This window comes from Peromyscus leucopus, chromosome 22, assembly GCF_004664715.2.
Source record: "Peromyscus leucopus breed LL Stock chromosome 22, UCI_PerLeu_2.1, whole genome shotgun sequence".
NCBI classification, from domain to species: domain Eukaryota; kingdom Metazoa; phylum Chordata; class Mammalia; order Rodentia; family Cricetidae; genus Peromyscus; species Peromyscus leucopus.
The window spans coordinates 48,625,835-48,914,192 of record NC_051081.1 but is presented as its reverse complement, the minus strand read 5'-3'; the positions used below and the strand labels follow the sequence as shown (position 1 = coordinate 48,914,192).

The 288,358-nt window shown below is 46.9% G+C and overlaps 4 protein-coding genes and 2 pseudogenes across 7 annotated transcripts in view; 5 read left to right on the top strand and 1 right to left on the bottom strand.

Annotated features, from left to right (window-relative positions):
* The window catches only part of Kcnf1 (potassium voltage-gated channel modifier subfamily F member 1), a 5,226-nt gene extending 3,784 nt beyond the window's left edge, over positions 1 to 1,442 (top strand). Inside the window, 1 exon segment of the mRNA XM_028877683.2 lies at positions 1 to 1,442. This exon segment is cut by the window's left edge and continues 1,320 nt beyond it. The gene's annotated coding sequence lies outside the window, so the exon portion shown is untranslated.
* A 123,478-nt stretch (positions 1,443 to 124,920) lies between these two features.
* On the top strand, positions 124,921 to 126,176 carry LOC114698841 (annotated as a pseudogene).
* Positions 126,177 to 147,069: 20,893 nt separating this feature from the next.
* LOC114698865 lies at positions 147,070 to 147,216 on the top strand (annotated as a pseudogene).
* An 8,252-nt stretch (positions 147,217 to 155,468) lies between these two features.
* On the top strand, positions 155,469 to 162,294 carry C22H2orf50 (chromosome 22 C2orf50 homolog). The gene is given in 5 exon segments (XM_028877682.2): positions 155,469 to 155,987; positions 159,128 to 159,167; positions 160,873 to 160,912; positions 160,915 to 161,085; positions 162,235 to 162,294. Coding segments are annotated over 4 exon segments (444 nt in total). The 5' UTR covers positions 155,469 to 155,772; the 3' UTR covers positions 161,064 to 161,085; positions 162,235 to 162,294.
* A 5,300-nt stretch (positions 162,295 to 167,594) lies between these two features.
* Slc66a3 (solute carrier family 66 member 3) lies at positions 167,595 to 177,913 on the top strand. Its single transcript, XM_028877680.2, has 7 exons — positions 167,595 to 167,855; positions 170,104 to 170,186; positions 170,288 to 170,357; positions 172,172 to 172,229; positions 174,227 to 174,347; positions 175,324 to 175,365; positions 177,483 to 177,913. The coding sequence occupies exons 1-7, from the start codon at positions 167,713 to 167,715 to the stop codon at positions 177,572 to 177,574; spliced, it is 609 nt and encodes a 202-aa protein (XP_028733513.1). The 5' UTR covers positions 167,595 to 167,712; the 3' UTR covers positions 177,575 to 177,913.
* Positions 177,914 to 180,279: 2,366 nt separating this feature from the next.
* On the bottom strand, positions 180,280 to 284,485 carry Rock2 (Rho associated coiled-coil containing protein kinase 2). Of its 4 annotated transcripts, XM_028877677.2 has the most exons (35): positions 284,153 to 284,485; positions 244,152 to 244,233; positions 242,167 to 242,267; positions 228,304 to 228,441; positions 226,376 to 226,636; positions 219,887 to 220,031; positions 217,912 to 218,050; positions 216,423 to 216,514; positions 215,570 to 215,729; positions 214,183 to 214,243; positions 213,455 to 213,466; positions 211,355 to 211,434; positions 211,187 to 211,235; positions 210,013 to 210,148; positions 209,832 to 209,923; positions 209,377 to 209,623; positions 208,380 to 208,486; positions 205,625 to 205,784; positions 202,173 to 202,333; positions 201,671 to 201,855; positions 200,898 to 200,967; positions 199,519 to 199,622; positions 198,735 to 198,921; positions 196,601 to 196,694; positions 196,428 to 196,522; positions 194,985 to 195,164; positions 194,690 to 194,858; positions 194,222 to 194,392; positions 192,889 to 192,959; positions 192,201 to 192,289; positions 191,617 to 191,695; positions 190,086 to 190,347; positions 189,782 to 189,995; positions 185,135 to 185,231; positions 180,280 to 183,471 (listed from the first exon to the last, which is right to left on the bottom strand). In XM_028877677.2, exons 1-34 carry the CDS (start codon positions 284,291 to 284,293, stop codon positions 185,147 to 185,149), a joined length of 4,419 nt encoding a protein of 1,472 aa, XP_028733510.1. In that variant the 5' UTR covers positions 284,294 to 284,485; the 3' UTR covers positions 180,280 to 183,471; positions 185,135 to 185,146. The 4 variants fall into 4 exon arrangements, with proteins under 4 accessions (XP_028733510.1, XP_028733511.1, XP_028733512.1 ...); XM_028877678.2 differs by lacking the exon at positions 185,135 to 185,231 and having other exon boundaries at positions 284,153 to 284,293; XM_028877679.2 differs by lacking the exon at positions 194,222 to 194,392 and having other exon boundaries at positions 284,153 to 284,293.
* Between the last annotated feature and the right edge of the window lie 3,873 nt (positions 284,486 to 288,358).

Genomic DNA, 288,358 nt, shown 5'->3' with positions numbered 1-288,358 from the left:
TCTTCCACCTGCCTCCACTCTTCCCTGAGCTCAGATTTTTCCCAGAAGTAAGAGGATGACTGATTTTCTCAGGGTGCCTTCTAGGTCTGCCTATCCAGGATGTCCACGGTTTGGGCTGTGATCCTAGGGCAGGGTCTCCAGGAGGTGGGATGTTGTCACTTGGAGAGTGGAGATTGTGTCTGCAGGGTGCATGCTCGCTCCAGGGCTTCAGTGAGAAGATGCTCAGGGAGAGATGGATCAGACCTGGGCTAGATGCCCACGTAGCAGTGATGTTAGTGGCTGTCCAAGAGGACGCAGGGACTGCCCCCTGCCTCCCTCTCCCCCAGCCCTCTCACGTAGGACTCTGAAGGTTCTTAGCACCTCTGGTCAGGCTGGCTAAGATGCTGGTTGCTCTGAACTGTGCTGTGTGTGTCTCCTCTTCACATTTCTCCAAGATGACACTAGGTCCTGTGACCATCAGAGGGCAGAGGAAGAAGTTGGGGGTCTGAGGAAGTTGAGGCTCTAAGTAAAGGGAGAGCAGGGTCTGCTGGAGTATGTGGGTTCTTGGGGCTCAGTCGATTTGCTGAAAGGTCGGCTTGCCTTTTTTATACCTTTTATCCAAGAGTCCTTGGAAAGCTAGGACCTGAGTACTACCCTGAGGACTCAGAGCTCCAGGAAGAGGGTGTGTGTGTAGCTCAGGGTTTAAAGAGAGTGAGCAGAAGGCATCTTCCTGTGTTCCCTGCCTTCTGGGGCAGTGACACTAGGGATGAGGATGGAGGGAATGAATTACAGGGAAGAGTAGTTTTTGCTCATTCGGGAGTAGGAGACCGTCTGTGAGATCTCCACAGCTTAGGATCCAGAGAGACACTGGCCCCGGGGGGCTCAGTGATGGCAGTGTGTCCTTACATGGTGATATGCTTTGTCATAGAGGAGTGGCCTGGATGCTCTGAGAGTCAGTAGTCCCTAGTCCCTGGGAGATCTCTGGGTTTCAAGTACTCGAACTTGGCTGTATCCACCAGGGGTAGCTTTGAAAGCTCAGTGTCCAGGCTACACTCCGTTCCTGCGAAATGAGAATGTCTGAAATGACCCCCCGGCATCCATATTTTTGTAACTTAGAGTGCATATGAGTGACTGTTGCTATGACCATGTGAAACCCAGAGTTTGGATTTGTAGAGCTGAGAAAAAAAAAAAAGCTATTTTTTCCGTGAGCTGCCAGATGCAGCTGGAGGCTGGGGCTGCTGGTCCACAAACTGGCTTTGACGGATCAGAATAAGCCTGTAAACTGCAGCCCGTGGCTAGATCTGGAGGACCACCCGTTTTTGCACACCCCATGATGTTAGAATAGGTTTATATTTTTAAATGATTAAAAAAACAAACCCTCAAAGGAATAACATTTTGTGACCCGTGACTAGTACTTTAAATTCAAATTTTGTTGTCCATAAATAAAGTGTTATTGGAACTAACCTGCCTATTTGTGTGTCTGGGGATTATTAGTGATGCCTAAGGCAGTACAAGACAGAGCTGAGGTAGACTAGATGGCCCCCCGGAACCTGAGTGACTTCCTCTATGGCCCTTCCAGGGGAAGTTTGCCTACCCTGGGCTGTAAAAGACAACTAAGGCAGCTTCAGGGATGCCCAGGAGCCCTTCCAGAGGAACAACCAAGAATCTCCCAGGAGCCAGGAATTGTGGGAGGGACACCTGGGTACTGATGGCTCCAGAGAGGGCGGTAAGTGCCTTCACACCCCAGGGTGGAACAGGAACTGCAGGACAAAGGCTGCTCTCTCTGTCCTTACTGCGTCCTCATTTCCCGTGCTCCTGAGAACTCCCAGCCTGGCTTCCCTTTCAGCCTGCTCCCTGCAATCCAGGCTTGCCCCTCCCCTCCACCTCTGCCTCCCGGACACTATCTCCTCACATCTCTCTTCTAGGGATGCTGTCTCACCTGCCTCTCCTCCTGTGTGGGCGTCACTCACCATACCATAGCCTGCCCACATCTGTTAAGAGTGAGAAAATGTTTTGGGGTTGCGGAAGGCCTATGTCGACAGAAAAATGAGGTACTGTTGAGTATAACAGCCTCCTTGCGCAGACAGGAAACTGTGGTCCTGAGTTACAATCTTTGAGCCGTTCCTTACAGACCGTCAGGTCACAGGGCTACCTTGTTCTGCTTCTGCCAACATCTAGAGTGCACACTCGTGCCATTTAGAGTAGAGTTGTGTATGTGTGTAAATACAGGATTTCTAACCCCCAAAGGAAAGGACACGTGACATATTCACAAACCATTTCGTTGGGTCTCTAAATAACTCCATGAAGGAAACTGGTCAGTTCATCTTACAGATGGGCAAAGCGAGGCCCAGACAACTAAAGCCATAGGCTGGTGCTTGTGGCAGTGGCAGGAACCAGATCGAACCTCAGCTGACTCGCTCATCTGAAGATGGGTGACCCAAACCCTCCACCCCCACCTTGCAGTTGTGACCAGATCCTAGGGTCCTACCTCGGGGCTGACCTAGCTTCCTAATAAGGTGATGGCTGCCGCCATCCAATCTCTGGAAGGCATCCCCTTAGCAGTGGTGGATTGGCTTTCGTGGTGGTGTTTTGTAAGAAAAGAGGTCAATGTATTTCCTCCAGTGAGTCACTCTGGGCAGATGTGTGGCTGCGTGGCATTCAGGTTCCATCCCGGCCACATAACAAGGAGCTCCAGCCTCACTCTGGGTGTATCTCCGATAATGACAAGATTTGTTCCCTGGGGAGAGCTGATGAGGCAATGAGCAATGGCCTTTTGGCGACAGCCACTGGTTCCCAGACCTCTTAGGGCTTTAGCTAGAGAGGCAGTGCTTGCAAGACCCAGTTCTTGCCTTCTCTCACTCTGTAGGAAAGGCTGCCACCCCCCCACCCCCCACACCATGATTTGATGTCACAGGTTTCCTCTGGGGAAATGAGAAACACTGCTTCCAGAGGCCTCCCACCTGTCACCTGGAGGAAGACAGCTCTGTGCACCGGGTGCCTGGCGGCGCCTTTTATCATGAGAGTGAGGATTTCACTGACACCCTTATATCCAAGGTGGAACACCCCCCCCTCCGCCCTCCCCAACAGGAACATACACAAATTCTTTCCTGTGCCTGCGGCAGCCCAAGGCACAGCTGCAGGGATGATGTGGACTTCCAAAAGGAGAGACCAGTCAAAACCAGAGGTCCCGTGCTTAGACATTATCCTCCTTTGCAAGGCTCTCAGCCCTCCAGGCTTGTGGGGGTCTGCAGGGCTGTCTGCAACTCCTCCAAGGAATGGGTTAGCTTTAGCTTTACCGATGGGGAGACTGGGGTCCAAAGGGCAGAAGCCACAGGCTGGTACTGATGGCAGAGGTAGGTACTGTGCCTACAGCTAGAAGGTGTGACCCCCCCAACCATTCACCACCCCCTTCCTGGCAGAAGGGACAGGACATTGTCCCCGGTCACACAGAGAAGTCATCCATGTGGACCAAACAACGGCACAGGCCTGGGAAGCCATCCCTCCCTAGGCACCAAGGCCTGCAGCCGCCACCACTGACCCCTGATTCCGCACAGCAGTGAGTACCTTCCCGATATGGGCTTGGTTACAGCAGATGACAGTGTCCTGGGGGGATTTCTCTCCAGACACACACTGCTATGCCAGGATCACTGTCGTTGTCAAAAGCGTGGCTGGAAAGGCAGACTGGGCTTGCCACAGTGACAGCCAGACTGGGGGAGGCACAAACGTTTGCACGCGTACCCAGCTTCTGCTGGTGAACCGTTGCTCAGTCGTCCGAGCAGCACTCTCCATGTCCTGTTCCCTGGCTGTCTCGGTCCTCGCAGACTACGGGCTTGGCTATGTGAGTGCACCCTGGTCTTGAATACAGGCTCCAGGGGCGGCCCAGCCAGCGACTTCCTCCGATTGGGAGGTTTTGTGTAAGCTGGACCCTGGAGAGTGCCTACCCTGCTCTTGTGTGGGAATGGGGGTGCAAGCCAGACCTCTCTACTGCTCTTTGGCGTCTCCCCAAGTGCAAGGTGGAAAGGGGGGTGCTGAACCCGTCATGGCTCTCCTCTCCCTCATCTCCTGCTCTCCCTCTCCACTATACTAGGCCTAAGCTTCGTCACACACCCCGCTGGTGTGCACCGGTGTGCACTGGAGGTCCCTGTTGTCCTTGGCACCCTCTGCCCGCCAATCAGAACTCTATCCTCCCTTTCACACCCTTGCCAACCACCATCATTTCTCAGTCAGAGGTTACGCTGCCCCTGGGTGCCCTGCTGATGGAGTGGGACGGAATCCATGCTGTGGAGACTCTAACGTTCACTCACATCCCTCTACGTGAAGGCGACTCCCTGTGGGGAGGTTATGTGACTTCTTGGCACCTCCAAGCTGTGGTGGCTGTGGGGACTAGCCCCCTCCCCTCCCAATCCAGTCTCTATGGTCACTTCCTGCTCAGTCCATCCCCACCCCACCCACTGATGGTCGCAGGAGGACCTGACCAAGTCAGGCTAGTTTTAGAAATTCACTTGAAGAAGCAGCTTCCCAGTGTGGGCTCGCCAGCCTCACAGCACTCCACACACAGTGGCTGGGTCATCTCTGACCTTCCCAGAGACCTCTTGGCCTTTTAGAGCATGGTGTTCACAGCTAGTGTTGGGGATCTGCCGTATTAGAGAGCACATGTTGAGTGTACAATACCTTGCGTGTGTATGCATGTATATGCGTGTGTGTCTGTATATATGTGTGTGTGTGTCCATGTCCGTGTGTGTGTGTGTGTGTCCATGTCCGTGTGTGTGTGTGTGTATACGTGTGTGTGTATGTGTGTGTGTATACGTGTGTGTGTGTGTGTGTGTGTGTGTGTGTGTGTCTACGTGTGTGTGTCTGTCTGTGTGTGATGTGTTGGTCTGTTTGTTCATGTCCAGGTGTGTGTGTGGGTGTGTGTGTGTGTGTGTCTGTCTGTCTGTCTGTGTGTGATGTGTTGGTCTGTTTGTTCATGTCCAGGTGTATGTGTGTGTGTGTGTGTGTTGTGTGTCTGTGTGTGTCTGTCTGTGTGTGATGTGTTGGTCTGTGTGTTCATGTCCAGGTGTGTGTCTGTGTCTGTGTGGGCATCTCTTCCCACGAAGGGAAGGAGGAAGTCCTCCATTTCCTGAAGCAGTTGCCTCCACTCATAGCTCTTCCCTCTCCCAGAGAACCTGGCTTCCAGCACAGGGCCACTGGTAGATCTGTCCTCCATCCTGAGAAGTCCCAGTAACATTCTGTTCCGAAGTCCAGAAGGCCACAGAACTTGAGGACAGGAGGCCCCAAGGGTCCTTCTGAACTGACCAACTGGAGCCCAGGAGTGTTGCGTGCTGGTGGGGTCCTCAGACATCAAGCCTGGTGTTTCTCAGGATCACATCTTGGGACCCACCGTAGTGTCCAGCACGTGTTGAGTACACCACTGATCTTTCTGTGGTGAACCTTTGTTATCACTCTGCATGCTGAGCTGATCTTTTCCTTCCTACCCTTCAATTCCACCAATGGCTGTTGGGCTCTTGATGGTTGGATGTAACTCACCCCTCTTCCCTGAGCCTCACACAGTGACTTCCCCCTAGAGAACAGCCCCTCAGGATGTTTACACCAGACACTCAGCACCCTCCAGTGAGAATGGACGTGAGAAAAGTGAATTTCATCCTGGAGACCTCCAAGGAGCATGAAGGAATTTGGACCACACCCCAAAGCACCAAGGGATTAAGCTAATCAATGACTTGATCCTTTGGCACTTTCGAGAATCCCTTTGGTACGTGGGAAAGGGCTGAGACTTGAGGCACGGGACAGTGACTGGACTTTGGGGTGATCTAGGCTACATAGGGTGAGGCTGGGACCTTCTGGCTGCCCTGTAGACCCAACGTTTTCTGTTTTGGGGGATGATGGCCTGAGCTTGTGCAAGGGGCAGGAAGTCACCCTCTATTCTGTTTCAAAACATTCCATTGAAGGAACTGGATTCAGAGGGAAGGGAGAAAGGGGGTGCAGGGAAAGGTCCGGGAAGGTTCATGTCCCCTCCTGTCTCCCAGATGTGCTCCCTCCTCTGAGCGAGTCCCGTCACTTTGAGGCGAGGCCCCCGAGAAGCAGAAGCAGGCATCCGTGTTCTCTGCAGCTGTGGTAGAGTCCTCTCCTCTGCCTGGCGTGGACCACTCTGCCCAGGAAGACCCATTGGACCATTCTCAGAGTCCACTGCCTGTGCTGGGGTGGGAGCCGGCATCCCTCCCCACATAGCTTCAGAGAGCAACCAGGCCAGATGATGGCCGATGGAAAGACCAGCGGTCAAAGAGCTCCTGGGACCCAGTCAAGGTCACGGCCAGAGGTGACCGTTAGGTGTCTGCTGGTCCTTATCATTGATCAGTGCAGAGTCCCATGGCAGGAGCAGGGACATGCCTGGTACTCTGTGGACACCGTCAGGTGCCAGAACCCCATCATGGCTATGAAGATCGTTGGAGAGCAGTACTGAAATCTCAAGGGGGCTGTATGCACGTGTGACACTCATGTTTCAAAGGTCCAGCAAGATACAGTAAATGCCAGGAACTGTCACACTCCGTCTGTGGGCATCTGGGTGTTCACCATAGCATTCATTTTACTTCTCTGTGTGGCAGACCCTGAATCTAGTGGACATCCCCATGAGGACCCTCTAGCAGTCATGTCTGAAGCTCATAGACCCGTGGGCCATGGATCTACATGCCTCATGTGCCCCTTTAAGAGAGAGAGCAATTAAGAGCTCATGTTTGGAAAACATTCAATCAAGTCGCCCCTGGCCTGGGGTACTTCCCATGTCCTCTGGTCAGGAAGGGCTATTTAGGCAAATGGCCAGGCCGCCTTCACAGCTGCAGTTAGGGAAAATGTCCCCAGCCTTATGTCTCTGCTGACCCTGCTCCATCCTCTGGGACTCCTCCCCTCTGGTTGTCCTCCCATATGGCGGCTGCAAGGGTCCCTCCCGAGTCTGCACTGGAGAGTAGAAGCCCCGAGGTTGTCAGATCGATGTCAGCTGGGTTGGGTCACCGGCTTCTAAGACTGACACTACTTCACTGGTGACACTTCTCCCTTCCCGACTCAGCAGGCTTCCGGTGGTTCATAGTCTCCCTCAGACTGTCATCAATTGTCTGTCGTTATGGCTAAAACCCCTAGTCAGTCAACTTACGAAGAGAAAGGGTTTATTTTTGGCTCTCACTTTCAGAGACGTCCATGGTTGATTAGGCTTATTGCTTTGTTGTGTGGTGACGAGGCAGAGCAAACCTGCTTACCTCTCATGACCTGGAAGAGAGGGGAGGGAGGGTGGGAAGTGGGAGAAGAGAGTGGAGCGGGGGGTGGGGCAAATGAATAACCATTCCTGGCTCTCCATTGCTAGCACCAATTTCAGTCAAGAATCTGGCCCCCCTCCCCATAGATACGCATTGCCTCTACAGGCTATGGCCACTTCATTTCTGTGCTTGGGAGAGCTGTGTCCTCAGTGGAACAGGCCCAGGCTTCTGGGGGGAGGGGGGTCATTGCAGGAGTAGGGATCCAGCAAGGAGGATGTTGGTGTCACAGAACTGTGGAGGAGGCAGCTGCCTTCCACAAAGTCTTGCCAAGCACCTCCAGGTAGCAGAGAGGTGGCAGAGGCTCCACCCCCACCTAGCTGTGCTTTCAGGTACAGACGCTGGGTCACCCCCTCCAGGAAGGTTCCTGGGCACTCATCCCAGGTGTGTCCTTCAAGCACCCGTTTCATTGATTTGTTCATGCCTATCGCTGTCCCTTACCAAGCGTCTCAGTCACCGTTCTATTGCCATAAAGAGACACCATGACCACGGCAACTCTTATGAAATAAAGCATTGAATTGGGACTGGCTTACAGTTTCAGAGGTTCAGTCCATGATCACCGTGGTGGGGAGCATGGTGGCGTGCAGGCAGACATGGTGCTGGAGAAGGAGCTGAGAGTTCTGCATCTGGATCTGTAGGCAGCAGGAAGAGAGAGAGACACTGGGCCTGGCTTGGGCTTTTGAAACCTCAAAGCCCACCCCTCCCCCAGTGACACACTTCCTGCAACAAGGCCACCCCTACTCCACAAGGCCACACCCCCTAATCTTTCTCAAGTAGTGCCACTCCCTGATGACTAAGCATTCAAATCTATGAGCCTACGTGGGTCATTCTTATTCAAACCACCATACCAAGGAACCGTCTATAGAGCAAGGAGAGTATCTAACACCCTATGCCATGGGGTGGACTGGAAGAACCCTCGTCCCAGCTTTGCCTAGGACTGAGTGCTTTTGAGTGAGCGCAACGCCAAGCCTATGGTGAGCTGAGGTTTGGTGAGAGGGACAGTGTTTTACCAGAGCTGATGCCCAGCGAAAGGAGCCCCATAGGGGCAGCCATCTCTGAATCATCCCAGTCCAACAGGCTTCCATGAGCTCTGACTCTGTTGATGTGTGGTCCACATACCAGGCTGCCTCCAGCATGACCAGTGCAGTCAGGAGATTTGAGAGGCTCCTGGGAATGTGTCCCAGACATTGTCTTTGCCCTGTTGGTCTCTGGGGGACTCAGTAGGGAAGAACCAACAGCTCTTAGAGATCTCTGGTATCTCAGAACCTGAGGTCAGCAGCTCCATCTGAAATGCGAAGCTTTCCTAGGCTCTCAATTACTCTGGGGGAACATCTCAGCTCTTTAGAATATGTCTCCAGTGCACACCACCCTCCTCTCCAAACTGCCACATGCTTACAAGCACGTGGTTCTTGGAATTTGGGTCCTCAGCATCATCAGCACTGTGGACACTTTGGGTCTGAGAGTTCTGTGTCATGTGGCCACTCTACACAGGGCTGGGTGTTCAGCAGCATCTTGGTCTTTGACTGCTCGCTGCCGGTGACATTCTTCCTCATTCTTCGTCCAGGGATGACACCCTTAGAGTCCCTAGACACTGCAGACATCCCTTAGGAGCAAAACCACTCAGATTCAAAGCTCCTTCCTGAGCATCTCCTCTCCCTGACCGCTGGGGTCACAGACGTGTTTGACCACGCCTGGCTCTTACGTGGGTGCAGGGGATTTGAATGAAAGTCCTTTTGCTGTCTCTGTAAATACTCTGACCCAGTGAACCCCTTCACCTGCACAACGCTTGCTTCTTTTAAGTAGTTTCTCTCAGGTATTTGTCATGTCGGTCACAGCAAGCAGAAACTGGCCAGCACACTCTCTGTCCGGTCGGCTTCACTCGCGGGGTCTCTGCCGGGACCTTGTGCCCTCTGCCGTCTTCTCTCATTCCACTCTCCTCTCTTCCATCATTAGCTGCAGTGTCACCTTCCCTAGGACACCTCTGGGCTATCCTCTGCTACCGCTGTTCAGCTCTGCTCTAGAATGGTGTCTTGATCAGTTCACGGCTACACTGGGGACCCCGGAACAAGCCTCCTGTCCTTATTGTCACAGAATACTGGACAGAAGCAACCCAAGGAGAAAGGGTTCACGTGGGTTCCGTTTGCCGAAGGGAGGTGTGGTGGCGGCCGCGTGAGGCAGCTGGTCACACTCATCCGTCAGGAAGCAGAGACGAATGCTGATGCTCGGCCCATGAACGGTGCTGCTTGCCTTCAGAGTGGCTTTTCGCACCTCAGGTGAGCAATCTAGAAACACAGACATGCCCAGACACTCATCTCCTGGGCAACTGCAGACCCTGCCAGGCTGACAGTATTAACCATCATCCCATGCTGGTGCTCCATTCCGTTTCACCACCAGACTGGGGGCCCAGGGACAGCCTGAGTCTGCATTTGTAACACGCTCCGATGGTGTTGGGCCGCTGTGGTTGGCCCACATGAGAACCAGTGCCCTGCTGGACCCGTCTTAGCTCTGATGGTTTTGCAGTTTTTTGTTTTGTTTTGTTTTTTGGACTTAGTGATTTCAGAAAGAGCAGCCATTTCTTTTCTTTTCTTTTCTTTCCTTTTTTGCTTTTGTAATTAAGTCAATTGCCTCATCATTGTGTGAGCGGGCACCTTGGATCCTGTGTGGTCCTCCAATAATATTTCTCTGGTGAGGGTGGCGGTCTGTCGCTAGACAGCCTTCATCAAGTCAAGAACCTTCGTTCTCTGGCTCCCTAGTTTAAAAGAAGGATTGAACATTTTGTGACTGCTACTTTCAGCATCTGTCAGCATCATACACTTTATCAAAATCATACACTTCCATTTCCTTAATATATCCCTATAGATGTAATGATTAAATGACCTTGTAATGTTTATGTGTCCTTGCACTTTGGTCCTAAAACCTGTATGGTCATAAGACTTTTTTCCTCCTCTTAATTCATTCCTAGATTTTATTTGCTAATAAAACATTGTTTAAATTTAAGATTGTTTCCCAGACATTGACAAATGAGTGAGATTGGCTTATTTTGGTTTTCTTGGTTAGCACCATCTTTTCTCTGGGGCTGGTGTCAGGGTTATACCAGCCTCATGGAATGAGCCGGAGAACTTCATTTAATTCCATCCTCTGAGCAGAAGACATCAATGCTTTTTAGAATGAAATAGTTCTGGCAGCCCTTGTGGGTGTGTGGATCTACCTTCAGGCCACCATCTCTACTGCTGGGTCCCTTGTACTCTACCTTCCAGGACCTTGGCTTTCTACTTCCTCTTGGCCATCTCTACTGCCTGGTCCCTTGTACTCTATCTTCCAGGACCTTGGCTTTCTACTTCCTCTTGGCCATCTCTACTGCCTGGTCCCTTGTGCTCTACCTTCCAGGACCTTGGCTTTCTGTTTCCTCTTGGCCTATCTCTACTGCGTGGTCCCTTTCTACCACAGAGCTTTTGCTTCTGCTGCTTCCTTGGTAGAGAGGTTTTCATCACCCCTTTCTGCTTATTGATCTGGCTTCAGCCAGATTACTCTTTTCCTGGTCCCCAACTAAGCTGGCTCCTGGAAGCTGCACTCTGTTGGACCCCACGTCTCTCCATTTTCACGCATCACACCTGCAGCTTTGTTTTCGTTGATATGATTTCTAATTAACGCAGTGGACTTCTCTCTCACACCGAAGGCTGTCCAGCTCTTTGAGGACAGGGACGCACGTTTGTTTACCAATGGATCCCCAGCACACTGCCTGATGTCTGTCACATAGTAGGTGCTCTGTAAGAATATGGAGAGAGAGAGAGAGAGAGAGAGAGAGAGAGAGAGAGAGAGAGAGAGAGAGGCACTTCAGCACAGTATGCTAATAAAGATTGTCTGCAGCCCCAGGCTCTGCCAAGCGTATTTAACATTTTACTTCTTCGGTTCCTCCGCTGCTTTATATAACATGCTTAAACTTCTGTTTACCCACACTTGTGTTCTCATCAGTACCCCCTCGTCTTTCACCTGCTGGGAAGTGAGATTAGAGGCCCCTCTGCCCCTCCCAGCCATGCCAAGTTATGAAACTCTGGGCCGATGGTTCTCTCTCTGCCGTGAACAAACAGATTTAAGCGAATAACCAGCGTTGGAAATATTTTGATTGTATAACCATCGCCTCATCTCAGACACAGGAAGGGAAACAATTTTATGGCACAGAGTGTCAGGGGCAGTGCCCATGCCATAAATTCAGGGTTTTGGTGAGCTTTCTCCTTGCTAACCAGTTACTATAGTGATTGCTAAACACGATGAGCGTTTCCTCTGAAGATGTTCTTTTCAGAATCTTCTAGATTCCTGACTAGATTTGTACCTTGTGCTCTCAAGGTGTAGAGCTTTTCCACTCTGCACTTGGATGTGGTGGGCAGCTTTTTAGTTCGCAGCTAGCCTGTTATACTCCTTCTTGGATTATCGTTCCTTTTGCTGGAGACCTGTCCTTAAGTGTGTCTCTCAGAACATGTCTATGTGCAGCAGACATTCAGTTTATGTCTTCAGTTTGCTCTCACATAGGGCCCACAGTCAGCGAGGTTATCCGATCCACATCTTGTTTCTCTGCAAGTCTGTATTCCATACTTTTCTCCATGCTGTGGCCAAACACCTCACAGAGGCAACTTAAGGGAAGATGTATTTATTTTGGCTATGACTTGAGGGGACGTCACGGTGACAGGAGCGACTTACCCTACAGCAGCACGAGCTTGTGACACAATCATCCACACCTTAGCAGATCTGCAAGCAGAGAGCCTGGACCCAAAGCTCGTATCATCCTCAAGGCCGGCCCTCAGTGACCCACTTCTGCTATTTAGGCCACAGGCTTCCAAAATACCACTACCAGGTGGAGAGCACAGGTTCAAACACAGGAGCTTATGGGGGACATTTCACAGAATCATTTGATGTCTCACTCCAGAGGCTTTTTAGGATCCTCTGTGTCTTTAGAATTTGGCAATTTCTTTCTGAACATGAAATTTTACTTAGAAAGGAAGCCTTTGCCGTTCGTTCTGTGTTTGGAAGGAACTTTGCACATGTAAGTCTTTCTTTAGCCCAGAGGGGTGGGTTCCTATTGCTGCTTTGTTTTCCTTTTCCTTCTGTTCTTTTTTAAATTCAAAGATTCTTTCTAAAAACCAAAGATCAATCGTACATGTAAATTAACTTCGTGTGTGCTTTTGAGATTTTTGTGTTTGGTTTTCCCTTGTGCTCTGTGTTTGAAAATTCCATAGACTTTTTCATGTTTATTATTGGAGTTCAACTCTGTCCATTTTATCCCCTCTTTAGTTGTCTGGTTTGTTTGGGAATGATGTCATTTAATTTCCAGGAAGTCTTTGTTTTTCTGATGTTCTTTATTCACACTGGCTCGTGTTGTGTAGAATTCCAGGGTGCAGAAGCAATGGCTTTGTGTGTGTGTGTGTGTGTGTGTGTGTGTGTGTCTGTACATGTGTGTCTGTGTGTGTGTTTGTGTGTGTATATGTGTGTGTGCACCTGTGTGTGTGTGTGTGTATGTCTACCTGTGCATGTGTGACTGCGTGTGTGTTTGTGTGTGTATATGTGTGTGTGCACATGTGTGTGTGTGTGTCTACCTGTGCATGTGTGACTGCGTGTGTGTTTGTGTGTCCCCAGACACACGTATATGTGAAGCTCACAGAATAATTGGGCATCCTCTCCCAGGCACTATCCAGCTCTTTGCTGTTGCTGTTTTGTTCTGATGCAGGGTCTCTCACTGCGACCTTGAGTTTGCCGATTTGGCTAGGTTGGCAAGCCAGCGAGCCCCAGAAATCTCCCTGCCTCTGCCTCCTTGGTGCTGGATTACAAACATGCCCTGCCATGCCCAGCTTTTTACATGGATGCTAGGGACTAAAGCCAAAGACTCACGCTTGTGCCCTAGGCACTCTGCTGCTGACAGAGAATCCACCACCTCTGCCTTGATGAGTCTGTGGAGTCTGAGCCTGGAAGACTGAGTGGATGACGTAAGTCCTCCTAGCATCTGAGATAGTGCCCTGCTGAAGAAGGCAGGACTTGGAGTCCAGAGCCCTCTCAGCTCCAGTTCCTCTATGGAACTGACCAAATAGCCTCAGCTTACCCATCTGTAATATGAAAAAAGGAGGAGGAAGACCCCTTTGGGTTTGTGGTGAAGATGGTGTGAATAGTGTGGACAGAGCTCCTGGTGACTCTGGCTTTGGTAGACTATGGGATTGGTGTGTACTGCAGTGGGTAGCCATTCCAGCTTTAATCAGGAAGTTCCAACCCCCATTGAGGCTTCGGCAACTGTCACGCCTACAAGGCGGGGCCAAGGGAGGCGCCGAGAGACCTGAGATCCGGATGGGCCAGCTCTCTCTGTTCCTGGACCCTAGACAGTGGAGGTTGAACGAGCAGAGCTCCAGAGAACACCACTGGACTTCGATACACCTTCCCCGACCCCATGACCTCCTTTTTTGTAAGTTACCCACTAAATAAATATTCCTTTAACTACGTGGAGTGGCCATAATAATTTCACCAATAGTGGACAGAGCTCCTGGTGACTCTGGTTTGGTAGTCTATGGGAATGGTGTGGACAGAGCTCCTGGTGACTCTGGCTTTGGTAGACTGTGAGGATAATGTGGATAGAGCTCTTGGTGACTCTGGCTTTGGTATGACTAAGAGGATAGTGTGGGCAGAGCTCCCGGTGGCTCTGGCTTTGGTAGACTAGGTGATGGTGTGGGCAGAGCTGCTGGTGACTCTGGCTTCCTACATCAATGGTGAATGAATGAGTCTTCTTCAATGAATCCAGCACAAAGCGCCACACTTGCTGCACCCTCTCATCAGAGTGGCAAATTGCCTTTTGTTATTCGTCCCCCCCACCAGGGCTGTCTTGCTTTCTGACTATATATACACACACGTATGCATGTATTTTAGTCATTTCTGGGCAGCTTCTCATGAATATTCAAATCCAAGCACTTAGGGCTCTGAATGATTCAAATGTTTGTTGCACAAAGGATCGATCCTAATATAGCTGCGTCTCCACAGGATGTGCGTCTACACGGGTCTCCTGGACGCCCCCACAGCCTGCTTGGGCCAACGAAGGGCAACCAACTTCCGGTCCTGACCTAATGGAGGCTTGGTTGTTAGGGATTGGGAGTCTCGTCACTTTTCTGGCTTTTGCTTTTCTCTTTACATATTCCTTTCTGTAGAGAGTTGGGGTCAAGAGGGCAGAGTCTGCGAGGGCAGAGTCTGGGAGGGCACAGTCATCTGGGAGGGCACAGTCTGGGAGGGCACAGTCGAGTGTGCTGTAGAGGCAGCTGCTTTCACTGACACCCACGGTTTAGGTGGGAGGTGCATCCGGCCATAGCAGGTAGGTGCATGCACAGCTGCCTCATGAGGGCTGTGGAGAGCTATGGACCTCAGAGATGGTTCTGAGCAACTTCAGGTTCCTGTCTCTCCTGCATCTATTCCAGATGAAAGGGTTGGGTGGCCCGTGCCTTTCTTCCTTCTGGGTCCCCTGGGGGCCAGTGCTCCTTCCTTACGGGGACTCTGAGAGTCACCCATGGAAGTGCAGGATCTGGGCAGAAGGCTGTCAGGGTGGACCCGTGTCGTCTTCCTTGAGAGTGATTATCTGGGGAATTGTGGTTCTTCAGGAGTGGCTATGGAACAGATCAAAGTTGGATCCATCTTTTTTCTTTTCTTTTGAGGTGCTGAGAATTGAACTCATGGATTGTGCTAGAGAAGAACACCACTGAGCTATCTGCTCCTCACTGTGGAGCTCTGTATCCCTGACTGGCCTGAAACTCACAGTGTAGACCAGGCTGGCCTTGAACTCACAAAGATCCACCTGCCTTTGCCTCCTAAATGCTGGGATTAAAAGCATGTGCCATCATGCCTGGCCTTATTTCTTATTTTGAGACAGAGTTCCTCTAAGTTGTCCAAGGTGGATTTGAACTTACATTCATCTTGCTTCAGCATCCCTAATACCTTAGGTTATAGGCCTGTGTCACCAGATCCACCTCCCACTCTACTTTGAGTTGGTATAATGGTGGGAGTGGTGGGTGGCACCAACCTTGATGGAGGGGAACTGTATTAGGCAGAGTGTCTGGGTGAAGGCCTGGAGTGGTGAGACCCTGAGGGGTACATTAGGTGGTACTTGCTGCTCTGGGCAAGCCTGTGCTTACTGTTGGCAGTGCCACTCACACATCTGGCCTGATGCCCTATACAGCTTCTTGAGTCAGCTCCAGGGCTCTGGGGTAGACATGGCGAACCTTTAAATATGAACAGAGTGTTAGACCACAGACTCTCCAGGTCCTGTGCTGCTACTGTGTACAGCTCTTGGTCAACCCTGGAGCAGGCCCTACAACCAGAACATTCTACAACACACAATCACTGAATGAATTATTTCGTGTCCTAGGCAGCTTTCTGTTACTACAGCAAAGTCCCTCAGTCAGGGTCATTTATAAAGAGTAGGCTTATTTGCCTCACAGTTCTGGACATACATGAACTTAGCCCTGGAATGTACTCCACATCAGACAAGGGACTTCCTGTTTCATCACGTGGTGGATGACATCATGGGGGGGAGGGGCAGATGAGTGTACCAGCTTGGCCTCTCTTTCTCTTCTTCTAAAGCCACTTATGGCATATTTAATTAAGTAGGATCTTAATTACTCCTAATCATTTCCCAATACAACTAGCATATAGGTTGGGGATTGGGTCTGTAACACATGAGTTCTGGGGACTAGCATTCAAGCCATGGCTTGGCTTCACTCTTGGCCAGGCAGCTGCTCTGTTCCAGGTCGTGCCCTGTACTGGATGCAGGGATTCTGGGACTTGTCCTGGCAGCATCCTGGAAGTCTCTAGTGGGCAGCCATCCTGAGAGCAAGGCTCTGCCGTCTCATTTCTGCAGATGAAGAGTCGGGCTCTGAGGGGGAACATCTGCTCCAGTCTGGCGAACGCCTCGAGATGGCGGAGCTCCAGGAAGGCTCTGGAGAGCAGTCTGTGTCTCGGATGTTGTGGAGTTGGCTCTGCAGAGGCTACTTCTGATCCCAGAGATGTGACAGCGGGGCTGTACTGCTGTCTCAAGCCAGGCTAGTGCTCTGCATGCAGGGAAGGTTGTCTCTCTTCTTTTAAGACATCTTCCACCCTGCTCATATTGAGTGCATGTGTGCGTGCCTCTGTATTGGTGAAATTATTAAGGCCACTCGAGTAGTTAAAAGGGAGGTTTATTTTGTGGGGTAACTTACAAGTGAAGGGATAGGCAACAGGGTCTGGGAAAGATGTGGCACAGTCCGGCGGTGTTCTCTGGAGAACTCTGCTTGGTCTACCTTCAGCGTCCAGGATCCAAGGAACCAAGAGAGCCAGCCCATCCAGACCTTGGGTCTTCAGGGTCCTCTCTTGGCCCCGCCTTGTAAGTGTGACAGTTACCGAAGCCTCAATGGGGGTTGGAACTTCCAGATCAAAGCTGGAATGGCTACCCATTACACCTCTGTGTGTGTGTGCGTGTGCGTGTGTGTGTGTGTGTGTGTGTGTGTGTGTGTGTTAAAGTTCTCCAGAGGAATGGAATTGAGAGAATGAATTACTTAGACATGCACAGCTTTGGGAGTGACCTGACTGGGTGAAGGGGGAAAGACGAAAAGATAGACATGTGTGGAGCCGGGATGGGTTGGGCCATGTGTTCAAATGGAGACACACCTAGGAGGCAAGTTAGTTAATCGTGGCAGTGGGTCTCTGTAATCTTGCCATTCCCATGAGTGTGAGGCATTAGGATCCTTGACCTGGCCTTGCTCGTGTGAGCAATACACATTCACTCAGGGCTGCGTCTGCTCCCCACATAACTATATACTACACCTGGCTCCACTACAGGGCGGGGTAGTCGAACAATGGCCATCTGCACACTCGAGCGGCTGAGAAGTGATATCGGTTTGGTTCACGAGGCTGGATGCCTCCGTCCCGACCCAGTACCAAAGACCTAGAGGATCACTGGAGAGCCGTTGGTCTTCAGTCCATGCCAGGATGAAGATGCTGTGTTTGGATGCAGCCTCAGCACCAAGAGGAGAGATGCGCTCACAGAGCCGCCCAGGGTATCCCTCCCAGTGGGTCCCAGACCCACTCAAGTGACACTCATGACTTTGGCCAGCGCAGGTTGTGTTTCCTTCTTGGTGCCATGCGGGCCGAAGGCACTAGCCAAGGCTCCTGCCGTCCTCTCCTCAGGAGACAGCAGCTGGCTGGAAGGCTTCTTATTAGTGAGAGACTCTTGTCACTCCTAGGTCCACAGTTGACAGCAAGCCATTGTGTGTCCATCTTTGCCTAGGCGGAGGGGTAGAGTGGAGGAGGCTGAGGGGCTGTTGGCCATTCTCCCCCTCCTCTCCCTAGCTCACAACCTTCAGCATTTAGATGGAAATGGCCGGGACTCACTGCCATCTCCCAGGACTCCTCTGGGGCCTCTCCCTGCCCATGATGGGGATGCCCTTATCCCCGACAAAGCCTGCCACCTCTCCTCACCCAGGCTTTCCTCTGTGAATGGTGAGCCTTGCTTTGCACAGAAGGACACTCCAGAGTGTGTTTCTGCCGAATCAACTTGTGATGTGATTCTGAGCTGCCACTCACCAGTGGGCACCCCTTGTTAGGGTCCCCTGGCCTACTCTAGGGCAGGGCAAAGATCCCGGCCTTTTTTAGAAGGATTGTAATCAAATTCACACAGTGTGTAAAACAAGCCGTGACCGTGTTCTAAGAAAACGCGGTGACATTTAGCACATCCACAGTGTTGCTCAACATCGCACGCGTCTGTGTCTAAGACATTTTTCTCATCCCCAAGGAAATGCCCTTCCCGTGGAGCAGGCACTGTCCGTTCTACCTACCCATGCTCCAGCAGTTGCCAGTCTGCCTTCAGTCTGCGTGTTGGTCAGTTTTCTGTTACTATGACAACCATCTGAGCTCATCGGCCTACAAGGAGAGATGGTTTATTTCAGTCCACAGTTTGGGAGGGTCCAGCTTGTGATTGATTGGCCCTGCTGCTTTTAGATTTGTGGTGGCCTGTTGTGGCAGGAAATCCACTCCCCTCACAGCTAGGATACAACAGAGGAAGGGCTGGAGCCCCACCATCCCTTTTGAGAGCGCATCCCCAGCAACCTAAGATGGCCCATGAGGCCCTGCTTCTTAAGGGACTCCACCACATTCTCATAGCTCCACACTTTAACACAGGGCCTCTGTGAGATAGTCTAGACCCAAGCTATGACAGGCTAAGGATTTAATTATTCCAAAAGCCTCACATAAATGGAGTTCTACAGCATCTCATCTTTGGTATCTGGTTTTTTACTTAGCATTATGTTTTGCAGGCCTGTCAACGTTTTAGCGCACGTTGGCATTCGTCCCATTTTTACGGTCGAGTATTATTCCATCTCACGGATGTAACACATTTGCTCACCTCTCCACAGGTCAATGGAACCTGCCTGGGGGCCCCCACAGGTCTTGGGGACTTTCTCTCTGAGAAGATCCTGCCTTCTCACACTAGTTCACACCACTTAACAGTGAGTCCTCGGCCTGTCATGTTCCAGCTGCTGTCTCTGGGAAACGGAGAGAGCCAGTGCCCTTAATCTGTGTTCAGGCTGATGCCTGGTCATAAAGTGTAGGTCCCCCATCCCTGTAGGAACCAGATAGCCTTAGGGGAGGCCTACCTTTTCTGCCCTGTTGTTCCCCCGTGCCTCTCAAGGATATTTGTCACCTTCTGGGGTAAAAGCATCCCCCATATCCTGACTGAAAAGAGCTTGTGGTGGTTTGAATGAGAACGACCCCCACAGGCTCCTAGATGTGAATGTTTGGTCACCAGGGCGTGGCACTATGTGAAAGGATTAAGCGGCTTTATTGGAGGAGGCGTGTCACTGGGGCGGACTTTGAGGTTTCAAAAGCCCAAGCCAGGCCCCATCCATGGCTCTCTCTCTTCCTGCTGCCTTTGGATCCAGATGCAGAACTCTCAGCTCCTTCTCCAGCACCATGTCTGCCTGCACGCCGCCATGCTCCCCACCATGGTGATCATGGACTGAACCTCTGAAACTGTAAGCCAGCCCCAATTCAATGCCGTGGTCACGGTGTCTCTTCACAGCAGTACAACACTAAGACAGGGCTGTTCCAGTTGCGTCTCCTTCCAACCTCGAACCCACACAGCCCTCGGGGAAAATGGGGCCCAGAGATGCTGAGGGCTAGAAAGAACTGAACATCTGAGCAAAAAGCTCCCACCATCACAGTGTCTGTCCACACTTGCTCCGGATCAGCAGCCCAGGGCTGGGTGCGCGTGGCCTTCTGCGTCCCCCTGAAGTCCTTAGGAGGAAACAGACAGGAGTTTGCAAGCTCAGTGACGGGAGACTGAGGCTTGCAGTCAGGAAGGAGATCAGAAATCCTAGGGACTGTCAGATCCCCAAGCACATCCTTTTGGGGGCCCAAGACAGAGCACCCAATACATTCCAGCCTGCTGCCCCCTCTCTTCAGCTACGGTCCCTTCTCTGGTGCTTTTTGCCATCTCTGAATCATGGAGACAGCCTACCTGGTTCTCTACCATGCGCTACAGCCAAACCTGATGTCCTTCCCATGCGCTGCATGAGAAAGTCCAGCCCACGCCACACACACTGTCCAGCCAGGTGGCTACTACCTGTGCTCTGCAGACTCCCCCAGCAGCGGCTGCCCTGGAGCAGAGCCTTAGTCAGGGTCAGAGAGGTAAGAAATGGCGTGTGCCAAGTAGGGAGAGTGTTAAAAAGAAGGTAGATGCAAAGCATGGGCAGAAAGTGGGGAGCCCATCTGCTTCGGTCTCCTGGGCCTGAGAGACACATACAGAAGCACAAGCCCCTGGGACTTGAACCCAGGGAGGCCACCTGACCCCCGCCCTTAGCGACCCCCAATGCAAGGATGTGGCTGGGGTGACCCAAGTGGAACTTCAGGGAGAACCACTAACTGCACTAATTTCTCCTCTACATCATACTCTCTGGAAGGGTCAGGACTGCCCGGCAGCCAGGGCACAGTGCCCACTGAGGCAGGACAGACAGAGCAACCTCCCAGGCAGAGCAGGGACAAGAAAGGATCAGGGGCACCCAGATGTGCACTTGAGGGTGACACTCAGAGATGACTGAGCTCCTCCAGGACCCCCATGTGAGCACTGTTGACAGCCAGGAGCATTTTGTCCCTTCAGCTGCCATGCTGCTGATCACTCACTCCTTGAACGCTTAACATCTTAACAATGCTACTCTTCCTTGCTGTCCCGCACTGTAGGGCTGCTCTCCCATTCAGAATGATGGACCCCTCATGGTCCTCAGGCCTCAAGAGACCCCTCTTGCTCCAGACTCCCGGGCCACCTCTCACGTCCCCCATGTTAACACTCAGGAAGTAAATATTTGTTAGCCCTGCCTGTTGCTCTGAGGCACTCAGGAGGTTCTGGCGGGTACACAAAGCAGAATGAATAAGTGAATGAACAAATGAATGAGGGATCGTTCATGGTCACGTGAGTTGAGTGTGTGAGTGACTGAATCGAGGGACTGAGTAAGTGAATGAGCCAGGGTCACAGGCAGGCACTTGGAGGCAGGAGCATCCAGACATACATGCCCGAAGGCCACCGCCTCCCAGGACAGGTCGTGGCCCCATTCTCCTCACAGTTTCCTGAGAACTCGGAGCTCTAAGCCCCAAGCTTAGATCCGGCATGACTCAGAATATACAGCTAAAGGAAGCAGAGGCTGCTGTGAGCCGGTGACAGCCACCAGAAAACCATGGCAACCATGCCCTTCTCTCCTGCGAAGGCTCCCCAGGCAGGATGCTCACCCCAAGGATCCAGGAAGGGTCCCCTTGTCCACTTGAGTGGGGAATTTGTGGTTTTCCTTCTGAAAGCGTGGGGCCCGATACACAGGTCTTTCACCTTCCTTCTCCACCCCCCCTTTCCTATCAGTTTCTTTCTGATCATTCTCTAAGGCTTCAGAGACACCCATGGACGGCTGAAAATTCGTGCTAGGCTGGGTGACCCAGGAGATCTCACACCACCTCTCTAAGCCTGCTTCTGTGATGAGAGTTGACCCTCCCGCAGCAATGAGCGCCTCCTGCTGCCAAAATGTTGGTTGCTTGTGTGTGTGTGTGTGTGTGTGTGTGTGTGTGTCCCCGTCCCCATGTGTCCATGTGTGTACACACGTACACACATGTGTATGTGTGTGTGTGTGTGTGTGTGTGTGTGTGTTTGTGTCCTTCTACACCAGGGTAAAACACCTGACTTTGCAGCCAGCCAGACTTGGGTTTTAATTCTCACGTCACCTGAACAGCTTACTTGATTTTCTGAGCTACCCTTCTCCTCTGTGAGATAGGAGTCAAAGCCTCACCTGGAGGTCGCAAGGAGCGATCGAAATGACATGCAAAAGGACTCACGGAAAAACAGAGTTCAGCAGAAGCTCCGTGAGAGGCCAGTGTCACCCCTGGGAGCAAGGGTCATGGAAACAATGACTTCCCCAGGAGTTGCAAAGGTGCCCGCAACTGTGAGGTCCTGTTTCCTCAGCTTGTTTCACCCACTTTCTCCACGTTCCTCTCACTCACTCTTTACTCTCCTCATTGTCCGCAGACAAAGTCCTAAACTCCCTGCCTGTGCCAGCTTGGCCTGGGCACGACCTGCTTAACTACCACGGTCCCTCCAGCCCACCAGGTGTAACTCCCCTATCTTGCGTCTCTTGAGTCTGTGGGTGCCCGGGTTAGAAGCCACACTGTCACAGCCAGGGCTGTTTGTGGTCCACATCACTTGTCTGCACACCACGGCCATTGCTGGCAGTCTCAGGGGACAGGGTCTGGTCCTCTGACAATCCCACTGCTCAGCATACAGACAGACACCCAGCTATGAGAAAACATTCCAAAGGGAAGGAAGGAAGAGGGAAGGAAGAGCTGAGCATCTTACAGCCCAGCACCTGGGAAGCCAAAGCAGGAGATCATTTCAAACTCAAGGTCAGCCTGGGCTACATGGAGAGTTTGAAGCCAGCCTGAGCTAAAGTGGAGACTCTGTCTCAATGCAACGTAAGGCAACGCAATATAACACAGCACAAATATAACATCTTGCTGACCTTCAGGGGCTGCAGCAAGCCAGGGACAGACAGTGACACATTTTTACAGTGTTGAAATCACAAGTTCTGTCGGGACCAGCTGGGCCAGGGGATGAAGAGGTGACCGGAGCAAAGAGTAGGTAAGTTCCGAGCATTCACAAAATCGAATCTACATTCAGGGCTGGCAAGATGGCTCAATGGATCAAGGTGATTGCCACCAAGTCTGATGACCCGAGTTCAGTACCTGGAAGCCACATAGTAGAGGGAGAGAACTGATTCCCACAAGTCTCCGAGGTCCACACACAATGGCTGAGCTCCAAGCATCACCCGGAGTCCTTTTGTACACGTCCTTCCGTTTGCTGTTTACAACCTCCATGTGAGGTCAGTGGCTCATTTCACAGAGGAGAGAGGTGGCTCATAAAAGCAAGCCTCTCGCCCAGAATTGCAAACCTGAGTCAGGCTAGCTCCAAAGCTGGGCTTTTCAGGATCCTCTCGTCTGTTGTTCTGGTAGATTTGCTAATGCCATCAGGCTGGAGCAAGACATCACACTGATCACTCTGCCTCAGTTCAGAGTCCAGGCCATGCATTTATCTGGACATTTCAGACAAGACCATCAACCTCCATTGTCCTTGGAACTCCCAGGGAGGGTGACCAGGGAGCAGGCAGACAGATAGGCTTTCTGTCCCCTGACCTCTTATAATGCTAAGCAGAAACATCTCCTGTCACATTGAATCTGAATGTCTTGAAGCTTCGGCTGTTTGAGCCACTGGGCTTCCTGTCCCCAGAGGAGGACAGCCACCAGTTGTCAACTGCCACTCGCCTTGCCCTGGCCTCTAGAGTTAAGGTAGGAGAAAGCGGAGGCGTGGTAGTCTGAATGTAATTGGGCCCCCTTAAGCTCATAGGGAGTGGCACTCTCAGGAGGTGTGGCTTTGTTGGAGTAGACACAGCCTTGTTGGAGGAAGTGTGTCACTGTGAGCGGTGGGCTTTGAGGTCTCCTTTGCTCAGGATATCACCCAGTGTCACAGACCATTTCCTCTTGCCTGCAAGATGTAGGACTCTGAGCTGCTCTCCAGCACCACGTCCGCCTGCACGCTTTCATGTCCCATCATGATGATAATGGACTGAACCTCTGAACCGTAAGCCAGCCACCCCAATTAAATGTTTTCCTTTTTAAGTGTTGCCATGGTTATGCGGTCTGCTCACAGCAACAGAAACCCTAACTAAGACTGGAGTGTGCTTTGCTCTAGCAGTCTCCTCTGTAGAGAGAAATGGGGCTGGTGGACTTGAATCTCAGAGACAGGAAACTCAAGATAGAATTTCAGAATGGGCTGGGGTAGCAGAAAGTGGAAGGGAGCCCATTCACACACCACCAGGAAGGGCAGCCCCGCAGCAATGCAGGGAAGAACCACAGACCTGATCCCCTAGGAGATCTGCCCACCCTCTGTGCTTAGATCCAAGGTGTGACTGGATCTAAGCAGGCATGCTCAACTTGTGGTCTGGGAGCCTCGTGTAGCCGCATGAAGCCGAGGAGCTTATTTAAAATGTGAAAGAAATTTTCTGTAACTTTTTTTTTTGTAACATGATCGTGTGGTTCTTGACTCTAAGCTTTGAAATGATAATGTTTCCTGGGGTCAGGGGTTGGACACACCTGATGGTTTCTTCCCTGTGTGTTAGGGTGTTTCGAGACCAGGTGGGGGACCTGGTGACTTTAACTGTGTGTGGAGCAAGAGATGCGCCCTGCCACACCAAGTCCTAGGGAAGGAGTAAGGGTCAGGGACGTGACCCTGAACTAGAGCATCTATCTCCAAATGTCCTCAGTGCCGGCAGAGGGGTTGGTGAAATGAAAGGCCATGCTCACCATCAGCAAGTTTAAGGCCCTTTGCCATGCCCTGGCTTGAGGGCATCTCCATGCAAGATGGCAGCTGTTATGGGAAACCAAGTGTTCATTTCCCACAAGTTTGAGTTGTTCTGGTATAGTTTTTAGACCTACCCCAAGATCTGCACTAAAATTCCAATTCTACCAGTCCAAGATGTGGGTGCTCTGGGTTCATCTCAGGTTTCTGTCCCCACAGCCCAGCAAGATTCATGGGACACCTGCCATTCAGTTGGCATACCTCTCTCCCACAACTACCTCCTTGGCAATCCCCTCAACTAGGAGAAGGCCTTGTCCACATCTGTCCCTCATGTCACCCTCATATCCCATCCCCTTGGGTCCTAAGTGTTTTCAGGGAGAAGAATCATGACCCAGGGTGTTAGCCTGGGTAACCACCCCAGTGACAGACACAGTGAGTGATAGCCATATGGGCAGGACCTTCCCAGCACAACCCCCTCACCCCAGAACCCAGATTTCTACAGCAAACAGGACACTGATGCATCTCTCTGCCTTGATCTTCATCGAACTCCACCCGATCCAAAGTGTGACATGGACTTTTCCAGGCCGCCTCTTCTGGAAACCTGGATTGAAGATAACCATGGAAGGGATGTTGGACCTGGCATGGGGTGGATGCTGAGAGGATGGTTCTAAGAAGACCTTGATCAAACTCAATCTGCTGCCCACCTTTACCCCGGGCACAGCTTGCTCTAATCCTGGAGAGGACATAAAAATGTGTCATGCTAAAACTGTCCTCTGTTCCCTCCATCTCTCTCTCTCTCTCTCTCTCTCTCTCTCTCTCTCTCTCTCTCTCTCTCTCTCACACACACACACACACACACACACACACACACACACATAGGCCCATAGAAAGGAGGGCAGTGGTGGAATTGATTCTTTCAGTCCATAAGCTCTGGTTAAATGTTTACACCATGGCTGACCCATTACAAGGGGATGATGACAGAAAAGCAAACACTGTCCCTCTCTCGAGAGCTCCAAATACAGAAGGAGGAGGAAGAGGAGGAGGAAGAGGAGGAGGAGGAGGAGGAGGAGGGACCCAACTGGGAGAGGAAACAGGGGCCCAACTGGGAGAGGAAACAGGGGCCCAAGGAGGAATGTTGATGCTGAGGAGGCAGCCTGAGGGAGGTCTCCAGAGGATGGCTGGTGGTTGTGAGCTAAGGGGCCTAGGAAGTGAGGTTACTCCATCCCTCATAGCTGAGGGCCATCGGTGAGAGAGGGCTCCTCCCTCTGAAGACAGCTTCCAAAACTGCCACCCTTCCCAGCTCTTGGAAGACGGCGCGTTTTGAGGCTGTGCTATGTATGTTAGAGCAAGTGACAGATCCTGAAGCGGGATGTTGAGATGAACAGAGGCGGCCACGGGCTGGGCTCTCTTGCGCCTGGTACCCTGGGCCTCTCTCTGGCCACCGTCTCTTGATCGCGAAGCTGATTCTAAATGCCTCATGCAACAGCAAGAAATGCAGCAGCCTGCAGACCTGATGAAACAGCATCCTTTTCATTACTCATACCTTGCAGCTAAGCGGGGGTGGGGGTGGGGTGTGGTGCGTAAGCCTGGGGCGCGAGGCAACTTGAGTTTCAAACTGGGGGCCTCGTTTTGCTTCAAGATGCAAAGCCCACAAAGAAGTTAAGTTTTTAAATGACCCAAAGGGAAGAAGAACCCGATGCTTAAGGTAGGAAATGGTCACCGCAGGGCCTTGCCTCTCTCTTCCCACCCCGGTTCCCTGGGGAGGAGTTTGTGGCGCGTGGACTCGCTTTGCAGGTTAACAGGCCTGGGGTGTCCGGCAGTGCCCTGCCCGCTCCCCATGTCACAGAACAGAGCCACCCACAGCTGCGGCGATGACACCCAACCTCCAACTGGGGAGGATAAATCCCCGAAGATCATTTTCTCTCGTGCATACCCCGGCGGCGGCTGAGCAAACATTATTGGTAATTAGTTTGCTAAAGATAGCCGCCTTCGGGGAGCAGAGGCAATGGTAGTCACCGTGACCAGCCCCCCAGCTATTTCTGCACATGGAAACACCCACAGCTGGGAGTCCTGGCAACATTTTAAATCCCGGAGCCTGAGGCCCGGGGCTCCACGCCCCCACTCTCAGTGTGACCCATCTGTCACCCTCTTGGAGACTCATTTCCCTCCTCTGGTAAATAGGAATAACCACGTCACCTGCATGGCCGCACATGACAGGAGCCGTGCAGCCTTGGGCTAAGCAACCCCTAGGCTGACCTGGGCACACACAGAAGGCTTTGATTTTGGGGGAGTTGAGGGTGAAACCACAGGGGGCAGTCATTCGGGGGAATGAGGAAGTATGTCTGAAGAGAGAACTTCATCAGCGTGACACACCATGAAGGATGGGGAGCCTGTGCCAGCATGGGAGCTCAGTGTGGGAGTCACTGGTAACTGCTGTCACACAGGGCTGCTTAGGCGTCCTGGTGACAACAGCCCGGGTGGGGGACGCAGAAGAGAGCGAAAGCAGGTGACACAGGGCCAGCTCGGTGGCCCGGGAGCACTTGGAGGGGCTCCTGTGGGTGTCAGGGACGAGATGTAGCGGACTGTAACAAGGGCATGCGGAAATGCCGACCTCATGTGGACTTTGAGGACCTGAGATGCCCACTGTGTGGTCGGTAGGGTTGGCGCTAGACTGTGGTTGGAGACTAAGAACAGGTGAGAGGGGACGGTGACAAGAGTCAGGCTATGTTCAGGAAGAGCCTCAGGTCACCAGGAGTGTGAGCCCCTTGAGTTTGAGTCGGGGGGGGGGTGCTTGTAGGGCTTCTCACGCAGGTCCCAGCTTCATGGCACACCCATCCTGGCCATGTCTTCTCCCATGTTTCGCTTCTGATGTCTGTATTAAGTCCCCTTTAGCTCCCTGCTTCCAGGTTCTTCTCCTGGAAAGCGCTAAGCCCTAGGACCTCAGTAACCCAGCTGGGGACGCCTCTATGAGGTAGGAGAGTCACCGTGGCCTGGGAATAGCAGGAGGGATGTGAGGAAACACAAATTCTCAGCATTAACTAAAGGACCCAGTGCTGGAACACTTCTGTAGTCACTGGACTCAAGATGATCCTGAGAAGGTCCTGGAGGCTGAGACCCAGTGTTAGAATTCCTGGCCACTCCCCCAGCTACACGACCACGCATGCACTGTCCAGTAGCCAGGCAAGATCCTTAGTCATCCTAGGGCCTTACATCCTACGTAATCTGAGCGCAGCATGGTCACGTAATCTATGTGCATACGGTGGGGGAGGGGCTATAAAAGCAGGTTCCACCCATTCCTCCCCTCTCTTCCTGCACCATCGTTCCATAGGTAGGTCTATGCACATCTTTCCTATTCCCTTCCTTTAATAAACTCTTATAATGGGTTTTGTTGCACCTCATGGCTTTTCAGGCACAATAAACAGTGCTGCTTAATAAATCACACCATGTGCAGGAAGGCTGGATAAAACTGTACACTGTCACTTTACCTACCCTTACCCTATACCAGTCAGGATCACTGGCTGTCACTCTACCTCTCCCTTACGCTATACCAGTCAGGATCACTGGCTGTCACTCTACCTCTCCCTTACCCTATACCAGTCAGGATCACTGGCTGTCACTCTACCTCTCCCTTACCCTATACCAGTTAGGGTCACTGGCTGTCACTCTACCTCTCCCTCACCTCTCCTCACCCTATACCAATCAGGGTCACTGGCTGTCACTCTACCTCTCCCTTACCCTATACCAATCAGGATCACTAGCTGTCACTCTACCTCTCCCTTACCCTATACCAATCAGGATCACTGGCTGTCAAGTGTACTAGTTCTTGGTATCCAGCCCCAAAGAGTCTCACATAGGTGTCGTCTCAATCTTTAGAGCAGATATGGCTACGGTTCTCTTTCTCTTCTGCCCTCTGTCATTTCTAGAGAGTTCCCATTACTGTCACGTCCTTCCTACCACCAATAGGAAGGGACACACTGAGCTCCTGGCTCCAGCTGCAGAATGGCCTGTCCCTTCCACCTGTCCCTCTGCAGACCATTTCCAACAGGGACCTTTCCCTGCACCCCTCTCACCAGCTACTCTGGGAAAACTCGCCCGAGTGCCCTTCACCATCTCCAGCTTAGCACCCCCCTGCCCGCTGCCCACCCACCCATCCAGCTGTGGCTCATGAACATGTTATTTCCTGAGCCTCAGTTTCCCCAGACCTCTTCCCTCTCCATATTCTCTGCTTTTTAGTCCCTGCCAGTAGGATGACGACACAGGGTTCCTGGGGACACTGTGTCCTGCTCAGTCCTGGCCCTGGGCACAGGAGCCCTCCTCACAAGCGTCCCTGTGCCCCATGGTACTGCCAGGCCCCTTTCCCTCCTCGGCCTGGTAGGGATCCTCCATTCCCATAGCGCTAAGACTGGGTGTCCTTCCCGCAATCAGCTCGTAGCAAATGACTTCAGCACCGTCTCCTCCGCTGTCCCAGCCATGTTTTGTATGTTCCTCCCAGCAGCTCCTTTCTGTTTGCACCGGCCTTCTCATGGGGCCTAGAAACGTCTCCAGGGTCCAGTGTCTGTTACTGCTCTAATACCCACCTTGGGAGAGCAATCTGGGAGGGGTCAACCTTCAAACATACCTCCATATATGCGTGTGTGTGTGTGTGTGTGTGTGTGTGTGTGTGTGTGTGTTACATATGTGTGTGTGCGTGGTGCGTGATGCGGGGTGTGCGTGGGGTAAATATGTGTGTGGGGTGGGGGGGGTGTGGCGGGGTGTGCGTGTGTATACATATATGTGTGTGTGTGCACATGCGTGCGTGCGTGCGTGGTGTGTGTGTGTGTGTGTGTGTGTGTGTGTGTGTTCTGTTCCTAAATGCACCAAAAAAAAAAAAAAAAAGAGTAATTCCTCCTCAACACCCTTGTATTCACCAAGCACTGTGATGAGCTGGGACAAGGAGCGCTGTCCTCACATGGGGAGCTTGTGGCACACAAGATTTTCAGAAGGACTGAGGGACAGAGCAGCTGGGAACCAAGCCAGTGAGTGACCACGAAGCCATTCACCGAGGCACTTCCTCTCCGGGATGGGAGATGGAGCCATTTCGGCAGGATATTGAGGAAAGACATTAGTTGAGGTATCTGGGCTTGCAGGCCCAGCTTCCTCAGTGACCCATCTGCTAGTGTGTGCTCATCCTGAGGAGTTCTGCCTGCCACATCCGCCCTTCCTCCTCAGCCAACCTCTAAGGTGGCTCCCATGGCTGCCTCTTGAGTAGTTTCTGACTGTGGGCATTGCCCCAGGCTAGGACAGGAGCTTTAGGACAGCGAGTGTCTCTGCTTCACCATACAACTACCCTTGATGTGCTCACTACTGATCGGCATGCGAGTTTTCAGGGGACCGAGCTGCGGATGTTCTGTCTCTGGTCATAGCTCCGCACACAGTGGCTGCTTATTGGTTGGATGGCTGAAAGCCAATGTATTGGCTTCTCCCAAGATGAATTACACAAGCCCCCTTTGGACAAGAAGATTCCTTTGCTTGAAAGTATTCTTTTTCATGGTGAGTTGAAGAATGTGGGTGTGTGAATAGCCATGGTGCTGAGAGGGTCTTGTGGGGTCTTTGGGGGATGTTCAGGACCCTGACTGCATCTCACCCATTAAAAGCCATTGTGCTGCCCGCCTCTTGGTCTCTCTCCACCCCTGCACTCTGCTAAAGACTTCATCTGCCCCTCACCACCCATCCCTACAAAACTGCCAAAGGCCAAGCCCTCAGGGACACTTTAGAAAAGCGTCCTTGGCTTAAAGTGCCACAGGCTCAGAGTGGATGCAGGAATGTCCCAGCTCCAGGGAAACGAGTTGATGTGAAACTGCAAGCAGATGGCTTCTCTCTCACTGCAGACATCTTCCTCTCCTGCCAGGGAAAGTGTGGTCTGAGAATCGGTGTGTCCTTACCATGACACTTCCGTCCTCGGAGCGGAGCGTCCCATCTCTGTGCTGTGGAGCTGGGGGACTCCCGGAAGGAGGCCTTCTGATGTGTTCTGAGTGTCTGCAGTCCCCAGTTCATACCTATGAGCACTAATGCTCCGTGGGAAGATGTCTGGAGAAGGGACCTTTAGCAGATGATGAGTGTAGGTGAGGTCGCGAGAGTGGAGGTCTCGGGATGAGATTGTTGTTGCCTTTGTAAGATAAGGAGAGAGCAGAGTTCTCTCTGTCTACCGCACAAAGAGACCTCAAGGTGCTAGCTAAAGTCAGAAGCAGCTACAGCGTGGGTCCAAGGGCAGCCTGGGGAACAGAATGAGTCCAAGAGCCACCTGGGGCCAGGGATACAGCCAAGTGGTAGTGTTCTTATCGTGTGTGAGGTTTGACCCCCCAGCACCAAAAAACCAAGGCAAATGATAACCTTGGAAGCATACCTCCCATGTGTGTGGCTAGTAAGAGATGGGACTACCATAAGAGACAGAGACAGAGACAGATGGACAGGAGCTCTTAAAAACAAGCATGGATGAGCCAAGCACTGTGCATGTGACTCGCATTGAGCCCTCAGTCCAGGCAAGAGGAGTGAAAGTTCTGTGCTGAGACCTATTCTCAAAGAAAATAGGAAAAGGGAGGAAGAACACAAATACTCTGTGGGGAGGGATGGTTCTTAAGGGAACTGTAGCCTATCAATATAGGAATAAATGTTCAACTGCACACCCCACAAGTGATTACTGAAATATCACTTTGCCCTGTTCTTTTATTGGCAATGATCAGAAAGATCAGCAATTCAGTTGGCAAGGATATAAATAAAGTGGCATTCTCACAGAATACTCGGGGACAAAAATGGAGAGGAGTTTTTGGAAAGCGTTTTGGTAATGCATTTGAAAGTCTATACTGGAGTCCAGCCTGGTAGAGCACATCTGTCCTCCAATTCCTGGGAGACTGAAATGGGGGCGGGGGGAGATCTCTTGAGCATAGATGTTCAAAGTATGGGCAACATAATGAGAACTTCATTTCTTTAAAGGAGTAAGGAGAGAGGGGGGGCAGACAGGGGAGAGGGGGGAAGGAAGAAAGGAAGGAGAAAGAAAGGAAGGCTGGCCAGCAATCTTGCCTTACTTTTCAGAAATTTACCCCAAGGATAATTGATCATTCATGCATGCAAACTTAGCTACAAGGCCATAAACAACAGCATTGTTCACAGAAGCAAAAAAAAAAGGCACATGAACAGCCTCTGAGGACCGATTTGACATGACTCTGAATATGGTAAAGGCATTGGGCTACAGCAGGAGGTACTCAGTGGCATACAAAGAGGTTTACTGTGCGCCGTTAGCTGAAAAATGTGGGTTTTTAATTAGGAACATGATCATTGTTAGCTTATTTTTTAAAAAATAGAAATGAATCTAGTATACACACACACACACACACACACACACACACACACACACACAAATATATACATGCAGTGTGTGTGTGTGACCACAGTAATCAAAGGATTTTTTCTACTATTTGATTTTCAATATTTGCTATTTTTTTCCTCTAAAATGAATATGCATTGCTTTGCAGTAAGACACAACTTTTTATTTTAAGAAACTTTGATGGGAAGAAGAGCTTGCTCTGCTTCGGGGGCTGCTTACTGTTGTCCTGAGGTTGCCTCTTAGATGCAGACTGGCGGGGGGGGGGGGGGGGGGGGCTGCGAGGAGAGTGTACATTTGGGGTAGAAAAAAAAGAAGCTTCCGAAAGACGGAGTCTGTGCCTAGGAAGCAAGCCTTTGCATACATAAAGCTGAGTGAAATGGAGGAGCACTTCCCAACCAAGGGTCTCCGGGTCTCAGCTGACAGATGTCCGCATTCTCTCAGCAGCGTGGCTGTAGCAGCTGTGGATGGTTCCAGGTCGACAGTCATTGAGTAAAATGTCTGGTGGCCACAAGGAAGAGTGTGGAGAGTCAGGAGTGTGGGAAGTTCCAATCGGTGAGAAGGTAGAGTCCGGTTAGGGCCAGGAAGGTGAATGCGGTCTTGAAAAGGAATGAAGGAGACAATTGGGCTGCCGCCATGACCTGCTGCCACCCCAGGGAAGGCATGGCTTGGCTTCCTTCCCACCACACCACACTCCCCTCATAAAACGACAGCTTCAAGATCCCAGCAGCCACCCCAAAATGCTGACTGTGGATCTGGAGGAGAAAGATGGACAGGGACCTGGGCCTGGATCCTCAGGCTCAGAAGGGCAGTTCAGAGAGAGACCGTCCTGCATTGTGCCAGGGTTTCAGGTTCGGAGCACTGTGTGGAACCCAAGAGGGAAGAGCCTTGCTCTGAAAGGCTCAACACAGAGCTCAACAAGTGTGACGCCATAGCTCAGGTCATTCCGGGGGCCCTGGTGGCCACAGATGTGAGGAGAAAGGCTGAAGAAATGCCAGTTGCTACCCAAGACAGCATCTCCCCGGCCCACTGGCTTTTCAAATCTCACTTCCTTCTTATGTCTGGCTGGCCCAGTGTGTCTGGCTGGCCCAGTGTGTCTGGCTGGCCCAGAGTCCTAGCTGTGCCGGAGGACCCTTGAACTAACTTCACACTCTGGACATCCCCTTCCCTCCAGTAGGTATGTTTTTGAACGTTACCCTGTTCAAAACCTAGCCCGCACATCCCGTTTTGAGAAACATACTCTTTTATGGGGTGGAGCGGGGGTTCGAGACAGGGTTTCTTTATGTCTTTGTGTAGCTCTGGCTAACTTGGAACTCGCTCTATAGATCAGGCTGGCCTGAACTCACAGAGATCCGCCTGCCTCTGCCTCTCGAGTGCAGGATAGCAAGCAGGCAGATTACAAGCTGCTGCGAGCAGTGCTGACAAAGAGAACTAACTCTTCTCGCCTTTCATCCTGCACCAACATTAACACGCAGCATCACAGAGAGCAACATTATATGGTAGTGCACCCTGATAAATATCTGGTCAGAGACAAACAGCACTAGATACAGAGCTAGAAAATGTGCACTCACACCTTAATCCTACACCAAGTAGAAATCTCTATCCCGTGAGTCAATCACATGGAAACCAGCATGAAACTCACCTTTAATCCAAAAGCAGCAATCAATGGTAAAAAAAAAATAAGTGAAACAGAAACTAAGCATTTGCCTGGTTAACTTCAGGCTTCTAGCAGCAGTCACTGAATTATTCTGATGACTCACTTCAGTCTGAGAACAGGATCACTGAGAACTCAGTGAGTAGCTGTGCTTTTCTGCTTCTTGATCTTCACATTCACTCATACTGCCTCAGTTTGATTTTATAAATAAGAACTTTTAAGATTCCTGCTACATATGGTGTGTGTGTGTGTGGGGGGGTCATCACAATATGAGGAACTGGATTAAAGGATCGCAGCATCGGGAAGGTTGAGAACCACGGCTCGAACTCAACAAGCCCCGTCCCTCTCTCCTCGCTTGATGAGTAATAAAGAGGCGGCCGTCTTGTCCGGCTCAGTCCTACTGTTCCCTGTGCCACGCACGAGTGCACTTCCGCCTTTCATGTCCCGTGCATTTCAAGGCTTATCAGACACACAACTCTGCCATATCTGCCGGTGGTTGGACAAGTTTTGCCTTCTCAGTGATTTCTCTACTCTTTCCAGAGCACGTCGGGGAGCTGCAGTGAAACTAGCTGGTAGTTGGGTGCGGGGAGCTAACTTAGCAGGCTTCCATCCCCTAGGGACCCATTGCTTCCCGTGACATCCGTCGTTGAGCCTGGACTGACTCAAGGTAGTTTTTATTTCTTACACTATCACCGACACGAATTTGCTGATCCCACGGGGCAGGCCTGCTGTCCTCCATCCCGGTTCTACGTTAGCATGCTCACACACCTCTGAGCACGCACAGCAGCCAGCCAGCCACATCTTCCCTTCCCCTCCTCCTCCCCAACATCCAGCTCCTCACCATCCCACCTAGTCCTTCCTCAGTCGTCCAGCCACTCAGTCACTCATCATAGCTAAGATTTCATCTTTTCGTCATTGGTCACAGTCTGTTTCAGACGCAGTGGGAGGATGGACCTAGGAGACTTAGCTACTCTGCTCCTTCCTTGGACTACAGAGCTGTGGTGGAGACTCACAAAAAGCAACTTTCCATTCCAGCCACTAGGAATGATCCCATCTCACTGCTGGAGAATCCCCAGGCTGTGGCCCCCACAGTGCCCTCATCCCCACCCGAGGAAGACATGCACAGGTACTAGGAGGTACCAGCCGGCTCTGTTCAGCTGATGGGAAACATCTCCAGACCCTGAAGCCACCACCGGCCCCCTGCCAGGAATGTGGGTGTGGAAGCATCCAGAGCTCTGAGCACCAGTGAGACATGATGCTAGAAAGACCTGAGGAGATAGATCAGGCGAAGGTGGAACCAGGGGCATAAGACAGCAGAGTACTCGTGACAGAGCATGGCGACCCGTCAGGAGGTGCTCAGGTCCCGGCTCCTGCTGTGTAGGCCCCACAAGACCCCATTGTTCTTGCTCTGGGCCATCCCTTGCATGGATGCTCTGTGGCCATCATTCTGGAATTCATGAGAACTTCCGATCAAGGTTTTCAATGGGGAGCCCCACAAGTTAGAGCTGACGGCAGCTCCTGTTTGAATATCTTTAACACCCACAAAGATGATCATTATCAAGTCGTTCCCCTCTCCCGCAGCCCCTGAACTCACCCCCACCCCACCTGTTCACTGTCTCGAGGGATTCTCCTAGTCTAGACATTTCATATAAATAGAAACGGATAATATGGGACCTTTTTGTGCTTGGTTTATTTTTAGCATAATGCTTTTGAGGTTCATCCAAGCTGCAGCATATATTAATATTCATCCCTTTTTATCACTGGCTAATAGGCATCCCATGCGTGGACGGGCCTCATGTTGTTTGGTCATGCAGCAGTTTACAGACATACGGGTTGGTGCTTTTGTTTTTTTCTATTGTGACTAGGGCTGCTGCGAATATATATTTTATGTGACGATGCTCCTATCTCTCCTCCGTTATACCTAGGACTGGAATTTCTAGGTCAGCTAGGGAGTCTGCGTTTATATCTTGGGGGGACTTGCCAGACTGTTTCTTCACAGTGGCTGAATCATGGTTCGTGCCCACCAGCAGTGTGTGAAGGGCCCAGTTTTCCCACACTTTGCGAACACTTGTATTCCCTTGTTTTGACTGGAGCCATCCTCATGTGTCAGGGGCGTGAAGTGGTCGCTCACCATCGTTTTGGTTTGCACTTTTTCTTCTTCTGTTGCTGTATTTTTTTCCCCCCTAGACAGAGTTTCTTTGTGTAGCCTTGGCTGGCCCAGAGCTTGCTCTGTAGACCTGGCTGGCCTCAAACTCAGAGATCCTCCTGCCTCTGCCTCCCGAGTGCTGGGATTAAAGGTGTGTGCCACTACCACCTGGTTTGGTTTGCATTTTTCTAAAGACTAAGGTTGTTGTGAAATCCTGTTTCTTTCTCTTTTTTTTTTTTTTAAGATTTATTTATTGCCTACAGTGTTCTGTCTATATCTGGTGCCAGATCTCATGACAGATGGTTGTGAGCCATCATGTGGTTGCTGGGAATTGAACTCAGGACCTCTGGAAGAGCAGCCCGTGCTCTTAACCTCTGAGCCATCTCTCCAGCCCCGTGAATTCTTTTCTTGAGCTAGTTAGGCATTTGCATTTCCTCTTTGGGAAATTACTATTTAGGTCTTTTGCCCATTTAAAAAATATTTATTATTATTTTCTTAATCAGCGCATGTGTGCGCGCGCGCGTGTGTGGGGTGGTGTGGGTGCTGTGGTGTGTGTGTGTGTGTCTGTGTGTGTCTGTGTGTCTGTGTGTCTGTGTGTCTGTGTCTGTGTGGGCATGTGTATGTGCATGTACCCTCAGAGTCCAGAAGAGTGTGGAGCCCTGGAGATACAGGCAGTTGGAAGCTGTGTGACGTGGGTGCTGGGAACCGAACCTGGGTCCTCCACCACAGCAGCACGCGCTCTTAACTGCTAAGCATCTCCACAACCCTTTGCCATTTTCAGAAAATGGGTTCTGTCTCTCTTGATTTCAGGTTTCTACAAGGTTCCACCTCCATCATTTCATCACCCAGAGCCTCAGACAGTTTACCCCTGACCTTGGCCAGCCTGCGCGAGACTGCTTTCTTCCTGCATTAAGAAAAATGCAGACAGTAAACCTTTCACCAACCTCTCTTCCTCCCAGCCGCCGCCGCCACAGGAGCCAGCCTGTCCTTGGGCTCTTGGCTTAGGGAAATGTATTAGTGACATTTCTTGTGGCTGTGACTCCATGATGGCACAGAGCAACTCAAAGAAAGACAGACTGCTTCTGGCTCAGGGTTCAGGGACCTGTAGTTTGTCACCGTGGGGAAGGCGTGGCCGTGGAGGTGACCTGGCTCACAGCACAGACCTGGAAGCTGAGGAAAAGGAACGCTGATGATCAGCGGGTTTTCCTCCTTTTTACCATTTTATTCGGCCTGTGGCTGTGCCGCTCACATTCAGGGTTGGTCCTCTCAGTTAAACACCCCCCCCCGCCCCCGGAAACACTCCCACAGAGACACTCAAAAGTGTCCTCCATCGATGAATAGCCTGGGTGTTTCTTAAGCCAATCAAGTCTACAGTCCAAATTAATCATCACTCCAACTGTCCCCTCCATCCGGGCTCTTCTCTTTGGGCTATGCTGACAGGGCTCGCTGATTATCCAGACTATTCTTACTGTATCCATTAAGCCTTCCACAATTAGCATAACTCTGAGACATCGTCCCCATTTGGAAGGAGAGAGCCACTTACTTGCCTCACTCAGCCATGGGTTCATTAATAAACTCATCATCAAGGGCCACCGGCTGGCTCTTCCCACGGGAGGCAGAGTTCTGGAAGCAAGCAGGACACAGAGCACGAACAAGCCAATGTCTCTCTCTTCCTGCGTCTAACACAACACGCTTTACACTTCGGAGCATTCCCGCATTTCTAAAAAAGAGTAAGACTGTGGTCCAGCCCCTGCGACAATCCTGGGAAGTGTAAGAATGTATGATTAACACTGCTGGAGTGTCTCAGGGAGGGCAGCTTGACTCGGAGCACGAAGGCATGAAGGAAAGACCCCCAGCTGGCTCCAACCAGGGGCCTAGGCACGCCCCTGGAACCTATGAAACTGGAAACTCTCTTTTTTGTTCATGTGAAGGAGGTAGCCTGCAGCCGTGAGGATGCTTCAAAGGAAGAAGGAAGAGCAAGGCAACCCAGGGGCATTCCGGCCAGGGCTAAACTCCAAAGTCACAGGCAGAAATTGGTTTGAGACCCCAGTGGCTCACTGCTGGGTTAGGAGATCTTGTGTGTGCTAGGAGGGACTCTGTGTCCCCATAAGGGACAAGCTTCAGCTGCTCACGGTTGTGACTTCTTCAGATGCCCATAGCAGCGTCTTTCAGAGGCATCCCAAGGGAGGGATGTCTCCCCTTCTCACTCACCTGGTGACCTCTTCCCTAACACTTCGTTATGTGTTTATGTGTCATGATTTGCCTGTGGGAGATCCCAAACCAAGACAGAGCTAGAACCTGCCTTCTAGGACTTTCTCCTCCTGGCCTGGCCACCCATATGATTGTCACGGGATGGGGCAGTCTCCTGGGACCTGGGTTTGAGAAGCTCCTTCAGTGGCTGCTAGTCCATCCTCAGTACTCCCTACGCCTACCTGGGGAGCATGACATGGCATCTCAGATCTTTTGGTCTAAACACTGAATCTGATGATCTTAAAAAGACAAAAAGAGAGGGGCTAGAGAGATGGCTCAGTGGTTAAGAGCACCAACTGCTCTTCCAGAGGTCCTGAGTTTAATTCCCAGCACCACATGGTGGCTCACAACCATCTGTAATGAGATCTAGCACCCTCTTCTGTATACAAAAAAAAAAAATCTAAAAAAAAAAAAAAAGACAAAAAGAGAAGAGCTTCCCACCTCGTACTAGAGAGTGTAGAGAGTTTTCCTGCCTGCCCACAGTCAGGACAATCTCTGTCCCCCCAGTCCCAGCCGCTCGACCAACGTAACACAGAGACTTATATTGCATACACTGATGCCATGCAGGCTTTTCTCTTTTTTAGCTTATTTCCTTTCCATAATCTTCCTTGCTGTGCTGGTGCTTACTGTTCTTCACATGCTCTGTCATGGCGGCAGCTGCAGTGTCTCTCTGCCTCAGCCTTCCGCTTCCCGATTCTCCTCTCTCCTTGTCCCACCTACTTCCTGCCTGGCCACTGCCATCATGTTTTATTTATTGACCATTCAGAACAATTTGACATACAGACCATCCCACAGCAAGAGAGTGTAGAGAAATAAGAAAGAAATGCTGTGTGCCTGAGTGAAGGCTAGGTGCTGGGCGGGTGTCCCACATGCTGCTGTCCTTCTGCCCCAGGCTCACCCAGATCTAAGCACTCACGCCACCACCCTCAGGCCAGCATCTGCAGGATGCAAACCTGCTCCTGCTCACGGCAACCCTCCAAATGAACCTTGGTCTCGGGCAGAGGCCCAGCCTGAGGGAATCACACTTGTGGAGGATGCTGGCATCCAGACAGATGGTGCTGAGGGTGAAAAGGAGCTCACGGGTCATGAGGTTCAGGGGAGACAGAGGAGGTGTATACTCCTGGAGATGAACTTTAAATCAACCCATCCCCCACAGGCCTGCGAGGTGAGTACTAGTGGCTGCTGTCATTTCACAGAAGAGAAAAAGCCAAACAGGTGTGACATTATTTAACCAGGGTCACGTGGCTCGGATGGGGCAACACAGAGTGTGAATTCCGGCAGCCTGAGTCCAGAACAGGACAATATGGAGGGGGTTCTGTCACTGGGGGCACTATGCACAAACACCAGCTCTGGCTTGGGTGTGGCTAGAATGTCCCCCAATGCTTCATGTACTGTGAAGCGCCAAACATGGGGGGTCTTACTGTGACTGGTGAAGGTCATCAGGGTGACCTTTCATGGCTGAGTCTTGGTGGCTTTGTCAGGAGGGCTGGGGAGATGAGTCACTGGGTAAGAGCACTTGTGCAAGTGTGAGGACTTGAGTCCAGATCCCTAACTCCCACATTAAAAAACAAAAACAACCTGGTTATGGCCATGCACACTTGTAACCTCAGGGCTGAGACAGGTGAACCCCAAGAGCTTGACTGACAGCTAACCTAGCCAAAGAGCAGTGAGCATCAGGTTTGAGAGACCCTGTTTCTAAAAGACAAGGTAGAAAGGGATAGAGGAGACACTCAACGTTCTCTTCTGACCTCCATGGGTGTGTCCTAAGCAAGAGGGAGATAGATGATAGATAGATAGATAGATAGATAGATAGATAGATAGATAGATAGATAGATAGATAGACAGACACATAGATGGATTAATTTTTTAAAGAAGACACAGACACAGACACGCACGCATGCACCCCCAATCCCATCTCTTACTATATGATGCCCTGTGCTGCCTCAGGACCATCTCAGGAAGTCATCACAAGCCATCTCTAGATGTGTCATCCTTAGATGAGAGCCCAGAACCAGCAGCTTCCAGAATCATAAACCAGTATCAAGTACACAGCCCCAGGCATTTCACTGTTGAAATGGAAAGCAGAATGATATAACCAGGGAAATTCAGAGACTAGGACACAAGGTCCAGAGGCCACAGGGCTGTCCATTGTGACCTGAGATCAGAAACAGACAGAGAACGGAAACGAGAGAACAGGAGTCACCAGGGCAGGACCCTCAAGATGGCTGAGCAGAATTTCTAGGTATCATTACAGGGTGGGGAGAATGCAGAGGGGAGCCCATGTGTGTTCTGGGTCACACCGTGGAGGAGTCTTGTCTGAGTTGTCACGTGGCTAGACATGGACATCCAAAGATGCTTAAAACCTTCATAGAATCCTTCACAGCATCTCTTGGCGGCTGGTCCTCTCTTACTGGAGGCCCCTGACTGATCAGCCGTCATCTCAGTTGCCCTGCGGCTGGGCACTGTGCCTGACTCACTCTAGCCTCACGTACCACTGGGGTACCACTCCTAAAATAGTGTCTCTGGTGCCATGCTGGTCCTCAGGGGCACTCAAGAGCAAAGCGTGTGACCACTGCAGGGCGCCCTTTCCTGCATGTCTCTGCTCAGCCTAGAGGAGGCCCGAGCAGCCCACGATGGCCCCTCAATTGTCAGTGGCATTTGGGGCAGGGGCTGTACTTCATTTACACAGAAAGACAGGTGCCCACCGTCCTTCCCTCCCAGGGATTTCTTTTTCCAGGCTCACTGTGTCCTAGACGGTCCACTCATCTCCAATGTGGTGCACAGAGGAAGCAGGTGCGTAGGGCTTCCTCCCAGGACAGTATGGGTTGCAACCCCTTCCATAAACTTCTACCTCCAAATATATTTGCATTATAATTCATAACAGTGACAAGATCACAGTTATGAAGCAGCAGCTAAAACAACTTTACGGTGGGGGGGGGGGTCACCACAACACGAGGAACTGTATTAAAGGGTCATAGCATGAGGAAGGTGAAGAACCATTTATCCTAGGACGTCACTGAGGGAAGCTAGGACAGAGGTCTGACATCGTTTTATACAGGTTGCTTGACTTGAGATGGCAGAGCACGGTCTGGAACTGTTTGCCCAAATCTCTTCACCTTCCCAGCCAGGACACCTCTTTAAATGCCTTTTCAGTCCCCAGGGGACCATGCTCATGTCTGAGTTGGTCACCCTCTGCTAAGGGGAATGTCTTTCCGTATGCTGTGAATGTGTGTTGTTCCCACTGGTTAATAAATGGACCGCTTTGGCCTATGGCAAGGCAGCTTAGAGGCAGGTGGGGAATCCAGGCCAGAGACAGGAAAAGGAGAGGCATGGGCAGAGAGGAGATGCCAGCCGCAGCCAGGAGAAGCAAGATGTGCAAGTACTGGTAAGCCATGGCCACGGGGCAGCTTATAGATTAATAGAAATGGGTTAAGTTACAAGAGCTGGCTAGCGAGAAGCCTGAGCCGTTAGGCCATACAGCTTGTAAATAATATAAGCCTCTGTGTGTTTACTTGTCCGAGCGGCTGCGGGATGGGCGGGATACAGGAAAACTTCTGACTACAACCTGCAGTTTATCAGCTTCCAGAAGAGCAGGTCTTGCAGTCTTGCCCACTGAGCCCCCCCCCCCACTCTGTAAGGCCTTCTGGGAAGATGACATGTATGGTCCTCTGGTCACTGTCACCAAAGTGATGCTTCCAAGGCAGGGACCTTGACAGCCAGGGAAGAGAGTCCCAGGAGTCGCTGCTATGGCCTCCCACACTGACTTCTCCGGGAAATGGTGGGTCTGATAGTCTGACCATGTGTCGTAATGCTCACAGAGAGATACCACCCCTCCAAGAAGGCACAAGATACTGACATTTAGTCCTCACTGGAGCACCAGGCAGGTGGCTTCTCCACCCTTCTATAAAGGATGGGGTTGAGTGCTCACTTCAAGTCACCTTGCTCTACCATGTTCCGAGATGGGATGCAGGACAATTCACAAACAACTAGGGAAGTGTCCCTGACTGCAGAATGGCCCCAGGATTCTGGTAATGGGCACTATTCACCTATGGGGACTAAGTTTCCAAGACACCTCTTCCCAGGCTCCAGTATATAATACTATGAATGCCATCCCCTCACTCATATGAGAAGCCACTCTATATGAACACAAACTATTTTCAAGTGGAATGAAATTCATAAGGCTCATTTCACAACTCAGTTTTAAATTTTTTTTTTAACTAGCATATACTTATGTACGTAGTTCTGGGTTTCATAGACTGGGCTCATTTCTCAGCTATTCAAGTCCATACAGCTTAGCTCCCACTGCCAGGGCTGGACCAGTGAGCTGGGCAGCCTACCAAAGGGGTCCATTGGCATCTGCCAGCCAGCCAGGTATCTGACCACCAGGCACTCAATAGGAAAGGTCCAATGTAGATGATAAATCGGGCACTGGGACTCCGAGTGGAGAGTCAGCCATAGCGCTGAGGGCCGCCACAGCAGGGTCATTCATTCTCATCAGAAGCCCAGATGCCATGAGCCAGGCCCTGCTCCCTGTCACAGTATCTCCGTCAGACCTCTCATCACCCAGAGACATGGTGTCTTTGGCCAAAGCACGCTGGCAGGACAAGCAGGGCACCTGACTAATAATGATAGAGCTGTGTCATGAGGATGAGGAAGAGTTTGGGCACATGGTCTCCACGCCTCTGCCATGATCGTCACCTCACTTTGGAGGCTGCTTCGGAGCAGAGCTGGGGTGTGATGAACGGTGTCTCTGAGTTGAAAGGATTCTACAATGCACTCAGTTGCTGTAGCTTCAGGGGTTCAGTCCCCACGGGGCGGGGCACACAGACTGGACTGATATAGAGCATCATGTTGATGCTCTAGAGGTGGAGTTTCTGAAAGCCGGTGGGGGGCGGGGAGCAGGAGGGAAATGGCTAGCAAAACTCAGCAAAGACACCCGTCCTGGGCTGTCTGTCAGCTGCGTGGGACCAGCCCTCTATATAGACTCCCAGCTGGCCTCGTTCTCCGTGAAAGTCAATTTAAATCAAGTTAGAATATTGGAAAAGAGGCAGCTCACGCAACGCCTGCCTCTCCCTGGAAGGGAAAGCGAGCAGGGATGATTGAGGACGGACTGAATGGGAGGGACCCGTTTCCTTGCAGGGTCTCAGTTGTCACCCTGTACCGTGTGTCGGGGCATTGGTCACTGTGCGCAGGTCCTCGTCATCCGGTGCGGCGTCGGTCAGCGTTCCAGAGCTATGACAAAACACTTGAGGAGATCCACGGAACGGGTTCCTTTTGAGTCACCGTTTCCATCACGGCAGCTTGGACCACGGCGTTGGGGCTGTGCTGAGGCAGAACATCAAGGCGTGGGGGCGGGTGGGTAGGAGAGGGAAGCTGCTCCCCTGAGGGTGGTAAGATCAAAGAGGGGTATCGGCCATCTGTGTTTCAGTGTCCCCCCTCAGGACCAAGTCCCTTCCACTAAGTCCCATCTCCATCGACACTGCTTCACACTAGCACGCGTGACCTAGAGACCAACCCTTGAACACATGAGACTTTGAAGGACACTCCAAGACTCAAAAGATAACACTGATGCCCAGTGGAGCGGTGGAAGAAACTGAGGTCCCGGGGTAACAAGGGTCTTGATCGAGGTCCTGCGACTAATCCACAAAAGAGCTAGGTTTCGGGTCCATGCTTCACGGACTCAGTTCCGGTCTTTCCACGGGGCCGTGCTGCAGGCAGCGGTGAGTAGCGTGTGTCCCAGCATCGTGACATTTGCTTAAAAGCGACGAGGGGAAACCAAGCTACCACTTCCTCATCCCACTAATCACTAGGTGTTTTTTTAACAAGGAAATAAAATGCATCCTCGCAAAGATTCTCTGCGACTCTAAGAATAACCAGGGCTGTCAACAGCCTGGCGCTGTTCCTCTCCCCTTTCCCATGGTAACTTCCGCTCATCTTTCATTTCAGACTGAGGCTCTTGGGTGCAAATGGTTACATTGTCATCGGCCCCCACGAGTGCTTTGTAAGGGGAAGGGACGCTGGCCGCCTCATCACACAGTCAGGGAAGTCATCAGGGGCGGAGACAGTCCTCTAAGGTGCCTGGTACCGTTGGAAAGTGGTCTTGAGGACACTTCCACTCTGGAGACACTAAGGGTGCTTCTCTAAGGATGTCAGTGACGAGCTTGCCGTTGGCGCCGAGATTCTTTCTCAAACCTAGTTGTCATCTCGCTATGAATCCCCCAGTTTCAGTAACATCCTCCCTGCTGCGCAGAGGGCATCTCTTCCCTCTGCTTCCTCCTCCTCCTCCTCCTCCTCCTCCTCCTCCTCCTCCTCGGCTGGGCATCGGCCAACCTCTGCTGCCTGCTGCTTCCCCGATAGACCCGTCTAGATTCTAGACACTTCCCCCTGCTTCTTAGTCTGTCTTTCCACAATCGTGGGCTCCGTGGAAGCCCCCGGGTTACAGCTGTGGGGGGCGCCAGTGAAAGGTCACTTGGCTGCGATTCTCAGGCAGCATGATAGGCATCTTTGCCCATTCCTGTCACTGTCACAAAACACATAAGCATACAGGACCGTGACCTTCCCTAGAAGCAGACACTTGAAGTAGACGCGTCACATCGGGAAAAGTCCAAGATCAACGGCCCAGCAGTCAGTGCCTAGGGTGAGTTTTCTCTGCTTGTAATGAAAGTCCATGTTACTACACGCTCAACATGGAGGCAAGGCAGATGGCGGAGGGGGTTAGGGCATCCCTTTCCACGGCTTCTTAAGAACATGAGGCCCATTGGCGAAGAGAGTGACTGTGGTCTAGTCGTCCCCCAATGGCGTCATCTCTCAGTACTGTCACATGGGTGACTGTTCAGTCAGAGGACACATACAGACCTCAGCTATTGGTGAAGTTATTAAGGCCACTCCACGTAGTTAAAAGGGAGGTTTATTTAGTGGCGTAACTTACAAACGAAGGGATAGCTAGGTTGTGGGGTCTGGGAAAGATGTAGCACAGTCCAGTAGTGTTCTCTGGAGAACTCTGCCCAGTCTATCTCCAGCATCCAGGGTCCAGGAACCAAGAGAGCTCAGCACATTCCAATCTCGGGTCTTCAGGGCCCTCCCTTGGCCCCGCCTTGTAGGTGTGATAGTTACTGAAGCCTCAATGGGGGTTGGAACTTCCAGACCAAAGCTGGAATGGCTACCCACTACACTCAGCAGCACCAGGGGACTCACAGGCCCCCAGGGTATCCCTTCACAGTCTCTCTGTCAGCTTCATGTTCTCCTAACTGTGGCCTGCTGCCCACAGACAAGCATGGCATCCAACAACCCCGTACAGTCTTGACTGAGAAATAGACAGTGGACACCAGTTAAAGATTCAATCTAACCCTTTCACTGAACAGCTAAAGAGAGAGGCAGGAAGAAGGAAAAACCTGTTCAGAGAAGAGCCCAGACATGGCTGCACGCAATCAGGAAGCTGAATCGAATCTGGTAACAGATTTGAAACTGATTTGTCTCCGTGGAGGGAGGGTAATCACCTGTCATTTGACTGGGCACCTTTTTTTTTTCCTATGAAAAAGAGCAATGGCCATCATCATCTTGTCTCCATGGACGATGCTAGTCTTTAAAAAGTGGAATAATCATTAAAGATAACCAAAGAGAGACCCCAGGGAACCTGAGCAATCTAAAGCTAGCTTTCTACTTTGAGTATATGTATATGTTTATATATGTATCTTTACACATACAATACATATGTGTGTGTGTATATTAACACATAATATATACACACAACCATTTCAAAGTTTGGCATTTCTCTTGACATGTCCCGCGCCTGGGACCAAGCAATTATCTATGACCAGAGGCTCATTGCATTGTGGGTGGCCCAGCCTGAGGAGGTGTCCACCCTCTACCCACCATTCTGGCCAGAAGGCAGAAGTATGCACCACTGCCATAGTTACAGGAAGCCCACCTGAGGAGACAGGGCCTTTCCCAGAGGGGAAATTCCTGTCACTGGATGGCCATTGCGTTCTTTCTCCACGTTATCTATTAGGGAGCATACCCTGACGGTCGTATCCAAGTGTTGTCTTTGAATTCTCCATTTCCTGCAACAAGACTTGCTTTCAACAACTCTCTTTGACCCCGAGTTTCTGCTGTTTTCTTCTGGATCAGCTTTCTGTTTCTCTAGCAGTTTCTAACAGCCTCCTGCCCAGTGGTGACAGGCCACCCACTGGCCTAAGGAAGGTTTGTAGACAGGAGTCTCCAGTGGCTGCTTTTATTGTCACAGCATGGGCAGCGTCCCCCACCCCCACCCCTCCACCCCCACCCCGCAGTATCCTCCCTGTTTGAGACAGCAGCAAGGACATGCTGTGATTTCCAGTATGGACGAGTTCTGCGGTGAGATGTAATGACATACTCTACTGAAGGGGATGGGATGTGGTACAGCAGGTCACGTGAGCTCCTGACACAAGAGGAGCATTCCCACAGAGGCCAGCATCCCAGCAGAGGGCCAAGCACGTAACAGGTTGAGATGAACAGGCCGTTCAGCAGACACGGCCATCTTATCAACCACCATCACCCCCCACACACACACACAGACATAAACTCTGGCACCTCTTGTGTTTCGAACTAGTGCTACCAGTAATTTTTGTCATCTTATGGTTACAAAGCATGATGGTCAGTTTTTATGATCAACCTAACACCTCTCAGACTCACCTGGAAACACGGCTCAGTGGACGCGTCTACAGGGATTGTCTTCATTGTTAACTGATGTAGGGAGACCTAGCCCACTGTGGGCGGCACCATTCCCTGAGCAGGGGTTTCTTAACTACACAGGACAGGAGAAATCTACACAGAGCAGGTAACATGTGTGCATTCTTCTCTCTGCTTTTCACTGGGGATGTGAGGTGAGAAGCTCCTTAACCTCCCAGTAGTGAACTGTAACCTGAAATTGTGAGCTAAAATAAAATATTCTGATCAAAATCAATCAGCTTAGTGTGTGTGGGGGGAAGGGGGGGGAATTTATCACAACAACAGAAAAATGAAACTAAGATGTGGAGGCTGTGGCTGGAGACAGTGGAATGGGATACATGGCAGTTAGCCTGGTGTACAGCAGCCGCTCGGCATTAAGACTCACAAACTGTGGTCTTCCCCATGTACTCCCCTGGGTCCTAACTTTGGGGTAGCATTGAATGATACTGCATAGGACCCCAAGACTGGCTACCCAGTTCCTCTGTGACCCTTGCTGCTGTATGAAATTCGGAGGGTGACATCTGAGCAGTCCTTTATGCCACGTCTCAACACCAGCAACCACCAGGCTGACCCACAGGTCCTACCAGAGAGGTTTCCTGGTCTCAAGGTGGCCATGAAGTAGTTGGGGCACATGGTCCAGCCATGCTGGCCCTGGCTGCAGAAGCTGTGATCAGATGTGTGAGAAGCTGTGTGAGGACCACAGAGGGAGGAGACCCAAGAGGCCAGGACACAAAGTAAAAGTTATTAAAGCAACTGAGAGAGCTCACAGTGGGCAACACAGGTCTGCTTCGGCCTCCTTCCCCTTCAGACTCTGAGGTGAGCATCCTGGGAGGCAGGGTGAGACTGGACATCGAGGACTGCAGGGATCACCTTTATGCACCAAGCAGAACCACGTGATCTGGACTCTGAGGACTGACTAGGATGAGCACTGCCGGAGCCTTCACTTCTGCAGACCTCAGGAATGACGAGCACATGGCTGGGTGTGGCTGTCACCCCCACCCCGCCCCCAACAATCAGGTGTCCCATTATTCCTAAATGACACTTAGACAATGTCAACCGGAGTCTCCAAGATCAAGCATTCTTTCCTTCTCTACGCAGGTAAGTAGAGCCTGGTCCTGGAGGCAGAGGGGGACCCCACAGTCCTGCCTCATGCAGAGGTGGGGGGAAAGCGGAAACAAGCACACTAAGGAATCCAGTTCCATAGAACAGTGACGGGACTGTGACGGATCGGAGGCCGGAAGTGTTGTCTGAAGCAGGGGCCCCAGGGAAGTTTGGGGGAGAAAGGACAGAGTGTCCGGTGGTAGCTCCTCCCTCTCCAATCTGTGCACTGAGGCTGCTGACCGCTCCGCCCCTGTGAGCCACCCTGGCCCAGTCTGCACACTCTGGCTCCTGAGCACCATGTCTTTAGTGGTCCACGAGGGATGGGGCTGAGTCAATGCTGGAGCTGAGCCTCATTCCACACGCCCACAACCCTGATGCCAGCGGCAGGTCCGCTGACCACTGGCAGCTGGAGCCTGCCGCCCATGCGTGAGAGCAGGGTCGGTGACACAATCCGGATCTGTCCCCACATCATCAACTTTCTGTGTCTACCGTGAGATGGTCGCATCCTTTGTAATGCCTCCGTTATATAGTTCCTTTAACGTGTTATAAAATATCCTGTTGCTAACTCTGACAGCAGTTTTAGATGAGTTTTTTTTATTTTTACATATGTTCATGTGTGGTATGTGCACATGAGTCCAGGTGATTGTGAAAGCCACAAGAGGGTGGGGGGGGGGGCGTAAAACAGCTTGACCACACAGCTGCCATGACAGGCTTAGAGGCCCAGACACAGCTTCTGGCAGGCAACACCTGGACCCAGAAAAAGCCATAAGCTGACCCCACCCTGGGGGGGCCTGCATCTAAGAGGAGATACCTGACATTCCAAACATTCCCTATACCCCTAAACAAATGTCAGCCAATCAGGGCCCTGAACCCTGGAAATCCCCTCACTCCAACCTCTGCTATGATAAAAACCCCACACCCTGCCTGGGCTCAGCGCTCTCTGCTCTCACTGCTGTTGGACAGAGAACCCAAGCTCCAAGTTTGAAAATCTTAAAGGCTCTTTGCTTTCACGTGCGGAATTTGGTTTCCGTGGTGGTCTTTTGGGGTTCCCTGCATTCTGGGCATAACACATGCCCTGGAACTGGCTGTGAGCTGACCAACATGGTTAGGTCACAGGCAGGAGCAGGAAAGTGCTCCTATCTGCTGAACCACGCCTCCAGCCTCTACCTCAGGAATCTTCAACCCGAGCTGTGTTATTCCCAAGAGGACAAAAATTGGCTCTGGGGTGGAGAGATTTGACTCGACCAGTAAAATAGATGTGCAGACCTGTGGGGTCAAGGTTAGGGGGTCTCTACAGGAACTAAAGGTCTATATAGTTTCTTCAGGGGGGATAGCATAGAGAAGAGATGCCTTTAGTGGAAGCCGCCAGACTGCCTGTTCCCATCTTTTGTTTTTTAGTTATTATTATTATTTTTAAAGATTTATTTATTTATTATGTATACAGTGTTCTGTTTGCATGTGTCCCTGCAGGCCAGAAGAGGGCGCCAGATCTCATTATAGATGGTTGTGAGCCACCATGTGGTTGCTGGGAATTGAACTCAGGACCTCTGGAAGAACAGCCATTGCTCTTAACCTCTGAGCCATCTCTCCAGGCCCAGTTATTATTTTTTTAATGTGTGTTTAGAAGTAATCTGGGTGTGATGAGCTCAAAAGAAAGGAGGGGTTCTCCAGAGCTAGAGAACTGGGTGGAAACAAGGATGGCAGTGCAGATGTTCCCGCAGCGAGGTCCAGGGATGTACAGGCAGGGGACAACCTTAAAAAGGTAAAAGAGAAAAGTCACAAAGGCATGGGGGTCTGGGAGTGCAGGTGGAGGCAGGAAGAACCTTACAAATAGAGCAGCAGGGTGCTGGAGAGGTGACTCAGTGGCTAAGAGCACTGACTGCTCTTCCAGAGGACCTGGGTTCAATTCCCAGCACCCACGGGGCAGCTCACAAATAGAGCAGCAGATGCAAAGGTCCGGAGGCAAGGGCATGGCCGGTAGTTTTGAGGATCAGTCGGTTCAGATGTGAGAGGAACAGAAGAAGATGGTGAGGGATGGCAGCAGATCCCAGAGGCCATGGATGCCACAGTGAGGACACCGCTGTTAGACTGACTGACTGGGAGCCATAGTAGGCAGTGACCTCATGTATTCAAGGACTTACGTTCTGTTCGCGTACATGTATGCCCCTCTGACATACGCATGCGCAGAGAGAACAAGCGGAGCTCCCTACCGAGTAGCTCAAATAAACAGTACCAGTCATTCTGATGGAGAACACGCTCTTCCAAAGCCATTACAACTTTGAACCCAAAAGGAGTATAAGATTTTCTAATTATCTTTTTTTTCCCCCTCCAAAAAGAAAGGGCTTCCTAATTATAGCGAGAGGCCACTGTAGGGAGGGGGAGCACTACCCAGAGTCCCTCCAGCTCTACAGACCCTGCAGGCAGTCCTCTCACCCCAGGCCTTTGCCACAGATGAGAAGTCTGTCTGCAATGTGAGCCTGAGTTGAGTCTCACCTTCCCCGACAGTTCCCATCCTTTCCAAAGGCTTCGCTTCTCCCTTCCGGTTCTTTCCGAACACACCATGGGGCTGCCAAGATCGCAGTGACTTGTTGAAAATGTTTTTTTTTAAAGGAGGAGGGCACATTTTCCAAGGAAGAGACAGAGCGGCAAGAACAGGAAATGGTCTCTCAAGTGGAACCGACTCGAAAGCAAAAATGATGGCCGGGGCTTTTGCGCCTGCGCCGGGGGAAAACAATCCACCCTGGGAGGCTTTTATCGGAGGGGCGGAAATGGGAAAGTTAAGCTGCGGGGAGGAAGCTGAGAAGAATGCCACCCCACCTCCACCCGGGCTCGCAGGACCAGCTCCTTCAAAGCGTGTCACTGGCTCAATTCTTGCAACCACTTTAGGGCCTGCTGGTTGCTGCTCTTTGTTCTTAGGCCTCCTTGGCAAATGTGACGGACAGAACACCTGTGTCTGCAGGAAGGCAGGCCCCAGGCTGATACTCGGCCTGCATCTTGCTTGGCAGGGTGGAGGACCTCCCGGTCCCCTGTTTCCACCAGCCGGAGAGATGGCTCTGCATCCTCTGGCGGCACTGGTCTGGGTCTGTGCCCCTTCCGGGCTCACGGATGAGTTCTCTCTGCATCACCCTCCTCTGTCTCAGATATGGGAAAGGTTCTTTTCCGAGGGGTCCAGGGAGCCAGTGTATTTTAATTCTCAGTAAACGCTCTCACTATGACTCAGCTTGGGGGCGGGGGTGACTTCAGTCACCTGATGTCAGAGCCAAAAGCAACCTTCACACTGACCCACTGTGACTTTGTCTTATCAAGGAAACTATGAACGTAAAGGTTCTGTGCTTGTCCTGAGCCAAGGCCCTGGGCCCTTCACCCATGCAGCCCTGGAGATGAATGGGTACAGTGGGACCCTCTTCAGAACCATAAGCCCCAGGCCACAGTGGGACTCAATGTGAGCGCCTACCAATGCTGACTATCCATCCATACCATCCCTAAGGTCTGTGAAAGAGATCTGAATGTGGCCAGAATCAACGTGGAGTCCCTGGAGGAGTCCCTTTACTTACAAGAAGGTAAGTAAAGCCAGAAGGCTCTAGGGAAAAGGTTTCCACGAACCACCCCCTACTAAGAATGGCCACAGAAGAACCTGCCAGGTACTAACTCAACCTCACACCAAAAATATTTCTGCAAGGACATCTGCCCATGGGTGCCTGTCCAATCTCAGAGGGAGCGGGCCACTCTCTCTTGTCATTTGTGACTGTGACCGAGGATTAGCATGGCAAATATCCAGTGCGACCTTCATTTCCATCTTAATTCAGAATCGGGAGCCATCACAGTAAGCAAAAGAAGCCAGAAAGAGGGCGTCCCATGTTTTCCCTCGTATGTGGGACCTGAGTTATTCTGAGGGTTAATGTCGGGCTGTCAGTGCAACGGGATCTAGGGTCACCTAGGAGACAGACCTCTGGGCACGTCTGAGGGGTTGCTAGATCGAGCTGCGAAGACCCAGCCTAAACATGGGCAACACCATCCCATGGGAGAGGGGTCCTCGGATGGATAAAAAGCAAGCAGCAAGCTGAGCACCGGCGTTCATCTCCCTCTGCTTCCTGACTATGGATGCCATGGGCCCAGCTGTCCTGTGTCCCTGCGACCAAGATTTCCCTGCCATGGTGGACTATGTCTCAAACCCTTCCTTCCTTCCTAAGGTTGCTTCTGTCATAGTAACATCAAAGCAGTTAGTACAATTTTGTGTGCATGCACATGCACACACACACACACACACACACACACACACACACACACACACAGAAGTAAGTCTATTTGCTATTTTGAAAAAGGAGGAAGATGGGTGGGAGAGGGTGATGGGGTGACTATGGTCATAGCATATGATATTCTTGAATGATTATGGCATTATGAAGCCCACTGCTTTGCATAGCAACGACACACTGATGAAATACTTTCTTCCCCTTCCCCAAACATCCTTAAACACACCCTTAGCTTGCTGATGTACTATGCTCTGGCAGATTTGACCTCTACTGATAAACCAGTAGGTAGCTCACCCTTGGGCCAGAGAGTCCTCCTATAAGGCACCCAGGGGCCTCGTGGGACAATAAACTGAGTATTATCCCATCCCCGGTACAGACAGCCACAGGGGCAGTGGATCTGCATTCTGCCCCTTCACATGTCCAGGTTGCAGGCCCTCAGTACACACTGACTGGGTCAGGCTGACGAAGAAAGGATAGATGCAGTAAGATCCCTGCTCCTTCAGGGAAGGTGGGCAGAGGTGTGCCTGGTGACTGTCCTGCCACAGAACCAAGAACCTGGTAGCAAGGAGAAGCAGGGCTTCAACTGGGAACAAGTAGGTTGAGATCTTGGCAAGAATGGAGGTGATAGATGGTCATGGACAACATGCCGGGGGGATAGGAGGTCAGAGAGATCCAGAGAACAGCTCATGAATCTAAGAGATCAAAGTGCCCATACGGAAGGATCTGGAGAGTTAGAGGCTATGGCCAAGCGTGGATCTTAGCTTCAGGATTTTCAGGTGCCAAGAAGTCCCCTGTATTTCCCAGGCTTCCTAACAGGGGCTCCTGTCCCTACTGGGACACAGAGGAGTCCTGAGCTGCCAGGGAACCTGGAAGAGAGTGAAGCAATGGGTGGCTGGGCAGCAGATCTACGATCGTCCCTGCATCCCAACCCCCCCAACCGCCCCGCCCCGTGAAGGTTCCTCTCTGAGTCACCTGTCTGATATTTCCTTTCACTCAGCCCCTGGATTAGTTTAGGGGTGTTCACTCCTTTTATGGGCAACACAATCACCGTGCAAACAGACTCATCTTCTCTTGCCAGTCACCTTGAAGTTATCACTTCCACTTAAATAGAACCAGATCTAAAAATAGGCACCTCGAAGTGGGTCTCCACCTGCCTCAGCTCGCTTCCAGACACCTGTGGTCCTGCCCTTTTCAAAGCAAAATAGAGCTGTGCTCAGACACACAGCCACCCACCAGCAAACGCAGGCCGTCTAAGCTGATGGGCAGACATCGCAGCCCGCTGCCTTCCTTCTCCTATCTCAGTCCTCCATCTGTCTTTCTTCATTTTTGCAGAAAGCGAGGGACCGGATAGGAGTGGTGGAGATGCCCGGCGATGATTTTGGCTATTGCTCTGCAGAGAGAAGGATCTGAAAAGTGGTCGGCCCTGCAAGCTAAAGATGTGGGCTGGATACGGCTGGTTTTTTAAATGTCAAAGTATTTTGTTGAATAGCATTGAGCTGGAAGGGAAAGGTCAAAGCTGACAGACTAAACTCATGCTCAGAAAAGCAGCTTTTGTGACTACCACCTCCCCTCCGAGTGGAGGTTGCTAACATCTCACACACACACACACACACACACACACACACACACACACACACACACACACGGGGGGGGGGGGGAGTTCTAATGGAGCAATTAAGGGCTTGCAAGCAGAAGCCAAAAAATTAGACCAGATTGAAAAGGTGCTCTATAAAATGTAGTAGCTCATGGCAAATAGAAGTCATGGCTTAATTAAATCTTCCTTTAATCAACTAATCAGAACCTTAGTTCTGCTGGGCCCCAGGCTTTTTCTCCAAGTTGACATCACCCATTCCTGATGTAGACTCATAGACACCCCAGCACTAGGGCCAAGTCAGGAGAGACCCAGATGTGGCTGATTAGGACCAGACCAGACGCCTTAGGCAGGGACTGCTTGCTTATGACCAAGGATGTGCCCTGGACCAGATGTGGCACCCACAGTTATGGGTGGTTGGACTGAAACGAGAAGTGATACCTTCTAGAACGTAGTAGGCTAGGGAGAGAGGGACTCAGATAACTCTGTCACAGGGAGGTCTCTGCTCCTACAGGTGCTTGGAGACCTTTGGCTTCTGAGGATGGGCTCTGACTTGCCTTGTCTGGCTGGGGGCGGGGGTGGTCTTACTCCCAGTGGGAAAACTGGTCCCCTTGCCTTGTGCATAAATGGCTGACCTCCTAGAGGCTGCTGATCTCTCATCAACGCCACTGGTCCACACCTCCTGCTTCCCACAAACCTCAGGCCACTGTAGCTAGAGTGTTCCTGCCTGGCCCACGGTCTGGACAAATCTCTCTCACTCACCAGTCCCACAGCCGCTCAGACCCAACCGAGTAAACACACAGAGACTTATATTGCTTACAAACTATACGACCATGGCAGGCTTCTTGTTATCTAATTCTTCTATCTTAAATTAACCCATTTCTCTTAGTCTATAAGTTGCCACGTGGCTCGTGGCTGACCGGTATCTTACATGTTGCTTCTCATCATGGCGGCTGGCAGTGTCTCTCTGCCTCAGCCTTCCACATCTCAGAATTCTCCTCTCTCCTTGTCCCGCCTATACTTCCTGCCTGGCTACTGGCCAATCAGCATTTTATTTATAGAGAGCGATATCCACAGCAGGCCACACCACCCTAAGAGGCTGGGGAGATGGTTTAGTCCCTAACGTGCTGGTGGCGCAAGCGTGAGGCTCTGTGTCTGAGTGCCAGGGAAGCCATGTAATAAAAACCCAGCTGTGCTACCGTACGCTTGGAATCCCAGTGCTGGGGAGGTAGTTATGGGGGGTCCCCTCGGGCAATCTGGCTGGCAGCCTAGCTTAATTGGCAAGCTCCAGGTCCAGGGGAGAGATTCTACCTCCCCAAACAAGGTTGATGGCTCCTATAGAATGATACCCAAGGTTGATTTCCCCTTTTCACACACAAATAAAAATCAGTGTATTAAACTAAACCACCATCCTGAGGGTGAAACCTGGTGGCTGTCATTTTTAAAGTATCCCCAGAGACTCTTAAACCAAGAGAGAGAAATGCTCACTGCTCGAATGTCACCCCTCTGACCAACTCAATGACCTTTTTATGCAATTCCACCCCCCCCTCAACTCCTCCGTGGGCTCCCCGTGACAGTTTCTGCCCATACAAGAAACCCTATCTGGTGTGGGCCCCTGAGTTTCCTGTACTGGTGGCTCCATGCAGCCATTCTGACAGCTGGATTCATTTGCCTCACCTGCTGGAAGGGAGCCTCTAAGGTTAGTATTAAGAGTGTGAGGAGCCTATGAGATCAACTTGCCTCAAGTCCCTGGACAGATCAGACACCGAGAATGAGTCCACAGGACAGATGTTTCTGCATCCAGCATACCTCCCTAGAACTCTGGGTACCAAAGAGCTCCAAGCATCACTTCTCTTGGTGATGAGGATACAGGCTGAAGGAACTGAGGGCACCAAGTGATACTTCCTGTTACAGAGTGCCCTACAGGGTCCTCTAGCATCTGCCCTAAACTATTCCAGGTCCTACCTACCCCAGTCCAAAGAGATAACTCCAAGACACAGTTGAGGGTAAAGCGGATGCAACAGAGAGATGCACAAGCCACGATCTGAATCCAGCTGTGACATCAAAATGTGAATGCTGGGCTGATGGTGAAACTCCTTCAGTACAGTGCTTGCTGAACAACCATGAGGACCTGGGTTCTGATCCCCAGCACCCACATGAGGAGCTGGATGCAGCAGCAGCATACATCTGCAATCCTAAGACAGAGGAGGAAGAGATAAGGAGAGTCCACAGACCTGTTAGCTCGTCTCAGCTGCATCGGTAAAGGAACTCACCTTAGAAAGGAAGATGAATAGCGAGAGAGGAAGATGCTCAAACTCAACCCGTGGCATCCACATGCAAGCACGGGAACACGAACACACACACACACACACACACACACACACACACACACACACACACACACACGCCTGTGACATTTGGCCAAAGCCAGCAGCTGCAGTTCAGAGATAACAGACCCTGGTACTTGGGGTAGACTTGGTTACCATGCTCCCCAGCTCCCCAAGCATCTCCTGCTTCTCCCTGGGATGAAGATGCAGGCCTCTGAAGAGACTGCAGCACTGTGTCTGGGTACCAGAATAAGAATCTCATTCATTCACCCAGAGGATGCAGTAGATGGGATTCCTAGCCAGCCTCCTGTGGTTGGGGTATGGAGCCTATTTACCAACTAGAGCCTGTACCTACACATGGTCTCTGGCCTTGGGAGACTCCTTCCCTGAGGAAGGAGCTCACTATTGCAGGATCCAGACTTCAGTGGAAACCTCAGGCTAGCTCCAATTCCTGCCTCCGCAATTAGAAAGACCTAGGTTCCATTCTATAGACTTCTCCCTGACCTGAGGGAGGTCTTAGTTAGGGTTTCTATTACTGTGAAGAGACAATATGACCAAGGAAACTTTTTTTTTTTTTTTTTTTTTGGTTTTTCGAGACAGGGTTTCTCTGCATAGCTTTGCACCTTTCCTGGAGCTCACTTGGTAGCCCAGGCTGGCCTCGAACTCACAGAGATCCACCTGGCTCTGCCTCCCGAGTGCTGGGATTAAAGGTGTGCGCCACCACCGCCCAGCCAACCAAGGAAACTCTTATAAAGGAAAATATTTAATTGGGGCTCACTTACAGTTTCAGAGGTTTAGTCCATTATCATCACCGTGGGATGTGGCTGTGTGCTGGAGAAGGAGCTGAGGGTTCTACATCTTGATCTACAGGCAGCAGGAAGTGAACTATGTTCCATTCTGGGTGTAGCTTGAGCATAGGAGACCTCAAAGCCCGCCCCCACAATGACACACTTCCTCCAAGAAAGCCACACCCCCTAATAGTGCCACTCCCTATGGGGGCCATTTTCTTTCAAACCACCCCACCTGCCTTTCCCATCTGATGGTAAATGTGCTTTCTCTGTGTGTTACAAACCAGCACTCAATTATGGCTCAAAATAATATGGACAACAAGCTAAAAGTCTCATGTGTGCGTTTAGGTGCAGGCTGGTGAGGGATGGCATGATATGGCATGTGCATGGTGATTTCATTGTTACTGCTGGTATCATGAAGCTCCTCAGCCAGATAATTGTTCTGGCAGTGTGATGGCTAACCTTAGCTGTCAACTTGACCACATCTGTAATAAACTAAAACCCAAGCAGCTGGGTACACCTGGAAGGGATTTTCTTGATTGGATCATTTCAGGTGAGAAGGCCCACCCTAAATCCGGGCCACGCCTTCTGGTGGCTTCCCACATGAAAGAAGATGGAGGAAGGTTGGTTTTGCTTTCTCCTACTCGCCCTCACTCTTGCTGGCAAGTCCTATCCTGCTGCTGAGACATTCCTCCCTTGGTGTTAAAACCCATCTCTTTGGGATCCCACTGTAGACCTAAGACCAACCTCATAGATCGAACAACGATCAGATTCTTAGACTTTCCATTGAGAGACAGCCTTTATTGGACTAGCTGGGCCACAGCCCCAAGCCACTCTAATAAATCCATCCATCCATCCATCCATCCATACACGCACGCACGCACGCACGCACTTGTTCTATCAGTTCTGTTCCTCCAGATCAGTAGTTCTCAACCTTCCTAATGCTGCAACCCTTTAATACAATAATATTATAATAATACATCTCATGTTGTGGTGACCCCCAGCCATAGCATTATTTTTGTTGCTACTTTATAACTGTAATTTTGCTACTGTTCTGAATCGTAATGTAAATGTCTGATATGCGGGATATCTGATATATGACCCCCATGATAGTGTTGTTTGACCCCAGAGGGGTCACAGCCCACAGGTTGAGAACCACTGCTCTAGTGACCCCCCCACACTCCTGCAGGAAATAACAAGTCATAGTTAGGGATCTCATCTTCACAGTCAATAGAATGAAAATCAGCCCCAAACAGCACAAGAGTTTCCATTAAGTCCCACAGGGATCTTTAGCTTAGGTTGCATCCCAAAGCCTGAACTCCTTTCCAAATCCTGTCTCGGGATCTTCTGCAGTGTGGCCCAGGGCACAGGAATACCCACACACGCACACACCCCAAACACAGACCAGGACTACCTGGCCTTAGATCCTCCCTCTCTGCACTCAGCAGTGGGGTCACAGGCTGAAGCCTCACCTACAGACTGACCTGTATGGTGATATTTTATTTGTACTGAAATGTGATTTTATTTGTATGTTAATAAATAAAGTTGCCTGGGGGTCAGAGCTAATAGCAAGCCATAGCAGAGCCAGGCATTGGTGGTGCACACCTTTAATCCCAGCTCTTGGAAGGCAGAGCTAGGCATCTCTGTGTGTTCAAGGGCACCACCAGCATTGGAGACACACGCCTTTAATCTCAATACCAACCACAGAAGACCTGGAGGTCTGTACAGACAGGCAGTGATGAGGCGGTCATATGGTTGGGTTTACAACCAATGAGAAGGCAGAATAGAAAGTCTATATAAAGACAAACACACAGGAAGTAGGTCTCTTGGCTCAAGAGGCTAGCTGCAGCAGTGAAGGGTAAGGCTCTTAGCTCTGACCTCTTGGGCTTTCATCTTTGCATTGGCTCTGTGTTTCTTATTTAATAAGACGGTCACTTCTACAGACCTGCTTTGCTGTTTCCCACTCCTCCTCCTAACAACCTAGCTCTGTTCTTGGGTCCCCGGCTCCTCCACGGCTTCCCACTCGGCTCCGGCTGGTCTTGGCAATGGCTCCTGGCTGAGATGTTTTCTCCATCCAAGACAGGGACAGATGGGATGTTCTCTGAGAATACTTGCAGTTCTGTGAGGCCATGGCCTGGGGAAACAAGAGTGGCCAGCTAGAGCCATCTGTCCCAGAGCAGCTTGTCCCTTCTCCAACCCTGAAGCATCCCAAGAAGCAGAATGCTTGGCTACAAGACTTCAGTGTAACTGCCGGTTACATTGCTGAGCGGTGCTCCTAGGCCAGACCTTAGGAGGCCTTTGCCCTGGGCGGAGGACACCATCTCTGCGTCATCTGCTTGGGTTAAGGACCTGGACCACTTCTCCAAAGCCATACTGTTTGGACGGTTACAGAGGGGGGCAGCAAGCTCACGGTCACCAAGACGGGGAGACCGCAGTGTGCCGGTGACATCCCAAGGCTTGTCCCTAGTAGAGGGTAGAATGTCGCAGGCTGTCCTCACCAGGGTTGGCCAAGTTCAGAGAAGGTATTGGGGGTAGTGCCAGTGTCAAAGCCTCAGACACTCTCAGATTCCAGACAGACCTCAGTTCTCTCTCTCACCAGCTGTTATCATCGAGAGCTGAGACAGGGCAGCAACCAGTGGCTTGGATCCCTGCATGGATATGCTGGTCAAACACAGATCAGGCCACTGTCAGAGGTCCTATGATCCCCCCGCCATGGTTCGGTCACCTAACAACATGAAGGTGGAAGCCACTGTTCTATGTTTGAGGTCTTTCAACTGGGGTAGACTTCCTTATCTAATTATGGGGAGATGGAGACAGGAGGATCCCTAAGGTAGCTGAATTGGTGAGCTCCAGGTTCAATTAAAGATCTTCCAAGAACTAAGGTTCAGGATGGTAGAGAAAGACATATAAGGTCGATCTCTGCTGTCTACTGTACACGCATATCCACTCACACATGTATATGTACACATAGGCATACACACACAGGAATGAGTTCTGTGGCATCTGGAAAAGGCCAGCAGTGACTGCCAGAGCCTCTTTAAAGTGGACTGTTTGTCAGCTAGTCACAGTCAAAGGTTTACATATTCTGGAGCCTTCAGGAACACACTTGTAGGCCGCAGTGGCCTGGGGTCATAAGGACCGGACAGGACAAGCTAGCTCCTTCAGTCCTTCTGGGAAGAAAGGGGCCTGATATCAATGTCATCATTATTTCAGAGACCCTGGAAGTCAGAACATGCATGCAAAAGTCCCAATTTCTAAATGCCAGCAAACAATATTTTAAAATAAGCACTGTGGAGGCAATTTCATAGCTCCACGTCTGTCCACGGATCACAAGGACACAGGCCTTCCAGCCTAGAAGTTACAGAGCTCCAGATGGCTGAATGACCCTGGGGTGATGGGGCTGGGTTTTTGCAGGGGTGTAGACAGATTGCAGGGCATCTGAAGCAGCAGCCATGGGCCTCAAGTACTGAGTGTGGGGCCCAGGAAGGAAGGCCACGAGGGAGGCAGGGTGTAATAGGGACTGTGCTCCCACCCAGAAGGCTTTCTGCGGGGCCAGAGTCTCAGCAAGGGCTGCTGGAAAGCATGGAGCTGAGGAAGAGCTGAGCTGGAGGCCCTGGCCAACCGCTCCTCAGGGTGGTGTGAGGGAGTTAAGACAGGATTGTTGAGCCATGTGGCGAAGACTTGTAAACCCTAAGGGAGGCTGAGGCAGGAAAATCTCTAGTTCAAAGCCAAGCTAGCAGCACAGACCCAGTCTCAAAATAAAAAAAATATACAAAGGAAGGGCCGGCAAGATGGCTCAGTGAGCAAAGGCTCTGTCTAAACTCTTAAATTTACATTAGATTTTTTTCAAATTTCTCATTCACCTTTAGAACAAAAGTTTTAGAAGAAACCCCAGAACTTTCTAGAAAGAATGTGCCTCCTAGTTGACAGGAAATGAAAGAGAAGGAACCTGGGCATCCAAAGATGACAGACAGCCTTCCCAAATCCCACATCTGGAATTCTGTTTCCCATTAACTGTTACCATTCAAGCATCGAATTCTTCACCAACAGTGACACTATACAGTCTGAACTTTGCCTGTGAACTGTAGCAGTAGGCACAATTTACCCACGTCACCAATGACACTGTGCTTGAGATGGGTATATGCTATGGTCTTGGCTACTCAGTGCTAGGGCCCCTGGCTCCTTCTCATTTATTTTTTATACTTTTGTACGTAATACATCAGTAAAGCGCATACACACACACACACACACACACACACACACACACACACACACACCATAATCGACAGTACATGCTTTAAAGCAGCAATTCTCAAGCTGTGGGTCATGACCCCTAGAGAGGTCTCATATTGATATTTATATTACAATTCACCACAATAGCAAAACGACAGTTAAGAAGTAGCAATGAACATAATGTCGTATGGTTGGGGGTCACCACAACACGAGGAATTGTGTTCAAGGGTCGCTGCATTAGGAAGATTGAGAACCACTGCTCCAGAGGCTTTTCCTGGTAACAGTAACAGAGATACTCGGAGACATCTCTCCTGGCACGGCTGATCACATGAAGCAGCTGTGGAGGCCCTGGGCTCAGAGCAGGGATTGGTGTAGGTGCTCTTGGGTGGAGACTAAGCTAGATGGCTTCCAGCCCCACTGTGTGGCCCCTGGCAGAGAGACGAGACTGCACTAACTTCTTCCAGGGAACGCCATCACATCCCTGCAAGACTGACAGGGATCTGTCAGGCAGGCATCTGAGGCTCTGGTGTGTAGTAAGACGTTGGCAGGCGTCGTCTGCCTGGGGCATCTGTCGATGTGTTCTGTTATTCGAAAGCAAACAAAGAAAATAAAACAAAGCCCAGAAAGCCAGCTCTGGGGATGGACATTCTTTACCGTGTCTTGCAGCTGGCATGCCGGCTCACACCTGCCTCCTTGCTGCTGTCCACTACCAAACAATGGGCTACATACAAAGAGGTCAGCTGCAACCCCGGGGTGCCTGCAGCAGCCCTCAGCAGTGACTCACCTCCCTTCTGATCTCCCTTTGGGGGGAAACGCCCCTCAGCTGTTCCCCATCACTATCCTCAAGTGGTACCCTGGGCCCGGAAGAGCTGCAGAGGGAGGTATATGAATGAGAACACTGCTCAGGCTGCAGATGGAGGGGACAGGCATGTCCCATTTTAAGGTTTTCCATTTCCACGGTGCCTTTCCTGGGGGGTGGAGTGGATCTGGCCCAGCCTGGGGCTTGCCCTTCCCAAGAGAGCCTCCCTAGGTTCCTCCTCTCAGAGTGTCCTGCTGAAGGAAGGACCAGCCCTGCACAATGGCAGCCCAGGTTCCTGGGGTCTCTCGGAACAACAGCCTACATGCCACATCAGCTGTCCGTCTGTCTCTGGTTTGTCAGCCTGACAAAAGCTAGGGTCATCTAAGAGGAAGAAACTTCAACTGAGAAAGTGTTTCCATCAGACTGGCCTGTAGGCAAGTCTGTAGGACATTTTCTTGATTAATGATTGATGCACTCGGGCCCTGCCCATTGTGGGACGTGCCACCCTTGGGCTGGTGGTCCTGGCTTGTATATAAAAAGCAAAAACTGAACAAGCCATGGGGAGCAAGCCATTAAGCAGCATACCTCCATGGCCTTTGCTTCAATTCCTGCTGCTAGGTTCCTGCCTTAATATCCCTCAGTGAAGGGCTATGGCCTGTAAGGCAAAATAAACCCTTTCCTCCCCAAGTTGCTTTTGGTCATGGATTTTATCCCAGCAATAGAAGGCAAGGTAAGATAGTCCCCATCCAGGTGTCTGTCATCTCTCAGTGCTTAGGTTCCTCCTTTCCTTTTGTTTCCTGACATCTATGACCCAAATTCTAGAAAGTTCTAGAAGTTTCTTCTTGACATTCTTTCCAACAAATCTGAGGCAGCAAAGTCTGCCCAGTGAACACTGAGGATGAAAATGGGCTGCTAAAGATGGGACGGAGGAAGCAACCAGCAGGCCTTCACAGTCTGGCATCCTCCAGAGGGGCCTCTCCCTTCTGGAAAGGTCAGCAGGTCGTTGGGTTGTGACAGAAGCAATTAGAATCCACCAGACCAAGGAAAGGAGCAGACAGTCCCTTCCTGAGCTTGCCACTGCCAGCTTCTTAGGAACCAGAGAGGAGACTTGGACTCTGGATGAGAAAATTGGGCAAAGAGGAGTCTCGAGACATAGAAGAAGCCAGCAGCTAACCCCAGACCCAAGACAGTGAAGGGAAAACCCACCCCCTCAAGGCGCAGGAATACCTATTGCCATTAGCTGTCACCTCTGTCTTCAGTGGCCTCTCCCATAAATAGCCACCAGGCGAGGAAGAGGTTCTAGATGTGTGACGGGATGGAAACTTTATCCCCGGCTTCAGACGGCAGGGAACTGTATGGTCTGCAGGGCAAGCGGGCAAGCTGCCGACTGAGGAGCGAGTGGGACGGGGTGGTGACATGGCCTTGGAGTCCATGGCTGTCTGGGAAAGGGCCTGGGCAGTTGTATTTGCAAGTGAACTCAATGGAGAACCCCCTACGATGGAGACCTTGAAACTCCCCAACACCATCACCCCCTCCAGACTGCCGCCACAACTCACCAAAGACCCTTCCCACAGCATTGCTAGCCGTGACCTGAATTCAGCAGGGCATGCATGTGAGAGGGGCCTGTGGGGACCGGAAGAGGGAAACCCTGAAGCAAACCCTCACAAGGTGGGGCATAGGAGCTCACTGAAGACCCCCCCTTCTCTCTCATCTTTCCCTGCCTGCCCCAGAGAGTCACATGGTCTTTGTCCCCATCGCTTCCCTTACAGATGCTTCTGCCACTCACTGTCTTCATCACTGTGGTCATGGTGCCCTCCCCCTAAAGGAAGAAGAGGTCACTTCAGGACAACCTGCTGTGGAATATTAGCTTAAGATGGGTTACGTTCATTTATGCTGTGGAATATCTGTTTAATGATGTAAAGATGGGTTGCATTCCATTCTTGCATTTGTTTGACTCTGTGAGGCAGTGTTATTGTGCCTGTCTATAACACCTGATTGGTCTAATAAAGAGCTGAACAGCCAATAGCTAGGCAGGAGAAAGGATAGGCAGGGCTGGCAGGCAGAGAGGATAAATAGAGAAATGAACAAGAGGAGGAGGTGAGGAGGACACCAGAGGCCAGCCACCCAGGCCCACAGCCAGCTATGGAGTAAGAAGTAAAGAAAGGTATAGAGAGTAGAGAAAGAGAAAAGCCCAGAAGCAAAAGGCAAATGGGATCATTTAAGTTAAGAAAAGCAGGCTAGAAATAAGCCTAGGAAAGGTGAGACATTCATAAGTAAGAATAAATCTCTGTGTATTTATTTGGGAGCTGGGTGGCGGGCCCCCAAAGAGCAAAGAGTAAAAAACCAACATCAACAGCCTCCTCAGATGAAGTCAAAATGTCTTAGCTGGCTTTCGTCAGCATGGGGGAGCAGCAGGCTGCAGTTCTGTGGGGAAGAATGCTTTGTGACTGTTCTAGTGCTGTGGGATGTTCTGTATGTCCTGTGGGAGCCCTTCTCGGGTTCCTCGTGGCTTTACCCAGCAGGTCCGCATAGAGGATGATTAGGACCACGGGCCTGAGTGCAGGTGTCTGAGATGGTCTGCACTTGGCTGTGCTGGGGGATGGTCTGTATGTCAAGTTGCTCTGATTGGTTAATAAATAAAACCTGATTGGCCATGGCTAGGCAGGAAGTATAGGCGGGACTAACAGAGAGGAGAAATAAAAGAACAGGAAGGCAGAAGGAGCCACTGCCAGCCGCCACCCTGACAAGCAGCATGAAAAGATGCCGTTAAGCCATGAGCCACGTGGCAAGGTATAGATTTATGGAAATGGATTAATTTAAGCTATAAGAACAGTTAGCAAGAAGCCTGCCACAGCCATACAGTTTGTAAGCAATAGAAGTCTCTGTGTTTACTTGGTCGGGTCTGAGCGGCTGTGGGACTGGCAGGTGACAAAGATTTGTCCTGACTGTGGGCAAGGCAGGAAAACTCTAGCTACATACTGGTCCCTTTTTTTAAATTACAACAACAAAATACCCAAGGCTGGATAGTTTATAAAGAAAAGAGTTTTACTCCACTTGGTTTTAAAGTCTGAATGTCCGAAATCAAATAGTTCCATTAGTTCAGCATTGGATGAGGTCCTTGTGGCTTCATCACCACATGGCAGAGAAGCCAAAAAGGAAAAGAGAATTGGCTTTATCTAAAGGGAACCACACACATAAGGCAGCCTGGCTTTGTGGCACCCTCTCTTTCCAGACCTCTCACTCCTCAAGTCCACTATGAAGCCCTTCCAAGGGCAGTGTCCTGAGGACCAGATGCTGTCTTAGAAGCCACACCCACTAAGTCCTGGCAGGTTGAAGACCAGGCTTCCAGAGTGAATCACGTTCCTCATCTGTGCTCATCTATTTCCAGCTGTCTTGCTCCAAATCTGGGGTTCTGGAGGCAAGAAAGCCCAGGGCACCTCCGCCATGTCATCGGGGTCCTGAGTCGCATCACCGGAAGCCTGCACCAGGCTGTCTTCCTTTCTCCAGCTCCTCCTTGGTTTGCTGGCGCCACTGTGGGTGGAGTCTCAGCCAGAGTGAGGGAAGAGACCCGGAATGCTACCTCTGTCTGGAAGCAAGACCTCGCCCATCGTTTTGATGGTGGTATTCCTGTACAAATAACTTGCCCTTCAATCACAAGATTCCCACTACAAAGATAAAGATTTTTTCCGAGCTAGCCTTGGTTGTCCTACTTTTCTCTATCATAATTCATTCTTTTTATTTTTTTTTTAAAGTTCCCCCTCACTGTATCATACTGGAGCTGGCTGAGCTTTAAAAATGCACTTTGATTTGTGGGGTGTGTATCTTTTTAACTTCAGAAATCAGTGACTAATGAACAGGTTTCTGTTTTTCTCAAGAGTGGAGACAGAAGAGGGGGTGTATGTTGGGGAGCATCTGTAAGGTGCATTGCCCTTTCCCCAGGGGTGGCATCAGGAGGAAGAGCCAGTAAGGTGAGTACAGACTCTGTCCAGAGTGGCCGAGGTGCCACAGACCTGAGGGAGTGCATCTCCTGTGGCAGGTACCTGTGTGCTCCCTGACTGTCCCTTCCTTTGGGGGCACCAACCCTTCATAGATATTGGGACTTCCCATTGGGTACAGAGGACCAGCTCTGCCTCACTGCCTGGACCTTTCCTTGCAAAGTTCCTGCTGTGTCCTGGCACCCCAGTAAGCTGCAGGGACCAGCTCACGGCCAGCGGCTTGGCCTCAAGGCCACCTCAGCTGCACCCCACACACACACTTCACAGAGCCGTGGGTTTGCTCCTTAGGTGTAGGGGTCAATTGGTGTAAACCTTGTACAATTTCCTGTCTTCATTTTATCTGAATTCCCTGACTTTGACAACTTTCTTCACGCATTCTATTTTCAGGCAGGGAGTGTCCATATCGTCCTGAAAGAGATGTTTGCTCTGTGAGCAATATTGCCTGCCATTCACTTACGTAATCAGAGAGAAACAGCGGCATCTTCCACACATCAACAATAGACCCTAGGGATGCCACAGCCACGGCACAGCGGTCACCACATGCTCTCTCAAGGAATCTAATGGGTGGTGGCTCTTCAAATGGGCACCGGCATCGTTTGACCTGAATATGTGCTCAAACTCAGACACATGGAGAGAACAGAGCTGGAGGGAAGGACAGTCACCTCCCCCTGTCACGTGTTCTAGGAAGCCACACCCAGTGAGGACAGAGGCAGAATTTGCTGTCTGTTGAAACCGGCAAAGCTGGATTCTTGGGGTTCCAGATGCTTCTGCTAACCTGTTACTATAAACTCGGAGTTGGAAGAGGGCTCCAGCCTCAGCGTGGACCAGAGAATCCCTAGAGGTGGTGGGCAGGAGCGAGAGTGAAAGTCCTGCCTGGACTCCCCCCCACCCTCACCCCCCCACCTACTCCCCGGTGATACAGGACTCACCAGGATGGCCATCCTGTCCGAGCTGTGACGCTATCTCTCGGGTTCTCAGAATGGGAGTACCCTGGTGTCACCTCAGCTAGGCATGTGAAGTAATTACCTTGCAGAGAGGTAAAGTTTGGTTTTGGGATTTTTGTTTGTTTGTTTTTGTATGAGGTAAAGTTAGGACACTTACATGATTAGAGTTCTACCCCCACCACACACGCCCTCTCCCAGCTCGTCCCAATTTCTCCCCTGGTTTACATTCTTTAGAAGTGCAAATCACCACATTGGGAGAGAATTATATATATATATAACTTAATCATTCACCCTTTTGACAGGCTCTCACCTTTCAGAGTCCAGTCAATCACATGTCCTCTGGCCAGGACCCGGCTTGGCCAGAGACAGGATTGCACAGCCTTTTCCTTACAGCACCTCCAAGCTCAACTTCCACGGAAGCCCAGGGAACTCTCCCTGATGTTGGCATCACGCAGAGCCACACTTTCCCTTGGCAACGGGTTTATTTTTACCTGACAAAGCTGGGAGTCAAGGGTACCGAATATGTTAGCGTGCTCCCGTTCTGTTGACTGCTGGAAAGCTTGGGGCTGGGTGCTCCTTCCTAAGCAGATGCCTGAGGCCCAGGGGCAAGTGTTCTGTGGGACATTCACTGCCTGGCTGGGCTGACTTTCTCATGCCTTTGCCTCTCTGCTCTCCTCCTAGAGTAACTTCACATACTTTTTGTATGGTATTATTAAGTATTTTTAAAAACATCTCCTGTTTTGTAGATGGATAGGCAAAATGGATGGGGGGGGGAAGGAATGAAGGGGGGGATGGAGGAAAAGAAGAAAGGGAGAGAGGGGAAAAATGGGGAAAGGAAAGGGAGAGAGGGAGGGGGAGAGGGAGGGAGGGAGGGGAGAGGGAGGGAGAGGGGGAGAGGGAGGGAGAGAGGAGGAGAGGGGGAGAGGGAGGGAGAGAGGAGGAGAGGGGGAGAGGGAGGGAGAGAGGAGGAGAGGGGGAGAGGGAGGGAGAGGAGAGGGAGGGGAGAGGGAGGGAGGGGAGGAGGAGGGAGGGAGGGAGGAGAGGGGGATGGTTGATGCATTAGGTACCTTTCTGTTGCTGAGATAAAAACACCAAGGTAACTTCTGGAGAAAAGAGTTTATTTGGGCTTCGGTTCTCAATAGTTAGGGTCCATGTCGGCCCTCGGACAGCACAACGACAAAGCAGAAAAAGAACGACCTGGGAGCAGGGCCAGAGCTTGGAGCTCTCAAAGCCCGCCCCCCAGTGTCTACTTCCTCCTGCAAAGCCACACCTCCTAAACCCGCCCCACACAGAGCCACCCACCGCGTACCAAGTTCAAATACAGGAGCCTGTGGGGGACATTCTCATCCAAACCAGAGCAGATCGGGAGGGAGGGAGGGAGGGGAAGAAGGGAGGGAGGGAGGGAGGAGGGAGGGGAAGAAGGGAGGGAGGGGTCCTCCTTTGCCGAAATCTCCATCTGCTGGCCTTCAGTGTTGAACTACGGGATCTGAAGTGCTTCCCGCAAACCTGGAGTCCCACGGGGCGCCAGGCCAGGGCCATGGGCCCTGCACCCTCAGTGGCACTTAGAGGCTGCTCTCAAGGTGGCCACCGAGTCCCCGCTACCTCTGTTTCCACGAGGGCCTCCGAGACACCTTCCAGCACAGAACCCCATTCTCTTCTCTTCACCTTGGACTTTGTGCGTGCGTTGGGGGGGGGCATTTCTTTGCTCACACAGAAAGGAAGGGACAGAGTGAAAGACGGGAAATAGAAAGCTCTGGGACTCCTCGTGGGATTCCTGGATTCTGTCTTCTGGAAAGCCACCAAGAACACAAAGGTGAATAAAAAGGACTGGGGGGCGGGGGGGGGAGAGAACAGAGCCCACAGATTCACCCCAGAGAGGAGACCCCCAGAGTCAGCTCCCAGAATCCTCCTGGCAAACCAGGAAGTGTGGTTCTCCCCAAAGGTTCCTGACTGTCCATCTTCCCCGACCTTCCTTCCCACAGCCAGCGTGTCCTCTCTAGACTCTACAGTGCTCACGAGCCACGTCATGGATAACCAAGAGCCAGCTCTCTGCTGAACTGAGGCACCACATGGTCTGATGGTCCGAAATGTCTCCAGAGGCTCACGTGTGGAACCTTGAGTCCCCAGCCAATGGTGCTGTTTAGGAAGGCTGTAGAATCAATCTTTAGGAGACAGGGCCTGGCTGGCAGATGGAGATCCCTAAAGATGGCTGCTGAAGGCTGTAGCCCACCCCGCTCAGCCTGCCATGCAGTCAACAACCTTCCACCACACACTTCCGCTGCCGTGAATTCAGCGGCCACCCCTTACCTTCCCTGCCTGCCATGATGGATAGAAACCTGCCGAAGCCACCAGCCACAATGGATTTCTCCTTCCCTGTTTCTCTAAGTATTTTGTTCACAGCAATGCAATTGCCATGCAATTCTCTCTCTCTCTCTCTCTCTCTCTCTCTCTCTCTCTCTCTCTCCCTCCCTCCCTCCCTCCCTCCCTCCCTCCCTCTCTCTCTCTCTCTCTCTCTCTATCTCTCTATCTCTCTCTCTCTCTCTCTCCAGTCTGCAGACAACACAGCAAATACCATCCTTCCCCTTCTCTGCGAGTTCCTCCTTTCTTTTGATCTTGTTGATAGCTTTCATTCTTCCCTTTGTCGCTTGATATAAAAGTTAAAATTGCAAATATCTCATTGTGTCCCCATCAGGAGAAACGGTGGGACTTCAAAGGCTGACACCAAGGCAAGGCACAGAAGCTGGAGCTTATATTTTGAATAATCAGTTTCTGATTAATTTGATCATTAGTTTCATGACTCCATGAGGTCATCGAGTACCAGAGCCTCCCTGTGCCTTGTGGCGTCAGAGGGGACCCATCATCAGCCACTCCCCTCCTCTGTGGATGCAACTCAGGAAGTGTGAGGGGAAGGCCCTGGGGGGGGGTGACTTGGCAGGTTCATGAACAGCAGGGAGACCTCTGGAAGGGCGGGCATGAAGTCAAGGAAGGGAACATGGCAGAAAGGGCTGTACTCATGAACCCTCATGGTCTGGAACATTAAGAACTTGTATTGACTGAATAAAAGGGAAAAAAAAGAAGTTGTATTGAGCTGGAGAGATGAGCTAGAGTATGTACTATTCTCACAGAGGATCCAAGTTCAGTTCCCAGAGTCTATGCTAGGTACCTTACAACTTTCCCCAACGACGCACACACACACACACACACACACACACACACACACACACACACACACGCACGCGCACACGCACGCGCACACACAAATAATTATGAATAAAATAAATCTAAAAAGAACTCGCTATACCAATGGCCTGAGTTCAATCCCCAGAACACTCAATGGAAGAAGAGAACTGACGCTCTGAAGTTGCCCTTTGACCTCTACACATGCACTACGGCGTGTGCGTTCCTCCCTACACACACATCATACACAGGCAACAACAATAAATAATTTTTTAAACAGAGTGACTTACTAGAACAGCCACATGGGGAACGGGTCGATGAACAGCGAAGAGGTTCTAGAAGTCCTCTGGGAGAGATTAGGGAGCCTCAGTTAATTAACCACTTTCACTAACGTGACCCTCCGTGGTTTAGGTAAGACTCGCAGCAAGGTGGGGGCAAGCTATCACAGAAGTGGAGTGGGCAGAGCTTCCTGGCAGGATGGACCGATGGGAGGGGGAGGAGAAGCGGAGACTAACTCCTGAGCTTTCCCCGGGAGCTTGGGTGGATATGGACCACGCTTCCAAAAGGAGACATGCTTGGAGGCGCACTGTGGAAGCAGGCAGAGAACCTAAGGGTGCGGGTGGGCTGAGGGGCACCGTGCCTGGATCTCACTGGAGAGCAGCAACTGTGTTCCTGCTCCACCCAAGCAGGGAGGGGGCAAAGAAAAGAAGTCACACTCTCCGAGCCCCAAGACACAGAGGAACCTGGGGCTGAACCCTGAGCCACTCGGCAACTTAGAAGATGAACCGTCAGGTTTTACCATTATTCTTTAACCTTTTTTTTTTGAGATGGGATTTCTCCATGTAGCCCTGGATATCCTGGAACTCACTCTATAGACCAGGCTGGTCTTAGAGATCCGCCCGCCTCTGCCTCCCGAGTGCTGGGATTAAAGACGTGCGCCACCACCGCCAGGCTTGTTCTTATTTATTTTTATTTATTTATTTATTTATTATTTATTTATTTATTTATTTATTTATTTTCGAGACAGGGTTTCTCTGTGTAGCTTTGCGCCTTTCCTGGAACTCACTTGGTAGCCTAGGCTGGCCTCGAACTCACAGAGATCGCCTGGCTCTGCCTCCCGAGTGCTGGGATTAAAGGCGTGCGCCGCTGCCACCCGGCCTTGTTCTTTACCCTTTAAAGTGGTGGGACTTTACTGGTTTTCCAGAGTTGGTGGAAATAAACAGGACATATAGTAGAGGTGGTTCCTAGGACCTTGTGAGCCCCATGAAGCATTGGCTATCAGTCACTTGTGACCACAAACAGGAATGCTGAATGGAGGTGCCAGGGTCCTCCTGAGCTGTATGGTGGCTCACCCTGGGCTCAGTGGCCCAAGCTGCTTTGCCTCCTTGGGAAGTGGCTAGCATGCGTATATCTGTATACATGCATACATCTGCTGGGCTGGACTTTACTGCTGTAGGCCTATCATGCCAGCTCCTTGGAAAGCTGAGGCAAGGGAACCACAAGTTCAAACCTTGCCTGAGCTACAGAGTGAGTTGAAAGCCAGCCTGGGCAATTTAAATATGATCTCAAAATAAGAAATGGAAGAGAGAGCTGGGATGCACCTCAGTGGTATAGTGGTTCTCAGCATGCAAGAGACACTAGGTTGACCCTCCAAGACTAGAAAAAGAGAAGAAAAAAGATTAGAAGGAAGAAGGGAAGAGAAAATTAAAAAGAAAGCCACAGGATCTGGAGAGACAGCTCAGCAGTTAAGAGCACTGGCTGCTCTTCCAGAGGACCCAAGTTTGGTCACACATGTCTGCTCACAACTGTCTGTCACTCTAGTTCCAGGGGACCTGGCCTCTGTGGGCACCAGGCAGGAACATGATACGCACACATACATGCAGGCAAAACACTCATAAACATGAAACAACAAAAAAAAAATCTTTTTCTTTAAACAAAGAAAAAAGCCATCCCACAAATCGTAATAGACCAAGTAAACTCCTTTTTTATTTTTAAAAGTTTAAAAATGAGTTCACTCTTAAGAAACAAGAATAATGAACGGAAAGGAAAAAGTCACAATGCTGTCGGGAGTGGTATTGGGAAGCCAGCAGGGCCCAGGCTGGCCACAGATAGGCTCACAGATGCTGGGGTAAGATTTATAAGCAAAGGCAGTTCACCTAGACAGCAACACATAAACTCTCCGCCACAAAGAACAGAGAATGCATGGGCCTCGGAGCAGAGGCGGCGGCTCACAGTGACAGGTATGAGTCATCGCTGCCTTTGATTCCGCTAATAACCTGACTTCCTGAAGACAGAAGAAACGCCTGGTACAGGCCCCAGCTCGGCAGAAAAGGAGGTGCTTGGAGAATTAGTTACCCAAACAAGCTGTCACTCACGCCCCAAGCTTGGGAATGACGCGCTGAGACCCGCACGATATCCTTACATGGATACGTGGATCGCTCCGTCGCACCCATAGCGGATTCTGATGCGTATTAAAACCTAACACGCGCTAAAATAAGGAGCACCAAACACCGGGGTGGGGAGACGCTGTTTGCTTGAGGTTACTTGCCTAGGGAGGTGGGGGCTGCTTTAGACTCACATCTAATATCAGGCCCCCCCGAAATAGTTCCCAGATGCTTGAAGGAGTCAAATAAATACGTGAGAGGGGAACGCATTAAAAATAGATCTGAGTATTTATTCCAGCTTCAGAAATAGGCTGGCTTCTTCAAGATGTAATCAACAGGAGACGTGTCAGAGGAAACCAGCATCTGACCATTTCATTGAACCTTTTTTATTTTGTAGATGTGGTGCTTGTGTGTGTGTGTGTGTGTGTGTGTTTGCATGTGTGTGGGCACGTGTGTATGGAGGTCCGAGGCGGATGTCAGTGTCTTCCTCGATTGCTCTCTACCTTATCCACTGAGGCGGGGTCTCTCGTTTAGACTGGGGATCATGGGTTCCCTGGCACAGCTAGGCAGCTTGCTCCAGGGAACCTCTGCCTCTGCTTTCCAAGGGCTCGGTACTGAGGAGGGCTCCATGTTTACCTGCCTTTCACACGGGTGCTGTGGAGCTGAAGTCTGTTCGTCACACTTGAACACAGGGTGCTTTACCCACCAAGGTGTCTTCCCAGCCCCCGTTTCATGGACAGTCTAAATCAGCACAGCTTAGCACCCCTCAACTGTTAAGTGATAGGCAACTACCATGTGTTAAGCATGCAGTAAGCATGGGGTGCTTACAAAGACATCCACACTACCCCGATCATCCCCAGGCAGCCTCCAGAGACCTCGCCTTTCCCTGGATTTCTAACAGGGCTGGAGGTCACGTGACTGTCCACAAAGTGTCCCCTGGGTCAATCTGACTTGAGATCGCCCTTCTCCGTCATACTAGAACAGGCCACGACAGCAGGAAGATATCTTCAGCATGCAGTGAGTTTCTTCAGATGAATTAGAAACTCTCCAGGGTACCCCAAGGGCAAGGAGGCAATGGTACACAAGTGACTGACAGTTCCCATAAGAGACAAATGTCTCAGCTGGCTGCAGGGGAGATGTCCTGGGGAGGACCAACAACCTGAAGCCAGAGACTACCAAAGGGCACTGAGCTCAGGGCAGGAGACCCCCCCCTCCCCTGCAGCAGATCTTCCCAGGGCCCCCAAACTGAGTCCTGGTTAGTCCCTGGGCAGGTAGCAAAGTTCCAGCAACCAGGTGCCTGCAGCCCTGGATTCTAGTCTCAGCTCAGCTCCTTACCAGCTGGTGACCTGGGCCATGCTTGTGTGTCTTTACGATAAAAACAGAGAAAGGGATCGAATGAAAAGATCCAGGGATGGCACCCAGCGCTTGGGTGGCATTCCAGGACTGTGCCCAGGTCCCAGGGCTCCTGCCACCACTTCTGAGTGGGGCTGGAGGGACTCGGGCATGTGCATAGTGTGCCTGCAGGAAGCTGTCAGGGCACAGTGGGAGGTAAAAGTCCAGCAGTGATCTGGGGGTGGGTGGGAGGGGCTGAGGGCTACACAGAGACAAGGGAGCTGCCAGCACCTGGCCAGGGAACCATAGCCCAGGCTAGCTGGATTCTACTGGAGTCTCACCTGCTGTGGTGGTGTGAATGAGAACGGTCCCCATAGGCTCATATATTTGAATACTTGGTCTCCATTACTGGAACTGTTTGGGAAGGTTTAAGAGGTGTGGCTTTGTTAGAGGAGGTGTGTCACGGCGCAGGGGGGGGGGAGGGCTTTGAGGTTTCAAAAGCCCATGCCAGGCCCAATCTCACACACTCTCTGCCTGCAACTTGCCGGTTAGATGTGAGCTCTCGGTTACTGCTCCAGCACCATGCCTGCCTGCCTGCCTGCCATGGTTCCCTGCCATAATGTCCATGGACTCACCCTCTGAAACTGTAAGCAAGCTCCCAATGAAATGCTTCCTTATAGAAGTTGCCTTGGTCATGGCATCTCATCACAGCAATAGAATGGTAACAATGACCTCTGCAGTCACCTGGAGCTGCAGAGTGAAAGCAGCCAGTGCACAGGCCTGGTGGCTGGCAGCATAGGAACACGAGATATTATATGATGTGCGGGCTTCCAGCCCCAGCAGCGTGTATAACAGAATACTGAGACCCCCGAAAGATACCCATCTCGCCCCTAGAAGCTGCGCGTGTGCTCGGATATGTGGCAAAGGAGACTGGGTTGCAGTCTAATTGCCTGACTTGAAAATAGAAGCTCGTCCAGGGCTCCATGGAGGCCAGCGTCTTTAAAGGTGAGGGAGGAGGCTGTAGAGCATAGCTCAGTGTGGAGAGGGAGGCTTTAATGTGCGGGAAGCCCTGGTTCGTTCCCTGGGCTGCGTAAAACCTGGCAGAAGCTTAAGCTGGCCTCGGAGTCATTACGTAGCCCAGGCTGGCCCTAGACTTGCAGTCTGTCTCAGCCACTTCAGTGCCCAGTGATGGACCGTATGTATGCGTCATCACGTCCTAAGAGGACGGGTCTATCAGATACCGCTTACATTTTGTGACACCGTAGAGCCCTGTGTGCCAGCCCTAATGTGGCACTAGCAGACACCACTGTTCAAGGAGTGGACAGGATGCTCCCATCAGGCCACGTGAGACAACATGGACACTACCCAGTCAACCTCGGCTCCACGGCCGTCCCCGATTTGTAAGCGAATATGAATTTTAAGCACTGGGATGTGTGTAAAAAACCGAATACTCTACACGTTACTTGAGGGACATTTCTCTAGGATGGCTCAGCCTGGAGCAGGAATAGAAGCCCTGGGCAGTGCCAACACCTGGGTGTGGCCATCGCCAGCTCTGTAGAATATTTGACATCTTCAATACAATTGACATGTGGTCCTGCCTGTGACCATGGCCACCCATGGCCGCAACAGCAGACAGCCATCACCCCAGTGTCCTGCCCTTATTACCACTCCCCAGTCTCACCCCTGCCCCAGGTCCCCAGGCAGACTCCCCAGTCTCACCCCTGCCCCAGGTCCCCAGGCAGACTCCCAGTCTCACCTACACCCCCCACCCCACCCCCTTCCCCAGGGCCTAGGCAGTTGCTCATCTACTTTCTGTCAGACCAGCAGCTTCTTGTGAGTGATTCTGATTAGTCTCTGGGGACAGTCTGTTCCCACCCTTCTTTGAAAGCAATGGCACCATTAAGCTCTTGGGGACAAGGCAGCGTCCTCACCATGGTCAACTGTGTGTGGCTAGCCAAGCCCCCTAATCAAGTAACCCCCAGGAACGCTGGTCCTTTTTCATCCCTTCTCGGTACAATGTGCACTAAACAGACAGGAACGAAAAGCAAGCAGCTGGGCTCCTCCAGCTGCCACTAGACGGGCATTCAATGTCCAGCCAGCGTCCACTTGCTCCACATCGCTGGCTCCGGGTTAGGTGGAAAACCCTGGAGCACCAGTTAGATGCTGATGCTAATCATCCTGCCTGTGAGGCTCTGGCCAGTGAGTGCGGGAGGGGAGCACTTCTCTAGACCTCGGTGCTGTGGCTGGAGGGACACTGAGATGCCTCATGGGACTCCCCTGGGTCCCCTGAGCCCAGGTAAGGGTGGGCTACATGCACTCCGACCCCGCTTGGCATCTTGAGTTTGTACTGGCCATGTCTCCTTTCTCCTTCTTCTGCCTCAGACACCTGCGTGGTCCCTGGATCACCTGCTCCGCGGTCCTAGGAATCCAGTGAAATAACTTGCCACCAGCATCCCACGATAGAAAGGCAAGCCGGACCCGATAGATCCTGCCCCCTTCTGAAGTGGCCACACACCCCAGTCACTCCTCACTATGGGCGACTTTGTTTACATGTGTGAACGGCACTCTAGGAAATCCTCTCCTGCTTGACTCATCCCGGGTGTCAGTGAGTTACAACCGTGCAGTGACAGCTGGTGACCTGAGACCAGCATCCTGTCAGCCAGCAGCCTTGTGACAAGCTGGCTTGACCTCAATGTGAGCCGTCAGTTCCACATACAAAAGGAGCCTTTGTGGCCAGGAAGGAAAGACAAGCATGCATGCACATCCACACACACTCACACACTCAAATACAAACACACACACATACACATACAAACACACTCACACACAATACACACACACACAATACACACACACAAAACACACACACATACACACAAACACACTCACACACAAACACACACACATACACACACTCACACACAAACATACTCACATACACACTCACACACATACACACAAACACACTCACACATACACACAAACTCACATGCATACACACTCACACACAAACACACTCACATACACTCAAACACATTCACATACACAGGCACATACACATTCAAACACACATATAACACACACACACACACACACACACACACCTCAAACACATACACACACAGCTCAAACACACTCATTCACACACACACAGGCACAGACACATTCAAACACACATATACTATACAAACACACACACACCTCAAACACTCACACACACACATAAACTGAGAGCTAAACATCATGACACATGAGTGAACTACTCACCAGTGCTGGCACAGGAACAGAAAAATAGCCCAAATCTGATTTGTTTTCCCAGACTTGAGAATAAACTGTTAATAAACTGGGAAACAAATCTCGCTGCAGCAAACATCCCATCAATTAAAAGCCTGGGACTCTTTCCCTCCGTTCAAAAGCTTGGAGACTGTCTTACGAAGGAGGGTATTCAAATTTAACTTTTAAAGACAATTAAGTAGGATCTAAGTGATTGTTTTCCATTATTTTTCCCAAGCTTCGAGGGTTGCCAGATGGCTTCTGCAACCGTCCTTTACCCTCGTAAAAGAAAGTGGATTACAAGTGTCGGTGAGGATCCTGGCTCAGAAACGCCAGCTCTCCACCAGTCATGGAAACATGTGTTGCTGGCAGAGAGAAAGGAAATGAATGAGGCAGGAAAGGACCCAGGAACAGATCTCTAGAAGATGGACTTGGCAGCTCCCGGAGACGATATTTCCAATCAATGAGGAGAAGACAGATGAACCGACAAATGGCATTGTCAGGATGTGCTGTCATTTAGAAGGAAATTAAGATGGCTCACACGACATGGATTCTGGAAGCATCCGAGGTCTAAACATATGCCTCTAGATCTGAAAGGAAATCTAATGTTTTTTTTTTTTTTTTTTTTTTTTTTTTTTTTTTTTTTTTTTTTTTTTTTTTTTTTGAGACAGGGTTTCTCTGTGTAGCTTTGCGCCTTTCCTGAACTCACTTGGTAGTCCAGGCTAGCCTTGAACTCACAGAGATCTGCCTGCCTCTGCCTCCCGAGTGCTGGGACTAAAGGCGTGCGCCACCGCCACCATCCGGCAAATCTAATGATCTTTTAAAAAGGAAAGAAACCAAACCCCAGGTGCCCACTACCTGCCACGCCTGTGCTCCGGGTGCCTGGAGCAGTTTTCCCTCGGTGCTCACACTTTCAAGGCAGTTAAAGCATCATGGTTCTTCCCCTCGCAGCCACCCACACTGAGCCAAATGTCAGGACAAAGTGGGAAAACAGATGTCTGAAACCTCTCTGACCGGAAGGAAGGAATCCTGTTCTGCAACCTGCGCTTCCCCAGAGAGTCTGTGCCTGTCTGCTCTTTGAAACCTCTCAATAGATTCTGGAGGAAGCAGAGTAAGGTTGACCCCAAATGAGAAAACATCCCAGACGTGCCTGAGGGGCGGCAGCTTAGAATACGGGTTAATTAAAGAGAAATAATGAAGGCCACGGATTACAGAGGCTTCGAGGGAAACGGGATCACATAAACTGAGCAGCAAAGGACAGACGAAGAACGGGAAATTCGTAATTAGAAGGCAGACAGAAAGGGTATGAGGGGAGTCAAGGGCTTTTTATTGAGAGAGGGAGGGAGAGAGAGGGGGAAAGAGAGGGGGGGAGGAGAGGGAGAGAGAGAGAGGGAGAGGGAGAGAGGGAGAGAGAGAGAGAGAGAGAGAGAGAGAGAGAGGGAGGGAGGGAGGGAGGGAGGGAGGGAGGGAGAGAGGGAGAGAGGGAGAGAGGGAGAGAGGGAGAGAGGGAGAGAGGGAGAGAGGGAGAGAGAGAACAGCCTCAGTCCAGAACAAGAAAAAAAAAAAAATGGGATTCAAGAGGGCATTAAGGCCTGCCCGAGTTTTCTGTTTCTATGATGAAATACCCTGACCGGAAGTAACTTAGGGAGGAGAGGATTTGTTTGGCTCACAGGTCCAGGTTAGGATGCATTATGGATGGGAAATAAGGTCAGAAAATTAGGAAACCGCATCCACAGTCATGAGCAGAACACAGCCATGCTGCCTGTTTGCTCCCGTCCAGCCTTCTGCCCTGTGTAGTTCAGGAACCCCTCCCTAGGAATGGTACCCACCGTGGGCTGGGTCTTGCTACATCAATTAACCAATAAGCCGATCTCCCCCGGGCATGCCTGTAGACGGTCGTGATCAGGACAATTACACACTCTCCTCCCGGGCGGTTCTAAGGTGTGGCAAGCTGACAATAAAGACTACTGATCATGAGGAGTCTGTTCCCGTGGATGAACAAGCACTTCATGGCATCCACATACTTCCGTGCCCCCTGAGCCTCCCAGCCTCTGCACAAAGAGGGGGCCAGCCAGGAACCAAAAAGCTGAAGGGACTGACTGGCCCATGGCCCCATCGTGGACAGGTAAGCTGGGACAGACTTGAACCAGCTCCTTCCCAGTGTCTCCCTGTTTAAAATTAAAAGCAAGAAAAAAAGGACAAAGCTGTGCCTTTGAAGAGAGGGGCCAAGAGGGACTTCAAAAATCACCCAACATTCATGCTGGTCAAACCAAACTGAATGATGGGAAACAGGTCCTTCAAAGCAAATCACCATCGATTGGCGGGCATGCATCCTATTTTTAAAAGCCGACTTTTCTGCCTCAAGAGTTGTAATTAAAGCGTGCCCCAGTGAACTTCACGCCTGTGGTCCAGCTGCCCAGGGAGCACACCCACCCCCTGCTGGTCCTGCTCCCATGCCCTCCTGGGGCAGCCATGTGCCTATGTCTCCCAAGCGAGAGACAGGATTCCGATGAGAGCCTTTCACAACCAGGAGCTTCGCGTTTACTTTTAGAGGACTTAAAAACACTGTGTCCCAGGGGTCAACGGTGTGGCTCAGCCAATGAAGGCTCATGTTGCTCCAGGACTGTGACCTGAGTCCAGTTCCTGGAACTCATCTAACGTAGAAGGAGATGCTCCACAGTGTTGTCCCTGCACCCCGACACACACACATCATGTACACCTACAACAGTGATAAATAAAAATTGTAAATGGTATTTCCAGAACTGGTTTGCCTCTTTTCTCTCCTCTCTCCCTTAAAAACAAAAGCAAAAACGTTTATTTATTTACTAATTTTTTGGGGGGTTACAGCACACACCGTCACAGGTCAGAGGACAGCTTTGAGGGTCCGTTCTCTCCTTCTACCAACTGAGTTCCAGAGTTCAAACTCAGGTCATTAAGCTTGTGGAGAGCGCCTCTCCTCTCCTGCTGAGCCTTGTCGACAGCTCCCTGTCTCCCTTTGAGAGGCCCTGTCTTGCTGTGGGACCCCAGGCCAGCTTCAAAGCTTTTACGCATAAGTGATTCTCCTGCCTCAGCCTCTCAGGTGCGGGGATTCCAAGCGTGTGTCACCATGCCTCACTTACTGTTTCTTCCACTGACAGCACTGGAAATCAGGAGGATTCTGGGAGAAGCAGCCTGGCCGCCAGCCCTGCAGGGCCTAAGCCTCCTTGCTAGTGGTGAGAGATGGGCCGGGTTCCATCTGCACTCTAGACTTGGGACGGCTGTGCAGGCTGCTTAGGGACAGTCCGACCGACCCCCAACCCAGTCAGCTCCTCCACCCCATACCTTGAGGGAAATAATATCAGGGGGATGAGGCTGTGGCAACAAAGTCTGTAGCCCACAGCTAAGAAGCTGCATAGGGTCACCAGGAGGCTGCTCTGTCCACCTCACTCCCAAAAGCCTCAGGTTGGTGGGCTTTAAGACCTTTGAAGACTTTAATGTCCCTTGTAATGCTTTTACCACCCAGCAAGGCTCACTCTTTGTTCATTTCTCGAATACCTACTGATCCCTTACTCTGGGGGGTCCTGAGAAAGAAAGGTCAACAAATGATACTTCCCCTTCAGGCCCACAAAAGAAACAAATTCAAGGCAGAAGAAGCCAGTCAGCTGCACACCATCACCTCCCCCATCAAGAGAGGAAGAGAGGGGAGCCAGGGGAATTCATGGGAAAGTGTAGGAGAGAGAAGGGAGCATTTCTCCAAGAAGCAGGGAGCAAGACCAACGGCCACCATGTTTCTCTAGGGTGGTAGCCAAGACAGATAAGCACAAGGCCAGAATCTCCAGGAAAGCCCGTCTTGCCTCCATGCGAGACATGCCACAGTGCCTCAGAGAACCGTGGCTGCTTCCCTGCCAAGCGAGCGGGGAGCTCACTGCCCACTTCTTGAGTGGTTTGTTAAAGCCAGTCAGCTACCACTTTCTCTGGGGAGGAGACAGGGCCAGAAGTGGAGTCCTAAAGCCACCACTCCAACCTGTCAGGCTGGGCTGCTGAGTGGGAAAGGGGAAAGTGGTGAGAGACGGGCCAGACGCCACAGGAGCCCTCGAAGGGACAGCTACGTCACAGACAACCTGTCACACCCCCTGCCTTCTGCCTCCCTCTTTGGAAAGGAGGCCAGGCCCATTCCTGAGGTGTAGGAATTCTGATATGGCAAAGGCAGACGGGAGGAAGGCAGGGGAACTCAGGGAGGGGTCCTTGCAACCCCGGCAGAAGACACGGTCACCTTCTGTGACTGGTGTAGACTCATCTTCTATGAGAGGTAGCAGCTAGGCACTCTCCCTCAGGCCCCTGATGCGACCTCAGGATCTAGAGAGCCAAGGTCTCTGAATCAAAGCTGTCTCCAGCAAGTAATAGGAGAGCAGGGACGGATGTGAGCAGGCTAAGGAGGCGTCGGTGAATGAGCACTGGCTTGGGCTTTGATAGAACCTATCCCAACTCAAAGGGAAAGCGAGACATCTCCGAGAGGTCCCCAGAATGTCTGAGAGGTCGTGGCTCCAGGTAGCTGAATCTGGAAAGAACCGCAGACAGACAACGCTCCCAGCAAAAAGGCAGCTTGAGTCCGGGCATGGTTCATGCAACAGACTGCGCTGAGTGCCCAGGAGGGGTTTGGGGATGGACCACCACTAGCTGCTGTAGGAACGGGACTCTCAGCCTCCTCTAGGTGGGGATAACTAAAATCCATCAGGGATGGGAACAACCAGGGGTCACAATGAAAGGAGATGAGGGGTTCCGGGTGTGCCAGATAGTTCTAGGTCAACAGAACTCAAGCTGAAGTCATCTGAGAGGAAGAGAACTTAACTGAGAACATGCCTCTATGAGATCAGACTGTAGAGACGCCTGTAGAGAATTTTCTCAATTAGTGATTGATGGGGGAGAGCCTGGCCCATTTGTGGGTGGTGCCATCCCTGGGCTGGTGGTCCTGGGTTCTATAAGAAAGCAGGCTGAGCAAGCCATGGAGAGCAAGCCAGTAAGCAGCACCCCTCCATGGCCTCTGCGTCAGCTCCTGCCTCCAGGTTCCTGCCCTGTTTGAGTTCCTGTCCTGACTTCCTTAGATGATAAATGGTGATGTGAAGCATAAACCAAACTGTAGCTGGACTTTCCTTTGAGGCACCAGCTCACAAATAATGACACGGAGATTTATTATTAATTATGAAAGCTTGGCCTTAGCTTAGGCTTGTCCCACTAGCTCTTAAAACTCAAATTAAGCTACATTACTAGGTTATTAATCTATGTTCTGCCATGTGGCTTGGTCACCTCTCCTCTGTACTATTATGTCCGACTTCTTCAGTGTCTCGCTGGTGTCTCCTGCCATGCACCAGATTCATCACCCATTCCCCACCCCCGGAAGTCCCGCCTATTCTCTCCAGCCTAGCCATTGGCCATTCAGCTCTTTATTAAACCAACCACAGGGACACATCGTCACACAAGGTAAACGATTATTCCACAACACCAAATAAACCCTTTTCTTCCCCAAGTTGTTTGGTCATGGTGTTTCATCGTAACAAGGGTAACGCCACCTAAGACACCGGAAACGGGACCTCTGATGTGACAACAATAGCAGCAGGACGGAGCCACATATCACACACCTATAAACAAAGCTTCTGTGAGACCTCAACTCTCAAGCAGAGCAGCCACAGCACTGGCCAAGAGAAGCCAGGCCGCTCTGCAAACCAATGGGCACAATTCTTTGTCGATTTTCCGGGGTAGGGTAAAAGTTGGTAATTTAGCATCCAAAGATGGTTTTCTTCTCTCTCAGACCTGTGGCCAACCTGTCACAGAAACCTGTGAGTTCCTCTGGGACTGGAGCCATTGTCCTGGGCAAACATCTCATGTGTGGTTCAGTATGGGCAACTTAAGGGCATTAAATGTGTGAGGTGCTTCAGGAGTAAAAGATTAAGGTACGAGGCTACTGAGGTAGTTTGCCGGGTAAAGGCATTTGCCAGTTGTATTAGTCAGGGTTCTCTAGAGTCCCAGAACTTATGGAATGAGCCTCAATATGTGTGTGTGTGTGTGTGTGTGTGTGTGTGTGTGTGCGTGTGTGCGTGTGTGCGTGCGCGCGCACACGCGCGCATACACACACACACACACACACACGTAGAGAGAGAGAGAGGGAGATGGAATTTATTAGAATAAGTTGGATTTACAGGCTATGGTCCAACTAATCCAACAGTGGCTAGCTGTGAACAGAACGTCCAAGAATCCAGTAGCTGCTCAGTCCCACGAGGATGGATGTCTCACCCAGTCTTCAGTAGATGCTGGAATCCCGAAGCACTGGGCTCCGATGCCAGTGAAGGAATGAAAGTGTTAGGAAGATGAGGGCCAGCAAGGCAAAGAGCAAAAGCTCCCTTCTTCTGTACCTTATACAGACTTCCAGCTAGAGTGGTGACCCCTATTACAGGTGTGTCTTCCTGCCTCAAGATCAAAGATGTATGTCTTCCCGCCTCAAGATCCCATCTCTATGTTCCCGACTGGAAGTGGATTCCCCCACTTCAAACCAAGCAGAGCCTCTCCCACCGGTGTGCCCCCATTTTGGGACTGCAGTTCATCCCGGATAGAGTCAAGTTGACAACCAAGAATAGCCCATTCCACCAGTCCAGCTACCAAGTCTGGCAGCCTCAGTTCCATCCCCGGGCCATACAAGGTGGGAGAAGAGAGCCAGTGTCACAAGTCATCATATGACTCCCACCCCCACTCAAACACATAGGCTGTGTCCTGCATGGATTTTTCACACACACACACATGCATGCATGCATGCGCACACGCAAATAAACGTTTGAAAAGTAAAAGAACACAGAGAAAGAAAACAGACATCAGCTCCAGTGGGCAATCAGCGTTCTGTATGCAGGGCCCAGCAGACTCTGACCCACAGGTTACCTCAGCTAAGCAGTGAAACAAGATGAAGGCCGAAATGTCAAGCGTGCTCGTGCATTCCAGTCACCCACGGGGCACCTGTAGGTCAAACACAGAGTCGGTGTGCACAGCTGAGTAGCCTTAGGGTCCCCGAAAGGAACTTTGACCACTGCAGTCAGAACCTACCCAGGAGAGGCCCTCTCACGGCACAGCTAGCGGAAGACTGATGTATCGCCCCGCACTGCGGCCTCCAAAACAGAGCCCCTTTGTGTCAAACAAGGACAAGAGAACCTGCAGGACCCTTTAGGTTTGCGCCTTGGCGACACAGGAGCCCACGAGCCTGAGTTCATAGTAGACTACGGAGGCTTCGGCACAGACGAGAGAAATGTGCAGAGAGGCGGGGAGTACTGTGAATGCCGTGGGGATTGACCACTGTTTGACCTAGGCCTCTGTGGCTGTCATGAAACACCATGACCCAAAGGAACTTGGGGGTTCATGGTGGGGGGCAGTGTTTATTTGGCTTACATATCCCAGGTCAGAGTTCACTGAGGGAAGCCAAGGCAGGAACCTGGAGGCAGGGATTGAAGCCGGGGCCACGGAGGGGTGCTGCTTACTGGCTTGCTCCCCATGGCTTGTTCAGCCTGCTTTCTTACAGAACCCAGGACCACCAGGCCAGGGATGGCCCCACCCACCATGGTCTGGGCCCTCCCTCATTGATCATTATGAAAACGCCCCATCGTAGACCCATCTGGTAGAGGCAATTCCTCCGCTGATATTTCCTCTTCCCAGATGACTCCAGTTTGAGTCACAGCGACAAAACACGGACCCCCTCCCCCCCACTCCACGTTTCTCCCTTGTTGAGCCCCGGGGCAGCCTGCTCGGGCCTGTGTGCTGACAGTTTGGACAAGAGGAATGAAGCTGCTTGAATTACTGCTCCAACAGGCTGGAGGTGACAGCAGACGAATCGTCCAAAGAGGAGGAGGAAGAAGGGGGGGGTGTAGCGGTAACGCCCGCATTACCGATACCCGTTCACCATGTCCGAGCGAAGGGCTGCGGATTAAAAATAGAGACAAGAGACAGCGAGTCATTCGCCACGGCTGAATGTCGAATGCCGTTTATTGAAAGAGGGAAGAAACCTTAAATACAGGCTTACAACACAAATGGAGGATCCTCTGAGGGCAGAAGTTCGCTAGCAATGGTCTACATTCTAGACCCAATGTTCTACATACTTGCATCTAAGTTGTTTACACCAAATACAGGATGCACCTAAGTTGTTTACACCACAAGCAGGATGTAGGAACAAAGAACCTCCGGTAAGCTCTCCGGTGATCCTAAGGTGAGAAGGACACCGGCAGGGAATCTGAATAGGGAGGACACCTGGTAAAGGTCAGCAAGCAAGGCTGCAGCCACTCACAGTCGGGGGCCAGGGCCCATGGCGCCCACAGCGGGGGAGGGGACAAATAGGATAGAAAGCAGTGGCTGCCCAAACGACAGCAAGGGCAGAGACTGGAACACAGGGCAGCCAGTGTGCCAAGAGCTTCCCATCCCTCAGCTCATCCAGCCTTCAGAGCGCCATGGCCAAGGGGACAAGCAGGGGTGAATGTCCCCGTGTGGACGGAGACTAAGACACAAGGAGAGGACTACACAGAGCGGTGACTCAAACGCCCATCACCCATCCCCTCCTCTCTGTCCCGGGCCATTCTCTGCTAGAAAGTGAAGGGGGCAGACCTCGGACATGTCACACCAAACGACACACGGGTCCTCCGGAATCGATCAAGACGTTCCTCCCCTCGGGGAAATGGTATCTATGCATTTAAATTGGTGTCTTCGTCATCAGATGAAGGGCATTTTATTTTAATGTTAACAGCTGAGAGGCAAAATCAGGTCCCGTTTCAAGTACCACTGAAATCTGCTGTGTGGGTAGCTCTCCATGTGGAAATGAGGCACCCTTAACAGCCGCCCACACAGCCGCCTAATCTTCACTCAAGAGGCGCTATTGGAAAAAAAAAAAAAAAAGGTGACTCAAAACCACCAGAAACTTTGAATTTAACTCCTAAAACCTTCAGCTGATGGGCTGGGAAAGGAGCCAAGGCCACAACATGGCGGAACTGGACTCCAGCCTTGTCCACAAGACATCTGTCACCGTGTGCAGGGACAGCCACGTGTTGAGCCCACATGAACACCTGACTCCCTCATGACAGCCTGTCACCATGCCACTCCTGGGGCAGCCCGAGGGGTCCTGGACAGGAGAGGCGATGTTCTGTGTTGTTCACAGATTGGGAGGGAGTTGATACTTGCTGCTTCTACTCCAGTGCACACACATGTCTGTCTACCCTGTGGCCTCCTGCTGGATCCCTGGGACATTTGCAATCTGGCCTTCTGCTTCAAGATGTCCCTGCCAAACTCCACTGCCCTGGGATATTGTAGTCTCTGGAACAAGAGTTGGGCATTGGGGGCTCCCTTTACCACAGTTCCGGGACCCTGTGAGGTGTCCTTCATGGCCTTGGTCCCTCTCCTTTCTTAGACGGTCCATCTCAGGTACCTCTGCCTCCCCTCCATCGAGGCCTCACAGCTATCCTGGAGAAAGACCCACGGACAGGCTCTAGCAGTGTCCAAGGCTGATCTATTTGGGGAGAAGGAGGGTTTGAGACAGGATTTCTCTGTGCAGCCCTGACTGTCCTGGAATTTGCTCTGTAGACCAGGCTGGCCTCAGACTCAGAGATTCACTTGCCTCTGCCTTCAGAGTGCTGGGATCAAAGGTGTGAGCCGCCGCCGCTGCCGCCGCCGCCGCCGCCACTAGGAAGGCTGATCTATCTTACAGTTTACGATCTGCTGAAACAGGACCATCTTTCCCCTGTAGCTCTGTCAATGTGTAGCCGTATGGACACCACATTCCACATCTCCTCTGCCCTGTGAGCTGACTATGGGAAGGAAGATTCTAGAAAAGGCCACAAGGATGCAGACATGCTCATGGGCAAGCCAGAGCGCTGCCATCAAAGACATAACACACACACACTCTGAGCACGGAGCCACAGAGGTAGAAGGCATTTCTGGACCCAGGATTTTTCACGGGAGCCGTCAACAGGACAGAAGGGACATTCCGACACCGTCTTTGGGATGACGGAGCCATCTGAAGGGCCCTTGGCTGAGACACCTGGTGCCTCGCCATACTCCCCCTCAGCCACTGGGTTCACACATCTCCAGCTTCAAGAGGCCAGGTTTTGAGAAGGACCAGCTGCTTTTTATTTTTTAACATTCACAAGGGGTTGGCTATGTGAGGGGAAGAGGGAAGGGAGGAGAGGGGGGTGGGATGAACAGAGGACGTGCGTGCGTGCGTGCGTGCGTGCGTGCGTGCGTGCGTGCGTGCGTGGACGTGTGTGGTTTGTGTGTGCACCAGCGCATGCAGGCATGCATACGTGTGGACGCCAGATGTTGCTCCCCGCTGTTTTCCGTTGCTCTGCACCTCCTTTGTTGTTCAGGGTTTCTCACTGAACCTGAGCTTACCAGTTCAGACAGACTGGCCGGCTAGCTCCAGGGCGTTGCCAATCTCTACCTCCCAAATGCTAGGCTACAGACTTGCCCCAACTCCTGGCTTTTTTGGGGGGATGGGGATCCAAGCTCAGGTGGTCCTTGCACATACAGGACTAGCACTTTAACCACAGAACCATTCCCCCAGCCCCAGGGTGGTATTTTTAGAATTCCATGTCCCTCACCTTACTCCCCTCCCTATCCTCCAGCCATAGGCAGTCCCCAAAGTCTCTCTGTTCCCTAGAATTATGCCTCTACTTGGCCATTGAGCCCTAGACACCAGAAAACAGAACACCGAACTCATGCCATCTCCTTTCTTTTCTTCTAGAGCTTTTTTTTTGTTACAATTGTTTGTGTTTACTTAATTTAACATCTTTGAGACCTCTTGACCCTTGCCCCCATAGACTCTGCAAAATATGTTTCCCATCACACAAGATAAAGGAACTCTCTCTCCCCACCCCTGCAAACCCCTGCCCTCTCCCCAGCCACCCCCTCTACCATGACTCTGCATTTGTCAGGTCTCAGAACTCTGTTTTGCTTCCAGAACTCATGTTAATTAAATCCCAAATTAACAGCCTAATTGCCCAAAGATTAATTTTTAAAATGAAAGCCGATAGAGTTGTAGGATCATTATGTAAGCATCTTTTCCTGCAAAGCATTGCAATTTGCTCTATGGGGAGGAACACATAATTCCATGTTATTAGCAGCTTCCCCTAAACATGTGGGGGACAGCACAGGGAGGGGGGGGCTTTGCCACCCCACATTTCAAGTTTGCAGTCTCCTAGTGCTTGTGTGGGTCTCTATCCACCTTCTGAAATGAATCTGGGAGCTTACAAGGGGGCGGGTGTGTGTGTGTGTGTGTGTGTGTGTCTGACTTTTAAGAGCCCTTACTCTGCCATGGCAGCTGACCATTTGTGTTGATCTCTGAACCCTCTCAGGACTGAAAGCCACATTTTGACGTTTTTGGATTTCATCGTGTGCGATGTTGGGGACAGTTTTGTGCTCTCAGGAGACCCACCTTCAGCAGCAGTTTCTGCTGCTCCCTCTAACCCCTGCTTTGTGTATACATACATGTTCATGTTTAGGGGGGGGGAATGCACATGAATGTGCGTGTACATGGAGGCCAGAGGTCAGCCTCGGGTGTCTCTCCTCTTCCAGCACTGTTGGGAGGGATGAAGCACCATACTCAAGACCTAGCTTCCAGAAGTGACTCACAGAACCACATCGACAAGGCAGCTGTTCTAGACAACAGAGGATTCTGGGGGAGACAAACACCAGCCCTGACTCTCGGTCTCAGAGGCCATCTAGGGGCAGAGGGTGCTGCCCCTCCTCTGAGGGTCACAGGTCTTGGCCATCGCATGCACAGTTCGGATGAGATGGCCCATCCCAACATGTCATATACTAGGGCCCAAACAGGTCCAGCCGCCAGCTGCCCAGAGCAAACCTTACTCAGTCACAGTTCTGTAATGGACAGATTTGTATATTTTTTTCTACCCCCCCCTTCTTGCAATGCTGGGAATTGAACACAGGGCCTCACAAACTATACAAACAATCTATCTTTACCATACATACTTAGCCATTGTTTCTTTTAGACAGTTGCCCCAAACAATCTTGAATTTACTGTAGTTCAAGCTGGCCTTGAATGTGGAAATCCTCCTGCGGTAGCCTTCTGAGTAACCAGGCCGAGCAGGTTAGTAAGTAAAAATGACATTCTGCTCTGTGTCTTCTGTGAGTGACACACTCTTCCTCAATTTAGACCAATCCACTCAGCTCCGTGTATTCACGGCAGGCCATGGTGCATATAGTGCCCCGCTGCATAGACACGTCACCATCTATTAACCCATCCCTTCGTCAGCGAACTTGAGTTTTTTCCATGATTTTTGAAAATCGCAGCCTGTCACTGGGGATATTTCCTGTTTCACGGTGTTCGTGTATAAGGCTTTTTTCCTTTGAGGTAGAATTGCTGAATCTTCTGGACGATTAAGCACTGCTGTTTTTCTCTAATCCAGCTGTGCCATTCTCTGTCTCTCCGGTGTCTAGACGAGCTTCCCCACCATCCACATCCTCACTAACACGGCGTCTCCCCAGGCTTTTTTTTTTTTTTTTTTTTTTTTTTTCCTGAGACAGGGTTTCTCTGTAGCTTTGGAGCCTGTCCTGAAACTCTCTCTGTGGAGCAGGCTGGCCTCGAACTCACAGAGATCTGCTTGTCTCTGCCTCCCGAGTGCTGGGATCAAAGGTGTGCGCCACCACCACCATGCGGCTACTCTCCTCCGACTTCCACTGGTGGTCAGTGGGTGGTGTGTGAAGATCTGCCCACCAGAGCATCGCTTTCTTTGCTAATGTGGTTGCACACTTCCCTCTCCATAAATTAAAACGGTCTCCAATTTGCCTACGACTTATTTGCCTTCTGTATTTTTTACTCTGTTGGGTAGTTTATTTTTGTCATTTCAGATTTTTTTTTTAAATGTATTCTAGAGCTCTTTGTCAGCTACGTGTTTAAAATGCTTTCTGCAGTTTGTGACTTGCCTTTGTGTGCAAGCGTGCATGTCCACATCTGTGTGTCTCTGCATGTGTGTGGAGGCCAGAGAACGACCTCAAGTGCCGTCCCTCAGGAGTCATCCACCTGCTTTGTTTTGACACAGGATCTTTCACTGGCCCAGGGCTGAATGACTCAGCTGGCCTGACTGGCCAGGGAACCCTGGGGCACTACCTGTCCACCTTCCCTGCCCCGGGATCACAAGCACATATCACCACACTCAACTGGGGATCAAACTCACATCCTCACGCTTGCCTAGCAAGGACTTGATTGGCTCAGCCGTCATCTCCACGCCCTGGGCTATTCTGAGACTATGTTCTCCCATGGACTAAGCTTAGAATCATTTTGTTTAGTGGGGGGGAAAATTCCTCTGCTGTTTATAAAACTGGAATCGCATGAAGCCCATGGATCATTTGTTAGTCTGGCTGTTGGCCGCTAGCTTGCTTTTTTCTTTACATAGGGTCTCATGTAGCCCAGACGGGCTTTCAGATCAATAGGTACCTGAGGGCGACCTTGGATTTCTGATCCTCCTGCCTCTGCTTCCCCAGTTCAAAGATTAAAATCATGCACTACCACCACCACACCCAGTTTTTGCAGGGCTGGGGGTTAAACCCGGAGCTCAGTGCATGTCAGGCAAGCCTCCTACCCACTGAACTCCAGCCCCAACCCCCCAATGGATCCCTTCTTAGGGAATCTACATCTTCATGATCTAGTCTTTCGATCCATAAATGGGACATACATCTAGGGTTTTCTTTTAATGTTAATCCATATATTTTACCATTTTCTACACTCAAGTCTTATACACACTATTTCTAAGTAGCTAAGTTGATTTTTGCTAGTTCGGTAACTGTGATACATGATGATTTTTGTTTGTTTGAAACATGGTCTCACGCTGTAGCCCAGGCTAGCCTGGAACTTACAGCAACATTCCTGCCTTAGGCAAAATCTCCCAAGTGCTTCCATTATAGGCATGAGACACTATGCCTGGATGGTGTGAAATTTCAAACGGCATTTCACAGTTGACGAATAGCACCCAGGAATGCGATTTTAATTTAAAAACCGGCCTCTTGCCGTGTTATCTTATTAGATAATAATTCTCCTCATCTCTTGAATTTTCTGGATATGTCATCTTATCTGAAAAAAAAATGACACTTTTATCTCTCTTTCTCAATCCATAAAATTTCTACTTGCTATTTTTACTCCCCTGGGTAGAACTTTTTGTTCCACGCTAAATTATATTGTGAACACGGGACTATTAACTTTTTTTCTGGGTTTTAATAGAAATTAATTTAATCCCTTGCCATTAAGTACAATGATACCTGTACAGTTTTTTAATATTCTTTATTATATTAAGGAAGTTTGCTTATAGTTCTGTGCTCTAAGTTTCTTTTGTAAGACATTGTTAAGTGAATGTTAAACTTTAGCAAAAGCTTGGAGCATCTCCTTTGAGACTCCTGGATTCACTCTGCTAATGTGCTCAATTACATTAATAGCATTTTACTCAGGGAACAATAAATTAAAGTTTTTTTTAATTAAGATAGATACCATCATCAGAACCCAGGCTTTGACTCCAGGGTTCACTGACTGCCTGGATTGCTTTTCAGCCTAACAACGCAAGCGTCACTTGTCTCATACCTGTCTGTTACTGTTTCCTAAACAATATAGTACAATGACTGTGTGCCCAGCATTCCCATTGGGTTGGGTGTCATAAATAATCTGGAGATGATTTAAGTACATGGGAAGACATGTTAGTCTCTGTGCAGTATACTTCATATAGGAAGGTGAGCATCTGTAGACTTGGGTATGACCAGAGGACCCTGGAGCCAATCAATTCTCTATGGACACTGAGGAACAAATGTCAGAGTATGACAGTTGGGTCACATGGACAAACCCATAATAGCCTGATGGCTCCGCTTCCCTGACAAAGAAAAAAAAACATTGCTCAAAATGTGTGGGTCTGGTAGGAAACTCAGAGTCCCCAGCCCACGACAGCATATGCTGCTCAGAGGAAAATATCTCCGGCTCTTAATAGATTTTGGTCAAATTAACTATCTAAGTGATAAGTGTTGACCGCTTGGGTTGACAACAATAAAATCCTTCTACGCCTTGGCCATAACGCCTGCAGACGTCAAGAGAAGGAAATTCCAGGATGACGTCAGAAGGAATGACGGAGTCATGGCCTCCAATGTCTGCTCCTTCTTAAGGCCAATCACTCCAAAAAATTCCCCGATATCTTAGACACCTGGAAGCTAAGCGAAGGTTTGCAAGCGTGTGGAGGGATGTCTCAATGGTGGAAGGATGGAAACTCAGGGGAACAGCATCTACCTCGAGACCCGTCTGTCTACCCAAAGACTCCTGTCTGTCTACCCAGAGACCCCTGCCTGTCTACCCAGAGATCCCTGTCTGTCTGTCTACCCAGAGACCCCGTCTGTCTGTCTACCCAGAGACTCCTGTCTGTCTGTCTGTCTACCCAGAGACCCCTGTCTGTCTGTCTACCCAGAGACTCCTGTCTGTCTACCCAGAGACCCCTGTCTGTCTACCCAGAGACCCCTGTCTGTCTGTCTACCCAGAGACTCCTGTCTGTCTACCCAGAGACCCCTGTCTGTCTACCCAGAGACCCCTGTCTGTCTACCCATAGACCCCTGTCTGTCTACCCAGAGACTCCTGTCTGTCTACCCAAAGACTCCTGTCTGTCTACCCAGAGACCCCTGTCTGTCTATCTATCTACCCAGAGACTCCTGTCTGTCTACCCAAAGACTCCTGTCTGTCTACCCAGAGACCCCTGTCTGTCTGTCTACCCAGAGACCCCTGTCTGTCTACTCAGAGACCACTGTCTGTCTACCCAGAGACCCCTGTCTGTCTGTCTACCCAGAGACCCCTGTCTGTCTGTCTATCTACCCAGAGACCCCTGTCTGTCTGTCTGTCTACCCAGAGACCCCTGTCTGTTTACCCAGAAACTCTTGCCTGCAACAATCGCAGCAGCAGCCTTTAACAGGAAGGCCAACGGGCTCAGTAAGGAACCAGCCAAGACACTTAAAAAGAGAAGATGATAAAGGGTGTTACATTCATAGGATGGGATGTTATTCATCCATGAAATGAAATGTGCACATTCACACTCTGGCTGGACCTTGAAAGCATGATGTCATGTAAAAATGGCTGACACAGAAGGACATGGCTGGAGGGCTCCCTGTGCATGAACTGCTCAGCACAGGTTGATCCGCAGAGGCAGGAAGTAGTGAGCAGTATTGGGGGGGGGGGTCGACAGAAGGAAGAACGGTTGTCACAGGAGTGAAGAGTTTCTCTGAGGGTCAGTGAACGTGTTTAGGTGGCGCTGTTGTTGTCCTGACACATTCACACATATTGAACACTTCAATAAGTCAAGTCTCTTACCTCGGTTTATACCTCAGTAAAAAGTGAAATCAGTGTTTTCAAAGTTCAGCCAGCATGTTGCCAGGGTTGGGCCAACCCCAGACCATAACTTTTTGATAAACTGACATAACTGACCTGACCTACAATTTCTTCCAGAATTTTCTCCCACAGAAGAAATTGCCATGACCTGTATTCTCCCCAGCAGCTGGGTGTTCTCTCTCTCTCTCTCTCTCTCTCTCTCTCTCTCTCTCTCCTCCTCCTCCTCCTCCTCCTCCTCCTCCTCCTGACCTCTGGTTGCTCTGTCATTGCTCTGGGGTGACAGCTGAGCTTCCTTGGAGTGATCCCTACTCACCTCTCTTACCTCTGTTTCTCACTGTATGGTCATTTGCTTTCTAAACGTGCGGCAAGGTCTAGTTTTTTACATTTTTAAAAGCAAGCCTCGGCGGAGGGATGTAAATCCTTGACATAAAGTGCCTCCTCTCTCCTGTGTGTCTCTGCTTCCCGGGGTGCCCAGGGAACTGGATGGGCAAGCATTGGGCCACAGCATAGGAACGTAGTCTTTGCTTCGAGTCTAGAGTGAGAAGCTGCCAGTTAGACGGCGCCCCGCCCTGGGGCTTCCGAGTTGTAACAGAACTCAGGGTACCACAACATCCTGGTGGGCCACGCAGCTTCTCATTGGGTCAATATGGTGACTGGCATCAGTGCTGTGTGTACCTCCCACCTCCCCTTCCTTCCCCAGCTTTGGAAGGAAAGAAGTCACTGTGGTGATATATTGTGTACTCCAATAAACATGCTTGAGAATCAGAGGACAGAGCCAGCCACAATGTGTGGATGGCTCTCTGAAAAAAAAAAAAAATTAAGGACAGAACAAATGAATCAATGTTACTATTACCTTCGGATTTTAAGAGCAGATCTGAAAAAAAAAAAAAAAAGGACAAACACCTTCCTCTCTTTCCTTGTTTGAAAACTGAATAGGGAGTATTTTAATTATGGAAAAGTGATTGTTTTCTTATCTTCATCCCACAGTGCTATCCCACAAGCTCAGCCCTGCTGAGAAATAATTGCCACAGAATCCCTGCTGTCACTCAAGCATTAACCTTGCCGGGGGACTGCATTCCCCTCTGGAGTTGGAAGCTGTTTTTCAGGCCAAGAAAAGTCTTTCAGATACCAAGTGTCCTCCTCCCAGACTGAGAAAATGAAGGCCAAGGTTCCAGGTACATAACAAGAAATGCTAAAAATTTCAAAGCACCAGAAACTCCCCGGGGCTTTACTTATGCATATTAAACAAACCTGTTATTACGTTGACTTAGCCACATGGCAAACCAAACTTGCTAATTCCTATAACCAGTGTATCCCCCAACTACCTGCGTTCCATGTCTTCTATTTGTCTTACACTGGATGTTCTTAATAGTCTGAGCTCCACACCCAACCATGAAAGAGGAGGAAGCTCCCACACCCGTGGTCTAGCACCTCAGCTCCTAGCTCCGGCCCACCACGCTGGCAGCACAATCTACCTCAGCCGCATCCACAGAAGACGCCAGGCATGCATCAGCAATGCCGAGTCCCACGCTCCGCTCCGTAAGCACCGGTTCTCCTCTGCATACTAAGTCCGTCACACCCACCCTGTCAGAGTTGCCATGCCAAGCCTGCATCTCAGGCCCTTGGGAGGTGGCCCCAGCTCCCAGTTCTCTGGCTCATTGTCTACAAGACAATCACCGAGCAGTCCCTCTTTGGGATTTGAATCTGGGCATCGCCCCTTCCACACGGCCACCTTTCCACACTCCACTCAGTACTCCAGTCTAGCTATGTTACTGGCCATCCTCTATCTCAAACAGGAAGTCCCGCCCTCGGCTAGCCACATCGCCCAGCAGGTATAGCTGTGGGCCTGTTGGCCACCTGCCTAGGTACGCTAACAGTGAGCATGCCTGGCGACGATCTCCAACAGTAGCTGGGCATTCACTCTTTCTTCCTGTGCCTGCCCCATAGCAGACAGCTCTGAGAGCTGAGGCTTCAGAGATCTGTCTATGGCCGGAAAATCAGCAGAGTTTACTAGGTGGCCTTGTTAGGAAGGGTCGAGAGTAATAATTCTCAAAGTTCCTGATGCTATGAACCCAACCATAGATTCATTTCTGATATGAGGCCCAGGGAAGGGGGGGGGTTCCAGACCCACAGGTTGAGAACCACTGGTCTAGATAGAGGGTGAGCTGGCTTTCTGTCCTGTTTCTGTTTGCGGATGCTGGGGAAGGGCTAAGCAAGCAGAGACCAAAGACAGCTGCCAGAAGCCAGGGCTGGACCAGCCAGCACTTTGGTCTTGGACTCCAGTCTCCAGAGCCATAAACAGCAGCCTTGTCTGCTTATGAAACCAGCAGGCAGAGCCTACTCAGCTAGCCGTGTGGTCAAGGGTGATACTGAGACTCACCCCTAGAAGATCCCACCTCCTCTATGGGCCAGACATTGGGAGAGAATGACGAAAAGGACAGAAGGCCTCTCAAGTGTGTCCTAACAGTGTGCCCTCTCCTGCCTTACAATCCATGTGTTCCGTCAAGTTTTTGCTTCATCTTAAAAAACATAATCATCCCCCAGTATTTTAACAGACCTTTAAAAGGGCCAGTAGGATGGCTCGGCAGGTTAAAAACGCTTGTCGAACAACCCTTAATGGTCTGAGTTTGTCTCTGGACCCATGGTAGGAGGAGAGAACTGTTTCCTGAAAGCTGTCCTCCAACTTAAACACATGTGCATGACATGCATATGCCTGCGAGGGCACACACCTGTGCATACTTCATGCGCTGCGCGCGCACGCACACACACACACACACACACACACACACAGAAGAGACTGGGGAGGCAGTGAGTAGCTGGAGATGTGTAGGTTAGCTTGAGTGCTGCTTTAGACCCTAGAGGGTCACGGGACCTGTTGATGGTTTCCCGGCCTCTGTCCTCCAAAGAACCTCACCTATGACGAGGACTTCCCCAAGCAGGTTCACTGTCCGTGTTGGAACGTACCTGCTGCCCTGGGATCAAGGCTGTCTATGTCCTCGGCATTTTTGTCCCCAAGGTGATTTCTGGCCTGACCTTACGGGTGTGGTTTTGTCCCAAGTCGGGTGACACCCTAAAGTATAACCAAACATAACCCAAAAGCAAAGCCCAACGCAGATGTGAGGGGTTGCCAACCTGGCTTCCTGCACACATATCCAGGAGGCAGAAGACAGACACACACAGACAGACAGAGACACACACACACACAGGATTGGCCACACCTGCAGCGCAGGATGCTAAGGTCTCAGACAATTATCTTAAGTGTCAGTAAATGACACAAGGGAGGCCTGGCCCAACACAGCATGGGATGCACGAAGGGGTCCAGGCTTCTAGACCCTTCCAGGCAGGATGAACTGCGGGGAGCTGGCAGGACCATCGGCAAGATCATTGTGGGTACAAGGCATGTGTCCTGGTGTGGTGTAAGTGTCTGGTGCCTAGATACTAGCCAGGGAGAGAGAGGGGGACCCCAAGGTGACCACATTTAAGCTCTCTGCCACTAGAGAGGGATGGCAAGCCTAAATATAAACCGAGTGACTTGCAGGCAGGCATCTGCTCCCCAGGCAGGCTTGGCTCGTGTATGACAGATTTCTATGCTAAGCTGCTATTGTGCAAAGGAGAAAGCTGAGGTGAAAGAGAGAGATCTCAGCACTGGCACATGCGCACGGGTGCCTCTCCCGCCAGGAGCTGGCCCGGAACCAAGATCCTAGACTCATGAGAGGGTTCGTCTCTAGAATAACCATAGAAATGTGTTCGGTGGGCGGAAGACCCACTGCCACTTCCTGGCTGCCTCCCCATGCTCAGGACCCCATGTGCAGGGCAGTGGGCAGCCTCAGGATGGGCACCATGGGCACAGGACCTCCAGCAGAGTCTGCTCTCTCCAGCTCCTGCCAGCAAGGGCCACTCTTGCCTCCTGGCCCCCCGGAACTGGAAGTACAGCTTATCTGCTCCTGTCTCCATGGGCAGATAAGCTGTTCACACAGTTGGGCAGAAAGTCCACCTCTGCTGAATGTGATTGACAGTGGACTAGGAAAGGGATGCCACAGAGTAGCAGGGGGTGGGGACACAAACGCTCAAAAGGGGGCATTTGAAAACAGTGTCCACTGGACACGGCGATCCATGGTCTCGCCACCTTGTAAACCTGGGGATAGGTTTTTTTTTTTATTGTCGCTCTCAGATTTGCACTACATCCCCAGCCAAGGCATAGGACTTGCAATCTGTAGCTGAAGCAGCACACCCAGGATTAGTGACTTTCCCAAAGCCACGCAGCTAGGAACCGAAAAGATGTGACTCCAACTCCGACGTACTCTAAAATCTGTGCTGTTTCTCCTGATGCGCAGCCAGCTGTCCGAGAATGCTACCTGCTACCACATTGGCTCTCGTCGGCTTGGCTCACGGCATGTTTACCGAGGACCTACCTGCCTGTGTGAGGCGGGGTGCCTGCTGCTGTGGAAAGCCAGCCTGGCCCAGAGCTGGCCCTCCTGAGGCAGCGAGTAGGAGCAGACAGATTCAAAGCACGCATCTTAGACAAGAGGAAACTATCAAAGAGGAATTCATTCAATTAACGTAGAAGTCAATTAGCAATTAGCAGCTGTCCAGTCACAGCCCAGGCCCTGTTTCAACAACCATCAAGACATTTCTTTTTTTTTTTTTAATGTGTAATTCCACTTAGATTGTTCCAAATGGAAAATCCAGTTGCCCCTGCTTGGTTAGAGGTGTTCTTCTGAGAAAAGCATTAAAGGTGCCAGAGGGTGCCTTCCCCAACTCCACCACACGATGACCAAACACACCCATGGCACTGCGCAGGGCGTGGTGGAGTGCACGCCTGTACAAACGCAATCGGTATTTGCTGAGCTACCAGAAGAAGGCAGGCTGGCTCGCCGTGTGGCTGGGGAGATTCCACAGCGGGCATTAGAGGCTTAAATGAATTAGCACAATACTCTCCCAGGCTATTAAATGATGAGCGCTTTAATTAAATATGTAATAGTGACCATCCATCACTCCTTATCAGAAAAACGGGTAACCCATGGTCTGTAGTGTTCAATGTCTTAAAGATCTCAAAATGAGAACTCAAGAGGCAGGCAGTAAGTGGCACCTAGTAGGGCAAGGAAGAGGAAAGGTGGAGAGGAAGTAGGAAAGAGGGGGAGGAAGAGGTGGAGGAGGAAAGAAGGGAGAAGGGGGAAGATGGAGGAGAGCATCCTCTGATGGTCGTTCCCAAGATCTTTCCTCTGATGCCACCCCAGCATTCTCCTATAGTCATTCCCCCAGCCCCTCTCCAATGGATGCCCCTGGGGACCCCCTCTTTAGCGGACATCCCCCTCTTTAGCGGACGTCCCCCTCTTTAGCGGACGCCCCCTCTTTAGCGGACGTCCCTCTCTTTAGCGGACATCCCCCTCTTTAGCGGGCTGTCTAGCATCCCTCTCAGGTGTATTTCTAGCACCTTCTAACAGTATACTCTCAGGACCCCTCTCTCTAGGATATACATACATACATACATACACACACACACACACACACATACACACACACACACACACACACACACACACACACACACTATATAGACTGGTGATATTTTGTTTGTGCTCTAACAAGTAAAGCTTGCCTGGAGATCAGAGGGCAGAGCTAGCCACTGGTTCACCATAGAGACCAGGCAGTGGTGGCACACACCTTTGATCCCAGCACTAGGGAGGAGGAAACAGGAAGTGATATGGCTGGGCAGAGAAAGGACTATAAGGCAGGTGGAGACAGGAGCTTGGCCCCTTTCCGTCTGAGGATTCGGTAGAGGTAAAGAAGTCTCTCTGGTGTCTGGCTCCTTTACTTCTCTGGTCTTTCAGTATTTACCCCAGTATCTGACTCCAGGTTTTTATTAAAACCAATTAGAATTCACGCTACAATAGACAGTGTGTGTGGATATAGATTCTCATTCTCTCTCTGCACGCTGTGTGTGTGTGTGTGTGTGTGTGTGTGTGTGTGTGTGTGTGTTCATGCTGGGGAATTGAACCCAGGGCCTTGTACATGCCACATGCCAGACATGGCCTGTCCCACTCAACTACATCCCAAGCTGTGGGAGTTCATTTTCAGGTTCCTCGTGGCTTTACCCAGCAGGTCTGTATAGGGAGGATGATTGGACCACGGGCCTGAGTGCAAGGGGAGGAGGTCTTTTGCTCCACCTCTTGGCGTCTCTATAAATACCTTAGGGCAGAGACAGGGCCCATCAGAATAGGTTCCAGGCCCTCTCGAGGCTATCCTTTATTTTCTGTTTATTTCCACAATCTAAATCCTTCTATCTAATATTTCCTGCTGCTCACACTCAAGAAAACTCTGGGGAACTGTGGGGTTAGTGGGTAAACGCCCTGCACAAGGTCCCAGGATCCCTGTATCTGATGACATGTCCCCAGGACCCTTCTCTCTGTGTTCCCAACCTCTCCCTCTCTGATGAGCATCTTCCAGACCCCTCTCTCTGATGAGTCATCCCAGGATTCTCTCTTTTAATGTCCCTTCCCAGCATCTCCTCCTTTCTGTTTCCAGTGTCCCCCCTCCACCCCATGCTGCCTCCCTGTGTGTGCCCCGTCTCCTCCTGGTGACTATTCTCTTCCCCACGGTGAATACAGAGAAAAGACAGACACAGAAAGATACACGCATTCCTGTAAAACAGAGAAAGGGTCTGTGGTGTCCACAGAGCGAGCTTTTGGCCATCACATCTGTTGATATGTATTAATTTGTTAAAGCCCTGCTCCTCCCCCTGACGGTTTCCCGCTACCTGCTTCTTCCCAGAGGCTCCGGACACCTCGTTCAAGCAAGTGAAGGGTATCTTGCTCCATTCATCCTTTCCAACAGAGGAGCCCTTGGAAAAGAGGCAGTCCAGGGACAGAGATGTCCCTCCTGTGATGAACTCCATAGCATACCTACCTATCTCCTCCTCAGGTTTCCGATAATCTACCCAAGAACAAAGCCAACCACATACTCTGCCCATGCAGAGAGAGAATACACGGACCCATTCCAGAGCTCCGACACCTCCCCTCTCCCCCCACAGAGGCCTGAAGGATGTGCACGTGCTTCTGTTAAGTGAAGGAAGACAGAAGAAATGTGATTTTAAAACATACAAAATCCTTGGTATTTCAGACCAAAGTCCCCGCTAGCGCCACGGCACCCATTCAAGGCCTCGATGGATCTGTGAAATTAAAATACAAGCCCATGCCCGCCGCAAGTGGGCTAGATTACAGCAGCATCCCCCGGCTGCTCCAGTCACTCAGAGCACACTGACTGGGCCCTCATCACACAGCGAGCATGTGGTTCTGCTCCAACATCAATGCCTGTGCGAGGTCCCTGTGCACGGACGGGATCCTGACAGACCCAGGCACTCAGCGACCATCACCAATGTGATTTTACAAACTGGGATGAGGGAAAAAACCAGGGTGGATCCATGATAGGGCGGGGCCAGTGAGGGGGCTTCACAGCCCCTGGCCCTGGATTTTGCCTGTTATAAATTCCCAATAAACGGTTAAATAGCTGGATTTCATTCTGAGCTCTGAAGCATGGGGGAATTAACCAGGGTGGTGTGGAGGAAACAGGGAGAAGAAAGGGCCAGGGAAAGACCACGTCCCACACAAGCTGTCCCGAGGCGGGAAGGTGGGAGACTACTCAAGACTGAGAAAGATGGATCAAGGTGGCTGGCTGGTGGGCAGAGAGAGCAGACAGCGGCAGGCCCCAGTGAGGAGCCACGATGGCCACAAGACTCCCTCTTGCTTCCAGAACCAAACACTGGTCATGAAGGCTTACAGTTCACCTCACGTTGGTCAACTCCAATAACACATATTTAACTCTCGAACAGGTGCCGGATACTGAGAAATCCCAGAGCCAGACCTGCCTCACGGTTTTATCTCCTTACAAAACACAGCCTTCTTCAAAATGGGTGGTGAGCAGACCGTACACAGTGTTTGCTACCTCTCACCAGGTTGTCACTAAATTATACTGTGACAAGAAGTGACTTCAGGAAGGAAAGATCGGTTTGGGATCACGGTCTTAAGACAGGATGGAACCAGCTTGGACTGTATGGTGGGACACTGCACAGCTTGCTCACATCTCCACAGGCCAGGACCTCTCTTTCCACAGAGGGGGATCTGAACCGGGAGTGGGTCTAAGCCACGACCTTCTAAGCCTCGTCCCTATGGTCCTTGTCTACCAGTAAGACCCCATGTCAAAAACACGACACAACCTTCCAAAACAGTGCCAGCAGATCTGGGCGTGGGGGAGGGGGATGTTAAAAGCTATCAACGTGTGGGGGACATTTCTCATTGAGACTGTGACATGAGGTCCTAGTGAGGGTGACTATTGCTGTGACGAACTGCCATGGCCAAAGCAACTTCAGGAGGAAAGGGCTTGTTTGGCTCACACTTCCACATTGCTATTCATTACTGAAGGAAGTCAGGACAGGAATTCACACAGGGCAGGAACCTGGAGGCAGGAGCTGATGCAGAGGCCATGGAGGGGTGCTGCTTACTGACTTGCTCCCCATGGCTTGCTCCTTATGGTGCTCAACCTGCTTTCATATAGAATCCAGGACCACCAGACCAAGGGTGGTACCACCCATAATGCTAATTAATCACTAATTAAGAAAATGTCGCCGGTGGCGCACGCCTTTATTCCCAGCACTCGGGAGGCAGAGGCGGATCTTTGTGAGTTCGAGCCAGCCTGAGCTACAAGTGAGTTCCAGGAAAGGCGCAAAGCTACAGAGAAACCCTGTCTCGAAAAAACCAAAAAAAAAAAAAAAGAAAAGAAAAAAAAAGAAAATGTCCTATAGGCTTGTATACAGCCAGATCTTATGGAAGTATTTTCTCAATTGAGGCTCCCTCCTCTCAGATGACTTTAGCTTGTGTCCAATTGACATAAACCAGCCAGCACAAGTGACCCCTTGTCAACCTGACACACATCACTGTCAAGACACAACTTTTCCTTTTCCTCATCCCCAATGTTACACATTAGTATCAACATCAAAATATAAAACATTTTACAAACTTTAAAAAGTTCCACAGTCTTTACAAATTCAAACACCTTAAAACCCAGTCTCTTTGGAAATCCAAAGTCCCCTTTAAAATCCAGACTCTCTTTAAAAATTCAAAGTCTCTCATAAAATCTTATAAAATCAGACACACTTTCTTACTTCAAGAAGGAAGAACTGGGGCATGGTCACAATCTGAACAAAGTAAAACCAAACTCCACCAGTATCAATAACTCAATAGCCAATGTCTGGGATCCACTCACCATCTTCTTGGCTCCTCCAAGGACCTGGGTCACTTCTCCAGCTCCGCCCTCTGCAGCACACACAGCTTGTCTTCTAGGCTCCAGCTGGCTCCACTCCACAGCTGCTGCTGTCCTTGGTGGTCATGCCATGGTCCTGCCATCTGCAAAATGTGGGGGTCTTCTGCTGCAATTAGGCCAGACTTTCACCAATAGCCTCTCTTGGGCTCTCTCCATGGTGCCAAACTTCAGTCCTGGGCCTTCAACTGCCACTGAGGCTGCACCTTCACCAATGGCCTCTCCTGGCCTCTCACAGTGCCAAGCCTCAGCTGTTCTCTATGACCCTTCATGCCTTCACAACCAGGACCACCTGGGTGACTCTTACAGTACCAAGTTCAGCTGCCAGCATGAGGTACAACCTTGGCCACCTCTGGAACACAGCTTCTGTGGGCTAACCCTGAGGAAACACTTTCTGGAAGATTTCACCTCAGTGATGCTGGTCTCTTTCTTATCATGGATAATTTCTCAGCTCCAGCTGACCAGCATCTATTGTCCCAGCAAAGCAAAGGTTTTACTTTAGTGTTTCTAGTATCTTGTTAATCACAGCTGACTCTTCAGCCCCAGTTAACCGGCACAGAGTCTCAACTCAAAATAGTAAGCAGCCCTGATAGAGTCTTTAAGTGTCTTTCAGACTTCCTTCTGGAACGTCACAAGCCAGGCCTCCACCATCTACACTGCTCTCAACATTCTTATCTTCCAACCTCCTACAGAACAGCTCACCAAGCTTTGAACACTCAGTGGCTTTTACAGTCCTAAATTCCAAAGTCCTTCCACAATCTTCCTGAAAACAACATGGTCAGGTCTGTCACAGCAACACCCCAGGGTCCTGGTACCAATTTCTGTCCTAATTGGGGTCACTATTTCTGTGAAGAAACACCATGACCGAGGCAGCTTGTGGAGGAAAGGGCGTGTTTGGCCCACACTTACTGTCCATCCCTGAAGGAAGTCAGGACAGGAACTCAAGCAGGGCAGGAACCTGGAGGCAGGAGCTGATGCAGAGGCCATGGAGGGGTGCTGCTTACTGGCTTGCTCCCCATGTCTTGCTCAGCCTGCTTTCTTACAGAACCCAGGACCACCAGGCCAGGGATGGCACCACCCACAATGGGCTGGGCCCTCCCCCATCAGTCACTAATTAAGAAAATGCCCTACAGACGCGGATGGCCAGATCTTACGGAGACATTTTCTCAGCTGAGGCTCCTCCTCTCAAAAGACTTTAGCTTGAGTCATGTTGACATAAAACTATGCAGCACACCTGTGTGTACCTCAGGGGCACTGCTAAAATACACGCACAAACACCACCCTTGGGACTCGGACCCAACTGTGCAGGCACCTGTGGTTTCCATGGTGATTTCATGGATGCAGTCCCATGATCCCCACACACTTTTCAGCCCTGCAGAGTTCCTCATGCGAACACTACCTTAAGCTCCTAAATGACAGAGATTAAAATGAAGGGTTAGCCCAGGACCAAGTGGGCTGGGCCAGCCCCCTCCACTGGCGCAGAAGTAAGAGAAAAATCCTGTCTCCCTGGGACAGATGGCAGGCAATGCAGATGTCATCCAGGTTGGCAGAGGCAGAGTGAAGGGTGTTAGGGCCACCAACTGGAAGAGCCAAGGATAATGCCAGGCCAACCTCATTGTCTACAAATAGGAAAAAATAAATGAGGCCCAAAGGCCGTCACACATCCTTCACCAGCTCACTCGGTGTCACAGAACCCAGAGTTCCATGGTTGGACTCCTTAGCCCAGGGCTCTGACTGACTCTACTGTGAAGAGCATCTGTGTGGACAGAGCCGCAATGCTCAGGCTAGAGACTGGGATCGCTCAGGTGCCCTCGTTTCTCCGTAACCTGATGGTATTGCTGTGTGCACAGATATCCAAGAAGAGAGATGAGGAAGGCTTAGAGAAGGCCATGTCCCTCTCGGGAGAAGGACAACGTCAGTGTGGGGAAGGAAAACGCGCTACTTGCTTCATAAAAATTCCCAGGATGAGATGGATCTAGGACCCACTAACTCTGTGCTATAGCGGCATCTTCCAGGACCTTGATTCTCCCACTTGTTTTCCTTGGTCCTCTCAGCAGTGAGGACCTGGCATTTGGCTAGCTCACTTCATGACTGCAGTGTGGCTGGAGGGCTCCTGACCAAGTTGTTCTCATACTGAATCTAAACCAATCACAGCGAAAGGGAGTGAAGCCAGAGTGACTTCATAGACCACTCCTGAGCCCTGTGGGTGCTGGGGGGGGGGGTTCCAATGACGTCAGCCAGGAGGAAGGAGCCACAGACTTGTAATTAAGGAGCTGACCGTTGGCTTGTTCCTAAGCATCTCTCCTTTTCTTTATTTGTTGTGTGTGTGTGTGTGTGTGTGTGTGTGTGTCTGTGTGTGTGTGTCTGTGTGTGTGTATGTGTCTGTGTGAGTGTGGAAGCCCGAAGTCAGCCTCAGCTGTGATTCCTCAGTGGTGTCCACCTTGTTGTTTTTTGTTGGTGGTGGGTTTTGTTGTTGTTGTTGTTTTGAGACAGAGCTTCTCATGGGCTCAGTTTACCCCCAATCCATCCAGACAGTCTGGCTGTGAGCCCCCAAGATCTCCTGTCTCTCCCTCCCCAGTTCTGGGGTTATGAGCGTGCACCACCGTGCCCGGTTTTTAAAGGTGGGTTCTGGGGCTCGAACGCAGGTCCTTGTGCTAGGCAAGTCCTTTACCGACTAAGCTGTCTCCCCAACCCCAGGCATCCCTTGTCTCCCCGCTACACCCGTTTCGTTTTCCATCGCTGGAAACGAGGGCTTGAATGCAAACAGCAACGGTCGTCCCAGAAGGCAGTCGGCCGCTCCATGACAACTGGCCCGTCCTGTGCAGCGAGCGGATTACGCCACAGTGAAATCCCACTTTGTTTCATTTGGTGGAAAAGTCATATTCAAAACTTCATTACGACCCCCCCAACCCCTGGGGGGCTCTGCTGTTCTGATTCATCCCACAATGGGCCCTCCGATGAGCTTGTCACATAGCATAAATGGGAAGGAGAGTGGGGAAGATTGCTGGGCTATTTGTTCTTCATACCCTGGGGCAGAACCTGGATTGACTTATCCGGAACAACATCACGGCTTGCAAAGCCTGACAGAAGCTCCGGGTACTACAAAAAACAGCGAATAAATGGAACTCCTGAAAAACAGAATGCCACAGAGACTGGGGATTTCTTTGCTTGCCCTCTACAAATAAAATTAAATGTGAAGGTTCTAACTTGCAGGGAAGGGATGGGTTCTGTCTCTGTGCCATGGAGTAGGATCCTGTCTCCGGAACCTTGCATGTAAAAATGTCGCTAGGGAACAACACTTTATATGTACATGAACTTGTGCCCCACCCAAGGACACTGGCCACTCGTATTTGGTCCAAGTCTTTTAATCTGTGGGAAACACTTCCAGTTCCCATCCCTGAAGATCACAAAGCACAGATACCATCTCTGGCTTCCTGAGTTCTCATCCTTCCTCGGCCTCATCCCACCCACATCTGGCCACGAGTCCAGCTGTGCTCCACTGTCTCCGTGCTCTGGTCCTCCTCGGCACTCATTTCTTCTGTATCCTAACTGGTCACTCTCGCCATGGCCACGCCCCTCTGCCGAGTCCACTCCACCTTGCCCTGAAGCCCTCCTCCAAACTTGTCTGCAGAATCGATAACCCTCCGCCCTACTGCCTTGGCCTGTATGAAGAAGTCTGTGAAGGGACCCCATGCCATGGGTGACCTCTCAATGTGCCCACACTACCATGTAGTCAGCTTTGCCCTTACATGCTTCCCTGGGCTCCAGATCACATCCCTTATAGCTGGGGTGGGGGTGGGGGGGTGAACACATGTCTAGGAGACCTGCCCAGGCCCCAGCCCTTTCTGGACCACACCTCAGGTTGCCACTTAGTACCTTCAGTCAGCTGTACGTGCTGTGCGCTAGGGTCTGCCCCCCAACTCTGCCTCTTAAAAGGGACATAGGCCGGTATGTGTCCAAGGAGGCACGTGCAAGGGGTCTCCCCAGCAGGTACAGGTCTCTCATTCTGTCAGAAGAGCATCAAGCAGGCCCAGGTTCCAGTGGCAGGGACCTGCAAGCATGGTGTGGCCACCTTTCCTCTAGGTTCCAGTAAAAGCACGGACCTGCAAGCATGGCCACCTTTCCCCTGGGTTCCGGGGGAGGCAGGGACCTGCAGGCATGGCGTGGCCACCTTTCCCCTGGGTTCCGGGGGAGGCAGGGACCTGCAGGCATGGCGTGGCCACCTTTCCCCTGGGTTCCGGGGGAGGCAAGGACCTGCAGGCGTGGCGTGGCCACCTTTCCACAGAAAGCCCCAGAGTCTCTGAGAATCCTGAATCTGAGCCTGGCCCCCAAGGCCACCTGCTCAGGCAGAGGGGACACAGGATGGGTTAGCAGTTTGTGGGTTTGGCTAGAACCCTTCTGCACGTAGGCAGATGGTCATGTGCCTGCTTGTGGCACATCCCACTCACGCTCGGCCGGCGCATTGGTGTGACATCTGTCCTGTGATGCCTCATCTGAACTTAGATCCCTGAGAGGGTGCCGTGTGGGTCATGGATCTTACAGGGCTGCCTGCCAGTCCAGCTGCTTTTTGACGTAGCTGCTGTATTATTAGTATTTTCCCCTCAGCCCTTTGACAAGAGTCACCGCCATGTAGCTCAAGCTGGCTTTGAACTTGCAATCCTGCTTTTTGCCTGCCTGCTAAATGCTGGAATTACAGGCATGTGCTGCCACACCTGGCTATATAAACAAGTTCTGTTGGAAAATCAGCTCTTCAAACTACTGGTATTTCTCTTTTCCAAATGGCAATCAGATGCTTGGTAATAAGAGCCAGGAGCACTTCCTCACAGTGCTGTGGGGACAGGGCGGGACTGGCCATCTTTACTGAGGGCACATGCTGGGCATCGGCTCTGTGCCGGTTAGAATGCCATGCTCCTGTTGCTCTCGATGACGCTAAGAGGCGGTGGGAACCACTGTGGAGGGGGTGGGGTATTATCCCAAACCACAGATGGGCACAGATTTCAATTCAGTAGACAATCACCACGCGTCAAGCTCTGTGCCGAGGGCTTTTGCATGCGGCTCTGTCTGCCACCCTGCTGGCTGCGTTGTGAGACAGGAACGTGTCCTCTTCTTCCCAGTAGATGAGAACGTTGGACGCGAGGTGGGTGATTTGCTCAAGTGCTGAGGGGGGACCTGAATCGAGGGCATCTGGCTTTAAGCCTCTGGGAGCCTTTGCAAGGCTGGCCAGAGGCCACCGTTCTAAGCTCAGAGGGCTTGGCTCCGCCTCCTCGGAGCACTCAGTGTGCCCAGGGTCAGTGGAGTGGCTGTGCTTTTACCACAGTCCCTAAAAACGCGGATGAGTGTGCAGATGGACTCAGGTGTCCCATCAGCCACGGGATTGGGGCTGGCGGAGAGAGCCCAAGGCATTTCTAAAGATGTTAGTTTCTAAGTAATAATAGGCAATTATCAGAGGAGGGAAAAAACCCGCTCCCGCTCCATTAATGACGGTGCTGCTTAACGCAGGGTCATAAAAAGCTTTTACAGCTTCAGGAGTGAACACACAATTTTTCCCTTTGAAGAAAGAATCCCCCACCAAGTGTTCAGCTCTCAGAACAGTCCCCAAAGATTTTTTTTTTAACCATTAATGCTTTAGATATAAATGCATCTGCTTGTTTTCCGTAGTTTCTTCAAGAAAACTGGTACACGAAGACCGTCTGTTCAAAGACAACTTTAGAAATGAAATCTGCCATGGGGATTGCTAATCTCCACCCCCCTAAACGGCCTCTGTTTCTGGTGGAAAGAACTCAGAAGCGCCCACCTTCCTTCTTGTCTCATCTGCTCCCAAGTGCTAAAACTTCAGGAGACCCAGGGTCCTGCCTGGCTGGGGGTGGGGGCAAGACCACCCCAGTCTGCAATTCTTATTCACTCTGCCTGCTCAACGCCTAAAACAGCTCTCCATCCCTAACTAAAATGAAGTGGCGGGGGGGGGTGGGGCAAATAGGAACAGAGAAAAATGGCGTTTACATATGAAAATGCCATAATAAAATCCAGTATTTTATATACTAACTTAAAATGGTTTTAAAGAGAAAAAGATTAGCTGGGGCCAGGGAGGGGGAGAGAGGGGAACTCCATGGATAAAAGACACTTGCCGCCAAGCCTGACAACCTAAGTTTGATTCCCCAAACCTGCATGATGGAAATCGAGAACCTTCTCTTGCAAATTGTCCTCTGACCTCCACACTCATGTTGTGTATGAACACACATGCATGCGTCCACAGCTAACTCTGCTACCAGCTGCCAGCTGCATGCATCCATGGCTAACTCTGCTACCAGCTGCCAGCTGCATGCATCCATGGCTAACTCTGCTACCAGCTGCCAGCTGTATGCATCCATGGCTAACTCTGCTTCCAGCTGCATGCATCCATGGCTAACTCTGCTACCAGCTGCCAGCTGTATGCATCCACGGCTAACTCTGCTTCCAGCTGCATGCATCCATGGCTAACTCTGCTTCCAGCTGCATGCATCCACGGCTAACTCTGCTGCCAGCTGCATGCATCCACAGCTAACTATGCTGCCAGCTGCATGCATCCATGGCTAACTCTGCTACCAGCTGCCAGCCAGCACCTCCTTCCTTTGTTTTCTTTTGGTTGGTTGAATGACTTTCTTAACAATGCCTCCAAATCCAGCCATGTGGGGTGTGCACACCCACAACCCCAGCACTTGAGAGGCTGAGGCAGAGTGCTACAGAGTCAAGGCTAGTCTGGGCTACAATAGCTAGAGCCTGTCCAGAAGCAAATCACAAAAAGCCAACTGTATTGTTACTTTAAGACAAATAAATAAATCTGAAGGATAGGTTCTTCCTCAAAGGCAAGAGAGACACCCAACATCATCATTATTGCGCTGTCACAGTAGGAGACTGGAAGAGACTCAAACCCTGATTGAATGAAATGGGTGGCCCGTATGCATATCCCACAGACCGCTGCCCAGCTGCGACATGCAATAGCATGACCACTGCACCCTACCTGTGGTCAATTGCAGGAGTTGCTGTTAATAAGCAAGGTAACAATTAAGAGAGGAAAGTGGGTGTGTATTTAATCAGGCATATGTGTGCACGTGTCTGTGACTCTGTGTGTATTGGTATTGGTGTGTGTGTGTGTGTGTGTGTGTGTGTGTGTGTGTGTGTGTGTGTATGCCCAACCCTTGGAGCTTGAGTTACAGATGTTTGTGAGTCACGTGGTATGAGTGCTGGCATCCAAACTCCAGTCCACAGGGTTTAACAGCAAGCATTCGTAACCACAGCCATCCCTCCAGCCCCCTGTACTTACATTGTTTTTTTCAAACTAAAGGATAAGTAATAAAATATTGACTATTGTTACTTACAGGAGAACTGTGGAGGCGAGAACAAGGTATATATTTGTATAAATATTTTACATACTTTAAAGTAACAGAAGACTTCAAAGAGCATTCCTCTCCAATCGAAAGCAAAATGAAACCCACAAATCTCACTGTGTCCCGGGGTGTGGCTTCTCCTGAGGCCAGGCAGTAATCCACCTGGCTTTAAAGAGCAGTCCTTGGGTCTTAGCCACCCACCTAGCGGGGTGGAACCTCTGAACAAAGGAGCCAGCTGCTCCTCTGAACAAAAAAGTCTGAACCTGCTTTGGCTTTCCATACTGTTGGCAGTAAGTACACGGCGTTATTAGGGAACCACTGTGCGGGGTTCTGCAGGATAAGGGATGACTGTGATTAAGATGGAGTTGGTGAGACTGGAATTCTTCGGAACAGACTGAGGAGGGGCAGGTGTGAGATCCACGAGCTCAACAAAAACCATGCGGGTCTGTAATTTGCCAGCTCTCCCACTGAACGCCCCTGAAAATAATGACTAATCCTGAACTAATGATTATCCCAACACAAAACTGTGGTCCTAAGTACTAATTCCCATCGAAGTGAGTCAGGGCCCCTCAGAGAATGCTTCCCAGTCAGGAAGCGAAAGGGAAGCCTGGAGCATCTCGCCATGCCAGAGGTCAGGAAGCTATCAGGGAAACTTGGGGCCAGGGGGAGAAGAGCTGTGGAGCCAGCCTGAAGAGACGCCTATTGGCCAATGATGAGCGTGAACATCCACGTGATTCCTAATTTCAAAGGCTTAAAGTACATCAGATAGGTTTGAGTCAGTAGATTATAATGGTGCTAAGAGGAAACAAAAAACAAAACATTAGAAGCTGTCCTCCACCTACACAGTGGTCAATCACTCCAGCAGTCTGTCCCCTAAAGCTGAGCTTTTAGGGGAAGGCTGGGAAGGTAAGTGTGGTAAATGATAATCAGTCTCAGTTCTTAGCTCAAAGCAGCCATCTGTCTACCACGCAGGTAAGTGAGGACATACCTCCGAGTGCCTTGTACACCACCTGCAGAGCCGGGGTAGACAGAGGGACCCGGTCCTATGAAGAGAAGAATGCGATCCTTACTTAGCACAGAGACAGAAAAGTAAAAGCAAGCCTGTGGGCAGCTAAGAGCACTGGCTGCTCTTTGAAGGGGACCCAAGTTCGATTCCCAGTACCCACAGAGTGGCTTACAACCACCTGTCACCCCAGCTCCAGGGAACTTGTTATCTCCAGCCTCTGAGGGCACAAGCACTCATGTGTACACACCCCACATGTATGTACACTTTGGTTTTTATTTTTATTGTTGATTGATTGGTTTTTCAAGACAAGTTTTCTCTGTATAGCCCTGGCTGTCCTAGAACTCTCCTTGTAGACCAGGCTGGCCTGGAACTCAGAAATTCACTTGCCTCTGCCTTCCAAGTGCTGGAATTAAAGGTGTGTGCCACCACCATCCATCTTGGTTTTTGATTTTTAACTAACCTCCTAGGGAGGAGAGAATATGACCTCTAGAATTGTCACCCATTGTAAGACTCAAATAACCAGTCTATAACCAAAACCATCACAAGACATACAGAGAAATAAGAGTATGACATGTTCAAAGGACACAGATAAATAGAAACGGCCTCTGGAAAAGACCTAATGGCCCCATGATGGGAGAGAGCATGGGAAGAGTATAAGCAGGAGCTGGAGGGTGGGAGGAATGCTTGGGAAAGCTATGGACACCCATGACCACCACACTCACGAGCTCACAGCAGCTGCGGTTTCCTGTACAAGACCCACACAAGATCGAGCTCATCAAAACTCCAGTAGACAGGGGAGTGGCTCACGAGGCCCTCCTCCCGCAAGGAGCTAGTGGCTGATGATGGCTGCTAGCGCCATTTTCCCTCAACTGGTAAGTTACCCAGACTCCAATAACTAGCCCTAAACGCATACACATAGACAAGCAGCCATCATTCAACTCAGTGGGTCAGTTAAAAATAAAATTTAAAAAAAAGGCATGGAAAATAAGAGGGGGTGTGTGGAGAAGAGGAGGGATTAGAGAGTTGAAAATGAACAAGCACGTGATATATACGTATGGAATTGCCAAGGAATAAGTATTTCTTTTATTTTATTACTAGGAGGCCAGACCACATTTCTTGGACTGCAACACCAGAAGGCCTGGCTTTGGGACTCAGTTCTGCTATTTAAATTTCATTTATTTATTATTTACAGTGTTCTGTCTGCACGTATCCCTGCGGGCCAGAAGAGGGCGCCAGATCTCATGACAGATGGTTGTGAGCCACCATGTGGTTGCTGGGAATTGAACTCAGGACCTCTGGAAGAGCAGCCAGTGCTCTTAACTTCTGAGCCATCTCTCCAGCCCCGGAATAAGAATTTTTTAAGTTATTATTTCGCACAGGGAAAAATAAAGTTTAAAAATGTTTCCAGGGCTGGAGAAGCGGCTCTGAGGGTCAGGATGGCAGCTGCCACACATGACGGCCGGAGGGGGGGCTCATGAGCCTTAGCCTTTCACCGTTCAGTGGGATTGTAAGATACCCCTCTGGAATGCCTTGTCCAGGGACATTTGTCTACATATCTACCAGCACTCCATCAAACGCTTATTTAATCCTGTACATTCCTCTCCCTCATCTTTCAAGATCAGCTTCGTCTCCTTGAGTCTCTGCATGGTAACTTACACTAATTTATTCCAAATGTCCAGTCAGCTTTACATTCCTGGGATAAGTCTCATGTAACCATTATTCTATTAATGTCTCACTGGATTCGATTTGCTAAAATCTTGTTGGTGGTTTTGTTATGTTGGTAATGGAGGGTGTTCATTGTCAGTGTTATATTATTTAATGACATTTAATGTTATATCATTTAAAGCTGGCCCCATAAAACAAGTAGAAGATGTTCCTTCCTTATACATGTCTGTAAGAAAATAGAATTGACTTCATGACACTTCAAATGCTGGCTAGAATTTGTCCATAAAACCATCTGATCTTTTAACTATAACTGTACCTATAAAATAAGTTTCTTTAATAAATGTAGGTTCTTAAGTATATGAAAGTAGCATATTCTCGATTTTTTTTTTCAAATTTATCTATTTTATGTGTATGGAGGTTTTGCCTGCATGTATGTCTTTGCATCATGTGTGTGTAGTGCCCACAGAGACCAGAAGAGGGCACTGGATCCCCTGGAGCTGGAGTTACAGATGTTATTCGACACCATACGGGTTCTGGAAATCCATCCCAGGTCCTCTGGAAGAGCAGCCAGTGTTCTTAGCCACTGAGTCATCTCTATGGACCTCTCAAGTGACTTTTGACAGACTTTGTCTTCCAGAAAACTGGTCAATGTTGTGTAAGTTGTCAAACTCACCACGTAGACTTGATATTGGAATCCCTGAATGTCTATAGGGTCTGTAGTTATGACCTTTTTCTCCATTACTGGTTTTAGAATTTTGCATATTTTAAAAGATTTCCTTAACTGACAAAAATAAAGCATTTATGGTATTCAGTGCTTTGCCGTGTGGAATTGTCTAAAACCACTAAACCCAGGTGAGTAACATACTTATTGCTCCGTGTGCTTTTTCTCTTTCTCAGGGAACACATTGAGAACATATATCCTGAGCGAGCTCATTGACTCTAATTGCTACATGGAACTGTACATCTCTTTTGTTTTCAGCTTGGTGGGAGTGGCTAGAGGCTTACCAGTCTTACCCATCCTTCCAACGTCAGGCATCGCTGATTATGTGCCACCATTTTCCATCTTTGCTTTCATTGATTTGTCCTGGCTTGTCCTGGTGTCTTTACTTGTTCTATCCATCTGCTTGGATTTACTCTGCTCTTTCCCTAATCCCTGAGGCTTAGACTTTTGCTTCAAGCCAATTTCTCTTTTCTAATACAAGCCCACAATGCTGTAAAATGCTCTTTATGCCTTACACCTCACTTTAACCTCAGCCCAGAAACTTAGTTTTAGCTTCCTTTCCCAACCTGCCTGTTAAGTTTTAACTTTTCAGGCTGTGGAGAATACGGGGTGAGGTGAAGATCAGCCTAGGCAGTTTAGTAAGACGATGTCTCACAATAAAAGGTATAATGAGGAATGGGCTGTAGGTCAGTGGTGGAAGGTCTCCTAGCATGTGCAACATCTCGGTTCTTCCCCAGCACTGCAGGAGGAAATATCAATAGCAACTAAGAGGTGGCCATGTCACCAGAGGAAAGGACTCCATTATCAAGTATTATCCCCTCTGTCCTGTCCTTCCTGAGGGACCAGCAGCCATTCACACAGATGACTGCACACCGTGCAAAGGACAGTGAGCAGACATCCCTAGGGCTCTGGACGTGGGATCTGTGTTGGCTCTGGTTATCAGCAGTGCCTCTGCTGGAGCGGGGTGTGCTGTAGTTTGAATGTGAAATGTCCCTCACAGGCTCATGTGTTTGGACATGTGGTCTCCAGCTGGTGGCGCTGTTTGAGAACGTGGTGTGATGTATAGGAGATGGAGCCGCTGGAGGAAGCTGGTCACTGCATGGGACTTGGGTTTTTTTCATCCCATGCCACATGCCACTGCCCGCTTCTCTCTCTCTCTCTCTCTCTCTCTCTCTCTCTCTCTCTCTCTCTCTCTCTTCTATGAGTACACTGTGACCACCTACGGCACCTCTCGCCACACCATCCCTGCTAAGACGGGCTGCGTCCCCTGAAACTTCAAGCCAAAGCAATCCCTTTGTTCTCTAAGTCACTCTTGGTCAGGCACTGCGGTCACAGCTAAGAGATGACACATCACTAACACAGGACCCCGAGTCCTGACAAGCCAGTGCTCAGTCCTCCTGGGGCCCCAAGTTCGCCCGCTGTTTCTCTGTGTGTACAGTTGGAACTGACAGCTGCTACCTCTGCCTTCCCAGTGCTGGGATTAAAGCGAGTGCCAGCACACCTGGCCAGCAGCATCCTGAGGTTTGGAAATGGATGGTAACAATGTGTATCAGTGAACAGTCATGTTTGTGTCCAGAAGGGGGGGGAAAAAAGTAAGCTTTTTTTTTTTTTTTGGTATTGCACCAAAAGCCTGGAGGCAGTTTTCAGGGATGAGTGTGACAAAAGACGGAGACCGTGGAGTCTGGTTCTGTGGCGCTGCTGGTGCCAAGTGCCACTCCGCTGTTCAGTCCCGCCCCCTCACTTCCCCCAAGCAGGAAGAACACAGGCAATGCAGAGCAGGAAAGGCGCTGGTCCCCCACGCACGGATGTGGCAGGTCCCTTTGTGTTTCTTGGGCTCACACGTATGGCTATCCTGCCTGCTCTGATCAGGGCCAGCTCTCCCTCCCCCTCCACCAGGGGCAGTGCAGATAAAAACCCCACGTGGCCCTAAGAATGAATGGGTGTCGGTGGCCAGGGAGATGGTTCTGCTGGCTCAGCCCAGCACCCAAGGGCAGGGTTTAGTTTGTGGGGGGAGTCCTGCCCTGTCTCTAAGTACCCCTGACCAGTCTGATGTCTGCACCCCAGAGCCACTCCGTCTACATCTCCTGAGACCCACATTTTGAGTCCTCCACTGGAGATATGGCAAGTGGTCTCTCTCCCTCCTGTGTCCTCCACCCAGGGACCCACCTGTGAGGCCACAAAAGGCTGCCTCCTTGCTTAGTGGGTACTGGGGCTTTCGGGGGAGGCAGGAACCTTGGTTTTGCTTTTTTCTCTGGCCCCTAGTCTCCCCCCCACCCACCCAAACACTCACAGATTCAGCCCATGCACCTCTCGAGAACCCTCAACTCATGTTCAGCATCCACAGCCCAACCAAAGAACACCGTGGTATCCTGACATACACAGGACCCCCACGCCCCTCTGGATATAGCCACACGCAGACAGAAGATGCTTTGAAAGCCTGTAACATGAGTGGTGTCTCTAAGAAACCAAGAGCAGCTCTGGACTGGGGGCGACAGCTCAACTGATAAAATGTGCATCCAATGAACACGAAGGCCCGAGTTCAAGCCCCAGAACCCACGCAAAGAAGCCAGGCGTGGTGGCACATGCCTTTGGTCCTGGCACAGAGGAGGTAGAAATAGGGGCTCACTGGCCAGCTGGTCTAGCCTAATATATGCACCCCAAGCCAGTGAGAGAGCTGATCTCAGGGTAACAGTGCACAATATCTGAGGATTAATACCTAAAGTTGACCTCCAGCTTTTATATGCATGCACATGCGTGTGTGTGTGTGTGTGTGTGTGTGTGTGTGTGTGTGTGTGTGTACATACACACCACGGTCTCACTATGCCCCCTCATCGTGGGGGCCCTTCCCACACCCACTCAGGGACTTGTCAATTCAGACATAGTCTCTGCCGTTCTTTGAGGGCGGAAGAACCCAGGAGGCAGGGGGGAAAGGATCAGTAACCAACAACCAAGCACATCCACTGCTCCCGGAACCTCAGTTCCCTCATTTGTCAAGACAAGGAGTCTTTGGTCCTTCTGAGGGTCAGTGTTGAGTGACAGCCCGGACCCGACTGAAGTGGCCAGCGCCAGGACCAGTCACCTGTCACTCAGCACGAAAAGCTGAAGTTCGCAGACGGAAGCGAGAACTCAGCGGTGATTCTCAGCCCTGCATGTCACTGGGGATCTTGATTAGCTGAGCCTTTGCCGGCCCCGCTGTCCCCATGGCAACAGACTTAGGTGCTCCTCTGTATGTATGTAGCAGCAGCCTTTGCCGAATCGCGTCAGCGTCGTCTTGTGTCTTGCCTGGCATGTCTCCAACACAGGGCCAGCTTGCTCTTGCTTCCCGCCCCTCGTCTTGCCCAGAGCCTGGTCCTGCCAGTCTCTCGGCATCCCCTGGGCTGGCAGAGATGGGGTCAAAGTGGACAGAGAGCAATGAAACCCTCCTGCCCAGAGACGCTCCTGTACCAGAGACCTCAGCTTCCACTAGCCCTGAGGTTACAGCCAATGGTGGCTGCCCGGTGTCTCTAAACCCAGCTTGGTAGAATGTACATGCCATGAAATACCACACCATTAGAAAAAAAAGAACACAATTTTAATAGATGATGGACCTTGGAACTACAACTGTTTGTGAAACAAGTACTTGACAGATGCCAAGGTCTTCCAAGGACATGACATAGGGAAGTCAGTGGAGTCCGTAGAGGCAGAAAGGAAAATGGCGGATCCCAGCCGGAGGAATTACTGTGGATTGAGCGTAGAGTTAATGTTGGAAATGGTGGAGAGTTCTCGGGTCCAGACTATTATGTGACACCGAGAAAGTCCTTAGTGTCACTGAAGTTGATACTCATGAGGGATTACAATGATAAATATTACTATCTTTTCCTGGGGAGACATCACCCCAGACACTGATAATGAGCAAAAAAAAAAAAAATATTCTATCCAGATCCAGCTGGGTAGGTAAATGGGTTTGTTGGGCTCACTTATAGGACTGTGGGTGTCTTAGTGCTCTGAGGCTGTGAAGAGACACCATGACCACGGCAACTCTTAGTAAGGAAAACATTTAGTTGGGGGCTGGCTTACAGTTTCAGAGGTGGAGCCCATTATACAGAGTGGGGACATGGCAGCATGCAGGCAGACATGGTGCTGGAGAAGGAGCTGAGAGTTCTACATCTGGATTGGCAGGCAGCAGGAAGAGAGAGTGACCCTGGGCCTGGCTTGAGCTTCTGAAATCTCAAAGCCTACCCCCAGTGACAGACTTCCTTCAACAAGACCACCTCTACTCCAACAAGGCCACACCTCATAATTGCACCGCTCCCTAGGAGCCTATGGGGGCCATTTTCATTCAAACCACCACCGTGGGTGACCCTGAACAGGTTCATCACCGAAAACTTGCACCCCAGCACAGACGGTGACCTCCCTAAAGCTGCAGAAATGGAGCACCCCAACTTTACATAGCCTTCTACTTTCTATATACTCTAGCACCCTGCCAAACCCTGGGCAGCCCGGGCAGACATGGATGCAGGTGGGGTTGTGGGCAGGGAGAGCAAGTGACTGGAATCTCAGGCCACCTGATGACGTTCCCCTAATCCTTCCACCAGGGACCGTTAATGGGCCCGATCTTGCAAGGGTCTTCCACAGGCAATCATAGCTCCTCTAACGTCAAGACGGCCAGAACTGTGTCATACCTAAAGACAACATCCCACAACAATCACCTTACATTTTTATTGTAGTTTTGTGCGTGTCTATGTGTATGCATGTGTGGGGTGCACACATGCCACAACATGCATATGGAAGTCGGACGACAGCGTGGGGGCGTCAGTTCTCTCCTTCCACCACGTGGGTCCCGGCGATCAAACTCGGGTTCTCAGGTTGGGCAGCGAGCACCTTTATCTGCTGAGCCATCTCACCAGCCTACAGTCTCTCTCTAGTTTAATCCCTAAATAAAACAACAGCCCATAGCCTAGGAGGCCACACAAGAAGCGACGACATTCCACCAGAAATGAAAAGATCTCGGGGGAGAGGCTTTGAGGACACTCGGAGAAGCCACCCCACTGGGATCTGCTGTCTACCAACCCTGACCTCAGGGGGTCCCCAGCTCCCCTGATGGAGCCGTCTTCAGCTGAGCAGGCAGATGAACGGCCCCAGCCTGCTCCTCCGCCACTAGTAGAGAAAGATGACTGTTATTAAGAAGGAAGGCATGGTCCATTTGTCATCTTGGACATCTGCAGTACAGTGTGTCTTGGTGACCACAGAGCTCCCTCCCCATGGGAGGTGACAGGCCACTTAGAAAGCCACCATGGGACCTCTTACTGTCATTCAGTTTACATGGAGCAAGCACAGCTTGGGGCAGTGAAGCCATACCATTTTAACACTTAATGACTTGGCTTCCTCGTTGACAAGACAGCTGTGGCGGATGCAATCTGTCACCTCATTAGGCAATCAATACTGGCGGGGGGGGGGGGGGGGGGGGGGGGGGGGACAGCTCAGCTCCACCTGCAGCTTCCTACGGACTGGCTGGCGCAGCAGGCAGAACACACAGCGGAACTCCTCCCTGTTCCCTGCAGTCACACAGAGCCACATGGCCCTGTTGCACTGGCCACTATACCATCTCTGATGCAGAGATACACCAGACATGCTCACGGACTGCCATGCCCAACTCCATCCTGTAGGTGGGGAGATACCCAGTTGATGGAGCGCTTGCTCACCGTGTGTCTCAATCCGGGTTGCCATTGTGATGAAACACCATGACCAAAAGCAACTGGCGGGTGTCATTGAGCTTACATTTCCACACTAGTCCATCATCAAAGGAAGTCAGGACAGGAACTCAAGTAGGGCAGGACCCTGGAGGCAGGAGCTGATGCAGAGGCCATGAAAGGGTGCTGCTTACTGGCTTGCTCCCCATGGCTTGCTCAGTCTGCTTTCTCATAGAACCCAGGACCAGCAGCCCAGGGATGACATCACCCACCGTGTGAAGCAATACACTTTTAACAATCTTTAATTAAGCAATCAATCTCTATTTAACAAAATGCCCTACAAGCTTTCCTACAGCTGGATCATATGGAGACATTTTCTCCATTGGGGTCCCCTCCTCTCAGATGACTCTGGCTTATGTCAAGTTGAGATAAAACTAACCAGCACACCTTATAAGCATGAGTTGCTGTGTTTGATCCTTCAAACCTCCCAGCACTAGAGAGGCAGGGTTAGGCAGATCTCTGAGGCTCACCTACTTGAACCTACTTGGCAGTCTCCAGGCCAGTGAAAGACCCTGTCTCAAAAAACAAAGTGAATGGCACCTGAGGAATGACATGCAAGACTGACCTCTGGCATACACACATCTGTAAACTTGCACACCTGAGCATACACACACACACACACACACACACACACACACACACACACACACGACCTTTAGCATCTTTCCTGAAGATAACTTATGAAATGCCTCTGACGGGGGCTCTAAAGGTCCAGCCTGCTCTGATTCCTGAAGACCTGCTGGGTCCTCTCCTCCCTCTGCCCCAGGATCCCTTCATCAGGGCACACCTCACCCTCGCCTCCTGTGCCCTTGCCTTGGCCTCTTCTCGCAGAGCTGGCCATCCACCTCTGCCCTCCCTGCATCCCAGCAGTGGTACCAAGCAGAACAGTAAGCATGGATTTCTCCAGCGGGCTCCATGGTATCCGGAGCCAGCTCTCCAACTCAATGAAACCCAAAGACGTGACCTAGACACTTCTACATCAAACTGACCACCAAAATCAGCCACCGCAGCAAGACCCAAATGATGACACCTTCTGAGGAAACTCAGACATTGTCTAATCGAGAATCCTCTTGTTCCATATAGTCTATGTCTGCTCATTTAATTGAAGCTATTCTGCAGTTCTGAGGAGCATACACAATGCTGGCAGTACAAACAGATGTGGCCCACAGATGTGCAAACGAAACCTCCCAGGCAGAAAGACAGTTCATTCCCTTCCTCTTCCCCTGTGAAAAGATAAGCTTGATCTCCTTGTAACTTGTTTATTTATTCATTTATTTCTTGAGACAATGTCTCATCTAGCCCAAGCTGGCCTCAAACCCACTAGACAGCTATGGATGAACTTTAAGTATCTGAACCCTTTGCCTCCATCTCCTGAGTTTGTGCCGCTCCGCCCAGTTTTATAAAGTACTGGGGATCGAACCCAGGGCCTGGGGCATTTTGGCAATCACTCTGCCGGCTGAGCTACATCCCCAGCTGGTACCTTCTCTGGCTGCATTCTTTATTTCCCTTTGTGTGCATGGTTCTGGGTTCTCCCTCTCACTGTTCTTACCTCTCACCAGTTCCCTGATTGTTTGACGAGTTAAGTAAGATCTCTGACATATGTTCACTCCATATTTCCGTGACAGTTCCCATCACACACGCTTTAGAACACACACCAGGAAGTTTTGACTCAATTGCTGAAAGCTCTGACTCAAACGGTTCCAGGGGGAGCAGGATGTATTTATTACCCAGCATTATCAATCAGCTCCAAGGAGGCTGCTCTGGGCACCTAAGGCATGGAGAGCCAAGGTTCTGCCTGTACCCTGTCCCTTGCTCGGCCTGGCTCTCGGTGTGGGCGTGGCCTGGCTCGCAGTGTGGGCGTGGTCCGGCTCATCTTGTGGGCACAGCCTGGGTCGCAGTGTGGGCGTGGCCTGGCTCGCAGTGTGGGCGTGGCCTGGCTCGCAGTGTGGGCGTGGCCTGGCTCGCAGTGTGGGCGTGGTCCGGCTCATCTTGTGGGCACGGCCTGGGTTACAGTGTGGGCGTGGCTTCTCCCTGGAGATTAGGTGGCTGCTGCAGCCTGACAGCTTAAATAGGGATGAAGTCAAGGGCAAGAAAAGCCTGCCTTCTCAGGTGTCTTCGTTCCTTTTTACTGCCGTGATAAGACATCTCAGCCAAGGCAACATGCTTCATTTGGGGGCTTACAGTTTCACAGCGTTAGAGTTCATGACCATCATGGCGGGAAGCATGGTGACAGGCAGGCATGGTGCTGGTGCTTATGTCTTGATTTGTAAGCCCGAAGCAATGAGAACTAACTGGGAACAGCATGGGCTTTTGAAACCTCAAAACCCACCCCCTGGTGACACACTTCCTTCAACAAAGCCACACCTCTTAATCCTTCCCAAACAGTTCCATGAACTGAAGACAAAGCATTCCAATATATGAATGAGTCTATAGGGCTATCTCATGCAACCCCCCACACACACACACACACCAGGCATCTCTCTTTATGAACAACATCTCCCTCGCCCCTCCTTGACCATTGCCATGAGGGGTCTGACTCTAAACTCACTACTCTTAGGGGCTGACATTGGAACAACAGATTCAGTCAGGCACATGGCTGTGCCACAAAGGGGGTCAGCCTGCACAAACCCTGCATTGGTCGGAGAGCACAGTTAGTAATCACCCACAATGCTGGAAATAGCTCTTCTTTGGCCCTTCACCTTCAAACACAGCCCCTGTACCAGTTCAGGAGCCCTCCTGTCTCAGATCTCTCCTCCCTTTCCCATGGGGCATAGGCCCTTCCTATGACCTGGTAACACACAGAGCCACCCTCTACACACACCAGTCTACGCATACAGCTTTAGAGGCTCCCGAGAGAGGCCTGTGGGTACTGAGGAGGCGGAGAAGGAGGCAAGAGTGGGCGGTGCTGAGTTTGGGGAACACCTGCTCTTTTGTACCCATCTCATGTTGGTAGGATGGAACCTCCCTTCCCCTGCCCGACACCCGGTCCCAGGCAGTCTACCTCCTGCATTCTCACACCTCTGGCTCTATTTGTCCCCAGGCTGCCCTTTGCCCACTCATCTCACCAAAGATGGCTTCTCTCTTTCATCTAGGCATCCCCACAGCAGGGGGCAGAGGTCTGGCAGATGTGGGACTTTCCAGATGGGAGGCTGGTGCGCAGCTACTGATAACAAGCAAGGCATCATCTCTCCCCTGCTTTGACACATACACAAACCAGCAGGGCATGGGCCAGCGTGGGAGCGGGATGGAGAGAGTAACTTCAAAGCACACATGGCAAAGCAGTGCAGCCAGTGACGTCTGGTGGGAGGCTCCTGGGTGGAGGACAGACTGGCATCTTACAGACTAAGGCAAACTTGATTCACAGAGCAGGGTCCAGGGGCTCCGGGTCAGGCAGCTCTCGGAAGAGCCCAGCTCCTTGTCGAGTGAGTTACACACCCATCCACACACTTGAAGCCTGGTTTTCCACAGAAGCCGAGAGCCGGACATCAACCTCTGCCGACAGCTTTCCGGTCAAGCGTCTCTTGTCTGGCTGTGTCTCTTGTACTGACTCTGTGTCTACAGGAGCTCCAGGGACAGAAGGAAAGGCACAAGGGAAGAAGGACTACCCAGCCCATTCCTCACGGGAGGAGGGAGAGCAGGAGGTGGAACTCTCCAGAAGCTGCATTCCCGTCTCCAGACTCTGCAAGGCCGGGAAGCTGCTTGTGTAGCATGCGTCAGTGAGTAACCTCTGACCTCAGTTCTCCCAAACCAATCGTCTGCAGAAAGTTGGACACATTCAAGAACTCCTCCTCCCCCTCCCCCTCCCCCTCCTCCTCATCATCACCACCATCATCAGGCTTCTTAAATAGCTCCAGCACACATACATACTCTATATTGTCAATCTTCAACCACTTCACAACAATTATGCATGGGGGTTTGCCTGCCCTGTGTGCCTGGGTATCTCACGAGAGCCTGGTGCCTACGGAGGACAGAAAAGGGCATCAGATCCTCTGCATCCTCATGAAGTAATAATACACTTCAAACTGTGTGTGTGTATGGATACATGTGTACACATGCACAGATGTACATATGGAAGCCAGAGGTTAACCCCAAGGGTCATCCCCAATGTCCTCCAGCCTAGTCCTTGCCCTGCTCCCAAGCACTGGCTGTTCCATCCATTTTGTTTGTTTGTTTGTTTTGGTTTTTTAAGACAGGGTTTCTCTGTGTAGTTTTGGTGCCTGTCCTGGATCTCACTCTGTAGACCAGGCTGGCCTTGAACTCACAGAGATCCACCTGGCTCTGCCTCCCGAGTGCTGGGATTAAAGGCGTGCACCACCACCGCCTGGCATCTGTTTCCTTCTTAACCAAAATATTAGCTATATTACTTAGCAAGATGGCTCCATCAAGCCAGGAATGGTGGCACACATCTTTAATCCCAGTACTTGGGAGGCGGAGTCAAGTGAATCTCTGGGTTCAAGGCCAGCCTGCTCTACAAAATGAGTTCCAGGACACCCAGGGGTACACAGAGAAACACTGTCTTGAAAAACCTAAAAGAAGGAGGAGGAGGAGGAGGAAACAGACTCAGAAGTCTGTAAAGTAATCGCCTGAGAGTCTACAGCTGGTGACTGGCAATGTGTACCTATAAGCACATGGGATTGTGAAATCAGGCTCCTCCAGCACCTCCAGGCTGCCATCCCCTCAAAATCTCCCATCACCAGGCCTTATAGTGCACACCTGTGACTCAAGAGAACGGGCAGGAAGGTCAGTCGACACCGTACATTTGAGACCAGTCTAGGCCTGGTTTCGCTTCTGATACTGCAATAAATTAATACCCTGATAAGAATTGCATCTCGCACCCACCGGGTGGTGGTGGCGCATGCCTTTAATCCCAGCACTTGGGAGGCAGAGGCAGGCGGATCTCTGTGAGTTCGAGGCCAGCCTGGTCTACCAAGTGAGTTCGAGGAAAGGCGCAAAGCTACAGAGAAACCCTGTCTCGAAAAACCAAAAAAAAAGAATTGCATCTCAGAGAAATGGTTTATTTTCATTTAAAATTCTAGGTTACGGTCGATCACCACAGTGACGTCATAGCAACAGGAGCTTGAAGCAGCTGGTCACATCACACCCACTGTCAAGAGCAGAGAGAAATGAATGGATGATGCTAATTCACTTGCATGTGCTCAGCCCAATGTCTCCACTCTTTGCACAGCTCTGGAACCCCCGTGGGCAGGGTCCATTCACCTCAACTAACTTAATTAAGTTCATCCCCTATGGACACGCCCGCAGGCCAATGCAAGGGGACAATTCCTCGCTGAGACTCTCTCCCCCACTCTAGGTTGTATCAAACCGACAAATGAAGATGAGCATCAGAGGCTAGAGCATCGGCTCCATGGGCAAAGGCATGCATTGCCCTTCCAGAAGACTTGAGTTCAGTTCCCAGCACCCATGTATGGAGTTCTGCACCTCCAGGGGATCCAACACCCTCTTCTGAGGGGACACACACAGAGACACATACAGACACAGGGACACATAAGTAAAAATAAAGCTGACTATCACACCTTCTGAAAAAACAAACGGAACTTCCCATCACCCTCCCTGGACTTTCTCTGACCCTGTCCACATTTCAAAGGACAAATCTGAGTGTTTACAGAAGTGCAGAACACCATCCAGAATAAAGCACTGCCCTGACTCACCCTCACTAGTTAGCAGTTCCCAGGATTCCTGAGACATCACATTTTCTGATGGAAAAGCACAAGCAGCCTTTGGATTAATCATTCTTCTGCCTGACTCAAATTTCACTTAATTGGTCGCTGCTGTGACAAGCAGCACTCTTGTGTACCTGCCTGGACACCGCCCACGGGCACATTCCTTGCTTCTCTCACTGCTGGGACCAAATTCCCCACGAGGCAACTTAAGGAAGAGTGGGAGGGGCTTGTTTGGGCTCACAGTTGGAAGGGAGACAGTTCATCATGGTGCAGAAAGTATGGAGGCAGGGGCGTGGGGGGGCTGGTCACATGACATCTGTAGTCAGGAAGCAGAGAGCAGGCAGGACATGGGGCTAGGCTGAGAAACCTCGAGAGCCAGCCCCAGTGATCCACTCCTTCCAGCCAGGTCCCACTTCAAGTCACACTGTTCACTGGAGATCAAGTAAGTGTCCCCTCCCCTTCTCTCCCCCTCCCCCTCCCCCCTCTCCCACTCTCCTTTTTGTGCGTGAAATGTGATCAGATGCTTTCTGACTTCCAGGCTGGAACCAAAGTAAAATTTTCATAGGATCTTTTATTGCATGAGTGGAAAAGTAACTAATACAGGTGTCCATCAAAACATAATGGCCGGCTCTCTGCTCCTCCCTGTTCCAGAGACAGCCGCATCTTTCTGTGCAGTGCCAGCCTCGTTCCTGAGACACGATGGTGAAGGTCAGAGTGAACGGATTTGGCCGAATTGGACGCCTGGTTGCCAGGGCTGCCTTCCAGTCTGGCAAAGTTGATATTGTTGCCATCAATGATCCCTTCATTGACCTCAACTACATGGTCTACATGTTCCAGTATGACTCCACCCATGGCAAGTTCAACGGCACAGTCAAGGCTGAGAACGGGAAGCTGGTCATCAACGGGAAGGCCATCACCATCTTCCAGGAGCGAGATCCTGCCAACATCAAGTGGGGTGAGGCTGGTGCCGAGTATGTTGTGGAGTCCACTGGTGTCTTCACTACCATGGAGAAGGCTGGGGCCCACTTGAAGGGTGGGGCCAAAAGGGTCATCATCTCTGCCCCTTCTGCTGACGCCCCCATGTTTGTGATGGGTGTCAACCATGAGAAGTACGACAACTCACTCAAGATTATCAGCAATGCTTCCTGCACCACCAATTGCTTAGCCCCCCTGGCCAAGGTCATCCATGACAACTTTGGCATTGTGGAAGGACTCATGACCACAGTCCACGCCATCACTGCCACCCAGAAGACCGTGGATGGCCCCTCTGGGAAGCTGTGGCGTGATGGCCGTGGGGCTGCCCAGAATATCATCCCTGCATCCACCGGTGCTGCCAAGGCTGTGGGCAAGGTCATCTCAGAGCTGAACGGGAAGCTCACGGGCATGGCCTTCCTGTGTTCCTACCCCCAATGTGTCCGTCGTGGATCTGACATGCCGCCTGCAGAAACCTGCCAAGTATGACGACATCAAGAAGGTGGTGAAGCAGGCGTCCGAGGGCCCACTAAAGGGCATCCTGGGCTACACTGAGGACCAGGTTGTCTCCTGCGACTTCAACAGTGACCCCACTCTTCCACCTTCGATGCTGGGGCTGGCATTGCTCTCAATGACAACTTTGTGAAGCTCATTTCCTGGTACGACAATGAATTTGGCTACAGCAACAGGGTGGTGGACCTCATGGCCTACATGGCCTCCAAGGAGTAAGAAGCCTGCCCTGGACCACCCACCCCAGCAAGGACAGCAAGAGAGACCCTCGGCTGCTGAACAGTTCCTGTCCCATCTCAGCCCCTGATACTGAGCATCTCCCTCAGTTTCCATCCCAGACCCCCAGAACAACAGGAGGGGCTTAGGGAGCCCTACTCTCTTGAACACCATCAATAAAGTTCACTGCACCCAGAAAAGCAAACAAACAAACAAACAAAAAAAAAAAAAAAAAAAAAAACATGGTGGCCACGTGTTAAGAAGGGAGAGAGGTACATTTTCGGAAGAGCTGTGAATCTAGGTTTTCTGTGGCTGACCATTGAGATGTCACAGGTGTAGCTGGAGACGGCTGTGTCTTGTCTGCTGGTGTCCACACTTACCATGATCAACGTCAGGGGGCTCTTGGATGGTCTTGGCTAAGCATGCACTCTCAGATGGAAGTTGGAGCATGCTTTAATCCCAAAGCATTTCCCTCAAGGAATCCCAGCTCTGCTGAGTCACACCTAGCCTGAGAACATTGTCTAAATGCAATTTCAAACTCATTTTCTCAAGATACTCTTCAGCTCTCCTAGTGAAGCCACAAAAATCTTAACCTTGATTGCAGTTAGCCTGCTCAAAACGCGGAACTTCGTACAGAAGAAAGTGCTCAGTGACTAAGAGGAAGGGGAAGAATATTAAGTGTGAATTAAGGCTGTGGCCTGCTCTGTGCAACTTACATAAAGTATGCAAAGGATGGGAAGCGTTGTGTTGAAAGATTTCTATTTTTTCCCCGATTGCTCTAAAGAAGTTATAGATTCTGTGATCTTTGAGGATTACATTTATTTCGTTTATTTATGTGTGTGCGTGTGTGTGTGTTCGTACATGTGTGTGGCGGTGCAGGTGTGCTGGTCACAGGATACCTCTATGGAGTCAGGTCTCTGCTTCCACATTCATGTGGATCCTGGGGGCTCAGTTCAGGCTGCCAGTCTTACAGGAGTCTTTACCTGTTGGGCCATCTCACCAACCTTTTCTTAGCTGTTTCAAAGCTTCCCACACTGGTACCTCAGGCTAGCCTACAGCTTACTTAATGTAATCCAGGCTAGCCTCGAGCTCATTTGATTTTCCCCACGGCCTTAGTCGGCCCAGGGCTGGAATTACAGGCATGAGTCACTATGCTAGGCTCCATAATCTTCAAGTCTGTACCTCTCCACATCATGTGCCCCCAAAATGGGATGCGTGGAAGCAGCTGCGAGGCTGATGCTCCCACCGGGGTTAATCTGTTTCTCTTGGGTTGTCTCTCCAGCTCTCCTCTGGATCATTAAAACTGACTGACCTCACCTAGCACATCTCTCATCCTTACTCCAGCACAATTTCTTTTTAAACAAACTGTCCAGACAAGGAAGAAACCCTCAGACGGGTAATGAAGGAAATTAAAAACATGTATTTTTTTTTTCAGTAATAGACTTCCACATCTGCGGGAGGATAAAGCAATCGCTATAATATGTTCAACATTCCCAGGGCATCATTTCAACCATTAGCACAAAAATGAATCCAATTTTCAAACACTCTCCCCGGAGCTGGGCGGGAGGGGGGGGTGCTGCTGCCCAACCCCCCCTCCACCAGCATCTCCGGCACAGCTGAGCATGCTGCAGAGAGTGAGATGCTGTTTTTAGGGAAGCAAGATAGAATTATTCTGCAATAACCGGTTTGAACGGACCATCCTCCATACCCTATGCCAGGACTTCTCGCTGAGGAAAAAAATGCAATGCTGTCCTTGACAACTAAGCCAGAGAGCATCTTCACATTAGAAATCACCAGAAAGCAAGATTTCAGCATGACTCCTTTCCTACCTCTCCCCAGATAAAATTAGTAATTGTCTGGCCCAATTAAAACAAACTAGATAACCCTGTAAATTCCATCTCGTTCAATATCACAGGCAAGGGTTTGTCTTGCCTGGCTGGTAGATAGCCTGCTTTTTGACGGTCTTGTGGTGTGTGTTTGTATGTCTGTCTGTGGAATACCCGTGTGTGTACATGTAAGTGTGAGTATACATGCATGCACGAGTGTTTGTGTGTGCACACACATGTTCAAGTGTGGAGGTCAGAGGTTGATGCCTCAGATACATTTTTCTATCATTCTCCACCTTATTTTTTGGGACTGGGTCTCGCCCTGACCCCAGAGCTCACCAATTCACCTAGACTAGTTGGTCAGCAAACCTGAAACATCTTCCTGTCTCTGTCTCTCCAGTGCGGGGATTACAAGTTGCATCTCCATGCCCGGTATTTTATGTGGATGATCTTCGTGTTGACCTGGGAAGCACTTTCCTGGCTGAACCCTTACCAGTCTTTTTGAATTTTAGTTCCCTGACCACAAAGGTCTACATCATACTAATCCATGTTACATTTATTCATAAATTCATGTGTCCTGGTACATGTTTGTCTCTTAATATGTTGGAAAATTAAAATGTGAATTTCCTGCTAGGTAGATGTTATGCATAGCTTGGTACATGCAAATTAAGCCTTATTAGTATGCCAATCAACTTTTCTGGTATCAGTGATGCTCAGTCTCGATTTTCAACTTGATGGGACTTAGAATCACCTAGGAGACACACCTCTGGATGTGTCTGTGACCATGCTTCCACAGAGGCTCAAGAGAGAAAGGATGGCCTACCCTAAGCATGGGTACCACCATCCCATAGGCTGAGGGCCCAGACTGAACAGCTGGTTAAAAGGGGGAGGGGGTTGGAGAGATGGCTCAGGGGGTATGAGCACTGGCTCCTCTTCCAGAGGTCCTACGTTTGATTCCCAGCACCCACATGACAGCTCAGAACAGTTTGCAACTGCAACCTCCTGAGGCACGAGGCATGCATATGGCATACAGACATATGTGCAGGCAAAATACCCATACTCATAAAAATAAGCGAATTTTTTAAATAGGAAGCCTTGGAAACACCACCTGTCTTCATTTCTGGCTGCTAGGTGTTCAATCAAGATGGGAGAAAGTAGCCTCCCACTGCCATCCCTTCCCTGCGGTGATGGACTGTGGTCCTTTCCAGCTCCTCTCCAGTTCTTCCGGTTGAGTATTACATCCCAGCCATGAGAAAAGTAACTAACACAGGACGCTGGTACCAAGAAGTGGGATCGTTGCCATGGGAAACCTGCCCATGTGAGTTTAAGCTTTTGAAACTAGTTTGCAGAAGGAATGGGGAAGAGTTTAGAGCTCCAGGCCAGCGAAACCCTAGACTCTCATAAACAGAGCTTGGCAAGTCATTCTCAAACCACAAACAATGCGTCATCACAGAACCAACCATTCTACCCTCCAACATTAAACTTAGGTCTGAGAAGGGCAGGGTAGCACATGCCTGTCATCCCAAGACTTGGGAAGGGCAAGCAGGAGGATCAGAAGTTCAAGGTCATCCTCCACAGCACATTGAGTAATGACCGTTCATTAGCTGGGGGGGGGGGTGTCTTCTGCTCTGAAGTTAAACAGTGGTGCCAATCACGGTCTTTGTGAATCTCCCACCAGCCACTGAGTCAGACACTTCAAATGGGTGGGTCTGTGGCTCATATTATTATGGCTCCTTTTCCCTGGAAGCCAATAATTAGTGCCCTCCATCAGCTCCATGCCTATGTGCATAGACTGGGAATCTCCCACAGTGAGTGTAGCCCAGAAAAAAGGAGAATTCAGATGTGATGGACCACGAGCTGCAGGCAAACAAGGACCAGCATCTCCAAGCCTTGTCTGGAAGAAAGGATGAAGAGCAGGGAGGGGACAGCACCCAGCACCCGGTAGCAATCCCAGCAGGTGGCAATGTGTCTCAGGAGTCCCAGAGAGTAGGACAGAGAGAGCACACAGCACCCACCCAGCAGCGCCCAAGGAAACTGCCAGGCATGTCCAGGTGGTGTACCATACACTGTGCAATGAGAAATCTCCTGCCCCACCCCCAAGAATCCACAGTTCAACTGCATCCTGCTTGGGATGAGCTCAGAAGAGCCCACTCCGAAAAGGAAGCCTGCAGTGGAGGACCGGTCCACAACCAGTCATTCTGGGATTTTTTTTATCTTTTTCATTAGCCTAGGGTTTTTTAGTCCACTCACCGCTTCCTGGTTTAGTCATCTGAATCAATTAGCAGTTGGTAATGGTGTGCTGAGTGCCAGACACCACATTGCCTCATCCATCCATTCAATATCCTCTCCCTAGGGTCCAATAAGGAGGCCTTCCACGGGCTGGGGTACACAGGAATTCCAAGAAGGCAAATACAGGCCCCAAAGTATGTAGGTCACTGTCTAGGGTTTACTCTTTCCCTCAGGAGTGATGTTTCAATTCCCCTCTCCCATCACAAATAAAGACGGAAAAAACAGGTATATTTTGTCCTTGTCATAGCCAATCTGGTCCCTGAGTGAGGAATGCCAGCCCCCTCCAGAATGCATGGGTGGGTTGTGTCAAATCAGGGATGAAGTCAACCCTTAGGGACTCCCACCGAGGACCAATTGGCCATGCTGGAGTCTGTGGCCAAGCTTCTCTGGCTTTGTGCTCTAAGATATGGTTCCAAAAGCCCCCGCAGATGGCACAGAGGGAGACTCAGTCTCCCAGAGCACACGCACCTTACTTCCTGTACCAAGCAAACCTCTAGGCAGGAGCACCAGCAGCCCAGAGTGGCAGCCTCTCTCTCGGCAGAGTCTCAGCCCAGGAACAGGATGCATGCAGGAAGCTTGAGGGTGAGGACAGTTTGTTCCTGAGTGACAGGGCATCAGGATGTGGGGCTGGGAACAGGTCCCGGCTCCAGGAGTCGGGACTTTAGATTTTTCCTAGCATGGCATCCATCAGCTGGTCATCTCTGGGTGTTACCCTGGCTTGGCAGATCCTGGCACCATCTGGGTCTCAGCCACAGCCACTTCATGAAGAGCACAAGCAGGGTGCTGCTGGCCTGTAATCCCAGCACTTAGGAGGTAGAGTCAGGAAGGGTTAAGTTCCAGGAAATCTTTAGCTACATGGAGAGTTCAAGGCCAGCCTGGGCTATGTGAGACTCAGTTTCAAACAAAAATTTTAAAGCCCTTTTCTCTTTAAAGAGAAAAATGAAGCTGACCTGGGAGTTCTAGGATGAATACCCAGGTCCAAGCCTCACACAAAATACCCTGGCTCTCTCTGACGTAAGCATCTCTAACACTTCTGTGTCTCGGGGTTCTGTCCTGCAGAGAGTTCTACTATCCTGGGTGGGGGAAGCTGTCTGTCTGCAGAACACAGGGCTGGTTGTTGAGGTTTTGAGGTACTCTGCATGCCTGCCTGTTGCACAGGGGTCTCAGGACCTCTCTTCCCATGTGGTTTCTGTTGAAGATGGTCTTGGATAGCAAAGATGGAATTCTTCAGATATTTCTAAGCTCTTAGTGTGAGCAACCTTCTTAGCTGAAATGGTACAGACTACCTCATGCCTGTGTGTTCAACACCGCATCCCCCAGATGCTGACTGTGGCCACCCTGCCTGGGATGAGGCCATGGTAGTCCCTGTTTTAAGACTCTGGTGGCCACTGAGGGATGAGAACACTGGCCTTACTCCCTCACTCATGGGGTTCTGGAGCTGAACAAGCTGAATATGGCTCCATGTGGGGGCTGCTCCCAATGTGACTATTACTACCCAGCACTTACTGATGTCTGAGAACACAGAAGTCAGGAGACAGGATGTGGCTCCATGCTGGGGATCCTCCAGATTGCCTGTCCGCTCACCTCAAATCCCTCTGTTGGATTAGCCACAGAGATAGAGTCCCAAGGCCCCTTGAGTTGAGGAGTTTGGGACCATATGGCCTATTCTCTTTCGGCAATGCCAATTTCTCCCATTCAGTAAATCAAGAAGGCACAAAATACACGGGCAGGCTAGCCATGGCAAGTCAGAGCAGGGCAGTGTTTGGGGATTGTTCCCAGCACGGAGCTTAAGGAGACAGCAGATAAAACAGGCTTCTAAATGTGAATTTCAAAGACGGAGAGTGAAATGCGCTTACTAACCTCTCTGGAAACAAGACTCATGCCTGCACTAATTATTTATTGAGTGGATAGGTTCACCCAGCCCATGGGTGCCAGGGGACAATGCCAGCCTCTCTCACAGTTGGGAGAGATCATTTGGCTCTGGGAAGTAGGCGACGCCCTAGGCTATCATCCAATGGCATCGCAGCTCCCTTTGAACCCTACCTTCACCAAGGATCTTAAGACTCTGCCTGTCCCTCGGTCCCTCACAGGTTAAAGCCTCGAGAACTGTTCCCTAGCAGCGACTTAACGTTGAGGCAGAGGTCTAGAATTAAAACGCCTCTCGCTTTCTTTAGCCACATGGGAACGCTAATTATAGCATTCAGCCTCCAATGCATATTTATTTTGTTCATCGCTAGCCTCGGCTTGTAATGAAGAGTTGTTACGTCCAAGTTATTCCAGTGTGTTCTGGGGCTGTCGCTGATGAGGGCAGGTGGCTGGGGAAATGAAAGGTATTCTCTGTTTCTATAATTATGTCATCATGTTACAGTTAATGTGCAGAGCCAGGAACCATGGAACTCACACAGAACATAGTCCAGACCCTAGGGGGAAGGTCCTTGTACAAAAGTATGTGGTAGTATATAGCACAGAAGAGGAGCAGCCCTAGCCAGATGGTGACCCCAGGTAAGCCACTTCACTTGTGGCCAGGTGGGGGTGCGGTGACTCATGATACCTCTTTTTTAGGGGGGATGGGCGGGGTGTTGAGACAGGGTTTCTCCATGTAGTCTTGGTGCCTGTCCTGGATCTCGCTCTGTAGACCAGGCTGGCCTCGAACTCACAGTGATCCGCCTGGCTCTGCCTCCCGAGTTCTGGGATTAAAGGTGGCGCCACCACCGCCTGGCTCATGGTACCTCTTTTGTGAGCTGTTATCAGCCCTTCCAGCTTAGCAGTACTTGCCAAGTGAATAAAGTGAGCAGGTAGACGAGTGAATGAAGACACCTGGGTCCACTTCTGAGTTGTCTTTCCTAACAGCCTGGGGCTTACGGTAATGACAGACCGTACTAGCAGGGTGCTCACACCCTGGGTGGAGAGGCCAAGGACTTGAATCTCTCTGCCTTCATTGGAGGTCCAGCTGCAGGGCCTGAGGCAAGCCGGCCTCTGTCTGCCTCCCTGTCAAATGTCGTGTGATAAAGCCCGCTGTCTGCGGCCACTGTGGAATCAGAGATGTAACCGGCAAAGACCGTGTGTTTGGGGTTTCTCCAACACCCTCCCCATTCCGCATCCATCCGATCAGACACAGGGTCTTCTCACAGCCGTGAACACCAGCACTGGCGTTGGCCCTTTCTGCTGCTTCAAGGCACACAGAGACCGGCTTGCCACTGACTAGACATATCGGCTTTAGTTCTTCTCCAGGAATATCTACTGCTCCTCAACTGACACTTGGTCAGGAATGGCAATAACTCCATTGGTCCAGTGCCCCATAATGGCAACCTTGTACTGAGCCTTCTCCACCCTGCCCCTTCTCTCCACATGCTCAGTGACAGCCCTCCTCTACTGGGCTCTGGGGGAAAATCCAGAAAACCCTCATCTAAGGTGGAGGAGAACCTCTCCAGGCACCAGGAAAGTCCAGAACGACTCAAAATCATGTGTCTCTCTTTTGCAAGGGACAGATGTCCCCCTCCGTGATGGTCCTGAAGCCAGTGGTCCTCACAGGACACCATCCCACTTGCAGATACAGTGCTTGGCATTCATTGTTCTCTGCCGCCCTTGAGAAGAGCCCCCGGGGCTCAGGGGGATGGGACAGACCTTCCCATGTACCTCCTGGAAGCTCAAAGGACTTGAGTCTTTATCTTTCCACTTCCTCCCTCTAACCGTCATCTCGCTCATACATAGGGTTCTTCCAAAGAATGCCTCCCGCTGCTCTGACACCAGCATCTGTAGGCAAAAATGACTACAGGAGTGAAGAACGTTCTGGCCTGATGCCCAGACTCCATCTCCACCTGAGGTTTACACCCAAATTATCTGGCTTGTCACACTCATGACAGTTAACAGCATCGGGGATGTGCTCGCCTGCCTGTCCATAGCCATGGCGAAACAACCAAGGGGAACAAATCAGAAGAGCAAGGGTTCAGTGCGGCTGCCGTTTCAGGGGTGTCAATCAGCAGTCACTTGGCTCTGTTGCTTCTATGGAGAGGTAGATGGTAGACCATCATGTCAGGAATGGGGGGCGGAACAAAATCCCAGAAGGCAGGAGGAGGATGGGAAGGACTCAGGGACAAGATACACCCTCTAAGGGCATGTCCCCAAGGACCCACTTTCTCCAACCCTGCCCCAGGTCTCTCTGTAGCCCATGAAGTATGAACTCATGAATGGACTGATTGCAGGACTCAGAGCCCTCCTGATTCTATCACCTCTCAATAGCGCCACCTACTGGGTAGGAAGCCCTTGACGGAAGAGCTTTTGTGAGGGGAGACTTGAAGGCGATAACTAAAGTCATTTGGTGCGTCACAAAAATATCTAGAACAGTGTTTCTCGATGTGCTTCCCAAGGCTAGAATTCTCTAGGAGAGCATCAAAATGTGCTTTCGTTTGAGGCTGGAAATACCAGCGCATACAGACAGCCTCTGGGTTACCCAGTGACCTAAGGCGGCTCTCATTTTCATACCTGTGCTTCCTAGATGAACTCCCTGGTACCAAGGGTAAATCAACAGACAGCAGGCTGTGTCCTCAAGGAATTCCTGGCCTTGGGGATACAGAAATAATGATGGAAGATCGTAAAGTCATCACTGGTGGTAGGCTGGGTGAAATCCAGCCTTAAGCGGGGGAGAGCTTAGGAGAGACACTCTCTACAGCAGAAGAAAGCCATGAACCTTCTGGTCATATGTGTGGTGAGGAAAGGAGAGGAGGGAGGCAGGTGGTGCATGTAGGGAGCTATGGCAACCACCTCCTTCCAAGTCCACAGAGCTTAGACAGTTGGAAGCAGAGGCGAGAGCCTGTCCTGATTCTTATTTCAGACTCTTGGAAAGGACCACATGCCCTTCCCACCTCTGGTTCCCGCACCCCATACCCTGGCTCTTTATCACCACTAGGACCCTGGCATTCAGGAAACATGGTGGGTTGGTGATTGCTCCTTGGAAGAAAATGATGGGCTCCTCAGGACATGGAGGTACCCCTAGGTAGAGCCAGGAATGAGGACCAGTGGTGAGCTTAACATGGGTCCCATTAAAGAAAGCCATTTTCAGCCAGGTGTGGTGGTATATGCCTTTAATCCCAGCACTCGGGAGGCAGAGGCAGGTGGATCTCTGTGAGTTCGAGGCCAGCCTGGACTACCAAGTGAGTTCCAGGACAGGCACCAAAACTACACAGAGAAAACCCTGTCTCAAAAAAACCAAAAAAAAAAAAGAAAGAAAGAAAGAAAGAAAGAAAGAAAGAAAGAAAGAAAGAAAGAAAGAAAGAAAGAAAGAAAGAAGAGAGAGAGAGAGAGAGAGAGAGACCATTTTCCAAGAACACCATCCACGAGGCCTTTGGAGTCAGGGACCAATAGAAGTACCATCTGGACCTCAGCGCATCTACATGGCAGCCAAGACACCAGGCAAAATGGATGGCTGGACTCACAAACTCCAGATACCTGAGACAAGAAAAAACAGAACAGCCTCAACCGCTAGCATCTAGGACCTCCAAGGGCATGGGGACTAGGGTCCTTCCCCTGTCACTCACCATTTATGCCAGAGAATGGGTGACACTGACTTTATACAAGTGTCGTCAAGAGACTGTGCCATCCAGGATAGGTGTGGCAATGGGCGCCTCTAATTCCAACACCCAAAAGGCAGAGTTAGGTGGGTGTCTGTGAGTTCGAGGCCAGTCTTATTTTCCATAGAGAGTTCCAGAACAGCCGGAGTTACAAAGGCCCTTTTGGTTGGGGGAGATCCATCCAAAGAGACATCGGGAGGACGGAGACTCAATAAAGAAATTTAAGTGACATGCAGGAACAATGTGAAAGTTATGGCCTCAGACCATGCACAGATACTCAACTGGGATGAAGAATCCAAGAAATGGGCACCATAGGTCAGTTATGCCCTCTCCCTACATTAAAATTCATCTCTGACTCCAGAGTCTGTAGAAGAAAGGAACAAAAAGAACATGCTCTCTGAGGTCCTTTGCATGGGAAAAAAAAAAAAACCCTCTAGGGACCAAGGATGGGACATGTTTGTGAGCAGGAGATGCTGAGGAGGGTGGGTCAGATGAAGGAGCGAGGGTGTGATTGGTTAATGTGGACTGTCAACTCGACAGGGTCTACAATGTCCTGGCAGTAAGTCTCTAGCTATCTCTGTCAAGGATTGTCTACACCGAGTTCACTGAAGTGGGAAGATCCAGACTAACTGGGGAGCACCATTCCATGCCACTGAGTCCAGATAAACACAAATACTCATCTTTGTCTCCTTCCTGACTGCGGATGCAATGTGACCAGCCATGGCTTCCCCACCATGATGGACTGTAACTCTTCCAAAGGTGAACTAAATTAAATCCACCACCATTTCTCTTCCTTCCTTCCTTTCTTCCTTCTCTTTCTTTCTCTTTCTTTCTCTCTCTCTCCCTCCCCCCCCCCCCCCCCCCCCCCCGTCCCTCCACATTGGTTTCCTCAGGTGTTCTGTTAGCACAACAAGAAAAGAAACTAGCCGGGCGGAAGGTGGTGGAGCAGGCCTTTAATCCCAGCACTCGGGAGGCAGAGGCAGGCGGATCTCTGTGAGTTCGAGGCCAGCCTGGGCTACCAAGTGAGTTCCAGGACAGGTGCAAAGCTACACAGAGAAACCCTGTCTCAAAAAAAAAAAAAAAAAAAAAAAAAGAAAAGAAACTAATGCATGAGCTAAGCTATGAGACACCTTGCTCGGCTCACTGAGAGAGAGGGCAAGCAATTTGCCTCTTCCCCAACCCCCCAGGTCTATGCTGAGCAAATGTGGAGCATACTGGGTGGCCATGGTTAGGACAGGCTGAGGCTGACTCGTCTCCTGCCATCTATACTAAGACCCAGCCCTTCATCTCTCCAGGGTATGTGAGAAGGACGCCCTTGCCCACTAGGATGAACCCAGGCTGCACGGACTCAGGACAGTTGAAGGCAAGGAGGTTATGGAAGCCCAGAGGTCAGGACAGAGGGTGACCCACACAGCAGCTCGTGGGAAATTCACAACTGCAGTGGAGGATCTTGCCAAAGAGCGAAGGACGACCCAAGTGTCTGAGAGGATGTTTGGCTAAGAATGGAGAACCGTTAAACACAACTGAAACACAGGATGAAGATGGTAACAGTCAGCCCCCCCTCCGCCCGACTGTTCGGCCCCCCGCTGAATATTCATTTTTTTCCTTCGACTCAGCCGAGAAGTTAGGAGTCAGGTTAAGTACAGCTGCTGCTCTCCTGGGGGATCTGGGTTCAATTCCCAGCATCCACAACAAGCAGCTCACAATGATCAGCAACTCCAGCTCCAGGGAACCAGATGCCCTCTTCTGGCCTCCACAGGCACCTACACTCACATGCATAGACACCCGTGAAGACAGACAGACAGACAGACAGACACACACACACCTGCATATAATTAAAAATAATAAAAATAAAATGTTGAGGGAGAGGAGAGGGGGCAACCACAACCAAGATATCCACAGTCAACTGGGACATTCCCAGCCCTGGAGAGCACAGGCTGGGGCAGAGGCCACCTTGTGGTGATATTTTATTTGTACTGAAATGTGATTTTATTTGTATGTTAATAAATGAAGTTGCCTGGGGGTCAGAGCTAATAGCAAGCCATAGCAGAGGCTGGGCGGTGGTGGTGCACGCCTTTAATCCCAGCACTCTTGGGAGGCAGAGCTAGGTGGATCTCTGTGTATTCAAGGATACAGCCAGCATGGAGACACATGCCTTTAATCTCAATACCAACCATAGAAGACCTGGAGGTCTGTATAGATGGGCAGTGACGAGGAGGTCATGTGGTTGGGTTTACAACCAATGAGAAGGCAGAATAGAAAGTCTATAAAAAAGACAGATACACAGGATGTAGGTCTCTTGCTGAGGAGGACAGCAGCGGCAGTGAAGGGTAAGGATTTTAGCTCTTAGCTTTTGCTCTGACCTCTCGGGCTTTTTAACTTTGCAATTGGTTCTGTGTTTCTTATTTAACAAGATGGTTACATCTATACCACCTCGCCATGTCTAGGTCATCCTGTACCTGGCAAGGGATACGGGGTCCCAGCAGACACCAGTGTGTGGTCCTACAATGACCCATTTTAATTCAGTGAATGCCTCACATCCCTTCTGACACAAACCATCTGACTCTTTGGTGTCATCTGATTGTATCTAAAGGACCCACAAGTAAGTGGCTATGTGTCAATGAATTTTGACAGGAGATTTTCACTCAGATGACCTAGAACCACATACTTCTTCCACGGTGTCTCTTCAAGCCCATGGGAAGCTGCACCTCTGGAAAGCAATAGCCACTCCTGCATAAACATGACCTAAGTGTTGGTGTCTGCTACAGCTTCTTTCACCTTCACAGATACCAGGTCAAGACTTGAACACAGAGGGCTGGAGAGATGGCTCAGTGGTTAAGAGCACTGGCTGCTCTTCCAGAGGACCTGGGTTCAATTCTCAGCACCCACATGTCAGATAACCATCCATAACCCCAATTCCAGGGGATCTTGCACCCTCTTCTGGTCTCTGTGGGCACTGCACACATGTGGTGCACATACATACATGCACATACACAAATGCTGATACACATAAAAACTAAGTTAAAAGACTTGAATACATCTTTTCACAGGGATATAATCTAACCTCTAACTATCCCCCTTCCTGGGTGAGCCCCCATCCAATGACACTGTGTTAGTCTTCTCTTTCCTGTGACAAAATTCTAAAGGAAATGAGGACTGGGCAAGTGAGACAGTTCTCCAGGTAAAGTGACTGCTGTGCAAACCTAGAGACCCGGGTTCAACCCCCAGAACCCTCACAGGTCAATGTGAGAGAGAGGACTGCCTCAAACCAAGATGGTGGGCAGGAGAACGCTGCAGCTGCAGCGTCAGTGAAGGAAGAAGCTTCCAGAAGAGCACACAGCAGCTGCTCTTGGTGACTTGCAATGGACAGGAAGTTCTGTGCAGCTGGGGCAAAGGGAAGACAGAGCATGGCACGTTGATCTCTTTTCTGAGAAACATTTAAACAATCACGTTTACTTGGCTGGTAGTTATGGAGGTCACGAAGGTCCGGGTGGGGAACGAAGCTTCTTGTCACCTCTATAATGTAGTGAGAGGCGAGAGAGTACACAAGAGAACAGGACCGAGGCAGACTCACTCTATGACAAGTCCACTCTCAGAATAATGCTGCCAATTGATTTGTGAGGACACAGGCCTGCTGACTGAACCCCTATTCCGGCTCCCGTCAGTCTTTCCCACTGGGGACGGTGCTGGGACATGAAGCACGGGGGATACCCAGCAGGTAGAGATGCACTAAAAAAAGCCACACAAGAGGGTACTGACTTCTCTGGTACAGCAGGAGAGCTGCACCCTTTGGGGAACGCAGGACAGAGGACACTGCTTGCCATCCTCAAAGTGGCATGGAGCGCACTCTCAGCCCTGGGAACCCAGAGACCAAGGAGATGGACATCCAAAGCAGGCTCATGGGTGCAGACAGCATCCAGGACCACCTGCCATCTGGGCACAGCAGGCAAGGCACTGAGAGAGCCCCAGGAAGCTGCCAGAAGAACCACAAGGCCTTCAAGAGACATTCCCAGGCCTGGCTTGACTTTCCAGTCTCTGTACAAACCCCACACCAAGGAGCTAGCCTAGGAAAAGTAAAGCCAATTTCCTACCCAATGCCAGCTACAGACAGTCAGTCACGTCACTCACACTTGGAATTCGGCACCAGAGCCTCTCACAGCTGTCTGCATTCCCAACCAAAACATGAGAAGAAATATTTGTGTATTTTGGTGTCTGTAATGCCAGCACTTGTGACTGTCATCTGAGCTCCCTGGCAAACGAACTCAGGGGAGGGAAGGGACTGGATGGGTGTGGGGTGAGGCAGGGGGACTGGGGGAACGTCTCTGCAACCTCCCCGGCCAGCAGTGACAATCCATGGGAGACAAGAAGATGAGTTGGTTCAATATGACCAAGTAGCCGGTGTTGGTTCAAACTTGGGAAGTCTGACCCCCGAGTAGTTTATTTTCAGCATATTTAAGCACAGCGTGATCGGGTGAAAACTTATTCTGGTGATAATTACCTCAGTCCTGCGTGCACAATAAAGCATACATAAACCTCTTCCAGAGACAAAGTAAGCTAAATAAAGATTGGACGTGACTACAGTGAAACTCTTTGCAAAGTACATATGACACCTTCTACAAAAATGGGTCCTATATAGATTGACAAAAATAAGCTTATGATGACGGTCTGGGGGAGGGTCCAGTGTGGTCTCCAGCCACACAGACACCACACAGGTCACCAGGCTAGAACGCACATCCGCTCCCAGCCTTCTGGGGAGATAACAGGGGTCTCATTCTTTCCCTTGAGGAAACCATGCTGTGTGCTAACATTCTAGGTTCCCCGAGTGCTGATCTGTGGGCACACGGACCTCCGTGCCCCCCACAGCAAGGGCAGCCCTCCTGGTTTTCCATAGCAGCAGCCGCTTCATTGGTTGGTCCAGCTGTCCCTGCCCTCAGCGCTCAGTGTCATAAAATCACTCTTAGGCTAAACCTGAAAAAGTGGGGAAGAGCCTTAACTCTAAGAGACTGCAGTGGGGACCATCAGGAGCTATCCTTGGCTACCTCTAAGGAGACCTCACATGGAGACGAGTCAGATCTCTGGCTGACCTTGGCCCTTCATTGGTAGCCTTGAGTGTTTCCCGTTTTCATTGCAGGAATGATAATAACTCAGAATGATAAGGCCCCTGGGGTGCCATCTAGTCCATCCCTTTTCTTTATTTTACGGATGACAAAGTTAAACCACGTGGGACAGGTACTCTTCTGCATGAATCAACAAATAAATAAAATACTCTGGAAAGATGGCTGCCTGAGGCTGGAGCGAGGGCTCAGGGGTTAAGACCGTGTACTGCTCTGGCAGAGGACCGAGTTCTGCTCCCAGCACCCACAGCAGGTGGCCCACAACCACCTCTAACTCCAGGTCTAGAGAATCCAACGGCCTCTTCTGGACTCCAGGAGCAAACTGCATCCACATGTGTACATACACACAGACACATCATAGAAAAATAATCAAAAATAAACCTTTTTTTAGGGTCGGGAGAGGTGGCTCAGCAGTTAAGAGCACTGGCTGTTCTTCCAGAGGACCCAGGTTCAATTCCCAGCACCCACACGGCAGCTCACAATTGCCTGTAACTCCAGTTCCAGGGGACCTGACACCCTCACACGTGCAGGCAAAACACCAATGTACATAAAATAAAAATAAATCATTTTTTAAAAAGTAAACCTTTTTTTAAAAGTTTGATGTTGCATACATGAATATCAAATGAATTATAATTAAAATCTACAAGTTACAAGACTATTTGGAGACTTCTGTCCCCTCCCTTATAGGCCATAGGCCAATGTTTGATTCTGTGGGTGGCTGAGGAGTTAAAATGCTTTCAGAACCCCCTACCCCCACCCTGGATACTCTGCCTGACTCTACATAACTCCACACAGAAGGCTTATTTTTGGAATTAGATCATTTCTTTACCTTCGGCAGCTGATCGGGGTGCGCTGCTGATATTGCTTCTGGGAGCTATAAATTGTCCAGTCAGGTCTCACATCCCAGGAACTGAAACCCCTTAACAAGAGAAGGGTGAGACCTTCCGGGATACTTCCTGTCATTTTACATTCTCAGAGCCACACAACTCCGAGTGTGAGGGAAACCAAGGGGCCCTGCTGCAGGCCAAAGGCAAGACCGCAGGAGAGCTGGAGAGGTGGCTGCAGGGTTGAGAGCCTGGAGAAGGCCAGAGTTCAGTTCCCAGAACCCAGGTCAGGCAGCTCACAATCCCTGTAACCCCAGCCCAGGGAGGGACAACACCTCTGGTCCCCGAGGGCACCTACCGTTCCGTGCACACAACCTCCCACACAAGCGCGTGCGCGCACACACACTCCACCCACACATATAATTAAAAATAAAAATAGGTTTTTAAAAAGAGGAACACAGAAGACGTGCAGATATCTGAAAAGGCTAGTTAAATATGAAGACAGGGGATGTTGCTCTTATTCCCAAGAGGAGGGAAAAGGTAAATTTTAGAAACAAACTGCCGAGACTTGACCCATTTGGGGGGGGGGGGAGGATGCCAGCATGGAACGTTTGTTTTTGTTGTTGTTTAAGATTGTTTTTTCTTATGTCTATGGATATTTTGCTTGCCTGTATGTCTGTGCATCCTGTGCATGGCTGGTGCCCCTGGAGGCCCGACAAGGGCATGGGATCCCGAGACTAAAGTTACAGATGCTGGTGAGCCACCATAGTTCCAGGCTAGCCAGAGCTACAAAGAGAGACTTTGTCTCGAAACAAAAGTACATTTAAAAAGCTTCTGTAAAGGTTAGGAGTTACACTAATTTTTCCTACACGATAAAAAAGATTTTAAAAAGTAATAATAATATGGATGGAGAGAGGGCTCAGCCATTCCTTGGCCAGTATTTGCCTTGTTTCGATTACTTCAAGGGGCGATAGGTGTTTTTCCTCAGACATGTTGGTTCTACAAACCGGTAGGCAATCTGTCCATCAGGAGGGGTCCCTACATACTCCACCAATCAGCCTTGTTCAGAGAGCTGCTCTTGAAGAAGACCCACACTCCATTCCCAGCACACGTAACAGGCAACTCACAACCGACCACCTGTAACTCCACCTCCGGGACCCAGCACCTTCTAGGCTGTCAGCACCTGCACTCACACAGGGTTTTTTTTTAATCTTCTTAAATAACAGTAAATGACGCCCCAGGCTTTGACAGCCATGGTGGTTTGAATGTAAAACGTCCCCCACGGGCTCACGTGCCTAGACACTCGTGGGACTTTTCGAGGTGGAGCCTGGGGACCGGCTGTGTGGTTTAGAGCCTAGCTTGCTTCCCATGCTTGTTGACCACGACCAAAACCACAGTGTGACCAGCTGCTTCATTCACCCACGCCTTCTCCATGCTGGACTGTGGCCCTCCGAACTGTAAGCCCAAAATACACCCTTTCCCCCCTAAACTGCTTCTTGTCAGCCAAGAAAGTAACTAACACCACAGCTAAGATCTGTGGGGAGCTGAGAAAGTCGCCATTAGCCTCGCTGCTGGCCAACAGACAGCAAGGTTTCCCGTGGAACATGCAGAGGACAGTGTAACGGCGAAGCAAAGACTCCCACAGAAGCCTACACTGGAACCACAGATGTGACGGAAACCCCTCTTGAGATTCACTCACTCCTGGCCACCTCTGGCCTGAAGGTCCTGGGGAGGTACCTTCTTCCCAGTAGCAGGGACCAAGTGTCCCCACTGCTAGGGGTTGCTGTGTGCCTGGGACCATCTGCTGGGGGCTGCTGTGTGCCTGGGGCCATCTGCTGGGGGTTGCTGTGTGCCTGGGGCCATCATCTGCTAGGGCCTGCTGTGTGCCTGGGACCATCGGCTGGGGGCTGCTGTGTGCCTGGGACCATCTGTTAGGGGCTGCTGTGTGCCTGGGACCATCTGCTAGGGGTTGCTGTGTGCCTGGGACCATCTGTTAGGGGCGGCTGTGTGCCTGGGGCCATCTGCTAGGGGTCGTATTTCCATTCTCACCACAGACTGAGTGAGGGTTAGGGTCCTGTGAGATGCTACACACTGTACGAAGAATATCACACATAATCTAACATGGTTCATTTTGGCCACAAACCTTTTGAGGGTAACTGCTAGTGTCCACTTCTTCTTGAGGAACTAGGCTCTACAAGGACCAGATCTACTCCACAGTGACGCTGGGGCCCCCGGGCTGCCTACACTCCTGCAGAACCCAGGAATAGTGCTTGTCTGGCCTGAAAAACTTCTTTCTGTGTTTTGGGTGTTCATGCCTGACCTCCCCGCCATCCCCACACTTCTTGTTCTTAGACACTGGATTTTTCTCTGTGGAGCTCATCACTAAGGGAATTCAAGCCCCCAACCACAGAATGCACGAAGAATATTCCCAGGAGAATGGCTGGGATTCCCCTAAATACAAACACGTGCTCGTTCATTCCCACTGAGCAAAACAACTGTCGGGGACTCATAATTAAAAGATGATTAGCAGAAAATTCTAGGGCAAAGCTCTTGCCTCCGCTGAGCACCTGCACCCTAAGAGCAGGGCTGGTTTTGTTTGTGGAGTCTCAGGGGATCCCTTCCTGATTGACAAGATTCCCCACCAGTTTGTAGAACCAACAAATATCTGAAGAAGCCGCAATCAACGCCCCTCACAGTCATCAAAACAAGGCAAATGCCGGCAACGTAATGAGCATGCCTGTGAGTGTTCCATCAGTAGGTGAAGGATTTCCTCATCCACCGTCGTGGGCTTGCGGCACCCCCGGGCTCTCTTGTATCCCTGGCCATTTGTTCCCGAACCCACTTCCTCCTCCAAATCAGTGTCTTGGTTAGAGTTACCATTGCTGGGAGGCAACACCATAAGCAAACATTCTTATCTCCCGAGCAGCTCCTTACAGAACAGTCCACTGAGCTCTCAACACTCTGTGGCTTTTCTAGCTCAAATTTCCAAGGCTCTTCCCACATCCTCACAAAAACAACGTGGTCAAGTCTGTCACCGCAAAACCCCAGTAGCCTGGTACCAACTTGTCATAGTTAGCATTACTATTACTATGACCATGACCAAAACTACTTGGGGAGAAAGGGTTTATTTTACTCACAGTTTCATATCACAGCTCATCATCAAAAGCAGAGAGGACAGGAACTCGAGCAGGACAGGAACCTGGAGGCAGGAGCTGATGCAGAGGCCATGGAGGGGGGCTGCTTACTGGCTTGTTCCCCATGGTTTGTTCAGCCTGCTTTCTTACAGAACCCAGGACCACCAGCCCAGGGATGGCCCCACCTACCATGGGCTGGACCCTCCCCATCAACCACTAATTAAGAAAATGCCCTACAGCTGGACTTGTGGAGACATTTTTTTCTCAACTGAGGTTCCCTCCTTTCAGATGACTCTAGCTTGTGTCAAGTTGACATAACACTAGCCAGCCCAGCAAGGCTTCCTGCCTCCTGTGGTTAGGGAAGAAGAGAAACTCCGCCTTCTGAAAGAGAGCAAAGGGTGAGAGAAGAGACATGGCCCTTGAACCCCAAGCAGCACAACTTTCTAGCCAAGGCTGTAGACTTGGTGCTTCTGCTGAACCCCTTTTCTCCATCTATAAACTGGGGTGCCATAGCGTGTACCCCACAGGTTCACAGGGAAGTCCAGCTGAGCTGGCACATAAAATCCCCCCGGCCTCAGCGTGCAGGCTGGAAAGGGCCTTGACCTGCACAGACCTTGGACTCCAGCCTCCCTGTCCCCTGAACCTTGAGAAAGTGAGCTTGTGTTCCCAAAACTACGGCAACTCTGAAAACCAAGTATGCCCCCTTTTCTGAGCTCCTCCCCCTCCAGTTCCCCGTCACCATCCTTGAAGGTGACATCGTTCACGGTGGCTTTGGGGCACTGGCTCCTCTTGATTCTGGAAGAACAGGGCTTAGCAGTTCACTGGGAGATGACCACGGCAGAGAGCTACCCCAGACCTGCCGTAGGACAGGATGTTTTCCCAGCACGGAGGATTCCCTGGGCTCAGGATGGTGGGGTGGGGGTGGGGTGGGGGGCAATAAGGAACTGGCTCAGGCGATCCTGGAGACTGAGAAACCCTCGCCCCAGATCCAAGGCCAGCCATCCCGAGGCCTGAGAAGGTCGGTGTGCAGCTCTAGTCTGAGTCATGACAAGCTTGGTGTGGATGTGAACTGCATGTCAGAGTGGGACGGCCCCATCTCCTCCTGTCCTACGGGAGGACCCAGGCAGGACCCTTGAATTATGCCCCGCCCCCCCGGCTAGCTCTCCCAGGGGTTAGCTCATCCCAGGATGGGAGCAAACTGGAATGGCGCGGTCCTGAGAATTGGGCAGGGGCTCATTCATTCCCTTGGGCCTGGAGCCAAAGTCACACATTCTCATCAGCAATCCCATGAGCGACCGGGAACCAGAATGTGAACTAGAAGGAATCCTGCCCGCACCCAATGCAGGCACCCACAGCCCTCACCCGGGCATTAGGCCTCTAAGTATCAAATCAGGTGTTACAATCTTGACACCCCTCCATCTCAACCTGATGAACTGATGAACAGCTGCCACCCAGCCCGGTCCCTTGAGCCCTCCTCACCCAGCACATGACGCTTTGACATCCTTCCCTTCAGGGTAGTAGTAGCTGGGCCTACCTGTTGGCAAATGTTTGGGATGCCTACGGATGCCCTGACAGCGAGAGCAATCTGTGACTCCCTCTTCCCCAAGGTTCACCGCTGGCTCCATGCCCCCAGTCCTTCCCAGACACCTTCTCTGAACATTAAACCTGTTTGTTGTCTTGGATCAGAAACGGCCACAGTGGAATGAGAGAAAACAGTTAATTGCTCAAGGCCAGGGTTTGTATGGAGGATACAAAGCCACCGGGCGCCCCCTGCTGCCCAAGGGGTGAATTGCAACCACTGCCCACTCAGTCATTCCCACTACCGCTCTGATGGTCAGAACCGTAATTTTGGGGAAATTAAAGAATAAAGGAAATGATGATGACGATGATCGAGGTTTTTTCCAATGCTTGAAAAGCCCTCAGTTCTTACTAATAATCAAAGTAAAACTGTGGGTGCTCTTCCTCATCCGAGACAGGGACGAAGAGGTGTGGATCCTGGCGACATCTTCCTTGCCTGAGGTACCGAGATAGCGTGCGGTCTTCTGACTCCCAATGTCGACCCCCAAAGGCCTATGTAACCAGATGAACTTCACAAAGCAGTTAGCACGCTTTAGTGAGAAACACTAGTGAACACTTCCAACCTAGAGTATACTAAAACTGTTTTTGTTTTGTTTGTTTGTTTTTTGTTTTTTTGTTGTTGTTGTTGTTTTTGTTTTTTTGTTTTTTTTGAGACAGGGTTTCTCTGTGTAGCTTTGCGCCTTTCCTGGAACTCACTTTGTAGACCAGGCTGGCCTCGAACTCACAGAGATCCGCCTGCCTCTGCCTCCCGAGTGCTGGGATTCTCGGCCTTTTGGCTAAGATCAAGTGTAGTATCTGTTCTTATCTGTTTTGGTTTTTTGAGACAGAGTTTCTCTGTGTAGCACTGGCTGTGCTGGATCTCACTCTGTAGACCAGGCTGGACTCTAACTCACAGAGATTCTCCTGCCTCTGCCTCCCGAGTGCTGGGATTAAAGGGGTGCGCCGCCACTGTCCGGCAACCCTGAACTTCCGATCCTCAGTCTCTACCTCCCACGTGCTAAGTTTGCTGAATCGCGCCACCATACATAGTTTATACAATGAGGACAGACCCTGGGCTTCATCCATGCTAGGCTTCATCCACAGCTCTACCAACCGAGCTACAGGCCCAGCCTACAACTGTTATTTTAACGTCGTAGCTGTCGGGGAAATATTTTTAACCCTCTCCCAGAGGTTTAACTGGAATGAAATTGTACAATGTCCACTTGCTAAATATGATCTGGGAGGTTCCTGGGGGACGTGAGGAGCAGGGGAGTGTCAGCCAGCCGTACCCCAACCCTGCAGCCTGAAAGAAGCGGGGGCCTTCTGAGTCAGTGAGAGCGGGTAGGTGAGCTCTTCTTAGGCCTGTCACTCACCCACCACCTGCACCTTGGACAAGTCACTCACCGTGATGGTTCTTCCTCCTCCTTGAAGGATGAAGCTGACCACGTGTCAAATGCCGGGGCACCGTGGGAGCTGGTGACTGGACGGTTTGCGTTTAGTTTGTTTTGATTTTGACATGGTCTCCATCGATAGTCCAGGCTGGCTTAGAATCCACAATCCTCCTTCCTCAGCCTCCTAGGGCCTGGGATGAAACCTGAACCAAGGCAGACTAAGGGATGGTCAGATTTATAACGGATCTCAGAAGAAGTCTGACCTGGAAAGCAGGACAGCACGTGGGATTCTGTCCAGCAGGCTGGTGAACGGATCCATAATCCGGGAGAGGTTTGCATGGGCTCTGTCTGCCATCTAGCAGTCCTTCACAACAGGCCTGACGGTTGTCGCCAGACCTAGGCTGACCCAGCTTTGTGGACTCAACAATACCACGCTCTCTCTTCTTCCCATGAGGACCATTTTTCAGAAGTTAATTAAGATTCTCATAAAGAGTTTACCCTTAACTCACATAGAGAAAAAGACATCACAGTAGTTGGGTGAGAGGACTCATGCATGGGGGAGGGGTGTGCTGAGGCAGGGGGATCATGAATTGGGAGGCCACCCTGAGGAATATAGCAAAAGCCTATCTCCAAAAAAGAATAACATTAAAACTTGATTAAAATGTGTTGATCCAAATCAATTGCACTGGGAAGGAAAAACACAAGAGCATATTTTGAATTATTAAATAATGTATGTTTTGAAAAAATATTTGCATGCCTCACAGAAGCAATGAAGGAAGTGAGAGTTCTCCCACAATCCCAGTCCCTAGGGATACTCTCCAGATAAAGGCAGTCATAGATAAAGGCGGCCATCACTCCCTGTACATTCAACACACATGTAACAGAAACAAACACACATGTAACACAGACAGAGACACGGGAGCTGAAGAGGACCATTTTAATAAGTGAATGGAGTGTGTGGGTTGATTTTCTTTCTTACAATGTTTTTATGTGCATGCGTGAGTGTCTAAATGAGTTTATGCATACCACATGTGTGTACAGGTACCCAAGAGGACCAAAAGAAGGTTCAGATACCCTGGAACTGGAGCTACAGGGTATGTGGGTTGCCTGATGTAAGTCTTGGGGACCAAACCTGAATCCTCTACAAGAACAGCAATTGCTCCTGACTGCTGAGCTGCCTCTCGGACCCCTACTTCCTTTTCTGGGTTACTAATACAAATAATGCTGCATAGAATGGTCAAACTAGCTGCACATCTGAATGCGTTTTTCTACAGAAAAAACGCTTGAAAATACTAACAGAGACAGCATCACTTGCCTGTGGTGGTTTTAAAGCATGTCTACAACTTACTTCACACTTGTCCCGTCACGGGTAGATTATTATCAGTATTATTAACTCTTCCTTGAATATTATGGTGGTTTGAATGAAAATGGTCCCCATACACACACAGGGAGTGGAACTATTAGGAGGCGTGGCCTTATTGGAGGATGTGTGTCACTGGGGGGTGGGCTTTGACATTTCAGAAACTCAAGCCAGGCCCAGTGGCTCACAGTCTCTTCCTGCTGCCTACAGATGCAGATGCAGAACTCTCAGCTCCCTCTCCAGCACCACATCTGCCTGCACACTGCCATGTCCCACCATGATGATATAGGATGGAACCTCTGAAACTGTAAGCCAGCTCAACTCAATGTCTTACTTTATGAGAGTAGCCGTGGTCATGGCGTCTCTTCACAGAAACAGAAACCCTACCTGAGACAATTATGGTCAAGAGTACTGTCTTCCAAGGTATACAAGATGGTAGAAATGACCCAAGATGGCTTCTGTAGTTTAGTTAGAAAGGGTAAATGTCTTCACCTTGGCTCTTTCCTCCTCAAGTGCTTGATGTCTTAATTATCAACTTGACAGGTTCTGAGGTCACCCGGGAGAGACTCCTCTGGCAGTGTTTGTGAGGGCATTTCCCGAGAGGTTCTGGAGGGCAATGAGGAAGACACTGGTGCACTGAGCACAGTTTCCAGCAGCACGCTTAGTGCTGGCCTCCTCAGAACTCCATGACTTCCCTTCAATCACTGCGCTTGGGAGGCACAGGCAGGGGATCCCTGTGAGTGCAAGGCCAGCCTGGTCTACAGAGGGAGCTCCAGGACAGCCAGGACTGTTACACAGAGAAAACCTGTCTCAAAAACAAACAAACAACTCCCTGATTCATCATTTACGATGACATGGATGGAACCGGAAGACACCCTGCTCAATGAGAGACGCCAGGCACAAAAGACTAACACCACAGGATTTCACTTGTTTGTGGCATCTGAACTGATGAAGTTCAGAGAGGCAGAGAGCAGCGGGCAAGAGTTGCCAGGGGCTCAGGATGGGGAAAGCTGGGTGACGTCAATCGAAGGTACCAAGGCTATTAGACAAAAAGAATTATTGTTTATATGATCTATTACATAACACGGGAAATAGCAAAATGTGAACTGTACATTTTGAAAAGAGTTGTAAACGGAGTAATTTCCAATGGTCTCACCACCAAAAATCGATGTGCTTGAAGCTCTGCTCTGATTCCTCATACCGACTGTGGCATGTGTGTGCCTACACCCCAAATAAATAAATAAATAATAAAGAAATGTAGACTTAACAAAGAGCACCATTTGAGATGACAGACATGTTAATGTGTTCCCCATCCATGTAGAAGGCTCCAAGCCAGCTCTGGCCTGGCCCCAGCCCAGGCTCCCAGGAAGCTGTGGGTGTTTGCTCAGAGCTAATAAGCGTACATCTGGGAACTCTTCCAATAGACTTTAGAAACAGCTAGAACTCCCAAGTTGGGTTTGTTCTGTGTGTCTTAGAGGAGACTCTAGTGAGCTCTCTTCACCTGGCCTTTGACTCTTACTAACATGACCACAGGATGAATTTTCCACAGTTGGCGCTGGGTGTCTCAGGGTAAGTGGCCTCCTGACTCTGCAGATCTCACCATGTCTAGAGCTAATCACAGAAGACACAGTGCCCTTGGGTTCCATGGAGCCACAATCAGCCACCAGGAAGCCAGGAACACAGAGCAATTCCATTCAAAAAGCAATCATGTTGGGGGCTGGAGAGATGGCTCAGAGGTTAAGAGCACTGACTGCTCTTCCAGAGGTCCCGAGTTCAATTCCCAGCAACGACATGGTGGCTCACAACCATCTGTAATGGGATCTGGCGCCCTCTTCTGACCTGCAGTCATACATGCTGTATATATAATAAATAAATAAATCTTTAAAAAAAAAGCAATTATGTTGAAAGTAAAGAAATTTGACAGTAAAATAGCTAGTGTCTCACTTCACACCTCAGTGATCAGCTCAGAGAAGAACCCATTAGCTGGCTTAAAAGTGTATTCCCTGCCAGGCGGTGATGGCGCACGCCTTTAATCCCAGTACCCGGGAGGCAGAGGCAGGCGGATCTCTGTGAGTTCGAGGCCAGCCTGGTCTACAAAGCAAGTTCCAGGAAAGGCACAAAGCTACACAAAGAAACCCTGTCTCGAAGGGGAAAAAAAAGTGTATTCCTTGGCTTTAAACGTTAACTTTAAACAACCAACTTCCACGGAAATATTCAGCCTCCATACTCACTAGCAACCTGGCCTGTCATGAGAGCTAGTCTAAATGTCTGAGCAGCCACTTTAGTGTGAACTGTTGCACCTCCTGTGTCTAGAGAACATGGACCAGGGCTGAAGCATCTGAGCAAACTCACTGCCCCTAACTGCTGAGTGCCATGGCCTACATCAGCCTGATAAGGACCTCCCTCATCACACAGAGAGGACCTTCTGCAGGGCAACAGCTTCCATTCTCTCCAAGAAAGAAAAAAAAAAATCCTCTGCCTCTGAGTTCGAGGCCAGCCTGGACTACAGAAGGAGTTCCAGGATAGCCAGAGCTATGCAGAGAAACCTTGTCTCCAAAGGAGAGAGAGAGAGAGAGAGAGAGAGAGAGAGAGAGAGAGAGGGAGGGAGGGAGGGAGGGAGGGAGGGAGGGAGGGAGGGAGGGAGGAAGGAAGGAAGGAAGGAGGAAGAAGGAAGGAAGGAAGGAAGCAAGCTAGCTCCCGGGCTGCAAGGAAGTCAGAGCTGCCGTGGGAACATGCGGTTCCCAGATGCTCTCTGACATCTAACATGGTGAGGACCCATCCTCACAACACTACGTAAGGACACAGCTGCCACCCCAGACTCAAGAGCATCCACGAAAGCCTGTGCAGTTACCGGAGAAAGACAAACGGCAGGAGGAAGTGTCACAAGAAGGGCGCCAGATCTCATTACAGATGGTTGTGAGCCACCATGTCGTTGCTGGGACACTCCACTTTTTTTTTTTAAAGATTTATTTATTTATTATTATGTATACAGTGTTCTGTTTGCGTGTATGCCTGCAGGCCAGAAGAGGGAATTGAACTCAGGTCCTCTGGAAGAGCAGCCAGTGATCTTAACCTCTGAGCCATCTCTCCAGCCCCCCCATCACTCCATTTAAACCCATGTGTAAGAGTCACAGCTCTGAGAGGAAAGGGATCCTGGTGGTCCAGAGCCAAGAAACACCACAAAGCCACACTGCGCAACAAACCTCACACAAGGTTTATTGGGAAAACACGGGGGTGGGGGGGGTGGCTGCCTCTGCTCAGGAGAGAAGCAGCAGAGGACTGAGTGGGAGGCAGGTTTATACAGGGTTTCTTGGGGGCAGATTTTTTTCCAGGGTGGAGATTTCCAGGGTAGGAATTGGTGAGATTTCAAGTCGTGAGCTTGAGGTGAGCTCAGCGACTGGTTGGATTTTGAGCTCAGGGACTGGTGGGATTTCAAGCCCCAGAACCAAGCTCAGGCTTTTTACCCTACACCATGCTTTCCAGAACACCACATTCACCTCAACCTCTTCCTCATACCAACACCAAAAGACAATGTGTAAGATCCTTCCTGAAAGGAAAAGTATCAGCCCAGGACCCCCAAGACCATGTTCTCAGCACAAAGGAGATTTATTTGCCCCAAAGGAACAGAGGGCAGGGATAAGGGACAGAGACAGGAGACAGAGGACGAGGGCAAACAGGAAGGGAACAAGGGACAGGGGGGAGGGATATTTGTCCTGGTGGGACAAAGGACTGCCTTTGGATAGAGAGGAAACAGACGTGGCCCATAGGAAAATGGCAGTTTATAAGGGGAAATCCAGTGTTAGGATGAGGTGTCTAATTTTAATTGAGTGTGTTAATTAGGTGAGCCAAAGGAGAGCTTTTGATTGCTGGACTTCAATAGTCCGATAGCTGATGTTGGTAGTCAGCCCCAGGAGGAAGTAGCCAAATAGGGAATCTAAGAGATTTTAGCAAGGCAGAGGGTATCAGGGAGAAGGACAAGGCCTGCCAGAGCCATGCGTGCCTGGCCCCGGTTGGCTGGAGCCCTTCCCTTCCTGCCCTGGCCCACTGGGTCTTCTCTACATTTATCTCAGCCAGAGCCCACCCTGGCTTCAGCGCCACCCCTCCTAGGGGTCACAGGCCTCACTGGTCTCTTGTCCCTGTCCTGATGGTTCCAATTCTGCATTCACTTTGATGCTTATAACTCACCAGCTCCCCCTCTGTGCAGAATAAACTCCAAAACAATCCCTATATCTGGCAGCATCCACATCCGACCTCCAGGTCCGGGCTGGGCCTCCTCCTCTCTCTCTTCCCCAGTCTGGTCATGGACAAAATTCTTCTCATCTGTGAAGACCAAACCCTTGCTGCCTCCTCCATAATGAACTTTTCCTGGGGAGATGCAACACACTCGTCTTAGGGTTTCCAGTGCTGTGAAGAGACACCATGACCACAGCAACTCTCCTAAAGGAAAACGTTTAATTGGGGTGGCTTACAGTTTCAGAGGTTCCATCCTTTATCATCATGGCGGGGCATGGCAGTGTGCAGGCAGACATGGTGCTGGAGAAGGAGCTGAGAGTTCTACATCTTACAGGCAACAGGAAGTGAATTGTGACACTGGGTATAGCTTGAGCATAGGAGATCTCAAAGCTCACACCCACCACGACAAACTTCCTCCAACAAAGCCACACCTAATCCAACAAGACCACACCTGCTAATAGTGCTAATACGAGTTTATGGGGGCCAATGACATTCAAACTACCACAACACATCTATTCACCTCAGACTGGGAGCCCAGAACAGACCAAAGTATGGATACCATTAAAAGCCTAACTAGGTGAACCACTGAGTTTTATTGGGGTTACTTAAGGGACTATGGGTGACAGGTTACTTACAGAGAGAGTGACTCAAAGACAGCTGCATCACCAAAGCTCACCCCGGCACAGAAGACAGCTGGCAAAATCTGGGAACCTGCAGCCGACCACACAGCCTGCAGTCAGCTCAACAGGTTGGAGAGTGTGTTTTCCAGGTGGCTCGGTTGGTCTGAGCCTCTTTCAGGCGGCTCTGGTGGCCTCTGGTTCCTTCCAGGCCACTTGACTGGTCTCAGGGGTCTCCTTTGCAGCTTGGCTCCTCTGAGAACAGATCCTCTCAGCACCCGCTCCTGTTTACTGTTGGGAAAGGCGGAGCCTAGTGAATCTGGTCGGTTTCAGGGACTTCCTGAAGCTATTTTGAGTTGTTTACTGTCTGAAGGAGCTTGCCTACCTGAGAGGAAGCTGCTACACAATGTGAGAGCTGAAGCTAGGAGGATCATCCAGGCGCCACCTCTTGGCTGGGCCCCAGGCACCAAAGCATCCCTCCACTTCGGCACCTCTGTCTACACTTGGTCGTTTCTGTTCTCTCCAGGCGGTGCAAGGAAGGAGCCCCTTGCCTAGCAGGAGTCAGGCACGGACTATCAGGGAAGGAATGAGGGGGTCTATCCACAAACCCTTCCAGGAAGCACCACGGCGGTGTGGAAGAAGTGCACCATGCCTGGACCAGAAGTGATGGGAGTGTCTGAGTGTGGCTGAGTTGGAAAAAAGGCTACGGGTGCCACTGAGGGAGCTGGACTTCTTGGGGTAAGAGGAGAAATTGGAAGTGGGGTCCACACCAGGACTCCTACCCTTAAGTCCTCAGTGGTCCTTTTATGACGAGCTAAACTCAAGGCCACCTGGATCGTCGCTGTTGGAGTCTTACCTGCAGACTGGGCTTTGGAAAACCTTCCTTCTGGACTGGAGTGTGACTCAGTGCTAGAGCATATGCCTACAAATGCTGCCCCCGGGTGGTTGGCCAGATCAGTGACAGGGATCCGTGGGCTCTCTGGGCTTTCAGAAGGAACACACACTGCTGTCCTGGCTAGTTTTATGTCAATTTGACACAAGCTAGAGTCATCTGAAAGGAGGGAATCTCTACTGAGAAAAAATGCCTCCATAAGATCCAGCTGTAAGGCATTTTCTAATTAGTGATGGATGGGGGAGGGCCCAGCCCATTGTGGGTGGGGCCAGCCCTGTGCTGCTGGTCCTGGGTTCTATAAGAAAGCAGGCTGAGCAAGCCGCTCTCCATGGCCTCTGCATCAGCTCCTGTCTACAAGTTTTGCGTCCCCGTCCTGACTTTCTTCAGTGATAGACTATGATGTGGAAGTGTAAGCCAAATAGACCCTTTCCTCCTCAAGTTACTCTGGATATGGTGTTTAATCGCTGCAACAGAAATCCTAACTAAGACAATTGATAAAATGTCTGTCTTCACTTCCTGCCCCTCGCCTCACCTCCCTTGGTCTGTCAGTCAAGGGGCCGCCTCCCCGGGAGCCTGCGGTGTCCACCAGGAGGCAGCACGGGATCGTGCTCCGGCTCACCTGCCCACGCAGCTCTCCGGAGCACTGGGGACCCAGCGACACAGTCCCGCCCTCCGGCCCAGGGGAGGAGCTGGGCAAAGCACAAGACAGTCAACACCCCACCGAGGGGCTCAGATGTCCTCAGCAAGCACTCAGCGGGGTCCGCCCCTTCCCGTGTGCATTCGCCTGTTCCCTGGGCGACAGTCAACAACAGGCAGGACCGGAAAACACAGCTGGGCGCAGATGCTGCCCCAGCCTGGAGAGTTTCTGTCCCATCAGTCACTCTGAGCTCGGGATCCGGTCGGGGACCTTGTGCAGGCTTTCCTGGGTTAAGACGAGAGTCTCCATCAGTCTCTCTCTTTTCTCCCTTTCGCTCTCTCCAGTCCCCCATGGACAGCCAACACGCTGGGCTCCCCAAAACCACATCATCCGGGTACCGATTGCCCCCTACCAGGCCTCTTGCCTCCGTTTCCAGGGCCGGAGATGGCCCCACAGCAAGCAGAGGTCTTGCCGGTGGCTGCCAGGGTCCCGCAGCCCTGGGTGTGCAGCAGGACCAGCTGTGGAGGGAGCTCGTGGAAGCCGAGGAGCGAGGCCAGCGGCGTTGGTGAGTGTCCCGTCCCTGCCTCCCTTCTCCCCTAGGCTTCCCACCCCCCATCTGCCTCGGAGTCTGGGAAGGTGCTGGGCAAAGGGAGAATCAGGCCCAGACCGGGTCTGAAGCAGCCACATGACCCCGGGGCCTCAGTCCCAGCAGGGGGCTGGGAATACAGACCGAGAGAGGGCTCTGGTCCTACCTCCCATCTCACAGCAATCTCTCCAGCTGGACATGGCAGGCTAAATGGGAGGGATGCTGGCCTGGGGGTCGGGGTGGGGGGCCTCCTTCATGCCTTCATTCAAGGAAGGATACCCAGGAGCCTTTGTGGGCTGCCAGGGGAAGCTGGGTAGGTTTGGCCAGGGTTCAAGGGGGGGCCTCCCTTCCAGGACTCCAAGAGAAGCAGGTAAGCTACGCAAGGACAGTCCCTGAGCGGTATGCCCAGTGTGAGTTTGGAGTTTGGAAGACAAAACGGAAGTGTGCGGACTGGCTGGAGCACAGAGGGGAGGAAGATGGGCCGAGAACGACCGCCCGGGCAGCTGTGAATGTCTAGACGCGGGTTTTCCAGAGGCGCGCGCTGTCCTGAGCTTTGCACATGGTCGCTCTCCGGTTTCTCTTCTCCCCTCTTTTAGTCTGGCGGCAAACTCAAGGCCTTGTATGGGCCGCAGGCACTCTGCCACAGAATTCGTCCACATAAGCAAATGTCAGAATTGCCTTCTTCTTCGGGGCAGAGCAATATTCTGTTGCGTGGATATACCACATTTCTTTAAAATCCATTTCACCTCTCATGGTTTCCACATGTTGACTGTTGTTACGTGCGTCACAGCGAACACGGGAGAGCAGATTTCTCTTCAAGATCTGACTTCCCACCTTCCAGATAAATATTCAGAAGTGGAATCAGAAAGCAGCTCTATTTTTGTCTATAGGGACTACCACACTGTTTTTCATAATGGCGGCACCACTTTGCATTTCCATTAACAGTGTGCCAGGATTCCAGTTTCTCCACAGCCCTGCTGATGCTCATTGGTTGTTTTGGTGCCTTCTGGGTGGTCAGAAGTACAAGCCTAGGCTGGCAACTGGCAGTAGTATTGGAGGTAGCACGCCAAAACTATACAATCTGCCGCTGTCTCTAGGGAGATAGAAATGGGTTTGGAATGTGTTCAACTGTGCCTGACGTTATAGAGTTAGAGAAATGCTTTCAGGCTACCCGGGGTTTCCCTGTGACTACCTGACATCACCTGTCTTCTGCATTGGTTGTGGTGTGAGAACAGAGGAGAAGCACAGATACAGGCCATTCACCTCCCCCAAACCCTCAACATGGCCCCAAAACAGGAAGTGGGGTAAAAAAAAAAAAGTCTGCATGGAACAGGCAACTTGGAAAAAAAAAAAAACACTTCCCACCCCTCTGAACCCCCAAAATGGCTTCATTAAAATATATGTAGACTTAGCTGGGCAGTGCGATGCACACCTTTAATCCCAGAACTCGGGGGGGGGGGGGGGGGCAGAGGCAGGCAGATCTCTGAGTTCAAAGACAGCCTGGTCCACAGAGCACATTCCAGGACAGCCAGGGCCACACAGAGAAACCCTGTCTTGAAAAACCAAAAACGAATAAACAAAAAGAAAAGAAAAACAAAAAATTAAAACAAAAGACAAAAGTAAACTTGATACTGCAGAGATGCCTCAATGGTTAGGATCACTTGTTCTTTTTTTTTTTTTTTTTTTTTTTTTTTCCACTTGTTCTTCTTGCAGAAGACCCAGGTTCAGTTCCGAGCACCACTACCTAGTGTCTCAGAACTGCCTGTAACTCCAGTTCTAAGGAATCTGGCGCCCTCCTCTGGCCTCTGTAGGTACTGCACACACACGTTGCACATACAGACAGGTGTACACATTACACATAAATTCTTTACAAACTTTTAGTATGTAAAATTGAGGCCTAGCATAGTGTTTTAGTTACCTCTCTATTGTGTGATAAAACACCATGGCTGGGGCTGGAGAGATGGCTCAAAGATTAAGAGCACTGACTGCTCTTCCAGAGGTCCTGAGTTCAATTCCCAGCACCCACAGTGGTGACTCACAACCATCTGTAATGAGATCTGGCACCCCTCTTCTGTATACATAATAAATAAATAAATCTTTTTTTTAAAAAAAAAAGAGTGTTTGATTTGGGGCTCTTGGTTCCAGAGGGCTAGAGTCTAGGACCATCATGACAGAAAGCATGGCAACAGGCAGGCAGACATGGCATTGGAGCAGTAGCTGAGAGATCACATCCGTTTCAAAAGCCAACTGGGAATGGCATGGGCTTTTTAAGCCTCAAAGCCTGACCCACTGACATACCTCCTCCAACGAGTCCATATGTCCTAATCCTTTCCAAACAGTTCTACCAACTAGGAATCAGGTATTCAAATACATAAACCTGTAGGGCCATCCTCATTCAGACCATCACAAATGGTGATGGCTCAAGACTGTAATCCCAGCGTTGGCAAGGTAGAGACAGCAGGATCAGAAGTTCAAGGTTGCCAAGGGTGGCAGTGTACAGCTTTAATCCCAGCACTCAGAGGCAAAGGCAGGCAGATCTCGGTGAGTTCAAAGCCAGCCTGGTCTACATAGAAAGTTCTCCAGGGAGTGGTGGCGCACACCTTTAATCCCAGCACTTGGGAGACAGAGACGGGTGGATCTCTGTGAGTTTGAGGCCAGCCTGGTCTACAGAGCGAGATCCAGGAAAGGTGCAAAGCTACACAGAGAAACCCTGTCTCGAAAAAACCAAAAAAAAAAAAAAAAAAAAAAAAAAAAAAAACAGTTCCAGGCCAAGGCAAGGTCATCCTCAGCTACATAATGAGTTCTAAACTAACCTGGACTAAAACAGACAAATGAATAAATAAAGAAACTGTAAACTTGAAGTGTTAAACACATTTGCAGTAAGAAGAATTTGTGGAAATCACAAAAACAAGATGAAAAAAGCCACTGGTCACTCTGTGGGCTGCTCCATAAATACAACGTGGGCACTTGGCATTTATCATGGTTTCATAGCATTTGCACTCCTCCAGGGCGATATAAAGACTTAAAGATAATGTGAAAGTCAATCTTCAGAATATTCCAGAAAAAAAAAAAAAAAAAAAAAAAACAACTCACTCACATTCCTGTGTTTTCCTTTCCAGGGCTGAGAACTGGGGTTTCCTGAAAGACTACGACTCTTTGGTAAGGCAGCACCCACCCTCCAGCAGACTGCTTGCAGCATGATTATCCGGTCTTTCTTCATTTAACTGAATTTATTGAGTACCTGCTCTTTGCTCTGTGCTGGAGTGAGGAATAGAACAAGTACGGTTTAAGTAATTCAAGGTCTAATGGAAAAGAAAATATTTATATAGAACATTAAGAAAATATTTACTCAGCTATGTTCATAGCAGCACTATTTGTAATAGCCAGAACCTGGAAACAACCTAGATGCCTGTCAATAGAAGAATGGATGAAAAAAATGTGGCACATATACACAATGGAATACTACTCAGCAGAGAAAAACAATGAAAGCATGAAATTTGCAGGCAAATGGATGGAACTAGAAAAAATCATCCTCAGTGAGGTAACCCAAACCCAGAAAGACAGTCATGGTATGTACTCACTCATAGGTGGATTCTAGATATAAAATAAAGAACAATCAGACCACAACCCATAGAACCATGGAGGCTATATATATATACATGGAGATCCCTAGGACGACTGTGGCTTATGATAAATTTCAGTTTTACTCAATTATTGAAAAAAAAATAGCCAAACGAATGGAAACACACGAACTATGAACCAAAGGCTAAGAGGCCCCCAGCTGGATCAGGCCCTCTGAATAGGTGAGACAGTTGATTGGCTTGATCTGTTTGGGAGGCAACTAGGCAGTGGACCGAGTCCTGTGCTCATTGCATGAGTTGGCTGTTTGAAACCTGGAGCTTATGTAGGGACACTTGGCTCAGTCTGGGAGGAAGGGACTGGACCTGCCTGGACTGAGTCTACCAGGTTGATCGCAGTCCTCGGGGGAGGCTTTGCCCTGAAGGAGGTGGGAATGGGGGGTGGGCTGGGGTAAGGGGAGGGGGTGGGAGGGGGAGAACAGGGGAACCTGTGGCTGATATATAGAACTGAATGGTATTGTAAAATAAAAGGGAAAAAAAAAGAGGTAAAATTTAAAAAAAAAAAAAAGAATATTTATATAGAACATTTAGAAAACAATTACCCAGTTTGTTGATTTTATTAAAGATATCACACACACACACACACACACACTCACACACTTTTTTGGTACGTCTGTGTGAGCGTATTTCTATGTGTATGTTTGTATATGCAGTTGTAGGAGAGAAAGGGGAAGCTGGAGGGATGATTGTTCATGATGTGGGTGCTGAGAACTGGACGCTTGATGTTTAGAGGCTAAACCACCTCTCCAGCCCTCCGAGTTTCAAAAAATAAACCAGGAGCTGGTACCTGCACACATTTACTCCCAGCACTCTGAGAGAGGCAGAGGCAGCGCATCTCTGTATTGTCCGGACCAGCCTGTTCCTTACAGCAAGTAGTAAGCCAGCCAAGGCTGCCGAGTGTCTCAAAAACAAAACAACAAAACCAAGTGGCTCATTTGCCGCTAAGACTTCTTGCCTAGTTGAGGAGTTGAGGAGTCTGCTCAACTAGGAGGAATGTGTGCCCCAAGTGCCCTGAGGAGAATGGACTTGAGTAAACGCTCTGAGTCTGCATCTCCAGTCGACCCTCCACCCTGCCCGAAGTGGATGTTGTCAAGACCCTTTCTAGCTCCCATTCTGGGTTCCAGCTCCAAACCGGGATGTGAGCATCCAAAGAACGTCTCAAACACAGTGCACAGGTTCTTCATTTTCCCACGGCGCCCGTGACCTGAGATGTCTCCTCTCCTCAGGGAAATAAGAAGGAGCCTGAGGAGCTGCCTGCCGATGTCCCTTCTTCTCAGACACACTCCCCAGCTCCACGAGCCGGGAGGTGGGCAGCAGGGTGGACACGCCCCTGGGGAGAGCCCTCACGCACATGGACTTCTTCTTCATGGAAGGCACTCGGAAGAAGAAGCCGGAGGATGAGCTGCAGCCAGTGTAGAGATCTCGGTGGACCGCAGCAGGTGGGTATGGACTGCACCAAGCCCAGGCAGCCCTCAGAGCGTGGGTGGGTACTCTTGGCTCAGTCCCACATGGGACAGGAGGAGGATTCCAGAAACATTCCAGGACCACGGAACCTCAGCCCTTCCAGCTCCGGACCCAGGGATGCTGGAAAGAGAATCCAGTATTAAGGCCAGAGCATCTCTGACGGGTTCAGTCTAACCTTATAACCATGAGGCTGCTCACAGCTCCTGCCTCTGTCATCTGTCTGTCTGTCTGGGGCATCTCGGTCGGCCTGACTTCATGCATTGGGAGGAAGCAAGGTGAGCTGGTAGTGCACAGCCTTGGGATCTGACCGGAAGGCTGCAGCCTTCTTTCTGGGAGTCTAAGGTCAAAGCGGGGGGTGTCCTGACCAATCCGAGATCACAGAGCTAGGTGGCGCAAAAGTCACCAGTGAGTGCAGTCAGGCGTCAAGGTCATACTGTGGCCGCATCGCATGACCTTGAGTTGGATGGGTAGAGAAGGAACGATTAGGGGCTCGGTACAGGTGCAGCCTGTGTTTCTGGTATGAGCATGCTGTATGTCACTCTACCCATGGCCGCCGCTGTCACCACCTCCCAGAGAGCTATTTCTGTCCGAGTAAGAAAGAGAAGTCAAGACTGGGGCTGGAGAGATGGCTCAGCCGCTAAAAGCATACGCAGAGGATGTATATACACATACACATAATTAAAACAAAGCTAAGACCAAGTCGAGCTGCAGGTGGCTTGTGCACACTGGAGAGACTCATAAAGACTTCTCTAACCTGTCTCCTGGGACATGGTCCCCAAGCCTACAAGCACAGCCACTTATGGACAGTACAGCACCAGCCCATCTCACCCTTTTTGTGGGTATTTTCCTCGCTATCCAAGAAGCCTGGATGCCAAGGCAAACAGTTGGGGTAGCCTGGTCAATTCCCTGTGATGTCTGGCTCAGGGCAGCGATACCTCTCCAGGCCTCCATCTCCACAGTTAGAGGATGGGCAGGAAAGGGAAGGAGACAGATCGCAAGGCTATCATGGGGGTGGGGGAGCTGTTCTCCAGAGCGCATTGATCAGCAGGAACCATAAAGTACCAGAGTGCATTGGTCAGCAGGGACCGTACAATGCTTCTCACCGACTCCTTTCCCATCCACAGACCTTGGCTGGAACACCATACTCGGAAAAGATCTTGTCTACATATCTCTCAGTTTTTTTTTTTTTTTTTTTTTTTTTTTTTTTGGACCAACAGGTTCCTGGGGCACAGGATTCCCTCTGCTCATCTCCAGAGTGCCAAGGCCAACTGAACCAAGAAAGCCTGAAGGAGAGTATGGCATGCTGCGTCTGCATGAATCTGCAGATCACAGCCAGCCCCTCGTACCCTCCACCCCACATACCACCCCCCACCCCCCACCCCCGCCTCCCAGTCACATCTTCAGGCTCTTCAGGAAGGTACCTGCTGTGGACCAACACCTGTCTCCCCCACGGGCTGAGGAAATGGAGATGGAGGATCCAGCCACCAGCATCTTCTCTCTTTGGGACCAGAACAAAGAAGGCTGGATGAGCCAGGCAGCCTCCAGACCTAGGCACGGAGAAGTGGCACCACTCCACGGCATCACCGGAACCCCCTAGGGAGCTTTGTCTAGACAGTCAACCCGGCAGCTCAGAGCCCACAGTCTGTCTGGTCAGCACCAGGGGGTCCAGAAGGGGCGAGGCTGGGCAGCTGAGGACCACAGCAGGGCAGAAGGAGCCCTTCACTCCCGATCGCTGCATCTCTGAGCATCTCTGCCTCCATCTGCTCCGTGGCAGAAGCTGCCTCTACTTCCAGTGACAAGAATGACCGCCAGCCATGGAGGCACGGAGTGACTGTTGGGCATCTTCCTGTAGTAGACATGATGAGATCATGTACAGGGACACATGAGCCAGCCCGAGAGGTACCAGTCCACCAAACAATGTGGACACCAAAATGAAGGAGAGTAGAAGGCCAACCCCAGCTACACCCGACTCACATGCACACACACACACACACACACACACACACACACACACATTATTAAAAATAATTACATTTTCTAAAGTACTGAACTCTTGAGGATTGTAGAATAAAGAACCAAAATATCGCCATTTTAGGCCTGACACTCATAGCTAATTTAGGTGTGAATTAGTAAAGGCCATAGAAACCTTCAGTTAGAGATTCCTAGTCAATAGAAGGGTAGCTGACGTGATGCACCTCCCAAAATGACAGTCTGGAGACACGAGCTGTGTCACCAAGGACAGAGACACATCCTTGTCACTCTGTGAAAGACAAGGAGAGCTGAGGCCGGGGCCCAGGTTAAAAGGCAGTACAGTCCAAAACCTCGGTCCATTCCTGGGTCCGTAGGGAACACTATGGGGGTAAATGTAGATGACAGACAGACAGGGAGTTGCATCAGTGTCATACCTGTCAATCACTCTGTGGTGGCATAAGACCCAGCTTCTGAAACTGAGCTGGGGTCAGGTAACTGTGTGTGTGTGGGGGGGGGTCTGCAAAAACTTGGTCACAGTAAGTGTTTTGGACATGCAGTGACCAAAAATTAATTCAAAGTCCAACGCATAATGGACTCCAAATGTTCCTGGCAGTGCTGGCCAGTTGTTGTATCATGTGACTTCACCATAGCTGTGGCTCTGAACATACAGTGTGTGTGATTTGTACTGAGCAGGCTGTCACACCACACGACTTTAAGAGACTCATGGGCCCATACACACACACACACACAGCATGTGCTGCTCTACTTGACTCAAGTTTCATTTTTTGAAAAAAGGTATTTGGCTTGCGGCTAGAACAGTGTCCAACAATTTCTAAAATAGCCTTAAACAGACTGTGCCGTTTGGTGTTAGTTATTTCTGTAAGGGCAGTCTCTGTTTTGGCAGTTATAAAATCAAAATAGCAGAGGACTGCAGAGATATAAAGAGTACTGGGAGGTAAAGAGTACTGAGAGGTAAAGAGTACTGAGAGGTAAGAGTACTGAGAGGTAAGGAGTACTGAGAGGTAAGGAGTACTGGTTGCTCTCCCGAAGGACCAGGGTTAGGTCCCCGGCACTCACATGGCAGCTCCTGATTGTAACTCCAGTTCCAGGGGATCCAACGTCCTCTTCTGGCCTCCCCGGGCATCAGGTATGTTTGTGGTACACAGACATCCATGCAGGCAAAATACCCACACACATAAAATAAAAGTGGAATTTTTTAAAAATTTAAAAATTAAATAAAAATATCAGTCAACTCTGAAAAATGTTGAAAATGTCCTACTTTCTGTCTTATCAAATATTCGGCCAAGATTTAATTCTTTATGTAAACATAAACACAACCACTTCAGTATGCGAATTGACTTTCATTTTAAATAAATTCTAAAATTATGTGTAAACCAAAGAATTGTTTAAAAATAAATTTATTTGATTTGCAATCAGCTGGTGTTTGATTTATACAGTTTTTTTTTTTTTAAGTTCAAGGATTTTTTTTTATTAGAGTTTGAGAAAATCAGAGAGCAGGCAAACTGTAAATCTTGGAAAAAGGAACCATGTCCTTTATTTAGTAAGTAGCCACATGGCTGCCAAGCGCCAGTGTGGTGTAAAAAGTGGGGGAGGGGAGTGTCTGGGGAAGTGTGCTTCAGAAGGAGACAGAGGTGGAGAACCCAGTGTCTGGGGAAGGGAGGGACCCCACGTCTGGGGAAGCTGCTTCAGAAGGAGACAGAGGTGGAGAACCCAGTGTCTGGGGAAGGGAGGGACCCCACGTCTGGGGAAGCTGCTTCCGAAGGAGACAGAGAAGGAGAAGACAAAGGGAAGACAAACTTCAGAGCCAGGCTGGCTCTGAACGTGGCTGCCTGATCACACACACCCTGTATGTACATCCTCATCCAGAGTCACATAGAACTGTCTCAGGTGAGAGGGGCCGTGAGGGGAAGGAGTTTAAGAAGCCCGGATGTAGACACTTCTGCTCCCAGGATCCACGCTGACCGGCTTAGCCACGTGGGTGATGTCTACTGCACAGTGGCCAGTAGCGTATGTGTAGGACATAAATAAGCCACATGAAGGTGGAAACGTCAGCTATTGCTTAGCCTATGTGACATCCCTGCGGGCTTAGGCGGTTGTTTACGTGTGTGGGATTTGGAGTCCTTTTGCCTTAGAGTTCACCCTCAAAATGGAACACCCTGCTACTTTGTAAAATGGAGTTACTCAGGGTAAGGCCGAGCTAGGAGGCTGTTTGCTTTACACAATGTGGAGTAACTCAGAGAAGAGCTGGCTGGATCGGATCTCCATCCTCCACCACGTTTCTTAGGAGCAGAGTTATCTGCTGATGAGCGACATAGTGGACACACACACACACACACACACACACACACACACACACACACACACACGGGGGGGGGGGAGAGAGAGAGAGAGAGAGAGAGAGAGAGAGAGAGAGAGAGAGAGAGAGAGAGAGAGAGAGAGAGAGAAGAGACCCTTCAAAGATCTCTCTCTTGGGAGAGAAGCCTTCTTCCACGGGAAGGGTGAGGGTTTTGGTGAGGACTGAGGAAAGGCTGAAGGTGTGCTGGTGTGTGGCTTACAGCACAGAATTATCACGGACTGCCTGTGTGTGTGCGTGTGTGTGTGTGTGTGTGTGTGTGTGTGTGTGTGTGTGCATGCATGTGTTCAGTCTTATAGCCTAGCAATCTCCAGAGGAGGGAAAATGACCCCCTCTTCCAATCTTGTACCCAAAGGGCGGGGCCCAGATTTCCTCCTGGGGAGATACAGGGAGGCACCAACTCACCTCCGGCAGGGCTCTGACAGAGTAGGAATCTACCCGATCAAGGTCCACCCTGGTCACCCAGTGAGTTTACTGGGATTGCTTACAGGAACATAACTGAGGTAGGGCACCTGCCCCACGTAACATGGGTCCACCACATAACACAAGACAATGGCATCACTCGCTGGACTCAGGTTGTCCCTGCTCCCCCCCCCCATGAAACTTAGAGACAGCTACTGTTGAACAGTTTATAAACACTGGAGAGGAGGGGGTCCTTGTAACACCACCCACCCACCCCCACCTCCCAAGGGAGGTCTCCAACAGGTGATCTCCGTAGCCCTCACTCCAGAGAGCAGGGATCCAATCTGGAGGAAACAGCATGCACGACAACACCCCACTTCTCAATTACCTATTAACTCCTTGGAGGACCCGAGTTAGATCCCAGGACCCACCTAAAAAAGTGGGCCGTGTGTGTTTGTATTCTCAGCGGTGGGGAGGTTGGGAAAAAAAAGAGGATTCCCTGGGGTCTCCTGGCCAGTTAGCCTAGCCTGTTTGGTGAGTTCCAAGCCGGTGAGGGCGGACAGTGACAGAGGAGGGTGTCCATTGGTCTTGCGCAAGCGCAGATTCGAGCACGTGCTCACGCGCACACAACAAAGCCCTAAGAATAAAAATAAAAAAGAGGGGGGAAGGAAGGAAGGAAAGAGCGGGTTCTCAGATGGTACGATGGAACAAGCTTGTAATCCCAGCGTTCGCCAAAAGGCGGAGGAGAAAAAAAAAGAGAGAGAGAAGTTCAAAGTCAGTCTGGGTCACGTGGGACCCCACCTCAACCCACACACTATTCAGTCCTGGTACAGCGGCACACACTTGGAATCCTAGCCCTTGGAAAGCGGAAGCCGGAGGATCCGAAGTTGAAAGCTGGCTTAGGCTACACACTGAGTTCAAGGCCAGTCAGTTAGCATTGTATAAGACCTTGTTTCAACAAAACAAAACAGGAAAACCAGCCTCCGGGTTTAGGGAGCAAGCTCACTAAAGAGATTCGTCCCTGTGGACGTCTTTCGCCAACAGAAGGCTGGCTTCCTGTGGCTGGATTTCAGGGACCTCGGCGTCCTCTGGCTTCTTCAGGCCTGTAAGACGGGGCGGATGCTGACGGGGTTGGACCAAAGACTTTAAAAGTTTTCATCGCTGAGAGGTTTAGAGCAAAAAGATAACTTGTAGAGAGTGGAAAACACACAGAATGGCCTATGACCTGAGAAGTAGGCTCTGTGCCCACCCAACCCCTGGGGAGGCTGGTTCGTTCGGGCGTTTCCATTCCGCTAGGAAGAGCATCGGTGGGTGGAACCCGGAAAGTGAATCAGCAGCTGGCAGAACCCAGAAGGGCAGGGCAGAGCCACCAACTCGGGGACCGGAGCACCCGGAGCAGAGCAGACACAGGGCAGGGTGTGCACCCAGAGTGGAGCAAACACCGGGCAGGGCGCACCCAAAGTGGAGCAGACACAGGGCAGGGTGCACCCAGAGTGGAGCAGACACCGGGCAGGGAGCATCCTGAGCCGGAGCGGGCGCTCGGGGCGGAGTGCACCCAAAGTGGAGCAGACTCAGGGCAGGGTGCACCAGGATCGGAGCAGACCCGGGGCGGGAGTGTTCCCCGAGAGTAGCAAACCCAGGGCGGGGCTGGGCACACCCAGAGCAGAGCCGACTCTGGGCGGGGAGCATCCTGAGTCCAGCCGACATGGGGCGGGGCGCCCTGGGAGCGCAGCAGCTCGGGGCGTGGTCGGGGCGTGGCCCGGCCGGCGGGAAGGCGGAAGGACTCTTTGGACCTCCTGGTTCTCACCTACAAGATCCCGCAGCCCCCTGACCCCCGTACACCCGGGACTGCAGCATGGAGGCCGGGCTGCTGTGGTTCTGCAACTGGAGCACGCTGGCCGTGTGCGCCGCACTCAAGCTGCCGCAGATCTACGCGCAGCTGGCGGCGCGCAGCGCGCGGGGCATCAGCCTCCCTAGTTTACTTTTGGAGCTGGCGGGGTAAGGCTCCGGGAGGCCTGCGAGTCCGGGAGGCCAAGGGTTAACTCGGGGGGACGCGGGGCTGGGAGGCGCTTTCCCCGGCGCTCCCACACACCTCCCTTGCTTCTTCTCCCCAAATCCCGGGAGATACGAATTGCCTGTGCACGCCCATCTTAGAGATTCAGCGGAGTCACCCTCCACCCCGTCTTTATAGACAACCTTCAGGCCGCGGGCGAAGCCATTTATTCGCACCTGCAGCCCCTTAACGTCCCTAACATCACCCGGCACCACCCACGTTTTTTTTTTCCAGCCCCGAGACCCCTGCCAGTAAACCAGTGGTTGGGCTGAGATCTGAGTTACAAGATTTGCTGATTCCATGTGGGGGAGGAGGAGGGAGAACTTGGGTCCGCGCTTGAAAGTTGGGCTGGGGTCCAACACGCAGGATTGGGCCGCGACTGTTGCGGGAGCCAAGTTCTCGGTGCCCTTGGCTAAGTAGTTAAGAGTAAGAGGTAAAGTTGTGAAACTTCGGTTGGGAAAAACAAATTAAATGGGGAACACGTCCCTGAGTCGCGCGATCTTGCGCCAGGCAGAGCCCTCTGGGTTTGTCACCAGCCCCACCCCGCTGGCACCCACCCGGAGGAGCGCGCCCATCTGATGGGGTGGGCTTCAAGGTGCACCTTTCCAGAGAGGCTCGGCGGGCGGGAGGACCCCTGGTCCGATGGCCGCACAGAAACTAGAGTATGTGTATTTCAGAGAGAGAGAGAGAGGCTGGCAGGGTGAGGGGTGAGGCACGAGACGGAAGGATGCAGAAATGACAACCTGGCTGGGCCGAGGATGCGGGTGTTTGAAGTCGGGAGAGCAATTGTGGCCTCTCTGGCTTGCGAAGTCCTTCGCGAGCATGCGGCGGAGGCTTCAGGGTGCAGACTGAAGAGAAGCTCACGGACGCCTACAGAGCGCCAAGCCCACATTTCCTAACCTGCCGGTAGCTCCCTCCCTCGCTGCAGCCCGGCTTTAAACACGCAAACCCAATCAGGAATCTTCTCAACCCCAACAGCTGACTCCAGCCGGACACAGCTCTCTGGCCATGGAATGTTCCCTGGGACCCGGATGGGTCTTGCAGTCTTATCGCAATACAGATAAAGTAGGCTCTTTCTGGAAGTCTCAACCCCTCTCTCCCTTCGGGGCAGTGGGCGGGCAGCCACGGCAGGTTTCTGGAATTAGGTTTGGCGGGGTTAAGCTCTGGGGCCAGAAAAGGCGCAGGTATGTTCCACCACTGAAATCCAATAGTTCTTTATCCCCACTTCCGCCAGCCAGCAGCTGATTACAATAGCTCCCAGTTCGTGAGAACTTTCCGAAGGTCCTCCTGGGGCCCTACACGCATTCCCCCTTTAATCCTCACTGCAGCTTTAGGTGGGAGTTGTTTTAATCCTGAGGTAGGAACAAGAGGAATAGGAGAGCAACCCTGCCTGATCCCCGCTGTTTACATTCTGGCTCCCCCCCTCCCTTCCCCCTCCTTCTCCCGGCATGGATAGGGTGGTCACTTCAATTCTTGCCTGGCTGCCTGCCTGACCCTCACCAGTCAGATAAGCTCTGAGGTATCAGGAAGACCCTAAAGGCAGCCACCATGCATGCTCCAGGGACTGGACTCCTGCCTTGGACGCATGGACCCTCCTTGGATTTCGATCTGAGAGCTCAAACTAAAATTCTGACGTGAGGGAATTGGATCTTGGCCAGCGCCCTTCTTAATGACACCAGAGATTCCATGCCTGGTTGATGACTGCTGTATACAGAATCCTGAGGCAGAGCCAGGCAGATCTCTGTGAGTTCGAGGCCAGCCTGGTCTACAGAGCGAGATCCAAGACAGGCACCAAAATTACACAGTAAAACCCGTCTCGAAAAACAAAAAAGAAAGAAAGAAAAAGAAAAGAAAGAAAAGCACTCACGCATCATCCCCAGCCCACAGGATGTGTGGGATGTTTGGGTCCCCCTAAAATCATAGAAGCCAGAGCTAGGGCAACACCTCAGGGTGAGACCCTCCCTCTTATCCTTGAGTTCCCACATGGTCTTGTCTTCTTTGGATCTTAGTTCCCCCGAGTGACAGGCAGTGTAGGTGACCTTGCCATACAGGTCTCTGACAACGTTCCTGAAGGTCTGCCCTCAGGTCGGTCACCAGTATGGTGAGGACCACATGCTCCAGTGTTGGGTAAATGTATCTGGGGTCTGGCGGGTCCCAGGGTGGGCTGTGAATATCTACACATCCTGTCTCCAGGTTCCTGGTCTTCTTTCGCTACCAGTGTTACTATGGGAACCCGCTGCTCACGTACCTGGAATACCCCATTCTCATCGCACAAGGTAACCGACACCCCCCTCCCTCCATCCCCCGCCCCCCTTCCCCACCCGGTCCCCAGCCTGCCCTCCTACTGCCCTGCCCATCTCACGGTCTCTCCTTTCAGACATCCTCCTCCTGTTATTCGTCTTTCACTTCAATGGGAACGTGAAGCAGGCCTTGCCCTACGCTGCTGTGTATCCTTCCTGCATCTGAGCTGGAGGTAGAGAGGCCAAGGAAGAGGGCTCAGTGGTGGCATGCAAGACACTCTGGACTCTGTCCTCAGCACCAAAAAGGGGGGATCTGGGGTGTTATTTGCCAATATTATGCCTTGTGAAGCAGGGTCATTTTTTTTTTTTAATCTTTACCTAAGCAAGGATCATAAAATGCATAAGTACATAAAATACACAAACCATAGGTTAGTGGTGGCGACCAGTGGCATCCCTGTAATAGGGTGACCCACTGACCTCCAAGGTCACGTGGGGTATAGATTTGCTGTGTCCCTGCTGAACGTGTGAGGTGTGCAGTCACCCTGCTAAGAACACCACACTCCACCTGTGCTTATCTCAGGCACGCCTTCCTTCCGTGAGCACGTCCCCAGGGGATTAATAACATGAGAGTGGCTGGCACCAAGTCCCACGCAGGATGCACCTGGCAGGTGCCTGGCAGTAGGCATGGCCCAGATGGGGGCAGTTTCCCTGCTAATCACACCCCTATGCAAAACTGTAGTTTAGAAGCTGAGCCTTGTCTGGGTGGCCGAGGTGGTTTGGAGGTATTTGCTTCTCCGCTCATGACCTTGGGCTATATGGCCCAAAGGAGGTGGTGCTTCCTGCCATTCTGTGTGACCTCTTTTATAAGGAAAGGGAGAAGGGTCACATGCCCCTTCTCCCTGCTCCTGCCTTCAAGGTGGATTCACTCCCGGTCAGATCAGAGGATGACTTCAGCTGTCTACTCTGTTCTGTAATCGTGAGTGTATTTCCTCAGTTTATATCTTAATAAATCCTGTTACCCATTTAATAGGCTCACGTGGATTGATCGTAATAATGGTCAGCCATCAGACTGCTCCATTCGGTGGCATCTTCTATGCAGAGGGTGAGGTTTCATGGCAGCCTTTTCCCTGCGTTCCGAGTGTCCCTTTTCTTAAACTTCATGCGTCTTTAGAACGCTTTAGTAACAGTTTAGTGCAGCTGGATGCCAGCCATGGCTGTGGCCCACACTGTGTTCGGCTCTGCTGCCTCCTGGCACGGGCCATCTCTAGTTTAATCCCTCGTTCACCTAGTTAACATTAACCATTGTTTTCGGCCACCTTCGGGGTTCTTCTGTATGCTGATAGCATGTGGGAGGTAGACAGAGCAGGGAAATGGCACCCAAGGCAGAGCAAGTGGGAAGTGTCTTGTTCCTGCCAGCCACTCCTGCCCTGACTATGGCTCCCCTGGGCTCCCGTGGCTCGATCTTTCTGCCCTGGTTGGGGGCTCTTTCGTTTCAAGTAGTCAGCCACTGAGCCCGAGTCCTGCACCAGACAGATGGAAATGGTTCCTCCTTGCCTACCATCGCACACCCCAACTACGCACATGTGCTTTGACAACAGAATTAGGGGGGAGGGGTGTGGACTCTAAAAAGTTCGCACACAGCCCCCCAGTCTTGCAGAGCATCTCTCCTTGAACCTTTCTTGTAAGTGCTTAATTTTGGTGCATTAGAGATGTCTGCATGGGTCAGGAAAGCAGCATGTAGCTACAGCTGTAATGACTGCCTCAGGTTACAGTCCATGAGCACGGACCTGTACGCTTTCTTCCACAATTTGCTTCCGTTCTGCTGAGCTCAGAGCAGATATTCATTCACACGCAACTCCTAGCCTCTTTTCCAAGCTGGACGTTGTCCAGAACAGTCCCCCCGCTTCCACTTTGGCTTCTGTGTCCCCTCTGAGGTCTGGCTTGGTCTGCACAGAACAAGAAGGGAAGGGGTGGGTGGGGCTGCCAGTGACTCTCGGCCGAGTCCCTTAGCACGCGTCCAGATTTGTGTCTTCTTGGTTCGTCCTCAGCCTGCAGAAATGGATCATCGACCTGGCCATGGTGAGTGGGGCCCCTAAGGGAGAGAGACTGAAAAAATGGATACCTTCCTTTTGTGCCTACATCGCTTTAGAGCAGTGATTTTTTTTTTCAACCTTCCTAACGCTGCTGCGACCCTTTAACAGGTCCTCACTGTGGTGGTGACCTTCCATCATAAAATTATTTTCATTGCTACTTCGTAACTGTCACTTTGCTACCATTACTCACGAATTGTGAACCTCTGTGTTTTCGGATGGTCTTAGGCGACCCCTGTGAAAGGGTCACTGGACACCCCCCCAAAGGGGTCAAGACCCATACGCTGAGAACCGCTGCTCTAGAGCATGGGGTTTCATCCACCCCTTTGCTGAGGATGAAAAGGCAGTGCAGGCCAAAAGTTAAGACATTAGTCTTGAGAGGTTTGGGGCACAAAGGGAACACTAAGATGGACGCCCCCCTCTTCTGTGTATGGGGGCGGGGATGCACCCAGAGACTTGTGATGGTTATCTCCTTCCACCTTGCGGGTTTCAGGGATTGAACTCGGGTCTTCAGGCCCACACAGCAATCTTCCCCACCTGCCGATCCCTTGCCATCCCCCACAGCGTAACTTTTCAAATGTTAACTTTCCCGTTTTCCTCCCACTCGGGGCAACCCCTCCTCAGTCTCCCCACAAGCGCTCACTGTGCACCTGCTCTCTGGCAGACTTGGGGACCGGTGCTTTCCATGCCCACATTCAGCTCACTCACATCTCTGCTTGCCAGCCCCCTGCCTGCACTGGCCTGTTCTGGGAGATAACGTGATGCTCTCCCTTGAGTGTGTGTTGACGCTCCTGGAGTTCTCTTAGGGCCTGGTCCCAGACGACCCCTTGATCTCAAAGTTGGCTTTTTGCTGGAAAAGGAAACATGCTAGTAACTTGTCCGCCTGGGCTATGCCGTAACCCACTTCTGGCGTCCCCCCCCTTTTTGGCCCCTCCCCACCACACTAAGCTGACCCTGCCACCTTCCTTGGCTTTATCCAGCACCCCAGTTTCTCAAGAGCTGCTTTTCCCACCGGTTTTTGTGCTTGGGTTCAGCCTTCCTGCAGGCCATCTGTCCTTGACTTTTGTCTGTTTAAGCCATGGCACTGCTCCGTCCTCTGCCCAGACACACTCCCCAACACCCCTCTCTCCAGGACCCTTCCCTGGGGAGCCCCATCTCTCCCCCACAAGGACTTCCGGTGGCCAGCCAAGTGCCCATGCCATTCACGTCCTGTTGCTGCAGCAGGAAGCAGAGCTTGTCAAGGGCCCTGTGCCTGTCACTCATTGGAAAGCCAGCTGTCAGTCCCCATGCCACGCACCTCTGAAGTTTCACTACAGACCAGGATCTCGGTACCACACGCTTGCGTCCCTCGCCTGACTCCCAAACACAGCACTCTCTGTGGTCCTTTCTGACTTCATCTCCCTGACCATGCCCTCCTGCTCAGCCTAGCTGACTGCTTAGTCTCCCTCTGGCCTGAGCTTAGCAGCCACTGTGGAGATAGAGCCTGACCGGCTGATAGCCGATTTGCAAGGCTTTCTTGTCTGAGAGGTAACAGAGGACAGTGCTCAGGATGAGGAACAGTTTGGAAGTTGATCGATTTAGTGACAGGCTAGGATACACCATCCCTATTCTGGGGAGAGAGCAGAAGACAGGGTGGGTCTGCAACCAGACCCTAGACGAGGTCTGTCTGGCCAGTTCACTCTCTACCACAGAGGCAGCCGAGGGTCATTCTTCACCGAACTGAAGTTTCAAACCGTGGCAGGTTGGAGACGGTTAGACTTGAACATCTGGTTTAAAAAGCACCAAATCTGGGCTGACGCAGTGACTCAGTGGTTAACGGTGCTGGCTGCCCGGCCTGATGGCCCGAGTTCAATCCCGGAACCACACCGTGGAAGAACTGGCTCTCACGGTTGTGCCAGCTCTCCAGAGAATAAACCGTAAAAGAAAGAAACAAGCTCGACCTCCGTCCTCTATCTTTTCCGACTGACTCTCTTTTTCCCACACCAGAACTTATGCACAGTCATCAGTGCGGCCAGTAAGTTCGCCCAGCTCCAGCATCTGTGGAAGCTAAAGGACTCGGAAGCCGTGAGCGCGCTGACCTGGGGCCTCTCTGCCTACACCTGTGCCAGTAAGGGCCACCTCGCTCCAGGGACCGGGTTCCATCAATGTCGGGGGCTTCTCTTGCATACTACGACTGTTGTGATGAACTACTCAACAGACCTGCTAAGGGAGGGTACCCCTGTGTCCAAGGGGTTGTTCTGCAGACTGTGGCTTCAGCTGATCCCCGGGGTTCGTTCACTACAGAGGACTGTTAACTAAGAAAGTTAAACAGTTAACTAACGCTAGTTAGACAGGAAGAGCGTGTCTTCTCCTTGCTACGTGTGGTGGCGCACGCCTTTGATCCAAGTGCTCAGTAAACAGAGGCAGGTGGATCTCTGGGATTTCAAGGTCAGCTAGTGATACCATAGTAAGACCCTGTCTCAAAAACATACAATTTTTAAAACATGATTTTTGTTTAATTTTATGTATGTGGGTGTTTTTACCTAAATTTATGTTATGTGCACTGCATGCATGCCTGGTGCCCTCAGAGGCCAAAAGAGGGGGTCAGATTCTCTGGGACCAGAGTTATGTGCTCCCATACGGGTGCTGGGAAGTGATCCCAGGTCCTTGGAAGAGCAGTCAGGGCTCTTATCCACTGAACCATCTCTCTAGTCTGTCTACCCCCCCCCCACACACACACACACTTTTTAATTAGTGGGAGCCTTTCTTCAACTAAAATATCTGGAAGCTCAATATGCAAATGAGACTTAGGATTTTGGGGATTTTTGATTTTTTGGGGGTGAGCACAGGGAGGGATGGAAGGCCTCCCCGGGGGTGTTGAGCTACTGTTGGAAATCACTTTTGCTTTCTCCAGCAGCTCCTGCATGACTGGGCCAGGGTCAGGGTGCATGCCTGCTCATTCGACAGTTACACACTACAGTATTAACAAAGGTCCCCTGTCAAGGCCATTCAGGAAGTTAGCATGTAACATGGAAAGGCACGAGCTAAATCGAAGTGTCAAAAACGTCTGAGAAGTTAGTTATTCTATGAATTTTCTTTTCCAGCAAGGATAATAACAACTCTAATGACCACCAATGATCTGACAAGTAAGTAAAACCATTTTGACTTCCTGTGTGTGGGTTTGTTTTCTGTTTCTTTGTTTGTTTTTGTGGGACTTGGGTCTAACATGGAACCCATCATAAGGCTTAACAGATTCATTCAGTTCAACTGGGCTCTGGCTTCACGGGGCAAAAGAATATAATTTAGTCTTCAACAGTGACAATCTCTATTTAGCATCCACTCCCTGCAGTCCGTGGGGAGAAATATGCCCAAGGGGGCCCATTCTCACCCTGGAGTCCCTACGTCAACAAGGAGATTGGACAGGAGCCCCACTATTTGCTGTTGAAGTGTGTGCCGTGAGATGGGTTTTCAGGGGAGGGCAGCTGGGTGTGGCAGCAGGCACCTATAATCCCGTCTACTTAAGCAGTTAAGGCCAAAGAGCCAGTACAGTCTGGGAGGCCAGCAGGGTGGGTAGCCATGGAACCCTGCCTACTCTGTGGGAGCGGAGAGAGTCATCTGCAAAGTGAGGTCTTAGAAGCGGAATAAAGATTTGATCAGAGGAGCAACCCACATGACCGGGAGCAAAGAAGGCACCAGGACTGGCCACACTGAGGAGTGCAGGTCACTGGAGGCAGGAGGCTGGGGCAGAGCGAAGGGGAGGAGGGGAGGGAAGGAGGGAAGGGGAGGAGGGAAGGGGAGGAGGGAAGGGGAGGAGGGAAGGGAGACCGGCAGGGACCAGAGAAGCCAGAACTGTAGACATGCCTTTGAGTAGAAAGACATCTCCAACTGTGTTTTAAAGCACGGGCTCATACCGGAAGGTAGGTAGGATGTGTGTGTGTGTGTGTGTGTGTGTGTGTGTGTGTGTGTGCGCGCATGAAGCTGAGAGAAGAAAATACTTTGGTTAACTGAATGAGAATTCATCCCTTACGCTGCTTTCAACTTCCAACACAGCATCTTTGGAAAGTGAAAAAACAGAAACCTATCCAATGACGATTAGCACACGTCCTCAACACTAGACCTTTCACTGAGAAAGCAAGCTTCAGGAGAGTCAAGTCTCTTTCGGGAGGCTGTATTTTTGTCAGCTCTGACTTTAGGATGGAAAAGAAGACAGACCTAGCTCTCCTCTGTGGGACTTGGGTTCACAGGAGGGAAAGGAATGTAATTAAACAGCAAAGAGCCCACATACAAAAAGCTTGTATTTAAAAGATCAAAAGTGTCCCCACAGCAGTGTTTCTTATCTGTCACCACTGTTGTGACTGACGAGCTTTTAAAAACAGTGTGACCAGCCAGGCGGTGGTGGCACACGCCTTTAATCCCAGCACTCAAGAGGCAGAGGCAGGCAGAGCTCTGTGAGTTCGAGGCCAGCCTGATTACATAAAAAGTTCCAGGACAGCCAGGGCTACATAAAGAGGAGAACCTGTCCAAAATAAAGTGTGGCTAGTGTGCTGTAGGTATTTTACCACCACAAAGACATCTCAGAAGTCAGGTGGGACGGCAGTTCATTTGGTAAAGTGGCTTACATGCATGTGAGAAGAGCTGGCTTCACTCAACACTTCCTAAACTGTAATCAGCACAGGCAGGCAATCAGAGTTTAAAGTCACCCTCGGCTACACCGAGTGAGCCTAGCGACCCTGTCACGAAACAAGCCTTCATGTCTTAAAGGGCAAGTTAGGCTGCTGTTCTCCTGGTCTATCGGTCACATCTTCTCATGGTCTATGATACAACATGTACTGACACAGGGCTGATTCTTCAGAAATACTTTGGTGTGATGTGGAGTCTCTGCTGTGCCGCCCAGGTTGGCTTTGCTCTTGGGCCTCAAGCAGTCCTGCCTCAGCCTTTCTCATGGGTCCACAGGCAGAGTCCACCACACTTGACCACAAGTCTTCGGAGACAGCAGCACTCTGAGACACCCAGGTTCTGAGACGAAGGCAGAAGGGTCTTAGCTCCACCTCTTGGCCAGAGCCACATCACTTCAGCGATGCTTGAGGATGCATGGCCGAGCTTCTACAGGGAAGTCCTTCCCTAGGAAATGTCTGAAAGCAAGGCTGTTCTGAGTTCCGTGATCTTGTTTTGTTTGGGGCTGGAGGTGAAGTCTTACGCAGGCTTCTACTAAAAGCAGCACAGTGTCCGGCTTTTTAATGTTGGAACTTTCTGTTTATTTCAGTTCTTACCCGTTTTGTGATCATGCTGGCTTTAAATATATGGGTGACAGCAACAGTCCTGCACTACCGGAAGCCTGCCACCAAAGCGGAATGATGGATGTATTCTTTCTACACACAGTGGACTTCAAATGACGGAACCAGGGGATGCAACATTGCTTCCCATTGCTACATTTAAAGTCTTTTCCTAGTCAATCATTTCAGAAACCACAAATTAGGTTTGTTAGACTTGAAAAGCCTCTTAGCTGGATATGGAGGTGCAAACCTACAACTCCAGCACTTGGGAGTCTGAGGTAGCCTGGGCTACACAGCAGACTCAGAGCAGGAAAAAGCCACTTGTTTAAAATTGCCCACTTCCTAGCCGGGGCGGTGGTGGCACACGCCTTTAATCCCAGCACTCGGGAGGCAGAGCCGGGCAGATCTCTGTGAGTTCGAGGACAGCCTGGGCTACCAAGTGAGCTCCAGGAAAGGTGCAAAGCTACACAGAGAAACCCTGTCTCGGAAAAACCAAAAAAAAAAAAAAAAATTGCCCACTTCCTTCCCCACTCCCATAGGTTGTGGTAGGGCCTTATACACTAGGGTTTTTTTGGTGTGTGTGTGAGTGTGTGTGAGAGAGAGAGAGAGAGAGTCTCAGTATGAGAGAGAGAGAGAGAGAGACTCTCAGTATGTAGCCCAAGCTAGAGAGAGAGAGAGAGAGAGAGAGAGAGAGAGTGAGAGAGAGAGAGAGGGGGTCTCAATATGTAGCCCAAGCTATCCTTCTGCTTGTGATCCTCCTTCCTCGGCCTTCTGAACACTGGGAGTGCTGGACTAGAACACACCACCACACCTGCCTTGACTCCTGCAACCATGGGAGCTGCCCAAGGAACCAAGCTGTGGTCTAGACAAAGCTGGCCCCTTCAGAGGCCAGCTTTGTCTATACTGCAGCTTTCAGAGCCTTAAGTAGTCTCCCCACCAGGAGTGGGGTCTGCTCAGTCACGCCCGGGCAGGTTAACCCTTCCATGACCAGGGGCTTGTATGTGACAGTGCAGCGCAGCATCTGCTCAGGGCTGTCAGAGCGCACACAGACGCTGCTGGGTCTACCCACTAAGCAGTGCTCCAACCCTTCCCAGCACGCCTTACGGAGTTCCCAACTGAAGCCTCCTCTGTTTAGATGAGGGCATCCCAACAGCCTTCCCAACTGAAGCACAACACAGACTTTTTTAAAAAAAAGGGCCGTACCTCCGTTACGCCGCTGGGACTCAGTGTAGGTTTTAGCCGCTGGAAGGTGTGCAGTCAAAGAGTATTGCTAAGTCCCACCCAACTCCTGGGGGTTTTAGTCTTAACTAACGTAACACAGCCTTAGCACTGTCCACAGTACCTCCTCTGATGTGTTACAACCCGAACACTTCAAAGCGCACTTGCTTCTTCTAGGTGCATGCTATTATTCTGGCATATTGTAAGGAATAAATGATGTTTATTGGAAAATGTTTAGTTTCCTATATAAAATAAACTGTCGTTTGTTGAACTCCACTGAGTCTTAACTGTCATGGATTTTCAGTTATGTAAGTACAGCTCCTTAGCAAGCTAGCTAATCTTGTCAGGATTGCCCTGGACCCAGAGGAGAGAAATGCTCCATCTAAACATAACCCATTCGATGGTTATTTCAACCAGTGCCAGAAAACAAAACCCAAGTTCATTTTTCCTCACATACATTGACAATCAGATCACTAGTTTAATATAAATTATGCTCTTTATCCCAACAAGTGTTTTAGATGTATTCCATCAGGACTTTTATTTTACCACTGCTTAGAGCACTTCTTTGAGATAGAAAACTTCCCCTTTTGTGGCCCAAGCTGGCCTCAAACTCCTCTTCTGCCTCCACCAGTGGTGGTACTGTGTTCCCCAAAATATTGTGCACCTTAATAAACTTATCTGGGGTCAGAGAACAGAAAAGCCACTAGATACTTAAGATAGGCAGTGATAGCACACACCTTTAATCCTAGCATTCCAGAGGCAGAAATCCATGTGTTCAAGGATACAGCCAAGCATGGTGACTCATACCTTTAATCCCAGAAAGCCAGCCTTTAATCCCAGGGAGTGGTGGTAGAAAGCAGAAAGGTACATAAGGCGTGAGGACCAGAAACTAGAAGCATTTGGCTGGTTAAAGCATTTGGCTGGTTAAGCTTTTAGGTTTTGAGCAGCACAATTCAGCTGAGAACCATTCGGATATGAGGACACAGAGGCTTCCAGTCTGAGGAAACAAGATCAGCTGAGAAGTTGGCCAAGTGAGGTTAGCTGTGGCTTGTTCTGTCTCTCTGACCATCCAGCATTTCACCCCAATAACTGGCCCCGGGTTTGATTTTATTAATAAGACTCTCTAAGATTCCTGCTACATCCACCTCTTCAGCCAGTTCTAACCAGCATGCCTCACCACAACCGGCCATTCCCCCTTCTGGAGGGAACATCTGGGTTACTGCCACCACTACACACGCACTACCCTATTTAAAACAACAGTCCCCGAAAGGCAGATACAGTGTCTACTTTACAGATGAATGTATTCAGAAAATCCCCAACCCAGGACCAGAGGATGGCCACTGCTTACCAGGAACGCACCTTCTAGAAGATGCCCATCACACTATTGTTCCGACAGAAAGGCACTCTGTGTCCTCTACCCTGCCCACCCGGAACCAGATGTGTAAGTGACTTGGAGGCAGACTCCAGAACTTAAGGCGCAAGGGTCTCTCTAGAATGACGTCACCCCACCTTCTCTCCACACCCTTTGGGGAGACGGGTTAAGAAGCTGCAGCACTGCACAACTACTTCTCAGGAAAAGATGCTGACATCTTAGGTTCTTTTATTTATTTTTCTTAAACAAAAAGCAGGCATAAAAATACAATTACATTACTACAAAGATGCAACAAAATAAAAAAATCAATCAAGAGGGTATGATTTCTTTTGTTCAGGGGGGACAGCTGATCCAGGATGACTCTCTAAATCATGCAGTTTATAACTTATTACAGTTCCAAACAAAAGTCACCACAGGGGAGGGGACAAGGCGAGGCCCCAGGGCACACCCCTCAGCACTGTCACACAGCGCTGTCAAAGTGCTTTAACGGTGGCTGTGGCACCTCCACAGCCAGGGGAGCTGAAGCCACCTCCAGGCAGGACAGGAGAATCAGTAGCAGTCAAAGGGCCTGAGGAGCTCAGAAGCGACTTGTTCTACTTGGGGTTTCAGCATGCTGCTCAAAGCGTCTCTGCAAGGCTAATTAGTGTCTGGGTCTCTCCACGTCACCCTGGCAACCTAACAGACTGACGGCAGCAGCATGGACATGAGCACTGTAGATCTACACAGGAGCTGATGCAAAGCCTCCTCTAGGGTCCACGGCCTCTCAAAGGCTGGCCAGAAACACCAGCCTTTCCTGGGGATTACTAGCTCACTTATCCTTTAGCTAGCTAGGGCATGTGAAACTTTCAACTCAACTTTTTTTAAATCTTGCTTTTCTAAAAGCAACACTTAAAAGTTAATTGTACATTAATTTTCATCAGAATACCGGAACTTAGTTTTTCTTCCACTTCTGTCTTTTTTATTTCCACAAAGCAAAAGTATCCAACTAAGGAAACCCGGCATTCCTTTCTTTTAGGTCCTAATTGGAGGTATTTATGGCTCTGGGACAAACTGAATAAAGGAGGCAACATTTGCTCTGATAATCATTTATCTGAAGGTTGGGGGTGAGAAAAAGTGAAGCTGGCACAGACCAGGTTGCTCTCGTGACGACTGCTGGGTGGGCAGAGTGACGGCAGGTGTGTGCATCACGTACAAGCGGATGGCGGGAGAAGCAAACCCTTCCCTAAGGTCACAGTTTTCTACTCGAAATTCTGTTAGTTGGACAAGTGACCTTATAAGTCCCTGTTAAACCATATGTGAAGAAGCTCCATGAGAGATTTTTCACCCCTCAGAATGTTTTATTCCCCTGAATCCTTCACATTAGTTGCCTCGTACAGCTGCAACACACCATGATTCTCCAAACTCTTATACATATATACATGCACAGCATCCAAAATTTAAACTTTTGCCTTTTGTACTCAAATACTTCAATTATTCATGTGTAAACTTGACATTATTTCACCTTAATAAAATTTATTAAAAATATATATATATATACTCTCCAATTCAGAATAGGGTAGAACCTCCCACGGTGTAACAAAATCTTTATATAAAATATTAATTCAGTCTCCTTTTAAACAACTCTGATGAATGGAAATAGTTCTTCTATATAAATTTTATATATTTTCATTTTTAAATCTGAAGGAGGGAGGGAGGGAGGGAGGGAGGAGGGAGGGAGGGAGGGAGGGAGGGAGGGAGGGAAGCTGGGTGCTGAAGCAGAGCTACAGAGCACAGCGGCTTCCAGGGAAATGGCACGCACATCTAGTCTTAACAGACGGATGGAAGATGCAGCCAGGCCACCTGAAGGTCACAGGGGTGGGATTTAGTATACCAGTAGGCCAAAGGCCACTATTTCCACAATAGAATCTATAATGAGGATCAAACTTTGTACAACATCTCTACACTGACCCCAGAGGGAAGCAATGAAAATGTCTCCTGGAGTCACTGAAATATAGGCAAACATTTCAGCATCATCTTCAACTTTGCATATCTACAGACCTGATGCTGCCCACTGCTGCCCTCCACTGTGGGGTGGACACACCTACCCAGGCCGAAGCATGACAGGATAGGTCCCGCCCATTCTCTAGCCTCGGCAGCAATAACAACGAGAATCAGAGTAAGCGCTTTTGAGGCTGCCTCTTCCCAGATAGCAAAGCTGATACACCACCATACAGTTCGTTTGTTTCAGGATCACATTTAAATATTAAAATATATCTACAATACGTTAGTTTTCTTTATATTTGAGACAATTTTTGAATCTTGAATGAAAAATGTGAAAAATTGCCTTTATCATAAATAAAAACACATCTAGGGTAACCAGCAAGTTCAAAGCAAAGGAAATACTTTGTAGTTACAGACCAGCTGACGTCTGTAAAAAGGGCTGAAAAACTAACAGATGTCCATCACACACACTGGTTTCAATACAATCGTTACTGTTCTATGGCCCGATACATTATGCTGTCCGTCCTATACCAGACAGGCTATCACTGACCCACGCTGCAGGTCAAGAGCGCACTACTTCCCCACAAAGTGAGCTGCATCCTAAGAGCTGGTAAACACTTGCTCTTTCTCTTCTTAAATACAGAAAAGGGCTGAGATTTGGGGGGAAAGAAAATTAAATTAAGGCATTCAAAATGGGTCAAGTTGTCTACCACAAGCATTAGGAACTGGAGTAATTAACTGCAAACTTTTTGTTACAGTTCCTGTTTACACAAACATGCATCCTGTCAGGTACATGAATGAAGGATATAAGCGCCAACACATGGCTTCATACAAGTGCACAGTTGCAACTGAAGTAATGATATCTGATTCATGTGTATAAAAATAAAACAGTAAGTTAAAAATACCTTCTTGCAGTATTACAGTACACTGTGTTCTTATGTGTGGTGTGTGTGTATATATATGAGGCTCAACTCCTATGTACAGACATACATGGATACAACATCACGGTCACTTTTGAAGATGGAGTCGGCATCACTGCAGTGGCATCCACTCCCCGTTCTTCTGGCTAACGTGCAGGTGGAAACCCAAATGTCATCTCTTCTTAGTCCTTCTGGTCAATGTAGTGTGACCGCCAAGGGCTCTAGGAAGGAAGTCTTGAAGAGTCGCACGACACCTTTATTCACCAATCACTGCTGTCCAACTTGTTTCAAAGCAGCCCAGAAAAATTCTCCATGATTTAAAATTTTTTCAGGGGAAAGGAAACGTGTGTGTGTGTGTGTGTGTGTGTGTGTGTGTGTGTGTGTGTGTGTATCAGTCTCTCAGTAGAATACAGCTTTTTAGTTAAGTTTTGAAACGTCATATTTCAGTCTTGTGGCTGAAGAAGAACTGCTTTCACAGAAGGCAGTTAGCTAGAAAGGAAGGAGAATGGTGTTAGTCGATACAGTCAAGTAAGAGGCTGTTGTATTCCCTGAACAGGAGTTTTGTTGACTTTTATCACTAGACGACATTTCCTCTGTATTTCTAACACTCAGTTCATGCATTAACATACTCAGTTGTATTACTTTTCTTAGTTTTAGGTACATGCAATTGTATTCTTTCTAAATACAACAATGGACTTTCTAAGTCCCATACTGGCCAAAAACATTTAATGCAGTTAATCAGCTCTATTAGGGTTAAATGATGTGCTAAAGCAGCGGTTCTCAACCTGTGGGTAATGACCCCTTTGGCAAATCTCTATCTCCAAAAATATTTACATTACTATTCATAACAGTAGCAAAACTACAGTCATGAATTAGCCAGGAAAAGAACTTTATGGTTGGGGTCACCACAGCATGAGGAGCTGTATTAAAGGGCTTCATCATGAGAAGGTTGAAACCCACTGGGCTACAGGGTCTTTCTTGTTTGAGCACTGATCTACTAGCTGCCTTATGTAGCCCAAACAGCAGGATTTATGGCCAGGCTTTACACAGCCATAGGACCTCATGCCATGTTTTTCATTCCTATAAGATAGGAGTAAAAGACTAGACTCTAGCCACTAGAATATAGCTCAAGGCCCTGGGTTCCATCCTCCCTTACCATAAAAAGACACTAAAGAGGAATAAACACGCTGTAGTATATATATGTAAAGACAGTCACAGCCTGTATAGAGGTCACAGAGTCACATGATACAAGTGCACGATGTCACAACATGCTCAGTTGATACAGATTACTTAAGTGTCTACTCTACATGAAGATTTAAAGTTGTGAGGCTTAACTTCCATTCAATCTTGTTATTATGCAAACATTCTACACTCTTTTCTGTCCTCTGAGGCAGGGTCTCACTACCCAGCCTGTGGAGTGGGACTGCAGCCTTGCATGCTGCAATGACAAGGTCTCATGTAGCCTAGAATAGCCTCAAATTCACTATGGAGCTGGAAGATGACCTTGAACTCTACGCCCCCCACCTCTCAAGTCCTGGGATTACAAGTATGCCACAAAGCCTGGCTTTACATTTCTTAAAAGCACAGAATTGTTCACAGCATGTCACTCATATTCTTTCTAGCAAAGGTAGCATTAAATTCTTGCAAAATTTCACTGCATCACAGAAACAAATCAGAAAGATGCTTCACTGAACTTAATGGATTTATAGTTTTTATGGCTTTAATTCTTGCAAGTTAGAAAGAAGGAAGGACAAAGAATAGAGGGAGAAAGAAATCCATGCTATGTTCACAAACTAGTCTGAGACTGAAAACACGGAAGTTTTAATTCTCTGTATACAGCTTCTCTGGAATGCATCAAAAGTACCAGAGTTTTTTCCTTTTCTTATTTCTACATGTTTAATTTCTAAGATAAAATATTTTAATTTCAACAACACTTAAAATTGATAGCCAATAAAGAATCTGAACATAGCATTTTACTTTTACATTTGCCACGGAAATTCTAGTTAGAAGTGTTTCTGAAAACTACTCTTTAAAACAAACTATTCAAACATTATAAAATTTCAAAACTAGTCCAAAAGAGAGAAAAGAAAGTCCAAGTGCAAACCACATGCACTACATGGAAGAACTAAAACTCATTCATTTTTTGATTTACCCATTTATTTCTTCAGAAATCAAAAACATCGTCATCATCCTCACCATCACCATCATCAAATGACCAATCCCAGTCTTTAAATGCCAAATCAAGCAATCTGTAACAGGAGGTTGGAAGTTTATGTGCTCTGTTCTTTACAGACTGCAGAATGGAGAGAGCACTAAGGCTGGAAGGTGCTCAGTGCTGTTAAGTTTCCCTTCTGTGGTGCTGCACACCCTTGTCCAGCATTTGAGAGGCAGAGGCAGGTGGATCAATCGCTGTGAGTTCGAGGACAGCCAGAGTTACACAGGGAAACCCTGTCTCCGGTGGGGATGGAGTGGGGATTCCCTTCAGGAGCAGCAACGGAAGCACCCAGTGAAGTTTCTCGGGTGTGTGCAGGTGTGACCAGGTGTGATCACGCTGGCTGGACACAATGCAGAAGGGCTCTCTAGGGAACCCAAGAAAGATGCTATCTGGGCTAAGAACATAATTTGCTCCTCACACTCATTCCTACTGTCCAGATAAAGATTTAGCTACCCTGATTTTCAGTTTGAGAAGTACAAAAAGAACTACATTATCCGTTTGTTGTTAATAAATAACACTATAAAAGATATACTTTGAAGGAAGCAACAAGAGGAACCCAGATTTCTCAGGGTTTTTTTTTTTTTAGCATGAGATTCTTTTTTTTTTTAATTTATTTATTATTCTTTCATACACATTGGTGTTTTGCCTGCATGTATGTCTGCGTGAGGGTGTCAGATCTTGGAATTACAGACAGCTGTTGGCTGCCATGTGGGTGCTGGGAATTGAACTCAGGACCTCTGAAGAGCAGCTAGTGTTTAGTGCTCTTAACCGCTGAGTCATCTCTCCAGCCCCGATTTCTCAATTCTTGAATGACCGGCTCAATAACAGCTACGTTCTAACCTGGAAACTAGGTACAAGAGAACGCATAGGAGAGGCTTTGTCAATGTAACTGTCTAAGTGAACTGAACATAAAACTGGAGGATGAATCACTTTTGCTCATCAACAATTTTAATTAATACACTAGAGTCTCTTGAGATTGTATAAACCTCTGGCTTTTTTAAAATTACAGTCATTTATTGATTGCGTGTGCACACACACACACACACACACACACACACACACACACACACACGACATGGAAGCCGCCTGAAGGTCAGGGGACAACTGTGGCAGTGATTCCTCTCCTTCCACCACGTGGGTCCGAGGGACGGTGCCTTACACACTGTCTCCCCACCCCATCTGTTCCTTCCTATTGAACAACCTGCACTGTAACACTGCAATCACCTTTAGAAGGGGAAGGGAGCCTGTAATTATTCACAACTGTGATGCTCATGAATTTCTGCCAAGAAACTTCATGGTCCCCAAGGTTGTAAGTGTGAAATCCGTATCAGTGGCCTTGAACTTTCGTGTGTACAATTTACCTAGTAAAGTACCTCAGACTTCATTCTGAGATCTGGATATGACTGGCCAAAGTAGGAAGGTCCCATTATTTGCATGTTTAAGTAACCTGAATATTTATTAGAAATAATTTATTTGTTTTTATTTTATTTGCATTGGTGCCTTTGCCTGCATGTGTGTCTATGTGAAGGTGTCAGATCTTAGAGTTACAGACAGTTGTCAGCTGCCATGTGGGTGCTGGGAATTGAACCGGGGTCCTCTGGAAGAGCAGTCAGTGCTCTTAACCGCTGACCCATCTCTCCAGCCCCGAATAATTATTTATTTTGTTTTTGTTTTTCAGATAAAGTCTTACATAGCTTAGGCTGGCCTCAAACTTACTGTCACAGACCAGGGTTAGCCTTGAACTCCAGATCCTCTTGCCTCTGCTTCCCAAGTCCTAGGATTACGAGCAAGCACCACCATACGCAGTTTTACTTGGCACTCATGCTATGCAAGTGCTCTTACCCACTGGGCTATTTCCCTAGTCCCCCAGTGTGGCAAACTTGGATTTAAAACTATAGATACTAGGTTATTAATGCAAATATTCAAGACTTCCCTTCCCTTAAAATGTCTCCCTCATTCTCTTCCACTCAGTCACCTAATTCTAGTTATTTCAACTTAAAAAAAAAAAACAAAAAAAAAACTTTTGAATTCAGTTTTTTCTTCTCCACATTTTTTTACTGTCAGTACTCAGTTTATACGTTGGTAAGTCACTGAGAAACTGGTATCAAAGTTCTTTACCACATCTACCTGTGCTGGAATTAAAACTGTGTGCCTCCTGACCAGGAAAACACTCTGAAAGCAGCACTTCCTAACCCATCTTTAAACTGTCGATTTCTGCTTACATCATTGTCAAACAGTGGAATTTACAGCTAAGAGTGCAGATTCTGAAACTAGATCATTTGGACCTAAACACCTGGTCCTCTGTGCACTTAGGAGGCAGAAACAAGCAGATCTCTCTCTGGATCTGACCCCTAGATTTACTTGTCAGGAGATAATTTCAGTCACTTCAGAGATGAGTAAGTTCCTTGGTGGTAGTTCTATACACAGCAAGCTTTCTTGGGCAAGCTTACTGTGTCTGAGCACAGAAAGCCAAGGTAGAAGAAGCCTTCACGAAACGCTAGTGCCACACTGTTTAGATGTCCTGGCCTCAAGGGCCAGGCGGCGGTGGTGGTGCACGCCTTTAATGCCAGAACTTGGGAGGCAGAGGCAGGTGGATCTCTATGAGTTCGAGGCCAGCCTGGTCTACAGAGTGAGTTCCAAGACAGTGAAGGCTGTAACACAGAGAAACCCTGTCTCAATAAAAAAAAAAAAAAAAAAAAAAAGCTCCAAACACATAGATGTCCTAGCTTCCAGAACCACGAACTAAATAAACCTATACTTTTTAGTGATACCTAATCTGAGGTACAGACTATGAGCGACAGAAGACAGAGATCAAGTATTGAAACAGCATTTATGCATTAACAGTTGTACAATATTGATAATAGAAACTTAATTTTCAGACAATTTGCACAAGGCACACACAAAATGGCCTTCGGTGTTTGTCTCTCAATTAAGACTCTTTAAAAGATCCATTTTTGGGGGTTGGGGATTTAGCTCAGTGGTAGAGCACTTGCCTAGCAAGTGCAAGGCCCTGGGTTCGGTCCTCAGCTCCAGAAATAAAAAAAATTAAAAAAAAAAAGATCCATTTTTTTATTTTTAATTTTGTGTGCGTGTGCGTGTGTGTGTGTGTGTGTGTGTGTGTATTTGTGTACATGCGAGTATAGTTGTGCAAGTCCAGAAGAGGGTGTTGGATACCTGGGCTAAGGTTACATGCAGCTGTAAGGCGTCTGAAGCAGGTGCTACGGCCTGACTTCATCCTCCCCAAGAGTAGCAGTTGGTTTTAAGGCTGAGCAACCTCTCTACCCCCCCTTCGGAGATATTTTTTGGCCTCTTTTAATTGTTGTTACCTAACCTATCCCAACTCTGTGTCTGTATTCATATTCCTAATTCCAACCTGCTCAGTACATACCTTTTGAGAGCCTTTAGCTCAATTACTATCATGTAGTCACTATTTTACATTAATTTTACTGTATTTCTTTTATTTTGAGACAAGATCTTACTATATAGCTCTGGCTGTCCTGGAACTCACTATATAGATTAGGCTGGCCTCAAACTCAGAGATCCGCCTGCCTCTGCCTCCCCAGTGCTGGCATTAAAGGCGTGCACCACCACATCCGGTTACTTTTATCATATTTTGCACACATAAAATATCCAACTATTTTGGTACTAAAACACCAAGTCTACCTTTGTCATTTTAAATTATTTCCTGAAGATATTACTTCCAGAAAGTTTCATATGATGTTTGTTGTGATAACACAGGCAAAGCATATTATCACTCATATACTAAAGGTCCTGGCCTATCCATCAGCTAACCAAACCTTCACATTCAATGAAAAACAATGTTTGTAAGTGTCTAGCACCTACTAAGCCAAGAAATGGCTGTTCTGAATCCAAATATATAATGAAATGATGTCACTGAAGCCAAATGAAATGGCTTCAGCATTTCTCTCTATCAAGATCATCCCTGACACTTCAGTTCCAAGCAATGCTCACGTCACTCAGCATGTTCACCTCAAGCTGAACTGTATTGCTCTTTAAATCACAAACATTGTTTTGCACTTATCGATGTAAATTAAAACTGAAGTTGCTTTCAGTTCTGCCTCTCAGATCACCTAACTAAAAGAAGTTTGCAACATGTGTTTGCACTTGACATGTGAACATCTGTGTGTAATCTTAATGCCACCATCTTCCAAATAACTAATTAGTCCATGTACTTATTAAAGATGAAGCCGGGTGGTGGTAGCGCATGCCTTTAATCCCAGCACTCGGGAGGCAGAGCCAGGCAGATCTCTGTGAGTTCGAGGCCAGCCTGGTCTACAGAGTGAGTTCCAGGAAAGGCTCAAAGCTACACAGAGAAACCCTGTCTTAAAAGACCAAAAAAAAAAAAAAAAAAAAATTGGGTTGAATTTCATATGTGTACCTTCTAAAATATATTTTTTTATCCACAGCAGAGAATAAAACTTGTATACTGTAAGTTCAAAACATTTGGTTTCCAATGACTCAGTAAAATATCTTAATTATCCAAGGTTTTAGTTTGAATATAAAGCAACTTTTAAGAAAGCAGCTTCAATTTTTTTTGTTTGTTTACCATATTTTATTTATTACCTTGGTTTGTTTGGAGCAAGCTGTCTACTGGGCCGCCGGATGGACTGGTTTTGTTGTATTTTCATTGAGGTCCTAGGAGATGATCGGGCAAAAGGGTCCGGAGCCGGAGGCTTCTTCGGTATCTTTTTCACCAACCGACTAACCCACTTCTGCTGTTCTTCTGTTGAATTTGCTAACAACAATAGATTCTTTGCCGATGATATATCATAATAAACTACAAAAAGAATGATTGAAATGAATTAATGCGCTTAAGATGCCCGAGCCCACGCAGCAGGACGGCGAGCACGAGCACTTCTCCACGCACCTTTGCAAGGCGCTATGATCTCTTCCTTCTTGTCCATGTGGTCTTTGTGACACTTGATGTGGCACCGGCGGCACTCTAGAGCAGGAGGAGGTTTAAACATGTGCCACAATGGCTTCATACAGGCCTCACAGTTAGTTGGGAAGTGATAAAGAGTAGGAATAAACTCATGTCCTTTGTGGCAAATATAATTGGATTTTTCTCCCACAGGCTCCACCGGAAATTCTGGTTCCTTCTTACTTTCTCCTTCATTGGCATACAGAATCTACAAACACCAAGAGGACAGGAGTGAATGCTCCACACTTTCTAAGGATTTAGTTCATTAATATTTTGCCTACATGTACGTATGTGCACTGCACCCATGCCTGGTGCTTTCAGGGGTCAGAAGAGGGCACCAAATCCCCTAGAACTGGAATACAGATGGTTGTGAGCACCACGTGGGTGCTGGGAACTAAACCCAGGTCTTGTTCTTAACTTTTGAGTCATTTCTCCAGGCCCTGCATTATGCTATTTTTATATAGAAACATTTCTGGTAAATTACTCTTGCTTCACACTAAAAAGAACTGATCTGTTTAAACAGGACCTCCTTATTTTTGCTTTAGTATCTTACTTTGCTATAGCAAAACTAACAGAACAGACCAACAAAAGGCAAATTTACACTTCATTAGGTGGGTTTTTTCCTTTCCTTTTCTGGGAGGGATATTTAGGGCTAAGAAGTTCAGGGGAAGCCTAAAGCTCTGTGTTCAGTCTCCAGGGTCCCTCCTACCCAAACAACGGAAGTCTAATATGACAACTACAGTAATTGCTTACATTTCTCAATAATAATAAGAAAGTGGGTGAACTATATGCACATTTTCATTTTGAAAGCTATTTGGAGAGTTGAGGGATAAAAGAAAAGAAGATATGCAAATAAAAGCCCAAATAAAACAGCATAAGCCCTCAAGGGGGAAAAAAAAACTCCCCTACAGTGGATCAGGCACATGGTTTTTATGGAGAGCTTTAACACTTTTTTAAAAGGTGAGTGTGTGTGTGTGTGTGTGTGTGTGCGTGTGCGTGTGTGCCCACGGAGCTGGGGTAGCAGGTGTCTGTGAGCTGTCTGCTGTGAAGGCTGTCCTCTGACGGGACTGTCAGAGTTCTGAACCATCAAGCCATTTCTCCAGCCCTGACGGTTTTAAAGCTTTTCAAATGGAAGCAGTAAAAGTAATGCTTGCCTTCATTTTAGATAAAAAGTCAAAGTGCTACAGCTTTCAACTTGATAGTGACTTTGGAAGTTCACTCTCTAAAAGACAAGCACCAGCACCAGCCTGTCTTGCGAAAGGGCCAACAAAGCGCAGCAGCACAGCAACCACCAACAAACAAAACCCCAGGGGAGCTGCCCTAAACAGAACCAGCACACTGTAAGAGCAACTGTCTCCACCGCAGCAGCGGAGACACAAGGCGAGTGGGAAGCAGTCCTAGGCCAGGGAAGAAAGGGATCTAAAACATCATGTCACAGAAAGAACCTCTAAGAGTGGAAAACAAACACTATGTTTACCTGGAATATCCTTGGAATTTCTTTAGCATCTGCTCTGTATACATCTGTCTGGGTAACAGGTCGGACATGGAACAGCTTGCTAGAAGATTTTTAAATAAAAGAATAAATAAAATATTACCCAAGGATTATATTACATCGGTCATCTTATACCAGGAGTTAAAAATCAGCTATTTTATTGGCTCATGTTAGAAGCTCATAGACAGCTTGGTTTTTGTTGATGGTGGTGGTTTGCTTTCGTTTTATTGAGACATGGTCAGTCTCCCCATGGCTGTCCTGAACTCACTACTGTAGATCAGGCTGCCCTCAGAGATCCTCCTGCCTCTGCCCTTCAGGTGCCGGGAGTAAAGGTGTGCCCCTAGTTGACTAGTTTGTTTTACTGTCTCAACAATATTTAAGATAGAGAAATTCCCAAGTTAAACTTTCTTCAGAAAATAGTGTATTAAGGAGCCATGAAATACAGATGTCTTCCACAGCACACACTGCCAACTTTCATTTCTAGGAAGGAAGTCGGAGGGAAGCTGTTACCCTGGAGAGCGCTGCACTGTGACTGCTGTGAGGGACAGACTTCCACGTCAGACACTTACTCTATATCGAGAACCATGTAAGGGTTAGACTGCTCTTTATCCTGTTCGCTGTCGTAGAAGAGGATCTTCTTACTGCTTACAATCACATACTGTTAAAAATGGGAAAGGAAGAAACTGATCAAATTACTATGCACTGAACTTTCTTTTACAAGAAATCTGTATTTATGATAGTCATATGCTATCAAAGTAAATAAAGAGCAGGAATGCAGCTGGAAAACAGGATGTTTTCCATAAGGTAACAACAGAGCTCCCCATAGATTTTTATTTATTTTTCTGTTTGTAGATATTTTAACCAAGTAAATGAGGGGAAGAAACAAATAAAACTGAAAGCAGATCTATTTTAGACTTTGGATCCACACACAGAATAAACGTACATCACCAAGATCAAAATCAACAGCCATGGTAACACAAGTGTCAAGGGTCTTCTGTCACATCTGGAGTAGTTTCCCACAGGACACAAACACACCGGAGGAACAGGCCTCTACTTAATGACCTCAGAACCCGTTTTAGGAACGACCAGAGAGTAAAAGTCTTCCACACAGATAACAAGTCATATCAGTCCACCCAGAAAGCATAAGCAGGTTTTATGTGTCCACACGTGCAGGCATGCCCACCCTACAATTTCAGAATGAAAATGGCTACAGTGAAACCAGAAGTCAAAAGAACCACATTCAAAAGCACGTATTACCTTTTTAACCCATCCAAACTTTTTAGTGTTGTTCCGCACAGGCAACGACAACCATCCTTCCAATCTTGATTCTGTAAGTAATCATAATATATGCATATAAATACAATGATTCTCCCCCGACAACAGAGAATTTAATGTGGAAGTCACAAACCAATCAAATCTGCCCTTTAAGAATTTAGACCATCCAATACCTGGGCTACTATAATAATACATAATCAGTAGAAGCACATTCCACAACGCAAAATAAAAATCAAGTTCACATCACATCAGAAATAAATACTCCAAATTTTAATACCCCATTGATTAAATTCATGCACTGGCAAAATTCAGGAGAAAGCCACACCAGAGCCCCTGAGCTCTTTCCACAGCACGTCTACATCAAGCCTTCCTTCTTCCTGTGGAGAGTGAGCTGACTAGAGGTGTGATGTGCACTGCTGAGCAGAAAGCACTTTAGATGAGTATGTGTTCAGAAAACAGGGACTCTGAGAACGGCTATTCTGTGTACAATAAGATCAAACCTGTCTACCATGCAACAATATCATCAGGATTTCTAGGCTTTAAAATATTAAAATCAATGAAGCAATCAACAAAACAAAGTATTTTAAGCCCTTGGACTCTTCTTATAAATTTGGTCAGATTTTTCAAATGAAATTAGCAAGGGGGGGTGGCATTCTAAGGGAATGTTCCAATAATACAAGTTGTGACAGACTTTAACAATTACGCGCCAACTGTACTAGATGCTTTACATAAGTTCTCTATCTCCTCACTACTCCACATAACAGAACTCTATCCCTCATGTAGATAAGGAGACTGGAGTCTAGAGAAATCAGTGAGAACTTCCGTGAGTTTAAAAGATGCTCCTGGATTCTTCATTTCACCTGTGAGGCTTTTCAGGGTAAGACCAAAGCCAGATTGTTTCATGTGCTCTTTCAAGGCTCAGCACACGATGAACATGTATGTACTCGGTGCAAACCTGAACAGTCTCTCAAACAGGTCTCGTGATTTTGTTCTTTTCTGTACTGTCTGTCACTCCTGATACGGAACTACAGAAAAGTCTGAAGACAGATGAAGCCATGCACTTTCAAGGATATAGAACAGACGGTTTTGTTTCCAGAAAGCCGGCAAAAGTCAACCGATCTAGCAAACACAGTCACAAGCTATTTGAAAAATGCCTTAAAATCGAGTTACAGTTCATGCAGCAATTCATTTTTTACTGCATCTACACAGCATGTTGGAGTGAGTGGATGTTAGTTAATGTTATAAAAAGTTTTTTTCAAAAGGTAAAATTAAGTAGCTGGGAAAACTCCACAGACAAAGATTTTCAGGATGTCACCTGCACCATTAGGGTCCGACGAAAGGGGTAAGTAAGGTACAGAATCGTCTTCAGAATCAGAGTCAAGAAGCATGTGAGAACTGGAGGGCTTAGTGGCAATACTGAGGGAAGTAGAGGAGCGCTGGAAGGTGAAGGACATGGACTCCAGAGTGTGTGACTGAGTGATGTGGACTAGAGGCCCACAGGTCAGGAGCAAGGCAGAGTGGAGAGAGAAAAAGGAAAGCTTAAAGACAGACAGCCACTATATAACTAACATGAGCGTTAAACACCTAAACATTTAGAATTTATGTGTCTGTTTTTAATGAAACAAGTCCAAAATGTCATGTGAATCCCCACTCCAAAAAGTAGGCTTTCCCTCTAAGAAATGCCCAATATTTTTCTCGTGAGCAAAGTCAGTCATGGACCTGAAAGCACGCGGCTGACTGACATTTCAGGCAAATAAATACAAGGCTGACCAAAAACGTGTACCTGGAAAACCATCGTCGGGCTCAACCTCTCCTGGTCCACTGCCTATACTGGAACTGTCCATACCAATATGCAAGGCCTGGAGCTGTGACCGCAGCTGCTCAATGTCACTGTCTTTACTGTCTAGGGTCATCTGGAGTTCAATTCGAATCTGGCTCTCTTCGGCTATTTGCTGTAGAAGAACATATTAACAGATGAGACGGACACTGTATTACGACTAGAAATCTTCTGCAACCACACAGACAAGGAAATGATTCTGTCTTTAAGAAAGGTTTTCAGTGTACAAGAGTATTCTTACAGCCTGCATTTCATTCAGTTCTTTCTGGTACTTGATCATCTGCTGCGTCAACTTTTCGCGCTCAGACTTGAGCTCCATGTGGAGCTTCCTGTTCTCCTTCTCTTTCCTCCGCACGTCTGTGTCACTGCCACGCTTGACAGGTTCTTTGCGATTCATGATCTCCGCCAACTTATTCACAGCCTTAAAAAATAAGCATATAATAAATAATTATGTTGATGTCTTCTCGGAAACTCACCTATTACAAGCTCCATGATCACCAGCAATTCCTCTCCTACAGACAGGGCTAAGAAGAACCCTTTGGAGCGTGGGCAGAGGCTCAGTCAGTAGAGCAGCCACTGCATGAGCAGAGGGACCTGAGTTCAGATCCTGCCACCCATGTGTAAAGCCAGGTACAGTGATGCTTGCTCTAACCACAGTGCTGGGGAGGTGGAGACAGGAGGATCCCTCAGGTTCAGCTAGTCCTGCCCAATCTGTAAGCTCCAGACTTGGTGAGAGATCTTGTCTCAAAGTATACAGTGCAAAGGGGCTGGAGAGCCGGCTCAATGGTTCAAATGCTGGCCAGTTTCTGGTGGGACCGAGTTCAGTTCCCAGCACCCATGTCAGGCCCTTACAACCACCTGTAACTCCAGCTCCACTGGACCCAGCACCCTCTTCTACTTCCATGGGCACAAGCACACAAACAATGAAGGTAAGTCCTTTTTTTAAAAGGGGCTTGGGGGGAAGCAGATAGTAATAGAGGAAGACACCAGAAGCAGCATCTGGTCTCCACATGCCACACACATATGCACACACTTCACATGCACACACATGCACATACACACACAAAACTTTTACTTTAAATAATGCACTTCTTTTTACTAATATTCATCCTGTATTCTAAATAGTTTTTTATTCTCATGATTTTTGAGAATGATAATTTAACGTGTTTGAAGGGCTGTGAGTATAGCTTGGGTAGAATGCTTGCCTAGCGCACGCCAGGCCCTGGATGTGTTCCCCACTAAATTACACGCTTGATCTGACGTCATTTTCTACTAATTCAACTTTTATTATAAGAGAGATTTTAACAGGCAATTGTCCTCTTCCTATCTGGAGGAAGTAAATTTTGCCTTGGCACTAAAATGTACTTTGTCCCACAACAGAGAACAGGACTAGCACCCACATGTTCTGGCACAAATCCAGCTGTGGGAGCTGGCAGAGGGTGTCAATAGTCACATGTGCCCTTTCAGAGCACCTGACTCTTCTCAGGCTATTAGCAAATAAGAAAAAGCTGCAAGAGAGTGTGGGCCATAGGAAGTCTCTTCTAACTGGAGAGGAGTCAACCAGGGACGACTGTCTAAACACTGGCACTGCAATGAGCACAGCTACTGCCCTGGAGAGCCAGAGGTGACAGGTGACAGCGATGAGGACAAAGTTCAAAGACACATTTGCACTCTGGGGCCGCACCTGGGTCTTGAGTGTTCTCTCCGTCAACAGCTGCTTCTCAAACTGAGCTTTAATCGATGCTGCGCTGATCTCTTCATCTTTCAACTTGGAGAGTTCTGAAAAGAGAGAGACGATTACACCAACAGCCCCAGCTCCAGGTGTGTTCACAGCAAGCCCCACCTGCTCATACGTACGCTCTTGAGTGTCTTTCAGCTTGTTGTTCAGCTCTTCCTTCTCGTTCGTAAGATTCGCAACATCACTAGTTAGTGTCCTATTGGTTTCTTCGAGCTAAGAAACAAGGGGGGACATGTATCAACTTACACAACTGTAGTTGTCAGACAGTAATCCAAACTGAGACCCCCAGAACACTTCTCACCTCCTCACTTGCCCTTGTGTTACCACACAGACTTGCCGTGATAAAACTGCTGCTCCCTCAAAACTTCTTACGTATTTCAAAAGCCACAACTCTGCCCCTGTTTCACAACTCCTTAGCATTTTTAAGTGAGAAAACTATTGAATAAATCAAGAAAAGGGAAAACAAAGGATGGTGTCCCAATCATGCAGATTAAGTTTAAAAACTGTCGTATTTCCCTCACAATGTTACTTTAAAATGAAAAATTAGATTTTATTGAAAAAGCTGACATCCTTTTTCTATATTTCTTTGAGATTACATTCCTATCCTTCCTTCCTCAAGTTTTATTATAATTTATACATTCAACTTTCCCACCAAATACTTTAAATTTCCATTATGAACACATGAAATAATATATGTGATTTTAAAATTATGACTCACTTAATACATTATGGTAGGGCACACCCTTCACCCTAGCACTCAGTGAACAAATGCAGGAGGATGCCTATGAATTCAAGGCCAGTCTGGTCTACAGAGTGAGGCCCAGGCAGCCAGAGATAGTGAGAATTAAAATACTATGTGGGAATGGCAGATAACTTTTCTAATCCCAGCACATGGGAGGGTGAGTCAGGAAGAGGATTGTGAATTCTGGGCCACCTTGAGATCAAAATAAAGAACAACAAAATGTATATATATTCCAACTTCTGTTCACTTCCATTTTCTACCACACTTAATGTACCTCCTTCCGTTTTGTTTGCTAAGACAGGGGTGCATGCACCCTAGTCCTCCATCTTGCTGTATGACCAAGGGTGTTCTTCAACTTCTGGCCCTCTTGTCTTCACATCCCAAATGTTGGGATTACAGCCATGTACTACCACATCTGTTACTTTTAATTTTAATTTAATGTACATAAGTGTTTTGCCTGAATGTATGCTTCTGTAACAGGTGTATGCAGTGCCCTTAGAGGCCAGAAAGGGGTGTCAGACACCCTGGAACTAGAGAGCTGTTATAAGACAAGTGTGAGCTGCTTGTGGGTGATGGGAATCCAATCCTGGTGGGTCCTCTGGAAAAGCAGCCAGTGTTCCTAAGCACTGAGTCCTCTCTCTGGCCTCCACACCTCCACTCTCCTTACCTGTTTACCGATGAAGACGTGAGGGTTTGCTATTATAAGCATTTATGTGGCTCTAAACACTGTGCTAGTTTTTTTTAAGCATAGATATCTTAGTGTGGACTTCTTTTAGGTGTTACCATACACCTAAAATTTACTAGAAAATGTCATATTATATTGACTAAATTACAGGTAATATATTGAATTGAACTCTCCATGTATTGTAAAGTAAAATGCCATTTCCCAGACCCTTGAAGTTGTCAACTTCTTATCTCAGTCATGTAAAGGGTGTGCAATGGTTTCAACCTACCTCATTCATCTGACCTGCTGGAGAATAGTATCCACTGATGTATTTGAGCTGTCTCTTTTGGCCAATTTTCTTCTAAATTGTTTCATCTACTTTATTAAATCATAGGAGTTACATACGTATTCTAAAGAGTAATCCTCTGTTTAATATACACAAGCATCTTTTCTTTGTTATTTAGGCTGTCTTCTGTCACATACATGTTTTAGGTTCTAATTGTTTAAAATTTTTATTTTTCACATTTGGTCCTTAAGCTAGGTACAATTTACTTAGTAAGAATCTAACTTTATTCCTTTTGCACAAAAATCCCATCATTCCAAAACCACTGACTGACCGAGTCCCTTCCTGCTGGCTTTATTACTACTGGCACAAACATCAAGGTCTCGTGTATGTACCTCCCTCTGCCTACTATCCACTCCCCTTCCTGTGGCATTCAGTCGGTCCAAACACTCTCAAGGGTTCCTTTAGTTAGACTCGGTCACACCTGACACAGCCCCAGATGTTTCTGAGACTTGCTGACACAACAATGGGACTACAAACCCAGAGCACACGACTTTTACTTACAGACGCAATTGTGGCATCCTTCTCAGTGAGTTCTTGTTTGTGTCTAGCCATCATTTCTTTTATCTCCAGCTCTTTCATGATCTTCTCTTTTTCCAAATCAGAATACTGTTCCTCAGCAATGGAACGAGCCAGCTGCTCAGAATCTGCTTTGGTCAGGGTGATCTCCAGCTGGGCAGCCAAAGAGTCTCTGTATTTGAGAGATATATCATAAAAATGGAAGCATACGGTAATGGGATCGAACCCAAGGCCTCATGTATTCTAAGCACACAGTCTACCTAAGCTGAGTCCCAGATCCTTTGGAGATGGCTTTTTTTTTTTTTAAAGATTTATTTATTTATTATGTATACAGAAGAGGGCGCCAGGTCTCATTACAGATGGTTGTGAGTCACCATGTGGGTGCTGGGAATTGAAATCAGGACCTCTGGAAGAGCAGTCGGTGCTCTTAACCTCTGAGCCGTCTCTCCAGACCTTTTCTGTTTTTGTTTTTTGTTTTTCAAGATAAGGTTTCTCTATTTAGCTTTGGTGCCTGTCCTGGAACTCACTTTGTAGACCAAGCTGGCCTCAAACTCACAGAGATCCACCGGTCTCTGCCTCCCGAGTGCTGGGATTAAAGGCCTGAGCCACCACCACCCGTGGAGATGGCTTTTTAATGATCAATTTTCATTAGGAAGTCAAAAGTCTTTCTTCACTTGATTCCCCATCAGATTTTTTACTTGGTGGAAAGGAGGCTGAGAACAGGGCACGTGGCACGTATCCATGGACAAGGGACCGGGTCCTGCCTTACCTTTCATCCTGTAAATCCTGCTTCTTCTGCTGTAATTCTTTACAAAGCTTAGTCTTCTCTTCACTTTCTTCCTTAAGTTCTCTAACTTGTGTCTTATAGAGGGTCTAAGCAGCAAAACAGAAATGTGTCCATTATCACCAAGAATATGACTTACATTCAAAACCTAGCCAGACAAGAACCTCAATATATACGAATATTTACTTAATGTTGAGTAATTTGGGGCTCCTGAGAAGTCAATAGTTTTGTGGGTTTTCCCATTTTCCAGTCACCAATTAATAAACAAATATTTGGCTAGTAGCCAAAGTACACTGTAGATTATGTATCCTATATTCAGTTCCTAGCATACTCAACCCCTAAAAAAGCCAGTTAACAATGTATATAGTATGACTTTCAACTGAATATTACAGCAATAATTCCAATTAAATGTACAGGCTGGCAGTATAAATGAAGAAGTGATGAAAACCATATTGCTAGGCAGTGGTGGCGGACACCTTTAATTCTGGCACTCAAGAGGCAGAGGCAGAGGCAGGTGGATCTCTGAGTTCAAGGCCGGCCTGATCTACAGAAGGAGTTCCAGGACAGCCAGAGCTACACAGAGAAATCCTGTCTCGAAAAACCAAAAAGGAAGAAAGGGAGGGAGGGGAATTACTTCGTATTTTTAAAGTGGTCTCAAAAACCCCCACAAATATCAAAATGACAATTTTATTCCTTTCATTACAAAAGCACAATTCCCAAAAGGTGATGCTTTTAAGCAGCTTCACAGATTGGTAATAGTTTATGCCTAGGATTATGTTCTAGTAACAACGGCTGATCTGTTGTTTTAAGACAGTTGTCTTCACTTCGGTTGCCCAGACTGGCTTCAACGTTGTGGGATCAAGTGATCTTCCCACCTCAGCCTGCCTGGTAGTTGCAACTGTAGTCATATACCACCAAGGCAGTCTGATAAAGGATTCCTTTCTTTTTTGTGATATAGTGGGTACTGAACTCAGGACCTCCTCCATGCTAGGCAAGTATTTTACCACTGTGCTACATCCCCAATCCCTGTCTGTTTTTTATGAGTTGTGTAAGACTCCACCCAAATCTCTGTCTGGTATGATGGTAAACTACTATAATCCCAGTACTCAGGAGATGAAAGTCTGTAAATTGGAGCCTAGCCTGGGATATACAGCAGGACTGTTTAAAAAAACCTAAAACCAAAGTAAGCCGAAGCAAACAAACCAACGTTGTGTTTCTACCCTCTTCCGACCTCCCAGGGTACCAGGCATGCACACGGCACCACATGCATGCCTACACCCAAAATACTGAAACACATCAAGTGAAACAAATATGTGTTTCAATCAAGAGACAACCATTCTCTGGTTCTGCAGGAGGTGCCTTACTGAGAAATACTGCTCCGCTTCAAGCTGGTCTTGCAATTCCTTCATCTGCCCGTCTGCATCCTGCCGCTCTCTGTGAACATGAAGAGACCAAGTCTTTAGTAAAATATACACATTTAAACTCAGCTATTCTGCAAAGAATCCCTGCAATCAAGTCACTTTTATGCCAGCCCCAACTTCACCACTGCCTTCCAAACTCTCGTCCCTGCAGGCCTGGTGGCAGGGTCTGTAATTCCAGCAACTGGGAGGCTGCGGCAGGAAGGACTGTGAGTTCAAAGCCAGCCTGGAGAATTTCATGAGACCATGTATCAAAAAACAAAACAAGAATCCAAACAACTGAAAGCTAGATGTGGTGACTGGTATGTGGAGTCCTAGCACTCTGGAGGCCGAGGAAGGAAAATACCTGGGAGGCTGTGGCCAGCCAGGGCTACACAGTGAGACTATAAAAAGAACAAAACACCAAAAACAAGAAACCATACACACACACACACAAAGAAAACCAATTCCTTCAGTACTGTGCACAGGCTTTTCCTGAGGCTATATGTCATATCATGATGTCATTAATCCCACAGCTAATGCCTGCATTTTAAGTTTTATTTTACTTTCATATTTCTATATAAGTTGGCTCTGGAATTCCAATCTGTTTCATACTCGCAAGTGTTGGGATTATAGGAATTATCACCTCTGGCTTTCATTTTAAATAAATACCATTATATATGTAACACACAAAACCTCTCAGAAGTCATCAATCAAACTGTCTGAACCAGTTAACTTACTTTCGAAGTTCAGCATTTTGCTTTTCCAAGTTCATTTTCATTTCCATGAGATGATTATTTTCCTGCTTTATCTGCTTTTCTGACATTTTTAGGGTGTTGACTTGCTGGGTCTGCATCTTCAGGTCATTTTGCATAAGGCAACGCTTCTGAGTTTCCTGCTCTATTTTTAATGTCAAATTTCTAACCTAAAAAGGTAAATTGTATACTCTGTATTTAAGTAAATTATTTTGATTTTTCTCAAGAATAATGCTTTTCTTACTCATATCACATTAAAATATAGATAATATTTCTAATATTTTTAAAGAAAATATAATCTTTAAGGTATAAGTAACTTAAAATTATTCAGTTATGACTGACTTACTCTATCACCAAAATCCATTCAACCCAACAGATTCTACAGACTATTATAAGAAGTTTAATAATGCTGTCACCATTTGATGTCCCCAATAAAGCCAGTTTCTTATTGGCTCATTAACTTTCACTTAGTATAATTCACACTCACATCCTCACTTAGCACATCTTTCTGCTCCAGCAGCTCGTTGAGTTTCTGCTGTGACTGTTTGAGATCACAGTCCAATAGAGAGCATCTTTTCTCAGCTTCCAGGAGCAGGTTCTCCACCTTCTGCTTTAAAGACCTTTCTTCCAACAGCTTCTTCTCCATTTCTAGTACAATGAAAGTGGACACAACTATGAGTCTGAAATGTAAGTATTTTAATTAAGAGCAAGTGGTACTGTCTTACATTGTTATTTGTCTCTAACTGAACATTTTTATCACTTCAAATATATTTGAAATATTAAGAATTTTAGGCTACTTGTGATACTACATCTATTCTAGTGGAAAAAAGATAATCCTGTCTTTGTGCTTCTGTAAGACACTGGCATCTTTCAATAAAACAGTGTGACTATTTTTACCCGAAAGCACTCCAGGCAGATTCCATCACTTCTCCTTTCATAGTAATATATTATTACATAGGGGCTGAAATTATGTTTGGGGAGACAGACTCAGGAACCAAACTTTCTGACCTTAAATCTTGGCTCTGCTGCTTACTAATTATTTGAGTAGGTAAATTAACTTCTTTGGCCTTAACTTCCTTCCATCTAGGAGGGTAATGGTATTTAATCTCAAGCATATGGCAAGGAAGTTTTTAAGTTAATACATATATGTGACTTAAAACACTGTCAGGCATGTGACAGGCATTAGCAAGTAAATGCTCATAAACACTTATAATGTGGGTTTTTTTAATTAGTAAAATGGTAGAAAATGGGGTAAATCTACAAAGTATTACGCTTACTTAGTAGGAACGCAGGCAATGTCTGCTTTTTTAAGCTATACTTTCCTTTATTTTTCTAATGATTTGCAATAAACCTAACATCAATCAGAAAAACAATCCTTTAAAAGCATTTTTTTCATCTTAAGGTGATCAACGAAGTGTATCCCTAACCAAGTAAGTTCAATTTTAAACCTAAGTTTTAGTTAATCTTTTGATTAGTATTTCAGTTCATTTCCAAATGGATTCCTCTGCCCTCTCATACCTAATGTTTAATATCCAACCATCATTTACAAAGTTTCATTAGGTAAGAATGAACTACATTAATTTTCAGGTCTTTTTTAAGTGTACATGTACATAGAGGCTTAAAGCTGATGTCTGTATTTTCCTTGTTTGCATTCCACTACATACTGTGGTAGGGCCTCTTGGTGGGTGAACGTGGAAGTTACTAATTCTGGCTTCTCTAGCTAGTGAGCTTGCCCCAGGAATATCCTCCTCCTCCCCAACCCCCCATTTCCTGAGTGCTAGGATTCCAGGTGGCTGCTATTCCTGCCTGGATTTCATAAGGGCCCATCCATGTACAACAAGTACTTTATCCATCAAACCATCTCCCTCCCTGACCAGAACTGAAAATATTTAATGAAGGGTCTTCAAAACTGTGCAGATAGATGAAACATTCTCTACATGCTACCAAGTAGAAAGTATTTCTAATTATTTTATATGTACAACTGCACTTGATTTTCACAACCTAACAACACCATCATTATCCCTTTTACTGAGAACTAGACACAGTCACACTGGCAATAGTTACTTGTTCAAGCCATATTCTTAATCTATGGAGGGGATAACGTGTAGAACAAAGAGCAAGAATTTAGATCTAGGCTTGAAAGATATCTATAGTATTTACTGTCTGCCTATGTGTAAAATATAAGGAAGCCATCACATATCATATAATAGTGTTCCAAGTAACCACTGGAAACAATTAAAAGTTATATTGAATTATTTCACTTTTGTCAGTTTGGAAAATAATCAAAAAATAAATGCATTTGTTTACTCAATAAATAAATTAAAATATTTATTTTAAAAACCACATCATATTGATGTAGAGAACAGAAAGAACCACAAGAAAACTTCCTGAGGTGGTAGACATATTCTACAAATTTGCTTTGGTGGTAGATATATGAGTGAAACACAAACATCAAAACTATTCAACTTTACTGCATTTCAATTATACCTCAAAACAACTTAATTCTCTTCTAGGCCACAGACAAGGAAATATACAGTCCATTAACTTCATCTCTTCAGATTAGACCTTTCTAACTAAAGTACCTGCTTTAGTGTTCTCTCTCTCTCTCTCTCTCTCTCTCTCTCTCTCTCTCTCTCTCTCTCTCTCTCTGAGACAGGGTCTCACTGTGTAGCCTCAGCTGAGACCTACCTGCTTCGTCCTCCTCTGTGCTGGGATTAAAGGTATGTGCCATCATTCATGACTTGTTTCATTTCTTATCACCCTGAATTACTGCTTTAAACTAAGTTGGGTGTGATAAGAAAATCTAAGCCGGGCGTTGTTGGCGCACGCCTTTAATCCCAGCACTCGGAGCAGAGCAGGCGATCTCTGTGAGTCGAGCCACCTGGCTACAAGTGAGCTCCAGAAAGCGCAAAGCTACACAGAGAAACCTGTCTCGAAAAACCAAAAAAAAAAAAAAAAAAAAGAAAATCTAAATGTTAATTATATTTAAAGAGTGAAAGGCTACTTCTAAGCTATTCATAATAGTCTGCCTCAATAAGTAGTGAAATTTCTGATCCAGAGTTTTAAGACTTGGACAAAAATATTTTTAAGTACTGATTATTTCTGGAATTTCAAGTCTATTTTAATAAGAAATCGAAAACAAACTATCTTAAGATAACTCTAATGCAAAGATTGGTGGTCTGTGGAAGCTAACTTTGGGATATATTAGTATGATATGGCTTTAAAAAAATTTGACTGGCATCTTTAGTATGTCAGAGTCCAAAATACTCAGTGAGCTGAATAGTTGAGCTCAGTGGTTCTCAATCTGAGGGTCATGACCCTTTGGGATCAAATAACCTTTCACATGGGTCAAATAAGACCATAGGAAAACACAGATATTTACATTATGATTCACCATAGTAGCAAAATTATAGTTATGAAGCATCAATGACAATAATGTTATGGTTGGGGTCACCACAACCTGAGGGACTGTATTAAAGGGTTGAAGCATCAGGAAGGTTGAGACTGCTCTAGCTGGACTAACTATTATGCAAGTTTTGGTCTTACATAATTATTAATACTTTTGTAACACAGCTAGGGAAATCTCAAAGTACAGTAAATATTATGTCAAAGGACGTATTTCCCAAATATCAGTACAGAGCACCACATTATACACCTTATGCCATCGATGCCACTGATGGATGGGAGATAATTTTGTATTTGGGCTTTAGTTTCTTAAAAACTGTTGTAATGATACAAAGGTTTTTAAAACATATCAAGTTTCCCTGGTACTTTTCTTCCTTTTAGTTCCCAATACTTGGCAATATAAATACATATTTTATTTTGTAAAAGCGAAGACTGACTCTAGAATCAACTCTTGGACAATGTTGCTGGGAGCACACCTCACAGTGCACACCTTTCATGGGCAGTGTTACTGGGAGCACACCTCACAGTGCATACCTTTCATGGCTTCTGATTTAGCTTCTTCAATGGATTCATAGATCTTGTTTTTATCCGCGAGACGTGCTTTTGTGGTCTTGTGTTCAGCTTCTTCTTGCTCTAAACTCTGCTGTATCACTTTCAGTTGATATGTCATATCTATTTCCATGTTGCTCTTTTCCTATGAAACATCATCAATGGTGATTATTAACAGAATTGCAAAAACTTAAAATGACTTTTAAACAGTCTCAGTAAGAATGCTCAGTATCTCCCTTCCCTTCTTCATCTATATTTCCTGTGACATAATGACTGGCCTCTGCGCTCATCCACGGTTCTGGACTGGAACTGAGCCTGTCTGAAGAGCCCAGAGCGCCGTTCTCACCATACACTACTATGGACTCTCCTAGTCTGTCTCTCTACCTGCAGCCCTGGCACTGCCCACCGATGCTGTTGACAGTGCATCCCCTGGCTCTCCCTGACCAGCTCTCACATTTCCTGCGACTCTGAAGGTTCCCCAGCTGCCTCTCAAATGCTAGTTTTACTTTTTTACAATTATCTATTTTATTTTAAATGTGTGTGTGCGTGCTTTGCTTCTGTATATGTATGTTTACCACACGTGTGCCTGGTGCCCATGTAAGTCAGAAGAAGGTGACAGATCCCCTAGAACTGAATTACAGATGGTTATGAGCCACCTTGTGAGAACCTGGGAACCAAACTTGGGTTCTCTGCAAAAAGAACAAGTGCTCCTAACTGCTGAACCATCTCTCCAGCTGCAGGACTCTGGTACTCTTTAGATACAAGGTCTCTCTTCCTAAAGCACTATTTTTCAAACTTTAAAGATGTTATCTAGCAGCCATGCATGGTGGTCAGTCCTTTAATCCCAGCACTCAGGAGACAAAGGCAGGCAGACCTCTCAAGTTTGAAGCCAGCCTGGTCTACATAGTGAGACTCTGTCTCAAACAAACAAAAGAAACCATGTTTGCTGGTTGCGGGTGGTGGCACACACCTTTGATCCCAGCACTCAGTAGGGAGAGGCAGGTGGATCTCTATGAGTTTGTAACCAGCCTGGTCTACAGAGTGAGTTCCAGGACAGCCAGGGCTGTTACACAGAGAAAACCTGTCTCAGAATAACAAAAAAACAAAGCACAGACATGTTCTAAGTTTGAAAGTCTTGAATAATAGAAGTCAGTCTATTTTCTACATATGCCCCAGGACTTGCAACAGGGTATATGGTCAACAAAACCTGAAGTATATCCTATCTTACCCTTAAAGGACTAGTCTGATGACTGACAGTCATGATGACATGACTCCAGAAATACCGACTAACCAAGCAAACCATACCGTAAGTTACTTTACCCTATCCTCCGCTAGAGTCTGCCTCTTTACCTGCCCAGCTCCGACACAGCATGTCGGGGTTCTACACCCGAGAGGCATACTATGTCCAAACAGCTAGCATTTTGTTTGCATACAAAGCATTAGAATTATCTAGGGCAGTGGTTCTCAACCTTCCTAATGCTATGACCCTTTAGTATAGTTCCTCATGTTATGGTGACCCCCAACCATACAATTATTTTCACTGCTATTCCTAACTGTAATTTTGCCACTCTTATGAATCATAATGTAACTATCTGTGTTTCAGATGGTCTTAGGTATGTGAAAATGTCATCTGACCTCCCAAATGGATTGCAACCCACAGACTGAGAACCATTGACCTAGGGGCTTTATTACTACTTTTATTTATTTATTTATTTAGAGCCTGGGACTCACCAGGTAGCCTTGAGCTCAAAGAGATCCACCTGCCTCTGTTTCCCCAGGGCTGGTATCAAAGGTTTGTATCATCATCACCAGCTTATTATCACTTTTAAAATTATCTATCAGACTGTGATATTATTAAAAGCAACGCTGCATCTTAATCTTTCCTAAAGAAAACATTAAATACTCAGATCAATGAATAAACAAATGAAAATAAAATATTAACTAGAAATAATCTCTGGCTCCATAGTATTTTTTTTTTAAAGAATCTCTGAAGTCAGAAGTCATATATTTCCCCTTGGGCTTTTCAGAACAGGGTTTCTCTGTTTAACAGTCCTGGCTGACCTGAAACTCGCTTCGTAGACCAGGAGGGCCTTAACTCAAGAGATCCACCTGCCCCTGCCTCCTATGTGCTGGAATTAAAGGCATGTGCCACCACTGTCCAGCAAAAGTCATATTTTAATTTTGTTATTATATTAATTTTAATATATCCCAGTCATAATTTGAATTTTCCAAAATTGTATGAGATTCTCAAAGATTAAAATATTTATCTTAAAAAGTCTGAATTTCCGGGGCTGGAGAGATAGCTCAGGAGTTAAGAGCATTGGCTGCTCTTTAGAGAACCTGAGTTCAATTCCCAGCACCCACATAGTAGCTCACAACCACGTATAACAGGATCTGATGCCCTCTTCTGGCATGTAGGTATATATGCAGAACACTTATGCATAATATATAAATAGATAAAATTTTAAAGTCTGAATTCCTCTGGGTCTCTAAAAGAATCATCACTACATACACCAAGACCCTTCCTTCATATAATCCGGCACACCAAGGGCTGCCTGTCTGGTATTAAAGCTGTAGTCCTTGTTCACACAGTTACGTCCAAAGAGAAAAGAGCATGCATGTGTGACAGTGCTCTACCTACCACCCAGGACTAACTGCTCACGACTCCTCGTTTTGGTCAGTTTCCTATCTAAAACCACACTGTCCCTGTCTCACACAAAGGGCAGGGTGCCATGGTTACCTTCTCCAAGCCAGTGAGTCTCTCTTGCAGCTGTCTCTTCTCCAGCTCTACTTTTGCTAGTAAGACTTTTCCAGTCTTCAAGTCTTCTTCCAGGCCAGAGATTCTACCTGAGAATTGAAACACTGTTTAAAACAACATGCTCTGCACACATTCAATTAAAAATTAAGAATTATCTATCTCAAATTTTGGAGTTGTTATTTGTGAGCAAGAGTTTTATAACTTGTCAGAAGAGTACTTTAAAAGTCAATTTAGCTAGAACTCAATTGACCACCTAAACCTAATAAATAAATACTGTTTGAAAGTCTATCTTTTCTTCACAAATTCTTTGTCAGTGTACTTGTAATGTTAATCATGTGTATATGTGTTTGTGTCTGAGGACGGGTTTGTGCATATGAGTGCAGTGTCCAAAGAGGCCAGAAGAGGGCACTGGAACCCCTGAAGCTGGAGTTGGAGCTGGTTGTGAGCCTCCTGGTAGAAGTGCTGAGAACTGAACTTCTAGCAGTGTGTGCTCTCAAACTGCTAAGCTGTCTCTCTAGGCCCAGGCTCTAACTTTACTGACAGAATACTATGTTAAAAAATGAGCCGGGCGGTGGTGGCGCACGCCTTTAATCCCAGCACTGGGAGGCAGAGCCAGGCGGATCTCTGTGAGTTCGAGGCCAGCCTGGGCTACCAAGTGAGTTCCAGGAAAGGCGCAAAGCTACACAGAGAAACCCTGTCTTGAAAAACCAAAAAAAAAAAAAAAAAATGAAACAAACTGGGAGGGATGGCCCACGTCTTTATCCCCAGGTAGAGACACGCAGATCTCTGAGTTCAAGGGCAGCCTGGTCTACACAGCAAGTTCTAGGATATCTGGGTCTACACAGAGAAATTCTGTCTTGAAAAACAAACAATAAGACAAACAAATAAAAAAAAAAAAACCCAGGTTACTGTAAAGCATTATTGTTATTTCAAAATCATGAATTATCAAAAATCAAATCAAATACAACCACTTTTATACCTTGTAAATCATGAATTATCTCTGATCCATGAGTCCGGTCCCTCCTTTCAGATTCTAGAGCTGATTGAAGATTGATAAATTCCTTTTCAAGCTTTAACTTGGCAGTCTCAAGTAGGCAGTTCTTATCTTGTAGATCTCTATTGTTAGATTCCAGCTGCTGAATCTGTTTGGAACTTTCTGCCTGTGTTTTTCTTAATCGTGCTGCCGTATCAGACTCTGTTCGCAGCAAAGCATTAGCTTCATCCAGCTGATAACCAATTAGAAAGCAAGCAGATAACCACAGATGTAACAGGATGAATAACACAGTACATCAATCTATTATCCTGTTACAAAGTACTTAAATAAAAAACTCAAGGTATCATCCCCTTGAGTATCAGAACCAAGGGCTAGGCAACACTGCAATCAGCATGAACAGGCATGGATAGACTCAGCACTTTACACACAGACCAACCTACTTGTTTCTGGAGCTGATTGACCTTCTCAGTGGATATCTGAGAGCTCTGGTTCCTTTTCTTCAAATCTTCAAGTTGATCTTTTAAGCTGTTAACTACGAAACAAAGCATTTTAGCAGCAGGCTTCAATACAACACACACATTCAATGTTTTTCTTAAACGTGTATTGTTTTCTATCACAAACCATCATTTTCTAGATTCCGTTTCTTGTCAGCTTCATGATCAGCTTTCCGTTGATACTCTGCATTTTTGTGCTGAAGAAGGGCCTTTTCTCTTTCCAACTGTCTCAGTGCTGATTCCACATTTTTCCTAAAAGTAATCTGAAATAACAATTAACATTATCAAAAGGAAATCGGCAGAGAAATCAGATCCAAACCCATCAGTAATCTCAAACACCTAAAAAGAGAACTAAAAAGCTATCGTTGTTTTGTTAAAATGATAATGCTCCCATGTCTGCAAAGTAGCATACTACAATGAAATAATCAAGACCTGTGTCCTGGCTGGTTTTGTGTTAACTCGACACAAGCTAGAGTCATCAGAGGAAGGAGCCTGAGTTGAGGAAACACCTCAGTGTGCTCCAGCTGTAAGGCATTTTCTCAAGTACTGAACAACGGGGGAGGGCTTAGTCCACTGTGGGTGGAGCCATCCTAGGCTGCTGGTTCTGGGTTCTGTAAGAAAGCAGGCTGAGCAAGCCATGAGGAACAAGCCAGTAAGCAGCACCCCTCCATGGCCTCTGCATCAGCTCCTGCTTCCGGAACTATTCCGAGTTCCTGTCCTGACTTCCTTCAGTGATGAGCAGCAATGCTCAAGTGTAACCCTTTGCTCCTCCTCAACTTTCTTTCTGGTAGTGATGTTTCTGTTACAGCAATAGAAACCCTAAGATAACCCTGAATATTTAATTTATTATACTAATAGCAGTCAAGCTCTCTGAAACTTTCCACAACTAATGAACCGTCACTATTTAATCCCATGAACCTAAATGTTACTAATATCAACACTTTTTAAAAATGAATTACATCCTATTTTTAAAGCATACCAGCCATTTTAATAATCATATAAAAGCAAGTTTCTTAAATTAATTTAGTATACAAAGTAATAGTTTCATTATGGCATTTATATACATATATACTATCATACTTTTTAAAAAAAAAATTTGAAATGCCCACACAGAATTAACTCAAATTGGCAAGGCAAGCCTAGGTAATAGAAGTCACCCTGAAGTGATTTCCATCTTATTCATTATGACACAGGTAGGCTTTACTAATCTGTACTGCATGGCACTCTAAGAACTCTGTAGCTAAGAGGGTATCAAAGATTTTTAGTAACAGAAATATTAATAAAGCATAGGAAATGTTTACCTCTTCTTCTAGCTCCTTTGCTGTTTTCTCTAGGCGAGTATTGATAGATCTAAAGAATTGTAGAAAGACACAGTACATGAAATAATTCTAGTTTACAGTACAAGTAGTCTGTTCACTGAGAAAGCACGTATATAAAGCTCCGATTTAAATGCACTCCCTGGCACATACTTGCACTTCTGCTCCAGCTCCTCCTTGGCTTGCAGCTCACTGCTAAGGTGTTCTTCTAGTGCAGATATTTTTTTCTGAATCTGTCAAAAAATTATAGGAAATTATAAGTCTGGGTCACAAAGATGAGTGAGCGGCATAAGACAACAATGACCCCTATTTGGCCTTCCCTTGCAGACCCTCTGCTGGAGTACAGGATTGGCACTGCTCGTGGGGCTGACTTAGAGGGAAAGGACCCTCGCCTCCTGCTCTCTCCTACAGCACACACACAGGCGTCAACACATTTACAAGAATAAACTCTTCTGTCATCCTACAGTGATAGGAACACCACGATGAAGAAGGATTTAATGAATCTTGAGTAAATGATAGCTAATTCTATTTCAAATCCTCTTGTTTTTATTAGTTGTTTTAAAGCAAGTTAAAATGATAAAAAAAAATACTAAATAACACATTTGAAATAATCTTTTAAAATATTTACTATTACTATCTTTTTACATATATGCATCGCCTACATGAATTTAAGTGTACCACATCTGTGCAAGAGCTCTTGGAGGCCAGAAGAGGGCATCGGATCCCTTCCAACTGAAGCCACCACGTGGGTGCTGGGAATGGAACAAAGGTCCTCTATAAGAGCAATAAGCACTCTTAACTAACGAGTCATCTTCTAGCTCCAAAGAGTTTTTTTCTTCATTTTTGTAAGACACGATCTCACTGTGTAGCCCTGAGTAGCCTGGAACTGCTATACAGCCAAGCTGGCCTTCAACTCACAGATCCACCTGCTTCTGCTTCTGAGTGATAGAACTAAAGGTATGTCCATCCATGCCTTCCTTCTGTTTTTTGTTTTGTTTACAGGACTTAACTTTTTGAGATCCTAGGGTGTCTTGGGTGTAATATCAGGCACTTTATAAGTGTTGTCTCATTAACAGGAACAAAATACATAAGACAATGTCTCCCAAGTGTGGGGGCACATGTCTTTAAACTACTTAGGAGGCAAAGGAAGGAGCACTTCTGAGAGTTCAAGGCTAGCCTACTCTACATACTGAGTTCCAGGCCTCAAAATAACAACAACAACGGTAATAGTGTTATATCCACTTGATTAACTGAAATTCAAAAACTCAGGCCAAGGCAGAAATGACAGGCCTAAGCCAAGGTTCTAACGAGCATGCTCCCTGGAGGTTTCTCAGATATCCCATTCATCTGAACAACAACAACAACAACAACAACAACCAGTCAAGCAACTCCTCTATTGCTCCACAACAAGAGCAGGCTAAGAGCTGGGGAGCTGGCTCAGCCAGTGAGCTGCTTCCTGCACCAACATGAGGAGGATCTGCGTCTGGATCTCTACCATACACATCCAAGTCAAGGCGTGCTAGTCCCAGCACTGGAGAGGCTGAGGCAGGCAGAGGCCAACCTGGACTAGAGGGTGAGCTCCAGGTCAGCCAAGGCTACAAAGTGAGACTCACTTCCAAACCAAAACAATAACAAAATCAAGTTCAGGAGGCTTCAGTCTCTACCTCCAGTACTGAAGGAGGGGGAGTTTGGGAAGCTGTGAAGGGACAGGCAGGTCTCTGGGGTTTGCTGGCCAGTCTGGCTTAATCTCTGCGCTCCAGGTACACTGAGACCCTCTTATAAACAAGCAAACAAACAAAAAATAAATAAAGAAATAAAAAGTGTGGAGAGTATTGAGGAAGACACTGACTACTGGCCTCCACACAAGTGTATACATATAAACACATCCAATCATGTTCACACACACTAAGCATGTAAGTAAAGTCAACTATCTTTATACTCTTCAGTACAAATAAACCAAACCACTTTCCAAACAATTTTTTTTTAAAGAAAATACAGCTAATGACTGAGTCAAGATAAGTACTTTTGGATGCTGTGATACTCTAAACATACTATACATGTCCTTGATAAATAAAAACAAAAAATTACATAATTCATTTTAAACAAAGATTTGTAAGAAAAATAATAAAAGGGTACTTGGTAGAAAAAAGGATGGGAAGCCTCTTGGGTAGACGCAGTACTCCAAATGGGAAGCAGACTATGACTAGAGTAAAACATGTATTTTTCTCCTTTTCAGAGTATTGGACAACGTACCTCCTGACTTTCCTATTCAGAAAAAAAGAAAAAGAAAAAGAAAACATTCAGTGCTTGTTATATTTTATAAAAGTCCTACAATGTATATCATCCAAAATTATCCAACAGGCTTTTCCACCTTTCATTAAGTTTGAAGAAAAAATAGCATTATAACTTGTATTTGTATGATTTAGCTCTGTAGCAGTTACACATTAATAAACAGGAAGTCAGAATCTGAATCACTCCCTTACCTCTACACCCCACTGTATGTATGTATACTCTTTCACAGTACTAAGAGCATAACATCCTCTAACTGTATTGGAGCTATTTATAAATCTATCACTCTTGCTACTGAATGAAGCTGAAAGCAGAGTCACATGAATGAATTACTTCAAAGTTGTGCTGCACACAGCACTTTACAAAGAATGGTATCTCATGATTCATAACAGAATAGCAAGCGAACTTTAAAAAATCAGTGGTACGATGGGGCTAGAGAGATGGTCTACTAGAGCACTAGCTAACTCTGCAGAGGATCTGAATTCAGAACCCACTTGTTAGAACTCTAACTCCAATCTCAGGGGCTCCAACCCCCTCTTCTGGCCTCCACTTACATTGTATACACGTAGTGAACAGACATAAACAGGCAAAACACTCATATACAAAAAATAGAAATAAATGTTTTTAAAAATCAGTGGTATGAGTATTTGAACCTAACTAAAGTAAATAGGACAGTAAAAATGAACACATACTTCACTTTTCCTTGTTTGTATTGCATCATTTTCTCTACAAGATGGAGAGTCACTTAATAACCTGGAAAGACAGAAGACAAGGTTTTTTTTTGCATTCCACCTGAATCCATTTTGTCTTCTACAGTCAAGCTGTTCTCAGATCTCACTTGAACATTCTAGGTGAAGCACTTATTCCACTGCTGGGCAGTCACGCCTCTCTACTCTGCATGACTTTGTTAGGACTAGATAGAGGCACAACATGGACCTCTTCATCCCACTTGCATTTCTACAGTGATTATATTCTATCTCTTCTTTTAGAAAGGAACATCTCTTCTTCTTTGCAAAGATAACGTAAGTGCTTCATGTTGTAACTTATACATCATCTTTTAAAAAACAACTTGTCACACTCATTTATTGTGTGTGTTCATGTACACACATGCCAGGAGATGCATTGGGAGGTCAGAGAACAGTTTATGGGAGTCAGTTCTCCCCCGCCCGCCCAGGGTTGTCGTCAGGCTTGGCAGCACGTCTCGCCTACTGAGCCCTCATCTTTCAGTTGTGTCCTTCCCACCACCTCTAAACATGGCTAAGTCTCTGGTATCCCGGACACTCTTTTTTAAAAACAGGTCTTCTTTAATTTTGTGTGTAAGTGTTTTGCCCGAATGTTTGTTTGTCTGTGCACCACACGTGTGCCTGGTGCCCACAGAGGCCAGAGGAGGGCATTGGATCCCCTGGAACTGGAATTACAGATGGTGGTGAGTTGCCCTGTGGATACTCAGAATCAAACCCAGGTCCTCTGGAAGAGCAGTCAGTGCTCTTAACTACTGAGCCATCCCTCCAGACCAAACACCCTTATTTTGTTCAGAACTTTAAAAAGTTTTAAAACATTACCAGGAAGGTGACCGACTCATCTTCCCTTGCCTGAGCTTTTCCTGCCTTTGCTATTCCATCCTAGGAAACACCTCGAACTTGAGCAAACTGTGACAGCTGTCACTCTCCTCATTACATGTGGGGTATCAAGAAGTCTTTCAAACACTTTTAACATTTGATTCCAATCTTTAACAGTTTTCAGTGACTCCTCCTTGCTTACCAGTCAAAAATTCCTCAGCAGAACATCCACTGGGATAATCTTTTTAAAGGTCAATATCACATTCTACCTTTCTTTACAATTCTGTGATTCTCTTATATCCTTCATGAGATAATAAACTCCATCAAAATCAAGTACTTATTCTTACTGCATATCTTCAAAAGAATATAGGATAGTGCCTTTCAATCATTTATAAATGAATAAAATGTAACATTCAAACATCAAATGATGAAATAAAGTTAAAAATAGTTTAGACAGTCCATTAGGCAAAAGCCTAACAGTTAGGCTATGATAATAAATTTTAATAAATAAATCACATACAGATTTTCTCTAAAGTAGGTAAATCCTATAAAAGGCAGCTGATTTCCCACAAAAGCTTTAGGGATTGGGAAGGTCTCTACATCTCCTTTGTCGTCCTCAATGTCATCAAAGTTGCTGCTGTCTATGTCACTGCTGAGCTCAGGCACCACTGGAGCTGCCGCTGGGGGAAAGAAAATATTATTTCACTCACAGCCAAAATAGAAGATCAACTAATTTTTTATAATAGATATTTTATACAAAAATCTAGCAATATATCTTCCATCTGACATTTCATAGAAGTAACACACTGTAAGTAATTTATTACTCTATTAGATCAGATGTATATAGTCTAGTACATCAAACAAGGAAAGTCTATTATATTATTCTAGGAGCTAAAAATTACAAGTAGCAATAACATACATATACTGTAGAGGATTCTCATTTTCTACATTTTTTAAGCAGAAATATTTCTTACTCTTAAAATGAATAAATATATGCATAAAATACAAGTAAATTACTATGTCTTATCAGATCAGAGTATGGTCTTAACAAACAACTATGAGTTTACCAACCAACGTAAGCACTCAAGTTAAAGGACTACACTCCATGACTGAGATCCACAAAACTGCCAAATTAAGAAATGCTATAATGTTTATTACAAAAAGAATTGGGAAATATCACTTTAAAAAATGCACACTAGTTTACTAGAAGAGTGAGGAACTATTTAGTTACAAATTTTGCCACAAAAAAAGATGATCTCTCAATTTAAAACTGAGTTATCACACACTCTATCAAACGTGCTATTTCAGACGAGGAAATCAATTCATAAGATTCAAACCGTGATAAAATGGAACACATAGATTGACTGACTTACTCTCTCTTATATTTTCCCAATTCCACTGATCATTCTTAAAGAAAGGATGCTGTTTGATTTCTTCTACCCCATTTCTTCCAAGTCGTACCTCCCTAAACAATGCAGTTAAAGATTATGAAAAATAAGAATATTAAATTTTTACATTTTCACCAAAAGGTCATAAATTGAAATATTTTTACTAAGTTTGAGCTTAAATGCTTCTCAAAAATAAGCTATGTGTCTGCTCTCTGGACAGTTAAAGAGGCATAATGATGAACAGTGTACAGTCAACTCTATGGGAAATCAACTTCAACTCCGCTGGCAGTCTGCTGAAAGTCAAAAGTACATAAGAACAGTTAAAAATTCCCTCTGCACATGCCAAACAGCTCATGACGACTTTGGGCACAGCATTACTCCAGGCTGCTCTCAGAGAAGAGCAATCTTTCCTCTTAAAAAGAACTATCCATATTTACTACTAGAAGCACTCCCTCTCCATCAGTATTAAAATCATCATTCTGAATAAAATCGAAAAGGTTGTTAAGAATTTCTTTAACTCCCCTGAAGCATTCCTGAAAACTAGATGGAAAGAGAAATCATCAAATATGAGTGTGTTTCTAGTGAATGTCCAGTTTGCACCACATGTCATAATGAAATCCTTCCCAATCCCAGCAAACATTATTCAGGTTATATTTTATTTTATCAACATTGGTTGTTCATCAATCATATAACTAACAAAACCTATAGTTCTTTTCAACAAATGATTAGAGAGACCAAGGGAAAATCAAATAGCTTCCTCACTCTTTCTAAGGAGGCTTTCACATCTTTGTTCATCTGTTTTGTTTTGTTTTTTGTTTTGTTTTTTTGTTTTTTGGTTTGTTTGTTTTTTTAATCATAGAATTTCCAGCACAGATTTGGTCATATACAAATGCAAACTAAAAAGTCGGATGGAAGCACTTACATACTAAACAAACAGTTCATTTTGGGAGAGAGATACAGGGTCTCACTATGTAGCCCTGGCTGTTCTGGAACTCACTATGTAGACCAGGATGGCCTTGAACTCAGAGATCTGCCTGTCTCTGAATGTTGGGATTAAAGGCATGCACAACCACAACTACCTTTAAACAAACAGTTCTTAAGATTATAAACTACCAAATATTTATCTATAGAAACGGCTATCCTCTCAAAATTATACAATTAAGAGTAATATGGATTACTACATAAGAGGGTAAAATGTGAATGACAAATTGTATTCATTTACTAAATGATTTATGCATCTTTACAGACACAAGGATTAAGATATAAATTAGACAATAACTTGGTTGTATTAACAAAATGATAAAGGTAACCCAACACCAGGCTTAAGGTGGGGGGGGGGGGCTAAACTAGAATGAAATGCAACCAGGGTAACAACAGAGGCTGACTTCAAATGTATAGAAAGCAAGCACACTTTCACTTCTGCAAATTGTAAAAGTAAAATGGTTTCTATACACAGAAATACTGCATATATTACCTGTCTGTTAAGAAGGCACAGATGAGATTCTTTGCATGTTTAGAAATTTCTGTATCTTCAGGGAAACACAGTGAATTTTTATGATCCATAATTTTGCTGTAGGTTCCTACAAGTGAATCCGCGTAAAATGGAGTGTCCCCTAAATTTTAAAGAAAGACAGCAATGAGTGGAATAAAGAATTCAGGTTAAATACTTTTCATTTAATATGTAAGGAGCTTAAGTTTAAGTCTATCTTCTTGTATGGAAGAACAAATGGCCTATATGCCAAGAATCACAATGGAAATGAACAGACATATACAAATACATTTAAAATGTAACCATACCAATGACCTTCTACCCTTGAAAAAATAAATATACCCCTGAGTTTCCTCTAATTGAAATATTTTATCTTGGGATCAGGCATAGTGGCACACACCTTTATTCCTGGCACTTAGGAGGCAGAAAGAGGCAGATCTCTGTGAGTTTCAGGACAGCCAGGGCTACATAGTAGACCCTGTCTCAAAAACAAACAAACAAACAAAACCAAAACAAACAAAAAAATTATATATTAACAACCTAAGTAAAAATAATTTTGTAATTCATCAAACTGTGATAAATTAATCACATAGTGATTACTGACACCTTTAATCCCAGCACTCCAGAGAAAGAGGCAGATGGATGGATCTTTTATGAATTCCAGGCCAGCCTGGTCTACATGAAAGTGTGTCTCAAAAGAAGGAAGAGAAGGAAGAGGAGGAAGAAGAGGAGGAGGGAGAAGAGAAAGAAGAATATGTATTTGTTTATGTACTGAGTTCCAGGGCAGCCAAAGCTTCAGAGAGAGATGGTTTCTCTAACAAACAAAAACCTGAAAACTTACACAAATAGTAAATAAAATACATTTTGCCATTCAATGTCATAACAAGATTACATGAACTAAAGAATGCTTTTAGTTCTCTGTAACTATTGGAACAAATACTAAAATTTACTTCAACATTTGCTCAACCATTTAAAATACTTACAATAAAAGGATTAGTAAGACATCTTAGGGCTAGCAAGATGGCTTAAGTGGTCAAGAGCATGGAATGCTCTTGCAAAAGGCCCAAAGTCAGTTCCCAGCCAGCTCCAGGGGATTTGATGCCCTTTTGTGTTCTCTTTAACCATTTGTGTCTCTCTGTCTCTCTCTGTGTCTCTCTCTCTCTCTCTCTCTCTCTCTCTCTCTCTCTCTCTCTCTCTCTCTCTCTCACACACACACACACACACACACACACAGTAAATAAATCTTTACAAACAACATCCTTGTAAACTATTGGGGTTGGAGCCATGGCGTGGCAGTTAAGAGCATTTGCTTGCTGCTAACTCTTTCCCGAGTTTGGTTCCCAGCACCCACACCACAGTGCCCAGAACCCCAGCTCCAGGGGATGTGATTAAAAGACTAGTGGAGGCAGGCCTACAAAAGCTGTAAATTTGTTCTTGCTCTAATACTGCTTTAATTTAAATAAGATCTAGTAATGTGTTGTGGCTCATCTGTAATTCCAGCATACAAGAGGCTGAGGCAGCAGATTTTGAGTTTGAGGTCAGCATCAGCTACGCAAAAAGACTTTACAAAAATACAAAAAGGATCTACTGGAGAAACCTTCCTACCAACATACAGCATACTTCTAATGCCTTTCCACAGTGGCTTTTTTTTTCACTCTACCACCCTGTATCAGAGTCTACTTCCTTGACTTATTTACTGGCATGTGCACATGTAAGCATGCGCATATATGAACACGTCACATGCACAGGTACTGGTTCTCTTTTACCCCACCCGAGTCCTAGAGATCACACGCAGACCGTCAGGCTCAGCAGCCAGTGATTTTACCCCTTAAGCCATCCCACCTGCTCCACATCAGGTCGGCATTCAGGTTTCAGAAAGTCTAATCCCTCCCTTGAGCAACACACCTCCTTTACATTCTCCAAGTCTTGACTGAACTATAAGGTGTTGATATTGACTTACCCACTAGCATCTCAAAAAGGAAAACTCCTACAGACCACCAATCACACTCTCGCCCATAGTATCCATCACCACCTTGTGATTTCAGAACCTCAGGTGATATGTAATCAGGAGTTCCAACTGCTGTATCGCAATGCACCATGCCTGTCTGGGTAAATAGCACAATTAAAACAGAAAGCTGAACAACCAGCTAAAGATGAATACACACAGACAACTGATTTATTATCAGACAGTGACACTTATCACTTCCAACAGAACATCACTGCGGACCTGGCTTCAGGACTCAGGAGATACATAGAAATGTCTGGATGAGGGAGACCAGAGATAAGTTTTCATACATAGAAAAAGGGAAAGGCAGTGGGCTCTCAAGACGATGGAAACCGACAATTTTGGTTATTTATTAAAGTAGGGGGTACAACATGTGATCTTAATGACACAACCTGGGGAAAACAAAGAATCATTAGGAAAAAAGCAGCTAAGCCCTTACGATGGCAAAGCGCCTCTCAGGTTGGACATGGGGTTAAGAAGTGGTTCACAGTCATCAAGAGCAGACTGAAGAAGCATATTAAACATTTACTTCTGAGCTTTATTTCTAACTATGTAGCTGTGTCATCAACATATCTGGCAAAGTGATTCAACACCTTTACCTGTGTTTGTTTTGTTGGCAGTAAGATACTTTTTGTTGAGTGCCTTCTTTTTAAGATTGTGCATGTATATAATGTGTACATGCTCATGTTTGTGTGCTTGTGTGTGTGGAAGCCAGCGGCCAATGCTGGGCACCTTCCTCCGTCATCCTTATTGAGAGTCTCCCACTGAACCTTGACCTTAGTCACTGGCAGTCAGGGATCCTTCTACCTCTGGGTCTCCAGCACTGGTGTTATAGGTATGTGCCACCACGTTTGGCCTTTTGTGGGAGCTGGGGATCTGAACTCAGATCCTCACGCTTGAGAAGTGAGTATCTTATCCACTGAGCCATCTCCCTAGTTGCTCAGGCATTTTTTTTTTATTTTGACAAAGATAAGAATTATAAGGGAGAGCTGAGTTTGAATCTCAGCGACTCCTTACAAAATAAATACTTTTGTGGGACTATGATGAATGGCATTCTCCCTTTGAAAATCATGGCTCTTATCCACAATTTTTGGCTGGCATACTGTTTACCTTAAAAATAAACATTTGAAAAGGGTACTTAGTATTTTTAAACTGTCTGATGGAGAAGTATTCAATTAAGTGGATATAGAACCAACATTTATAACAAGTCTCTGGCTTTGTTTAAAGAACTACTAAAAGGTAAATTAGAAATCAAAAAAAATGACTCACTTACCTTTAGGGAGAAATGGGAAGAGGTGATAGGGATAGGAAGCGAGCTACCCTGCCTTGACCATACACTTCACATAGTTAGAGCTCTTAAAACCAGAGGAAACTTCACGTACAAAAAAGTGACAAATTGACTCCCCCACTCTACAACCACAGTGAAATCAGTCCAAGGAGCTTTGGAAAACTAGTTATCTTAGCAGGAATCTTCAAGTCAAAAAGCAATGTTAGCAAATCTATTCATTTCCGTAGTGGGGTCTAGCAAAACCATTTTAAATGTACGCTAGGGTTAAACAAGTAAAAAACAAAAAAAGCCTCTAACTACTAGTAAGAGCCAGAGTTTTACAAGGGAAGAGGGAGACTATCGCTGGGGTGTTAGACTTCAAGCAGATATCAATGTGGCACTTGATATACTATCTACAGAGACATCGACTCAATTGTAGACATGTGGCTTAATGCTGCATGTCTGTGACCCTAACCCTCCCGCTCTCCCCACTGACTAAGCCTGACACTTAACACTGGGTGTCTGTGACCCTAACCCTCCCGCTCTCCCCACTGACTAAGCCTGACACTTAACACTGGGTGTCTGTGACCCTAACCCTTCAGGCTCTCCCTACCAACTAAGCCTGGAAGCCATGGCACTTGAGGAGCACTGAGCCCATCTAGCACCCACAGTAAGCACCACTCTCTAATAAAAGGAGTCAGAGCTTCTTGGAGTGGCTCTGGGGCTAAGGGAAAAAAAAATCTAAACAAAACAAACCCCAAACCAAGAAACAAAAACCAGGCAAGTTTTTAATAGTCTGTATGTCAAAATCAAAGCAAGTAAACCAAAAGGGGGCTGCTGAAAGAATATAGAGCCAATCTCAGAAGCCTTCATAAAGTAGCCATCTTGGAGCCAAGTTTCCATGTGTAAACAGAAAATGGCCTGGGTCCAGCATATATAAAGCACATGAATCATTAAATAACGTAAAAACCACACAACTTTGCAGTTCCAAAGTACTGACAGGTGACACAAGAAGAGTGTCTTAAGAGGTTTCGTTGTCACAAGCTAAGGAGCTTGACCTTCAGTCAATCTGCTGCATCTACTGAACAGGTCTGGGCTGGAGAACATGGTTTCTAGGCATTCATTTTCAAAAGGTCACTCAAAAGTACTGACTGGGGGCTGGGGAGGTGGGTAAAAGTGATTGGTGTGCACAAGTGAGGACCTGGATTTGGATTCCTAGCAACCAAGTCAAAAGCCAGGCATAGCAGTACAAGCCTGAAAGGCCAAACTGAAGGAGGGAAGTAGAGTGGTGGAGACAGGAAGACCCCGGGGACTTACTGGCCAGCCAGTCTCACCAAAAACAGTGAGCACCTAGTGACAGACCCTGTTCCAAAAATTGAAACAACATGGAAGGCTAGGGAGACAGCTCCTTGGGTAGGAGTACTTGTTGAGCAAGTATAATGACCTGAGTTCAAATCTTCACCATTAACCAAAAAAAAGGCTAGGTATGGCTATATATGCTTACAATCTCAGCAACTGGGGGTGGGGGCAGATCCTGGGAGCTCACTGACCAACCAGCCTAGAAGAAGTGGTAAACTTGAAGTTTAGTGAGAGACCCTGCCTCAAGATAATAAAGTAGTGAGTGAGAGAAGACACCTGACCTCCACCACTGGGCTCCTCACAGGAGTGCACAGGTGTGCACACACATAGATGCATACACACATATGCGCGCGCGCACACACACACCCCTAAATAAAATAAAATAGTGCAGAGAGATAGAGGAAGACACCTGACATCCACCTCCAGCTTCCACACATCCTCATGGGCAAGTATACTTGCACACACATGCATATGCCACACATACACCCAAAAGTTACTTAAATGTATTAAATTAAATATTTTCTAAATATATTTGATATTTTGTCATTGACAAAATAAAGATCAAGAGAGTTTACTGAAAACTTAAAATTGATCAACCAAAAGTCTTGGGGTTGGTCTTTTATTCAGAATGCCTCTTATGAAGGTAGAAAACATTTAAACAAAACTCTTCAATTTTAACAGTATTAAAGGCCCTAGTCTGACTTAAATAGGCAGCAGGCCTTCCAGTCCCTTTTGAGAATTTCACTGAGCACTGTGCCCCTGCAAAGGGGCACCTACCTTTCCTGGGGCTCTTGGCCAGCACTGCACAGGTGTTACCCCATTCCTGTGTTCCCACTACACAGTCCTCATGTTCAGACTCAAGCCTTCGTCTGCCCCTAACTGCAAAACCTGGCTGGCTGGATTCCCTTGGTTATCCCTTAGGTACTACCTATTTTCTAATAGTTACGTAGGTTCTTTCTTCCTGTCACCTTCATTACTGACTGACTGACTGATGAGGGGTGGGAGGTCCACACACAAGCAGACAGCTTGCAGGAGTTGGTTCTCTCCTTTCACCATGTGAGTCTCAAGGAATGACCTCAGGTTCTTGGGCGTGGTGGCAGGTGCCTTCCCACACCGAGCCATCCCACTGGCCCAAGCTATGCAGTTTCTTAACGACACACTGGCATTGCTCCTAGAATACAGCAGGTAACACCATTTTCATTTTTAAATGTACAATTTTGAGGAAAAGAGATCTGCTGTGGCATGTTCTGTATGTCCTGTGGGAGCCCCTTCTCGGGTTCCTTGTGGCTTTACCCAGCAGGTCCGCATAGAGGATGATTAGGACCATGGGCCTGAGTGCAGGTGTCTGAGATGGTCTGCACTTGGCAGTGATATGGGATGGTCTGTATGTCAAGTTGCTCTGATTGATAAATAAATAAAACCTGATTGGCCCGTGGCTAGGCAGGAAGTATAGGCGAGACTAACAGAGAGGAGAATGGAGAGAACAGAAAGGCAGGAGTCACTGCCTGGAGCCACCGCCATGACCAGCAGCATGTGAAGACGCCGGTAAGCCACGAGCCACATGGCAAGGTATAGATTTATGGAAATGGATTAATTTAAGCTATAAGAACAGTTAGCAAGAAGCCTGCCATGGCCATACAGTTTGTAAGCAATAAAAGTCTCTGTGTTTACTTGGTTGGGTCTGAGCAGCTGTGGGACTGGTGGGTGAGAAAGATTTGTCTTGACTGTGGGCAAGGCAGGAAAACTCTAGCTACAGAGATCTTTTAAAAAACACATACAGAGCCGGGCGGTGGTGGCGCACACCTTTAATCCCAGCACTCCGGAGGCAGAGGCAGGCGGATCTGTGAGTTCGAGGCCAGCCTGGTCTATAAAGTGAGTTCCAGGAAAGGCACAAAGCTACATACAGAAACCCTGTCTCGAAAAACCAAAACACACACACACACACACACACACACCACACACACACACACACACACACACACACACACACACACACACACACGGGCTGGAGAGATGGCTCAGGTTAAGAGCACTGTCTGCTCTTCTGCAGGTCCTGAGTTCAGTTCCCAGCAACCACATGGTGGCTCACAACCATCCATAATTCGATCTGGTTCCCTGTTCTGGCCTGTAAGCATACATGCAGACAGAATACTGTATACACGATAGATAGATAGATAGATATTAAACACACACACACACACACACACACACACACACACACGAAGAAACATCAGATATTAACAACGGAAGCCTGCTGGCCTGTAAGCATACATGCAGACAGAATACTGTATACACAATAAATAAATAAATATAGATAGATAGATAGATAGATAGATAAATATTAAACACACACACACACACACACACACACACACACACACACACACACACGAAGAAACATCAGATATTAACAATGAAAGCCAGCTCTTCCAGAGGGTTCAATTTCCAGCACCCACATGATGGCTCACAACCATCTTCCACCTTGAGAGGGTCCAATGTCTTCTTCTGGCCTCTTCAGGCACCTGACTTTCTCTGACAAAATGTCAATGATTTTAGCATCTCTGTCTATACTGCTGACAGACTATAAGAACATGAAGGGGTACACAGTCTTAAACAATCTCTGAAACAAAAGCCACTCTTTCAGATGCACACCACCAAGCCAGAAGCTAGATCTGGCCACTGAGCTCTAGTCTGTCTCCAATGGAGGAACAATAACAAAGGAAAGGCCAATGATGATGGGACTCAAACCTGCAGTCCATTATTTATCTAACAATGACTAAGACATTAAAAGTTCTGTGTAATTAAAAAAATGTGTGCCCAAGGACACAGAAGTGTCTGCGTGCATGCATGGTGGTGGTACCTGAGGACACATGAGTGTTTGCATTCGTGCATGGAGGTGGTGATGATAGGCATTCTGGAAGGTCATGAAAACCTTATCAAAGGTGTGAGTCATTCTCCTAGAAGAACAGATTGTATAAATAGCTTGTAAATACAAGCCATCTTCTAGACAACCTGCTCCATCAGGAATTAACAGTACAAACAGGGAAGGACAAAATGTAAAATTACATAATCAAAACAAACTGGTATCATAATGAACTATGAAGTTAATGTTACTAAGCCAATTAATTATAAACTATCTAACAGCAAAATACCACATTAAATGATGACTCCATATTTACCCTCTACAGAAGAGGTAGGGGGAAGCAGTGACTCATTTTCCCTTATTTTTTATATCACCTTCTTTCTCAAAAGGAGAAATACAGAAGTAATGATGGGAGAAATACCCCTGAATTTTGTGATCCAATTCTACATACTTAGACCATTACTAATTATCTTTGAGTCGTAATAGACTCTTGTCAACATTCTATGAAGAAGATAAATGAACTGAGGAATGATTTTCTCTAGCATTCAGCAAGCCACTACTAAAGTATTTTACACCTACAGGATGATTTTGTCTTGAAGCTGTTACACCATTATCAAAACTAAATTTACTTTTACTCAAAACCCCAAAATCCTGATTTGCATTTATTTGTTTCTTAAACACATGGGTGGGGGGGGGTGGACAGACAGAGACAGAGACAGACAGAGAGACAAGAGAGAGAGCAGAACACAGGAAGGCTTGGCAGGTAAAGGTGCTTGCTGCACAAGCCTGGTGATCTGAACTCATCTCAGAAGCCATGTCATGGTGGAAGGAGAGAACTGACTGACTCCACACGTGCACCACTGCATGTGCATGCACATTCTCTCCTTCATACACACAAATACAACAACTATGAAAAAAATGTCAAAACTGGTATTTTGTTGACTGGCTTACTTACTTCATCCATTTTCATACATGTGCCAAAATCTGCTAATTTTAGATGTCCATGTTTATCCAAGAGCATGTTATCAGGCTTCACGTCTCTGTGTATTAAGCCCATGGAGTGTATTGCATCCAGTGCAAGCACTACTTCAGCAGTATAAAACTTGGCCCATTTTTCAGGCACATCGTAATTACTCATAAGGTTCACAAGGTCTCCACCTGGCATGTACTCCATCACCATGTACAGGTACCTGTCATCTTGAAAGGCACAAAAGAGCTGGAAAGGGGAAGGAATAAAATTACACTACAAACAAAGCCACGAACAAAACAAAACCCCCAAATTATCATGACTACTTTATAGCTAAAACAGAGTTAAAATGTATGACATCTTTTACTTCTGGGTCAGGCCCATTTAATGAGAAGACAACCACAGACCAATTTGACATGGGTACTTTTCTAGGCATACTATAAAATATGCATAAATGAATGTTTTCCTCTCATAGAAAACAGAATGTAAGAAACTAAAAAAACATATTTAAAGACATAAATAATAACAACAAAGAAGATAAAAGCTCCCTGAAAACTACACAAACTATGTCTCATCCCTGACACAGAAGAGAGCTGGAGGTAGGGGCAGCTTAGAAACATATAACAGATACCAATTTAATAGACAGAGAAGAAATAAGGTCCATTTCAATAAAAAGATGAGTAATCAGTAGCCACACTCGGAAGAGAACTAAGTCCTCTTTTCTAGTCTCCATCCTCTTGTTCACGATAAGCAGCAAATTGCACTGTCATCTGCTCCCAGGATACAGTGTGTTGGTTCTAGACCCCAGAAAGATAGCGTAACCACAACTACCAAGAAAGGGTGTCTGCACAACAGCACCTCCCCGGAAGCAAGCAAATAGAAAAAGCAGCATCCAGAGATTATTTCAATAATCAAGAGCTCCTTTCTTCCTCAGGAAGAATCTGCTCGGCAGAATTAAAGATCAAAAGATACCAACAGACGGAATAGTTAACTAGAAAATGCCAATGAACACACTAACAGGAAGCAACCTAGATTTAAAGCTGACAATGGGACACTTCAGTGCTCTCCTCTTTTCCCTTCTGTTTGAGACAAGGTTCCCTTATGTAGATCAAATAGAACTCAAACTTAGAAAGAATCTTTTTGTGCAGCCTCCCAAGTGGTGGGATAACAGCTGAGTCCACCACAACAGCATTACTATCATTCTTTACTGAAGCAAATTATCAAGGCTCAAAACTAAACAAAAAAAATCTCCACACTGCCTCTATCAAGCAAGGTATGAAACTGCAGCTCATTTAAGCTCTTTAGAGCACACACTGGTATGTGGGTAATCTTACTCATCATCCTTGCTCAAAATCATTTGCAGATTTGAACGCTGGAGTTAAACATAACAAAAAAGGAAGCAAATATCAAGTCAATTCTCTAATCCATAGTTATGAGGTGGAATCAGAAGCACTAATACCATTGTATATTACAGAAAAATAGATAAAGAACTGTCAAATGTTTAAGATGTTTACTGTAGAAAGCTTTTCTCCCATTTAAGATAGGCTGTGAATGTCAAGTGAGGTCTAACTAAATTACAAATCCATCCAATGGCAGGATGGATTAATTATGTTCCTACTGTGTGAATCTCAAGGAAAGGGTAGTAGAGACCACCATATTGGCTGATCAAGTCAAATCTTCGTATCAAGCAATTAAGAAGGAAATAGTTTCCAGTAATAGTTTTGATAAGCAACTTAAGTAATCACTGCATGCCACTACCCTGCAGATACACCACCAATGAACATTCAACAAGCATACTCAACAAAATCTAATAAAAAAAATTATTGCATTTTTACTATGTGAACAAAGCACAGAATGTTTAACACACAAAACACTCTTCTGAATAGACAGTAAAAAGAAAAAGTTAGCATGCTTACCTGAACCACCCAGGGACTATTCGCAAAAGCCATAATATCTCTTTCTTCCCAGAAAAAAGCAGAGTCTGATCGTTTTATCATTTCAAACTTACTAAGAAGCTTCATTGCATAAACCTTCTGTGATGCCTTATGACGAACCTGTGGATTTTATAAAGCCGAAAATGAGCAATATTTTAACTGATAATGTTAACACTGACTAGCTGCAGAACAAACTAACCCATAGCCAAGCAAATGCATGTAAACCGTCTCAAAACCAGCCCCGAGAGCAGAAGTGTAACACTTATGAGCAAGAACATTCATAAGAGCCAAATATTTCAGGAAATATACTTTTTAAATCTAGTCAATTAAGCAACGATTTAATTTCAGCTAAGTAAAGCTTAATCCATAAAGCTCCATTCCCTCAGATTAATTAACTTAACCATTAAAAAAAAAAATACTATTTAACAGGTAGTTTCCAAGAAATGATTACTAAAGAGAAAAATATTTCTTTTAGTCTGAAACATCAGAGTTTGTGTGTGTGTATGTGTGTGTGTGTGTGTGTGTGGCATGCACATACACATCACTCATTAACTGAACATTAATAATCTAGTAGATTAGTTTGTAACCTGATTTTAAGATCTCATTCTCATTTTTTTCTAAGTATCCTATTTAAGATTAATTTCCAAGAAAAAAAAGCAACCAACAATATAGTTATTTGATCAATTCCCATTTTGCTTAATAAATTTCTTCAGAGTAAGAATGGCATTTATGCCGGCGGTGGTGGCGGCACACGCCTTTAATCCCAGCACTCGGGAAGCAGAGCCAGGCGGATCGCTGTGAGTTCGAGGCCAACCTGGGCTACCAAGTGAGCTCCAGGAAAGGCGCAAAACTACGCAGAGAAACCCTGTCTCGAAAAACCAAAAAAAAAAAAAAAAAAAAAAAAGAATGGCATTTATTTATAACCACTATTAATTCTCAGAACATATAAAGAAAGTACCACAAAGCCAAGCAATACACAGTCCAAAATGTAACAGCTAACAACACATACTAGAAGATAACGTCTATAAAACTGAAATGCCAAGGTTTATTCTTCGATCTACGTCTTTCCTACAGCAGCTCTCAAGCTGGTAAGCGGCTGTTCCATCACTGAAGCTGCTGCAGCTAACAGTCCTTTGTCAGAAATCACACAGTGCTGCCTGCCCTTCTCTAACCTGTCTCTACATCCAGCCACGTCTACTTACTCCCTTAATGCTACCAAGTCCAGCGACTTTTACTCCAATTGCCAGCAAAATCTCAGTAAGCTTTTCTCTCCTCCATTCACTCAGTCTAACAAGTCACATAAACCAACTCTGGTCACTCCTCAGCTTGTCTCTTCTGTATGTGTTACTCTCTGCAAAGTCCTTTCCCGAGTTCAGTTCCTGACTTCCTTCAGATCCCAGTTCAAACACCGCCTTCTCAGCAACACCTACTCTGACCAACATACTTTAATTCTGTCTCCCTCTCCTGCTAGGATGTCCCTAATTCATTCTCTCTTCCTTGCTTTTGCTCCATTTCACTTACTAATCTTACATCTTTCAAAAAACATAACTTGCCAGAAGGTGGTGGCACACACCTTTAATCCCAGAACTTGGGAGGCAGAGGCAGGCAGATTTCTGTGAGTTCAAGGCCACTCTGGTCTACAGAGAGTTCGCCAACAGCAAGGGCTGTTAACACAGAGAAACTATGTCTCAAAGAAGAAAAGCAAAAAACCTTATTTGTCCTCTATCTCTCAGCACCAGAGTTTAATTCAATAAAGATACTATTACAGAGTATGTGCCATGCAGTCTGTATTTGATACATTACCCTAATCTTTGCTAAGGTCCCAGTGGGACATCTTTCTGTGTCGGAATGACAACTCTAAGGCAGAGGATTCAACCTGCCTGCGGACTACAGAGATGGCAAGTGGAGGCTGAATGCCCTCTGCATCCAGCGTCTACAGGGTTTCCACCTGCAAACCTGCAGTCGGCATCACCCACCTCAAAGAGGCGGCTTCAAGACTTCACACCCCATACCCCAGTTCGCCTGCAGTTCTTTCCCTCTGAAGCTCACCAGCTTGCATCTCAGGGCTGGAGGAAGACGCTATGCAGAGATGAAGCTCTTGACCACAGTGCTGACGAGCCTAGGGCATCTTTACAATTTAAACCTTGTCCTTTGTTCTTATGCATACTTTAAGCACAATTATTGTCTTTGAGTTCCTCTAATAGAACAATCAACCTTTCTTCTTTATATATTTTCATTAGAAAACCCATCACAGTCCCTGACTCCACCACTCACCCAAAGTCACTCGCTTCTTTTCCACTCAGCTGAAATAGCAAACTCCTCAAAGAGGCTCTCTCTGACGACCCAATCAAATTAAGATCCTTGACGAAGGTCGGTAATAAGTATTCTCTTAAAAACTGTAAAGGATCTGCGTGCTTCCTCACACCTCCATGTGCTCTCTTCCTACAATCTGGGATTGTGGATGTTTGTCCTTATTGCCAGCTCCCAGAGGACAATGGAAGCTCAGTAGGATAGAGATTCCTCTGCCTGTTTTGTCCCCTTCTAGTCCCCAGGTACAAGTTCAATGCCAGTGTTGGCAAAAATAAAACAGATACTCATCAGATACCTGAGGAGTGGATATATAAAAACTAACTCTTTGACTTAAGGACTGACTGACTGAATTTTCAGGATTGTTTTGAAACAAAGTCTCACTATATAGCCCTGCCTGGCCTGGTACTTGCTATGTAGACCAGGCTAATCTTGAACTTGGACATACGCCTGCCTCTGCCTCATGGAGTGCTGGGATTAAAGGTGGGGCCACCACATTTGCCAGCTGAATTTCCAGTTTTAAGAGATTCAATAGCAATATTCTAGTTAACTCTTACCAAATATTATCTACATCTAAAATCATACTTTTATTGATTAAAAATAAAGTAAATCCAAAAAATGCTCACATCTTTCCCAGAAGAAACTGGGAAGAAAAGAGAATAATTTGTAATAAATACTATATAAATATAATAAAAATTTAGAAATCATAAAAATGTTCTATTTAATACAGCAGGTTTTTCTCCTAACAAAACCAAGTAATTTTGAGTGATTTTAACAAATCTCTTATAAAGAACAGACAATTGCTAGCACAATCAACATAAATCAATCATCACTTAGAATGCTATCCTTCTAGTTCTGATGGCACAACAGGGACCGGCTGGCCCTCCCACTGTACACACCATCAAATAGTATAAAGCCACCATTCCCACAGAAGCTCTGCAGAGTGCGGAGCACATGACTAACTCATCAGCTGACTCCCCAATGGCCTCAAACAGTCTACAAACATCTCAAGTGGTGCCCAGCAGGACTTTCCTAAGCAGGGCACAGTGATACTGCTGACATGGGGGGATGGGGGAGGGCAGCCACCAAGATTAGAATTCAAAAGAAATGAGGTGCTGGGTTCTGCTGCACAGGTGAACTACAGAAACCACCTGAGAGAAAATACTCCAGGTTTACTGGAGCAGTTATGCCAGGGTGGGCAGCAGGACAGAAGCACTGAAGCAGCCTGAAGGACAGACACCTTGCCAATTTCCAGGGCTCGCAGCTGACACATCTTAGAGGACAAAATACAACACAGTGGTTCCCAACCTTCCTAATGCTGTGACCTTTAATATAGCTCCCCACACTGTGGTGACCCCCAACTGTAATGTTATTGTCATTACTACTTCATAACTATATAACTATAATTTCTGCTACTGTTAGGAGTCACAATGTAAATATCTGCTATTCAGTGTTTCTGAACACAAATGAATTTGAAAAATAAAGACTAAATAAAAGACATCAGACTTAGTGGCCTCCAAGGTAATTTCAGGCTGTCTAAAATATGTATAAATATAAAGGACTAAATATACCCATTAATGAATTAACAAACAATTAAAAAGCAAGACATACACTGATGTGGTTTAGCTATAAATCAGACAGGCTGAAGAGTAAAGGAAAGGCAAACAGCAAGGGTGAAGTTCTAATAGGAATGTAAATAGTAAACAGACTTACAGCAAAGACAGTCTTTTATCTGAATAAAAGCAACAACACACCAGGACACAAGAGAACCAGGAGTAGTAGCAGTACACACCTTTAAGCCCCAGCACTCTAGAGGCAGAGTGATCTTTATGAGTTGCAGGTGGGCCTGCACTACATACGTATTGAGTCCTACACTACTGGAAAGAGGGGGACATAATTCTAAATATGTGCATCTTAAATAAATGAATTTGAAAATTCATGAAGTAAAAACTATCAGAATTAGAGAAAGAAAACTACAAATCTTTATTTTCAGCTGAAAAATTAGTAATACTCCATGTCAGTAATTTGATAAAATACATAATATTACTATATCATTTCTCCTTTTATAATGTTTTGAAATTTAAGTATTTTGAAATGTTGTAACATTAAATAGAAAATGGTAACTGCAAAGAGCCAAGCATGTGATAACAAGAACTGTAACTTATATCCATCTTCCCTATCACATTTCTAGACTGTAATAATAATTCCTTACTAAATCTGCATAGTCTTATAAAATTTATAGAACAATGAAAATAAATGCACCAGAAAGAACTATGAAAACACAGGGCAGATGTCAGGGATAACGAATGCAAGCTGTAAAGCTAGAAAACTCTACCACAGCAGACATAGCTTTTTAACTGGCCTGTGCTCACTAACTAGATTATCTCAAGTAAATACCCATAAAAGCTAGGAACAGTGTTCAGAAGTTGCTAAGACACTCTCTGCCATGCATACTTACACCATTCTTCAAGATTTCACTTCCTCTAAAAACAAACTGAATTTTGAATGTTCTCTAACTTCATTAGAGAAAGAAACACACAGAGCATTGAGTCAATTAATTTGCTATTATTTTTATTATTTGTACCATTAAGACCATGACACAGACAGTTCACTGTAAAGTGGAGCTAAGAACGGAGGTTAAAAGGTATCTATCGACTGGTGGACTGGTGGAAAGCCGATAATCATTCATCTGAATAACCAGTATACACTGTAGCCCTAAGATGACTTCTGAACGGGAGACTGTTTACTGACTTCACCTGTGGGGTGCAGCTGCTCTCCAGTCTATATCCCATGTGTTCTGATGCTCTCACAGATGTGCTGCCTGCTCCTTTCAACAGAATCACGATTACACTGTGAGCTGCCCAATGCTTGGCACAATGCTAAACTGTCCAATTCAACACATTGCTATCTCTATCCATGCAGTATCTACAAGACGTTGAATGAACACATTAGGAATATTTTGACGATAAAATTGAATTTCATTTAAACTCTTGACTAGGACAGTTGCTGGCTCACAGCACAAGATGGGAACCACTAGCTTCTCATTTCTGATATAACTCACAGACATTAGTCTTATTCATGCCAAATGTCTACAGCATACCTTTAAAATTCATTAGCAGTCATGTGACCAAGTCGCACAATAAAGTGCGGTTACTTTAAAAAAGCTGGTTCCACTCATCTTCCTCTGAGGATGTTCTGAGTTATTCTATCATAATCTCCCTCAGCATCTCTGTAGGTTCCCTTATTCTCCAGCTCCTTCTCCTCTAGTCAATACAGATGGACAGATACATGAACAGTCAGACACAGTGAACAGAGGAATGTTTAAAAACATGGATTAAACAAACCTGGGCAGAGGCAGAGATATTTATGAACTAGATGGCCAATTTACTCATTTCCTCTCACTTTCAAAGCAAATACAAAATGAAAGATAATGACTATGAATTTAACATACAGAATACAGTCTGTATTAGGTAACTCTACCAGACAAATGGAATAAAGTTCTATTTGTTACAGAAAAGACTGTCAAATTCCTCATTTTTAATTTAAAAAATACATGAGTACAAAACACCATCCAACTGAGTGCATATGTATGCAGAGGAACAAAGACACACACACTCCAAAACAAGAAAGGGGGGAGAGCCAAAACACTAACCATGGTTATCCCCTAGCTGATGGAATTTCAGAGACCCCTCTTTACTCCCCTCTTATACTTTCTATAGTTAAGATATATTTCTTTTTAAGTAAGAAAGACAGACAGACAGACTTAAATGCTTGAGACATTCCTAAACAATGCTTGAGAGCATGCTTAGGATATTCTTGGAACCCTGTGAACAACTTTGAAAATCATTCTACCTAGGACATATCGTTTGAGGCTTTCAAATTTATTTATTTTATTCTTATTTTTAAAATTACACTCATGATATTCATTAATTACACTCGTGATATTAATCACATTTGTGGTATTCATAGATTACATTCGCAGTATGTATATATATTTATTTATTTTAAATGCTGAATGTCATTTCTTAAAGGAGGGAGGAGGTCTTAAATACAGGCTTACAGCACAATGGGAGAACCCCGGAGGGCAGAAGTTTGCTACTGATGTTTAACAATCTTGCATCTAAGCTGTTAATGTCCATTATTCAGGATACACAGACAAGGAACTTCCCTTAAGCATTCAGGAGGGTGGAATGGAACCTGGCAGGGAATTAGCATAGGGAGGATATCAAGGTCAAGGTCTGCAAGCAAGGCAACAGTTACCCAAAATGGGGGCCAGGGTCCTGCAGGTCCCCCTTTTATTAAAAAATGAGTTTCTGACTTGGGTTGCGTGGGACGTCAGCAGGTCACCTTACCCGTCATGGAAACGCCTGCCCAGGCCACACAGGCGCTCTGTCTTAGGTTGGTGACTGCCCCCCAGGCATTACCTGTCTCTAAATACTCATTATCATACAGGCTCAATCGTGTGTGAGCTGCAGTGTTAACTGCTGCCAAAGATCTCAAACTGGCACTGGGCTTGCAATCTGTGTGTTCAACACAGAAACGACCCACAGAGGTCCTATCTCACCCATAGCCAGTAGGCTAAAGGCAGCTGAGCCATTCCCTTCCTTAACGAGCCATACTGTATGTTGGAGTCCTTGTAAGATAGTATCCCAAAAGCAACTGGAGCTTGAGTTTATAAATTTATAATTCTCAAAGCTAATCGAGATGTATATAACTACTGAATTAAATTTATCATGCACAATAGAATGGAAGATTAACTAACTGTGGTAGCTACTTTTGTTGCCAGGGTCTCCACTGTGCTAGCTGTAGTAAGCAAATATGAAATGGTAATCCCAGAAACAGCAGCAGTGGTCGCCGCCATTGCTATAACAGCAACAGCGACAGCAGCAATGTCAAATTCTCTTCTCGAGTGTGTGGACATCCACTGGCATGGATATAACTCCAGTAACCGCCAAGGCGCATTTTTCTTGATCCCAGCACGACTTTAACTGGCAGCTCTTCTGGATAATCCAATCTCATGGCTACAGTTCCTAGGCTTACATTAATGCTTGCCAAAGCTGGTGATATTGGGCTCTCAATCTCCATTGGCATCAGAAGGGTAGATTTTTTTCATGAAGACCCATTAGGTCTCTGTCATGTTGGGCTTCAGCAGCAGCCACAGGGCGCATTCGATGCTCAGGAATCCAAAGATGAAACTCATTTCAAATTTATTTTTTAACAAATAAAATCATATATTAGACTAATCTGGAGTAATGTCTGGTATTAATGAAGCTTCCACTAAGGTCCAAGTAAAACAATGTCCTCATTCTTTCTGTTATGGCAGCCAAGACTGAATAGCAGACACAAGAATTATGAAAACATCAAAGGGAGAGACATAATTCTTGCAGCTCAGAAATAACCTTATAAACAGTAAAGACCTGATTTACATAAAAAGAAAATCAAGAATCTGAGTTTACATAAACAGTATTAGAAAATTAGACACACACACATACTTGTGGAATATTATTTTAAGGTGTGCTACATTTTATGCTGTGGAACATTTCTTTAATGATGCAAAGATGTGTTGCATTCTTTTATGTTGCATTAGTTTAACTCTGTGAAGCTGTGTTACTTTGCCTGTCTAAAACACCTGATGATCTAAAGAACTGAACAGCCTATAACAAGGCAGGGGAAAGGATAGGCAGAGTTGATAGGCAGAGAGAATAAATAGAAGGAGAAAAAGAGGGATCGGGAAGCAAGAGAAGATCAAGGAGCAAGAAAAGAAGGGGCCAGCCACCCAGCCATACAACCAGACATGGAATAAGACGCAAAGAAAAGATATAGAAATAAAGAAAGGTAAAAGGCCAGAGGCAAAAGATAGACAGGATAAGTTAAACTGGCTAGAAATTAGGCAAGTTAAGGCTGGGCACTCATAAGAAAGAATAAGCCTCCACGAACATTTATTTGGGAGCCAGGTGGCGGGCCCTCAAAGAACCAAGAGTGGAAACAACCAAGAACACAAACCCACACACAATGCAGGAATGAACTGACAACGGCTACATGGTGAGGGTTGTTCTGTTCTCTCTGCTTCTCCTCTGTCTTCCTAGGCTGTGTACTTTACTAAAGACAGCAATATTCCCAGGTGTGGACGAGTATTTTGAGATGAAGAGCTATCAATTACTGGCTAGAAGGCATAGTTCTTAAAAAATAAATAAATAAAGGATATAGTATAAGGAATCAAAATATCAACATACCAACTACAACCTAAGATATAATATGATAAATAAAGCAACATCAATTAAAGGGACAGAGGAGAAATTTCACCCTGATAGAAGGTTAAAACAAAAGAAATGGTAACTACCTAAGTTCTCTTTTAAAAAAGTGAGCACTGAGACACAGAGTCAAACTGCAGGACTAAAAGGCATACATACAGGAAAATAGAGCATGCTCTGAGCAGCTGGCCTAGAATGAACAGCTAAGAAAGGAGGCATTTAAAGGAGCTTCTTTTTCCGGATCTCTGTGTATAAAGAGGGGTGGATATGACTGCAGTGCCTCCAGAGGCCAGAAGAGAGCATCTTGGAGCTGGAGTGACAGGTGCTTGTGAGTCAGCGGGCACCCTCAACTTCACACATGCCACACTCTTACCTGCTAAGCCATCTCTCCAGCCCCATGAAAGCCGACATTTCAAGAGATCCCAGCAGGCCACAATAAAGGAGTCATACTAATTTAGTCAACTAAGCAGTGAGGGGCCCATTTAGAAGCATCTGTATTAGTTATATCAGATCTAAAATTGTCTTTCCTCAACACAGGGAGAGGCAGAAATAATGCAAACCAAACTTGTAAGATATAAAAGCCCCTAAGCTTATTCAATGTGCCCACATCAGGAGTGGGAGTAGATGTGGTACTTGAGAATATAAGGATATAAAAGTATAAGGACGTCTGCCAAATAGTAACATCAATCCAGTTGAGCATGCACAGAAGGAATAAACAGACCGTTTACTGAGCATGGTCTTGATAGTCTCTCCACGAGCACTTCACAACTTGAGACCATTACTTCAGTGAAACACTGAGCAGAAGTGGAATAGACAGCAGTTATTCATATATGACTAAATTGTGGAAAAGCAACTTCAATGAAAGTAAAGGCAATGAACACTGGAAAAAGAAAAGTGTAAGACTAAAGTGATATGAAGGCATAAACTGTACGAACTTCTCAAGAAATTAAACATAAAAGATGAACGAAAAGAGACGTTAATTATGACTCTGTGTCTTGAGAAACCTGGGACGAAGGGAAACAAGTGCCCCTTTAACCACTGAGCCATCTCTCCAGTCCCTATTTTAAGTATTATTACTCTGTGTGTGTGCACGCACACATGATGTGTATGGGGAGTGTGCCAGAGCACACATGCAGAGATAAGGCAGCAACCTTATGGAGTAGCCTCTCTGCTTCCACCTCTCTGCAGTGCAAAGGACTGAATTCAGGCTACCAGCTTTACCTGCTGAGCCATCTTGTAAGCCAGGGGAGTTCTGTTCTGCTTTTTCCAGAGTTTCTCTGTGTAGCCTTGGCTGTCCTGGACATACTTTATAAACCAGACTGGCCTCGAACTCAAGAGATCTGCCTGCCTCTGCCTCCCAAGAGATGAGATTAAAGGTGTGCACCACAACTGCCACCGGGCTGCCAGGAAGATTTTTAACCGACACTTTTGCAATAGTCTCGAATGTTTTTAATCATCAAAATAAAAAGGAAACCAATAAACTGGTTCCCAAACTTCACAAGAACTGGTTGGTATAAAAAGAAATTTCTGTTTTGTTTTGTTTTTTTTTTTTCATGAAGCCTGGTATTGCCACGGTGGCCCCATACAAGTAATACACTTATGCACATCTATGATGATACTTTCTTTGTGCTGAAATGTGATTTTATTTGTAGAGTTGCCTGGGGATCAGAGCTAATAGCAAGCCATTTAGTAGAAGTCTGGCAGTGGTAGCACACGCCCTTAATCCGATCACATGGCAGGCAGAGTCTATGTGTTCAAGGACATAGCCAGCTTGGTGACACATGCCTTTAATCCAAGTACCAATCATAGAGACCTGGAGGTCTGTATAGACAGGCAGTGACAAAGAAGTTAAAATACAGACACACAGGAAGTAGGTCTCTTTCTCAGGGGAAGGACAGCAGCGGCTGGTAAGCTAAAGGCTGGTCGCTAGTGCTCTGACCTCTTGGGCTTTTAACTCTTTATTTGGCTCTGTGTTTCTTATTTAATAAGACTGTTTAGAATTACAACTACACACATCTAAAAATCACATAAGACCTGATTATTCCAAAGTAAAACCCGCTTAAATACCTGACAAGAAACCTGGCAATCATCCCACTACTCAGAACCAGAACCACATGCTGTGGATGTTCTGTATGGCAAATGTGTTGCTCTGATTGGTTAGTAAATAAAACACTGATTGGCCAGTAGTCAGGCAGGAGGAAGTATAGGTGGGACAAGGAGTAGAAGAATTCTGGGAAGTGGAAGGCTGAGTCAGAGACACTGCCAGCCGCCACCATGATAAGCTGCATGTGAAGATGCTGGTAAGCCACGAGCCACGTGGCAAGGTATAGATTTATGGAAATGGATTAATTTAAGCTATAAGAACAGCCTGCCACGGCCATACAGTTTGTAAGCAATATAAGTCTCTGTGTTTACTTGGTTGGGTCTGAGCGGCTGTGGGACTGGCAGGTGACAAAGATTTGTCCTGACTGTGGGCAAGGCAGGAAAACTCTAGCTACAACCACACTAAGAGACAGGTATGTGCCATCCAAGTTAGTACTCACAAAAATGTTTAAAGTTAAGTTGTTACTGATGCTACTCCACAATAAGCGAGCTTTAGCCTGGGTGACAGGAAACCAATGTCTTGTAAGCTAGACACAGAAGAAGTCAACACTGATTCTTCTTCCACACTACCAGAAATTATACACAAAAAATGTCTATTAAAGTTTTATTAATGAGGTCAAAGGTCTTAGTGCAGAAGCTACTGCTTTTTGCTGTTTATTCTTTTTTAACTATAATGATTAAATTTTTATGTGTGAGTGTTTTGCATGCATGTATGTCTGTGTATCACATGCATTCAGTGCCCACAGAAGCCAGAAAAGAGTGTCAGATCCCTAGAAACTAGAGTTACAGACAGCATGAGCCACCTTAAATGTTGGGATTCAAACCTGTGTCCTCTGAAAGAGCAGCCAATGCTCTTATTCACTTAGCTATTTCTCCAGCCTCCCCTCCCCTCCCCCAATGCTTTTTAAAATTGACTTATCTCTATTTTACATATATGAATGTTTTGCCTGGATGTATGTAATGTGAACCATGTGTATGCAATGCCTGTGGAGGGCAGAAGAGGGCACTGGATCCCTTGGAACTGAAGTTACAGACAGTCATGAGACACACACACACACACACACACACACACACACACCCCGCCCCCACGCAATGCTGGAGACTGAACCTGAGAGCTCTGGAAGAGCAGCAAGTGATCCTAACTACTGAGCCATCTCTCCAGCCCCACACTGCTGCTGACTCCAGAACCGATGCTCTTATATGCTACGGCATATCAGTGATATACCAAAGTTACCCTTAGAATGAAACTTTATTTGTAGAAATTGGTTAACATTGTCCTTTGTGGTAACGTAACCTCTACTTTCAACTTAACGAGAAAAAGATTTCAGATGGAAAGAAAATATTGTGCTATTATTAAACTTCCTCCAATTAACTTGGAAAAACAAAATATCATAAAGATGTGTTAAATTGGAATATTCTCCCCCTATACCCACCATACTACTTTAATATCTACAAATCAATCTTCAAAACAGATGGAAGAAACACATGGATGTTTCCTTTACAATTCTTTCCTTTTAAAGAATCCCTGTCTAAGGTAATAGAGGAAAAGCCAAAACAAGTAAGACATACGCTCTTGTGTCAGGCACCAGATTCAAAGAATGTTAAGGTGTTTTTCATTTTTTAAAATATATGATTTTGGTTAACAGCAACAACAAAAATAAAATTTTATACCTACATATTTTCTTCCATTCCTCTGACATACTTCACTATAATGACCACATTAGCAGGGAAAAGTAACTACTCTGACATTAAAACATGGAAAGCTGGGTTAAGGCATGGTGCCACGGACTCTTTAATCCCATTACTCAGGAGTCAGAGGCAGGCAGATCTCTTTGAGTTGGGAGGCTACCCTAGTCTACACAGGGACACCCTGTCTCAAAACAAAACAAAACACAACCAGTTTGACTGGGCTGTGGCTCAGCTGGTTAAGTGTGCTTGCCTAGCATATGTGAAGAAGCCCTGGGCTAGGTCCCCAACAGAGCATGAGGATGCATGCTTGTAATTCCAGCACTTGGGAAGTGAAGCAAGAGGATCATAAATTCAAGGTCAACCTCAACTACATACTGAATTCCAGGCCAGCCTAGAATGTAGGAGTTCCTGTCTTTAAAAAAAAAAAAAAGAAAGAAAAGAAAAAAAAAAAAGAAACCAAAAAGCAAACAACTAAAAGAAAAACAAGGATAAGTCAAGATCTATTCAAAATCCAACTCCAAATCTAGTATCTCTTCAATAATTAGAATAAATCATAAGTATGCAGAAAACAATATATTTGTATGAAATGTGTGATTTGGCTCTATATATCAAATAAGCAGTAAAAATAATGAACCAGTTAACCCTTGGGGAGTATTCTAACTAGCATGACTTATCTTATTAATCCACTTACGCATCATCCTCCACAGTGACCCTCACAAAGCAGGTACTACTGTCTCTAGTCTTCAGGTGAGAACTTGGAGAAGAATTTACACTTAAAGTGATCACTGTTTCTCACTGTCATCAAGAGGATAAATCACTGTAGGCTCAGAGAACAGAACTGGACTCTAAGAACAAATATTGGTGCCTCATGCTTAGGTATTGAAAACAGGAAAACCATTATAACGCCTCATTTAAAATATAAATATACAATTTAATGTTAACAGTTACAATATTTACACTTTCACCTGCAAAGATAAAGTTTCTTCATTGTGATATATATGTGTATATATATGATATACAAGTGTGTGTCCACACACAAAGACAGACAGACAGACAGACACACACACACACACACACACACACACACACACACACACACCATACTCACAAATCAGAGACTGGCCTGCCTTAATATCCTGAATGCTGGAATTAAAGGCATTTGACATCATGTCCAGCTTTAGTCTGATCTTTCTTAATGAAAATACAGCTCTCAAACAGTGTAATGCCAGAGTATAATATAGTATTGTATTAACTTCTAGCCAGATCACATGTAAAACCAAACTGGCATTATTCCAAATCACTGTTTTAAAGCTGAAATACTGTTAGTGACAGGTTACCCCTTTTTAAAGATGGGAACACTGAGGCTCTCAGAGATAGAACGACTTCATCAAAGACAAAACCAATTCCTCGAATGGCTGAGAACAGAATTTAGAACTATTCAGCTGCTATGAAGAAAAAAAAAAAGGTAGTAAGAACCAAACAAATCCTTTCTTACCAACTGAACTTCACCAAAAGCACCTCTTCCAATAACTTTTACAACATCGTAGTCTTCTGCTTTCATCTGTAAACCTCTAATTTTTTTCACAATTTTCTCGTCTATAATAAAAAGATTACCATACTTTTAATAGCAATCATATATTAGAAATATTAAAAAAATAGTCACCATATTTGTAAAAAATTTTTAATTCCTCTTAATCTTTAAAGGATCCTATTTTAAAACTTTAAAATGTGGGAATGGGTATAGCACAGTGACAGACTGTTTACTTAACACGTGAGGTCCTAGATTCCAGCGCCAGCACCGAAATAAACAAACACTCTAAGATACAGGTTATCTTCACCGAGAAACCAAAGCTGTCATTCATTGGCACATGTCCCCGAGGATCACTAACTGCCAAAGCAGTGTCAGAGCATTCTCACCCCTCTCTGTGCAAGTGACATCAATGACCCAGGCAACCTTGATGTTTTATCAATCATGGCAGAGAGCAGTCACAAAGCTAGGTGTGTAACCAGGACCAGTAGGCTAAACACAAGGACTATACATTTTAAGCCAGCATTAAATAATTAGGCCATATTGCTGATGTTATCTCAAAAGAGAAGAGGAAGATATGAAATTACTTGTAATTCCAAATTTAGTAACGAAGCTTAATCTACTTCTTTAAAGGCAAGCAATCACGTTTTAAATATATCAACTACTATAGTAATAATTATAGGAAAAATACCCTAGCACTGACAATTCCAAAATAAAGGATTTGGCTATGGGGATAAAGAGGATGCATTAATCATTCTGAAACTTCCTGTCCCCCTTTTGTAAGTCATTTTTAGAATTTTAAGTTTTCTGCATTATGTGTTTAAGAGTGTGGGTTTGTGTGAGTGTGGTGCCCTCAGAAACCAGATGAGGGCATCAGATTCCCCAGGAGGTAGTAACAGGTACTGTGAGCTGCCTCACTTGGGTGCTGGGAACTAAACTCAGGTCCTCTGCAAGAACAGTGTGTGTTCTTAACAGCTCAGTCACCTCTAGGTCCCTGGGATTAACTTTTCTTTTTCTATTTTTGGACATTGTCTTGCTTTGTAGCCCAGGCTAGCCTTAAACCTGTAATAGTCCTCCTGTCTCAGCCTCCTGGATTGCTACACACAAGCACAATTCACCATGCCCAACTCACTTTGAGAATATATTTTCAGAATCCACTTATTCCAACATAATGCTGACAAACATTAAGGATAATCATATACACGGTATTAACTGCCACCGGATCATTTTTCCTTAACAGACAATGTACATAAATTACTGAAACAAAGCTTATTAAAGTCTACTGGGTAAATAAAAGCGAAGTCATAGAGTTACAATATTAACTCAAAATTTTGCTTAGATCAGCCATAACAAGAGTTATATAGTCTTAATTCGTATACATTTTAATCTACTTTACATAGTCTAACTTAGTTCAGCAAAGTTATTTTGAAAATACAAACTATTTTTAAATGAAACAAATAGCATACACTAAAAGCAAGTTTAATAAGTTAATAGGTTGTGGTGGTCTAAGTAATAAGAACAGCCCCACAGGCTCATATATTTGAATGCTTAGTCACCAGGGAGTGACGTAATTTGGAAGGATTAGAGGGATCGGGAGGTGTGGCCTTGCTGGAGGAAGTACATCACTTTGGGAGGTGGGCTTTGGGTTTCAAAAGCCCATGCCAAGCCCAGCGTCCCTCTTCTGACCCAGATCAGGATGTAGCTCTCAGCCACTACTCCAGCATCAGGTGTGTCACCTTGCCTCCTGCCATGATGACAATGGACTAAAAAAATCTCTGAAACTGTCATCAAGAGTCCTCTTGGTCATAGTGTCTCTTCACAGCAGTAGAACAGTGGCTAGGTCATAGGTTAACAAAGCTAACAGATTTAAGTACCAAAAAGTTAACCAAACACATCTCATTTAAAGTGTAGCTATGTGTCCAAACATGGATAGTAAAAATAAATATACTTACATCTATTTAAGAAATTATCTATATTTTTATTTTTCCTCAAAGCAGGAAAATCCAAGTCAAGGACCAAGGAATTTAAGCCATCCTGTTAAAAAAAAAAAAAGAAATAAAGAATAAAAAGCAAGTTTTAAAATTCTGAAGCCTTCAAAAATCTTTAAATATTATATATGCTGTTCCCACTGAGTAAATACGAACTCACATTGATATATTGTGGAGACTCTCCAGACCCAAGAGCTTTAACAAGTTTCCTAACCTGAGAATGTTAGCTGAGAAGCTGAGAGTATACACAAGGCCAGAGTCTGGTACCCAGGAAAACAAAGAAAGACAAGTGCATCTTACAAGTTTTCGCTCATTTAAAAATCATTAATTTTGTGTCTATGCATATGGAAGAAGGGAGGAAAGTACCAAACGTAAGTTATATCACGTTCTTCTCCAGGTAAATGGATAGAACCAAAAAGAATCATACTGAGTAAGGTAACCCAGACCCAGGCTGACAAACACTACATGTTCTCTCATTGGCAGCTGCTAGCCCCAAATCTTCAGATGTGAGCACATATCCTGGAACAAATACAGATGATTTAAGAGGCCAGCCTAGGCTTATATTGTCTCACAAAAAATGTCTTCTATTTCACCTGGGAAAATCCGAATCATGTTAACTGACTTTCTGTCCTTTATCACTAAGAGCCGAACATAAGCTATTTATAATACTGTATGGTTTGTAGGTACTGGAAGATTTTTAAACCCAATTATACGACAGACTAACTTTATCCCCTCTTCAACAACAAGAGTTTTATTACCTAGTAAAAGAGATGTTTGCCTGAAGAAGACAAGATTGACCAAGGACTATAAGAAATAAGAATGAATTAAAAGTTTACCAGCTGGGGCTGCTGGAATAGCTCAGCAGGTAAAGCACTCCCCAGCCTAATGACCTCAACTTGACCCCAGAACCTACCCAGGGTAAAAAGCCTGTTAGAGAAGAAATTTCCTGGAATCCCTAGCCTGTGTACTTAAAACAGAGGAAATAAGAGATCTTGCCTCAACAAGGTGGAGGGGGAGAACCAACTCCTGAAAGTTGTATGACCTCTACACAAACACCATGGTACACATGCCTGCACTCACACATACATCATCCAAACCTATTAATAATGATAGGTAAATAAAATAAACAACTTTAAGGTGAAAACAAATCATATATTTTGCCACGTGGATTAACGGGATTGTAAAAGCCTGAGGCACTGGCTCAACAGAGCATAAAAACAGCCTTCCTATTTCCTCTTATGAACTCTTACCTACAACTACAGAAAAACCTTCTCTTGAAATGCCCCAAAGATGCCTTTAATCCCGGAACTCAGGACGTAGAGGCAGGTGGAACTTTAAGAGTTCAAGGCCACCCTAGTCTACATAGTGAGTTCCAGATAAACTAGAGCTGTATAGAGAGACTGTATGGGGGTGGGGGGGAGAAGGGAGAGAGATTGATTCCCTGACGCCTTAGAATGCAGGGAGTCCACTGAGGAAATAGTAGGTATCTTCCACACTTAGGGCACTGAAAGAGTGATCGATCGTATGCACTCTGAACTGTGGGGAGGTATAGGCTCCTGAGTGAGGAACACACATCCAGCTGGTCTCAATGTTGTGCCCTTCATCTGCTCTTCTCTGGAAGGAGGCACTCTTCCTCTCATCTGCCTGGACCTTATTTAGTTTCCACACAGGCTTTAGAGACCTTTCTCAGTTCTTGGACTAAAAGTCTCTTTTCTGAACTACCCCAGAAAAGTATTTTCATTTTGCACTGAAATATTAAGCACACAGTAACCATAAAAAAATTATTTTTTCCCCTACATAGGGTTTCTCTGTGTAGCTCTGGCTGTTCTGGAACTTGCTCTGCAGAAAAGTCAGGCCTCGAACTCAGAGTTCCACCTGCCTCTGGAGTCCTGGGACTAAAGGCATGCGCCACCATGCCTGGATTCTGTATAGTTTTATATCCATTTTTAATATTACATTAAAAATACTTTAATTACTGTGGGGTGTGGATACCTTCTTAAATTTTGTGCCCAGTGCCAAGTGCCTCGCTGGCTCTACCCCAGCTCTGGCCCTCAGAGACTGCTGCTGCTGTATATTTTGTTTGTGATATAACGAATAAAGCTGGCCTGGAGATCAGAGGGCGGAGCCAGCCACTAGTCAACCACAGAGGCCAGGCAGTGGTGGAGCACACCTTTAATCCCAGCATTTGGGAGGCAGAGGCAGGACAATCTCTGTGACTTCCAGGCCAGTCTTCTCTACAGAGTGAGTTTCAGGACAGCCAGAGCTCCACAGAAAAATCCTGTCTCAAAAAACCAAAGCCAAGACTAAAATAAAAACAAATAAAAAAAAACTATTCAAAAGACATTGAACCTCAATTTTCCTTTAATCTTAACCCACAAATAGCCACAATCTTTCTTTCATTTCACAATCATTCATTTCATTTCATTTAAATCTTTCAACAAAATACATGCGTGAATGAACTTTGTCTCTGAACTATCTTCTAGCCTTGAAAAATGATTTCTGTAATTCATACTGCAGCCCAGATTTATTTCCAGGCATTCACCAGATGGCCAACAGCCCCGACAATCTCCTAAATTGGAAACATGCACTCCATAGGATGTACAAAATGATCTGCTGAGCCACAGGAACGAGAGGTTTGGTTGTTACAGCGTTACTGTTGTAGTTGTTAGCAATCAAGCCTAGGGCCACTGCAAGCTCAGGTAAGTGCTCTGTCACAGAGCTACAGCCACACAAGGTAAAATTTAACACAACAGTTTCAGGAATGTTTCATTCTTGGCAACATTTAACTAACTGCGATATAATGCAATATACATGTTTTTATCATGTTTATTCTTGCATTTTGTCTACTAATTTTTAAATTCCTTACCTAACCTCAGATTACAATTGTGTCATTTTAGAGAACAGACATGTCAAAATGTAGCAAACTAGAAAATTTAAATATGCATAGTGGCCTTTATACTGAAACTATTACACATCACAGGTGTAAATTAAAACAAAATGCAAGTAGTAACAGCAAAAAGGAAAATGGCACAGTTGGCCCTTCACCTCTTCCACATATTCAGCTCTTATACCAAAAAATATGAGGCAAAAAAGAACGAGGCTGTAGTAACATTGACCCTCAATAACGCTCAAAATCACCGACGGCCTATCTGAAACAGAGACTGAGTTCACAATTTCTAACGATGAAACCTTCAATAAAGGAAGGAACTAACAATTAAGTGAACATAATTTCCTCTAGTATGTTGATGTTTTTAAATGATGATGAGCAAGTTTTCTCAAATTAAAGAGAAAGTTTTATTGGTATTATACAGAGCATTAAGGAAAAAGCCAGAAGCCAAGCAGAAATACCTTCCTAAAGCACAGAGACTCCTAGGCCCTCTACTACTGTTCCTGTTCAAGACATCACACTGTCTCCAAGAAAAAAAACTCAAGCCTTAGAGATTTAACCAAGGCTACAGGTGCAGACATGTCTATGAGTCAGGCACAACTACCAAGAGAGTTACAAAGATCACAATTTTATTTTAATCACTACAAATTTTCTTACTCTTTTGGTTAAAAGTCTGATCCTATTCTAATTTCTCCAATATTCAAGAACACATATTTGGGGGCTGGCAGGATAGCCAGATGGGTAAAGGTATCTACCAGCAAGCCTGACAACCTGGTTCAATCTCTAAGCCTCACATGGTAGGAGAATTTCCAAGTTGTTCTCTGACTTCCTCTTTCCTCTTGTGCACACACACAAATACCCACACATTAAAAACAAATCATCCTCCAAGAAGCCATTTAAGACCTAGACAACGATATTACTGTCCTGAATTGAATGAAGCATTGAACTAATTAAATATAATTATAATAATTTGGAAAAATCTCTTTAGCTTTTCTGTTTTGTTCCAGTTCTCTCTTCTCTTTTTCTTTCTTTCTTTCTTTCTTTCTTTCTTTCTCTCTTTCTCTCTCTCTCTCTCTCTCTCTCTCTCTCTCTCTCTCGTTCCATTTCTTTAACATCAAAGGGTCTACTCTAAAAATCCTGATACTATCAGAAAACATCAGTTCTCCCTGTATTTTGCTTTGTTTTGACTGACATATACGAGAAACAATTGGTGAAAAATGAAGTTTTCTTGACAGCATGTGCCTTGGAAGGCACTGAAGAATAAGAAACAAATCAGAGAAGTGTAAGGAAATTGTGCCTTGAGAGACTTACTGGACCCCTGGAAAGACGTATTCCCATGTTCTAATTCACCTGCTAAATACATGCTGGACACTGCTGTAACAGAAACAACCTAAGAAGACCAATGTATCCTCAGGATTAAATTACTTCAACACTAATGCTAAAGAAAGCTTTTCTGACAATCACCAGGGGCAGAGGTGATACTGTGGCCGAAATACAAAACTCTTGAACTCCACATACTTTTAAGATCTGTCCTCTATCAGAGAACACAGAAACTTACAGACAGCGTTACATACATTCAAAGAACAAGCTTTTACAACTCAGGGCACAGAGCACTGTAAGACATCATCTCACCAACATTAAAATTTGTAAAAGTAAGAGTGTGAAAGTTTAAGAAAATATTTTCAATGCTTTGTGGTGAGATGAAAAACTACCATGAAAGCTTCTAGTTTTATACAAAAGTTTTCTGGGTAATTTTTCATAACATACATTTCAAAAAGTCATTGAGCTTACAGATGAATTATATATTCATCTATAAAAAGCTAAATTGCTCTAAACTTACTGTTTTTGCCTCACTAGAGCAAGTTATTAACAACAGTATCCTGGTGAATACTTTAGGGAAAAGCCTAAGTAAGGACAATAGTAAATGACAAAAAACAATGTTTAATGTTTTGAAAGATATTATTGCTGTAGAAGAAATATTTTGAAAAGAGATGTCTGGGAATGTCACGAGGCATATGTGAGTACTACTGAGTAACATGCTTTGCATCTTGGGATGAATAAATTATGTTAACTTGCATGCTTAAAACCTTTGAACTATATTCTGAGGCTGAGAGACGGCTCAGCAGCTGAAAGCACTGGCTAATCTTCCAGAGGACCCGGGTTCGATTCCCAGCACCCACACAGCAGCACACAGCTGTCTGTAACTCCTGTTCCAGGGGATCTGATGACCTAACAGACATACATGGAGGCAAACCACCAATGCATATGAAATAAAAATTAAAATTAAAAAAAAAAAAACAACTTCAAACTATATGCTAAGCCAGCTAAAACGAAAAGTAGTTGCATGTATTTCTACTCTACTCTGCCAATCACTGCTGCTGCTTACTGTTAGGTCCATGTACATGAACTACTGTTAAACCATTTCAGAGCTCTAAGTGGCACTTTTATGTAGTAATGTCTCTCTTTATCTCTGATGGGAATGTTCTACTGTGCACTGTGCCTAATGTTAATAAAGCCCCTCTAGTCTTTTACAGAACATACATATACACAAAGACACCTCACCTTGAGGTCAAAGGGTACCAGCTAGCTCCCTGTGGTGACAGAGCCCATGCAGTTGAGTGGATTAAGACACAAAATTTTATTATTAAAATACAAAAATGCGGCTAACCTAGATCATTTTTAAGATCTACCCTCTACCACCAGAGAAAGCAGAAGTTTACTAAGTCTCAACAACCACAAAAAAGTTATGGTTAGCTACTTGCTATTCAGCTTCTCTGAGCTACCAGGATTTCACCTCAACCTTTGAATCCTGACTTCTATAGAAGGATAGAGATTTAGATAAAGTTTCCTTTAGTGGCTATATGTCTCTGTTGTTAGGTAATATTATATTCTTCTGGGGTCTTTGATGGAGTTAAAGACTAAACAGAGTTATAGTTTTCCTTAGTTATGACAGAAAGTAAATTAGGTATAAAACTTTGGAATCACTAAGATAGATAATGGAATGTTCTCTCTGAATTTGCTAAATACAAATGGACTGAATACTGTAAATGTAATTCTTACTTGATAACTGTTTTTGTTGTATATAGTTTTACTATGTTGAAGTTAAATTCTTTCATTTTTATTTAGACAAAAAGGGGGAAATGTGGAATATTAGTTTAAGATGTGTTACATTCGTTTATGCTGTGGAGTATTTGTTCAATGATACAAAAATGTGTCATAGTCTTTTATGTTGCATTTGTTTAAATCTGTGAAGCTGTGTTACTTTGCCTGTCTAAAATACCTGATTGGTCTAATAAGAGCTGAAGAGCCAATAGCAAGGCAGGAGAAATAGGCAGGGCTGGCAGGCAAAGAAAATGAATACCGAGGAGAAATCTGGGGGGTGGGGGGGTGACAGTGGCTGGCCACCCAGGCAGCCATGGAGTATGAAGGAAAGAAACATATACAGACTAAAGAAAGGTAAAAAGCCCAGAAGCAAAACCTAGTTAAAGAGAAATGGGGTAATTTAAGTTAGAAAAGCTGGCTAGAAACAAGTCAAGCTAAGGCTGGGCATTCATAAGTAAGAATAAGTCTCTGTGTATTTATTTGGGAGCTTGGTAGCGGGCTCCAAAAGAGAAAAGGAAAACAAAACAAAACAACAACAAAAAAACAAAACCTATGACAGTCCTCAGAGGAAGGAACAAAGTAAATTCAAGTTGAGAGCCTGATCTTCAAAAATCACTGCACTGACATTAAGCCAAAATGTAAAAACAGTAAAGCATATTTCATTTAGTGAAAAAGACTGATACATTAGTAAAATCAAGTGATATTTTAAGTGTTTATTTGTAGATTTACCTTTCATTTTAAAGCTCCTATTTTTATGTATAACGCATTATATAAATAACCAAACATCTATTTGCAAATATTTTCAAAAATTTCTTCCTAACAGGGTCACAAGATTAGAAATTTAACAACCACAAACTCCTTAAAGGCAAGAAATGTTTCATTATCTTCCTTAAAGACTAGATAGTTATAGTTACAATCATTTCATAGCTTAGCTAAGAGCATATTAGGTACTAGATTCTTCAGGATAGGACAACTATTGGAGTAATCTCTGTAATTTGCCATTTACCTATGATCTGGACACTTAGTATGTTTCTTACTTGACGGTGTTCTTGTTGGTTGTAGTTCCACTTTTATTTATGATATTACCCTTTCTTTCTCCTGGACAATACTTGGTAATCGTTCTTATTGTATATAGTTTTGTATTAGGATTAGAACCTTCTTATTCAGACAAAAAGGGGAAGTGTAGTGGGAATTAGCTCCGCCCATGACCTTAGGCTATCTGGCCTGATAGAGGTGGTGCTTCTTGCCTACCTAAGTGATCTCTTAAAAGGGAAGGGGAGGGGGGTCACAAGCTCTCTCTTGAACATGGAAGGCTTCCTTCCTGGCTCATGGTTTGTAGACCTGGTCTGGAGCTTTCCCCATCTTTCCCTGGGAGACAAAGAGGCAATAGCATCACTTCATTTTCTATCAGGGAGTCTTTTTTCCCCATAGAAACCCTTAATAAATTGATATATATACACACCATTGAGGCTCTCATTACACTTTTATTTCTATACTCTAAACACACACACACACACACACACACACACACACACACACACACACACACACACGCCAAACTATTGAGTAAATAAGTGCTTACCCAATACATTGATGTCAGTACATGAGTCACCACCCTGCATGGAGCCGACTACTCCATCTAGGCCCAGCAGTGCCATTCCATCACCATCAGATTGAAAATGCCTTCCCTCTGCCCTCTGAGGTCATTCCCTCTGTACCATTCCCTATCGTTTCTCGGTTCTCATGACCTCTATGTGTCCTCTCCCCTTCTGCTCCAGGCTACTCCTGTTCTAATGCTGAGGAATAATCAGTTCTGATTTTGGTCCCTCATCAAAATTATTCTATACCATCTAGACTATGTCTAGACAATGAAACACCAAGATGACAAGGAGCCCTTTGACCTGTCACTTCCTATGGTTTTACTGCCCTTCATTCACACTTGGTGTAGATTCCTACTGTCCATTACAGAAGTCAGAAGCCTTGGGAAACCACTGAGCACTTGAATCATGGATGGCCTGAATTAAGAAGCATTCTAAATATAAAATACATGTCAGACTTCAAAGATTTAGGACAAAAACAAAAGTGTAAACCATACCATTCATATTTTAAAATATCAATCATATGTTGAAATGATCACATTTTGATTATGAGGTTAAATGAAACTATTATTGAAATTTATTCATTTATTTCTACCTTCAAATATGTGTAAAGATGTTTTCTACATATATCTGTGGTGATTATTTTGTTTGTGCTCTAACAAATAAAGCTTGCCTGAAGATCAGAGGGTGGGGCTGGCCATTAGCTAACCATAGAGATCTGGAGGTCTGTATAGACAACGAACAGGAAGGGATATGGCTGGGCAAGAGAGAGGAAGTGATAAGGCGGCGCACAGATAGGAGCTCAGCCCTTTTTCAGTCTGAGAAGTCATGGAGGAAAGAGGTGAGTTTGGCTAACTGCTTTACTTCTTTGATCTTTCAGCATTTACCTGGATATCTGGCTCCAGGTTATTATTATGACCAATTAGAGTTTGAGCCATATATATATATATATATATATATATATATTATATATTATATATATATATCTGTGCCTGGTGGTGGTCATGGAGACCAGAAGAGTGCATCAGATCCCCTGGAACTGGAGTTACAGACAGATGGTTGTGAGCCAACATGTGGGTGCCAAAAATCAAACATGGGTCCTCTGGAAGAACAGCCTTAATTGCTCTTAACTTCTGAGCCCCTGTTTCTACTTCTTAAAATGAGACTACTAGAAAAATGTAAACTATATATGTGGCTCACAATATTACCTACTGCACAGGACTGTCTAGACAATGATCCTTCACAGTGATCTGTGTACTCTGTAACTGCTCAAACTAGTCTCTGACTTCTTCAACAGCCAACACCTCTCCGAGGAAAGCCATGTTCCTTACATGAGTGTAAGAATGTGTTCTTTGGTCTGCTCTACTGGCCCACATCTTACCTACTTTCTTCCAAACAGAGCTCAAAGGAAATATTTCCATGACATCTTCTTTCATGAGCCCTCAGGCATTAAAACCTGTCTTACTGTAAGCTTCTACACATTACATGTCCTTCAAGGAGGATGTCATTCTATGTTTACAAGTTATTATTGCACATAGTTTTCCAAGTCTATTAGCCATAAGTTCTTCAAGTACAAAATCCTCCAAATTCAATTTGTCTCCTCTAATGCTTCTGTACTAATATCTTAGTTTTCCCTCAAATATTAACAAGAGGACCAGCAACACAATCGTTAAAGACTAAATGTTACATTTAGCATATTAAACATTTTTATACAAATCAACAATTCATTTACTCCTGAACCTTTAAAATGACCTTTCTTTCACATCCATGCTCTAGCTGAACCCTGCTCTCCCTTGGTGCCATCCATGACTTACCTTATTCTACAATTGTTCTGTATAATGTATGAGTAGGTGTTTCTCCTTGTTCCCCAGCTCTCCATAACTAATCATTCTTCCTCCTCCCTTCCTGAGAACTCAGCTTTGCATCAGATCACCTGTGACTCACTACCATTTCTTAAGTCACCTGCTACCCCCTAGGCTCACTAATTTCAGTCTCGATAATGCCTTGGCTCATTGTACACTGTTACACTCTCCAAGACGAATCCCATCAGAATTAAACACTCATGCCTGTGGTAACATCACCAATAATTGCAACACCTCCACAATTTCAATTTTAAATACTTTGTACTTTAAGCACCATCTTATCTTTCCAGCTTACTCTAATGCAATAGTTCTCAACAGTGGGTCGCAACCCCTTTCAGGGTTGAATGACCCTTTCACAGGGGTCACATATCAGATACCCTGCATATCAGATATTTACATTATGATTCATAACAGTAGTAAAATTACAGTTATGAAGTAGCAATAAAAAATTTATAGTTTGGGGTCACCACACATGAGGAACCGTATTAAAGGGTCACAGCCTTAGACAGGTTGAGAACAACTGCTCTAATGCCTCTGACTTAGTGAGGGTTTCTATTGTGAAGAGATACCATGATCACGGCAACTCTTATAAGGAAAACACTGGGGTGGCTGGCTCGCTTACAGTTTCAGAAGTTCAGTCCATTATCATAATGGCGGGAAGCATGGCGGTGTGCAGGCAGACATGGTGCTGGCTACATCTTGATCAGGCCACAGGAAATGACTGTGATACTAAGTGAAGCTTAAGCAAAAGAGACCTCAAAGCCTGTCCCCACAGTGACACACTTCCTTCAGCAAGGCCGTATCAACTTCAACAAGGTCACAATTCCAATATTCCTTTGATCCAACAGCAACCTTCAATCCAGATTCTGTCTTTTCCTACTCGGCTTCATCCTCTTCCTTCCCATACTCTTCATAGAACTTAAATTCCACAGTCAATCATCACAATCACACCCTTCCATTTATGTCCAGCTGGTCCCCAATCCTCCTGTTCTGACTGACAACCCTGACAGATCTATTCTTCCTCTACTCAGCTCCCACTCCCCTTCATTCATATACTTATTCTCTCTCTTTTGCCCCTCTCTATTATTAAAATATATTATTCCTTTTACAGTAGGTAAACAAAGGCTCTTGAAACCACTTTCCACACAGTCATCATTTCCTTTTATAAGAAAATTCTTTGAAAAAATATGTACAATACCTGTCTAATAGCTTTGGTGCTCCCATTAATGTTAGACCTCAATCCAGTGAGTTCTACCACCACCTACTACAATAACAAAATAGTTCAAGCTCATCAATGACCTACACATCATCCAATGACCAAATGTTCCCACTGGGGATGTCTTTCTGTATGCTGTGAATGTGTTGCTCTGATTGATTGATTGATTGATTAATAAAACACTGGTTAGCCAGTAGCCAGGTAGGAAGTATAGTATAGGCAGGATAAGCAGAGAGGAGAATGCTGGGAAGTGGAAGGCTGGTCAAGAGATGCTGCCAGTCACCGCCATGAGAAGCAAAATGTACAGATACCGGTAAGCCATGAGCCACCTGGTAAGGTATAGATTTATAAATATGGGTTAATTTAAGATATAAAAACAAGGGCCGGGCAGTGGTGGCGCATGCCTTTAATCCCAGCACTCAGGAGGCAGAGGCGGATCTCTGTGAGTTCGAGGCCAGCCTGGGCTACCAAGTGAGTTCCAGGAAAGGCGCAAAGCTACACAAGAGAAACCCTGTCTCAAAAAAAAAAAAAAGATATAAAAAACTAGATGGCAAGAAGCCTGCCACGGCCATACAGTTTATAAGTAATATTAAGTCTCTGTGTGTTTACTTGGGTCAGAGCGGCAGTGGACGGAGCGGGACTGGAGAAAACTCCAACTACAGCTCCCATCTGTGGGCAGTCTCTGTGCACCTCTTGAGAATCTTTCTTCATTTGGCTTTGGTGAATATACATGGTTTTCCAGTATCTTCCTGAGTGTCCCATCTGTCTCCTTCACTGGCTATTTCCTGTGTTGCCTCTTGCATTTTAAACTCACTTCCTCTATAGAATTCATTCTGTTTCATGTCTGTAAATGCCATCTGTGTGCTGATGGGTTCTACATTCATTATGTCTTTCCCAACAACAGCAACAACAAAAAACAAGCCTCAAATCCAAGACAAGTCTCTCAAACAACATCCAAGGCTGTGCCCTATCTCTTCTCACTACAACCACATCTACTTCAGTCTTCCACATCTCAGTTAATAGCAATCCCACCCTTCCCAATACTCAGACCAATCACTTGGGTATCCAGCTGGACCTCTCCCTTAAGCTCAAATTCACACACACAAATCCTGTTTGCATGGCTTTCAAAGTGAATCCAGAGTCCTTGAGTTTTCCCACCCCTACAAGTCACCATCACTTTGCTAGGTTGAGTTTTTGTAAATGCCTACTACCAGGTTTTCTTGTTTGTGGTCTTACCCTCCCCCTCCTTTCAGATTACTTAACAGAATGACAAGGATGCTTTTGTCACTCTGCTACTCAGAATATCCAATAGCTTCCTATTTCACTGACAGTAAAACACAAACTCCCAGTTACGAATTAACTTCATCTCCTATTACTTTGACTCATTCTGCTGCAGCCACACTTTAAAGTTTTAAAGTCACCAAAGGAGCCTCCTACATGGGGTGAGTAAAACTGGAATAGGTAGGTAGGTAGGTAGGTAGGTAGGTAGGTAGGTAGTAGGTAGGTAGGTAGGTAGGTAGGTCAGACAGACAGACAGACATATCAATAGCAAGTAGGGCCTTAACAAGAAGGGACATCTGAGCAGCACCCTGTGGGGTTAGGAGACTGGCTCCATAGAGAGAAACCAGACAAATTAGTTAACCATAAAAATAACACGTTATCAGAAGCACAAACTCAGAAGAAGGGGTTGGAATAAAGAACACTGCTGGAGTGAAACAGGGAATCAATGTGACTAATTTAGATCTCAAGATCTAAAGACAGACATGGAAATATGAACCCAGTTGTTTGTGAAGGCCTGCCTCCTCTCTCCCTCACTCTCTCTCCCTCCCCATCCCCCGGATCTATATCCAGATCTTTTCCCTGGATTTGACTTTTTGAAGCCAAGGTTCTCAGCCTGTGGGTCGCACCCTTGGAGGTTGAACAACCCTTCCACAGCAGTCACCTAACACCATTCTGCATATCAGATACTACAATGTGATTCGTAACAGTATCAAACTGAAGTTATGAAGTATCAACAAAAAATAATTTTATGTCTGGGGGGTCACCACAAGAACTGTATTAAAAGGTCACAGCATTAGGAAGGTTGACAACCACTGGCTTAAAGGGTCTTGGTACAGAGATACTCCAAAAGTCACGTGCCCACTTAGTACCCATCTTGGCTTTGAAATACTACTCCCAACAAGAAGGAGAAAGTCCTTAGGGAAAAGGCTGATTCCAAGGCTGACGCAAGAAAATGACAAGATGATCCCATGGAATCTTACCAAAAAGAAAAGTCTCTATACTTTTTTTTAATATGTCATAAAATGGCATTATCTACTTACATGCGCTGTATCATAGTCCTGCTTTTAAAATCCAATATAGTTATATAAAATTAAGGGCATTCGAGTGAAGAACACATAGGACCCTTCCTTACTATTTCTGCAAGCTGAGACTTGAAAATTATTTGAAGCTTTTTTTGGGGTGGGGGGCGGCAGGGAGACAGAGTTTCGCTATTTTAAGAGCCCTAGCTGTCTTGGAAATCATGCTATAAACCATGCTGGCCTCAAACTCACAGAGATCTGCCTGCCTCTGCCTCCCAAATGCCGGGATTAAAGGTGTGAGCCATTACTGCCAGGCTTACTTGAAGCATTTTTGAAAATGTTTTTAATTTAAATAAAATGACATCACTTTCTTCTCTCCAGCCCCTCCAGTTAGCTCTCCCAGGCAGATTTCTACTTTTCAAGAAGACTTTACTCTCTAAACTTTAAACACTGTGGTTCTTGTCCTTTTTCTTCTTTCCTCTTACTTTATATACTAACTACTATCATAGGGCTCCCATTAAAATGTAAACTGGCATGAAGGGAATGCTGATGTTTTGATCACTGCTACATCTCCAAGACCTAATTCTACAGCTAAGCTGGGGTTAGAAGGCATAAATAGGAACCCATATTCTTGGGATATAAAATTAACAGACAATCATAAAAATGGGCTCACTTTCTCAATAAATGCAATGAAATATGAAAGAGATAAACTAAACCCACTGACACTCAGAGATCTTCAGAAGGGAATGAATGACCTAATAATATTCTCACTCCAAGGAGCTTAGTGAGCAAACCTACCTCCATCTGAAAGCTAGTACTGAAACCAGTTAACTCAGCAAGAGAATATCAGCATCACGTGAACACTCAGTATTAAAACACTAGGCATGATAGTACATTCCAACTACAAGTAGGTTGAGGGAAAAACTAATGAGCTCTTGAATCAAACAAAGTTTTAAAAAGGAAACAGGGTATGGTAGTACACCCTGTAATACTGGAAGTAGAGGTGAGAGTATTCAAGGCCAGCCTAGGCTACATAGGGAGTTTCAAGGCTGGACTGGGCTACATGAAAGTCTGTCCAAAAACAAATGAGTAGCGCAGAGAATGTAGCTCTGTGGCTTGGCTGGCATGTATGAATCCCCGGGTTCAATTCCCAGCACTAAAAAAATAAAATAAACAAGAATTAATTACATCAGACTTGATTAGAAAATACAAGTACATGTAGGTAGAAATTCCTCGACAGAGAACAGGATGACATGAAATCTGCTATGAAATGAAAGTGGTATGAACCAAGAAATACTTATAAATAAGATTTTCACATTTCACTATCATTACCTGGAAAAACTACAAAGGTTAATTTAAATAACCACAATGGTTTGCATTAGTTTTAGTATTATAACTAAATAATAATCTGCATTTAACGAGGGGGGGGGTTCCAAAAATGGGAAAATGCTATGGCTTCTAAACACAAAGTGTTCAAATCAGTAACATTTCATTTCACAAATGCTCACTTCTCATGATCTGCCAGGTAATAATGTGTGCCTTCATTTGTACAACTGTCAGAATCACAATAGAAAAAATATATATAAGCCAGGCAAGGGGGTGCACACCTGTAGACCTAGCACCCAAAACTCTGAGACAGGAGAATCCATTTAGCACATGAGTTCAAGGCCAGCTTGGGCAGCAGCACAATAAAATGGGGATGCAGGGATAGATAACAACACTAAAGCAAAACAACTTTTTAAAATACAAAAGCTCTGCACTTTTACAAGTATACGAATCTGAAAACCAAATAACACTTCTAGAGAAGTCATTAAAATAAAAAAGATGTATAATAAGCAAAACCATAGGGGGATAAAAATAATCATAAATAAATAATCCCAAGCACAATAACAAAAGCAATTCACACATGCGCGCGCGCGCACGCGCGCGCACACACACACACACACACACACACACACACAACACACACACACACACACACACCACACCACACAGAACAACTTTTAAAAAGTAAATTCTATCCAGCATCGAAGCAAGCAGCGGATCTCTGTCAGTTTGAGCACCTGCTACCAAATGAGTCCAGAAAGGCAAAGCTACACAGAGAAACCTTTCAAAAAAAAAAAAAAAAAAAAAAAAAGTAAATTCTAAAATGTTAAGTTAAAACCCCAATAATTAGATTTGTTATGAATAGAAAAAGTAACCAATTAAAATAAGAGCAAACATCAAACAAAGCAAACTTTAAGGAAATGAATAAAAGAAAATGTCACAACACAATGACTCTACATTTGAAGATGCTAAATACATCTCCTTAATACACACAAGCAGAACTGACAGAAGCAAAGAGAAACAAACAAACAAAACAAAACAAAACAAAAAAAAACCCACCTAAAGAATGACAGACAAACGTAACAAGCCTTTCCTGGCCAAAGAAACAGCAGACAAAAGGAGCAAAGAAAGACAAGTAAAAATCATCAACAAGACCTTTAATCCCAGGACTCAGGAGGCAGAGGCAGGCGGATCTCTGTGAGTTCGAGGCCCGCCTGGGCTACAGAGTAAGTTCCAGAAAAGGTGCAAAGCTACAGAGAAACAGTCTGGAAAAACAAAACAAAACAAAAATTCATCAACAATCTGATGAGACTTGATCTGACTGAGACCACGGTGCTTCAAAAACTGTTAGACATATTTTAAGATTTATTTTTATTATCTTATTTACGAGTGTGTATGCTAGTGTATGTTGGGTACATGGCACCTGTGTGGGGGTGCCTACAAGAAGGCCAGAGGGCGGCATGGGAGCCCCTGAAGCAGGTTACGGTGGTTGTGAGCCACCTGACATTGGTGCTAGGGTCTGAAAAGTGCTCTGAACCACTGAACCATCTCTCCAGACAAAACGTATTGGTTTTCGTTGTTGTTTTGTTTTTTGAGACAGTCTCACTATTTAGCCATGGCTGGCCTGGAAGTTGGCCTATAGACCAGACTGGCCTTATCCTCAGAGATCTGCCTGTCTCTACCTCTGTACAGCGAGTAAAAGTACTGAGATTACTGAGCAACAGCCACCGTACCTAGCCTTCCAGGCATATCTTTTTTTTAAAGATTTCACAGACCATGTACAAAAGTGACTGGAGAGCTGGCTCAGTGGTTAAGAGAACTTGCTGCTCTTGCAGAGGACCTGAGTTCGGTTCTCAGCATCCATGTCTGGCAGCTTCATAACCTCCTGTAACTCCAGCTCCAAGGGATCCCACATCCTCCTCTAGTCTCAGAGGGTATGCGTATATGTATACACACACACACACATAAACACACAGAGAGATGATCTTTTTTTTAAAAGAAAGAACATGTACAGAAAATGATCATATACGGAGCCATAAGTTTCAAATTTTAAAGGACTAGACACATAAGATTCCTTATAAAAGCGAAATGGAGTGAAGAGCTGACTTTCTTACCTATTCCATGTACTTTTACAAACAGCACAACCCCAAGTTCAGTGCTCTGTAACACAATGCATTCATTTGCATTATTCTTTTAACACACTGGGAACCAACGACAGGCAGCTTTGGCTGCTACTGTCCCCAAGGTTAATAATGCCATGTCTTCTGCAGAATTGATAAAATGCTTCACTTACTTCTTATCCCCTGCACAAGTCTGACAAACAAATCCAACAATATGAATCAATTGTAAAAAAAAAAAAAAAAAAAAATATATGCAAAATAAAATACACAAAAATATTCGCTTTTATAGTACAGGTTTTAATCCTAAGAAATTCTAGAAGAAAACACTTTACTACGACAGAAAAGACTAAGCTGTTAGAGGACATGGGAGGCTGGACTGATAGTAAAAGAAAATCAGGAAAACTTTAGAGTGAGACAAGCATTACTTATCGTGGTTGTGATGATTAATTGATACATTAATTAATAGAAAAATGGTAGATTGTTGAATGAATAAAGCATTATGACACATACACAACAAAAATGGCCATAAAAGCCTTTGCAGCCGGGTGGTGGTGGTGCACGCCTTTAATCCCAGCACTCGGGAGGCAGAGCCAGGCGGATCTCTGTGAGTTCGAGGCCAGCCTGGTCTCCAAAGTGAGTTCCAGGAAAGGCGCAAAGCTACACACAGAAACCCTGTCTCGAAAAACCAAAAAAAAAAACAAAAAGGCTTTGCATTTCACAACAGTGAATGTCTCTCATTTGATATCTCCTTACGGTAACTGTGAATAATCTCTGCACTGTCTACAAGTCCTACAAAGGTGATTCCAACTTTGCACGTACTACCTTTCCCATTGGCATTATTCACTCATTTTTATTATTCACTCAAACGTAATACTTATTAAATGCACTGAAAATACCATTGTGAATGGTTTAAATTTTCATATACTGGAAAGTACACTTGTGGGAACCAACACATTATAATTTCTAACATACCACATACCATACTTAAATGTGTAAGTCAAGTCTAATATCTGCCATGCTTTACATACCATCAAATTTAGTAAGTTTAGAAATAAATTCAAGCTGTAAATATCATTCATTTTTCCTTCCAAGACTCCTAATAACAAATCATTGCTGAAATAAGTAGAATTCAGTCAACCCATAAACATCACTGTGAGCCAAGGAGTGGGAAATTAACACACACTGAACAGTGGTACGGGATGAAAGTGGTGGGAAATAAGATAGCACAAACAATGACTAAGGACAGTAAAGGCACAGCTATATTCCTTACACACAGGGGATATGGAACAAGAAGAGAAGCCAAGTGGTGGTGCACACCCTTAACCCCAGCATTCGGGAGACAGAAGCAGGCGACGCTCTGAGTTCGAGGCCAGTGTGTTCTACAGAGAGTTCCAGGACAGCCAGGGCTGTTACACAGAGAAACCCTGTCTCAAGAAACAAACAAAAGGAATAATATAAATGGATATAATACTCGAAATAAACTAGACACAAAGGCAAACACTGAATGATTCCATGAGAACAATTTGCAGAGAAGTGTAGCAAAGGTTAGAGTGCAGACAGGGGTTTGTTGCTCAATAGGTATCTATTTCTATTTTAAGTAATGAAGTTTTAAAAACAGATCATGCTGATGGCTGCACAATACGATGAATGTGTGTTGTGCCACTGAATTGCACATTTAAAATGACAGAAATGGAAAATTCTATGTTATGTGTATCGACCACAATATTTTTTTTTTTTTAAAGTTCAAGAAACATTTAGAATGTTCAATAGAAACATGTAATACAGGGTACGGGGCACAGATCAAAATTTTAGAGAAAAACACCATGTGTGAGACACACAGTACACTAGAGGTGACTAATATAAGACTAGAGACTGGAGAAGACAACAAGGGAACCTGACACAGAGCAACAAACACCATGAAACAGAGCGGAAGCACCATCTTTCAGGAATATGCCAATCTGATCACCACAAAGGAAGAGAGTGGCATCTGCTGCTTGTTCTCCACAAGGTAATTTTCTTTTGGTACACTCACACAAATCTACAAAAAAAAAGGGGTGGGGGGGCACTGGAGACCCAAGAATAGGCATTGTTCAAAAAAGAATGCTGAAAAATGGTATGGCAAAACCAGAAATTACTTGCATGCTTGTGCGAACCTAACAAGCTAAGGGAATACCCTTTCCAAGAAAAGTCATGTTCACATCAAGCATAGTAAGCCCTCCAAGAGCTGACAGCTAAGTATGAAGGAAAATGATTAGAAAAGAGAAGCAAGATACAGGAACCACGCCAGGCAGTGGTGGCACATGCCTTTAATCCCAGCACTCCAGGTTAACCCTGTCACAAACAAACAAACAAAATACAAGAACCTGGATCTACTTGAAGTGCCAGCCTGCTCTGGCCAAAGAAACACACTTAACTTTCCCTAAATGAGTGGGATGGGAAACTCATCATTTAAGTATTTTAGGTTAAGACTTGCATTTTAGAACAAGTACTTTATCTGGTGAATAGAAAACTGTAGGACTATAAACATTGGAGACAAGACCACTGGAGAAGAAAATGCTGTGCTGACACAGAAATAAGAGGATGGTCATTGAGCAGGAGAGGAGCAAGCAGGGCAGCAGGGGGGAGAGGGAGAGAGAGGAGAGAGAGAGAGAGAGAGAGAGAGAGAGAGAGAGAGAGAGAGAGAGAGACAGACAGACAGACAGACAGACAGACAGACAGACAGACACGAACTAGGCTTGGGAGGTGCACTAGCAGGACTGGCCCAGGAGAAATGAGAGAGGAGATCATCACTGAGTCTAAGACTAAAGCAAAGCAGATTTGCAAGTGGAGGGAAAGGAATACTCCTGTGATCTCATCTCTGGAAGACTCTAGTGGACCAAGTAGAGATGCCGGCAGATAAATGCATCTCAGTCTAAAGCACCAACACAAACGTGCAGGTGGATAAAACAGAAGTCATCAACACATAGACAATCAAGCTCCTGGAAATACACAGATCTGAGAGACAAGCTATAGCAGTAATTGAGGTTTCTTTCTAAGGGCATTTGGTTACTTACTTTGTTTGTGAGACATTTGGACATCATTAGCGAAATCAGAAATAAGAATTAAGAGAAATTAAAGTCAATGAGTTTATCAGCTAGACAGAAAGAGAAATCCAAAGCAGAGCTGAGGAATCTTTCTGATAAGCAGAGCATCGGGCAAAACAGAAGGAAAGGAAGAACAAAGAGCACTAAGATAAACCGGTGTGTCAAGTGACAGGAGATTTAAGGGCTCTCCTTGTCCATGACTTCTATTTTCCAGGAAACAGGAACACCATCTGTGGAGGAGACTTGTTTCTAAGTTGAAAGAAATGAAAGCCCTAAGGAGAAGGAAGGAATTACCCTACAGCCTTGACAGTCTCAGGGACCGGAGTCCAGGAGTCTGTCTCGGTGTTGCTAATCCAGTTAGTTGCCTCGCTGTCCTCCCTCACTACTCAACAAACACCTTTTGTGTAGACCTGAGAGACAAACCAAGCTGGAACCTAGACTGTGCCAGATGCATCTAGTAGAGATTCAGTGGTGCAAGGAAACAAGAGCTGTAGCAAGAGATTTGAATGATGGACATTGCACTCTTGCCTTCTAGTGAAGGAAGCATTAGGGATGCTCAGCGCCTTACAGCTCAGAAGTCGAGTCAAAGAAGAAGCTTAGAGCAGGACCAGGAGCGTGATCTAAAGAGCAAAGTGGATCTCAGGTAATGGTGAGATCCAGAAAGTTCCATGGGATTCAGTGAGTGGTGATGGAAATTAGGAGATAAAACTAAGTACTCTGTCCACATAAACACTAAAAAGCAGTGCCAAACTCTTGTGGGAAAGCCTGTGGGCCAGATGCCTAAACCTTCAACAAATAAAATACTGTAGCTCGAGTTTTCCTGCCTTTCCCACAGTCAGGACAAACCTCTGCCACCCGCCAGTCCCACAGCCGCTCAGACCCAACCAAGTAAACACAGACACTTATATTGCTTTCAAACTGTATGGCCGTGGCAGGCTTCTTGCTAACTGTTCCTTTATCTTAGATTAACCATTTCCTTTTATCTATGCCTTGCCACGTGGCTGGTGGCATACCGGCATCTTCACCTGCTGCTGGTCATGGCGGTGGCTGCAGCGTCTCTGGTCTTGGTGGCGGCTGCAGCATCTCTGGTCATTGCGGCGGCTGCAGCGTCTCCTTCTGCCTTTCTGTCCCTTTATCTCTCCTCTCTGTTAGTCCCGCCTATCTTTCCTGCCTAGCCACGGCCGATCAGGTTTTATTTATTAACCAATTAGAACAACTTGACATACAGACCATCCCCCAGCACAGCCAAGTGCAGACCATCTCAAACACCTGCACTCAGGCCATGGTCCTAATCATCTCTATACGACTGCTGGTAACGCCACAAAGAACCCAAGAAGGGCTCCCACAGGACATACAGAACATCCCACAGCAAAATACAGACAAGAAGGTCACCAACAAGTGATAAACATGAGGAGAGGTACCAGATGTATGACCCAGGTACATGAGATCAAGTAGGAATTCTAAGAGAAAGGTATCATGGCTACTGCAATGAAACATGGAAAGAAGGACCCTATACACACACTGGGAGCAGAAGCTGCAAGTTCTGCAAGAGAGCTCTCCCCTAAGAGAAACAAAGGTGCTCACAGCAATGGGAAAGGTAGTATTTGGGAAAGAATTTGAAGATGCAAGCAAGTATGTCAACCCCAGAGAAAAGGAGGAAAAGAAGGGAAGTAGAAAGAAGAACAGCAAGGGAAAAAAAGCCTGCCCACAGAAGTGTCCTACTGTCAGACAGAAAGAGGCAGCTAGGGGATGAGGCTGGTGGTTCAGACAACAGGTCCCAAGAGCTCTCTGGAAGAGAAGACACCAGGCATCTCAGCAATCAGCCAGTGCCTGGAACAATTGCAATTAGGAAAGAGTCTGTCTGTTTCTAGTGTGAAAAGGAAAAAAAAAAAAATCAGGCCTCTCTGTAAAGAGCCAAATTAAATTTGGATGAATTCCGTTGGCTAATGAATATGCTGGCGGGGATGGAGAGATGGCTCAATGGTTGCTCTTCCAGAGGATCAGGATTAGATTCCCAGAACCCACACAGTGGCTCACAACCATCTGTAACTCCAGTACCAAAGGACCCAATGCTTTCTTCTGGCCTTCATGGGCACCAGGCAGGCACAAGATTCAGACATACATAAAAGCAAAACATCTACACATATAAAATAAAGGCAGAAATAAACAGAGGCCAACAAGTTCAGAGTCAATCCCCACACTTCCTTCCTATCCAGAGGGCCCCAGACTTTAACTGTGTAAATTAGAGTGTTTCAAATATTAATAAATGTACACAGTAAATGGAGACTCTAAAGACTGCTCTGAGGCCGGTGGGATGGCTCAGAAAGTAACAGTTCTTGTGCCACACAAAGCCTGACACCCACAGGGTGGAAAGAAAAACTGACTCTCACAAGTTGTTCTCTGGACTTCAAACACATGCTACAGCTCATGTGAACCTTCAAGCATACATGTGCACACACACACAAACACACCAAGTTAATAAACGCTCTTAAAAAAAAAAACCTACATGCTGAGACTATCTGGGAAAGCAATCATCATTTTATATGCATGAGATCAAAAGGAAAGTAATGCCTTATGCTATTAAATGCAAACAGCAAGAGGGATGGGCTGGCATCACAGGTTGTTGCCTCATTAACACAGGCCAAAGAGAAAAGGCTGGGGGCTTACATATTACATCTCTTATAATTTTTAAAATACGCATTGTGGGAGTTCGAATGTAATTGGTCCCCATAATCCCAAAGGCAGTGGCACTATTAGGTGTGGCCCTGAGGAATAGGTGTGGTCTTGCTGGAGAAAGTGTGTCACTGTGGAGGTGGGTTTTAAGGTCTTATATATGCTCAAGATACTGCCCAGTGTTACAGGCCACTTCCTGTTGCCTTCTGATCAAGATATAACCAGTACTATGCCTGTCTCCATGCCACCATGCTCCCGCCATGATGACAATAGTCAAATCTCTGAACTGTCAGCCTCCACCTCAATTAAATGTTTTCCTTCATAAGAGCTGCCATGGTCCTGGTGGTGTGTCTCCACAGCAATAGAAACCCTAATTAAGACTGGCATGTATTACTTTTGTGATTTTTTTAAAATGTTATTTATATTGCTTTTGAGGTTTTGCTGAATCAAACTAAATAAGTCTGTCCCTAAGAACATTAGAACACTGTGCCAAGAGGCTGGCATATTCACAGCATCTCAGCATCTTGAGAGACAAAACTTCCAACAACCCTCCTCCCCACCCCCCCACTCAAAAAAGGGGTAATTTCTTAAAATTATAATATTCTATAACTTTTCTCAGAAAAAAAAAAAAAGACTCAGAAAAAAGACTATCATAAATCAATTTTGAGTTGGTTTTTCTTTTTTTTTTTTTTTTTGGTTTTTCGAAAAACAGGGTTTCTCTGTGTAGCTTTGCCCCTTTCCTGGAACTCACTTGGTAGCCCAGGCTGACCTCGAACTCACAAAGATCCGCCTGCCTCTGCCTCCTGAGTGCTGGGATTAAAGGCGTCCACCACCACCACCACCACCACCACCACCCCGGCTGAGTTGGTTTTTCTTAGCTCTAAATTTGGCTTTATTTTTATTATCTGTTCTCCTATTATGGAAATGTCTTAAATATGGAAAACAACTTGTTTTCCAGAATTCTCCAAACTTCATGACTTTAGTCTTTTTTTTCAAAATCATATTTTTCTTTATTCTATTTATTTTATTAATTTACTTTTGAGACAGGTCTTACTTCGTAGTCCTAGCTAACCTAAAACTCTATAGACCAGGCTATAAAAATAAAATAGTTAAATATTTAGGGCTTTATTACCTGTTTTGTCTTTTGAGACAGCATCTCATACAATCCAATCTGACCTCAAACTTGCTACAGAGCCAAGAATAACTTTGAACTTCTCATTTTCCTACCTCTGCTGAGGTTTACCACCCTCTGCTGATTTTATGTGGTGTTTAAGCCCAGGGCATGCTAGACAAACACTCTACCAAGTCAGCTGCATCCTCTGCACCAACCGTTAGGACTCTAAATATTCTTTTACTATGCCACCTCAGCATTTCATAAATACTAATTACACACTGGCCAGGAGTGTTTGCAGTTTTATTCTCCATGATAACTCAACTATTAAAGAAAAAAAATCATGCTGTAATTCTACATGTTATATAATTAGTATCTCAAAAATCAATAAACACAGGCTGGAGATGGCTAAACTATTAAGAGTACTATCTATTCTTTCATAGGACCCAGGTTTGATATCCAGAACCTACATGGTAGCTCAGAGCCACCTGTAACTCTTGTTCCAGGGGATGCAATATCCTCTACTGAACTCCAAGGGCAGCAGGCACACATATGATACACAGACATATTTGCATACAAAACACTCATACACATGTGAAAAAAACCAATAAACACAATTTTACAAATTTCTATAACTTTCCAAATTTCTACAAGACAATATATACATATCCTTAATAACCAAAAACTACTGAGTCACCAAGCAAAAAACCTGCTATTAAGCACTTCGAAGAGCTAGGTGGTGGTGGTGCATGTTTTTAATCCCAGCACTCGGGAAGCACAGGCAGGCAGATCTCTGGGAGTTTGAGGCCAGCTTGGTCTATAGAGTGAGTTCCAGGACAGCCATGACTGTTACAGAGAATCTCTGTCTCAAAAAACTACACACATACAAAAAGTACTTGAAAGAATAGAAAACATGGGCTTCAGATCAGCTACTGATGAAGTCTTTATTTTCTCTAATTTTCTATGGAGAAAATCATTTATTTATTTGTTTGTTCGTTTATTTATTTTGGGTTTTGGTTTGGGGGATAGGGTTTCTCTGTACAGCCCTGGCTGTCCTAGAACTTGCTTTGTAGATGGAGATAGCCTCCAACTCATAGAGAGCTGCTTGCCTCTGCCTCCCAAGTACTGGGATTAAAGACATGAGCCACTATGCCTGGCTGGGAAAATAATTTCAAACATACATTTAAAATTCTAAACAGTACTCTCATTTATTGCTTGTCATAACCAATAACTTGAAAGCTGCTTTGTATATAAAATTTCAAAATTGTTTTAAAAATAAGGATTGTAGTTACACTTTATTTTTGTTTTCTTTTTTTTTGTTGTTGTTTTTGTTTTTTGTTTTTGGGGGGTTTTTTTGAGACAGGTTTTCTTTGTGTAGTCCTGGCTCTCCTGGAACATGCTCTGTAGATCAAGTGGCCTCTGTGCCACCACAAAAGAATGTTTGAATGCTTCTGCTTTTTAAACACAGGCATGATCACAGGATAGACACAGAACACCTTGCATCAGGAGCTATAATCTGAAGGAACATACATTGGACTTAAGTTTCTTCCTCATGAATTAAGCTGACTCCATAACTGTGACTACCACTATTTTTCACTTTCCTATTCATTAAATGTGAAGTGTCAAAATTACGTATTTGGGCCGGGCGGTGGTGGTGCACGCCTTTAATCCCAGCACTCGGGAGGCAGAGCCAGGCGGATCTCTGTGAGTTCGAGGCCAGCCTGGTCTCCAAAGCGAGTTCCAGGAAAGGCACAAAGCTACACAGAGAAACCCTGTCTCGAAAAACCAAAAAAAAAAAATAATAATAATAATAATAATTACGTATTTGGGGCTGAGACTGTGTGGTCCAGTTACTAGAACACTCGCTTCACAAACACAAAGCCCTAGCTTCACTCTCTAGCACTGCATATATGGGGCAAGATGGCACAGCCCTATAATCCCAAGGCCTGAGGAAAGGAGAGGTGAGAAGAACAAAAGTTCAAGGTCACCCTTTGCTACACTGCAAGTTTAGGCCAGCCTGGGATACATGAAATTTTGTCTCAAAAGGAAAAAATATAATTTAAAAAAAAAAAAACCTTCAAGGCCATTCTCTATCACAAAGCCAAATTTTACATTTGAGGCCAGTGAACTGGTTTACCCAGTGAAGGCGCTGGCCACCAACCTGAAGACCTGAGCTCCATCCCTGGGACTCAGTGGAAAGAAGACAAGCAACTCCCAAAAGTTGTTCTCTGACTTCCACAAATGCACTGTGGCATGTATGTACCTACATGGGTACACACACACACAAACACTAATGTAAGTTCCTACTTACTACATATAAGTTGTTATACATGCTATTTTTAACCTAGGGTAAGGTGCAATGTTAATTTTTTTCATGTACACTTTATCACAATATATTTCTTTTTCTTTTTACATGTATTCTCCCTTTAGGAGTGCAGCAAATTAAGGGAGAAAAGGAGACATAGAGAGAAGGCAGAGAAGCTGACTAGCCTTAATTAATCCAATTTGTATGGAGTCCGAAAGAGAAAATGTGATGGTCCTGGCATCCTTAGATATGTCAGCCTTTTCTACATACACAATTCTGTTTTCTGAAAAGATCTTAAGCATCTGGGTCTGATTTTTTTCACTTAGTGCAAGAAAAAAATATATCCACAGTGCTTCTCATCTTCTTCCTGAAGACTACCTGCATCACTATTCCAGAAATGCTCCTTTAATGCAAAGCCCTGGCTACCTCAGTCCACCTACTTGAGGAGACCTGACAGGAGGATCTCCATAGAAGGATCCCCAACAGGGGGATATTCACAGAACGATTCCTACAGGAGTATCACCTCAATTAATACTTTAAGAGCTTTTTGTAAGAATTTCAACATACCAAAATTCATTTTCAGTAGCTCTTGAAAGAATTAGTTCACTGGGCGGTGGTACACGCCTTTAATCCCAGCCCTTGGGAGGCAGAGGCAGGCAGATCTCTGTGAGTTGAGGCCAGCCTGGGGCTACAGAATGAGTTCCAGGAAAGGCGCAAAGCTACACAGAAAAACCCTGTCTCGAAAAAACCAAAAAAAAAAAAAAAAAAAAAGAATTAGTTCAAGAGAACTAACTATGCTTATAAGATGAATCACTAACGGTCTTACTAATTAAAAAAAAAAAACCTGGAGCCAAATATTGGGGTAAAAACTGAGAGATCAGAAAAGGAGAAAGAAGCCAGCCATGTTCTTTTCACTTGGAAATCCTCAGCCAAAGAAAGCTACTTCCTGTATGTCCACGCCCATATACCTTTCTGTTCTGCATATCACTTCCTGTCTGTCTGTAGAGACCTCCAGATCTCTATGGTTAGTGATGGGATTAAAGGAATGTGTCACCATGCCTGGCTCTGTTCCTGGTGTGGCCTTGAACTCACAGAAATCTAGATGGATCTCTACCTCCTGAATGCTAGGATTAAAGGCATGTGCTACCATTGCCTGACTTCTATGATTAATATAGTGGCTGGCTTTTTCCTCTGATCTTCAGATAACTTTATTAGGGTGTACAATATATTGGGGACACAATATATCACCACATATGCTACTATATTTCATATATTTAAGATATTATACCTCCCACACGCGCACACACACAAACCAAGGTAGTGTAATGGCACAGTCCTTTAAATACAGCACTTGGGAGGCAGAGGATATCTGAGTAGTAGTCTCAAAAAAAAAAAAAAAGAAAAAGAAAAAGAAAAAAACTACAACCAAAAATAATTTTAATTTATCTCTAACATAAATTTAACATGAAAGAAAAATCTAAATAAAGAATTTTTTGCTAAAATTTCCCTCTGGTTCTTAATAAAGGCAAGGGTTATATTTAATGAAAACTTGAAATAATTATAATCATCTATAAGCTAAAGCTAAAAGGGTAAACTGGAATTTCAATAAATATAAGTGTGGCTTCTAGATAAGAAATGCTTAATACTAATGCAAAATACTAATGTCCTATGCAGATAGAGAATCCTCAAATAAGGCAGTATCTAAGGAAAACCCTCTATCCTGAAAAGACCCCAAAATGTGCAGATACTATAACCCCACAAATCAGCATACAATGCCACTTGCAAACAAGAAGAGCTGTGTAATCTGTAGACTAATTTGCACAGTCTTCAATGATAAAGACAAAGACAAGGAACAGTTATGTCCCGGCAGGTTTCATTCTACAGGAGACTAAAGTAACAGAAGAAGTGTTTTGATCTTTATGTAGAAAACAAAGGTACAGCACTCTACCTGGGTCAAGACGACAGAATGTGTATCGTCTTATTCCTAACACAGTTTAAATAAAATTAAAAAGTGTACCCAAACAGAATCAAATGAGTGGAAAGGTCATGCTTATCCCAAGTCCTCAACATGTGTTGTTTAAAAATAACTAAATAAACTATGTTGGTACGGGCCTGTACTCCTAGCCCTGGGGAGGCTAAGGCACGAGGAAAGACAATTTGGGGCCAGCCTGGGCTACAACATGAAACCCTGTCTCAAAAGAGAGAGAGAGAAAGAGAGAAGAGAATGGGAAAGAGCCCAACCAGTTGGGTCTACCTTTTGAGTACTTAAATTTACACAGTTCAACAAGACTTGTTCATTACTCAGAAGTAAAAGGTTCTATAACAAAGTTGATTAAAAACAAAACAACGGACTGGAGAGGTGGCTCAGGGGTTAAGAGCACTGACTGGTCTTCCAGAGGACCCGAGTTCAATTCCCAGCACCCACATGGCAGCTCACACTTGTCTGTAACTTCAGTTTTAGAGGACCCCAATAAAAAAAAGAAAAAAACAAAACTTTCTTCATTATTTGACTAGCATCTCCTTCCATAAAAACAACTTAAATATATTGATTCAAACTAGACCACATTCACAGCACACTAGTAAAATTCAGAAGAAAAAGCAAGCGAGACATGGTAGAGCATGCCTGTTGTCCTGGCTGTACCGGGGCTGAGGCAGAGGATAACTTGAGCCCAGGAGTTCATAGGCAACAGAGTAAGAAACTTTTTTCTTTTTAAAGAAAGAACACAACTTGAAATTCACTTGTTACTAGTAAAGTGTACTGCAAGAACTATCATATACTGATGGAAAGAATGTAAAATTGCATAGCCATTCTAGAAAATACTGGCAGTTTCTCAAAATTAAGCGTAAGCTACCACATGACTCTACAATCTCACTCTTTGGAATCTATCCAAGAGAAATAAAAACATGTCCTCACATATTATAAATCCATAAACAAAATGTAATATATAGTTCATGCAATAACATTCAGCAACAATAAAGAACAAAATACTAACACATGCTACAATACAAATGAACCTCAAAACATTATGCTGGGGAAAGAAGCCAGATGCAATGACAGCATATGTGTGCAGTGTTTAAAAAAGAAGGGTCCCGCACAAGTATGGGCATGTGAACAACCCAGGGGGTAGTGCTGTCTGGGGAAGCTGTAAGCCTTTAGGAGGTGCAGCCTTGCTGGAGGAAGTCTGTTACTGGAGTAGGCTTGCAGAGTAAAAAGCCTCCCTCACTTCCAGTTTGCTGTTACTACCTGCTTGTGGTTGGGGAGGTCAGTTCTCGCCTTCCTGTCTCTGCTTCCATGCCTGCTGCCTACTGCTACACCACCTCGCCATGATGGGCTCTTATTCCCTGGGATGTAAGCCAACAGAAACTTTCTTCTACAAGGTGCCTTGGCCGTGGTGTTTTATCACAGCGACAGAAAAGTAACTACTAGACTATGATACCATTATGTAGAACTTACAAAAAAGATAAACTTATAGAAGCAGATCTGGAGATGGGACTGGAGTCAGGAGTGACTGAGAACCTACACAATACAATTTTACTGTAATGAGAACATGCTGTGGTGACAGTTTAATTAAATTACAAACTTAAAATGTATTAATTTATAGGATATAAAGTATACCTCAATGAAGCTGATGAGCCAGGTGTAGTAACACACTCTTTTATTCCCAGCACTCAGGAGGCACAGGCAGGTGGGTTGAGTTCAAGGCCAGCCTGGTCTATATAGCAAGTGCCAGGACAGCCAGAGTTACATAATAGAGACCCTGTCCCAAACAAAACAAAACAAAAAAGCTTGATGAAAATAAAAAGCTAGTAAGCAATCAGCCAGAGTTTGGTTTCAGACCTAGTCTAAGAACAATAAGAGATAGAAGCATGCACACTGTCTACACCTGAAAATTATATTTATATATCTAACCAATTATTAGGAAGGACTTATAAGCAAATACAGTATTATATATTACTCCCTTTCTCTAACTGCACACCACCAGTAGATATATAATAACTCTAACTCAAAATTTACTTCTGTAACTACTGTAAATACAGCATACGCATTTACATTTATAAACATTAGTTAAAAGCCAAATAAAAACGTTAGTAATCATGGAGTTGGCAAAATGGTTCAGCATGTGAAAGTACTGCTGCCATGTCTGATACCCTGAGTTGAATCCCTTAAGAGAGACTCCCACAAATTGTCCTCTGACTTCCTAATGGCATGTACATACCCACAAACACACACACATACACACAAATAAATGTAACATGTAATAAAAGTTGTCCTAAAATAATAGTAAACAGATTGCTGTCTTAAAGTTTTTATTGTAAGGACATCTGAATTTTTTTTCCCCATTTTTTTTTCCAAGATAAGTTCTCTCTGTGTAGCCCTAGCTACAGAGATCTGTCTGTCTCTACCTCCCGAGTGCTGGGAGACATCTGGTTTCTTGATCAAAATCTTTCATGCCCTTTGAGACTTTTTTTTTCAATTTTGTTAATAAGCAAATATCACTTTATTACTAAGAGCCAATATGCTCTTTAAAGGGTTAACCTGAAAGACACCACCAGCATCTCACCTGTTCTTGAACATGAACGCTGACTTAACCCAGGAATCACCTGACTCCACAGGGAACTAGATGTGATTAACTAGAAGCTAGTGCAGGGAACAGATGACAAATGATTAAAGGCTGTTCAGACCACATAGTGTCTTTACTTCACGTAGAACACAGAATAGGATTAGTTTTTATTTCTCTAGAAACAGTTTCAGAGCAACCTAGAAAATGCCTACATGATTATTTACTTTTTCTACAAGACCAACAGTTCCACCTGACCAAACCTGGATCCTCTCAGCATACAGATGTTTGTCTACCTTCCTTCTTATGGATAGACCAGAGCCAAATGACAGGAACATCAAAATGTTTACTTGGGATCACTTCTAGAGGGAATACACCTCTAAAGATATCACTTCTATTACTTAAAACTGAATTACTGTTTAATTCAACAAATAGCTAAAGAACATAACAGGAAGACAAAAGCATCTATATACCCTAATAGTTTACATTCTATGCCTTAAATAAAAATAAACTCACAAGCAAAGTGTCGTCCCCTATGCCCATAGCCTCAAGCACTCAAGAGGCTGAGGCAGGAGGTTCAGGAGTTCAGGGACAGCCTGGGCTAGAAAGGGAGTCAGCTACACGGTGAGCTCTTGTGTTCAACAACAACAACAATAAGTAACCACAAAGGCCAGGAAGTATAAAAAAAATACTTTAATACTGTAAGAATTCCTCAGCAAAATGACCGAAGCATTAAAGTACGCTTGCTTCTACAAAAGGTAACTAACCTCAATAATGAATGAAGTATTAGAAACTAGTTCCCAATTTATAATCCCTTAAATTTTCTATCACTTATATTGTAACTAAAATTGCTCAAAAATCTTTTGCAGAATGAAGTGAACTAGGGTATTAAATATAAAATGATCAATTGTAAAGCACTTCTGGTACCTGGAAAACAAGCCACAAAGTCCCCTTGAACTTAGAAACATTCTTCAAGAGTTAACACCAAGGAACCAAAAGGCAATCCTAACATCCCAGAGAAAGAAAAAGAAAATAAACATGAGAATGGGGAGAACAGAACATTTTCCAAAAAGGTAAATGAAGGTCATTTATAACAAGCCAACTGCAGACCTGCCCAAGAACATCTACATAATGTAATCACACCTTGAAGAAGCTGGAAAGCAGATGCAAGGAGAGCAGCTCCCAGCAAGGGTACAGGATAAAGATGGGCAGCCACCATGCCTCGAGTCCAACTTGCATATTAAGCTCCATATAATAAACAAGCTCACTAATGGTTAAGTGTCCTTTTGTGCATTGCGAGTTTCGTTTTTTTTACACTTACTGTGTATGTGTCACAGTGCACACGTAGAGATCAGAAGACAACTTGTGGGAGTCAATTCCTTTTTGTCTACCATGTGGGTTCCAGTGATCAAACTCAAGGTCACCAGGCTTGGCAGCAAGGAGCAACTGAGGCACCCCACCAACCCTCTGGATTTTCCATGACATGTCATCCTGGGCCATCAATTTGATCTTCCCCAATAAACCTCATCACAAACAGCAAGTACAGAATGATTTTAAGTATAAGACACTTCCTGTCTTACCAGCCATTTCCAGAGAAAAACTAAAAAGAAATGGGTTTTAAACAAAGCTTGGTTAGACAACATAACCATGACTAAGGACTTGAAGATGATTATTAAGAAAACACAAGTCTATTAGTAACTGATTTTTAGCAAAGATGCTAAAGCAACTCAGCAAAAAAGGAAAAACAATTGTCTCAAAAAAAAAATGCTGAGTAGTCTGAGGTAACTAGATAGTTATGTGAAGGAAAAGAAAATCAGCTTCAATTCCTAATGTGCACCACACACTAAACATGGTGAAGTGTACCATAGACCTGTATATAAATGTTCAATCATACAGCTTCTAGAATAAGAGCAAAAGAGTATTTCCATGTCATAAGGCGAGGTAACAATTACTTGGACAGAAAAAGCAGTAACCTTTTTGAACTGGTTAAAAACATACATACCAGACTGAGAAAAAACATTCACAAAACAAATTTCACAGCATTCCCTTTATACACAAAATCATTTCTATGTCTAGCACGTAAAAACGTGTATGATGACAGCCCAACTTTTCCAAAGGGCAGATGATTCACACACACACACACACACACACACACACACACACAGAGCCAGTATGTATGGTAGTCATCAGGGATATGTACATTACGATACAATGAGCTACCACTACCCACCAAAGGATTTTTTTTAATGTTAGGGAACATGCAGAACAACTGGAATCCTCCCTCGTGTGTTGTTGGCACAAGTGTAAAACAATGTAACCATTTAAAAAACGATCTGGCCATTTCCTAAATAGCAAATATACATATACCCTGTGACACAGCAATTCTACCTCAATATCAACACAAGAGAAATAAAAAATAAACCTTACAAAGGCTTAGCACTAATTGAAATTTTTATTTTATTTTATTATTACTATTTTGTTTTGTTTTGTTTTTCAAGAAAGGTTTTCTCTGTGTAACAGTCCTGGCTGTCCTGTAACTCACTCTGTAGACCAGGCTGGTTACAAACTCACAGAGATCCACCTGCCTCTCCCTACTGAGTGCTGGGATTAAAGGTGTGTGCCACTACCACCCGGCCTCACAACTTTTTCTAAAAGGCAGGATCTCGCTATGTAACTGTGGATGACTTGGAACTCAATGTTTAGACCAGGCTGGACTCAAAGTCATAGAGCTCTGCCAGCCTCTACCTCCCGAGTGCTGGGATTAAAGGCATGCACCACCATGCCCCAGCTTATAATGTTTATTAAATTATTTTAGAGTATATTATAAATTCATAATATTTATATCACAATATTATTAAATTTAAAATCTGTGTTTTAATGTTTATATTGACTATTATATTAATAAATTTTAATGTTATATAAATCTTATAAATATAAATTTATAATATTATGTTTATGTCATACATATAAATTTATAATATTTATTAAAAACCAAACCAGAAGTAGACGTGGTAGACCATACCTGTAACCCTAGCATCCAGGTAGCCGAGGCAGGAGAATCACAAATTTGAGCCCTGCCTAGGCTAATTAGCTAGACTCTCTCTCAACAAAACTAACAGCCCTGTTAGTTAACAAAAAATAGCTGAATGATTGTGATTTATATATACAACAAATTTTAATCTGCAATAAAGAGATATCGTGCTAGTACACAAAATACCATGCATTAATCTCAAAACATCTGCTAAGGTAAAGAAGCCAGACAAAGCCAGGAAAGCATGTACTATACAATCTCATTTGTATCAAGTACTAGAAAAGATAAAAGTAACATTTAGTTCAAAAACAAAATATATCACGTTCAAAAACAAAAAATATCACACAAACAGAGGGAGGGGGTGGATGTGAAGTTGGTTGAAAAGGTACTTGGGTTGGTAATAATGCTCTGTATTTTTAAAGATTTGAATCACAGTACATTTTTTTCAAAATCATCTATGTATATATAAGACTTGTGCATTCTACTTTGTGCAAATTTAATCTTTTTTTTCCTCCTTATTTTGGTTTTGTAGGTAGCTCAGGCTGGCCCTTCTCACCATGTAGCTGTTGTCAGCCTTGAACTCATAACAGTCCTCCTGCTTCATCCTCTGGAGCTGGGTTATAATCACACACCAGCTGAATTCTGACCTAATGAAATACATGCTGAAATATAAGGACCTACATTAAGCCTCTAACTTAAAGTGGACCAAAACCAAAAGCTGTAGTGGTAAATGGGTAAAGAGATAATTGAAAAGATTTGGTAAAGGAGGAATTGAAAAGATTCCGTAAAGTTGTACAAGGCTGTCCATTGTCAATGTTTACAACTCCATTCCCAATACAAGTTTGTGGAAACTCTTCGAATGAGTTCCAGGAACCCATAACAGCGAAACATACAAAACTATCTAAATATCCTTCAAATAGGGTGGTGCTGTGGAACAATCTTTGTACACTGTAAATATGTATTACTCTCATTGGTTAATAAAAGAGCTTACTGGCCTATAGCTGGGCAGATAGAAATTAAGCAGGAGAGCCAGACTAGGTGGATGCTGGGAAGAAGGGCAGAGTCTCCAGAGTCTAGAGCAACAGGCAGAGGAAGCAAGAGATGTACATGCTGTACTGAGATAAGGTACCAGGCCATGTGGTAGAACACAGATTAAAAATAAGGATTAATTTAAGTTGTAAGATCTGGTTAGTAACAAGACTAAGCTATTGGCTGAGCATTTATAATTAATATTAAGTGTCTCTGTGGCTATTTGGAGTGACTTGCAGTCCCAATGGAAAAACTCCATCTACAGAGTGGAGCTACACTTTAACTTATTATGGCAATGAAAATGAATTACACCACAGGTGAGACAGCTCTCAGAATCACACAACTGAAACCCAGAGTCAGAATGAGAACATACAGGCTGAGGATAGCTCAGTGTAGACACCTTACCCAGCTGTGTCATGTCCTAGCTTCAACCCCCAACACTCAACATAAAGCACAAATGAAAATATAGAAATGATAACATAAGTTTAGAAGACAAGCAAAACTAAGCAGTATTATTTAGAGAGACCCATAAAGTAGTAATCTAAAAAGGTGGAGCACGGAACAATCAAGCTCAAGAACTGTGGAAAAGAAAAAACAAGGGCTGAATCCACCAACAACACTGCTGGAAGTGACTATGATGTAAGATGCTTCAAAATTCACATTTTCATGCTATATCTTTTAATATTGACAAATTCAATAGGGAAAGTAACATTCAGCAAAAATAAAATATTCAGGCTTTAACAATGATTGTTCTTTTGTATTTGTTTGTGGCAGGGTCATAACATGTATACCTAGCTGACCTGGCACTTGTTATATAACCCAGGCTGGCCTCAAACTCACTATAATCCTCCTGCCCTCAGCCACCAGAATGCTGGGATTTCAAGCATGCACTATCTCATCCAGGTTTGCACTATTCTTTGGAACTATTCAAGGGCATACACGTACGCAGTTATGTTTCCTTAGTTTGTGTGCACTACCAGCCTTACTCTGGGGCCAAGACTCTTCAAACTACAGATTTTATTTTAAACTTTAAATGGTAATACAGTACACATGCTGTAAATTCCCTAGAACCTTCTTGGGGATAAGACAGCATCCTGAAACCAAGGTACTAATATTTCTCCAGTGAAATCCATCATTATTTACAAAAAGAGCAGTGCACTTTTTGTAGACTGCAAACACTCTAAAAGAAGATCAGTTCAGAAGCTGCCATTAAATAAATAAGTTTTAGTAAGAATTTATTTTCAGAGCTGTTTATGTACCAAAATTATAGTTAAAGGATTATGGACCTAAACCTAAAAAGAGGTTCAACTTGGTCTAAACAGTAAATTTCACAGACCACTAAAAGCCAATTCATTTTCTCTACGGTTTGTAAGTTTTAGGGACAGTGAAATGGCAGGAAAAAGCACACTGCCTAGCCGAACAACCTGAGTTAGACCTCAACACTCAAATAGTAGGAGAGAATCAACTCCTCAAGAGCTTTCCTCAGCTATCCACACACTGCTCACCAAAAAAATAAAAATGTTAAAAACAACAAAAATGTAAGTTTTAAATTAATCTGTATATTCTAAATGTCCACCTCTACTTCATAAATGAACATGTACAAAATAATTGTACATCTTTTATTCTATTTAATTTTTAATCACATCTTTAAAATAGTTTCAGTCATTACTTGTAGGGAGGGGTGAACACACGTAATTGTATTTTAATTGTGTGAAGGGCCAGCACTAAATGGAATGATCCTAAGCACTGTGATACGTATTTTCATGGAGCTGGAGCCATAGTCCAGAGGCAGACACTCACCTAGCATGTGTAAGGCTTTGAGGTCAATACTCAGAACTACCAAAAATAAAATTTCGGTACAGTAAGATTTTCATATCGGTGGCAGGTACCAGTGCTAATTAGGTGTTTGGGGGCCAGCCAGGTGGCTCAGCGGTTACAGGCACGTGCTGCCAAGCCGGACAGCTTCAGTTTGATCACTGGAATCCCCATGGTGGAAGGAGAGAGCCGACTCCTACAAACTGTCCTCTGACCTCCACACCTGTGCCATGACACACAACACCCCGCCCCAAAACACAATCAATAAATAAAATGTCAAGTTAAACAGTTTCAATGGGTATTTTGTTTTTCAACCCACTGAAATTGTAAATAAATATCTGATCCCCTTTACCCATTCACAAAAACCTAGGTACCACAGGTTACTATGACTTCCTACTCTCTGGAAGAACAAAATAAGATCCCAGCGCACAAACCTTAAGACCGTTCTCCAGTACATTTGTACGTTAACTAAAACACAGTTGGCAAGTGAGGATTCCCAACAGCACAACACACATTTTCCCAAAGGTTTCAAACACTACAAAAGAGTTATCACCTAAGGTCCTCCCTTAAAAATATTGCAACACTGACCTTCAAAAGAGGCTCCATGAATAAAGGTACTTCCCATCAAGCCTGCCAATCCCATGACCTGAGTTTGGTCCCTCGAACCCACATGATAGGAGGTGAGAACTGACTCCAACAAGTTGTCCTCTGACCTCCACACGGGTGCCATGGCAGGGCACACACCCTCACACACACAAAATAAATGTTTTGTTTTTTAAATTACAGAAGCAAATCTCCCTGAAAACTATTTTTATATAATACCAAGCAGCTCACAATCTGCAGCTTCAAAAGAGCTGCTGATTTTAGAGCCAAATAAAGCAACTAGCCTCTGAAAGAAACAAGATAATTTAGTCTGTACCCTGATAGTGTCCTGGAATCCAGCCCTATAGATGCACAGCTGTGATTAGTACTCTATGATGTCAAACTCAAAATGATAATGGCAGGCAACTGGAACATTACAGAAAATTCTAGTATACTTGATCATCTCTTGCCATTTTTGGCAATATAAAGCTTTCAATGGTACTTTCTAGGGTTCTGAATATAGTAACCAAATTCCATACTAGGTTTGTATCAGACTATTAAAAATATTTTTTCTAGGCTGGCAGTTGTGGCGCCTACCTTTAACCCCAGCACATGGGAGGCAGAGTCAGGCCTATCTCTGTGAGCTCAAAACCAGCCTGGTGTACTGTGCAAGTTCCAGGACACCAAAGCTACACAACAAAAGCCTGTCTCAAAACACACACACACACACACACACACACACACACACAGAGAGAGAGAGAGAGAAGAGAGAGAGAGAGAGAGAAATTTTCTAGAATAAAACCAAAAGAAAAGCAATGATTAATTGTGAAATAAAGCTCATAGTACTATTTCAAATCTTCAAAGCAATAACAGCTATTATTTCATGAGCATTTTTTATAATATTGGCTTAAAGACTAATTTACAGAGTTACAGTGTGGAGAGATGAAAAGGCTGTGAGGATGAATGAAAGTGTGATGGTTGGCACAATGTGAATGTACTTAACATCACCCAACTGTGTACTTACACATGGTTTAAATAGCAAATTTTATGTATACTACTACCACAATTAAAACGTTACTTTGTCTTAGTCAGAGTTACCACTGCTGTGATGAAACACCATGATGATAGCAACTTGGGAAGGAAAGGGATTATTTGGCTCACACTTCCATACACTGTTCATCATCAAAGGAAATCAGGACAGGAACTCACACAGGGCAGGAGCTGATGCAGAGGCCATGGAGGGGCGCTGCTTACTGGCTTGCTCCCCATGGCTTGTTCAGCCTGCTTTCTTATAGAACCCAGGACCACCAGCCCAGGGATAGCACCACCCACCGTGGGCTGGGCCCTCCCCCATCAGTCACTAACTAAGAAAATGCCTTACAGCTGGATCTTATGGTGACATTTTTCTCAGTTGAGGTTCCCTCCTTTCAGATGACTCTAGCTTGTGCCAAGCTGACATAAAACTAGGCAGCACATAACTCATTCTGGTATTTCATGATAAAATATATGTAACAGATACAATTACTGTAACTTTAATGATGTTTCTGACTTCTATCAGTGTACAAGAGAGGCACCAGGAACCTCACTCCTAAGGTATAAAGGGCACATTTTGACTTAGTAACATTTGCTGCACTCCAGAGTCATACCTGAACTGATTCTCAATGACATGTCATCAACTAAAAGCAGCTTGCTGTCACATCAGCACCTGGTATCAACCCTCCTAACAGTGATATGTCACCTTAACAAATGTGGTCTTGACTGTATTAAACACTCAAGAAAGGAACTAAACTGTTCCTGACCACGTGCCACAATTCAGGAAATATTTTAATAAAACAAAATGGTCATGTCAACAGGTATAAACAGCTTAGTTCCAAGCTCAGAATAACCCTAATAATAATGAGTAACATCACTAACAAGAAACGAATGTGAAATGTAAAACATTTCTATGTGGGATTGAGGATGAACCTGGTGAATCCTTAAGACTTACAGATACTATTTTTAATCGAACTTTCTGGCCTAGGATCAAAGTTTTGCTAGCAAAATACCCAAGTGAAAATTCTGGCAGTGATGCCCGAGAAGCTTTGCTCTATCTACGGAAAGGCTACGACCCCAATCCTACTCTGAACTAAGGAATTCCAAAAACTGTCCCACAAGAACACACGAACCCACTACCAAGCAAAAAAAAAAAAAAAGAAAATACCCCCTAGAGCCAAAATCTCTACATTCTACATATCTGATAGAAAGATATCCATCCACTCTCTAGTGGGTTCCTGCACTGTGGCCAAACAGGACTGAGTCATTGCAAGTGATTCCAGAAACCTCAAAGGACAACCAACGGCCGCAGAAGAAAAGTTAGTCAGTGGAAAGGGAGGAGACAGTTTTTCTCATCACAGACTCAATAGGCTTCTCCTAGCAGGGCCCAGAACTGGCATGCTTTTTGGCAGAGAATGCCTGATCACCCACCCTACATCTAGCCCTCCAGAGCTAATAGCCAGAGTATCTTCTTCGACTTCTCCTCCTCGGGATACATGTCCACACCACTCTTTTTTCCCCATAAATGCATCTCTCGCTGCACAGTAACCAAATGTGTTTGCCAAACATAATTGCTTCCCCCAAGACCAGAAATATGCCAGCGTTCTATGAGGCGTTTATTGTAAAACATGTTCTTTTCTTAATCAAGCTCCAGTCTTAATCAATCGAGCAGCCTTCCCAAGGCTGTTAATTTAGATTTTGGAATGCTCTGGGAATGACAAGATGAAGGGGAGAGATGTATTCCATTCTACAATTCAGACTCGTTTCTTGGCTTCGGAGCAACAATCTCCGGAAATTTAATTTACATAAATTCAAATGCACTAAATGGCTACTATGGAATGTCCAAGAGCAACTGGAAACAGCAAACTTGAGCTGTGCCTTCCCAGATTCCTGCCGAGGAGGACCGAGGGCGGGCAGCTCTTTGTCATGTACCCCAGGTGGCAACTCCCAACAGGGAGAGCATCGGGTTTCTTTCTCCCTCGATTTCACCCTAGCTCCCACGCCGCGTGACACTTCCCAATGGGCTAGTCCGGGGGTAGGAAGCACAGCCAATCCTCCACCTTTCCGCCCTAAGCCGACTGGGTAGGCGGGAAGGAGCCCAGGGGTGTTTCCTCCCGGCGCGCTCCAAGAAAGGGGGCGGCCGGGATGACACCCGCTCCCGTGGGAGGTGGACCGGAGGCATCCCAGGTGGGGTCTCCACTCCGGAACCTGACTCTCCAGCCCCCCGAGCAGCCGGAAGCTGGGCGGGTGGGCCAAGAGAGGGGGGACGACGGGGGACGGGGGACGACGGGGGAGCAGGCAGGGCGGGGAGCCCCGTCCTTAGCCGGCACCTACCAGCAAGCTCTCCACGTTGATGGGCGAGCGAGGGTCTCGGATGAGCGCCTCCAGCTTCCTCTGGCGGCTCGCGCCCGCCCCGTCCCCCGGCGCGGCCTCAGGGGCGCCGGGCATTTTCCCCGTCGGCGGGGGCCGGCTCATGCCGCTTCGCCGGGCCTAGCGCCGCCCGCGGAAACCTTCCGCCCCGGGGGGCCCGCCGCGCGCGCGCGCGCCGCCGCCGCCGCCTGCCGCCTGTATGAGGAGCCGCCCCGGCCCGGCCGGCGGGGAGCAGCGAGAGGCACACGGCGTCCCCGCCCCTCCGCCGCACGCGCGCCGCCCGGCCCGTCGCGAGCTCGCCAGGAGCCGGCGGGCGGGAGCGGGGAAGGGGCGCCCAGCGCCGCGCCGCCCCGCCCTCGGGGCTCCGGCCGCTAGGGCCGCCGCCCGGCCGCCCGCATGTCGCCGCCGGCCGCCTCTCGCGCGCCCACAAGCCCGCTCCCTTCCACACACACCACACGCACACGCACACGCACACTCGCACACACACGGTCCGCGCCGCGGCCCTGCTCGGCCGCGCGCCGCCGCTACCCACAAGCCCCTCCGCCCGCGGCCGGCCGCGCGCCCGCGCGCGCTCGTGTGTGTGTGTCCGTCCACCCACCCACCCCTCTCCGCCCCGCCCACCCCGGCGCGTCCCCCCCGCGGCTCGCCCCGCCCACCCTGGCTCCGGCCCCGCCCCTCCCTCCTCCCCCCTCCCTCCGCAGAGCTGAGCTGAGCTGCGCGGCGGTGCAGAGCTTCCTTTCCGCTCCCCCTCGCCCCGGCCGGTCTCGCTTCCTCGTCTGCCCCGTTTCCCCGGGCAGTGAGGCGGGACGGGTCGCAGCGCCTCCCTCCCCGTCGTCCCCGCTGCGTTTCCCGCGTCCTCCGGCCGGACCCCGCGGCCTTGCTGACGTCCTCGCCCCCCGCCCGCCTGCCCGCCCGCCGGGTCCCGCTGACTCAGCGCGCAGCTATGCAAGCCGCGCCGAACTCCAGCGCCCCGGGGCCGTGGCCTGGGGCTTCAGGGGGGCGGGGAGGCCGCGCCCCTAGCCTGAGTTTAGTGTCTGGGTCTCGCTCGAGTCTGAGTTCCCCCCGGGCAGGGAGACCTGGAGGAGTTGCTCCCGCCTCCGGGGCACTAATCCTGGGCTCTCCGAAACCTTTGAGCCCTTCCCTGACCGCGGTGTCCGCCTGGCCTTAGACCTTAGACACTGGCCGGGCGGAGGGAACGGGAGGGCAATGGGGAAGCGCTTCTGCATTCATGGGGGCCTTGCTTTGGGAGTGAAAGAGGGGGCTGCTTCTCCGCATTCCTGCCTTCTCGCTGCCCCCGAGCCATTGGTCAGATCCTCTCAGGGCGCAATCTGAAAACTATGTGCCAAGAGCCATAAAACTGTTCACCGAGCCCCTTTGACCCAGTAAGCCCATTTAAGGAAGTCCAAGTGTAAGGAAATGATCCAAAGAGGGGAGGACTTTGTGTGAAGATGTTTACAACTGGGCTATTCAGAATGTTCGTCATGACCAAAGTCCTGGGAGTGGACTCAGTCGTCCTGCAATTGAATAATCCAAACAAGCTCTGTCACATTCAGGGAAGACTCCTGAAGGTATTGCAGGCCGGTTAAGAAGACGGGAAAATGCAAAGGGGATCATGAATACTCTGAAATGAGCAGCTAAGCAAATGAAAATGCACTTGTTCTTCAGTGGGATTTTTTTCCCCTTCTAAAGATGCTAAGGAGGGCGGTGGTGGCACACGCCTTTAATCCCAGCACTCAGGAGGCAGAGGCAGGTGGATCTCTGAGTTCGAGGCCAGCCTGGTCTACAGAACAAGTTCCAGGACAGCCAGGGCTGCATAGAGAAACCCTGTCTCGGAAAAAAAAAAAAAACCAAAAAGATGTTAAGAAGCCTATTGAATTTCAGAACTTGAAAAACTATACTTATTGATGGGTCACTCTAAGAGAAGCTCCAAGTGTAATAATACCCCTAAATAGTGAGACTGTCGGGCTCTAGTGGGTGGCAGTGCTCTGTTTGCAGACATGCTCCAGCCCTGGCCTTGTCAAAACCTCCCTCACCCAGCATGCCTTCTAGGAACATCTCTCCACTCTTTGTAAAGTCACTCTGACTTGGACTAAGGCAGGAAGAGGCCCTGGATGACTCAAGAGAGCCCTTTCTGTTGCAGATAATAGAACTGCCCTCTGGTCAAAAAAAAAAAAAAAAGTAGAACTTCAAGCCTGTAGGTGAATTTGCTCCTTTGTACCTCCACAGACCCAAAGCAGGGAGGGTAGAGTCGGCTGACCACTCCCTCCCACTAATGCACCGGAGCAAAATAATTAGATATTCATGATTACAGATCTTATAGGTCCTTTTCCTGGTGATAGTATCATAGGCTTCCAAAAGGAACACTGTGATCTTTAGGTTACAAATTAATTTTTGAAATGACCGGCTGTATGTTTTTATGGACTTTGGTGGAGTGGCCATGGTCGCCAGCCTTGGGAACCTTGTTTTAAGAGAACGGTAGTACCCAGGCGTGGTGGTGCGCATCTGTAATCCCAGCACTCAGGAGGTAAAGGCAAGAGGATCTGGAGGTAAAGGCTATCTTTAGCTCCATATCAAGTGTGAGGTCATCTAGGAGTACAGGAGATCCTATCTCAAACAAAACAAAATAGACCTAAAATAGGAAGCTGAGGCAATGTCTCGATGAGTAAAGGGCTGATCTCGCAAGCGTGAGGACCTGAGTTCAAGCCCCGCACCCATGTAAGAAGTCTGCCGCATACCTGTAGTCTCAGTTCCGGGAAGGTAGACACAGCAAGATCCCTAAGGCTTGCTGGCCAGCCAGCCCAGCCAAGTGAGAGACCCTGTCTCAAATAAATGAATAAATAAGGTGTAAAGCAATTAAGAAAGACACACAATGTCAATCTCTGACCTCCACACGTACCAGCACGCGCGCGCGCACACGCACACACACACACACACACACACACACACATATGTGCACCTGAATATATGCATACACACAAAACACAAAAAAGTAAATAAACAAAGCAACACTAGTGATCAACAAGATGAGCGTGCTTTTACGGATAGCCGTTCGGTTTAGAAGGCTTGGGGGCCGTTGTGATGTCTCAGCAGGTAAAGATGCTTACCGCGCAAGCCTGGCGGTTTGAGTTCCATATCAGGAACCCACATAAAGGTGGAAGGGGAGAACCAGCTCGACAAAGTTGTCCTCTGACTTCCACACATGCACCCACACCCAGAAACCACGCGCGCGCACACACACACACACACACACAAGACCCACACCGTTGCCTGCCTGGAAGAAAACACTTGTCTCATGATTAAGTATTAAAACACCTTCCTCTGTCTGTTTCTCTTCCAGTTCATTTTTGGTCAGCAGGATCATTCCTATTCACAAAAGGAATGCACACATGAATTCTAGTTGAAAGTTCAAACAAGCCAGAAGTATATAGAATAAAACCTGAAATTGTCTTTTAGTGTTTACCCTCACATTCCTTTACATTTTTCTTTTCTTTTTCTTTTTTCTTTTTTTTTCTTTTTTTTTTTTTTTTTTTTTTTTTTTTTTTTTTTTTTTTTTTTTTGGTTTTTCGAGATAGGGTTTCTCTGTGTAGCTTTGCACCTTTCCTGGAACTCACTCTGTAGCCCAGGCTGGCCTCGAACTCACAGAGATCCGCCTGCCTCTGCCTCCCGAGTGCTGGGATTAAAGGCGTGCGCCACCACCGCCCGGCTACATTTTTATTTTATTTATTAATTTTTTTTAGACAGGATGTCACTTAGAAATCCAGGCTGTCGAGGAACTTACTATGTAGTCCAGGATAGCCTCTAACTCATGGCCATTCCCTACCTAACATCTACCACCCAGGAGTGCCTTCTAGACCTTCTGACACTTTGTGGTACAAATTAAGGGTCCAGGGGTCCCCTTTTTTTAATCTATTGGAGAACATGCCCTCATTTTCAGTTGTTTTATTTTTTATTTTAAAAAATTGATACAATATGGGCATGGTGCGACGCTTTAATCCACACTCGGAGCAGAGCAGGTGAATCTCTTGAGTTCGAGCCACTGCTACAAGTGAGTTCAAAAGTGCAAAGCTACACAAGAAAATGTCTCGAAAAAAAAAAAAAAAAAAAAAAAAAAAAAAAATTGATACAATATATTTTGATTCTGTTTTTCCTTCCCCTCGTTTCTAGTTTTTA

What these genes read in the sequence shown, in the direction of transcription:
- Slc66a3 (XM_028877680.2), top strand. Translation starts at nt 167,713, where the DNA reads ATGGAGGCCGGGCTGCTGTGGTTCTGCAACTGGAGCACGCTGGCCGTG. An exon ending in CCCCATTCTCATCGCACAAG is followed by an intron (nt 170,187 to 170,287) that starts GTAACCGACACC and finishes CTCTCCTTTCAG; the next exon opens with ACATCCTCCTCCTGTTATTC. An exon ending in GACCACCAATGATCTGACAA is followed by an intron (nt 175,366 to 177,482) that starts GTAAGTAAAACC and finishes TGTTTATTTCAG; the next exon opens with TTCTTACCCGTTTTGTGATC.
- Rock2 (XM_028877677.2), bottom strand. Translation starts at nt 284,293, where the DNA reads ATGAGCCGGCCCCCGCCGACGGGGAAAATGCCCGGCGCCCCTGAGGCC. An exon ending in ATAGTCCCTGGGTGGTTCAG is followed by an intron (nt 226,637 to 228,303) that starts GTAAGCATGCTA and finishes TCCCCTTTCCAG; the next exon opens with CTCTTTTGTGCCTTTCAAGA. An exon ending in ACCTACTTTAGAGAAAATCT is followed by an intron (nt 214,244 to 215,569) that starts GTATGTGATTTA and finishes CTGTCTTTCCAG; the next exon opens with GTTATTAAGTGACTCTCCAT.